Raw genomic sequence first — 288,358 nt, 5'->3', positions numbered from 1 at the left:
AATGGGTTTGGCTGACAAAGCAATGACAGCAGTGAAACATGTTTTCCTTCCAGTATGTCATTTTTTTTGTGTGAATAAAACCTTTGCTATCAGATACTGGAGTGCTCAGTGTTTAAGGTAGTACTGCTGTGAGCAAGAGTGAATGGAAGCATATGGAGATCAATTGAGTTATTCATAAGGTGCCACCACAACAAACTACGCAGGCCACCTGCTGTTTCATCGCCTCGAGAGCCTTTTCTCTACAACTCATTTTAAAATAATGTGGTGGTAAAACAGGATCTGAAGTCAGATTATAAACTGGAAATTCAGCAAAATCCTCACCTGGATTGTGCAGTGATGGGTGTTTGTGTACATACAGGCTTCTGTGATTTCTTTACATATATGTCCCCTGTACAGTTCTGCAACACTGCATTACTGTTTTAGAGAAATACACCCCGGAAAAATCCAACAATTCAGCAATCAGAGTTCCTGCAGCAAAATTCCCTCTGTCACTTTATATATTCTGCACATTTTACAATGTGCATTAGGCAGGAAAGTAATAGCAAACAAGGGGCAGAATATATCTTACAAGGCAAGCAGTAATAGATCAGTTGCATTACCTAGGACAGACTTCCTCTGGCTTTGCCACCTAACCTCCATGCTCAGTGTATTATCTTCCTCTGCTTTTCATGGGCTAGCTTTATTCTGTGCTGTTTTTTGACCTAAGTACTGCTCACGTGATGCAAGACCTTCCCCATTTCCTGAGTCTGTTTGTGACTGGGCTGGGGGCTCTGGGCAGAGAACAGAATCTGACAAATACCTTAGGGTTTCCTTAGTCCCCTTCCACACCACACTGGTTTCCTCTAAGCTCTCAAACCCCACGTCTGAACATCTTCTTTCAGGCCTTTGGATTCATCACTACAAAAGGACAAACACACACAGAAAATCCTGCTCTGTCCCATGCATCAGCCTCTCAGAATGTAGCAGAGGCTTACAGATGAACTTAAGCCATGGTTTAATTTCAGCTATGGCTCACTTTCAGCCATAGTTCACCAAGATCCCTAGGTATGTCACCAGTTTTAGGCTCTTGCTTGAGTGCCTCACTTAATGGAGCCTCTAGAACTTCATTGTGAACTTATGGCTTGAGCATAAAAAACATCTCAGCAGCTCTGTGTAGGCCTGCTCTATTTTTAACCACCATGATGAAGTCAGACTCTTCTCTGGTCCCTCAGCTACTCTCTTTCCCCATCCACCCTACCTGCCTCCCAACACATACATGCTGCACACAGCACGGACACTTCCCAACTCTTGGATGCTTTCTTGTCTTTCTCTTCCCACCTCTTCCTCCAGGAACCTGCTTCTCATGCTAATTTTTTTCTCCCCACCTTCTTTGCTGATTAGGCGCTTATACAAAAAAATAGTAATAATAAAGAATGTAAAAGGGAGATTAAGTGCATGAGAGAGCAAGTGTCTCTGTTTTCAAGCCTTTGGCTTGCACCTGTGTCAACACTGTGACCCTGACCCACTCAGTACTGGTGACCTAGAGAGAAACAGGATTTGGGGAGGGGGGGGGTCAAGTGGAAATCAGCTGCTAAATTCTAGCAAATATACAGCAAACACTAAAAATGCAGGCTTAAAAAGGGTTCAAACAGAGCAAAGGTGTGACTGAACTCTTAACAAGGGTACTCTAATAGTGTTTTTCCTCTTAATTGTTATCAACTTATAAGAAAACTTTGCTGTGTTCGGATCTGTGAGAAAGGCTGCCCCAACCACCCAAAGCTGACCCCCAAATTCCCTTTTGTTTGTACTTGAGTGCATCGGGTTTTTTCAGTATGGATATCACTGTCCAAGGTAATGTTTTATTTTCCTCTGTGTTTTGTACTTTTCAGATCTTTAGCTGGACTATTACAGTCTCATGCTGGGCTGTCAAAACAACTCAATCTATGCTGACTAGCGGCAGCGAAATGTATAGTTTCCACCCAGTGCCTTTAGCGCAACAGTTCAAATAGGGAAGCATCAGGGACTGTGATCTGAATATCATAGCCTCACCAGGATTAGAAGCCTTAAAGAAGACTTCTATGGGTAATAAATTATTCATAGCTTCGAACTGTCTTAGGTAATTAAAATTACCTGCTTTCAGCAGATATGTCATCTACTACAATGCCCTCCCCCCTTCTCATAGATCTGATTGACAATATTTCTTTCAAATAGCTATATTCACTCGGCGTTTATAGATTTGACAGGTGCACTATACATACCCTGTGCTGTATTATTCACTTGTGTGGGTCTGTGCATGCATGCACATAAAAACTCATACAAGCATGGTCTCCCATTGTGCTCAGAAACTGACAGTAAGTATACTAAAATACAATAGGTAGGCTATAACCTAACGTGTCACAGACACAGTGTATCATGTAGATAAATGTCCATAGCATCCAGAGTGCAGGGAATAAATAACAAATGCTACGATGCAGAGAGAGAGGCAAGAAAAATCCTCTGCTCCATGAAGAAGCTTACATCAAGAATGCTACAATATCTATTGACAGTAACAAGAAGCTAGATTTCTTCAGTGAGGTGATGTCAGCTTACTGTGAGATTTTGCTTGATGTTCCCTGAAGTCTGTTGAAACATAGGCACTTTGGTTTTATCTTTCTCCATTCTCTTTGCAAACAGCACACAGAAGGCATATTCTTTGCAAATGACTGTGTGCCACAGGTGACAATATTGAACTGTATTGCTCCTCAGCAATTTGAGACATCATTTACTAACCCATTTCTCCAAGTCATGGTCCTGAACTTTTGACTTGTAGAAAATGTTAAAAATTAGGATGTCTCTTCACTTCCTAAGAGAAGCACTGTAATTTCAGTCTGGAAGACTGAACATTTCCTATAGCTAAGAAACAATGATATATTTTAATACAATTCCATACTATGCAACTTTCAAAACTAATTTCATTTCCATTCCTAAGCATTTATAAAAAGATAGGAACTACAATATAATTGAATCACTGTGTGCTGTGTGAAGCCAAGTAAAAGCATTTGTTGGAATGTGTAGGTTAAGAGGTGTTTGCAGACAGGAAGAAATGGTAATTAATTTAAATTATATGCTTACGTTGACTGAAATTATCTCCTTACACCATATATGCTGCTCACCTAACTACCTTAAATAGCTTCTGAGCAGGATTGCTTTGTTGGGGTTTTTTTGATTGGCTACACCTCTTCTATTTGTGACTCATTAGGTTATGCTGCCTATCTGATACACCACAATATGATGATGCTGTAGCTCTAAAAATTGTAATTAATCCCATTTTGTGGAGATCTTTTAGTAGTTTAGGTAAGATGGCAAGGAAACAACTCAAAAAAAGCAAAATAGAACACAGTTCTCAAAGAAAAGGGATGTATTCAGTGTCTATAAACTTCATCCTTCCTAAATCTCTGCTTTTTTGCTTCATGAAGAGGATGTACTCTTTACTTCTAAAGACAGGAGTAGGCTCTGCTTATTATTTTTGTTTTCACTTCTTTGTTTTGCAAGTGAATAAATAAAAGACTATCAATAAAGAAGAGCAAAAAGCAGTGAAAGTTACCTTCCAACCAAACAGAAAAAAAAGCAAACAAGCAAAAAAAACCACAAAACAAAAGCAACAAAACAAGGAATGAATAAAAGTAGAGACAAAGAAAAACTATTCTCCTGAAAATACTGAGTTACATGAAAATACTGGTAGTGAAAAGAAGGGAGGTTAGATGTAACCTAACCAGCCAGAGGAACAACATATCACACAGATAGAAGTCAACAGTAGCCAAGGTCCAGGGGATAAATAACAAACTCTATGATGCAGAAAGAGATGAGGTTTTCTTTATATTTGAATAGAGGACTGGAGAACTTACTTTATTTGAATACTGGAATTGATGATATCTACCTCCTTAGTGTCAAGGCTATATTTTGTCAATTAGAACCAGAAACAATCTTTATGTAATAGAATAAAAAGGAAAGTCCTCATGTAGGTACAATAATACACCTGAAATGCATTGTTCTTGTGTGAGCTTTAACATTAAGAGGGTCCTCCAAGTTCTTTAATGCAGGAAATAAGAAACAGTGGTAAGAGCATCCTTTGAAAGAAATTAAAGAACACACTGAAAAGAACCTTGAATTGCTTTAAGATGTCTATTGTGCTGCTCTGCTAATCCAAACAGTTTTTGTGACAACAGTGAGTGTCAGAAATGTTACAAGATTATTTAATTCGTACTACTATAAGTCAAAGTCATTCTTGATCTCTGTTCCAGAGGCGCTTACAACTTTCAATAGATTCAAATTAAGGGCCAGATCATTAAGTTAGCTGACTGATTCACCCTTTCTTGCTATTAATACAGAACTCATCTTGGAAATTTTCCTCACAGATGTATGGGAACCTGGATTTATGTAGAACTCAGCAGTTCAAAGTTGGAATGTGCTGCAAACAGTGCAACAAGCAGTATTTGAAACTTACTGGCATGGAAAAATGTTCATTTTACATTGTCAACTACATAACACACTGTACATGTGGTACCTGATAATTAAAGTCCATTATTTGCATATGGAAAGATTGAGGGACAGCTAACATTTCAGAGGTCATGGAGGGAAAATTCTTTTCATGTATGCATACAGACTGTGTCACCACCACCTGCTCTGAACATGAAAAAAATACATACAATGGGCTGAAATACACCCTTCTACCCCAAAACAAAATCAGTTATAAACTAGTTATGATGAAATGTTTGCCAAATCCACTCTTAAAGTCAATCAGTGAAGACTGGTCCCACTTCCCAGAAAATGCATTCCAATGCATAACTATCCTGATCATTTACAAGCTTTGATTAATACACAACCTGAATCTCTCTTGCTGAAAACAAATGCCTTATTTCTGACACACTGGGCACAGAGAACAGTTTATTCTCTTTCTGTTTACATCGATCATTTTTTTCATGGTTTTTCATGTTTTGTGTCATATAAGCAGTGATTTCCATCCCAACCCTTCCTGCTGTTGACTGACCTACCCCCACATATTCTGTCTTCAATCACACAATATGCCCTTCAGTCTCTGGAGTCTCTAACACTGACCGCCTCTTTCTGCAAGTAGAGTATCTAAAAATGGATACTATATTTCAGTCTGGGTTTTATTCTTTGATGTGTCAATATTCTAATGTTGCGTGGACGACTACAAAATCAATTTAAATTCCCTGTGTTCCCTCCTCAAGTTTCATTTAACTTTCAACTCCTTAACTGTGTAAAGGGGATAACAAGTTGTGCAACTATGCAATATGACCTTATGTCAGTGTAGCAGATCTGTGCAGTGGGAAATGTTAAAAAACCTCTTCTGATTCCCTTCCCAAGCTCAGTCAAACTCCTAAGTAAGGTTGGAAGGACAGTAGCCTAGGTTAAGGCACAGGTACAGTTATAGAATGCACTTCATTATTACAAGGTAAGTGCAGAAGAACGACAGTAAGAGCACTTTTCTAGGTGTTACAGTTGTGTTCCTCAATGGACTCACTCTCCTCAGAGAGCCTTTTGATGCAGTTGTGTATGTATTCTCTACAGTTCAAGTAATTTTGATGTAACCTGAGCTAACAAATGTGCAGACAAAAATGGCAAATGCTCGGGGCAAACCATGGACAATGGAAGGTATAAAGGAGTCTCTCTGACTGGGGAGAAGAGGAACGGTGAGAACCTGCCATTCAACAAATAAAGTGACCATGTCGTGATCATTGTCGCCAAGGCTATTCCCAACCTTAGTGTCCCCAACTAAACCTTCTTTATTCATTAATACAAGGCCCAGCAGTGCAGCTCTCCTCATTGGTTTCTCCACTACCTGCATTAGAAAATTATCATCAATGCACTGCAAGAACCTTTTGGACTGAACCTGCTTTCCTGTGTGGACTTTCCAAAAAATTCGAGGGTGATTGAAGTCACCCATAAGTACTAAGGATCTAGAGGCTACTTCCACTGTAGAAGGCCTCACCAACATCTTCCCACAACAGTTTCACCTTCAATTGCGTGTCCCTTAATTCTTACCCACAAGCTTTCAACCTGTCCTACCTACCTCCCTGGATAAAACTTAACATATTCCAGTTGCTCTTGTATCTAAAGAGCAACCCCACCATCTCACCTTGTTACTCTGTCTTTCCTAAATAGTACATAGCCATCCATGGCAACATTCCAGCCATGGGAGCTCTCCCACCATGTTTCAGTGATTCCTGGCCATTCAACCTAACACAGATGTCCAACTCCTCCTCCTTATTCCCCATGCACTGTGCGTTGGTTTATAAGCATTTCAGAGAGGGAGTCAAACAATTTTTACTTTTGGTGTCTGACTATCAATGGAAAACAAGCAAGTACCTGACAGAGACCTTGCCTATAAGGCAACAAGCTTAGCTATTACTGCAGCGTGGGAAGTGTTCATGGGATTTATGGCTCAAAAAAACCCTCTATCCACATTGTGTCACTCATTCACTGAAACCTGTTACCTGAGATCTTACTTAGACTGGAATGAGTTAGGCAGGCAAAAATGAAGTTACATTTGTTAGGACATTTTCACAATGTATTGAAAGGGATGGTTGATAGGCACAGCGCCTTGGAAGCTACTTTCCCTTGCAGGATATTAAAAACAACTGTTTTCCTTTGACTTGCTACTAAGGAGTGTCATCATGAGAACAACTCTAACCTTGGATTTTCATGGATTAGAAATAGGGTTTTGAAAAGTTTGTGAGCACCTGTTGCCAATATCCACGGTTGTAGTAAATTGTTGGTATTCATCAACACTCTAACCAGAGTTAAGAGCTTCTGAACCATTCCACACATCCCTTAGGTACAGCACATCAGTCTGAGGGTTACAAAGAAAGAATACTCTTGGTCACATAAGGATGATTTCATTTGTAGAAAACCCAAATTGGACCATACAAAGAGGATACATAAGAAGCAACTCTGATGGCTGAAATTCCCAGGCAGAGATTCTGGCAAGGAGAAAAATCATGGCCAGAATGACTGCTTGTGCAAAATCTTAACCAGAATATTACAAGCTGTGTTGAAACTCTTTTAAAAACATGACAACCTGTTCTATTCATCTATTTTTCTCAGATGGAGAATATGTTGCTAATTATGTACTGGACTGCACAGCACTCTACTGAGTAGCAAACTCAGTTTTCTGACAGCTGTTACTGCACTTTTAACAGACCTTGATCCTTTAGTAGATACTGTGTTATCTCAGACAGTTACATTAAAACCTTTTTCTGTGAGAACAAAACCTGAAAAAGAGGTATGAGTCAGGCATTTGGGTTCTCTTCTAACAGAGTTCCAAAAGCACCAGGTCTAGCAAAAGCCATTCCCAACAGTTAACTTTTCTCCAAGAGGCATATGGTCCCACAGAATAAAGATCTGTTCTTTTCTTTCTTGATGGGGATGAGTTTTGCAATGTGCTTTTGTATTGTACTTAAGTGAAGATTGCAATAGCAAACAGGAACAACTGGCTGAAGGCAAAACCAGACAACTACACAATGCAGGGAGTGGGGATCCTAACCATAAGGATTTTGGCAAGTACAGTCACACAAGCACTCAGTTGTTGAAAAAGTGGGCAACAGCACAGACCTGAAGAGTATTTAGAGTATTTTTCTAGAGTGAAAGAAAATAGGCAGCACTTTTAACCAAACTTGGGGTGAGCAGACACAATTTGCAAGGAATCTGTACATGCAGAAAAATGAGGCTGTAGGAGAAAGAATCCCTTCTTCAGGACTCAAGATGAGAAGATTTTTCAAAATCTAAGACTGAGGAAAGCTGCCAGACTCTTAATCTCCTTAAATTGTTACTATTTTTCATGTAATATCCAGCAACACCATCACAACTCCACTGTGACTTGGAAGTATCACAAATAAGAAATAAAACTCTCAAAGCAGTATCTGTTCTTACATGAATTCACAAGCATTTAAGCAAATGTGTCATTACCCTGTTTTGCAGCCCATCACCATATACAAATACTCCAATGTCAAAAGCCAATGAATCTTTATTAGATTCAAAGGTTAAGTACTGAAATTTAGGCACATTCTGCATCCATTTTACTGAATTAATTATTTACTAAGTGAACCATACATAATTTCTTAATTTGAGGTTTACACAGTGTAAACTGTATATTTCATAGTGAATTTTACCTTTGAATCCTAAAAATTTTGCTTTCAGAAAATTCAGGTAAAGTGTTTCTGTGGTGTTTCAAGTCATTCAGCCTTCAGTCTCATCCTTTATAAAACCAAGACCTATAATAATTTCTACTTAGTTATTAATAATAGCAAACTATTAATAATGGGATTTAACTCATAACCAGCACATAAATGAAATTATTTGACAGCTGTGTTTATGTGCACTCATATATTTTTTTTTTGTTTCTTTTGGTCAATGTTCATCCTCGACAGGCTTGAGAAGTGGGACTATGCTAACCTGATGAAGTTCAACAAGGCCAAGTGCAAGGTCCTCAACATGGGTCATGGCAATCCCAAACACAATTACAGGTTAGGTGGAGAATGGATTGAGAACAGCCTTGAGGAGGACTTGGAGGTGCTGGTCGATGAAAAGCTGAACATGAGTCTGCAGTGTGTGCTTGCAGCCCAAAAGGCAGCTGTGTCCTGGGCTACATCTAAGGAAATGTGCCCAGCAGGTCAAGGGAGGTGATTCTGCCTCTCTACTCTGGTTTGTGAGACTCCACCTGGAGAACTGTGTGCGGTTCTGAAGCCCTCAACACAGGAAGGACATAGAGCTCTTGAAACAAGTCAAGAGGAGGGCCACAAAGAGGATCAGAGGGAAGGAGCACCTTTCCTACAAAGACAGGCTGAGAGAGCTGAGGCTGTTCAGTCTGGAGAAGAGACAACTCCTGGGAGACCTCATAGCTGCCTTCCAGTACCTGAAGGGGTCCTACAGGAAAGGTGGTGATAGGATGAAAGGTAATGGTTTTGTGCTGGAAGAGGGTAGATTTAGGTTTGACATGAGGAAGAAATTCTTCAGTGTAAGGGGTGCTGAGACAGTGGAACTGGTTGCCCAGGGAGATTCATGATGGCCCCTCCCTGGAAGTGTTCATGGCCAGATTGGATGGGGCTTTGAGCAACCTGGTTTAATGGGAGGTGTCCCTGCCCATGCAGGGGGGTTGGAGCTAGATGATCTTAAAGGTCCCTTCCAAACCAAACTCTTCTATGATTTTATGACTCTGTGATCTACATCTCTTAGCTTTCCAAAGTTATGCTGGTTTATGAAAATTTGGTGCAAATATTCAGAAAGTTTATCTCATAATTACTAACAAGAGGTGAGTAATTAAAGTCAAAATATATCTTTTAATATTCAGGGAATAGGAGGAGTATAAAAATACCAAAAAAAACAAAAACACCAAACAACATTTAAAATGTACTTGGGCAAGGTATAGTAGAATAAAAACTGTAAAACTCCACCACCATAATATGGCATAAAGAGCAGAAAAAGCAAGTAATATAAAAACCCATCTAAAGTAAATATTCTGCCATAAGGCCTGCTTTTTAATGGAGCTCCAGCTTTTGTAAATGACTGAAGGTTAGCCCTTGATTGTACACTAAGTTCACCAGGAATTCTCCTGCTCCCTTAATGCAATGGAGAATGACAAAAATAACCTGTGCCTGACAGTGCTGGAGAAGATGGTGGAGAATGGAACACTGAACACTTGAATTAATTAATGACAAGACAAATGTTTCCAGTTATTGGGATTTCCTGGAGTCAGATACAGAGATTCAGTACTGAGGTATACATTGTCAGTTTTTTTTAATCATATCTGCCAACTCAAACTCCCTAAAGTCATATTCCAGCCAGTGCTTGGCTTGGTGTAAAACAAGGGGTAGAATATGCCTTTGGGGTTGGTACAATGGCTGTCTTTGAAATGCTAGTAAAGTACCTGGAGGTCCTTTCCAGTTATAACAGGGTGTGACTAATTCTCTGGAAAGCCTGTGTCTTCTAGACAAATCACAGAATCACAGAATTGGCAGAGTTGGAAGGGACCTCTAGAGATCATCTAGCTCAACTCCTCTGCTAAAGCATGATTTCCCAGAACACATTACTCAGGACTGCATCCAGGCAGGTTTTGAATATCTCCGGAGAAGAGGACTTCACAGCTCTGTCACCCTCACTGTAAAAAAGTTTTTTTCTCGTATTTAAATGGAACTTCTTATGTTCCAGCTTGTGCCCGTTGCTCCTTGTCCTATCACTGAGAACTACCGAAAAGAGTCTGGTTCCATCATCCTTGCGCCCAACCTTTAGATGCTTGTAGGCATTACTAAGGTCTCCTCTCAGCCTTCTCTTCTTTACTGTGAGGGTTACAGAGCACTGGAACAGGCTCCCCAGAGTGGAGTCTTCTTATTTGGAGACTTTCAGGACTTGCCTGGATGCCTTTCTGAGTTACTTGCTCTACATTTGGCCCTGGTCTGGCATGGGGGTTGGACTCAATGATAATCGGAGGTCCCTTCCAACCCCTAACATTCTGGGAATCTGTGTTTCTTTGATTCTGTGAAATGCCACCAGAACTGAGTGTTATTCCTTAACTTTTTCATAATAAAAAAAAAAAAAAAGCCAATAGTTTTTCAAGAAAACTGGTAGACAGTGCTAAAAGCCTTCCTGAAGTCAAGCTAGTTCACATCTGCTGTTCTCCCCTCATCCAGCCAAGCAATTCTGTCATCATAGAAGGCTGGCAGATTGGCCAGGCATGATTTACCCTTGGTAAATCTGTGTTGACCACTCCCAATAACTTCCTGTTCTTCAATGTGTTTAGTGATGTCATTCAGAATGAGTTGCCCCATCACCTTCCCAGGGATAGAGGTGAGACTAACCAGCCTATCATTATTATTCCCTGGGTCGTCCTTCTTGCACTTTTTGAAGACTGGAGTTATATTGACCTTCCTGCAGTCCTCAGGCACCTCTCCTGTTCTCCATGACCTTTCAGACGATGGTGAGTGGCCTAGCAATAACATCCGCCAGCACTCTCAGCACTCACAGGAGCATCTCACCAGGTCCCATGGACTTATGGATGTCCAGTTTGGCCAAGTGGTCTTTAACCTGGTCCTTCCCTACTGAAGGAAAGTCTTCCTCTCTCCAGACCTTTCCCCTTGCCTCCAGGCTCTGGGATTCATGAGAGACAGCTTTAGCACTGAAGACTGAAACGAAGAATGCATTCAATAACTACACCTTCTCTATGTCTTCCACCACTAGGATGCCCACCTCATTAATCAGTGGGCCTACACTTTCCCTAGTCCTTCTATTTCTATTAATACATTGAAAAAACCTCTTCTTATTGCAGTGGCCAAGTTGAGTTATGCTTGAGCTTTGGCCCTTATAATTTTCCCCCTGCATAACTTCACTACATCTTGGTATTCCTCATAAGTTTCCAACCCACATTTTAAAAGGCCATAAACTTTCCTTCTGTTCCTGAGGCCCAGCCAAAGCTCTCAATTTAGACAGGCTGGTCTTCTTCCCCATTGGCTCATCTTTTTGGTCCCGGGGATGGCCTACGTCTGTGCCTTTAAGAGTTCCTTCTTGAAGTATGACCAGACTTCCTAGGCTCCTTTGCCCTTCAGGACTGTTTTCCAAAGGACACTCTCAAACATACTCCAAAATAGGCCAAAGTGTGCCTTTTGGAAGTCCAAGGTGGCAGTTCTGCTGGCTCCACCCCCCCTTGCTTCTCCAAGAATTGAGAACTCTATAATTTTGTGATCACTCTGCCCAAGATGACCTCCAACCTTTACATCCCCCACAAGACCTTCTCTGTTAACAAGCAGGGCATTTTCCCTAGTTGGCTCCCTCACCAGCTGTTTCAGGAAGCTGTCTTCCACACACTCCAGGAACATCTGGGACTGTTCCCTCTCTGCTGTGTTGTATTTCCAGCAGACATCTGGGAAGCTGGAGACACCCAGGAGAACAAGGGATACCGATCGTGAGATCTCTGCCAGCTGCTTATAGAATATTTCATCAGCCTCTACCTCCTGGTTGGAGGGGTCTATAAAAAACTCCCACCATGATGTCTGCCTTGTTGGCCTTCCCCCTCATTCTTACCGATAAACACTCAACACTGTCATTCACATTAAGTTCTAGGCATTCAAATCTATCCCTAACATAGAGGGCCACCCCACCACCTCTCCTCCCTTGCCTATCCCTTCTGAAATGTTGGTAGCCATCAATCACAGCATTCCAGTTGTGTAAGTCATCCTACCATGTTTCTGTGATGGCAACTATACAATTATTTTCTTGCTGCACAATGACCTCCAGATCCTCCCGTTTGTTGCCCATGCTGTGTGCATTGGTGGAGATGCACTTCAGCTGGGCTAAAAGTCCTGCCACATTTAAGGAGGGAAAAACCCTAATTTCCACCTGACCAGTTTTCTGACCACAGAAAACTGCCAACATAACACCAGACTGAACTTCCACAAAAAGCCTGTTGACCAAAACCATGTAAGTATGTTTTTGGATCAGATGAAAACTTTACATGCTATTTTAGATATTCATTCTGATAAGGGGTCAAGCTCAGAGTAGTTGGGCCCCCCATTTTGGAGGCTACAGGAAGCAAAATAACCTATTTCAGCAACTGTTGAGAGCACCTACCTCCTACTTGCAAGCAGTTTGTATCCTAGTGAAAAACCTGGAATAACAGCAAGTAGCACCAAGGAACACCTACTTTAATGTCACCTTGCCTCCATCTCTTACATGTAGAATAGGAATCATTGGTGAAAATGAAGGCACATTACGTGGAAACAAAACCAGATATTTCTGGGTAGACAATAATGACTTTAAATAGCAAGTGGGTTTTTTTTTAATAAAAGTGTATAATTTGAAAACTTAATTATTTTGGTAGTGAAAAATGCTCATTATGAAAGTCTAATTAAAAGAAAACAGTTTTCATTTTAATTATATTCCATAACTGTAACGCACATTTATGAGAAAGTCTGCAGTAGCAATGGGTTATGCACTTTTAAGCAATTAAATTTCCTAGTCATCTGATTTTGTTAGAATAATAAATTATACCAGGAATTTAATAAAGTGGACAGTTAAAGGAACTTAATCTATTCTGTCTAGAACAAACAAGATTAACAAGATAAGGTACAGATTTGAGGAAAATATCTAGGAGATAAGCAGATAAGCTAAATTAGAAAGTGAAAAAAGCTCTTGTGACTCCCAAGCAGTCACAACTGAAGGAAATAATTAAAAAAAACCCAACAAAAACAACAAGTAAAAGAAAAAAGAAAAAACAAAGGTTAACATGCAATATAGGAGTAATTTCTTTTCTCATAAAATAATTAACCTTTGGAAAAGGCTTCCTGTCAACACAGAAGCTTTTACTGTGCCATTTAAGGAGCTAGGCACATTCCTGAAAAATTAACAATAGGGAAACTTAAATAAGCCTTTGAAAATAGAACATCTTAAACATAGGCAGTCTCTGTGAGTGTCTTTTTTGGCAGCATAGAAACCAAACCTTTCTTTCCATCTCTTCAACAGGGGAAACAAACTAAACAGGTATTTTATAAGTGGGATGAAAGATAAAGCTGTCTATTTCAAGTATCTTCTCCTTCATACATTCTTTAGTGGTTGGTTTAATTTCAGGTGTATGATTTTCCACTACATGGATTTATTAACTACATGTGGGTCTGAACACCAAACTGGATTGGAAGAAATATCATTCCTACCATGACTAACTCTCTTTGTATGAGTTGCCTTGTCAAATAATTACTTTGTGAGCATATTCTTGCTATTATATTAATTTTTATTTAAATAATTAAAATAAACTTCTATTTTCAAAGCAGATTACAGAGATCAATACTTCATCTTTACTGAAATTCAGTAGGATATAGGTGTCTAACTCCTTTGGACTCCTCTGAAACTTCTGTTTCAGAGAAAATTAAGAAATTCAAAGAAATTAAAAAATTAAGTAAATTCCTAAAAAATCTGAAGGAAAAGTTAAATTGCATAAATGACATTTCTTTTATGTGAAGAAAGAATCATGAAGAAAAGCTGTATTGGAATAGCAGTAAAACACCACTCGTTGGCAAAGCATGTCATTTCTGGACAGATGGGAGAACTGAATACATTCACCATCAATCTAGAAATCAAATATCTTGTTATTACTTAATTCTATGCTGGGTATAGGTTACAGTGATTTCTCCAGGGTGAAATTGTTCTTCCCCATCTCACCATATTCTGACAATGACTGGAATGAGTTTGATATGTTGAAACACTCTTGCTTTGATTGTACTTTTCATTCTTTAGTAAAGCTGAGAATACTGAAGTTGCAAATAGTGTACAATATTTTATTAGCAAAATAAGTGATTTCAGGTCTCAAACAAAAGACTGGTATCTGACATTGCAATAAATGGATACAGTACCCTCTGCTGAAATAATCATTCTCCAGACCTGATGCATAAAAAATCAGAAAGCCATTGCATTCAAAATTGATAATTATATTTGGAAGATGCCCCAGGACACACCAACCAAATACTGAGCTATTCATCTCACTTTTAAAAGTCACTGGGTTACTGTGGAAACTAACATATTCGAGAAGGGCTGATAAATTGGTGCAATAGGAACCACAAGATTTGAACAAAATGGCTGTAACCCAGCAAGGAAGGAACCATTTCTTATGAAACTGTGGAAAGATTCATGATGCTTCTTTCCACATCATCTTCCCCACTACAGCTCTGCTCCAGCAGAAAGTGCAACAAAAATATTTCTACTGCGGTGTCTCACATGGCTTTATGCAAGCAATTATTTGGAGTATATTGATAGTTTTTCCTTGTTAAAGATATCCTGTTTGTGGTAAAGATGAGATTTCTGCAAAACACAGAGAGGTAGCACATCATGACCATCCAGTATACCTCAATACTGAATGCACAGTGAAGATAGTGTAAATCAGGTGTGCTGACCTTTATGGAGCTCTGCCACTTTACTTCATTTGAGGATCTTTAGAAAAGCACGAGATCCAAAAAAGGAATATTCATTACTCATCTGCCTCATTTTGGAGGCTTGAAGGACTGAGAAAGATATATTAAGGAACAGCAAGTGTCCCCTTAATTAAGGCTACAACACCAATTTCCATTATAAGATAAAATTTGACTCTTACCCCAGTTCTAAATCCTAGATTCACAAATCATATTGGCCTCAAGATGTGTAGTCTGGGTCTCAAGATTACATAGGTTTTCTCTTCCAAATTTGCAGTAAATCAGACAATGAGTTCAAGAATTAAGAGCCTGCGAAATAGAGATGTTCACCATAGTTAAAGAAGTTACAATTTTTGGTCACTTCATAGCCAAGAACAGTAAATAATAATAACTGCAACCTGGAAAAAAATATGGCAGATAAGAATCTATTTAGGAGACTCTTGCAGTTGAGGTTTGTGCCACAGTACAAAAATTGCATGATAGTAATCACATCAGACACATTATTAACATTTATATAGAAACACTGATATAAGTTATTCATCCCATGGAAAAGACTTGTAGCAGATCCTTGTTCCTTGAACAATCTTTCATTCAGGCAAGCACAAGTACTCATCAGTTTTCTGTGTCCACAAAAACTAGCCACACTCTAGTGGAAAGCTGTGCTACTATAGGGATGAATGAAGGTGGGGGAAAGGCAAACATCTAACTAAACACTGAGTCTCAAAAGGTGAGTTAATGCACATTTCTTCCAAACCAGCCGGATGAATCTATCAACACAGGCTCATAATCTATGCATTTAATGTTTAATATCTTAAAAGTGTATTGTGCAGAGTATAAATACAGCAGTGGGGCCATTCTTTTCTTTATTTATAATCTCTTAGAGTATAATTCTGCAAATTTTTCCCATAGGCTCTGGTGAAGTAATAATCAGACAAAGGCATTTGCAATTTGCAGGGGTACACCTTTAAAGTATGTCTGCAGCATGTTTTTAGTTAAGGAAAGATACATTTTTGAGCTGATTAAATTTACTTACTTGTATGGTATAACAATAGCATGATGATACTAATAAGAGTCATAAAAACTGGCATAAAAACATTCCCAATACCACACCAGGTTTTTTTATTACACCACCTTCCAGAGATAAAGCCGGTATTAAACAGCACTGTACAGACAGAAAAACAGTCCAAACTCTTTCTGTTACAAACCTTTCATTTTGATTCCCTTAGTTGCTCTACCTCCAATTTTTGGCAGGACAGAGACAACTGGTTAAAAAAATCTGCCAGGCATGACAAAACTGCCATACCTTGAGCCTGGTGCAAGCTGAGGAAGAGTCAGCACCACAGTTCTCCGCCCAGAGGAGGAACCTCCCCACTTCCCCATTTCTATTCAGCAGGAGTCCTTGCCTACGGATTGTTAATGGGCTCCTGGCCAGCCACCATAGAGGTGCCCCGTAATGTGCTTTTGTGTGTTTTCTCAGCCAAGGACTATTTCTGTGCCAAGCAGGAGACGGACCAACTGCTGTGTCAGGAACAACAAATACCCTGTTCCTTATCCAGCCTCTCTTCTCTGCCCAAATAATACTAGATGTTCAAACCAGAAGCCTTTGCATTTTCACACACGTAGCAAACTGGAGAAGTACATCTTTTCCAGAGCTGGTGGAAAGAGCAGGGCAAAATGGTCTTTAACAAACAGTCTTTTTCCCAAACAGAAACATTTTATAATGCAGAAAATATTGTTTTGATATTTTCCAGTTTTCAATGAGCTCTTGCTTCTCAATCTCTGCTTTTCAATTTCTATCCAGTGACATAAAGGAAAAGACATCATTTATCTCACTCTAACCTTTACAAAGAGATTTCCTCCCCTCCTTCCTCCATTTTGGAAGCACTAACTTTAATGGCCGTTGTGATGAACAAGATCATAAAAAAATCACAGATGCCTTTCTAGACTTCACTCAGGAATGGACTATCTACTGTGTTAGGAAGCTTCCAACTTCTAGGAAAAAAATTAGCTTGCTTTAAGCTGTTTGAATAGGAAAATGAAAGGCATGTTAAGAAATAAACAGCTGCTTTGACATCACAGCAATATATGAAAAGCAGGTAAAATTCAGCCTAGTTTGTTTTTCCTTTTGGGACATGTAGGTGGCTGAAATCAGCTTTTCTCTAGATGACTGAGAAATTTACTTGAAAGTGTGTAACCAATAAAACAGTCCTTTATTAACAAAACGCAGGAGAACAACAACAGATTTTTTACAATTTCTTCAATGCTTAAACATGATCCCTAACAGTGACTTTCACTCCCAAGGCTGTTCTGCAGCATTTTCTTGTACAAACAGCTGGGAGCTTGAAAAACACTCAAGTACAATAGCATTAAGCCTCAACATGGTGTGCATTAATAAGTGACTGGTGCATACCTTGGATTTGTTGCATTAGGTAAGAGGATGAAAGCACAGTGCCTTCCCGTTTGGCCCCCTAAGAAGCATGCAGCCAGCTTAATAGCGCACATCCTGAGGAGAGTAATTACTGGCACACTGGGATTTTTTTTTTAATTAAAAAAAACAACAACCAAACCCAAAACAACAACAAAACAACCAAAACACAACTATAAATTTTCTTCTTTCTAAGCCCTTTTTAAAAGAAGTTTCCTATGGCTTTTTTTTATTATTATTATTTCTTCCTTTCCACTTTAAAAAGTGAGTCTCAGTCAAGAGATGTCAAGAAAATAAGAATGGACATATTATACATATCTCTTTCTGTGTTATTCCAATTAAACATTTACTAATTCACTTACTTAAAATGTCCTGAAATTCTTTATTCTCTTTTTTTCCATTTCCATGGAGCTAGTAGCCTTTTAGCTATAATTACTGACCTCAGCAATAAGTTTTACTTTATTTTCCTTTGTAAAAATGAGACTATGCTTTTATAACTGAACCATTTCTGGTGTTAGCCAAAGAAAACCAAACCCAAAACTGACAAAAAACCCCACATCAACACACTCTCCACAAAACACTAGAAGTGCATGAAAATGTGCAACCTGCATCCAAAATAACAACTGAACACTCTAAAGGGCTGTTGTTTTCCTCATCCTACTCAAAGCTCTACCTTCTCTCAAGCACCTAGTCTTCTAGGACATCAAGGTCCTCATCTCACTGATTTTTTTTTGTGTTTTGAGATGTGTAAGGGAATGCTGGGGAGCAAGAGTGGGCAAGAAAAACAGCAGCCCTGCTGGTATCCTGGTGAATCCTTTTAGATTAAATGCCTCTAGATGCAGAAGAAGTGATTCACTGGCACACATGGTACCATTGTTTTTTCTATATTCTCCTCAAAAATATCCAGCAACGGGCAAGGGAATTTCTCAGAAAATTAATGAGCAGCGAGACATAAAGACACTACTAGAAGTGGAAATTAAGTTTAGGTACCTGCAAACACAGCCCAGCAAATCAGTCCAATTGTATCTTTGAAAGGTGATATTGTTACTGAGACAATAATGACAACTTTTTCTGACTGCTCTTTAAAGAGAATGTGCCTGTCACAGCTTACTAGCACTGCAGGCAGGAGAGGAAAAAAGCCTTTAAAAAAAAGAGTTTTGAAGACTTTATATCATAGCAAGACCAACCTGCAAAGCTGCATGCAAATGCTGCCATCCAAGCAACCTACTGACTTCAGGTCCATAAAGTTAAGTGGAGGTTTTAAGAATTTCCAGGTTAACATCTCAGTTTAGACAGACCACACTCCAGCTAGTTTTCCCAGCCTTTTACAATAGCACCAACCGTAGTCCCTCAGCTCCTGAGACTGATTACCACACCTCTAAATCTTTTCATTAACTCTAACTGATCTGCCAAGGGCCCAATGACAGCTTTGTCAGATTTCTGACAGCTCCAACATCTAGATTATTTCTGAATCAAACAGGGGAGGAAATATAATTGCTCTTACCTTAGCAGGCAGCAGCAATCCTTCTTTGTCTGCTGTGGAGGAAGGTTAAAAAACATGAGAGAACAACTTCAAAAAAACAACAAGGAAACAAAAAAACCAACAACAAACCAGCAAAAAAAAAAACAAAACAAAAGACAAACAGGAAAAAAAACCTGAACCCAACCCAAATCAAAACAATGAAAAACCCCACAAACAAACAAGAAAAGCAGAGGAGAACAGGTTACTGACACACTAGAATCAGAAGAAAAAGTTTAAATAATCATTCTCCTTTCCCCTGAAACTGCATTTTCACACAAATACAAAAAAAAACCAAACCCAAACAACAAATAATTTCAAAAATAAGATTTTAAGACTTTACATAAGAACATCCTCATCCATATTCTCTGTATTATTTGATGCATGTGCATGGCAGGGAAATAACATTATCCTTCTTTTGGGGTATTATTTTTTTTTCCTCTTTAAGTAAATTAATAAATCCCCAGTAACAGAAAAAGATCCGTGAGGGGGAAATATTCAGAAAAACTCAGAATGAGAAGAAAGAAGAGTTAAGTATCTTTTCAGATTTCTATTAGCCTTTCCACCTATATGAGGATATCAACCTTCTCAGGGCTTGTATATATTTACTCTTACTAAGTTAAGTTAGTAGTCAGGCTAGATCTCAGTCTCATAACAAAAACTATTTTTTCAACAGCTGTTGTGCTGCAAATTCACTCGCGTACCCTTTTCCTCCCAGAAAACAAAAAAACAAACAAAAGCCAATGATTTGATAAATCTTTACCTATGCTCCTCTAATAGATGGATGCATGCATTTTAGGATGAATTTAAATGTATTTGAAATGAGGTAGGAAGGGGAAAGGAAAAAAATATCTTCCTCACTTCAAAAAACCTTCAATAAGATAATGTTCATTGCTGTGGTGTGCATTTAATCAGTTACACTTCTGAAGGTTTTGAGAAATGTGACTGGAAGTTTTTAACAGTACAGTGTTCGCAGTTAATCATCAACAACTTAAAAAGACATTGACATCTGTTGTCTAGAGACAAAAAGAAAAATGTAGGGGGTGAGTGGGCAGAGGGAGTTGAAAATTAAATCAGTTTGAATCCTCCTTAGTGTTACAGAGTCAATAGCAGGAAATTTGCTCTCAGAAAAATGTGGGGTTGTGACCTTCTGTGTTTCAAGATACCCTAATTTAGCTTGATCTTTCATGCTCTCTGCTCCTCCTACTCTTACCCTAGAGGCAGGTTTTCTCCTACTGAGGAAGAGATAAAGGAGGAAAGTGCTGAAAGAATGGGGGAGAGAAAGAAAATAAAGCAGGAATAAACTGGATCTGAAGTCCTAAAAATCTAAGAGGTTATTAAAATTCATTCACTTTACAATGAAAGTTCTTTTTATGCAGACACCAACAAATTGAGCTGATGTTGAAAGGTAACACAAAAACTTTTTTGTGTTTGAGAACATTTTCTGAGGATACCAGAGAGCTGGTTTTAACATATAGAGGTAGTACTCATACACTGTAAAAGGAGTATACATCTACTAAAGATACTTTACTTCATCTAAGTATGGACCATACAATTAAATCAGCTTCCCAATTAAGTGGTAAACTGTGCAGCCTATGAGGCAGCTGATAAACAGTAGCTCTCTAGCAATTAGTGAAGAAAAAAAAACAACAAACCACAATACAGAAGATACTAACAAAATTGATCAGTTGTTAATACTATTCAGTTCCAAACCAAGTAATTATTGCTGCATTTCTCATTCAAGTAGTGTATTTATGGCTACACATACATGACTTTCCAAGCAGACCACACCATCACATGGCTGAGTAGAAGCCCTCCAGCTCACAGATGTAATCCTGGGCAGCCCCTTGCAAACAACAGAAGAGAGGTGTGGAGGGGCTGTAGGTGGGTACAGCCTCCACTCTGCTATCTTTCCACATTTAATAACTGCTTGGAGCAGCTGGCAAACCACCTCCCCTATGTGGTCCATGGGAACTCAGAGGAAACACAAGTCCATTGGCATTTCAGCTGCCTCCCTCCAAGCAAGGACGCTGGAGGTGAGATTCCACTCTTCACTCCCAGCAGCACACCAACAGATTTCCATGCAGAGCACTCCACTCCCTCTGCTCTGACAAAGCCTGGGCTCCATGCCTAGTGCAGCATATGTCCCTGCTTCTGTCCTCCCAGCCCTATCCCAGGGAAATATCTGGGCAGTCTAGACAGCTCATGTCCCTCCTGAGCATTGTGACATGTCACAGTGCAAAGGCTGTCCTGAGCAACCCACAGGGGTAGCAGGTCTCAGAGGTCCAGAAGGTTTTGTCTGCTGCTGGGTTCAGACTGCACATGCAGAATTGACCACCCCAGCAGTGCTGGTGTACACTAGCACTTTAATAGAGGAGATAAAAGAGGCTGGAGTAACCCACCTGAAGCCAGGTTTCTAAGGTCTGATGAAAATGCATTTGTGGAATGACCTGACCCTCCCTAACTTCAGCAGTTGTCTTCCTATAGATGTAAAGGATTTTTGGTTCAGATTGCACTGATTCCGTTGAAGCTACTTGGCACTTGACGATATCCACCTCAGAAAATGTTCCAGAACTGGGCACTTAAACTTGTGATCAAACACTGATATCAGTGTCAGGATCATCTTCCTGAGTTGATACAGTATCTCAGTTTGATAGAGATAAATTATAAATTAAGTTTTCCTTGACTGACAGCTTTGTTATCCAGCCAGGGAAAAAGTCAAAATAAGAGAGTTTAGATCAAAGATTGCATTGTTCCTATTCATATATTCCTAGATTTTCATGGAGAAGGGGCAGTTCGGAAGAAACCATACACATTCATCTAGCCTGACCTCATATATATCATTGGCAAAACAATTTTGTATTCTACCCATAATTTCTAGGTAATCATAAGTATATTTTAGAAAGACATCCTATTTCAATTAATATCATCCAAGATAGGAAGAATCTGTCAAGTAAATTTTTTTTCAGAGTTAATTATCTTCACTATTAAAAACATGCTCTTGAATTCAAGTCTGGATTTAGCTAGGCTAGCCTGCTGTTACTAGAAGTTGCTCTGCTGTATTCAAGAGCTCTGGATGCATCTTCAAGTTCAAATAAACAAAAAAGAAAAAGAAATTCCTTTTTTTCCTACAAAAATACTAAAATCATCCTCTGTCACCAAAAGAGCTGTATAAAAACATTCTAATTTGGTGAACGATGATCAGTTCCAGCAATATTTTTTTGGTTTGATAAGCCAAAAAAAAAAAAAAAAAATTGGGAATACACATTCTGTATTGACCAAAAAGCAGTTTTCGTGTACTTCTAAAAAGAACCTGGGTCAAATATATTTTATTTCAATTACACTTTGGCACATCTGAGGTAAAGGACTGACTTTAATATTTAAAAAAAAAACCCCATCACATATTGTCTGAACATTTTGGAATAAACTTTCTAGTTTAGTCTTGATCAAAATACTTTGCCAAACTTACAAATAATTTCTGTCAGCCTATCTCCATGTGAATGAAACATTTGAAACGTTCATTCCATGGTAATGGTACTTAATAATAGTAGACATATCATTCATATTTACTGTATATTTTTATTTTCACAGACAGGGTTTACAACTGATTTGTGTCTTACATCTTCAGAAGACACTGATATTTTTCATAAATATTCATCATGTGTGCTCATAAATGTTTGGTTAATTTTAATTGTTTGTTTGTTTTAAACATAGCTTTTCCTTTAGTTGTCATGACTGTAGAGAAAGGTGACAAAAAAAGTGAAGAGGAAAAGGTTTTAAAGATGCAGAAGCAGAAATTAGAGGCTGCAGCAGCAATTTTACTTCCTAGATTTTGATTGAACACAAAACTCTCTCCTTGTGACAGCAGTTTTTGGAAGGATGCATATTTGCCCTGTATCATTTTCTGCCCTTTGCAACAAAATGTGGAGTTTATGGATAACTTGTGGTAGCTACATCAAGTCAAATGAGCTCAGGATGTTGCAGACACAAGGTGATATTTGGTTTATTGTTCTAAGGATAACTGGGAACAAGATCAGAGTCCTCCCACCATGGGAAACAGTAGGACAGGGAGAAGTATAGCTAGATTAAAGAATAAGAAAATCAGGCTTGCTGCCACTGAATGTAGTGGAACACTTAATTTCTTGGTATTGAAGTATATCGGCCCAGATAAATGTTTTCCTAGGCTGAGTCCCATGACTCAGGAAAAGAGAAAGTGAAAAGGAAAACTGGGTCAATGAACAGGGTAAAAAGGCAGCCGGTCCATGGAGCTGGGCTTGGATCCGTCAAGCTGTCAATTAGTGACTTCCCTGTATATGCTTGTTTTCCTTTCCACATGGGTTAAAAAAACATTCCAGGAAAAGATGTACATGAAATTCATTGGTCATACTTTTGCAGAGTAGGATGGTGCTTTTAATATAGTTTATCATGACAGGGGACATAATTGTTTTCCAGTTGCGTTCTGTTCCCTCATAGCAGGAATTTATGGGCATTCAGGTACAAGCAGGGAAACTGGAGACAAGTGTTACCTGTGGATAGCATGTACAGCCTGTGTTCAGACATACCACAGGTTCCTAGAAAGTAACAGTGGCCACCTCCAGACATCAATAATACCTAGGAATACTACCTGAAGCAGAGCCTTATGAAAGAAAAGACATTCGGAATTAGCCTGGATGCTCTGTCCCAGAGCAGAGGAGGAGGGATTCGTAGAAAGCAACCAGGTCTGCTTACCACCAGCTGTGGCTAGAAAAAAGTTGTGCTTATGAAGCCAAACAAAGTATTGGACTGGATATTCATGGATTCACAGAATTGTCAGAGTTAGAAGGGAACTCTAGTGATCATCTAGTCCAACTCCCCTGTTAAAGCAGGATTGCCCAGAGCACATCACACAGGACTGCAACCAGGTGGGTTTTGAATATTTCCAGAAAAGGGGACTCCACAGCCTCCCTGGGCAACCTGTTCAAGGGCCTTGTCACCTTCATAGGAAAGAAGTTTATCCTAGTATTTAAATGGAACTTCCTGTGTTCCAGCTTTTGCCCGTTGCCCCTTGTCCTGTCACTGGAAACTACTGAAAAGAGTCTGTCTCCATCCACTTTGCATTAAAAAGGTTTCTCCTCAGCCTTCTCTTTTCGAGGCTAAAGAATTCCAGCTCTCTCAGCTTTCTCTTGTGAGACAGATATTCTGCTGTCTTCATGTGATGCTCTTCCACCATCTCAGATCTGAGAAAGCTCATTGCACAAAAATACTCAGCCAAAAATAAATGGCAGGAGAGAAGTTCTGCAAGAATCATCTTGGTCTGAAAATCCTTATTACCTCCAGGCTGGCCTTATGAAAAGCCTCCCAAACGTCCCCATACTTTGTTCCTTATTGATCATATTCCATTTTTTTCTATTGTAGGAGATTCCTCAGACCTCCATTACCAAAATAACAGAGTTATCAAGATCACTGACAACTACATTATCATAAAGACAATACAGAACACAGCTTCTCCATGTTTCTGGACTTGAGCTAGCTATTAGCCATTGGCAACTAAAAAGAAACATTCTTTTGTGGCAAAATTATTGTATAACTGTCTACTGTGAAGCTTCCTATACCTTCCTTTCAATACCTGGTACCAGACACTCTCTTAAAATGTGTAGGTAACATTTAGTATGGAGGTTGCAATAGAAATTATATTTTAGAAGTAATCCAGTGTCTTTCCATGGAGAATTTTTAAGATTTGGGGTTTTTTATCTGTTAGCTTGTTCATTTTTAGTTAAGTCAGAGAACAAATCAATGTATCCGTTCCAGATGTCTCTTCCACACTCACGCACACTGCATACATGCACAAATTATGTAAGATTTTTAAATTACTGGTTATACACAGAAAATGAATTTCCAGTTAATTTCTGTTGCCAAAACCAAGTTCAGTGCTAGAGGACAGAGGCTACACAGGAACCTCTAACAGGGCAGCTCGGTGGTATATCTTCTGTACCCTTAGTTACTACAGCTGCACCTGGAATACTGATGACAGTTTGGGTCTCTCAAACTTGATATCTGCATTGGAAAGATAGAAATAGCTTAGTTAAAATGATACCTGTGAGGAGAAAATCTATGATCTTGTTTAGTTTTGAAACTAGATGCTAGAGAAATTCGTTACCATAACTCATGTTTCATACAAAGCAAATTATCCTAGGATTGCAAACTCAGAAGTTAGAAAATGGCAGAACTAAACTCACCTTTTCAACCTTTATTGTGTTATTCCTTGAAAATATCTTGAATTATAATTGTTTTTTTCCAAGCAAACCCCTCTGTCACTCAGCCTGGAAGGTGGAAAGTGTTTACTAAATATGCAGTTATTTAATCTGTGGTTTTATCCCAACCATTCATGCTCCCAATACCCTTTACAAACACAAGACTGAATACACAATATTCCAGTTGCAGATAGATGTTTCATAGATGCCTGGACTGTAGTATTTGAAAAAAATGAAAGTATTCACAATTTTATTTATTTTTTTTTTTTCCCCACAGCACTCTATTTTAAAGACGGCAAGTTGAAGGTCAATGACATTGTGGTGAAATTTTTTACTAATATCCTGATGTTCCAGACCACCTGAATATTTACAAGACATGGAATGAAAAAAATATTGCATTGTCAATTATTTGAAGTTTTCTCCCTTAGGAGCTTATAAATGCAAAGTTTATAACATTTTAAAAGAAACAGTATACTTATTTCTAAGACCGCTGCAGACTAACAAACAATTCCTCTTTTGCTGCCTGATTGACTGTCTTCATGGGGAGCTGATGTAAAGTAAATTTTAGTTTATCTTTACATTCAGTCCCCTAATGTCTTCTGAATTATCAGTGGAGATATGGCAGAATTATATCAATGATCTGTATAACAATAATAAAAAGAAGTATTTTGTTCAAATGTAACAGATGAAACATGAGTCATATTGCCTGGAGTGGCATGAGTGGAAAATGCAATTAAAAACATGAAAATGAAAGGGAAAGAGAACAGCAGAAGTAGTTTGTAGTTTACAGCTATTAAATTGCATGAAAATTACTAGAGTTACTGTGCATCAGAAGGTCTGGTTTGTGCCTCTGAGATTCCAAAGCCTTCAAACAGCAATAAACTCCATATCAAATACAAAGACACATGTATAAGTTTTCCTCAAACTGAAAAAGCAAGAGAAAATATTTATAACACCTGAGAGATCTGATATTTAAAAACTCAGTACTACATGCTTGAACAAATGTATATAAAAGTTGTGCTTTTGTGCGTTGGTTTTTTTTTCTTCATTTTTACCTGTAGAGAAAGAAGCTAAGACCTCAAAAAATTCTGGTATCATCTAGTTTTTAGATACCAGTGGGTTTCACCTTGTGTGGATCAATGGTTCTGCTCTGATACTTTGCAAAAGTGCAATCTTTCTGGGGAATGTAAGTAGAGGTGTGAATTTCCAAATGCACTGAAAAAATCACACTGGGTCAATTTACATATTTGCCTCATTGCAAATATCATCAAGGCTAGCTGATTTTCTTCTGTCAGTATCTACATTTTGCATAAAATATGCCAAATATATATCAGACCTTCCCTGTTCTTTCAGCAACTGAATCTCCCAAAATCTCTTATCTGCCACTGCTGCTCAGAAACAGAGAACTGTCTCCTGCTGTTGAAGAGTCAATAACAGCTCATTAACATCTGTCTTAGTTTAAAGCAGGATCCAGGATGCTGGAATGTAGTCAAGTAAACCACCAGTATGATGACCCTCAGCTGACCACAGAGTCATAGAGAAGTGCAGTAAAGGGCAGTATATACAAAGCAAGATGTTTTGCTTAGATATCTTAATAGGAGGACAGAGTTCCTCACAGACAGCTTGAAAATTGCTTTCCCCATCACAAATATTGCCATGCCTTGAAAGGAAAATACATCAATTTTATGCAGCTGCAAAAGCAGCTAAGTAAACCCGGGAATCTAGTCACAAAATATTAGTTTTAGATTCTCCTTTCCTACTCCCTCTGCCCTCTTCTTTGCTAAAGCTTTTTTTGGTATAATCCGTAATAATATGTACTTAACAAATGGTCATTAACTGCAATTAAGCAATTCCAATTCTATAAAAATTAGTCAGGTTGTTATTGCTACTGATCTAATGACAACTAAAATTAGTGTAACACACTACGGTTTGCTCTGAAAACATACTGCTGATTGGATGGTTATTTTGTTATTTGAGTACAAAGCCTCACCATAGTCAATATCCTCAGTGAGATCAGTCCATAGCCTCATTGTCTTGCCAAGGAAGAGAAATATCAGGTAAATGCATTTATCTGTGCTTTGGACCACTCAAGAGTGTGGAACTGCATTTGAAGAAATGCTGGTACTTCCCTAAAGTAGTGCTAATATCTGTTGTCCCTGGCCAGAATATCTTTGACCTTTGGAAGACACTGTTAAAGATGCAGTCATGGAGTACTTATGTAAGACAAAATAACGTTGATTCAAATATTTTAAGATCTACTTGTGGACAAGGAAAACACAGGACTTTTATAAAGAAATCCTGAGTATTCTGGTAGGTCTTACTGCTCCACCATGACAAGAACCATGATTGAGTTGTAGCAATCTCAGAGGCTTCTGCTTGTCAGCTGAGCAGAGGTGACTCCCTGTGGGTAGGTTTTTTAGTCTGCTCCAACTCTGAGATGAAATTCAGTTGTTTATACAGCTACAAAAGCTCAGCTGATTTGTGGATATCCTGTCTACTTGCTATAACCTAACTGTTAGTACAAGCCATTTGGCTTGGTCTATACATTGTAAGCAAAGTAAAACTGCTTTGGTTAAAGGTAGATGATTTTTTAAACCATATATAACCCCAAGGTTATATATGTGGCTATAGGAAACTACAGATGCTTTATTGCTATAGTGAGTACATTTCTTTCATAAACAAGATCTATTTTGTTTTTATAAGGAAAACAAAAACATAGTTGCACTAAATTAAACAGAGCTATTCCCTGTTAAAAGCTGGAGTAGAGGGGTGCCCCTGTACTCAGCGCTGGTGAGGCCACACTTCAAGTACTGTGTGCAGTTCTGGGCCCCTCACTACAAGAAGGATGCAGAGCTGCTGGAGAGTGTCCAGAGAAGAGCTACCAAGCTGGCGAAAGGTCTGGAGAATAAGCCCTATGAGGAGAGACTGAAGGAACTCGGATTGTTTAGTCTTAAAAAGAGGAGGCTGAGGGGACGCCTCATTGCTCTCTACAACTACCGGAAAGGAGGTTGTAAGGAGATGGGAGCTGGCCGCTTCTCTCAAGTGAATAATGACAGGACAAGAGGAAATGGCCTGAAATTGTACAAGGGGAGGTTTAGAATTAATATTAGAAAAAAATTATTTACCAAAAGAGTGGTTGGACACTGGAACAGGCTGCCCAGGGAGGGGGTGAAGTAACCATCCCCAGAAGTATTTAAAAGAAATGTAGATATAGTGCTTAGTGACATGATTCAAGCACTGAACAGGTAAATTAGATGATGGTAGAGGGATTTAGGCTATGGTCTGACTTGATGATTTTCAAGGCCCCTTCTAACCAGAATGATTCTACAATTTTACGACTCTATAATTCTATGATTCTATAAATATATTACTATACAAGAAGGTTTCTCAATTTTTGTCTTAAAAAAATAAAATAAAATAAAAAATATTCAGAGGTTCCTCCCTCCCCTGTGTCATATAAAATACTAGAGAAGAGAGGTTGTGAAGTGCCCCCTACCTGTTTCTCAGGCAAGCAGAACAAGTCAGAAACTCCTATTTGGTTACTAGAATTTTTCATTCTCCATTGAACAGTTCACATGACCTTTAGTCTAGGTTTTAAAGCTTGGCTGCCCATTCATTAGGTTGACAAACTTGTCAAAACCCTGCAGGACTATGTCAATTATGTCAAAAAAGCTTACAGGTGCCACAATATGTGTCAGCACTCAACTGACTCCTGTCAAACATCACTGAAATAACAAGAAACCCTTCTGGTGACAAAAGGCAGCAGAGGGAAAGGATAGATTCTCACTCATTTTGTCGGTGCTGACCAGCCTTACAATAGTGACTGTTACTGCCATTACTCCTTTTTTTCTGGAATCTTCAATATTGTTCTTTAATGAAATGAATAATCAGTTAGTTTCCTTCTTCACATGTGTATTGGGTTTGCATGTCAATGTTTTGGTAGCAGAGAGGCTACAGCAGTGGTTTCTGTGAGAAGCTGCCAGAAGCGTTCCCTGTGTCTAGCAAAGCCAACGCCAGACAGCTCCAAGACAGACCTACCATTGGTCAAGTGGTAGAGCCTCTGACATAACATATTTAAGAAAGGGGAGAAAAACTCTGCAATTGCAGCCAAAGACAGGAGTGAGAATATAGGAGAGTGGCAACTCTGCAGACATCAAGGTGAGTGAAGAAGGAGGGGAAGAAGATGCTCCAGACACTGGAGCAGAGATTCCCCTCCGGCTCCTGGTGAAGACCATGGTGTCTAATATATTCAGTCATTTTCTGGAAAACTCTTTTCCCACTTTACATACAGTTATAATCTGCAGTGAAGTTTCTGAATATCAGCAAACACACTGTATATTGCCATGCCAATATGAATCTACAAAAGGGAAACAGTTTCCCTGTGTACTCATTCATGTGATTATTAGAATTATTTCCTCCATTTAAACCGTGTATAAAGAATGCAGGGAAATAAACAGCAGCTGGAAGAGTAACAGCAAATGCAAACAACAGTTTGTACTGGAGAGTAGGTAGCTGTTGTCATTCTCCTTGCCTATTTAGACTGCCCTGAACTATTACACATCTAAACAGTCCTGTTTTCCTTCTCCATAAAATCTTTCCAATAAATGACAGGCTGTCCTTTACAGGCCGATCTGGTGACAGTAGAAGGCTTTATAATGTCACTGCCTAATAGCAGGGAAGAAGAGAGTGGCTAGATGAAGTGTCCCAGAAATTTTAGATTAAATACAAGCTAGAAGGTGCTGTGTGTTAACTTTTTTTTTTTTTTTTTTTTTTCCTTCCCATAACTGTTTCTGCAGAATGTGGCTTGTTTTTCTCCATCTCATTAAGCTCACTAGAATACCTAGTATGGATGAGGGCTCCTCTGGGCTTGATAGACAATGAATATGATACACAACAGTGAGCAGCAAAGTATATCCAGAGACTTAAGACTTAGAAAGTAATTATATAGCAGGGACAAGCAGAGATAGGTAATACAACAGGGAACAAATGGTTTGCCAATGTTTTCTTGGCACGCTGTTCCTTTCCATCTTTTACAATAGCCAAAAAATCCCAACAAATAATAACCAGCATATGGCTAGCATTTTTCATACACGTGTCACAATGAGCTTCACAGACATCATCACCATTTCCAGATTTTTTATGATAGGAAGAGAATCTATGTGGCTTGCCTGAGGACTCACACTGACATAACAGCACAATTAGGAACATTGCAGATTGCAGCAAGTATGCTTCATATTGCTCTTCCTTTGATTTGGTTCTTTTCCATGTGTTTTGTTTTGGTGGTGGTTTGTGCGGTTTTCATAAATGAGAAAGCATTACTTTTCCCTCCTGTCACTCACCTGTCCTCTTTACTTAGAGGAGCAGACCAAAGGACATTAGATCTTATCCCCTGTTCTAATGCAGAGAGGGCTCTGCTATGAGAACGAGTACATAGAAGACATGCCTTCCACGTTGCAATGCTGGAGACATACAGGGGGCTTGACTGCATCTATCCTCTTTTAAGAAATGTGGGTAAAACTATGGAAAACATCTTGCTTACTTCCTAAATTTCCTTTTGAGGGACAAATACTGCTGTAACATCAAGCACATAAAACAGATTAGCAATTTGACATGAAAAGCATAAGAAAATTGTGCCTGGAAAGCCTAGTAGTCATATACATTTCTGGTTCCCACAAGCAACTTGTTTAACTTCTTACCTAAACAGAGCTGCAAGCGCTCATTAAAATACCTTCCTTCCCATTCAGCTCAGTATAAGACTTTGAATTTGAAAATGAAGGCAAATGAGTTCATAGAGAGATGGCTTAACGCTTCAATACATTGAGAAAAAACAGGATGGTTCTGGACATTTGCAAAAGGAAGTTTAAGAAGGGGTCTTCTTCTAGACTCTTCCCAGTTTGGAAACACTTGTAGCAGAGGTTTATTCAGTTACCTCCATGGCCTAAAAAACTGAGTGCTGAAGCAGGAACTTTGGATACAGTTGGTGCCTGGAGGCTTGACCTCTCTGATGATGCAAAGAAATACAAAGGCAGGGAACAAGATGTCCTTTTCAAGTTAACAGAAACACTAACATCTGCGACAGGGTTGCATGTAGAGCAAATGAAAAATACTGAGAGTTTAATGACTGACATGGAGTACAAAGAGTTAAGCGAAGCACTCAGCAGCTGAAGGGTAGTCATGACAGTCATTAAAAATAAAAGAATTGCTATCTTAATACATTGTATCCTCACAGGCAAGTACCTGTCCGTCTCTGTTTAATTTTAAAAAATCTACTGAAACAACCAGCTAAGGATGGAAGCCACACAACACTGAGGAGTGGCAACCTGATAGGTTCAGTCATAGCTGAGCAGTGATGCATGCTCAAATGCATGATTAAAAACCTGCCTGAGAATGTTTTACTGGAAAACCTTCCAGCTCATTCTCATAATGCTATTTCTGTACTAGAAAGGAACAAAGAAGGCTGCTAAGTTTTAGCCAGCTGGAATCATCCACACTATATGCCTGTAGGTTCTCTGTACAATTCTTGGGATGAGCTTCTAAGGCAGAGGCTCTGTGCCACCGTGTGTGCACAATACACAAGGCAGTGCAAGAAAATTCACCACTGGATATGTTGGAATATGTACTGAAGGCATTTTGTATCAGTCATACACTAAAGAGAGGCACTCCCTGTCATATTTCCGAAAACAGAAGGAGACTTGAAAATTTCAGACTCACTTTCAGAAGTTATTTGGACAGCTGAACTTGTAAACTAAACTTAGAGCTTGGCACCCTTCCTTTTTTAAAGTCTTAGCTTGGCACCCTTCCTTTTTTCTTACCTAAGCCTTACATGTCTTGCTTTTCACTAGACTACAGTGCAGTAAACAGTGCATCTTTATGACTTCCAGTAGGTGTGCTAACACAATCATATTTAGTTTGGACATTACTGATTCTATCTGTGCTGTTCCAAGAACTCCTCTGCAAAATCAACCAAACTCTAAGAGCCACTGTTGCCTCAAGATTTCACATCCATAAACCACATAACTTCCTACTCAGTTCTTGGGAGGAATTAAGTACTGAAGAAAGAGAGCAACAAAATTCAGTAGAGTGATCAGAGAAGCACCATTAAAGACTATTATCAAAAGTAAGCATTTAATGTTAGATTGCTTGGAACTGCCCAACTCCATCTATGTGACTTCCAGTCACAATGTGGTTTGTACAGTGGATCACTCCATTGCCACAGCAGTTCTACAACTCCAAGCAGCTCCTTGGAGTCAAGAAACAACAAGTTCTAAAATTCCTTCCTGATCCTTTCTCATATGTTTACGTCTTTCAGCTGAGCAGTCTGAGCTGGCAGATGTGTTGGTGTGGGTCTTTCCCACACCCAATCTTTCTATTTTTACTTTGCCTAAAAAGAAGTTACATGAACATTAAATCAATGAAATATGGCACCACATATTACAGTTACTGTCTCTGGAGAGCAGTATTGAGGTTTCAGTCCCTGCTTTGAGCAAGTTTGAAGGCTTAAATAAAACGCAATAGTTTATAAGAAAGACTGAGTGAAGTATAGTTCAGTGTTAATGGGGCTGATGACTGGAGCATTTGCCTCTGCTCCAGCTATTTTAGGAATTTCTTTGGGATCCAGCTTTGTGATGTAAGTAGAGGATCATGTAGCTGGGGAAATAAAGGAAAGAAGCAGACACCTATATATTCCACATTATCAAGTCTGTTGATCACTCAGAAGCAGACCCCTGTGTTGCTGTAAAATCATACTGGTCAAAAATTTCAGATAGATCATTTAGGAGTAAAATTTTTAATGTCTCCAGAATTGTCTGGAAACAAACAAGAATTCTGAGAATCTAAATATGTGATTTAATCACTGCTAAGTACATTTTGGAGGGTATATTATGCCAAAGTCCTTTTATATCTAATCTTACTTCTTCTATAGTACTATCGATTTACTTAGACCAGCCCCTGAGTAAAAGTACTACTGTGGGTAAGATTATTATAATTTGACCTTTAAAGACAATTTCAAAACATCCTAGTTAATTTAATTTTATAAGTGACATTAACACCTATCACACACTACAGATGCTCTTAGAAAATATTAAAATGAACAGTGGATGTGTAAAAAGAGGCAACGGAGAACCTAACGCACCTTAAAATGTAACTGCCTCTCAAAAATGTCTTCAGACATATTAACACCCATAAAAGAAAAATATAGTGCCATGAAGTCCTTCTCATCTAATATACATCCTTCCTAACCTATTGTGACGGGCGACCTGGGAGCAGATCATCTGAAGGTTCAGTTCAGTCCTCACAGACCAGAAAGACAAATGCATTCCAGAAACCAGCACCTTCTTGTGTCTATCCATAGGGCAAAGTTCAGATCTGCACAAGGGGTAAGCAGAAGCCTTGCTTTCTTGTTAGCCTTAATAAAGCCCAATTAAAATACAAAATGGTAAGCTTTTAATGAAAGAGATTTAAATGCGGGGCCTCAATGAATTTCACTTGTAATATGAGCTCATCAATTTATTTGAACCTTATATAAAGAAGGCAAGGAACTAAGGTTGCAGGAAATACAAGTCTCAATCAATCAAACTTTTGAAAAAGTAATATCAGTATTCTAAACCTTGGAGACTCAACAATCAGCCTTTTCAATGCAGTAGTGACAATCCTAGGCAGATCTTTTTGAAGGTAATATTTTAATTTATAGTTCCCAAGATCATCTGTGTTCTGACAGGGGTTATGTTCAACTCTTGCTATCTGCTTATCAGGTTTCATAATTTCACAATCCAAACTTGTACATATTTAGTGCCAAAATTTTGCCACTTGAGTTATCAGTTTTCCATATTTTACAATATTTGAAAAGGATTATATAGATACACTGAACACATTTATTTAAAACTACAAACTTCTGGGTGTTTTGTTGTTTTGTGGGTTTTGTTTGTTTGTTTGTTTTGTTTTGTTGTTGTTGTTTGGGTTTTTTCACAACAGGGATCCAATTAGAAAGAAAAGCATACATTTTAGAGAAAAGAAGAGAGGTGAGACAAGGCAAGGAAAGAGTCTAACATCAAGAAAAGGTTAGTGAGGCCAAATCAAAAAAGAAAAAAATATATTTTTTCACCTGAGCAAAGTGTTGGTGCACTAGCAATGAATTATTTTCTAATTCAGAGTAGCTTCAGATAAATTCACTGTTTGGCTTCTCATCAGAAATTCATCTGAGCACATGCACATACATTTCCTCAGTATACCATTGGACAGATGTGAGATCATGTTGATATGTTCTTACACAACTGCAGATGGGTTTTCACTTCTTTTCTCTCTTCCACCTCCTACTCATCACCAACTCTGAAAGATATTAGATTAAGCTTAGCCTGGATATGTGGATGTGCAAACCTACTACATTCAAACAATCTGTACATGATTGGAAAATTATTGATTTGGCCCATGGCAGTTCTGATTTATCACATCCTTTTATAATAACTCTTAACACCATTAACCTAGTATTCTAATTTTATATAATTCTATTTTCATTATGATTTTCTGAGTTCTGCTGCTCTGCCACCAAGGTCATATATTTTCTTCTTCTTTTCTATTTTGCAGACTGCACTGTATTCAGAAGAGTCTGACACTCTTGCATATGTTAGGGCTTTTTCCCCCTCTAAACAATCACCAACCTTGAAGCTATACATGCATTTTTTGTGATTTGCTTTTATTTGTCTGCACAGTTGCTACCAGACAGTAGTTATCTTTTAAAGGAAGTCACTACCTACTAACTCTTGAACTACCTTTATATAAACCAGTAGTAATATTTAATATTTAAGAAATGTACTTTTACTTCTTTGCCTGGAAAAAGGTCCATATGTATTTCAGGAGGTGTGAGGTAAATGCTACCTTACTTGCCCTGTCTCCTGATTCCACTGTGTCAGGGACTGATTATTTCATCCTTACAAAGAAAAACTCTGTGGGAGTTTGCACCGCTTAAGCACAGCAGGAAAAGACCTATAAAGATATAACGGCAGAAAAGAATATTTGTCCTTTGCGTTATCAATCCTACTGTGTGAAAAAGGCAGGTAGATCCTTCTGCCTCAGGGATTAGAAGAAGGCACTAGGAAAGATGACCATTTGTTCCTTTTCCCCATAGTTACCCTTCTACTCTGTAGGCCTTCTACCTACTGAGATTTTTAGCTTCCCTCACACTCGAAATTCCTACTGTCTAAGTATTTGTGCACTTCTCACGAAATCTACTTCATATACATTTGGAAAAGCACACAAGAAAGGAATAAGCTTGGAAAACACACAGCAAGTATTCCACTCAGCAAACTTCCCTTAAGAAAATTTATTGTTCTTTATAATCAAGATAAATGCACACTTTTTATCAGGACTGTAATAAATGCCCTAGAGAAGGTGATAAGGAGCATTTAAAACTTTGGAAACACGATACTGCAGCAATGTTAAACAATTTTTTTTAAAAAACATCATGTAACTAAGAAAAACAAAACTAGAAAAAGGGGAGAGAAGTCACAGAATCTATTAGAAATATTTGGGGGAAAAAAGTGGCCAAAAGATTGAAAACTTGAGAAAAAGTTTCCCTAGTAATTCCTATAAATGTTGCTTTTTACCAATCAAGAATAAAAGAAAACTCAAAGCAGAATGGAGTATCACCCAGAAGATAATTAAATAGTTCCATTGCCTACAATAAAAGCAGTGAAATCCTTTGGAAATCTGACAACACTTAAAATTGCTCTCCTTTGAAGACCAAATTCTCTGTCTGGTATGCATTCTTCATTGAAGTTGACAAAACAGTGGTGGTGTTCCAATGCAGAGAATGTAACCCCAAATAATTTTGAATTAGAGTCCCATTATGGATATGAAAGAAATATTTTGACAACAAGCTATTTTTAATTGAGAAAGTTCTTAATTGATGCCACAGAAGAGGGTATCTAGAAGGCTGTATACCCTAATTGGAAGCCAGAGAGAAAGGTAATCCATTTTGCCTTTGCTGGAGGTGAAACATCCTACCAATGCAACAATATAATTTGCATCACTATCATTACTGCTCGTAACAAATTCTCTGATCTTGAGGTATAATTAATGTAGATGGAGTTGCATACACATAAAACATGAATAGCTCTTTTCAAGATATCTTTGATCCTACCTATAATTAAACTCCACACACCCAGATACAGGATAGAACAGGCTTTCAGAAACATTTGCATAAAGGTCTCCAACTCCGTTGTATGTTTTCTCCGTAGATTCCAGAGGACTAATAATCTCATTTTTCATGTTTTGAAATCAATGATGTTTGTGACCAGGTTACACTGACACGTTGAGCATTGTTTCACAAAACCATCTAGAGTAGTAAAATAGGATTATGTATCCTTTTTAGGTCACTACGGTGATTTTTCACTCATTTCAGCATGTCTCACACATCTGTGGTAGGGCTTAATCTAATTTTTTTTCATACATTTTTGACAGCTTTATGTAATTGTTCAATTCTAACTCCTTTTCTGTCTGCTTTCACCCTTCCTGATTCCTCAACTGCGGCAGCAACGACTACCAATCATGTCTGATATGTATGATGTAGCAGATGAAACGTGTCTCAAGCCATTGCTAAAGAAGCCTTTAAAAGGCTGGAACTTAACCTAGTTTTACTTGAAGAGCATATACCTTTAATTACATTTTTATATTCCTGATGTTATGAAGCTCTTTTTGCTATGCTATAGAAGAGACAAGAGCTACTCAGATATTTATACTTCACATACAAATTAATATGCAAACAATTGTACATACACATGTTCTTAATATAAAATAACTAGGTGATGTTCCTGGGGTCGCCTGGAGATTTACAAATGTACAGAGTGAAATCAGCGTGACCAGATCAACACCCTCTTGAGAGTTACTATACCTGTGCATTGTTAGGATAGGGCAAATGTTCGGAGTCCACCTGACATTGCCTCCCTGGAAATGTAACTCTGGAATTATAGCAAAAAAAGATGCTCATTAACACAGCAAATAAGCACAGCATTCCTGCCTGCCAGAGTATCTGAACACTGGTAACATCCCATTGCAAGTAGAAAGAGCAGTTTGTCATTGTTTTGATTTTTTTTGTAGATGGAGTGCATTCTTTTGCAGAGACCCTACAACTCTATCTGCATATCACTTATACCTAGCACTGATCCTCAAATCTGGGCTTATGTGGACTTAAACATAACAGTCTTTTGCTAGAACTCTATTTTGTAAGAATGTTCCCCTGTTGTGGAACACTATTTTTTCTGATAGGCATTTCCATTAATTCTTATTATAGATGTTAACAAAGACAATATATAAAAAGCCTATGTTACAGCTGTCACATCAGCCTTATTCATAGCCTGTTATTTGTCAAGGATGTCTTTACATTATCAGGTACAACACCTTTGTTCATTGTCTTAGTGCTTCATACTTGCAAAGTACATAGTCTCCTTTGTGCCAGACTAAATGGTCCTTTTTCAATAACCTGAGTAAGCATAAAACCACCAGAAGCATGCTGACACTTGACAGATGGATGGGACAAACTGCTGGGTCCCACACAGTGTATTTATCCAACTTGCTGGCAAGAAGTTTTCCTTTGCAATGCAAAATGACTGATCACTGCTTTTGTAAAGGGTGGATGGTTTCTTATTGCATTATGTCTTTTTTTCATTTCTGGCACTCATATCTGCAGCAAGAAGTGCCACTGAGACAAGAACAGTTAGACTAGACCCAGTTGTTGCTGTTACTTAATTAGATTCTCATTCTGCCTGTTAAATTCCAGTAATGATTCCTGGTTTGTTTGTTTTTTTCATTAAATCAGATATGTTCTTCTGTGAACGATCTACTAAATTATGTTGAAATGCAGTGTGTATGTACCCAGAGAAGGAGGACCAGAACATGATATCTATTCTAAAGTAGTGCAATAAGATGACAGCAAGACTGATGAAACACACTGATCCCTCCTTTACCATGTATCTATACCCCTACAAAAACCACAGCCACATCCCACGCATAAGAGTCAATACAGCTGCAGCTCTCAATACTCCTTGCACTCATAAAGGGACTAAGGGTCAATTAGCCATCAATCGATTTCTCTCTCATCCTACAGCTTGGCCATAAACTGCAGCTGAGGTTAATACAATGTTTGGCAACCTTCTTTTGGTAAAGTTGTTTTATTCTGACTTTGGTGCAAGCTGTAGGGTTTGGTCTGTTTTACCGCTATAGCAAAGCTTTGAGAATTCCTGTTGTATGGTAGAAGTTGACAAGTAAATTGTCTGAAAAAACAGAGAACTGAATCCATATTTAAAACTTACAACAAATTAGATTCAGAGAATAACATGCAAACAATGTCATGTAGGTTTCTAGTGTTACCATAAAACAACCCTAGTTTTATTCAAACAACTATATTTTCTGGACACTGCAATAAACATAGGTGATTTCAAGCTACTTGGTTTTGATTTTAAACACACTTCCCCAACCAACCAATAAATACCAATTAAGGACAGATATTAAACCTGCATGAAAGAATGAAAAAGTCAGAGAAAGTCCTTTGATTTCTTATTATTATTAACCTTTGAAGTCCCTTATGCTCAAAATCAACAGAAATATTTCTCTTTGAAAGCCTGGAAAAGTTACTGGGCATTTTGGCCCTATTTTTACCTTGTCAGGAGGTAGACTGATTATTTTCATGCCCTGAGTTTGAGTCAATTAAAGTATTGAGAGTAAAGTCGTTAGAAGCAGAGGAGTTACCAGCCAAAAACCTTCAGAATATCACCATCGAGGAGCAAAGCTTAGAAAGGGCAATTCCATAACGACTGTTTTGTGACTAAGAATAGACCTAAAGAAGCTCTCTGTAAAATTCACTGGGAGTTTTGTTTGAATAAGGGTTAAAAATTACATCAGCGATTGCTAATTTCAGTAAAAGAAATGCAACAGAATTTGTAGCAGCTTTAAACCAAGGAGTGCACTTACATTTGTGTATGTTTTTTTGCACAATGACGAATGGTTTTCCCTGTAGTCAGTAGCTGAAAAAACTTGAGCATTTGGTTTTATATCATGTCTGTGGAGTTCGACCATTCTCAAGTTCTTTTTCAGATTGTTTACCATGACACCTGCTGAGAGAAGTTTTCAAATACCAAATCTTCTAAACAATTTTTTAAAGCGAAATATTTCTTGAAGCAATTATCAGTTTTGACTGTATGAAAAGTTAACATAAAAAAAGACAAAGTGACAAGAATTATTTTTATTTATTTATTTTTAACAGTAGGTTTATTTGTTTTAAATGTTCCCCATTTTGAAATATGGACTACTTCTGATCCATGGGTTTAAAATATATTTTTATTATTTTAAAAAAACCAACACACTGCTGTCTGCACAGTCTCTTGCTACAAACAGTTTTAGCTATTTCCTGGCTTAGCTCTGTTTTCCTGTGTTTCTGCTACTCTTTCCTCCCTGGCTTCATCTTCCAAGTAGGCGACAGATGGATTTTCACCAAAGCAAGACAAGAAGCAGCCATCAGAGACAGCTTGTCAGAGGCAACAGCAAGAAACTCCACTGCTGTAGGACTCAGAGGTGCTCAGCTGTTGTGACAGAAAAACCTCCCTGGATCACACGAAAGAACTCTGAGGATGAATCCTGACTCTCTACTACCTGAAGTCTTGCACTATTATTAAAAAATGTCCACAGCGAGTGCTAATGTGACACAAAGTGCCACCAGCTCTGCATTTTCCCCCTCAAAGCTAGAGGGGACCATGGCCGTATTTGAAATATTGCTCATCACAGTAATAAGCTGCTTTGCATATACATGCACTGCACACCTGTAATGCAGTAACAAAGGGAAGCTGCAGTACTCTTTGCATATGCCAAAATCCTTCCCACAGCATCTCGGATGCAGCTTCTGTTTCCCTGAGCAATAGTGCTGGCTAGGTTACAAGAAGTGATAATAAAAGGGTTTGCTTTCACTTCATGATTATATGCTGGAATTGTATAATTTTGGACAGTATGTCTTCCCTAGATGTCACTAGTTTAATTTTATTAAGAGAATAGCACCTATTCTAGTGAAATCTGCTGAGATAAAGCAATTATGTAATGCAGAAGTTTTGCAAACCTGACCCATATATTGCCAATCCATAATTTGTGCTCTACATGTCTGAATTGTTTTTAGCACTCTGAAAGCCAGCTGTTTTTATTTAGCTTCTGGTTAACACATTTAACAGGGATAACTGAAAGCCAGAAGTGCATACGTTTCAACTTCTTTCAAGTTTCATGAACATAAAAATAGGAAGATGTCCAAAGGAGGTGTATAAATCACTTTTATGGTACAACGGTGCTGTTTTCAGAGCAAATTGGGTGTCTAGTAAAATGTGCAAGTGTGATGACATAGAATTAGGTTGCTGTAAAAGCTTCACAAATGTCATGGGTTATCAGGAATAAAGCTGTCCACCTTTTTTACCTTGCTCAGCTGAACACAGGCTGCTCATATTGACGTTTTTACCCTATGGTTAGTTTCCAGGCATTTCCCCTGTGAGCCAAATCCAGCCAAGAAGGGAGGAGGTCCAGAAAAGCCAGAATCCTGAGATACACCTCTCCTCTTCCCAAAGGAGCCGATCAAGCTTTCATGTACTTTGTGTTGGGAAAAGGTGCTGTGCATTGGGCTTGGATGCACAAAAGCCTGATGGCCCAAAGACTGTGTAAGGCAGTAGCCCGTCCAGGGCTGGTCAGCAAGGTATGTGTAGGCAGCTAGAAATATATAAGGCTAAAAGCTGAGTCAGAATAACTGGCTGAGCCAAAGTTGCTGCAGAAATAGAGCTACCCAGCACTTCTGGGTAGTATTTTAAAGTAAAGCACCACTTTTTATCAGTGTTAAGATGTCGTATGGGAGTCAGAGAGGAAGTTCTGGGAGCTCTGAGGACTCCAAAGTTCTGCTGATGGCTTGAAAACTTGTCACACCTGCAAACAAACCACTCAATCTAAAGACACACTGTGACTGCCACCTCTCATGAAATTAACAGTGCTTTACACTTCCAGTTTAAGAAAGATCTTGATATATTTTTTTTACCAGACTACTAAAATAATAATGGCTCAAAACTTAGGAAGAGTTCACAATCACTACTGAAGGTTCCAGATACTTTTTTTCCTAGATTTGTCTGAATTATTCCTGAAAGTTTACTTAAAGATTTACAGATTTCCATAGCCATTTCAAACACAGTCTTACAGCACTGATGAGCAATGTGGTATTTGGACTGAACTTTTCATAAATATTGCATGAAATTTTACATCTTTACATTCTACCAATAGAGGAAAGCACCTTTTAAAGCAATATATTGTTCATGCACCGCAACTGCATTTAATAGTTTTCTGCTGTATTGCTTTTGGTTCATTAACATTCATACTGTTGTCTGCCACCTCATTTGTTTCAGTGTTTGCTTTGAATTTGCCTTGCTGAAATAGTTTCACACTGTGCTTGCTCTGGCTCATCTGCTGTTTCTATCTGACTAATGTTTTTTATTGTATGTGTATATTTTATGTATTTATGTAGATTCTGTGCTGACTTATATACATCCATACACACATTTTTGGGGCAAAATCAGACAACCCAAATTCAATCTTTGTGGGTGGTCTTTCCTAAGAATAATGGAGTCACGTATCCTTTTGTCACAAGCACTGCTTATTGTTAATTAACATGTAAGAAACTCCCTTCTCCTCAAATAGTTTCTTAGCTTAGTTCTAAACCTTCTATGCTGGGCTTGACACAAAGCTAAAATGAATTTGATCCTCCACCTCAGTGCCTGTCACAGAAGTCCTGGAGACCCAGTTCCTTGAGACACAAAAAGCCTGATTTGCAAGAAAATTTTTTTGAGCCTTACACAAAGCAGAAGACTTGATATTGTCAAGCCCAAATGGAATGGAGCTATCCAGCTGCACAATTTCAATCAGGAAATGCTATTTTGCAATCTCCAACAATGCTATAGACAATAACTTATGCTTTATATACATGGAATACATGACAATATATCTAGTGCAGGCCTTTTACTTTGCACGGTTATCAGGATGTTCTTACAGCCTGCAGCTATACTCTTTCTTGCTCTTCATGGATCAAAATGTATTAAGAAAGGAAAAGATAATGCTCTCCTAACTTATACAAACATCCAGATCCTGCCATTCATTTACAGCTGCTTTGTGTTGCTTTGCAGGAAAAAATTGGAACAGAAATAGGCTTAGGTGATGAGCAGTCTTCATGCACAGAGAAATCCCTCAGCAGCACTGACACAGCATATTGGCTTCTTCATCACCCTTTGACTAGCTATTTGTGCAGTCAATGACAGGAGACTTACTGACGACAAAAAAATAGAAATGTCAGATTCTATCCCTTTAGCTCAGACTCATAAATAACATGCAACCCAAAGAAGCAATTTAGAACTGAAATTTCAAGTCTTCATGATAAGATTTTCTATGTCAACTCTGAAAAGCAAGCACCAAATATTTCAGATATCCAGTCTTGATAAACCGAATGCATTTAAAATTAAAAAAAAGTAGTCCACCCATCTACATCTCACTAATTTAAACTGGCTCATAGTAAAAGCATTGAATGAGAGCCTAATTTTCCAGAAGGACATTTAATATAGCTATCACAGTTAGTATCAGTAACAAGACTGGTCAAATATTAGTTAAGACTACAGGAAGAACTGAGGTTAAGAGTCTCTGTATAAATCAAAAGTTTTCAAATAAACTGGAATTTGTCCTGAGATACTTTCAGAATAATAATTTTGGGAGACTCAAAATTTGTTTCTGAGAATCTGTGGAGGGTAGATACCAGAAGATAGAAAAAAAGTTAACATGGTGGATATTTTTACAGAAGAGAAAAGTGATTATTAGGGAAAAAAAAACAAGGAAATTATAGACTATTCAGCTAGTGTAAAATCCTTAAAAAAAATCTAAGAGGAAATAATCAAAATATTTGTAGACGGCTGTGACGGGTTGACCTTGGTCATTAGCCAGATGCCCACCCAGCCATTCTCTTACTCCCCTTCTTCAACAGGGCAGCAGCAGAAATTAAGATGGGAAAGCTTGTGAGTCAAGATAAAGGCAAGAAGATCATTTACCAGTTACCAGCATGGGCAAAACTGACTCAACTTGGGAAAAATTCATATAATTTATTGCCAAACACAACAGATTTGGACACTGAGAAACAAAGTCAAAATTAACACACCACCTATCCCTACACTCTGTTCCTCTTCCCACGTTCAGCTTCACTCCTTCATCTCTGACTGGGGTGTCTCCAGGGCCATCTCTGCCAGGGCCCCTGGATCCCCTCCTCCCGCTCTCCCCCGGGGGCTGGCAGGGCTGTTTCTCCCCGTTCCCCTCAGCCCTGGCTGCCGGGCAGCGTTTTGCCCTTTCTGACCCAGGTTTCCCCGAGGCGCCCGCCCGTGGCTGAGGGGCTCAGCTGTGCCCTGCGCTGGGGCCGCTGGAGCCGCTGGGACCGGCTGTGTCTGCCCACTCCACGCGGGGACCACCCCAGTAGGCCTGCAACCACCAGCACTTGAGCACCTGTACCCAACATGGAGTCATGAGATGAGTCCTGAAACTGCTGAAAGATAACAAGGGAACAGGAGGTAGCCAACACAGCTTTGTCAACAACATGTAATGTCAAACAAGTATGATTTTGTTATACAACAGGCATTCAGGTTTGTTAATAAAGGAGAAGCACTAGGTGGCATATCTTCATATTACTTAGGCTTTCAACATTGTCTTTTTGTGACATCCCCAGATTCAAGCTAGGAAAATATAGGAGACTTAATAGATAAAGGCTAGCTTAACAGCTGTAACAGAACCTTAATTGCTAGGAAATTGTCAAAATGCAGGGATACATCAGGCAGGGTACAGCAGGGGCCTGCCCTTGTTTTGGTTCTATGAAACATTTTTATTAATGGCCATATCTGTTTCACTTACAGATGACAAAAATCTAGCAGGAACAACGATTGTAGAAGAGATCAGAATTATAATTCTAAATTACTCTGCCAAACTGGAGAAATGGTCTGAAAAATATAAAGATGAAAATAAATGGGGGAACCACCACAGAAATACAAGGTGGGGAAGAACTAGCTAGGAAGTAGTCCATCCAATAGGCATTCAGGGGCTTCAATGGATTCCCACACAGGTCAAAAAGTCCTTGCAAAACTAGAACCTTTCTTGAAATTAAAATGGGGCTTGAGAGTGTTTTCTAGTATGTGATATTTAGCTAACCCAGTAGTCCTTTCATTTAGTTCAGCTGGTAAATGGTGTCCTGTTTGGGGACTACCCATCAAGAAAGAGACAGTTCCATTAAAATCAATCCATAAAATGGAAATAACAATAATTTAGAAAACTTTGCCCAGGAATGGGTGAAAAAATTGACAAAGAAAACAAAGTGGAGGCTGACAGGGATGAAGACACTAGGAGAAGGGAAGACATCAGAACTGACTTCAGGTTTGCAAAAAACAAAAGCAAAGAGGAAAGGTATCAGTTGTTTGTCATGTTCATTGCTGGTGCAAAGTTATCAATTGTTTATCATGTTCATTGCTAGTGTAAGAACTATGGAGCTTGAACAGCAAGAAGAAGGAAGGTGTTGGTGAGCCACTAGGAGAACCAGTAAGACAATAAAACCCTGGAATAGCATATCTGTGAGAGCTAAGAAACCTCCATTACTGGAGAGGTTTAAAGCAACTTACACAATCACCTACTATAAAAGACATACTTATAGCTGATTTCTCTCTAAAGTAAAGATAGACAACATAAGACCTTTTGAGTCCTACCATCATTCATTTAACATCAAGTGGTTGCAACACAGATTACCTTTTCTACTTCTTCCCATAGACAAGAAAAAACATAAGGGATTCTTTTCTACTGCTGAATATGCAGTTCCTTTTACCCAATGTTCACAGTACCAACCTGTGAAAGAAGGCAAGATGAAACAAGTGTTTTCTGAGATAAGGCAGAAGAATGTTGAATTAAAGAGAGTCAGGTGTAGATAAAGTAAAAAAAAACATAACAGTAGAAAGCATGACAGCTTAGTAGACTCTGGTTTGTATCTTTTGGTATAGTTTCAAGACCACATCTTTTCCTTCAGCTAGATTTTTCTAAAACCTTGGTTCACCTACCCTATAAAATAAGACAATTCACATCTTCAACATCAATTTATAGAATTAAATCCTCTTACAGTATGAATGGAAACAAACAGATGATGCTGATAGAAGTTTACTTAATCTAGGCCACTTTTCCACTTAGTTGGAGTGAGGCAGCAAGTCCAGAAAAAATCCTTCTTGGATCCCTTAGGGTAAGGAGGACTTTCCTCTACAGAGCACAAGAAATATGAACAGACATACAGAATAATTAATTGGAATCTCTAATTAAACAGGAGAGCCTAAGAGATAACTTTATATCATCCGGAACTGTTCTCAGGAAGTGACATTGTCTCAAATGGAAGTCCAGATGTAGATTAATTGCAATTCAGGCAACCTTCAAACTAAACAGAAAGTGACATGAAGGTGTGAAGTTTATGCAAAATGTCCCTGTAGGATTAAAAGGGTAAAATGTTTTGAATGAAGATAAGTAGGACAAGAAGTTTACCATATCACATGTTTTCCCTTCTAGGAACTGACAGAACAAACCACAAGCAGTTGCCTTGAGCACTACTTTATATTCAGGGTGTGAAGTTAAGTAAGGAAAAGGAACTGCAAACAGAGACATAATTTAACGTTGAAAATTATCAAGGCTATCTGAAGTCATCCAATTAATCAGATAGGAAATAGATCATTGGGGTACAGGGCTGAGTATCAAACAATTTTTTATATATTTTTTTATTTATTAAAAAAATGAAAATTTATGTAAAAGTTTTAGAATTTATTTTACATTCAGCATAATCTAAAGAGTAGAGATAGATGACACTTTATGAAAGTGCATGCTTAAAAACAGCATGTTTGAGAAAAAAATCACCATGTTTAATTATATCACTGTTTCACCTAATCTGGTATATTTTCTTCCAGACTTAATAGTACCTCAAAATGTGTCACAGCAAACTATGAGAAGCACCATATAAGATTACTCTGCCCTTAAGGAACATGCTTTGCCAAGCCCTGTTACTTAGTAGCTGCTTTATGTCCTGAATCATAAGGCTTTATATCCCACATACATTTTCTATTCAGCCTAATATAACTGTTCGCCTTATTCACAGAAACGTTAATTTTTGATATTGTATCTTGTCATATGACTTAAGTATGCCAGTTAGTCATTGTACTAAAGAGAAATAAATTTTATTTGTTTTAAATTTTTTCCTTCCTGATTCATTGAATCTCTTTTTGTTCCTCTCTGATACAGTGACACAGCATGTGTTAAAATTAGTCATTATTTTATGTATCATTATCAGTGCTCTCTCTTATTAGTCTTTTCAATATCATTTCACAAGATTATTTTCTATGCTTCCAGTATGAAAATAAAACATCTTGGATTCCAGTTTTTAAAAGACATTCTTCTAATTTGTACCCATGTTTTACCACATATGAGCATATGTTTGCAAAAAAACAGAGCCTGTGTTCACCAAGAAAATTGGGATGCTTGGTTCTCTTATAGTTAAAAAAAAAATATATCAAATTGCAGATGTTATTTTTGGTGTACCTAAAATTAGGATACAAGTTTAAAGATCAAGTTGTAAATATGGATATTTCATGCAATTAACCTGCCCTTGGAAAGGTGTTGTTTTCATGTCATACATTTTCCTTTGATCTTTCCAAAGTTTGTTTATTAACTTTAGTGAGTTCTAATAGACTTAGAGGTGACTTATATCAGCTTAGAAGGTGGAAATATGTGTGCTTGATTCACCCAAGTGTTTACACCATTCATGCCAGACCAAGAGTGCAACAGAGGTTGAAAGAATGGACAAAGCCTATTCAAAAAAGAACACAGAGAAAGGGAAATAAAGTCAGACAAGAGCTGTTTGCGTGTGAGTGTTGTAAAACTAAAAGCCACCTGGAAAGAGCTATCTGTCTTAAAAAAATGCTAAAAAGGTGTAGAAATATATTCTAGAGCTAACCAAGACAGGCAAATCTTGGGAGAACAGCTGCAATGGAGTTGTATTGTCACAGAGTATAAATGATGGTAGCAGGACCAAAAGCCATGGGAAAAACACATTAAAAAAAATCTGCAAGTTCTTACTAACATCAAGACTCCCTAGAGGTAGTAATTAACCCTGGGACTTTTTGCATGTGTGATGTAAATTTTGATAACTCAATGGGGAAACACAGGAGAGACCTTCCTATGTTTTTTTCCCAACCACCATGCCTCAAGCCACACTAATAGGGTCTGAGCTGGACTGACACTCAAGAGTACTGACTATCAGACTCTGCCTTCTGCTTTCAGGACTCACAGTAAAGCTAAATAAAAGTCAAGTATTGTGTTTTGTTAGCAGCCTAATAAACAAAAACATTTGATGTGCCTCACTTTGTTGTGTTCACACTACCAAAAGTGAAGTATGCAGTGATGGATGACTCTTTGATTAACTATTCTCAAAAATCTTTCACTCTTGCTTTCAGAAAATAGTAGTAAAATAGCCCATATAGTGATCTGAATAATTAGTATTTAAATATATAGTAAATAGTCACTTTGCCTTAACTCTTCAGTATAAAATCTGATTTAGAAAACTTTCAAGATTGTCCAGCTGTTGGCATCATCTCCCTTGCATGCTGATGCTCCAATAGGTCGAACTGCTGCGTTCAGATGATATTCAGCTGTTTCTAGTATTGTTACTTCCAACAAAAAATTATCATGAGGATCTGATTCTACTTTGCACCATGCCCTTCTACAGTGCTCTGGAAGAAAAAAGGAGCCTGAGACTGGGCTATTCTACTCACATCAACTACATGGTCCCATTACAAAATTTGATTAATGTCAATAAGCCATAAAGTCAATGGAACTCAGGCCCAACTGTGTAAGCTCTGTTTTGGTTAGTTTGTTATTTCAAAATCAAAAAAAGAATTCAATGTTGTTTGTAAAAAATGAAGCAAAATTAAATTATTATTTAAAGGAGTGAAACAGCTTCACAGGGAAAGGCAATTGAATGTGTGGAAATCAAGTTTACTTGATCAAATGGCAAGCAGAACAAAATCAAATTATTCACTCTACTAAAATATTATTTTAATAAAAACAGAACAAATCCAAGCCTTCCAGGTTTCCCATGGGTTTATTAAAATAACATGTTCAGCAGCTAGCTTCCCAGACTCAGGAAGGAGCTAAAGACATCTCTTCCCCTGCTTTACTTTTGTGTTGTGATGGATTGATAATTGAAATAAAAGACATGTCTAAAAGGGGAGTGGAAATATAGAGATTTTTCTAACTTGATTTTGGATACTTTCAGCTGTGACTGACCAGACTATTTCCTGTGCAGTTCAAGGTGGCTGAGGCCTCAATTCACCATCTTTGGCATAAGACTAAGGACAGGATTGTGTTCTATGGCTTCATTGCTAAAATTCTGCCCTAAACTGAAGCTTCCTCACTCTTTCACAGTTTGTATAAAATATATCATGGGTCTCACTCTATTGCCTATTGCATGCAGACCTGCAACTGAAAATGGCCATCAAAATGGATAAGCCATTGCACTGTCATCATATCGGGCAATGATTAGATTACCAAGAACAGTTTGCTAGACCTTTAACACCAACTTACAGTTCAGCACTGACAGAAAAAGAGATGATATGAGACATTCAAAAATACATAAACAAAAAGAAGTGTGGATTGAAAATGACACCTCGTTCAGACTCTAGAAAAAATAGTCCCTACCACTTCAGTTAAATTTAGAGGGAGGTTATGAGCTGAGAACTGATTAGATAATCTGGTTCCTGTAGATTTGTGTCAGTTACAATTTACATTTATAGAATACCTTCAAAATACATAGTCTTACTCTCTGCCTCACATAAAGACTAAAAAGTCAGTCTAATGTCTTACATTGTGTTTTATTGATAAAAAAAAGAAAAAGTCAACCCAACATTACCCATTATCATAAATGGACTTGATAGAACAATAAAATATTTATTTCTCTTTAGAATAAAGCTCACTCTAGGTAACTGAGAGCTCAGAACAACTTGAATATCATTCTTTGGTGATATAGTAGTCTCTCCTGTTAAACACATATGGGTTTGAAACAGTTTAAAATGTAATGCACCAGGCACCAAGTTGTAAATTAAGAATGAACCAGTTATTTTATGTAATTCAAGAAAGCCCATCTATCTTGCTAAGTTTTCAAATTTTTCACAGCTCTCATTTAGCCATGTTTAAGACACATTTTGCGTTATCACTTCATCTATCATAAATTATTATAGATAAGGTTGCACATAAAGGATAAAGTCTCTTTGCTGTCAACAGCCTTTGAAAACTACTCCAGAAGAACAGCTCAAAGAAATCAGTGAAAAGGACAAGGGCAAAACAGAAGCAGAGGAAAGAAGAAATGAGAAAAAGGAGGACTTCAAGTAGACTGCTTCTTCGTAATGAGAGTCATCCATATGTTTATTTCTGATTTGCTATGTTTTCTGTTGTTGATAGATTGTTTGTGGCTTTTTTCATTTGTTGTTTTTTGTTGGTTGTTGTTTGTTTGTTTGTTTCTTAAATCACTCTACATAATTGTTCCATTATTTATTTTTCTATTACACTGCAGAAAGCATCACCTGCTATTTCACAGGCAGGGTGATTAGACTCTCCCGGGGTTGAGTGACTGGTTAAACACTAGCGAAGATCAGAAGCTGCAGGCTGCTCCAGTCTGTTTTTTTATGCAGTAAGCCGTTTGTGTCAGAATATCTTGACTGGACATGACCACCGAGAATCAAATTTATCTTGACCTCAGGCTGCACTTTCATTGTCTTTGGAGATTGAGGGGAGGACAAGGAGGGGCAAGAAGGGGTAGAAGTCTGCTCCAGGATCTTTCAGTTTATTCAAATAAAGTGCAAAATTGTGATCAACTCAATGAGGAGAACAAGTGATAATTTATATACTCATCTGATTGCTGCAAGCTGAAAATCTTCACAAAACTGTATTCACCCTGGGGCAGCTATACGGGATCTAGCAATTTCCAAAAGCTATGACCCTATACTTTATAAGAAAAACAGATATCAGGCTATTTTTCTGGACCACAGGAATATTTTTTTTTAATATATTAAAGCCAAATGACCATTTGGGGGTCATACATATTCATAATTAACTGGGAGCCATTTAAATGCAAATGTTAGCTTGTTTAGCAAGAGTAATGTTTCTGCATTAAGCAGTCTACTGTGCATATGAAATTACTACAGCATCACTGTTCCCTGAGGAACACAGTTCAAGGAAGCATCTTGGAGGAAATAAAAAGGTAAGAAGGTGATTATTTCTCTGGCACAGCTAAGAGAAATTGGTATAATGAATGCAAAAAAAAAATATTAAAAAAAAATTATGTAACTGTAGCAAAACGTGTTCCAAACTTTTAAAAGAGTGTGTAAGTTATTGGTGTGATCAGAACAATAATTACTAATGGATTAAGATGTCTCAGAATTCTTATGCACCTGTTTATTCCTCTGTTAACTAAAATCTGTGGTTGCCAGAGTAATTTTTGCATTGCAAAATATATGCAGCTTCAGAAGTGACACATTTTGCAAAGAAAAATGGAAACCAAAAACCTTGCCTGTAAATTAATAGAATTTTAGAAATTCTAGGTTAATGGAGCACTTCACTTGTAAGGACACCATAAGAATTAGGATCAAAATTTCCAAGCATTATCCAAGTAACATGCAGTGGGAAGCAGCCTCAGCCTAGGACTGTGTACCGATTCTGAACTAGTGAGACTTTTGTACTGAGTACAAGTTGGAAAAACAAATCAAATCCATACTAATTCAGGCTTTGACCTTTTTACTGGGGCCTCCACCAAAAGGAGCAATTAATGACGGTGGACAAGGAGCAGAATTATATTTAAAGGGAAAACTGTTGTAGAGTTTGGTTTAAAAACACCACCAAGTGTTTGAGAGGCTTTTAGTTGAATTCAGAGGATTCTGCAGACAATTCCTCTTGTGCTTCTTAAGGGAATAGAAGTTACAGGATTTGTTTTGAAGAGAATGTACATGAATTGTGAGTTATTTGCACTAGCTAGAGGGAAGCTGGAAGCAAACAAATGTAGTTAGCTGTAATTTTTTCAAGGATGTGTGCAGGGGATGCAAAAACAGGGCTGGAGGATAAAGGAAACTCTTACTTAGACACTCAAGCAAAGCCTAAATCTTTTCTGATGTGATTATGTCTGTTTAGTAGACGTGACCAATAGCTCATGTCCACCAAAAACAGTACAGTCAGTAGTGTCTACTAGTTTTAAGGTTTTTCTTTGTAATTCCAATGTGCTGGCAAGATCTGACACTTAACGACAATGTATTGTAGACAACAGATTTTTACATGACTCTACTGGAAGGGACCTCTTAGATTTCTTAGACCTCTTAGATTCAGGCCCCTGTTCCAGAATGCAACTTTGTAAACTAATCTCTTTCAGAAATAGAAGATTAAAGTGCTTTGCATACATTCATTAATTAAGCCCCACGGTTACAGCTGTCAGATAATATCACTGAATAATTTATTCGACAAATTTAACTTTTTATGATAAATTATTCAATCTTCTTAATTCTTATTATTTTCTCTGCAATTTATACAGAAGAGCAAGCAATTTGTGAAGCCCAGTCATTTAACAGCCAACTAGGTATGCTCTGTAAAAAATAAAAACAAACAAACAAACAAAAAACCAACAACAAATAAAATACAAATGTGACTAACACCTTCCTAACTCTTTTTTTTTTTTCCCCAGCTTTAGTCACTGGTGGGAAATGTGTATGATTTGTAGATATCTCTGATAAGGATGAAAGTCCAAGATGTGAGTCACAAGGACAAGATCAGGAGCAGAGAGCAGTAGCTGGAGTGACACATAAAGTTTGATTTATACAAATGCACAGCAAGAAAAATAGCACTCAGGTATACTGAAATCAACCTCCGGCATTTCAGCTGCATCTGTTACTGCAGCAAATTAACAGTGAAAAGCAAAATTACAATAAAACACTTCTATACAAAACTCTTCGATAGTATTCAGCACACAACAACTGAACCTTCAAATCAAACAAATTATTACCTTCTCTTCTGTCTAACAAAATTAAGAAGCAGTAAACGTGTCCCCCCCCCCATAATAGTTATATACTATGCCATGAAAATTGCTACATTTGGGCCACCAGTGGGAACAAAAAGAAAAAACAGGTACTCTATTGAAACATATTGAAACAGTCAGACAATTGCCATCAGTGCTTATAATGCCACCCATGTAGCACTTTGACCGGTTGATTTCAAAGCAAAGTTAATGGTTAACAAAAACAAAGACAAGAAAATGAGTATGTGGCATGGTGAACCCATCTCAAGCAAATTTCAAGAACCTTTTTTAAAGTGAATTAATGAATTAATTAATCAATTAAAACTTCAGACTAAGTTAAATTTTGTCTTGAAACTGCACAAGGGGAGAAAATCTGCTGTAACCCTGTCTCCTGATGTCTTGATAGTCATAACCAACTTGAGTCTGGCTGATCTTGCAACATTTTTTCAACTAACATTCTCTTTGCAGTCTAAGATAATTGAGAAAGGATACAAAAGAGTTTTTCACAAGTTATGGTTACAAAAATTACATAGAAAAAGCTAAATCTTGGTTTTGTCATACATTTCCTGTATATCCAGCTAAAAAAGCAAAAAAATATCATAGTCATAGAATGGTTTGGGTTGGACCTTAACAATCATCTGGTTCCAAGCCCCTGCCATGGGCAGGGGCACTTCCCACCAGACCAGGTTGCTCAAAGCCCCATCCAACCTGGCCTTGAACACTTCCAGGGATGGGACTCCCACAACGTCTCACTACCCTCAATTGTACTTGGGATTGCCATGACCCATGTTCAGGTCCTTGCACTTGGCCTTGTTGAACTTCATGGGCTTGGCATGGACCCATCTCTCATGTCTGTCAGCATCCCTCTGGATGACCTCCCTTTCCCCCAGTGTGTCAACCACATCACACAGCTTGGTGTCATCAGCAAACTTGCTGAGGGTGCACTCAATCCCACTGTCCCTGTTGCTGACAAATATATTAAACAGTATCAATCCCAATACCAGCCCCTGAGGAACAACACTCATCACTGGTCTCCATTTGGACATCAAGCAGTTGACTGCAACTCTTTGAGTGCAATCAGCCAGCCAATTCCTTATCCACCAAGTCATCCATCAGTCAAGTCCATGTCTATCCAATTTAAAGACAAAGGTATTGGGTGGGACAATGTCAAAGGCTTTGCTCAAGTCCAGATAGATGACATCAATTGTACTTCCCTTATCCAGCAACGCTGTCACCCCATTGTAAAAGGGCACTAAATTTGTCAAGCATGATTTGCCCTTACTAAAGCCATGCTGGTTGTCACCAGTCACATCCTTTTTTCCCATATGTCTTAACAGTTTCCAGGAGGACCTGCTCCATGATCTTGCCAGGCACAGAGGTGAGAATGATTGGCCTGCTGTTTCCTGAGTCTTCCTTTTTTCCATTTAAAAAAAATCAGGGCTATTTTTCCTCTTTTCCAGTCAGTAGGAACTTCCCCAGAGTGCCATGATTTCTCAAATATCATGGATGGTGGCTTAATAACTTCATTTGCCAGTTGCTCCAGGATTTGCAAATGCATCTCCTCAGGTCCCATGGACTTCTGTACTTTCAAGTTTCTTAGATGGTCTCGAACCTGATCTACTTACAGTAGGTGGTTCTTCATTCTCTCAGTCCTTGCCTTTGTCTTCTGCAACTTGGGGGTGTGGCCAGAGCCCCTGCTGGTGAAGACAGACAAAAAAGTCATTGAGCAGCTCAGCCGTCTCCATATCCTGGGTAATCAAATCTTTCCTCAAGAAGCAACAGTTCATCTCCGCAACACTTACTGCTCTAGAATGTATTTGTTAGATGTCAGGCAGTCTGTATGTACTGCCATCCTAACAGATTGCACAGAGGACATGAAGTGACAGGAAATCTCCTCTGGCCAAGCTCCACCCAGACCTTAACTCACGTCATCCATGTGCTGAAGGGGTAAGAGATGCATAGGAACTGCTCCTCTGGCTAATCCATGATCACAGTTTTTGTAGCTGTGGCAAAGGAGTAAGGGAGATATTAGCTAATTAAATTTGTCACAGCTGGATGAGAAAACAAAATGCACAGATACACGTGGTTCTTGTAAAGAGCACTGCATGTTATATGTCAGTCTGAGAAAGCAAGTTATAGATTAATTGCCAGGGATTGACTAAACATTTCAGAGATGAAGTCCAAGATTTACAGTGCAGCCTTTTACTTTTTGAGGAAAGCCTAAGTAAATTGGCCTAATCAGTCAAATTAAGGAGCTCTTCCCCCTTCATGCTGAATCTTCTTCAATGCTAGTGAATTTTTCTAAGGAAAAATTAATAAAAATGTCTTATCATAGATCAATAGTTGAAAGTGATGGACTTGCAGTAGTGAATTTAAATGAGCCTGTGAGTATAGGATCAAACATTTCCTTCTAGTCTGTGGAGCTGCTTGATTTTTTTTCTGTTATCTCTAGTGATTATTTTAAAGGGTTATGTTTAAGTTCATTAACCTCTAAAATTATCTTTAAAGTGAAGGAGGAGGAAATGACACGTACTGGGATATATCAGAATTTAACAGGCTGGCTTAGTGCTGTTTCTAAGATTGTCTTACTTCTTGCTTAGGATCAAAAAAGAAAAAGAAGGAGAGTGAAAATGGTTTTGAGACAAGAATAAATGGGATTGGATTTATGTGCTCCCCTGGAGTTACATTCTGTTAATATAGAAAAGGGTTGGAGATGCTCTAAATGTCCATAAAAACAAATAAAAGAAAAAGAAGCAATTGAAACTTTCCACAGAAAATGCACAATTCTGCTTGCTGCAGTCACTTCAATGGAAAATGATGTTCCAGCCTCTGATAGTGAAGCTTGGGTGAGAAGACACACTGTATAGGTCTGGCCCTTTCACAAGTCCCACAGTTAAGCAGTTATTTTGTTTCTTTAGTCTCTTCTAATACATTATTTTTAATGAAAAAATGTTAAGAAGAGAAATTCTGTTTAGTAGCAACACTTAAAATTCCTTTTGCAGACCTCCATGGCCTCTTCTGTATACCCCGACAATCTTCCCCTCCACACATCAGCCACTGATATTTCCTTTAAACAAAAAGTTAATCAATTAGATCTACAATCCTGAAATCTGAAAAATAAATCAGCTTTAGATAGCATGAGAACCTATGACTACCATCATCTCTGAAAATTATTCAGACCTGAAGTTGCAAGATTTTGTAAGCGGCTGATTTCATTTAGGTGATTTAGTTCAGACCATCCTTCACTGGTCTAAATCAGTACTGTTTTACTGACTCCACCAGCTCTTTGTCATTTAGCATCCAGCTGAGCCCGTCACTCTTTATTTCTTGGCATGAACAGCAACAATTTATTGCCCAGGGTTAAAATTAAGAAATAAATGAAAAGGTACCAAATATCTACTTTAGACCAGGGAAAAACTACTCTCCATTTGACTTTTGCTAAATACTCCTGATGACGATCTTTTCACTGCCAGTCAGCCTTCTTCTAAGGTTTCCATCTGCACAGTTGTGGGATTTTTTCAGAGTTACTAGTTGAAGAGAACTTTTTTTTTTCATTAAACAGAAATTAAATTGGTTGAAAATTAACCCTTCCAGAAGCCTAGCTGATGTTTTATAAAAGTCTTCTACAGGTAACTGCCTATCTGTATGAATTGTATGAATGAGCCAGGCATATATTTTTGAACAAAGACATTCTTAAATGTGTCATATTGTCACTATGAATATTTATTTAGCATACTCTGGGAGACAACTAGATATACATCTTGTCTTGCAGGACCATTTGAAGTATTAACACATTTAGTACAGCTGGATAGTAAAATAAGTTGCTTTATCTAAACCCTTGCCACTAACTCTGCACCAGACAGGGTATTTCCTAATATACTAAAATTCTGAGCAGCTTTGAATTACTATCAATCACTGTACAGCTTTCCAAAGAAATATTTATTCTGTCCTGAACATGCAATTTGCTAGTAAATGAAGAAGGCTCAGGAAAGAAAACAGATCAGGTTTCTCAGGCTGTTTTCTCATTTTCTATTCAGGAGAAAAAGGAGTTTTATAGCACTAGGAAAGAGAGACTCAAATTTCTCCAAGGTAGTGCATTATTTACTTCAAAACATGGTAATTTCCGAGAGTTATACATTGCAGGATGGTAGTTTTGGGAAAAGGAAAAGATCGGTCACTAGAAGAGGAAAATTATCGGTTGTTGTTCCTATCCCAAAGAAAGAAAGAAAGAAAGAAAAAAACAACAACAACAACAAAGCATAAACAAAAAACAAAACTAAACAACAAACAAACAAACAAAACCCCCCCCAAACCTAAAAAACCCCACAAAACAACAAAAAAACCCAAAACAAACCAAACAAAATGACAAAAAAACCAAGCAAACAAAAAAGACAAGAAAGAAAAGAAACAAAGGACCAGTAAAAGAGTTGGAGAGTTGAAAGAAAGAAGGAAGAAGAGAAAAACACACAGCTACAGCATTAATAGACATACCAGGGCACTGATACGACTTCTGAATGCAAATCATAGACAGGGTTAAATGACAACAATCCCATTTAGAATTAAAATAAAATGTATTGAGCTTTTTAGCACTTAATTTGGTCCTTTATTCATAGACCATGTTTTCTCTTTCCAGGGTAACAATAGAATGTAATCATCTACTCAGTGGTAACTCTTCTCTACTGAATAAAAATCCAGCAAAAAATGTTGAACTTGACTGAAAAAAAATTTATACACATTCCCTGAATTATATTTTCACCAACTACTCCTTTTTGATTCCAGAGCAAATATGGGCACAGCAGAAACCATCCACAATGGGTTTTACCGATAACAGAAAAAAAGCAACCATGAGAATAACAAGAAAGCAATGAATGCTGAGGTATACTGTCAATGATTAAAACCCTACACAAACACAGGCACAGTGTAACTAGACGTCAAGAATGTGGTTTGCAATGACACAAGCTGTCCTTAAAGGGAACACACAGAATGTATTCAGGCGCGGAGGGAATGAAAAGTAGTATGGGCATCAGATTTTGTGAACCAGGAATTTGAAGTGTCAGCATTTCTGTCCCTTTCTTGGATCTTTCAGACGAGTTTTATTGTGTCCTGACTGGAATAAAAAGGAGATGCTAGCTGAAGAAATATGCGGAAACATTTTCACTGTAACTGTCCCAATGTTTTGCTGATGTAGCCAGCAGAAAAATGGAGAAACGACATCTCAGCATCAGCATTTTTGAGAGATATTTAAATGGCATGTTTACAAAGCCTCATGAAGCTTACAGTTAGTTCTCTTCCCCCATCCTGCCATGTTTATACTATTTGCCTCCTACAAGGCATTTTCCAACACTTTGACTCATATCCCAAGATATTTTTTTAATCGCTAGTAATTTCAAATTTTCAATCAGCTCCAGCCTGTTCCAGGCTTGTGTACCCAGAGAAGTTAATACATTTCAAAACAGTAGAGGAGTTCACAGCTCCCTGGTTACTATACCCTAAACTTCCTCATGGATATTCTTACCTTATACTGAGTAAGGATTTTTGTAGCCCAGTCTACTCCAAGTTCTGTGCTTGAAATAAAACATAGTCTTCCACTGATGTTCTGTGTTTGAAATAAAACATCATCTTTCATTGATGTGGAATGTTATACACAAGATCTCAAGCACTGCAGTACTTTCAGAGAAGACTCACTTAAAGCAGAATTAACCATCTCACATAAAGGAACCACTTTGCACACAGGGAAATAGCGTGAAGTTTTGTGAAATAAAGGGACATTCCTGTACTGAATGCAATTTTTCCCAAACAGACAGCTTCTCAGTAAAAGCAGTCTGTACACTCACTGGACCATCTTTTATACACTAATGTGTTACATTAAGCACTCATTTGTGTCTATTCAAGAACCAGAGCATGTGAAATTTTTTGAGAGAGACTTGGAAGAATGCAGAGCTAACATGCTTCCAAATGAGAGATGAAAAAGACAGGGTTCTCCTTTGGAGTAGTAATAGCAGAACTAAACCAGTTTTTTTATAAAGCTAACACTGGAGGAAAGGATGTTTTCATACCATAGTCCTTACTTAGAGAAGAAAGTCCTAGAAGTGCATCTAATTGAAGTGTTTACAGGAAAGCTTTTAGAATATATTAATAAATGACCAATTACAAATTCCAAGTATAAAGTGATATTCACTCACAATTTCTAAAAAACCACTGTTCAGATCTGAAACTGATGAACTACTGAGAGTAGTATGTGATCAGCCTCGGCATCAGAGGTATGAAAAATGCCAAACATAGTGCCATCTGGTTATGTAAATCTCAGGAGCAACCAGTTCTTTGCTTTCATGCAGGACAAACTGATGCAGGAAAAAAAAAAATCAAACTAACAAATAACAGGAATAATAGATGGAAGAAAATGCAAAAGTAAAATAATGAAAATACATTTGTTTTTTACTCTGATACCTAATATCTGTCTTCAAGTTAGGTCTTATTAAACAAAAAAGTAATTGCAAATAAACTAAAAAAATTATCAAAATATTTTTTCTCAAATTTTTTAAATGAGTGAGAAACCAACAACAAACAAACAAACAAACAAACAAAAACCCAAAAACAAATAAACAAAAAGGCAAACTCTAGTTCCAGGTCCTAGGAAAAAGAAACATAGTTTACCTGTTTTAAAGTGCCTGCTTCCACTGTCCGCATCTCCCACTTCCTTCCATGATCACAGCATCCCCTACAGCTCCAGGCCCATCAAGTACTGATGTTTGTCTTTCTGTACTCCACAAACCCAAAGCTTTACAAAGCTGGAAGGCAGTCAAGGCAGAGAGGTGTAACACACATAACTGCTATGCTTTGATCTAGGAGGAGAGAGATGTCTTAAGTCACACCTCATTCACCCTACTCTGGTATGGTAGCAGTGATGGCCCATTTAGCTGAGCAGAGAGTTAAACCCATTGGCATACTCTCTTCTTGGCATGCACCAGACTTCGGGTTTCCTCTGAGATGGCCTGCTTATTAGAGAGAGTGGTCTGTATATTGAGTATTCTCAACCCTGTCAGTCTGATTTACTTGTGAAACCAGACAAGAATAACAAAACGATTTGTGAAAATGTTGAATGCCTAAGAAGCAAATTGTTTGCAATGGCTTCCAGGAAATGGACTGGAAGCCATGCTACTGAATGATTTGTGTTTGAAAGTTACTTGGTATTAAAGCTGAAAAATATATAGAAAAGAACTTGCAAGGAACTCAAGAAACAAGAAGGCATTTGCAGAAATAAGTACCTGAACAACAACAAACACAGAACAAGCTCTTGTAAATTTAATATTCATTCCAAACTAGGATGTAATTCCAATAACTACTGATAAGATTTCATTACTAGCCTCACCATTATAGTTTCTTCGTGCTCCACTGTCATTGCTTTTTCCCTGCTTAAATGAGTTCAGAATTAGCTCCTCACCCATACTGGGTCTTTCCTCCAGTTGGGTCAGCAGCGTTGCAAGACATTGCTTCTCGACCTCTGTGCTCTGACCACATTGTTATCTGGTTACCAGAATGCGCACAGACCTTCTAGAGGTCTCCCTGTTCCCCAGGCTATGGTTTGCAGCAGCCAGTGGTCCCAACACCTCTTACATGACACAATGTGTCACAGTGCTTCTGAAAGAAAATTAATAGGTAGGGCTTGAAAAACCCGAACTCATGGCACCACTCCATGCTTAAGACTTGTCTGGATCTTTTTCTGAATGTGACGCTTCAGCTGAAATAGATGTTACAAGGCTCAAATGCAGAATTTTCTGAGGAAATGTTATGGATCATGCTGTGTCATCTGGCTGGCCGGACTGTCCATTTTAGATTTAATGTATGTTTAAACATCAGTTTGCATGCTGTATGGATTTCATATAATGCCTTAAATGTGTAACAACTATGATTTGGTAATTAATACATGCAGGCATACTTGGACAGGTCCCTATATGCATATGTTTCCCAGACTCACATGCCCAAATATATTAATAACAAATAAAGATGACAAAGGGTAAATTTTTTCAGAAAAATTAGCATTTCAGAGTTCTACATTTCACATATTTTGGTTAATATTTACAAGAAATTAAGGGGATTAGTAGAAAACAATTGCTGAGATCTTTAGTTAAATAACCATTTTTTCTCAACATCATTAAAAATAAGTCTTCACCGGCTACTCATTTTATTTTTAGTTACAAAAGCTTCATTTTGTTTGAATAAGGATGGAAAATAAGATGTTAGAAACTGTTTACACAGAAAAGAATAAGATAACTACAGGAGGAAGCATATTTAACACTGTTATGAAATAGTTACCTTTTGAGCACAGGCTTACTGCCTAAATCAGAAGCATGCTGATACAGGCATCTGGTGGCTTCTTGTTTGGAGTAGCACTACTATTCCCAAATACTTTAAAATCATGAGTTTTCTTCTTCCTGAGGCTTGAAAGTACACACTTTCAAGCTTAATTCTGCAGCTTTTAGGACTAGGGACTCTTTTTTTTTTTTCTTAGCAAAAACTGAAGGTCATGATAAACCTATGACTTTGAGGTCCAGGACATTAAAGGCAAAAGATGAGGAGGCACGCCAGAAGACAGAATAAAACAGAAGTGCCAGAAGGCTTCAACAGAGACCTAAGAGAATACTGTGTAAGTAATCTAAGTGAAACACTCAACTATCATGTTTGTGTTGTGCAAGTCACTTGAACTTCTCCTGATTATAGGTTCAGCATGCTCTGAGCAGGGGTCAGCATTAAAGTGCTACATTTCAGACAAAGAGAGAGAGGTGCCAATTTTCTACCAATGTAAAATGACACTGCTTTATTGGCCCAAACCACGTCTCTGCAATTCTCCAGCTTTTGCAGAGGAAACATGCTGACTCCTGCACCCCTGTAAGAGTGTGTTCCCTTCATGCACACAGCCACTGCTCACAGGCCTGCAGAGCAGAGATAGTCTGTAAAATGGAGGCAGCACCCTGGCTTCATCAATCCCTCTTTCCTTGGCAAAAAAAGTGAGATTTGTGAGAAGCTGTTCTCTTCCCACACACACCGAGTGAGATGATGTGCTGCAACTGTGGTATTTCATGGTCTCTGTCCACAGTTACAGGGACTGGAAGTCCCCAGGTTCTCACAGAGCCTGCTGGCTAAAGACGTAATTAAATAACATCACTATTTTGTGTTTGTGTTCACAGCTGTTTAATCTGTCCATTGCTCTATTTTAAGTCAATGGGGACTTCTCTGTGTCTGTAGGAGTTCAATGACAATTGAAGGAGAAAGGAAAAATTAAAAATGTCCCAAACTCTTCTCTTCTCACCTGACAAACTGGTGCATGTTTGCATACACATCCTTGCTTTTTGTGAATACAAGCTGCTGCCTGAAGACGCCTAACCTTTAAATTCTGTTGAGGTTTGCAGTATGGTTTGATTCAATTTTAATCTAATATACTGCTTATTTCCAGCAGGAATTTCACAAAGTACAAAGGAGGATAGAATATGGTCCAGTAATCCGTATCCATTTTTTATTGTGACAATAACCAAAATTGCTTAATGTATTATGTGGATTTTGTGATTTTGCAAAGTCACCAAATTTGCATCATACAATTTTGGTAATATTGATTTTGTTACATGACATTTATTATCCATGGAAAATGCTTCCAGACTAGTCTATGTAATATAAATTATAATTCCTCCAATGGCCTCCAGTTAAACTCACTGAATAATGCAGTGGTAGATATTCCATTCGTTAACCTTAATATTGTCAAAGAACAACAACTGAGACATAATAAGTAGTTCAATGTGTAACAATAACTCAGAAGAGGTTCTTCTTTCACAGATGACAGCAATCTCCCAGGCTTTTTATTTTACTTATTAGAACTGAACTTAACCTTCCCCTTCCCTGAAGTGGTCCCTTCACAGTCATGGTTCCTGACCTACTTCTTAGCTGTTTCCCCAAAGAAAATAAAATACCCTCCTGAATTCTGAAAGTGGTGAAAAAACCAATGCTGACTATGTTTAATAAATAACCTTTGTTAAAACAGTCTAAATCTATGTAGAGTAAGCCCCAACAGTCCTCTCACATCCCACAGCTGATTTGCATATTGGGTCATGAAACATGTTTTAGGATATTTGACTGCAGACCTCACTGAAATATTAATAATAATGTGTTCCAAGTAACATTCAGCATAAATTGTCATTATACAAAGACTCCATGTTGTAAAAACAAAAAAAATCTCTGAACTTGTACTTTTTAAAAGTCAAATCTTAAATGCATTGCCTAATTACAACCAGTTTTTAGTAGCCTTTTTTCTATCAAACACAGCCCTAAACGTCTTCACACACATTGAAAAAGACCCTCAGAAACTGATCTGGGGGAGCTCACTGTGCTGTTTCTAAGGGAAGAGAGATCTAGAAAGTAGGAAAAAATGCTTCCCGACATGGCATGGTATGAAAAGGGCATGTGTTACAAACATGGTTTATCAAATGCCTGGGCTGCCCATTGGTGACAAATATTATTTTGTGTGTGTGTTGTAGAGATGATCTCAACCAAACCAATAACACTTTCAGAGATTATTAATGTAATGAAATATATTGATAATCCACTTATGCCATGTGACAATTTGCTTATGCCATGAAAATTTTGTCTGTGTTTTTTCCAACACAGCAATCATTCAACTTTCTATCTTTAAAGCAGAGACTTTACAGAAAATTTTTCAATTTCTTTGAGGTAGAAAAATTATGAATGCTACAGATTGCATAAGTCTAAAACACTCTAATATAGTATTTCATAGGAAATTAATGAATATAACAGAAATTGAGCAAACAATTTTTAAAATATTTATTTATTTATTTATTTATTTATTTATTTATTTATTTTTAAAAAGGTTCTTTCTTGTAACCTGTGGTTTCACAACATAATGAGACCAACAGCAAGCATGGGAAATTTCTGCTTAAAAATGCATCTCCAACTCCAGTGCTTTCACAGATTATTGGACATTACATCTGGTTCAGCACTAGGCAGCTAACTAACAGGAAATTTTGTGAGGGAGCTTCCCACTTCAGAGGATAAATCAAAAATACTTGTAGGTGATTACTTATGGGTATTAAAACTATTGACTATTGATGCTCGAAGGCAAATGACATCAGAAGTAGTCCTGGTTGAAATGGAGATGAGAGAAAGAGAGGAGATAAATAGTAAATATTTCCCTGTCCATGCAAATTCACCTGCAATTGTAAACAAATTTATTCCAACCATCTCCCTATTATTATTTTTTATTTGTTCAGCAAAAAGACTCCAGCAGATGCATTTACTAAACAGTAACATTCGCTGCAAAGCAGTTTTTGTTACAATTGGCCATAAAGTTTGCTTCCCAGCTCCATCCTATTCAATAAGGATCATGCAGAAATCTTCTCCAGCAGAAATCTCTACTGGAAATTGCTGAGTCAGGAACAACCTCTACAGAGGTTCCTGCTGTTCAGCTGCCCCACTTCAGAGACTAAAATAAGTATTTCACAAACATGAGTTTAAGATAGCTGTATGAGCCATGAGTGGCAAAACCACAATCCCATTAGGCAAATTATTTCATACAGTCTAGGTAAAAGCTTTATGTCATGCCAGAGTATATTTCTGTGCAGTGAAAGACCACACATGTCACAGGCACATTCTTTTTAGCTACATTTGAAAGCTGAGAAATGCTATTGCTGTTGCATGTCATATATTGCTCAGAAACAGGGTTTCCTTAATACTCTAAGTCCCATTTTTAAAATCTCAGAAGAAGAAGTTATGCATTTTGGAAAAGTCTAAGGACTACCAGAAATAACTTTTCCATATTGAATAATATTTCAGGATTAACATTTTGTGTCATGGGACCTATCATGTTTTGAAACAGAAATCTCCTCCTATTGGACAGAGAAAAAAGCAGTCTTTGCAGCTTTCTAACAGTATGAAGTGCCTGCCTCTAATACTGATGAGTTATCAGACCTTAATCCTTTTACTAATCCGGAAAATTGCCAGAATACCATCACTTTCAACACAAAACCAAATGAAACTTGGCAACTTCAATGAACATCAGTTTGGAGAATTTAAATAAATTCAAGTCCAGAATTCAAAACAAAACTAAACAAATGTGAAGCCATGCAAATCAAACCACTCAGCCAAAACTATTCCCATGAGTCGCTAGGAAACAAAACTCTGTTAATGCAGGGATCTTGCTCAACATCAGTGACTAGCTGCCTGCCTGGAAAATCCCAGGTGGGAATGAGAGAAGTCACAGTTTGCATCATGTGCATCAACTCCATTTTATCTTTTCTTTACGCTCTAAGTATAATTTTGAAAGATCTCCAGGGGTCTGAACTTGCTGGGAAGACAACATATATTGCATCTTTACACCGCACACTCAACAACAGGGTGAGAGAAGTCTCTTCCTATTTATCGATTTTGGCCCCTTTGTCCAGATCAGCCTCTTCCTCTTCAGTTTTTAATGGTTCAGTGGGATAGGTACAAGTACCAGAGACATCAGGGTCTACACCTTTACTGGGCTCTGATACACCCTTACTATTTTATGAAATTTGTGAGCTCAGCCACAGCATTACCGCAGTCAGAGGGAGGGAGAGTATCAAATAATCCCTGGCAATGGTATCTCATTATAAATAAATTTTGTTAGTTCCTGAAAATCAAAACATAGCTCTCCTGTTCACCATATCAATACAGTGACTGGCAGGATCCAAAAGGCAAGCTACAATATCTGTTATGCAAACAAAAAATATGTATAATATTTAAAACAAATTGATGCACAAGAAAATGTATTTTCATATTTTTATGTATGCATTTTTAATAACTTAATTACAACTTCACAAAAGAAAGAATCATTACTTGTTACACATTCCAAATCCTTCTATATCAAACACGTGTCTCAAAAATTGCCCTCTACATGTATATTAATGTTGCCATCAGACGCTTAAAAGACATGCCTTGAATAATACATACAATTTAAATTAACTCCCATTCTAAATGATCCCAAAGAAAAGTGGAAGCAATCAAACGTTAAGTCAGGTTCACTCACAATTATTATCACTTCAGTATTATTATTTATTATTAACACAAAAATCAGTGATCAGTATGTATTTACAATCAATCTCAGTGAATCTACTCAGAACCCAGACCTTCCAAGTCACATCAACATTGCAGAACAGTTCAAGGCTCAATGAGCAGAGAGAAGTCTGGCAGCTTGACAAGAAACTGGCTCAGGCAGCTTAGAAAACCAGTGAACATTCATGATTTAAAGAATTGCCATTCTCCCTGGCTGCTGGTATAAAGATCTTTCCAAAATAAATGAGAATTATCATTAACTTCAGCTGTCCTCCAGGGCAGAGAGGCCTGAGAATGAATCAGGCCATCATGGTCCTGAATTGTAGTAACATCAGCACAGCAGCTATCAATGGGTATTCTGACCTCTCACATTTGAGACATTCTTCTTTGGTGTCAGTGAGCTACTGGAACTTTTGATGCTCCATTCCCACTTGGGAAAACTTATTTTGAGATGGAGCAGCAAGTCTGTTATCTAAACTATTGTCCGTAGCTAGCTAACTGAGGGGTGCAGAGCTAGCTGCTATTATATTGCTATTATATCGATGTACATATGTAGCTAAACGTAGTAGGTAGAGAAGAGACTAAAAAAAACCCAACAAACAACAAACACAAAATGGACATAAAAGTAGATACAATTAAAACAGATGACACAACTCTACATTCCTTTAGGGAACAGGATTTGAGGAACTAAGAGAACTCAGGGGCAGAGAATTTTGTAGAATATCTTAAGAAAATTATCATAATTTCCTCTTCTTACCCACACAGTCCAAATCTGCAAGATTTTCTAAGGGAAGGTCACATGATTTCATGGGAGAAGTGATGTTCTAGCCATTAAAGTAATTCATCTCTACAGCACAAGGCTTTTCTTCTGATTTATAGAATCAATACTTGGGAGAAACTGTACTTTGAAGAAGAGTGGGTTGTCAAATTATCCAGACAGCTTGAAAGCCTAGTTCTATCTGGCAAAGAGAAGGCTTACAGTCCCTTCAGGGATGGCTCTCTCTTACACTTAACATCAGGACATTAGGGATCCTTGATGGAGCAAGCGATTGGAAAAAAACTCTCTGGGGTAATGAGTTCCACTCTCTCATCTCATAGAGAAGCAATTTGGGTGAAACACTGCAAAAAAGAACCTCTCACAGAGGTTCGCTTGCTTATTGTAGGAGACAGAGCCAAGAAAAGCTTTAAGGTTACCCTTGTGACTGGTAAATGCCAATTATCAAACCTAATGAAGTCATGAATGTGAGTGTTTTCTATGGGGAGCTTACTACTGTGCCAGGAAACAACAATTTGAAAAGTAACAACTACAAATATAAGACAGCAAGAATATTTCTTGACACAAAAGATGGCAATAACCTCACTAGATTCTACTGGATTCATTGCAATTTCATAAACTTCATATATAGTGTCATTTCTGTGTATTTGGGTGTGTGATGTTCAACCTTGAGCTCAGTCCTATCCATGCTGATGACCACGGGAGCTTTAGGACTTAATTCAATGAGAAAATCTGAATACCCCATCAGCAAGACATTTAAGTTAATTTATATTAAATTTCAAGATGGAGAGTCACCTCGAGTCCATAGACAGATTAGCAGTTTTGCTATTTTTTTTTCATAAGAATTCTCCCCTTCCACACAGAATTTTTGAAAATTGCTTACAGAGAGAAATAAGATTCAAATTTCTATCAAACTTTCATCCTTACCCATAATCCCTGACTTATCTGTGGCCACTATGATTTTCTTTTTTCTTTTTCTCCCAGTCCTTGAACCAGTGAACTGGAATTAGTGACTCAGGAAAGAGGTGGTTAAACAGATGTCCAGTCTTCCCACAACATTTAAAACAGAATCACAATGTCACATAATTCACTTTTGGGAAGAGAGCACACCTTGACCAAGGGCCAAATAGTAGCTTTCTCTATACTATTACAATAAGTAGAAAATACAAGGATTGAAATTACATTTGAAACCTGGCCTCAGTGTAAAGCCCACAGCTCATTTTCCACTTCAGGAGCAATAGGCAGAGAGGCATTTTGCCTGATACTGTGCTTGAGAGGATCAACCAGCATCCCTCCTTGAAGGACACATTCATACACCTGTCCAGGAAGAACCATCCTCACTGATGGCTTTTTCTATCAGAGCCCTTGGAGGCAAATCTCTGCAGTAGCTGCTGGCTGGAAAGTTCTGGCTCTGAAGCAGTGAGTAACAAGGAGCAGAAGAAGATGAAGTGATCTGCATACTGCACAGAACTTACAATCCAAAAGGAGAGCATGTTGCAAGTGTGAACTGAATTTCAATTTAAAAAAAAAAAAAAGACACCTTGGAATTCAAGCTAAAAAAAGAAAGGTTAATGACGTTTATTTCCTTAAAAGGCCAGCACTCACACGCTAGAGGGGATGCCTGTAAGGAATGACTGATAAGCAACTACTCTGTATTGCTTCTGTAGAATCACCAGGTTTATAATGCAGAGCCCTTGCATTTTGAGTGACTGCAGAGAGGAGAGGAAAAAACCCAACAACCAGCAACTTGGAAATTCCAGCTTTCTAGGAGAGATCACCCACCAAGCATCCATCCCACGTAGATTTTGACAGGTCTAGCCCTAAGCACACAAGTTAAATCTTGGAGGCCTTAATATCTTGAGATTGCTCTTTCCTTTGGTCACTGACTCTGTTCGGCACTGATTATTTTTAAGATGCAGAGGCTGTCAGCTTTGAAGGAATGTCCCTAGAGGACTGCCTTAACAGCCACAGTCAGCCAAATAAAGTGTGACAACAGCTAGCATTACCATTTACCTGGCTGCATAACTTAACCCTCTTGCCCATGTATAGCTTGGCAAAGACAGAGTCCCAGCCTTCCAGGTGTGCTATAAGGTCAGTCTATTTCCACTGTCTTTCCCCTGAAGATTATGACAGCTGTAAACTGGTGCACTGATCCAAACTGAGAGCAGCTACCATTTGGCAATGGGTTCAGCTGAGTGCTCTTCACTCTATATTTTTCAAGTGTCTGAAAAATACAGGCATTAAAAACCTGCAACTGGCAAATCTCATACATCAAATTAAGGTCCCAAAGATATGCTCAGCAAAAGCACAGCTTGGCCAGGCTGGCAATTATAAACTGCCAACACTTAGGGGAAACTGGGGACAAGAGATCACTCTGAGCCCATGGATGGTGTGCCTCTCACCTAACTAAAGTAAGTTTTCACTTTCACAGTCCCTCATCACCAGATACTACAAAAACAGGGTACATCTTACTTTACAGTGTCACTCCTTGGAGAGCCAGAAGACTGCTTGCAGCTTGTTGGGTAAAGTTAAGCTAGCACTAAATTGGAATTAGGTAACAGCACAACTGAGGTGCGGTTTTGTTACTGAAATAATTCCTCATGGGTTACAAAGACTGAAGTAAACCTTGTGTTTCCATGACTCTGTTCCTACTGAAAAATCCATGTTAACCACTTGAAATCTTGTTCAGGTACACCTATCTGTGATACAGATCTAGCTGCATTGCAGTACAGACAGCTCAGCTACTAGCCAAATTAATACCAGGGATAGTCAATAATTAGACTACGCATGAGGTTACACAAAGGTAACATCAAGGAGGATGTTTTGCAAACCAATGCCGTGCTGTCATATGAACACAAAAAGAAAAGAAAAAAAATTAAAAAAAAGGAAAAGACAAAGGAAAAAACAAAGCAGCAATCTTCTTGTTCATCCCTCTGGGAATGTGATTCCTTCCTTCAGCACAGCAAATCTCAAATATATAGGGCACAGTGTGGGACAGAGGGTCAGTGGGTTACACTTATTTATACACCATCTGTATTTGATTCAAGGACTCTCAAGTAGAAAATAGAAAGAAAAAAGCCTTTCGCTGATACAGCTCCTAGCAAGTAGGAACTGAATTTAATATTGTACTTTTACAACATGCAGTAGATCACCAAATTCATTTTTACTGGGGTCATAGCAAAAGATTTTAGCTCTAGTCTTCAGAGGTAAGGAGCTGGTGCAAAAATATGTATGCATTTGTCATCTGAGGTGCTTGATTGCTGTTGTGGTTTTGGATGGTTTGGGGTGGGGTGCATGTGTGTGTGTTTTTACATTCAGCTTCTTAGTGGTCTGGAATTCAAGACTAATTATATTGTTGCTGTATCTGAAAACAAGTCATATTAAGGGAAAATGTATACTTTCACAAAAGTCAAAGGAAAGCAATTTGAAAACTTAAAAAAAGCAAGCCTGTCCTAGCCTATATTCCCTATTTTACTAGCATTGATGGTGCTTTTTGTGATTTTTTTAAAATTCTTTTTTCTGTTCAAACATCTCTATACTTCTCTGATCTCCCTATGTGTGTGAATGGCTTCAAGGTGTAGGGTGTAGAAAAGCTCTTACAACTGTACCACATATCCTACTGTTTCCAGGTCAGCTTTCAGCTCATGGGCATTACCAAGGCACTGCAAATGTTTGCTCTGAACTTTTGGGCTCATCCTTCCATTCTGCCAGGATCAGTTGCAAGGTTTGATGTTACAACACTGGGTCTAGTGATGTGGGCACTTTGCTGCATCCCTGGTGACACAGAATAAAGAAAAAAAATAAACTCCACCTAAGAAATTAAAAACAAAACAACAAAAAACACATGAGAAAAACAGCTCCAGTTTGATGCTCAAGAGGAGCAATTAATCCACATGGATAGAAAACAACAACAGATCTTCCCATGATAAAGAATGCTATGATTTCTTTAAAAATGAAATACAATTCATACAAATGGAGACTGTGATTATATTATTTAACTCAATTCATAAGAAATAAACTTCAAAGCACTATAAATATTGAAATAAATTTGATAAAAGCCATTCATGCAATCAGGTAGCATTGCCTCCCCCTTTTTACAAAAAAGCTGAAACTAGCACAAATTATACAGTATATGTTATGCTCTGATGCATACTTTTAAAGTATATTTGCCTATACTCAGCAAGAAAAAGGGGTAGGATTATACATCCAATCTTCTAAAGAGTTTTAGACAAATACAAAGTTTCTTTCACACAAACACAAATCATTTACCCTCAGTTTCCCTGATCTTGATCAAAAGAAAATTGGACTGCAGCTACATAATCCATGTAACAGATTTTTCACACTGGGAAGCCGGTTCCCTGCAGGTAGATCTGTAAAAGGACAGAGGTCAGATGGCAAGTTTAGGAGCTATGTGCTCAATGTCTGTCACTCATAAATCAGACCTTGTAATTGTTTGCAATCTAGGGCAGAATTTCACGGATATGCCAATTTTTACGGAATTTGTTCCTGAGTTCAAGCTCCTTTACTTAAAGGGATGGAAATCCAAACTCTTGAATAGTAAATCTCTGGACTTTATCAAGTAGCTTTTAAAGGTTCGTATTGCTAGTTCAAGTACTAAATTTTGTCTTTTTTAATGTATGTTAGAGTATTAGTCTCTATTATGCTAGTTATCATTATTATCTCTTATTAACTACCAGAATGTTGACTGCCTTCAATCAATCCATGATGTGAATTTTCATAATCCTTTACTTTTCAAAGGAGTATCCGTAAATATCTGAAAACTTATCCCATTCTTTTATTTCATACGTGTCTTTAAAATGCTCCCAAAGTATAACACCAGTTCATATAAATTTATTTATTTATTTATTAACCTATGCCCACTCATTTTTTCCTTGTTTTCCAGCTGTATCTGTACACTGCTTCCTGTCTTAGCTGCTTTGAGGCTGAGACCACCTTTCTGTTCTGTATTTGAACAGATTCTTGCAAAATCTACTTGGCTGTGATTTGAAACCTTAAAAATACAGCAATGCCTGTTCTATCAGCAATAAATAAATGCAGCATTGATTCCTTTCACTAAACTGAACAATACGTTCTTAAAATCACAGGTTGTCTCATTTTGCTGATTCACTACAGGTAATCTAGCCAGCAAGCTTCAAATGAACATTTTCTGACTCTTACACTGCTGTTCCAAACATCACCTTCAGTGTCCTTTTATATACAAGCTCTTTAGTACAGATAGGCTTACTTTAGCTCTTATGCATATTTATAATGGTCCTCTAATCATTATTGTAAGCAATACACTAAGGCTGACAAACTGTTACAAGAGCAATCCCAGTAAAATTGGTGGGATGTGCACCTGATTTAGGACTTCTTCAGACACGGAGTACTTGCTGACTCCATTCATTCTATATTCATAAATGTTTATTGTCTCATTACTTAGAGCTGTAATAAAAAAGCTCAATTCCACTATATAAAAATAAAATAAAATAAAATAAAATAATGTATATTCAAAACCCATGAGATTGGCTCTAAATTGTGCATTATATTTAATAAAAAATAAGAAGTTATGGGTTTTTTTCTCTTTATGTTATCTTGATATTTATGATATGCTTTTATAGCTAGAAAGTAACTTTTTTTTTAATTTAAGGGCAAGCGTCTTGTGTAAATACATGAGTTAAGGATTAAAAAAAACCCAAAATATCACAGGGATGTCACATGGGTATAATGTCACGTTTGTACACATTTTATGAAGAAGTAAAATAAATTCCTTTTTTTTTTTCCCATAAAAGATCTACCACTATTTGCTGCATTGAACTATTTGATATGATAGTTGTTTCAATTTAATTTGAAGAAGGAAGGCAATACAGAAGAAGAGCTTTACTCACACAGAAAAATTAACACACACCTTTCCTATGGGTTGGTTGCATTTCCATGTTTTTCAAGTGATGACTCAGGTTTTCCCTTTTTTTATCCATCCACAGTTCCCTTCTAGATAGCTTTTTTAATTTTCTTTAATGGAACATGTTATTGAAGTAGTATGTTTTGTTAGACAAATGTTGATTTCTCCCCTCTCTCATCCTCTCCCTCCCACAAGTAAAAAACAACCACATCCCCAGAGCATCACTATTTATTGAAATTGAAAATCTTCAGCGTATATTGGAAGCAGCAGACTGCAAACTTTGAACGAGGTACTCCACTGGCAAGCTTTCAAACTTATTTGCAGATCAGGACCTCTTTTGTAAAAGTCTCCCCAGGAGGAAGGCAGTTAGACACCTGCCAGTAGCCTGCAGTGGCACCATCCCACTGTGATGTTAATGAGATGAATGAGAGCACTACAGAGAGCTGCAATAATTACAGGGTGAAGAGCTTGTCTTTTCCTGGCCCTCCTCTTTGGGCTGCCTGTTCTATAAAACGGGGTCTTTTGTAATACTAATTACAAATGTTAATTAAACATTTCTTTGGAATTTTGCCCTCCATTAACAGGTCAGATAAACAGGGAATAGCAATGACAGGCACAAGTCATTATCAGCCACATGAGAAAAATATTTCTCATTTCTTTCCTCTCTTTCTTTGGTCCCTCTAAGTACCTAACTTCAGGTTTTGTTATGATTTATTAAACAGACATTAAAATCACTGAAGTATAGCTTTTCTGTACAGAAATAAAATTAAAATAATTCCTAAAATCATGGAATTGAATCTAGTTCCAAGGCCCCTTTCACCACAGCTCATGCTGGTCCATGTTGGCTTGATGCCAAATTTTAAGCATATTCATGAATCTATCTATAAGGCTATATGAAACCTCTTCCAAACACAGATTTAAGAAAACATTCATGACAGATGTTGATGGCACCACAAAATCTAGCTTGACGGCTTGGTCTGCACATGGCATTTAAAATTGTAGCACTAATCCTATATCTAACCCAGTCCCTAGAATTACAGAAATTAGTCCTGCTCAGCTCAGAACTGAGCACAAGTGTTTGGCACGCATCTCCACAATAAGGTCTACCTCTTGCCCAGCAGCCTGCCACAGCCAGATGCATCCCAGGCTCACATGGAGCAATAATTTAATACATCAGCAATACTATCTATTTCAGTGAAATAACTTCTGCTGGTCCTGCTCATGTTAGCTGTCCTTATAGTCTACATTGCCAGGGTGCAGGAAGGGACCAATCTAATTCTAAATTCCTTTTTTTGATATAGTTCCAAATATGAATATGTGGTTTTTAAAAGCCTTTGATGACACCAAACAGAAACAATTCCTTTTGGTTTTACTTTGTGGATTTTGAGGCTACTGGGTTATGTCACTTGTGAATGCAGACATAGCCTTTTTCTACTTGAATCTGATTTTTGTTACCCTAAGATAAGACTTCTCCATTTTTTCACTTTATGAGATAACCCAAAGTCAGTTTCTTTTTCTGTTTTGACAAGGAATGGGAATTGACACAAAACTGAAGGATCCATTACTTTCCTATACAGCTCTGTTGCTTTGGCAACAGCACACCATGAGAGAAATACGGGCAGGACAAAGCCTCTAATATGAATCGAGTCAATATCAGAAACTTCTGAAGACTTATGACTCACAGATATCTTTATTTCTACTGCTAGTGCACATGGCATGGTTGGTTGTGGTCACCAGTCTTCAATCGTATTCACATCTTCCTCTATGCAATGGACTTGGAAAACAGGACTTGGAGAACAGTTTATGAATTGCCTAAACACCTCAAGACTTGCACCATTACAGTGCAGGATGGACATATACACAAAAACTGGCCTAGACTTATTTACTGATTCACAGAATTAACCCAAATTTTGATTATTTTTTTTTTTTTCTTCAGATAGAGAAGTTTGAGTAAGTTAGTACCATCCCAGCTCTGGCTGCTTTTATTTCATGAAGGAGAAAATGTGATTGGGCAGAGCCCTGAGTTCTCCTCAAGATGCACTATGAGCCTCTCTCCTCAGCAGTCTTCTATTACCCTCTTCTAATGCAAAAAGACTAAACGAAGCAAGCCTTTGTCTTGCTCAGCACATGATACTTGAAACTGCAGTTCTGCACTGCCACAGCCTCAGTGAAAACAGTGTCATGTGCATTGTTGAGGTAAATAACTGTTTTCTCCTACAGTTACTAATCCAGGCATACATTGTCAGCTCCAATTGTAGCAATGCAAGGAACCTACCCAGTCTAAAACTGAAAACATGGCCGTGATCATGGAGACTCTGGGCAGAGCTCTTCTACTCTGCTTAAGTTCACAAGAACTGTCAATGTATCTTACATCTCTGGTAGTTCACTTATCCTTGCTTACCATACCCACCATTTCAGCTATGTTTGGAATTATTCTACAATGACTGTCAGGACACTAAAATGAGCTTGCAACTAAGGAACAGTATGTAATATAAAAAGAGAAGTTACAAATAAGAGCATATGCAACACTGATGCAAATAAGAGAAAGTTTTTTATGATCCAGTCTGATTTCCTAACACAAGTCATAGTTTTTTAGTGCAGAAATCTGTACATTAGTCCATAACTTCTCAATTCAAGTACATAATTTTTAAAAGACATTCATTCTTGATTCACAAACTTCAATTGATATATAATTCAAAGTATTTAAATTTATATATAATTCAAAGTAACTTTTAATAAGTTTGCATAATTATTAATTATCTCAAATATTAAAAAGTGCCTTTTTAAAACCACAATTTATCTATTTTCAGCTTCTGGACACTTGATCTTGTTATACCTTTTTCTCCTAAGATTAAAGAACCATGGTTTTTTCCACATATGTATTTTCAGATCATGATCCAGTCACCTCTTAACCTTATCTTTGATAAGCTAAGTAGATTTATTTTCTTTAAATCCCTCACTGGAAGAGCATGGTTTTCTTCAGAAGAGAGAAGATATTCCTTCATAGAACTTCTCTCAAACATTATAATACAGTTAAGCAGAGTTTCACAGAAAAAGTATCACACTTCCATCTTTGAAATGAAAATTATTAATAACAGAGCAGGAAGTTGAACCTCCAGAGCACCCCCTCCCCAGTCAGAATTATCCTATAATCTTGTAATTTCTCCATTTTTCAAGACAGCTAAGAAAGCAGAAAGAGAGTTTAAAAGTAAGATAATCAGTATGTTTAAGTAGAAAGTGTTCCAGTGACTTCGACAGAACTGTATCCTGTTGTACCAGTTGAGGCTCTTGTTCCAAGAGCAATAGGAAGGACATAAATTATCACGGTTCGAGCATAAATCTGACTTAATAGGGAGGTACAACATTTACACATACACGTACACATAAAAAAGCAAAAAGAAATTAATTTTTACTATTATAGTAACTACTGTTCTGAAGCACATGTTATAAAGACTATAGGAGACATACTAATCATCCTATATAATATGGCAATTCCAAACTTTCTGTTGAGAAGATTTCAGTCTCTATAGAAAGCTGAATGTTTCAAAAGTAGTTTTACAGACCAGTTATTTAGCTTCATTTCCATTACATTGTGCAAGACACCGTAATAACAGTGTGCTGAATGTATGGCAATTTCTTCCATTTCATCTTGCAAGACAACATAATAACTGTGTTCTAAATGTATGGCAATTTCCTTGGAAGTCACTTTTCACTGGACAAGACTTTATACCAGGGAACGTCCCAGCACATTGCAGCAGAGCAATGTCCACAGTCACTGCCTGTACTAGATACAACATCAGCTGCTTTAATGTAACTCATCTATCTTGAAAATCTGTTCCAGAAGGCTGTGTTAACATTCGTACTAAACTTAACTTCTGTCAATGTCATTCAAAGGAGTCTTAATTCTTAGAATGAGTAAGTTACTACATTGGATTACTGCTTTGAATGCAAGTCAAGCGCAATACAGTTAAGTCTACATCTGTGGTTTTGTGTGGATCAGGGTGTGCTTTTAAAGGGAATCTCTTAGTCCTTCTCTGTTTGCCTCATTTCAGCTTGCATTCCAAAACAGTCTCAGAGTAGATATGTATCCCTTTTGGATTAAAGACACGCTACAGACCTGGTAAGAAGGAACCTCCCGACAGATGCTTACAGGGTGGCCACAGAGTTTTGCTATGCAGATTCACTTGCTAACATAGGCAATTTAATCTGCAATTTAATCCTATTTTGATAGTGCTCATCTGTCAAAATTAGCTGAAAGAGAAACACCTTGCAGCTGATTGTTGGTAACTGCTTTCTATGCCACTCTTTTTCCAGCATGGTTATAAAGTAACTCAAATGTATTCAACCTGGGGTTTATGTGTGCTATTGGGTACAGAAGCCTGAGGAAGCAGGAACTGCTATTTAAAGAAGCAAGTACTTCACCCATGTGGTCAGGTTGTCATAGACTTTTTAGTGTGCATACTTACTGTGAACGCATGGCTTAGTTTGTCAATGGCCTGTAGTTAACACCCCCTATATACCTATTGGAATGATAAACTGTAATGACTTCATAATAAAGTTAAAAGTCAAACATAAACGCACAAAAGCGAAGAATTTTGGAGGTAAGGATTTCATTTCATCCCTCTTCCCTTCCCTCTTATGAAACAGTTACACGCTAGTTTCTTTAGGCTCAAATATAGAAAACAGCATGACAGGAATATAAACAGTGAAAACTGTGTGTCTTCTGACATATTTCCTCAGAAATGACATATTTTCTGTCATTTTGCAATTTCCCAAATGCTTTTGCTGCTGTTTTGTCCTTTATCTCAATGATAACTCTACCATTTCACACTGAGCCAGGGCAGAAATAATTTGATACATTTGGAAAAAAAAATAATTCTAGTTGACGGTTTACACTATTGAAAAACATATTAATAAAAGAAGGATGTCAGACCATGTACCATCACTTAATACTGAGTTGTGATGCCTGTGACATAAATGCCATGAAAGAGCTCTGGGGTTTTGGTTATGTTTGGGGTTTTTTTTATTATTGTTTTGGGGTTTTCTTTTTTGTTGGTCTGTTGGTTTTGGTTTTTTAGCTGGAGGAACAGTAGCATACTTTAAGGCAAGTCTCACTTAAGGTTTGTTCATTTTGCATTCCCTTATGACGACAGAGCTAATGCTTTGGTATTTTCTCACATTATGCAAAACATAGGCTTACTTATTGATTACTGGCACAAAAAGAGCATTTAGATACCAGGATCTGCCAGTGCATACTCCTGAATTCATGACCTTACAAGCTGATCTTAGGTGCCCTGGTTTCTATTTGTGTGACTTAGTAGGCTTTCTGCAGCTTTCAAAAGTAACAAGCAAAATGCCAGCTGAAATCCAACAGTTCTGCAGATGCTTAGCATTTTCCGAAATCAGCCCCAAATCACATTACTTATATTGAATTTGGATCTTGGTTTCTGATCTTCTTTTATGTAACTTTCCAGCTCACCCCTGCAGCCTGATTCCTCAACATATAACTTTCTTACTGAAAACAAAAGACATTATTGTTCTTTTTACTTTTTTTGCTTGATTTGATGCTGTTGGACAAGATTCTTCTGACCTATTGTGAAAAGCTTCCAAATTGCTGGCAGGGAATTTGGCTGAAAGGTTCCCACTAAGGGCTCATACAATGCTTTGAAATTTTGCCTGTGAATGATTTGACAGTGGTTAGATGAATAAAAGAATATATAAATATGAGGATACAGTGGGATTTCAATTTCCTACAAGATACTATTAATAAATTATTCTGGTTTATATTCAAGTCATTCATAGACCATTGGTGCAAAATTATTTTTTCTTCTGCTGAAATAATAGAGAATATTCTACTTTTATTACAATTACATAGAATTCTAGAACTAGGCCCTTGGAAATGTCATTTCTAGAACAGTCTACAAATCATTCAACAAGCGTTTCCATGGGACAAATAGTCAGTGAAAATATCAGGTCATAGAATTTTCTTTGGGGCAGGAATTTTTCAACTTAAATCTCCAAAAACTTTCAAAATTTTAACAAGTTTTACTTCTACCTTTGAGATTAAATATTTAAATTATTTTAAGACAAGTAAGTTTTTCATACTTTAAAATAAATTAGGGGAAAAGAGACTAATGTTAATGTTATTTCTGTGTAGGAAATTAAAGTTTTGAAGACACACCAAACTGAATGATCATGCTTTAGTACTTCATATAATGTCAGACTCACTCACAATTTCCTATGCTTGATATTAATTCAGCCCATGAAATTCCAGCCTGAGTTAGAATAACAAAGACCTGCTTCAGTTCACCCAGAAATTTAAAGGCAAAACCTTGCAGAAGAGGGGTACAGTAAGAAGAAACGAATATTTTCAGGAGCTCTGTTCAAGCCTCTTTCCACAGCTAAACAACTATTGTAGTTGGTGCAGTGAGAAAATTTGCCCTAAATTTATCACTTCACAGAATATTTTGGGAAGAAGTTAAAGCCTTTGTTCTCAGGGAAATGTAAGAGCAGCAATTACACCAAGCCCCTTGTGGAGTATCCTGGCGGGAAGAGAGCCCTTGTGCAACGTCCTCTTCCGCAAATCCAAAAAAAAGTCAGGCATAATACATTTCAGAATGAGGATGTTGAATTCCCCTGCGACTTCAGCAGAACAAATCAGGATGCATATTTCCATCCTGCATATCAGGATGAAAGAGATTGGTGCTGGAGACAAAGGAGGAATAAAACAAACTCTCTGTAGTGAGAAAAAAACGAGATCGGGAAATTCCAAAGTCTGCTGAAGAAAATTCAGTGTTCTGTTCTTTTTGCCAGAAGATAAATTTTCTTGGTGTCAAAAATACTTGATTGTTTTTAATGTTTTTTAGTGGAAAAAAAAAATAAAATCTTTCAGCAGAGAAAATACAGGTTTCTGTTTGCAGAGCCAATGTTAACACTGACAAACACCCTCAAGTCCCTGCAGGACAAGTGAAATAAAACAATGATACATATCTGATATCAGAGGTAGTAGGTTCAATGTAAAAGAAAAAAATATCCTCTAAAAGGAGGTTATCTAGAACACTATAATAGATAGATCTGACTATTCACAAATGATAAAATTTCCTCCTACCACCACATGCACACCACTAACAAATACTTAACTGGTCTGTCTAGCAATAACAGGGTAGACTTCCAAATACTCTAGGACACTTGTGGTCTCCACTGCAGTTACTTTAAGTCAGCAAGTGGAATTATGCTCATTTTTAAACAAATTATAAGCTGTTTAAAGCTTCAAACTTTTATCCACTTCCCAGTGTTGCCCTATATAATTATTTTGCACTTCTTTGTGATATTATAGTAACTGTTGAAACATTAATACATTTATATTGAGTTGATTTCCAAATGAAAATCTGTTTGCAAATGACAGCAGGAGATTTTATTTCAACATGCATATCAGAAAGAAGAAAAATAAGACAAAAAAGGTATCACAGGTTGCATGTCATACTGGTAGTAAAGGCAAATAACAACAGATAAGCAGCTAAACAAGAAACCGTAGCAGCTGAAAAGAAACAGGTAACACGGAGAAAAGAGTTAGAGAAATTTATGGCATAAAAGTAGTGAGTGTTTAAAAGGACTGATATATATATATAGTACTATGCCAGTGCTCAGCCATATTTACTGGAGCTTCAAGGGTGTTAGGACTTGACTCATACTTATTTCATTTCTAAACATCCATAACTTAAATCCCTTAGCTCTCCCAACTGACTTTTGATTTTCTACAGAGAACCAAACTATCAAACAGCAAAGGGATTCTGTCTCCCTGCCCTAAGTGACTCCTGGAGGATAATCAGTAGATAAAATATACATTTATAATGCAGCCTTCAAGGGACTTGTAATTTGAGACTCCAAACAGCCAGGGCAGGGGAGTGATCTGGCAGCATTTCATTTCACAGCACTCAAAGGACATACATCTCCATCCAGCATATCTGGTGCTGAGTCACACTGTTCCTCTCCTCCACATTGGCTGTCTGCAGCTCTCAAGACAGAGCTCCTTGCAGGTAGCATCGTCTTAGTGACCACAGAGGTCTCTTATAATAATTTCTAAGACAGAAAAATCCTTATCATTTTGAAGAACCAGCCATCTTGATATCTTTCATTTTAGGACTCGAGGGCAAGGATGTGGGTGGGAAACCAAACCATCAAACTGCTTTGCAGGCCCAAGCTAAGAGGCCAGTATGGGGTGAGATAAACAGACTAAGATCTGTTGCTTTACAGATTTTGAAGATCTGAGTATAAATTAATACATTCTATTTCCAGAGTGGAAATGGCTTTGATATCATTGCAAGGGGGGAGAGGCTAGCTTTATAGCAAGCTTCCACGGTGTGATTTCAGTGGTCTAAAGGTGGTCTTTGGGTAGACCTCTGCCATTACATCTCTGTGAACGTCCTTCCATGAGAGGGAACCAGATAGAACTATTAATAGGGAAATAGAGGTCAAGCCTCAGCCTTCTAACTCCCTATTGACTCTATAGCAAATTGACTGAAGATGACTGAAGCAAGATAACTGAAGTGCATCTACACCAATGCACACAGCATGGGCAACAAACAGAAGGAACTGGAAGCCATCATGCAGTAGCAAAACTATGATATAGTTGTCATCACTGAAGCATGGGGGATGACTCACATGGCTGGAGTGCTGCAATGGATGAGTATAAACTCTTCAGAAAGGCTAGGCAAGGCAGGAGAGGAGGTAGGTGGCTCTATGTTAGGGAGTGTTTTGTTTGTCTAGAGCTCAATGATAGTGATAAAAGGGTTGAGTGTTCATGAGTAAGAATCAGGAGAATACCAACAAGGCAGACATCATGGTGGCAGTCTGCTACAGCTCACCCAACTAGGATGAACAGGCAGACAAAACATTCTGTAAGCAGCTGGAAGAAGTCTTGCAATCACTAGACCTTGTTCTCATGGGGAATTTCAACTTACCAGCTGCCAGCTGGAAATAAAGTACAACAGAGACGAAGCAGTCTAGGAAGTTTCTGGAGTGCGTGGACAATAACTTCCTGACATAGCTGGTGAGTCAACTAGGGAAGGTGCCTCACGGGACCTGCTGCTTGTGAACAGAGGACTTGTGGGTCATGTGACAGTTGGAAGCCATCTTGGGCATAGAGATCATGCAATGATAGAGGTTTTGATTCTTGGAGAAGTAAGGAAGTGGGTCAGCAGAACTGCTACACTGGACTTGTGGAGGACAGACTTTGTCCTGCTTAGGAGACTGGTCAACAGAGTCCCTTCGGAGGAAGTTTTGAATGGCAAAGGAGCCCAGGAAGGCTGGACCCTCTTGAAGAAGAAAATCTTAAAGGTGCAGGAGCAGTGCTGGAGAAGACGGGCCTGGCTGAACAGAGAGTTTTGGTTGGAACCCAGGAAAAATAAAGGAGAGTTTATGACCTTTGGAAGAAGGGGCAGGTGATGCAGGGGAACTACAAAAACATTGTTAGTATATTAAAGGAGAAAATCAAAAGGACCAAAGCCCAACTAGAATTTAATTTGTCTCCTGCAGTAAAAGACAATAAAAATGTTTCTATAAATACATTAGCAACGAAAGGAGGGTGAAGGAGAATTTCCATCCCTTATTGAATAAGGAAGGAAACATATTTTCAAAGGATGAGGAAAAGGCTGAGGCACTTAATGCCTTCTTTGCCTCAGTCTTTAGTAGTAGAACCACGTGTTCCAGAGGTATCCAGCCCCTGAGCTGGAAAACAGAGGTGGGGAGCAGAACAAAGATCCCATATCCATTGGGAAATGGTTTGCAACATGCTACATCACTTAGATATATTTAAATCTATGGGGCTGGATGGGATGGGATCCATGCAAGGGTACTGAAGGAACTAGAAGAAATGTTCAACAAGCCACTGTCCATCCTGGCTAACCAGGGAGGTCCCAGCTGACAGGAGTTTAATAAATGTGACCCCCATCTACAGGAAGGACTGGAAGGAGGATCTGGAGAACCACAGGCCTGTCAACCTGACCTCAGTGCTGGGGAAGGTTATGGAGCATATTATCTTGAGTGCCATTGTGCAGCATCTGCAAGACAACCAGCCAATCAGGTTCAGTCAGCATGGGTTCATGAATGGCAAGGCCTGCTTGACTAACCTGATATGCTTCCATGACAAGGTGACTGTCCCAGTCTGAGCCAGGATTAAGCCACTTTTCCTTTTACTGTTTTGTTTTGCTTTGGGTATTTTTGCCTTCAGTAAGCTGGGACTAATAGCTCTGGAATGTTTTTGTAACTGCTGGGACTCCAAGGTCATATCTTTGCTCCAGCACTAGTGGGAGATCTATGACCCACCCTGTAGGAGGCTGAATTAGACAGTCAGCAAAATTGGCCAGAGATATTCCGTATATCTATGCAAGCTCAGAGCAAGGTCAGAGATCACAGAAGACAACTTCCTTCCTGCTGCTTCTTCCCTTCTCTTCCATCCATGGCCATAGTTTTCAATCCAGAAAAGTCTCCCTTTCATTTTCTCTCTCCTTTCCTACCTAGGTGGGGGGGAAGGGGATCGAGAGCATTGTTGTTGATCCTGAGTCAAACTGTGACAGTGACCTGCCTAGTTGATGAGGATGTTGTCTACCTAGACTTTAGTAAAGCCTTTGACAATGTTTCCCACAGCATTTTCCAAGAGAAACTGGCAATATATGGCCTGGACCAGTGTACTCTTTGCTGGGTAAAACACTATCTGTCTGTCTGGGTCCAAAGAGTTGTAGTGAATGGAGTTAAATCCAGTTGGCAGCTGGTCACAAGCGTGTTCCCCAGGGTTCAGTACTGGGACCAATTATCCTTAATATCTTTTTCAATGATCCAGACAAGTGGATAGAGAGCACTCTCAGTAAGTTTGCAGATGACACCAAGCTGGCAGTGCTGATCTACTTGAGCACAGGAAGACTCTACAGAGGGATCAAAACAGGCCAAGTGTCAGGTCATGCACTTGGGTCAAAATAACCCTATGCAATGTTATAGGCTTAGAGAAGAATGGTTGGAGAGCTGTCTGGCAGAAGAGGATCTAGAGGAGCTGATTGACAGCCAGCTGAATATGAGCCAGCAATGTACCCAGGTGGCCAAAAAGGCCAACAGCATCCTGTCTTCTATCATAACTAGACTGACCAGGAAGTCTACAGAAGTGACTGTCCTTCTGTACTCTGCACTGGCAAGGACGCACCATGAGTACTGTGTTCAGTTTTGGGGTCCTCAACACAAGAAGCACATCATCATGCTGGAGCACGTCCAAAGAAGGGCAATGAAGCTGGTGAAGGGTCTGGAGCACCTGGAGCACAGGTCCTAGCAGGAGCAGCTGAGGTTGTTTCTTCCGGATAAAAGGAGACTGAAGGGAGACCTCATAGCTCTCTACAACTACCCAAAAGGGGATTGTAGTGGAGTGGGGGTTGGCCTCTTCTCCTGGGTAACAAGTGATAGAACAAGAGGAAATAGCCTCAAGCTGTGCCATGGAAGGTTTAGATAGGATATTAAGAAAAAATTCTTCACTGAAAGGGTTGTCAGGTGCTGGAACAGGCTGCCCAGGGAAGTGGTGGAATCATCATCCCTGGAGGTTTATAAAAGACATGTAGATGTGGTGCTTAGAGACATGGTTTTGTGGTGGACTTGGCAGTGCTAGATTAGTGATTGGACTTGATGATCTTAAAGGTCTTTTCAACCAAAACCATTCTATGATTCTAAGATGAATCACAGTACAACAGATAATGCAATTCCCCAAAAACACATCTTGGAGCCTCAGCTGTAGAGGAGAGCTGAGCCTTAAATTATTTTTACCAGCACAAAAGCCATCACCTTAACCGGCTCTGACTCTCGCCTACTACAGATCCTGGTGCCCACTCACAGACCAAAACTGAAGATGACTAACCTCTAACCTTCACCCTTTAGGAAGGAAATCTGAGGATGACCACCATGCCAAACTGGCACACCAGAGGGAAATCTGACCTGCCATGGCCACTCTCAAACACATCTTGGGAAGTAAACAGATGTCTGTCTCTGCTCTGCAGAGCTATTGATCCACTGCTTCGCAACAACACTGATTTCTCCCTTACTAGAACAACCTATGTACTCACAAGCAGAGTTAGGAAAGCCCTCTCACAAAAGCCTACAAGGCATCCTCCCCAGGAAGCAGGATCATGGTAAGAAACTTCTGTGCTAGTATTCCTCTAACAGTTGTCTTCAAATATAATGCTGCAATTACACCCTAACGAGTGTTCCAACTCAAAAGCAAAAAAAAGTAACCAAAATGTGCTTTTGCTGTTTTCTAATATGCAAGCTGGCTGTTCCGCAATCCATATCAGGAGCATATCATATGGTGTGGGAAGTTTGGGTCATTGTCCTGATGGCCCCACGAAAGACAGACAAATTCAAAATCTGTTCTCTCACCTCTCCTTCACTTTTTTGTATTATTTCTCTGAACAGCTTGACTGGCAGACTAAAGAATAATCCTGTTAACAGCTAACGTGCAGTAACAGGATTGAGGAAAAAACTGACTTAAGAAGGTTCATCTAGGTCAGGACATACCGTTACCATATTAAAGATATATGCACTGCACCATCATACAGAGACAAATGTTTCAACTGTTAGCTTAAAAGGACAAAAACAAAACAAACAAACAAAAAAACCCAAACCAACAAAAACAAAAAAACACAACAAAACAGCACAAACAAACCGAAAAAACCAAACAAACACCAAAGCACTCTCCCATGACACAGCTACCGAAATTTGTGAAACCATTTTCACCCACAATGTTTGCTTTCCTCACCAGTTATGGAGTGCTTCAAAAGAGTCAAAGGAAAGGTTTTCTTCCTATACAAAATCCGCTATGCAATAAGGGTTTCTTCTCACTGGTTGTGGGTGCCCAAAGAACAAGATAAAACCATTGCAACAAACTGTGCCTGTAAGTATCAGAAAAAGGGGGACCATCCTGTTAGGTCATAGTCATCTCTGACAGACACTCCTCTTTGTGACAAGATAACTTTTGTGTTTCTCAAAGGCTTTTCTATACTGGATCTCTAAACCTTCTTCATTAGTGGGTATCAACACCATGGATTTTATTTTTCACTAGTGTCTTCTCTTTCAATAATGACAAAGTGGGTCTTTCAGGCAATGACATCCGGGGACTTCAAAAAGTTCAAATCCCGCAGTCTGTCATTTCCTGCAGAATGCTGGATATGAGGGATTTTTTATTACTTTTTGTCACAATTCCAGGTTTTCAGAAACCTAAATATCAGTCTTGCTTAGCTTGCACTATAATACACCCTTATTATGCATTTACTTTGACTATAATCCCAAAGTTTGAAGAGTCAATTCAGTTCTTGCTTGCATATGTGTGTGCACGCAAACTCATTTGGTTTGAGTAGTGCTGAAACTGCTTACATTAGGCTTAAATTCAGTCCATAGACATTTTTCAAGGAGTTAAACTGGGGTATTTTGTACAGACACAGAAACACAAGAAGTCAAGGTGGGGAAAGACATCCAGAGTTCATTTGATCCCACTGTCTGTTGAAATCAGGGCCTTACATCAGGTTATGCAGTTACCTGCCCATCAGACTAATTTTTTCAATAAACAGGATCCTACCACTTACCTGTACAACACATACCAACTGGTCCTTGGGGTTTGGATATTTTTTTCCCCCTACAGCCAGATGCTATTTCTTTCTGTCAAAGGGACTTAGGGATAACTTTACCTGTTAAGACCAATGTAAAGAATGCATTGAGCATGTTAGACTTTTCTGTGTCCTTTTTACCTAACTTGTTAACCCCATTCACCAGCAGGCCTGCACCTTGGTTGTACTTCTGGTGGCTACTATCAAGCCTACAGGAGCTTTCCTTGTTTTTGTGAAATATCTTGAAGGCAATCTCAAAATCTTCCAACACTCCTAAAATCTTTTGGCTTTCAAAGCAGACTCTTCTGGGACCCTTCCTAAGATCTCAGTGAGTCAAGTTCAAATATGGTACTATGAATTTCTGGGTCTTTATTCTGCTGCATAGTGTCCCCTTTCTCTTGAGACATTAAACTCTATAATTATATGGCCACTGCAGCTCAGACTGCTGTTGAAGGTCATAATAATAGTAATAGGTATTATACCTATCTACAAGCCATACAGGATAATAAGAGGATACAGGCCTACAAAAAAATAACACCCATCTGCAGGTCATAAAACCAGATGTAAATTCCTTTGTCCAGCTACCTTTATAAGGCAAGTTTAATAGCATCATTAGGTACTGGATAATATGGGCCTTTTTGTTCTTCCTATGAAAAAGTGTCTGGTCGAAGTGCCGTCTGCAGGAAATCTTGCAGCTAATCACATTCTACATGCCTGTGCACAATCCACCTTTCCTAAACTCTGTATTTTGAGCTACAAATTATTACTCTGCAAAAATCAGAAGCAAATGACCCATTTTTAATAATTATTAACTAATTCATGGGGTTGGGGGGAAGAATGGAGAAGCCATATATATATATATATCTATCTATATATATATATATCTTTATTTCACCATAGTCACAAGCAAAACTCTTATGATCCTTTCTGGAGCAAGGATTTTACCCTCCCCCCAACCCCATCTCTGAAAATATTACAGTTTTCAAGAATTGTGTAAGTTCTAAAGGCGACATCCTGTCCCATGTTTAAAATTTATTATAGCCAAAGAATCCCTTTGAACTAATTTAGATTATTTATAAACACAGGTAGTGTTTATGATAAACACAGACAACACACAAGTTCCCCACTGGAAGTTTGTTTTTCACCTAGGAAATTCTGAATACCAAGCTTCCAATTGCAAAGGTTTTCATCAAGGAAATGCTTTGCTTGCCAGTGTATCTCAGCCAACTGGGATTATTTCTAAGAACAATTATTTACTACAACAGAACTACCAGGACACCAAATTAGCTAAAACAAAGGGAGATCCTCATAGAACAAAACAATAGCTTTAGGCAATGTTTTTTTCATAAACATCTGCCTTGGCTTTAACAAAAACTCCAAAGAATCTGAAAATTTAGAAGTAGGCAGCAGGATACTTTCATATACTGTACTACTTTTTTTTTTTTTTTTTTTTTTCACTCTTTCTGGCACAATCTTTCCAAATGCTGGAGTTTAAAACCTTAACATTGTTCAATAAGACTTAGAAATTAAACAGCTAATGTGCTTTGCAGAGTCCTTTGATCAAGTTCTGCAGGTGCAAATTGAGGACTGGTGCCAAGTAGAGTCTGTGATTTCTAAATGGCAAAAATCAGAACTGTGTTATCTCAGACTCCCTTTCCAGACTAAATTAACTTTTTTCTTCCAAAGACTGGCAGCAACAAGATTTCTAGTCCTAGTCCTTTCTGTTTCTATGTTTTACTCTGTAATACTAAGCAGATTTGAGATTTCTCAGGAACTTTTCAGAATTGAAAGCCTTCTGCAATACTACTTTCCCTTATGATAACTTTTGACATAAAGTAGAACCAAAATATAGGAGAAATAACCTAATTTATTTGATTTACAGTCATTGCTGTTTTATTACAGACAACTCTACCAGTTCCAACAAGAATACTTGTAATGTTGCTTGGTACGTCTCCTAAAGTCTTAGATCTCACAGTCAAGTGAAAACTTCCAGTAGAAAGTAAGTGCTAAGAACAGAATGTGAGTGAGGTTTTTTATGAAATGGAGACAATATAAAGTAGTGCTTTTTGAAGCTGAATGTTGGCAATACACACATTGACATTGCTATAGCTTGTACCAATATTGTATCCTCATGCTGTTCTCAACAAAACATGCTGTCAGAAAAAATTATTATGCCAATTTTATTTAAAAAATACTTTTTTAGACACAACCACATGAAATGATTAGACATTAGAATGGACTTCCCAGGGAAGTGGTGGAGGTACCATCCCTGGATATGTTCAAAAAGGCTGGATGTGGCACTTAGTGCCATGGTCTAGCCCATGCGGTGTTAGGTCATAGGCTGGACTTGATGATCATAAAGGTCTTTTCCAGCCTTGGTGATTCAGTGATTCTGTGAATGCAAACCTAATGTCTTATCTTCAGGCTTGATGATTCTTAGGGTGTCTTCTTTTAGGGCTTACCCTTCTCAGACTCTAGTTGCACATCCCTACAGTAAACTCCTAGTCTTCATTTATCTGTAAAGATGCACCTACACATTTAGACAACAGCATGATTCCTTCGATGCAGCAAGATACTAGAGACAAATACTGTGTAGCTGTTTCAACTGTTTTTCCATAGTGCACATATTTGTAACTGCATCTGGTTCCTCAAAAACAAATTTAAACATTCTACAATTTTCTATCTACAATTTATTTATTGGAATAGAACGTAGGTACAACATCCTGTGCAAATTAGTTCAAAACTTGCAAAATTGTAAGGTGAAAAATAAATCATTCTTTAGAATCCAAGAAGGATGAGCCTTGAAAAAAAAAAGACACCTTAGTAACTGCTTTGTTAAGATGATGCCATCAATACTTATAAGTTGTATGTGTTCTGGACATACATAGACATGTGTTCTGGCTTTAGAGTCTTTGATATTTGCAGTGAAAGTCTTTAATATCACATTAAACCACTAAAATGAGAAGGGTAACTTTATAATGTTTTTTACTAAGTACACACAATGAACCAGAAGTATTTGAGGCCCACTTCACCCGTTTGCTTTACTATTTGCTGTTGAAAAACAGCATTGAAAGAAAAATCATCATTTTTTTATCCTTCATGTTTACACAGCAGGTGAGACAATCCAGCTTTCCCAAGGCTGTAAAGATTCAAATTCATCTTCATAAACTTCAGAGCTACACATTCCAGAACAGGAAAAAAAAAAAGATGCTGTTAATTGAAACTCACAACAATTCAATTTCATATGACAAAATTTTTTCATTTTGCATTCCCCCACAGCATCATTCATCAGACAACCACGCTGCAGGACCCAGCCTCTTGGGACAGCAAAGAACTCAAACCTGAAACAAATTGTCACACTAGCAAGAAAGCATATTTCTGAACCATATGTATTAGCGAGATAATGCTTTGCACTGATTCCTTATTGAGCAGACTGTAGCACTAAAGCATTATTCGTGAAGCCTTGTATAATGGTAAAAGCAATCTGCATGATGATGTGATAGGTAAGTAAATGTGGAAACATAGTGGGAGAAAGTATTTCTTTGCTTTAAGATGCCACAAAAATTAGCTTTCACCTTATTGGGCCTTGAAGCACAAGTGGTTACAACTGCATGTTCCTCTGAAGTGCACATTCTACTAGAGAGAACCACAGCTTGAATAGCCTAAGTTTTCAGGGCTACTCTAATTTTGCCTGGATTACTGTGATTGCTCCCATGTGCTGGACAAGCACAGCCAAAAAGAATAAGATCTCAGCAAGAGAAATAGGCAGAAAATTGTGCTTGCATTCTTAGGGTAAAATTTGCATTTTATATTTCACCTTTCAATACTGCATTCACATACCACAGCAGGTATTACTAAGGACCTCTAAGGCAGAATACCCTAGACAGCTCCAAGATGAAAAGAAGCTGAGGTAATATATTTTCCATGCCTAATTTACTATCAAATCTAATAAACAGAAATTATCTACTAGTCTTTTAGAAGTGAGGAAGACAGAAATAACAAAACATTGGGAATGTCTATTGAGCAGGGCTCATTTTCAACTACTATGAATATATGTCATTTAAAGATACAGTGTCCAAGAAATTACCAAGCTACAATGTTTTTCAATTGTAAGAAAATGAATGTCTGAAGTTTCTCTTTTTCTGAAGGGTGACATCTGAGTGGCAGACTCTGCTCTATAACTTACACATCTGCACGTCTCTTCTGCTACATAGAATATCCATTGTTTCACTTAGAACAGGGTAGGCTTCCTACACCTGCTATTAACTGGGCAACAGTCTTGATGCCAGAAATAATTAAGACTCACAGTGTACACACTGAACTTGTGTAGAAACAGACATCTTCTCTTCTGTTTTGTTTCCTGGTAGCTTCCCTCCAAATATTATTGGCCATGATTGTTAAACACAGTTTATCATAGCTCTTGTTTGAAGTGTGCAGTTCATAACAGACATTATAATAATTGCAACAGATAAATCCATCTTTTATCCAGGAAAAGTCTTCCCTTCTCTTGAAAAATGAGAGGACTGCTGTGATTGCTATTTCATGGACATTTACACTCAGAAATATAGAAATATAGTGCAGGACCACATCTGAGCTCTGTGACAGAGTTGCTGCATGTAGCTTCTGCCATCACATTGCCAAAACATAAAAAAAATAATGGACAAAAAGCTGTCCCTTCTGCCCACCTGGATTCCCAAGTTTCCCAAAACCTATTTCTATCACAGTTGCACACCCAGGAAGGAACGTGACATTCATCCTTCTCTTTCTACCTGGTTTTCTTCTCCTATATATGCTCAAAGTTCTCTCATGAGGAGTAAACATAGGACAGAGCTGCAGATACAACTCACCTGCTCTTCCACAAAATAGACGTGCACATGTGGAAAGATTGCTTTTCTGTGTAAAATTGTGAAAGAACCCTCATGTTTGCTCACTACTTGCTTGCTGCCCTCATTAGCATGGCTGACATAGAACTTTCAGTACTTTCAAGACTGGTGCTTGAGAAGTGGAAAAAAGGCTAATGGAGGTTTTAGCCTTATTTTACTGATTTGGCAAAATAAGTCCTGGGGGAGCAGGTTCAAATGAAATCAAATTGCAGTCAGTTTATCCACTTATGTTTAATTTTAGTTCATTAGTAATCGTATGGAACCCCTAATGACCATGAAAATATAGAATGAGCTATTTTTCTCTCCTCCTCCAGGTAGGCAGGTCTTTGAATTATTTATCCTCATTAAGTAAAAAAACCTTCCATTTGGTTGGCACGACACTGATGCAGGATCTCTCAACAGCTGCTTCAAAGGCAGCTGGAAACTACAACACTTTCTGTTAGAGAAACAAGAGTATATACCTGTGCATTATGAGGAGTTATGTGGGTAAATCCCGACTCATTGAGATAAGAGCATGCCTCATTAAGCATCCAAATAATAGCCAGAATTTTCCTAACTCACCATAGCAACAATGATGTTCTGTCAAAGGAGTGAGAACAGTCTGGTAAAGCAGATTGTGTACTGGGGACAGTAGATGAAGCAGACAAGAGCTCACATTTTACATTTGTTGCACACAAAGTTTTGCTTGTGGTCAGTGCAAGATTAGCAAAAGATACAAGGCAAGAAGATGTGGTGTACAACACTGTCCTCTAACTACTTGTGAGAAGTATACAGCATGTTCTTGCAACTCCCTCAAGCGTTACAGTTGCCCTCCAGGTGAAACATTTGGCATTTCTGCATCCCAATTGGAAATAATACTGCAGTCTGTTATGGGCTCAATTAATTGTGGAGTCCCATATTTTCTTAAAATTTAAAATACAGAATCAAGAAAAATAAAGCAACACATTTTATTACCTCCAAAACTACAAAACCAGCGAGAGACCTACCTGAAAGACCTTACAGTAAACTGTTGCTACAGGGCAGAATGTGTACAGATGATAAAGGGAGTGGGGGAAAAGTGTACTGCCTTACAAATGAAAGCAAAGGTATGGGAAAGTTGATTTCATACTAGTATGCAGGATGGCAGTACACAATAGAAGCTGACCAACATCTAACCCTCTGTGGAATATTTCAGAAGATGGTATGCTTCATTACATTCAGCTGCATGCTCCATTTTGCACTTTGTACATCTGTCTCTGAGGTTTTGTGCTCTCACACGGACACAACTATGGTACCCTGTTCACATCATTTGAACAAAGTGAATATAAAATCTAGAAGAAATTCCAGGTTGCAAGCCCATACAACTGAATGGTACCAGGCTTTCACTTTAAATATTTAGTACTTAGAATATTCTACCCTCTCTGTCTATCGCAAAAGAATCCCACAACCAAACCAAACCAAAAAAAACAAACACATTTTTTTTCTCTAATCAAGTGCTATATTTTATAAAATTGCATGCCTCAAAACATCCTTTTAGAAGAACTAAAACCATTGAAAGAGGATAACACTAAGCACAGGTGAGAGTGATAAGATTGTACTATAGACTAATACAAAATGTCAAGTCACTAAACAGATCAAATAATTTCCATCATAGTAGTATGAGATCCCTCATCATATTCAACTAGGAAGACAGGCAGCAATATGACAACAAAACAAAAAAAAATTGAATAAATTAGAGAGAAAAAAATCATTAAAATAAATGACATGTTATAGAGCACACTAAGTACAACTCTAACCAAGTAAGTGAAATAACATGACACACTTAGAAGTGGGAAAACTTCAGATTTTTGCTTCATGTCAATTACTTTATACCTAGTACTTCAATTTATACTGAATTCCATTGACCTCACATACAATCAGGACAGCACCAGTGAAAGCCATTGTAATTTAATAAAACAGCTTGTTTACTTGTAACTATTTAATAACAGTAGATCATCAGGTCTTGAATGGTGTGTGGCTTTAAATAGTTTTTAAATTTTGAGTAAGTGTATACACTAAGCTAGTACCCAACATGCACTTATTGACCCAGAAGTAAAAGATGTCCTTGGGTATTCTTAATGTATGAAGTATACAGGATTCATAAAAAGAAGAGATTCGGAGGTACTCTTTCAGTCACAGAAACTAGATGAAAGACTCAGGACTTGAACTGAAAAAGTTTTGGTTGGTTTTCTTTTGTGTGTTTTCTTGTTTGTTTGTTTGTTTTAAAAGGTATCTGTACCCTTTATATCTTAGTATAATTGCAAATACAATTACCATTTTCCTCTTTTGTGTTTTCAATTCAAGTATGAGCAATATGTGATGATGGGTTAAATTCAGGGTTTGGGATTTTTTTATTTCATCTCCAATTTCATATGACTCCTCTTTGTATTATTCAGAGACAACACATAGTGGATAGAAAATAGAAATAATGCACTTCATAAATATCTATGACACATTCTGTGTGGTTTTAATCTCATAGAAGCAGGTGATACTTTTGTTCCATTGTAAGTCTGACCATATTATCAGCACGTAAATTTGGCTTTTTAGAGAGGACTAAAAATCTCTGCAACAATAATGCATACAAATATTAACCCTCTTACAACACTTGTGAAATTTCACCTTCCTCCTCTTCTCAAGAAGTATCCTAAGACTTTCAGGAAAGGAAAAAAAACACACCAAAACCAAAAAACCCACACACATTCAGAGGAGCACAGCTGATTTAATAACTTCCTGTTCCCAGCCTGAGCCTTTCTAAGCAGTTCTTTGAACCAATGCCCTTTTGGATTCAAATAGTATAACTAATAATTGCCATATATGTCTCAGAATCTGCTATGCCCATTAAGCTATAGCTAGTTTTCCCTACACTGCTTAATACATCAAACACAACAGTCACCTTTTCTTAATGATCTCATTCTACAGGCAAACCTATTTGCCTTATCTCTCACTCCTTATTTAGCCTTTAACTTAGTTACAGTAAGCAGCCCAGTAGAGTTGTGGTTAGCACATAAAATGGACACATTTGTTCCTCTGTTTATTTAAGCCTATTGAGGCTTATATTAAGGAGCTTTTAAAGATAATTGAGAATCTCAACCTTTTGTTTACCCAAGCCCTTGAAAATCTCACCTTTCTTTCACTTTAATCCGGTAAAGCTTTGATGTTAGTTGTTAACCTGCTGGTATTTATCAACAACTCAAAATTCGCATTACTACAAAGAAGCAGCAAGCCTCTGCTTAGTCTGGGCACGTGTTTGGTGGGAGGGGAAAAGGGTGGAAAGGGAAACTTTATTGAACTAATTTCCACAACCAAAGCTTTTACACTTGAAGGGTTTTCTCTTACCACAGGATATTCTGGCAAGTTAATGCCTAAAAAAGCGAGTTGTAAACATGGAGGTGTTAATAGACCAGGAAATAATTAATTGATGGGAAAAACAGATTAAAAGATACAGTTTCAAGGAAAATAAAAGTGCTGTTTACTTTTCAATTGTCTGTTTTTTTAAGACTTTTGCATTTATAGACATTCCCTTGGTGAGGTCATTTCAAGCACCTTTCTTTCCAACAGATATTTTCACAAGTCACAGGGGCACCACAGTAACATGTCACATCCTCATATGATTAGGCTGGCTGATTTCAGGCATCTGCACTTACACCAACAGAAGCACCTCGTTCTTTTTGCTATCCCAGTGCCTCATGGTCTAAGCCTCCTACAGGACACATAGTAGACCTCAACAGTGGTTTCCCGCTGTTCTGGTTTGGTTGGGGTTTTGGTAGCAGGGGAAGGGCCCCAGGAGTGGCTCTGGTAAGAAGCTGAGAAGCTCCCCCTGCTCCAAAACCAGCCAAGGAGCCATTAGCGGGACAATAGATGCACCTCTGCGATTAACATACGAAAGACTCAACATAACACCTGAACAGAGAAGCACTTAAGAGAGAAGAGCTGTGCTGGAGAGGGAGAGCGGTGCTGGTGGTTGGTGAGGAAGAAGGGGAAGAAGGTGCCCCAGCAGAAGTTTCCCTGCAACCCATGGTGAGATGGAAGCTGTCCCCCTGCACTCATGGAGGAACGTGGTGGAACATTCCCTGAAGGCACCAGGAGGGGTGAACTTGGCCACTGGACTGGGATTTTGTGACCAGAGGATCTGCTGCCAGAGGACTCTGATTGCGCAGCTTTGGAAGACCGCGGGCCAGGGGAGTTTGTTCCCAAAGTTAGCCCGTGACTCTGTGGGAAGCCCAGGCTGGAGCAGCTCCAGATCTTGTGGGAGAGACTCATGAAGGAGAGGTCGGTGGAGGACTCTCTCCCATGGGAGGGATCCCATGGGGAAGCAGGGGAGGCCTGTAAGGAATCCTTCTTCCTGAGGAGGAAGGAGCAGCAGGAACCACCAGCCTGTGAACTGACTCTAAACCCCATCCCCTGTCCCCCTGTGCCGCTGGGGGAAGGAGGGAGAGGAACCAGGAACAAAGGGATTTGGGCCCGGGAAGAAGGGAGGGGTGGGGTAACATATGCAAGCCCTGCTCTGTGTGTTGTCTGTGTCCTGCGTGTGTTTTTAAGTGTGAAATTATTATTTTTTTCCCCAAGTTGAGTCTGTTTTGCCCAGGACCTTAACCGGTGAAGAACACTCCTTGTCCTTTGTCTCAACCCATGAGCTTTGTCCTCCTCATCCCAGAGTGTGTGTGAAGGAGGGAGCTGAGTGAGTGGCCATGGGGCTGTTCCTTTTGTTGTGTTGGGCCCAAACCATGACACCCCCCAAAAAAACAAAACACTCTCTGCAGCCCCCAGGGCTCTCCTCTCCCTAAGGCAGTGTAAGAGCTTTTCTGAGACCCCAATCACCAAGTACTTCAGATAATTGGAAACTGATTCAGTGACTTTGAAGTTACCTGCAATATGTCCCACATTTCACATGGAGCTGGCATGGGTGAATTTCTAGTACAAAGGGGGAAAAGAAGAGTGCTCTTAGGAGAGTTCAGTGGTGTTCCACAAGTAACTTAAAAATGCTGATGCCAGACAACCACTGTGTTTGTACTGATGACCTGCCTATTTATAGTTGGAGGAAAAGCAGAAGCACACTTCCTCTGCTTTCCACTTCCACGCTTACACCCTTTAAGGCCTCATTCCAGAATGTATCCAGATTACAGCCATTGATCCCTCACCATCAAATCACCCAGAGCACAGTGCTAGTATAGAGCAGGAAGCAACGGTGCTAATTCAAGTGAAGTTGAGCTCCATGGTGCCTTTTTGACGTTCAGAGTTCACATTGCTGCAGCCAAGGTGGGCCACCAAGAATAAAAGTCATTGAGTGGCTGGCTGGCTGTCTAGCAAACAAGATTAATATAACTTGTGGCTCCTTCCTTTGACAGGAAGTCAGTTCACACTTCTGCACAAAGTAAGCAGTCTGTGCAATGTTTCACAGATATCATTGTCTGTCTAACGGTCCAAATAACAGGATCCAAAGAGATCCTGGAAAGTAAGAATGAAGGGCATCTCTGCTGGACCCTAGAGAACTACACATGTAAATATATGGTTATTACTATTTGCTTTACTTTTACAAAAGTCAAGGAAGGTGCTTTGAGCGAAAGGGAAATGCTAATTGCAGTGCTCTCAAAAAGTCCTTCTCAAGGTTCCAAAAAAAAGGAGCTAGATTCTCTTCTCAGGTTCAAAGCATCTTCGCTGTGCTGGACCAATAGAGCAGCATAGTTTGAAGTTGAAAGGAGGGATAGCGTGGCTGCTGCTCTTTGAAGAGTAGAATAAGAAAGAGTAGCATTTTAGAAGCCTGGAAAGGAATTTTAGAAACATACATCTTTTTTCTGAGGAAATATATGTATATTTCAAAATGGTAGAAGTTTAATGAAAAGTGGGGAAAAAATGTTTTATATAACTTCATTTCAGTGATCCATTTTCTACGAATAGCACTTTTTTCTCCCTCATTATTCCTCCCACCAAGGAAAGAGGTCCTGTGGCAGGGCTGATAAATAATTTAAATACATGTATTGATGGATGTGCTTAAGCATTTGCATATACTTGGTAATGACAAATTATTGCTTTACTCATACATGAATATATAGGGTGTGTGTATGTGATTGCAAAAATGTATGCACACACATATACACACACTATAGATAAATAGATATGTAGTGTGTGTATATAAGAGACCACACACCTATATGTCTATGCATATTAAGCAGAGCAAATTCAGACTTTGGCAGTAGTGCATGTATTTAACTTACACATGCAAATAAACCCATCAATTTAAACCTGGACAGCAGGCAAACATGCATATTATTTCCTTACAGTGGCCAAAGCTTTACCTAAGATTTATGTGCAAAATTGTCTTCCTAGCCCACATCATTACAAGAGAAATCAACAGCAGTCCCTGTGTGTTGCCCTCTACCCTGGAAAGGGGGGAGCATGTCCTACAGCCACAAACATAATGTGACATTGCCTGTGAGATTTTAGATATTGCTTAACAAAAAATTAACTGTCTAGTGCTGATTGCTACAGCTTGGTTACTGCTGAACCAAACACAATTTTTCTTTCGACCACAGTATTTTTTGGAACATTAGGAACATTACTGAGGATGGTCACCATCATGTCAGGAAAAAAAATTAAAAAATCCACTCAGCCCAACACCTTGTCTCTCATTTTAGTAAAAATAAAAACAAACAAAACACACACACACAAACCAGCAAAAAAACCCCCACAAAACTATCAGTAAATCAAGAACATATTTATTTTGTTTTATTATTTGCCATGATACCATTTGTTTTAGGATTCCTTCCATGCACAAATCCCAAGAGTGCAGCCTAGGTTGTCCTGATCTGATATCACTTTGCAGTGTTTTTGAGAGATGCAAATCCACAGAGACAAGACTAGGGTGTACAGAGATTAATAAGCAGAGCATAAAAAGGTGAGAGCTAAATTAATGTCTGGACAAGAGTCTCTGTTTTAGAGCAGGATCACACCTGCCAAGCAGGGACAAGCTGGGACACAGGGGTGAGGGTTGAGGACTTAAGACCTTCACCTATCATGGAGGCAGCCCCCCAAAGGAAGCAGTTATAAAGCAACACAGGCCATGAAAAACAAAAGCACAGGATAAAGGAGCTCACATGTCATCTCTCCGCTGCACATTTCATGTTTAGCCACTAGAACTGAGCCAGCATGGAGGGGAAAAATACTCCAATTTTGACCTAAAGCAAATTACCCACAGGCTACGATGAGATTGCAAAGACGACCTAGGTTTCCCAATATTGCCCCTTTTCTACTCCCAGGAGCATGTGACCAAACATATACCCCTAAATCAGGGTCAGTTTTACTGCTAGACCCTATACAAGTATGAGAATACACCATGTTTGGATTTCTGCTGACAACTCTAACATTTGAAAAGCTGTAAATGAAAGCCAGTTCTGAATGTCTTCTGTGTTCCAAATTTTGCCTTTATTGCTGCACTGGTCTGGATGCAGGCAGAGAATCACAGAACAGTTGAGGATAGAAGGGATGTTCAGAGGTCCTCTTGTCCACTCCTCTAAAGCCCCCCAACTCAAGCAGGGTCACCTAGAGCTGGTTGCCTAGGGCCATGTCCAGACAACTTTTGAGTGTCCTGAAGAAGCAAGACTTCATCCTCTTGGGCCAACCTGTTCCAGTGATCAAATTAGTAGGAGTTACGTGCTAACACAACTAAGTGGGATGAAAACATGAGCCCAAAGGGGGTCCTTCCCTTCTTCTGCCATGAATTTTTGGTCTTTGCCCTGTGACTTCATACCCAGATGTTACTGCTTGTTAGGGCTATTCCCAGCCCTGGCTATTTTTACACCTGTCAGTCCACTCTTGTATGAATCACTCAAGGTACTTCTCAGCCCCCACAGTCAAAACATATATAAACTAGCATGCTCCAAAAACAGCATCATTTTTTTAGGAGATATGACTCCCACACAGAAGTTGCCAGAGCAGATGAGATCAATGGTCAGCACAGACTTCTATCCCAACTTGGAGACTAAATATGACTAAGTGGTTCCAAAGAAAGTCTAAAAGCCCTTCAGTGGACAACTAGGTAGAACTATTTCCCCTGTGGGTATTCTCTTGCCAAATTGAGGCAGTCAGTGACTAGCTTATGCCCATAAGGGACTACGAATTTTTACCCCAACTAGCAAAACTACTGGTATTTTCATTTGTCACATGCAAGGCTGAATCCTCATTTCTATGGTACTAAATTCACTGCCACAGCTGTAAAGCCCTTAAGACTTTTTTGTAGTGAAGAGTGCTGAGTGAAAGCTCATGCTGCTTTCAAAGCACATGCTGCTTGGAAAGACAATGTCAAATGTAGTGACATTTAAAAACATTACATTTTCTCAAAACTATCCCCCTCCTTATCACGTGCATCACTGTGCAGTTTTCTGATGAGCAATCTTCTTGACTTGAAAAAAAAAAAGAAAAATAGAATGCAGGACAATCCCATGTAGCTTCACACAGAATCCACTCAGAAAACAGAAGGAGTCATACAGATCATCTAAGAGTTGTGAGTACTGTCATTTAGTTCATCAGTGTCATTTATGTTCCGGTGTTCAGAACTCTATAAAGTATTATCAATAATAGACAATAGATTTGGTCTCCAGTGGAAGTATTAGGTTTCCTCAAGAAAGGTAACATGGCATGCACAGTAAAAAAGGGAAGTTTGCAGTTAAAGCACTTTACTATCCTTACCTATAAAAAGAACTGGAAAAAAATGGAAATTCAGACACACACTTATAAATAGTTTGGACTTCAAAAAGTCATCTAGTTCATATGTCCTCCCAAGGTAAGATAAATTATACATAATTTAGGTCACCTAATCTATTCTTCTATTTCTGCAGTGCTGCACCTTATTATAGTTGCATTTTATGTATGTGTCACGACTTATACAGCCTAAGCCACTAGGTAACTACAGTCTATCATACATCACTATTAACATTAATTATCTTAATATTGAGAGCATCTGTTCACCCAATTTTCCTTCTAACAGAAACTCCTTTTTAGCCCTAACCTAATTGTTCCTATTCCCAGTGTTTATCTCATCAACATGCAGTTTACAGAACTTCCCTTAAATATCTCAGCACAGATGATGCAAGTTTGCACAGCAGTTTTCTGTGTGTTGCTCTTAACTTATATATTGGCATTTGGAAATGGTAGGTCAGACCAGTAGCTCTCACCAAACAATAGCACTGCAGTGCTGGTAAATGGAAATACATTGTTCAAGAATGAAGCTCAAACGAAACTATATATGTAGGTTATATCTATATATAAATTTTTTTAAAAAAATAAAATCCAGTTACACTTGCAAAGCCTGCTTTGCATCTACTGCATTCCTTTCCATTTCTGCAGTTCCAACCAAAGAAGGGATCAGGTTAGGTCATTCCTCACAGAAACATGATTCATTCCTTCTAGGATCCATAAGGTCAAAAACCATAAAATGTAAAGCCTGTTTCAGGTTTCTGTTGAGACTTCTTTTATCTTATTTAGGTATGGGTTCTGCCTCTTTGCAACTGAAATCAGTTGTATTAAATTAAACAAAGACATTCCTGAGGAATCCAAGTGAAGTGTGACTAAATTCTTGTCTCCAGCACCTCTCAAGCACTGTTAAAAATTAGACTTCCTTTAGTTATTCTAGAGACAAAAAAAAAAATCTTGTCCCAACATGGGGTGTTAGGTCCCATATTGGTTTTAAGGGATTCCTTAATAATGCTCCTCTTTTGTACTTCCCAGCATGCAGTTTTGTTTAGTAGAATTTGTTGTGGGGGCTGTTTGCCCTAAGGACAAAAGTCTATTTTACTTTCTCAATTAGAAGTCCTGCTGACATTACCAAGAGCCTATCTTGCTGAAAGAATGGGCATGAACTGTGGGGCATTTCAGTTTCAAAATTTAAACAAAGCAAACATTAAAAAATGTCAAACTCTTTGAATCAAGAATTCAGATGATCTACATCCAATTTTAGAATTACACTAATGCCCCTCAGGGCTGAACTTAAATAAATATCAAGTTCCTCAACAGTGCTACAGCCATTATATTACACTGAATAATAGTTGCCTTCCTCCTTAACCCAAAAAAGTCCCAGCACAGTGCATGTGAAATATAACACTGATTAGGCACTAGGAACATCACTACAAATTCCAGAGATTAGTGTCTGCAGATCAGACACTCAAATGGCTTGGGGAAGATGTTTTATCAGCCACTGGAAAACATATGTAACTTTGATCCTGCTGTTTCATGTTGGGCTTCTGTTTCTTTCGGCAGGCATTTTCAGTATGAAATGCCACAATACTTATGAATGTTCAAAGACCATATGGTACCACTAACACGGTGCAAACCAAACAAATCCCAAGATATCTAGTAGTGGAGTTCAGACTCAATGCCCTTGTAAACCCATATCCCGTAGTTTCTTGGATTAACAAAATATTGACTGAGAAAAACATGTTACTACACTTTGAAGGTTTGCTCTGAAGTTCCTCCTATTCCTCCAACACGTTATAAAAGCTAGTGCTGAAATGTAGTAAACAAGCATTCACAGACATCATATTAATCTTTAGAAATGAGCGACCGCTGGCTTTGCAAAGCCATGTTGACATTTTGCCACCCTGCTCTAATGCCAGTAAAATCTGGTAATTTAATGAAGCAGAGATCTAACAAATGTGCAAACCTCCATGGATTATTCAGTATCAAGGATTGCATTACAGTGTGTGAAAAAAAGGATTAAATAAGTACTTTTTAGTTACAGAAAACCCTGAGCATTGGATTAAAGCGCAATGGAGCTGGCAAGAAGGATATAGTATCTATAGAATTTCACGTTAACCTGTCTCTATCAGGCCCCACAGCTTTAATTTCAACACAGCAATTTCTTCTTAATCCCTTGTTTGCCAGCAGTAAATGCTGTTGGATTAGAGTGGCCACGAGGTTTGGGCTATTTACATAAAAATTAAGCAAATGTCTTTAATAAGAAAAAAATTACATGTCTTCTGGGTATTAGGAAGGCTTCATGGCTCTGAACTCTGCTGCTTCTGTCAATCTCTCCTAAGTTTAAAAGATCAGGAGAAGAGCCCCCTTTCACTTATGGCAGCCAGCAAAAACTTCCCACCATTATCTGTCACAGCAAGAACTTCATGTTGAAAGCTGAGCAAGTGTGTCTATGCTAAGTTATCATTTCATTGGTTATAAAACAAAGAGCAGATCCTCAGGTGACTTACATTGACAGCTCTATCTTAATTTCAAGACACTAATTCTGGTTTATATTCACAGTGCAACAGCAATAACTGATGGGAAAGAATAGGCTCATACAGCAAAAAAGGTTATTCATAAATATTTTTCTCTTCTTCATTTTAGTATTGCTGTCCTGAAAAATCTATCTTGCAGTAGGAGTAAGTTTCACAGCCAAACAGGACAACAGGGTACAGATGACTACTGCCAACCAAGGAAAGCAGGGAAAGGCATCAGGATATAGCATCTTCTCCTGCTCCTCTGCAGCTTTCTTTAACATCCACTTTTATGAGGCATATGGTGACCTAGCCTGAGGTGTCTAGCCCTGGAAGGAAGGAATGGATGGATTTGCAGGAACACATTTCACTGCTCTTTTCTCTGCATCGGACTGAGTTAATGCAGAAAGTTGTGTCCTAGAGTATGAGGGGAGAGGTGTTCTGTCTACACGTCCATGCACAGGAGTAAAACACAAGGCGTTTGGGTATATACATATCCAGAGTGCCAGGGTACTCTCACAGGAAATAACACTCACAGGGTTCAAGTAGCAATGCAATGAATGGATAAAGTACATTATGTAAACAGAAATTGTTTTGATAGGAGACAGAAGAGCAACCATATAAAAACATAGTAAGGAGAGCACTTTATGGAGATGGAGACATTCAAGTTCAAATCCATTCAGCAAACAGAACCAAAACGTCATCTTCCGCAGCACTTGAGAGGGAAGCCTTCCTCCCTCACCCCCACCTCACCACACAAGCACTATTTGGGAGATTGTATTTACATTGACCAAGCTATTTGGTAGATATAAATAAAGGATTCCTTAAAAAGAGATTACATTTCTATCAAGATTCTGCCACAACTATGGGTGCTACATAAAAAGCCCCATTTTATTTTCCTCAAAAGTAATCCTTAATCCAGTCTTTTTAAAATATAATACATGACTCCTATCTTGCATCTTCCCATTCATCACATTCCACTGACCAGAAGACCTAATTTACAAAAAAGAATCACTTGGAACAAAGACATCAATAAATTAACTTTGTTACTCATCACAAGTTTATATGTTGGTTATATTGAATAGCTGTGGGGTTTTTATTTGAAGCAGACAGGGCGATTTCACACTTTACTGCGAATTATCTGATTATTCCAGCAACTTAAGAGAAAAGATTCTCTAAATAAAGTTTGTTTCCATTCTTTCATAATGGAAAACAGATAATAAAATAATTACTGAACAGATCTGTTCTAGCTCTTTTTCTTATCCACTTCATTTTCTTGAAACTGCTTTCTCTGGCTCTTTCTGCACTATGAATAAGGGGGGGAAGTGGTGATGATTTTTTTTCCCCTGTATTCCAAAAAAAATAATTTTGCCTGGAATACAGCTGCTTTCCTTCAGGAGCTGCTGTGAGTAGGAATTCTTCATAGGGTCCTTAAGAAGAAGGACAGTTCATCTGCTAAAAGGACACAGCTTGTTTCCTCACTTCAAGCCTGGTTAGTTATTATTGCTAGTGGGTGGTAAAATCAAGAGTGTTTCTGATTTCTCTGTAATTCACTTCACTCCTCCAACACCTCTTGTCTGGACCATTGCAAAAATAAGAAAAGACATCAAAGTGTTTTTCATGAAAAAAGATGTCCATAGGCTAAACAGCACAATCTATAATATTCTGTTGCATATCCTCAAAATACACAGTTATAACCACCTACATCTATCCTGTTAAACAGACAAAACATCCCTAATTGTAAAAGCATGATCTAGAAAGGGGAGTGGGTAATGGAGAAATAGAATACAAAAATAATTATTTGGATAAACTGAAAAATAATATAATTTTAGAGTCTTTTTTCAGTGTTTCACCATATCCTGCTTCTTACTGCACCAATTATGCTGCAGTTTAAGAATGTACTTGCTTAATATTTTATGCTGATTTTGTATTGACTTTATCCCATCAGCCTTTAACCTGTGTAGACTTAACCAGGACACATTTTAATTACAGTCTCTCTAAGGAAATCACAGCTATTTTTTAGTTGTACAGATGGAAATTTCCATAAGCATAAGAAATTCCTTGGGCATATTTCCTCAAAATTAGCCTGCACTAACCTAAAACGAACCCCACCAAACCCTCTGTGTTTCTTCCTTAAGCACTCATTCTTCCCAACCTGGCACCAGGGTGCTCCATAGATCCTCTCTGCCTCATTTGTTGTAGTTGGCTCTAATGCCCAGGGCTGAATCCAAGAGAACACATGATTGCAAGCTCACAAACAGCTTAAGGAAGCAGTCCTGCACTAGCTACCCTTTCTTAATTTGTGCATGCTTATTATCTTAATCAATATCTTGGTAATTAAAATCCTGTGTGATCAATTTTCTGGCCTTCCTACAGGCCCTTCTAATTTAAAAAGGCATTTCCCGGTCCTCTAACTGTACATTGATGTTGACTGTTCCAAGAATCACAAAGCTCCCTCCTCTGCTTTCAAGTTCTACAGAGACTGTCCTTGGCCATGTCAGCTAATATATTTTCTAGGACTTCTCATTACAAATTTAATATAATCCACCAATATTGTCAAGTCCCTGCTTGATTCTGCTTACTCTTCACTAAATACAGTATTAAGTCCCTACTCATTTTCTTTGCTCAGTTTTGTCATTGTTATTATAGTAACAATACAACCATTATTTGTGAAATTATGCTACCTACAGTTAATCTCCAACTCAAACACTACTTCCCCCAAAAACTATGGTGCCACACCAATTCTAAGAATGAAAAACAGGCGAATAGTGCTTACTCTAGAGGACATTTTCATACCTGAGTTTAGTGCCACAACCACACTAATTAATAAAGTCAGTCATAGAATTTTTTTAACTCCAAAGTCTCTGCACCTAATAATCAGAAATTATGTACCATCTCCAAAAAATAATGTAATGTAGAGGAACATATACCAAATGACTTCAAACTTTCCAGGAGGAGAATATGGGCAGCCCAAACAGGATCAGCAGTGTTCATGGACTGGACATGTGTATTTTGCATTTATTTAATAAGTAAACATTTCTGTCCTTTGAAACTAATTGGAACTTTGCATCTTCACTCCCCAGCTTCTTCACTCCATTATCTCTAAAAAGAGTAAGATTAGGTCAGATCTACTGGGCAGTCCTCACCACACCAAACAGTTCTTAAAACAACTACAGTTCTTTAATAATCCAAGCATTTGAACCAAGTGCGGTAGTAAATGTGGCAAATTCCCTTTAACCTGTTACAGCAATTGTAAAAGCAAAAATCCTCCAAGTATATTTAGATTTCTATTTTTCTAACCTGGCTGGCTTTCCTTTTTTTTTTTTTTTAATTTTTTTTTAAATCTGAGAACTGTACAGGGCAAAGGAATATTCCATTATATGTGTTTGTACCATGCAATGGGTTTTTTTGGATGCTGAAGAAATAAAACAACTACTAGCAGCTGATCCCATTAAGTACCAGCAAACAAAAATATATATTTCTCTTTTTTTCATTTTCTAAGGAAAGGTTCTGAACTTCCTGTCAAATATCTCTGACCTTTTTTTTTATTAAATTATTGCTATCAATATAAGAACTCTTCCTGCTTCTGCTGACTGTCATGCCAGTTCTCAGTCATGGAGAAAAAGTTACATTTTCAGGATGACCTTGTTCAAATCCTCACGTTCTGGTGAAGGGCTTCTGAGCCTGATCTAATTGAAGTCAAATGGCAAAGTCTCTCTGAATTCAGTGATCCAGGACCAAGCCTTAGTCATTGTACCAAATACCAGGCAGTATTTCCTCCCCTTACCCCCAGTGTTCTTGCACTTAGGAGGCTGCAGTCTCAGCTGACAAAAATTAACCAGCACAGCTGTACGGACTATGTGAAGACTGGTCCTGTAGGCAGTGCAATCTCTCTAAAAAAAAAAAAAAAAATAAAAAAAAAATGTCAGCAACAGGAAGAGTAGATAATTCACCACTTTGTTAAGCGACCACATTCCTAATCAAATTTCCACGTGAAAATGCTTCAATGCACCTCTGCACATTACAGCAGAAAAAACTAGCAGCTGGACTACTTGCTGTTGAGATTTTTCAAAGGTCCCTCAGAATTACGTGCTGACATAGAGCTGCATAAGGATTTCTATCACGGACTTCAACAGACAGATTTCCAATGCTATTTATGTCTTAGCTAAGTATGCGTTAAGCTGTATGAAATCACCATAGGGTCCATATCTGTTCCCTGAAGAATTAGCAAAGCACAGTTATCGTAAATTTGTGATTAAAACCTCAGACTATTATGTCCTTCACACCACTGGATGTTAATGGCTCCTTGTGAAATGGCACAGTTGAGAAGTCTTTTCCCCACCAACACAGAGCTGTTAAACCCCTGTGCTGAGCACCACACAAGCAGATCAATACACAAAACATCGTGCTTCCCACTCAGCACCCTCTGCACAGGTTCTTCACTCATTAACTTGCACCTTTCTATGCTTTCCGTTTCCCCTCCTTGTATTCACAAACAAGATCATGCAGCAGAGCTTCTCTCCCTTGTGGGAGTTTCCCACTGGCATGTGTATCTCCTCCTGTCCACTACTCATATCAGCTCTTCTGCACCTCTTTCTGTGGGATCACCTAAAGAACTGGCCTCCACTCTTATTGCACAGGTACCCACACACCTGGTAGGATGCATGGCAGCACTGAGTGCTGTGATTAGCTAATGGAGAAGTTTGGTCCAGCAGCTACATGCAGCCACAGAAGGGCTCTTCCATTTATTTAGCTCTTTCAGCATTTCATGAAGCGCAAATGCTAGGCAGCATCCTCATTCCTGACCCCATCTGTAAGGTTAAAAGTAGATTGTCTAAGAGCAATAACTGATCATTTGCAGCCCACGTCCTTTCCAGTTCAGCATTTCTGCCTCATCTCTGTAGCTCACTGTGGGGTTAAGGTAGCACTTAAAGGCAAGTTACACATTTTTAATGTGAAACATAAAAGAACAAGAACTACTTTTGACATGGTGAACTGTGGCCTGGAACACTCATACTAATACAAGGGGACAGAAACTAGGGGTGGAAAGGCATCTTAGAACATCCTCCAACTAGACCCACACACAGGGATGAGATCAAGACAATATTTCTTTAATCTACCAAAATTTCCAGTGGAGTCAATCGTGCCTATTGCTGCACATACTTCTAACTCCCTGCTCTTTTTTTAAGAGTAGCAGTGTCAAAACCCCTTATAATAAATAGCTCACTTCTCTCAAAGGAGCCTTTGCTATATCTACATAGCTCTATTCAAGGCATGCTATCCTAATTTATAAATCAAATTCCTTTATTTCACCCACAGAAGAAGAAAAACATGTAACATATGTGCATCATGTTAAGGTAACATCACATTTCTTATCTTCAGCAGCTTCTAGTGTGGAGGGGTGAAGGGCACATTTACTTCACCAAATCCCTCAAGCAAAATATTGCTTGGGCCAGCTTATTTCTCTCATGACTAGAGGTGGCTGGTGCTATCAGTGTTACATTACTAACAGGTGCATTGTTTTGGCATTAAAAAGAAAAGGGGTTTTAGGAGAATGTCATAAGATTTCAGAAGAGAAGGAATGACCAAGTTTTTAATGTCCATCAAAACCCACTTGTTTGTCTGACCTCTGTCTTTTTTAGCTGGCAATAATTATTTTCTGTAAAGTTCAGAGAGATTATATTTTTATCTCAGTTTAAAATATATATTAAAAACAGCTAAAATATCAGAAAAAATCAAGGTGGAGAAACACCTTGTAGTTATTTGGTTTGGAAGCATGAGATCTGCTGACATGGCATTTTCTTACATTTCAGTTTGTTGCTTCTGAAAATCGTTCTTGGATTTCAAATGTTTCGTTATAAAGGCAAAAGATACTTCTACAGAAAATGATACAGACATTTACCAGTACAAGACAAGCCCCTCCCCACAACATTGTGGTTTCCATTCCAATGTTGTATTAGGAGACTTGCCTCCAAAGTGAGGCAAATTGTGCCTAAAGATAAAATAGACCATATAAGTAATTTGGATATCCCCAATAAAGGATTTTTGTTTTGCTAAACTAGAAATAGAATTTGACTACAGGAACTCTTACCACACCAATCACAGACTTTAAACTTTTTGGAAGTTTCCAAACTCTGCCACATTTAAGGACTTTCTGAAAGGTGCCATGTGCCCATGTTATCACTTGCACAAAGAAATGCTTGAAAGCTGAGGTGCACTCAGTACCACACAAGTAGTGAATCACGTTCTAAGGTCTGCGAAAGAACCACAAGCATATTCGGGGTCAAGCCATCTCTTGACCACTGAGTGAAGAAGAGTTCTCCATCCCTGCTCCAGCACAGATCAAGAGAACAAAATCTTGCTCGTTGTGGTTAAATCTGCCCCATTTTTGGAAGAAAGTCTACTCACAGCACTTCAACTCCTGAGATGGTGAAATTCCTGCCTATCACTTTTTGCTTGGATTCAGACAGATAGTTTTGTTGTCAGCTCTGGTATGGAAATGATGACACCTCTCATGGCAGAAACCCCATTTTGATCCCATGTTTGTACAGCACCTCACAACTGTCATGTTCTGTAGCTGAAGCTTCTAACCACATGATGTACAAGAAAGGCATAGGTTTGATCTAAATTTCTTCCACATGTATGGCACAGAGCTGCTGACTGTTTCTTTCAAAACAGAAGTTCATCTCTACTGGAGTCTAGTTTTACGACAGACACTTTCACAGTTTGAAAAATAAGAGACAGGTGGTCAGCAGAGGTGGTGATATTTTGAGAAGGGATGTGAACAAGTGTTTAGGATGAAGAGCAGTTATTCTACAAGGCACTACTTGTCTGCACCAAGTCTGGGTGACACTGACTTCCTCGTAGCAGCCTGTGTGGTGCTGGGGTTTGGATTTGTCACCACACCATGTTGATAATACACTACCACTTTAACTACTTCTCAAAAGTACTTGAACAGCATTAAGACCTGTACCCCACTCTGCAAGTAGGCTATGGGTGTGCAGAAATTTTGGAGAGGTTGTAGCCAAAACAGCTGACCTGGATTGTCTAATGGAATAATTCATACAGTATAACATTATGCTCAGTTGTGTTCCCAAGTTACCATTGCTCTAAGAACAGCTAGATATTTGTTGGCTACTGGTGACTGCTTTTGGATGAGTTGTTTGTTTTTACTTCCCACCACACACACTTATTAAATTGTTTGTATCTTGACTCAGGAGGTTTTCCCCCCCATGCACTTTTGCCTTTCCAGTTCTCTCCCCCATCCCACTGTAGGGAAACTGGGGGGTGAAGGCTGTGGTTGGGAACTTAATCTGTCTGATGGTATCAACCCACAATAGTCTTTTTTGGCACCCAACATAGGGTTAGGGATAGCTATAGATCTGATCAGAATGTGCTAGATTGAATTTACAGTTGTTATACCTGTTGTGCTGTTGCTTGGCAAGTTGCTACTTGCAGTTGCTAGTCACAGTGTTGACATTCTTGTTCTCAATACTGGTTCATTTGTTCCCTTACCTACTCCCTTTCTTGCATTACACCCAATTTCAGGACTCAATTATGATTGTCTTGGATTTTTGCAGCATGACAGATACTACATGGAGTAAGTGGGTTTGACTAGAGAACTCCAACCACCCAGAAATCCCTGAAGCAATCATGGACTGATCAGAAGGCAGAGTTTTCGGAGCACCGCCCAAGGATGTGACTCATGCCAAAAAGACTTCACTGTCTAATAAAATGCCAGAAAATGGGGATCACTGTGCTCTGCTTACTGATATGTCCAATCACATTTTGAAAAAAGCTCAGAAGTGGAAGAGTGCTCTATAGAGTCCTACATAACGCATCTCAAAACGTGTTGAAGGAAAAGACAGTTTGAGTCAGTTTGCAGAAGTGAAAACCATCCAGTTAGTTCCAGATATTGCTGAATTAGAAATGTGGCCAATGTTCTATGCTGACTCTTGGATGGTGGCAAATGTTTGTGGGGGTTGCTACAGCAATAGAACCAGATCAACAGCAGCATAGAGGTAAACCCATATGGGCTGCTGCACTGTGGCAGGACACTGCTGCCGCGGTAGAGTGCCTTATTGTGAAGAAGCATCATGGAGATTCTCACATGCCAATGAAGAATGTCAGAACCATCAGCAGGTAGACTAGGCGGCTAGAAATGAAGATGACAACTATTCAAAAAATAAAAGACAAGCAGTCAACAAAGATGATGTTTTGAAAGGGGACATGTACTAATGCTTAGAATAAAGAACAGCTGTTCCACAAGACACTGCTAACCACATGACAGTTGTCTAGAGAAAGCATAACAAGGAGTATCAATAATTCTGCAGTATGGAAGCAGGGAGTTAGAAAAACACTATATAGTGTTTATAGAGACTGTCTGAACTGTTTTTCTCAAACAGATAGAAAAAAGAAGAAAAACTGCACCTCAGCCTCATGCAGGAATGCACTGAGGACTGGAGTCTTTTGGGGGTCAGAAGCTATATCTATACTGAAATATTAAGAGCATCTGAGGCATTAGAAGATCCAGCCCAGGGACAATTGCTGCTCAGGGCTCTTTTGCTCTCAGCTTCTTCTCTGACAAACCTTGAAATAAGCACACTTGAACTCTCCTCCTCAAGACCACTTAAATAAACCTTATGCTGAGCAAATATTTGCACATGATCAATATGAATGTTAGATGAATTGGGACTTGAGAATTCAGACTCTCCCAATGTGGTCTATGTCAGCAACACAACTGGCAGGCTGAGTTCTGTGTTTAATACTGCAACTCCTGGTTTATGGGCCAGCCTGAAAACTCAAGAAATCACCTTGTCCGACTAGATAGTCAAGTTCAAATCAGGTATCATTTAACATTAATGTTTTATCTTGCAACATATGCAGTTTTAATTTCATAGCTACTCATGCAATAAGGTTTTGTTGCACTTTTTTTTTTTTTCTGTTTCTGTATGTAGGCTGTTAATTAAAAACACCATTTGTAGTTCTCCCCTGATTAAGTAAGGCAGGTTTTTTTGAACCAAAGTATGATTAACAGAAGGGAAAAAAAGAAAAAAAAAAAACAACAAACACAAAAACCCCAAACAAAACAAAACCAAACCCAGCACATTCTCTTGTGTTACTCCACCTGCCAGGACAGAGGCCTTGTCTCCTCATAGACCTTTTTTATTGTCAGGCAAGCATAGTCCCTTAAAGCAACAGTTAATGTAGTAACAAATACTGTATCAATTGCTTCTGGAATTAAGTGATGATGATAAAGTTCTAGAGATCATGATACCTCAAACTGAAAACATGGTAAGAATTTAGAAATAATTCCTGACAATACTGAAGAAATGATGCTGTAGACAAGATGCAATTTCCTCCAGAATTACAGGAACAAGATGGAGAAAATATTCTGAATTCCTGAATTGAAAAGGTCATATTGGCAGCTGGCCTTCAGGTGCCTAAACTTCATATGCAAATTAATCTGAAAATAATCTAATAGCAAGTGGCTTCAAAAGAAAAAAAAAAAAAAAAAGTGACTTACAACACCCTACAACTTATTTTCCAAAATTATTTAGACATGTAATTGCTTTTCAGTAAGGGCATTTCAAACTGCTTTTCAGTAAGGGCATTTCTACCTCCTTTGTGTGTTGCAATGCTCTACTATTTTTACTTTTTAAAAAAATATACATTAGTGCTGCAGACACTATCAAGCTAAGACAGTGTAAATAGTCATACATATTATGGAGTTCAATTTCAGTTAGTCACTTATGTGTGTACATAGTTCTGGATTTGGTATATTTGAATCAACCACTAACCTACAGAACTATTACTGCTGCTAATGGTAATGGAGAAAAAAGAATCCACCAGTCTGAACCTCAGATGCCAGGATACAGTTACAAGGTTAATCAGTATTTTAAATTGTATGTACACATTGATTTTCCTTGAGTAGTGCGTAGAGTCAATACAGAAATTATTGTGATAATGGACAAACTCTCAAAATGAGGCTTTTTGCAGCTACTGCTCATACTGAAACTGTTCTAAAATTCTTCAGTGTTTTCTGCTTAAACTGGTAATAAAGAAAACAACTCTTTTCCTTCCCCTACCTCTTTCTTGCTCTTTACCTACAGCTCTCAGAATATAACAGCTTCTGCCAGCTCTGCAAAATTCAGTTAAGTAGCACCAACACACAGGGAAAAAAGCAAAGCACACTGCATATACATCTACTGTTAAACAAATAATGAACATTGTTCATTTCAGTTTCATTCAAAGCACAGAGCACCTCACTGGCCCTTGCAAATAGAAATGAACAGAAATTAAAGGCATTTTTTTTCCTTTATAATAGTTTTCTGGCTTCTCCCAGCATGCAGATTCCAGAAGTAAATGTGTGTCAAGAATGTTACTTTTTCTTTTCAACTCAGATTATCTACAGTTATTGTTTCTATAGAAATATGACTCTTATGCTTTATATTTTATAACTTCTGAGATAGGATAATTGTTTTAATGATCTACACAAAAGGCTTCTACCCCTTACTGAAGCTCTGCAAGGCAACTTGCCTTCTCACGAGAGGTAACATGAGGAAAGCAGTGTCAGAGTACACACTCTACATAGTCTCCTCTTCCTATGATTTGACTTTAGCAAAGATATCTGATCATAAAGATATCCAAAGCTGATGCCATTTAGTTATTATACCACAAGTTTGATAGGTTCTCACTTTTGGTATTAGCAGCCTGATTTAGTTGAGGAAAAAAATAAATAATAAAAAAATCAGTGATTCATTGTCTGTCAAAGCTGTAACACGTGCCGCCCATCTACTGTTTAGAGAAACCCTATCTTTGTAAATTGGCCAACAACTCCCAAAACAGAGAGTGGGTACACTCAAACAGGGAGCTCAGAAGCAGCAGCTTCTATCAGCCCAGACCTTGGATAAATAAGTTCAAGTCTCTACCACAACCTTCTGTATTGTAGGCAGATCACTTAACCTTGTGAAAGAGAGACATAAGTGAAGACGAACATTTGAAACCTCCACTTGGCATCCTGAATGGTCCTCTTCCACAACCACATAATCCAATGGCTAAGCATGCTCAGCCAGAAGCAGAGAGATGTGGACTCTAGTTCATACTCACAGAAGTGTTTCTGTATACTGTATTAGCTATAACAGAGAAATTGCAACCCACACCTAAGCAATCAGCTGGAGTCATACTCCTTTTTTTTTTCCTCCCTCTCCTCTTCCTCTTCAACAGGAGAAATGGATAGTCCCCCAGAATGAAACAATTTGGATTTTTGTAGCTAAATCAGTCTCCTGGGAGACGAGGTTTTGAATCCTCTCCAGGAAAGAAGTTAAATCTCTTCCTTGCTACCTACAAACACTGAACATTGAGGAAGACGATCCTGCCATCACCACTGCCTTCTCTCTCTTTTTTGTCCTCTTCCAGCAGCAATATAAGCGAGAAGCAAAAACTACACCCCTTCAGCTGAGAAAGGACAGAGGACAAGCAGAAGCTCTAGCTAGCAAGTGGCCCAACTCTGAGAGCCTGTTAAAGTGTTCAGACACAATACTTGCCTATGTGGTTTTTGTTGCTGCCTGTGAGCAGATCACTTCTGCTTATACTTATGGGTTTTTGGATGCCATTAGAAGGGACTAATTTACCATGTGCCTTGTAAAGGTTACATATGCCTGGTGTCTGTGGTAGGCACTCAACACCTAAAAGCAAAGAAACTTATAATCTTACTTCAAAGCATCTAGATTTCCTCATAGTTCTAACCCTTCTGATTGGAGTACTAATCTCTATTAACCTTCTCCTACATCTGTAGACAGTGGGACAACTTGTCATATATATTAATGTTATGCTAATGCCACCATGCACAGAAACATTAAAGACTACAGGGTATTTAGACGCTGTGGTAATGAAGAACACACACAAATTCTTCATAAAGAGAATGAAAAACAGGGCAAACTCTGTATCTTCAAGATTTTTATCTAGCACAAAGTTTGTGCAGACAGTCTCACTCACATACTTTGAGGAACGTTTTAGAGACACTTCGTCAGGAAAAGACACTTAGTCAAAATGAAGTCGGTACCAGGAACCAACTTGGTTTGTAGCATGGCCCATTTTTATGCATAGCTAGGTTATTTGGAGTTTCTCTCCTCTCTTTTCTTTCATAACAAACACAAAGACAGCAAAAATAACAAACTTTGGCCTGTACTCCTGGGCTGCATCAGAACTGTGCTTGCAGCACCTCAAGAGGAGGCCTCAAAACCATCTGCATGAATCAGGAGGAAACAGGTCACCTGGGCCACAGCTCTTCTCTTGTCACACACCTTATGATAGCCTTATGAAGCCACACGAATCAGTTACACAAAAGCATATGCTGCTGGAAATTTAAGCTGGATTTAAGTTGCTCTGCACTGCTGAAGCAGTGCAAAGCTGCCTTTAGAGATTTGTGAATATATCTTCCTATTGTTACACCTCAGCTTTCAATAAAATCTCCTCTAGGGAACATATGCTTTCCTTTCAAGGTTTCTGTTCTTTGGATAAGCTTTTGCTATCTATGCCACATTATTTATTAGCATCTTGCTCTCCCTTTCTCTTATTAAACTACCAAATTCATATCAGAGAATAAGGTGAAGAGAGCAAATTACTCACTGTAAGCAGTATACAAGCACCACAAACACAAGCCTGCACTTCTCAGGCGGACCCTTTGCACTATCTGGTTTATTAAGGAATGAAACCTCATAAGCACTTGGGCATGAAAGCCAGCTGGTACCACTTAGTCCCTACTTAAATCCAGTGCCCAAGGGGTGCAGAGACCTGATACATATTGGGGGAATTTCTAGCCATACTTGGTTTTAGTACCTTTAATTCAGTTCAATGGTAATCTAGTCAATAGAGGTTAAAGATAAATTTTTATTAGCATAAAATATAAAATTCTTTTTTTTTGTTTTTACTCTTTCTACCCTCCAAAATTAAAAGGGCTTATTATTGTTCCTCTGCAGTATCACAGCATGAATGACCAATTAAAAAGGACTGCCCCTTCATGGTATCCCAGGTTTGGTCTGGGTTTTCTTTAGCCAGTAACTGCATAGGATGCCAAGGTTCTTCTTGCAGAAGCTCTTCAACGTTGATATGATTTTTATCCTTCCTTTTGTTTGACTCATGCAGCTGTTTTTTTTTTTGCCTTATTGAAGTTTTCCCCACTTTTATTTTAAATCAAATGTTAGATTTCACGTTAGACTCTGAGGTGTTTTGATTAGATCCTGAACTGATACAACTTTATATAATTCCATAGGTCTATGGACTTCTCTAGGTTTCTCTGTGTTTGTGTGTTACATTTCAGACAAAAATAAACCAGTGCACTAGGTTTACCTTATCAGACAAATAAATTGTCGTGTCTTGAATAGCAGATGTTTTCTAAAAGAAGTTTTCTTTAAAATGAGTGGGTTAAAAATGACCTAATACACTGCAGCAAAATACTGAAAGCAAATGGTAAGACTGTTATTATTTCTTGAGATGAATGAGAATCTGCTATTTTCTACCTTCCCTTCCAATATCCTGAAAAATAATGATGTGATTTAAGAACATAAAGTTTGCAGCTCAATTGTGGCAATTTATGTTCCTGTAAACTTGATATAAGCCTGAGCAGCACAAGTTTTTACGACATATTGTAAAGGATGGTGTCTCAAAGGTCGTAGCAATTTCCACAATTTTACTTCCATTTTTTTTTTTTTTAAGTTTTTCACAGGAAAGTGTTGAAATTTACCTCTGACTCAACCTACTTCTCTCAAAACTTGTACCATATACAAAGAATGAAAGGACTGCTCAACACGTGGATTATTTTCTGGGTAATATTATTGAAAGAGAAACCTCACCTCGTAAGGAGGTATACTGTAGCCATAAACGCAAAGTGGGAATGGTAAGCAACCTCTTGCTCTAACCTTTTCTCTCTTTTCACTGATAGTAATGTTTCCAGATTCTATTGAGAAGTGTGTCTAATTCATTTTTCCAGCTTAGTGAGGCTCACCCTGAGTCATTTCCTATTTGGTTTCTTGCTGTGAGTGGATTCACATTCCCAGTGAGAAGTCAGCTCAGTTCCAGTGATTATCTCTGCTGTGCGAGCATGCTGGGATGGAGCCATGGCCTGAGAGGATGCCTGCTCATGCTGAGCAGTAACAGTAACAGTAGGCTAATAAACACATGAGGAGGGCTTTATGCAAACAAAGGCACATGGCCCCAAGGCAAATCCCATAGTCCCAGACATTCAAGAAGAGTGATATGTTTTGGGCGAACAAGGGAATTTTACTACATTTAAGAAGCAGCCTCATTGTAAATGCGTCTGGATTTGCAGTGGGGAGAGTTAACGTGAAGACACATTGTCTATCATTTTCTTTTGCCCTTCCTTTGAAGATCATTAGAGTTAGCATAAAAAGGACTTACATGGATTAAAGGCAGCCTGGTCTGTTCTTGCTTCTTGATGAAACGGTTATCATCACAAAGCAGCATACCTTCAACTGGCTATTAACTAAATTCCACTAAAGTACTTAAAAAGTAGTTTATTTTAACCTTAAAACTTCACGGTTAGCCTGGAAGATATCTTCCACTTACAGGGTAATATTAAAATGAAGCCTTTGAGTCACTGTGCTTAAAAATCTTTTGCACAATTTGTAGTTCAACAATAAAGATTCAGTGCATTTTTAAGCACTCTATGTCCCCATCCCAGAACCCAGCAACAAACATAGGAACTGGCTCAGGTTCTTCAAACAAGCTAAAATATCAGCCTTCTCCCCTTTTTTCATCTCTGCTCATCCCCATACAATTTTACACTCTAGCCACAGAGACTGATACATTAGAAAGTCTCAAATTTTAGTATGTTACTCTTAAAGGCATTAGAAAAAAAATAAAGATGCAAGAGTGATAAGAATTATTTATTCGCTAATTGAAGGCTGTTTCAAACTCAGAAGGAAAAAGCAGAGGAAGACTCAGTACTTAGACATACTCTCTTCATTTTGCTGTTTTCATTAGCATTTGTATAATTAATTAGAGTCCTCAGGGGAAAAAAATAACCAACACTTTACACAGTCCTTTAGTTCTGAAAAGCAATCAAGATCTATAATAGCCTCTCAGTTCTGAAGTTTAATGTAAGCTTGTGTGAGTGAGGGAACCATAGATGTTTTTGCTTTTTACAAGAAAATTGAAAGTTAGGGGGAAAAATGTGGCTTTTGGGACTAATGACATTCAAGAAATAATTATGTGTCCCAGTAGCAAATAATACATTTAGGGGCCTAGAATGAATTAAACAACTTGTATTTTCAGTCTAGAACTGTATCATTCTCAAGCTAGTCAACTTGTATGAAATACCACAAAAAATCCTGTAGCATTCTAATATAATTTACAGATATATTAAGTAAATAGGATAAGAGGTTTTTTGTTGCCTTCTGTTTGCTACTTCAATCAAATTCTGGGGCCACAATTCTGCATGGAAGTGATTGTAAATATGCCCTTGCATTTCCAGCTCACAGAGGCAGTTATAATGTACATATTAAGGACAAGTTTTACAACCAAATGTGAGATGCTGAATAACCTGATACTGACAAGTTTGCACATCTCTAAAGGTGGGATTAATCCCAAATTAAGAAAACTTTCCAAGGGCCCCCTATAGCCAGCAAAGACAGTTAAGTAACTCCAGTGGAGGATTCCTCCTATCTACTTTGAAAATCAATGCTTGTCTACCAATAGGCTCTGTGACACACCACACTGACTTGCAGAGCATGCCTAAATGAGATGCTTATATTAGACATCTAATTTTCAGACAACTGCAGTTAGCAAACTTAAGCCCATGTTGCAGGCTCTCTGCACTGCAGCTAAAGTCATAGAATCACAGAATGTTAGGGGTTGGAAAGGCCCTCTGGAGATCATCGAGTCCAACCCCTCTGCTGGAGCAAGACCAAATCTACAGCAGGTCACTCAGAAAGGCATCCAGACAGGTCTTGAAAGTCTCCAGAGAAGGAGACTCCAGAAACCTCTCTGTGCAGCCTGTTCCAGTGCTCTGTAACCCTTACAGTAAAGAAGTTCTTCCTCATGTTGAGGTGGAAGTTCCTGTGCTCTAGTTTACATCCATTCCCCCTTGTCCTATCACAGGACATGACTGAAAAGAGACTGACCCTTCCGTCTTTACACCTACCCTTTAGATATTTATATACATTAATAAGATCCCTTCTCAGACTTCTCTCTAGACTAAACAGCCCCAGGTCTCCCAGCCTTTCCTGTCTTAACAGGTGTTCCAGTTCCTTAATCATCCTTGTACTGCAAGGTTGTTTTTTGAGGGTTTTTTTGTGAAAGCCTAAGCCAGAAACTAACTCGCTTGGGGTACCAGGAGGAGTTGGAGTCATGGCAGCAGAGTTTTCACTGAGAGTTGCCTGTCTGGGCACCTCCTCGGGGCACATGGTCACCATGATCAGGTCTGCAGCCAAGGTCCCTGTGCTCCTTGGGAGATTCAGGCTTCCTCCTCATCCTCTGCTCCTACCTGATTCAGCACAATCATTCTCACTAATCCCAGACCTGAGACAGCATGTTAAACTAACCCAGGCCAGAATTATTTTATTATTATTTTTTAAACAGAGATGTAGGGAAGGAAAAGTAAAAGGGATGATTAGTTTTCAGCTGTGTTTATTTGGGAATTGAGGCAGGAGAAAACCCAGCAAAGAGAGGGCATGGGACCCCAGGAGCAGGAGTAAAGGAAAGAAAAGCAGGAAGTGGTGAAGCAGGAGCTCAGTGGCAGCACTGAGCCATTCAGCTGGTTTGGCTGCATGGTGTGAACAACTCTTAGTTCTCTGCTTCCCTGCAAGCCCCACTAATGGTATCAAGACAAGCTGGTTCAAAGGTAACTCAAGGAAGTCTAACCAAAATGTAATTAGTCTGTGCAGTATAGATAGATGCCAAGAGATAGATTTGAGCTAGAGGATACTGCTCTAACCCCATCTTTTCTCTTGGAAGTGCCAGTGAGTAACCAATTCACAGTTCTGCCCTAAGAATAGGCTGGGGCAGGTAGGTCAAGCAAGTATCAGTATGTTGAGCATCATGTATTGCCATGCACAGAGTATAGCTCTGAGGAGAAAAATCAGGATGTTACATCTCTTGATGACAAAGGAAAATAAGTAGGCACTGCAACATCAAATCAGCTAATTATCAAATCCCAGTTTATTCAGCCTCCTTGTTCTACCATCATCTAGGCACTATGGAAAAGAATGCCCTTTGTGAACTGTGTATACAAGAAAGCAATGTGACAGATAAATCCAGATACTTGAGCAAAGAATGTTTACTGCCTGCAGGCCACAGTGACAAGGAGAAAATTATAGTCTGTATTGGGTTTTGCTGGAACATGAAATGGACAGATTTTATGCCCTCAGGCTCTGGTTTGCTCTGCTTGACTGACAAGGTGCCCAGATGCATTGATACCGATTTACACAAGTTTTTTTGCACAGAGGGATTCAGTGCTGCACCATGTGTGTTTCCTGCCCAGGCACTTCACAACTACACCTTCAGTGCTCTAGCCCAGCTAGCAATCACTGACTGACTGATGCTAAAAGGCTGGTCTGTGATCATTCCTTCCCCTTCATTGACACACTGACATTTGCAGCAGTAACCATTACCTAGTGTTGTACAAAACCACAGTGCAAAAGGTTAGGTATACTACACTGCTGCTATAATTTAGATCCACCCTATGAAACCTCCCCTCCTTCCTCTGATTTGAGGTAGAAAGCAGGGCATTATGGTGCTGGGTGAACAAAGGCTGAGAGTCTATTATGAGCCTCCGAGAAGTCAGGGCATCACAAATACTGCCTTGGCAAGGCAGTAGTTAGTCAAAATATTTATTATAATAATAATAATGAACAGAGGAACAAGTGCTAAGCAATACCCCCTTCACAATCCTGATCCCAGGAGCTCATGTTTCTTCTGTATAAGCCAATTGGGAGAGTAGGAAGGTATGGCCTCGCTGGAGGCTGTATTGCACAACCTCCTTCAGCACTACTACTCTGGACCTACTACTTCCTGCCCCACAACCAGAATGTGAGGGGACAGCATGAACCAATAGCTCAAAAACAGCCAAGGGCAAATTCTTCCGTGACTAGTACTAGGGTTCTTACAGCCCCTGAAAGCTCCTGCCCATAAACTTCTCAAGTCTTGGATAGCCTGAGGCAGGGAACATTGTGCCCCATTATTAGTGCTTGGCCTATCTTCTTGCTGTGTAACATGTTTGGCCATACTGTCTAGGGCAATCTGCATGGGAACCAACTCTCGGGTTATTCTCTGGCACCTCTGCCAAGTTCTGTGTAGCTCAAATGACATTTTTCAAGGATGCTAGAGAATGAGCAGAACAAGCACTTTTTCGGTTTGACCTGTCTCCTTGTCTAATAATAATATATTAGTGATTATACATGACACTTACATAACATGCTCCATCTGAACTGCTTCACTACCCTGAGGAACAAAAAGTAATAGTCTCTGTCCTTATATTATTAAGGGGGAAAGCAGGGCAACATAAGGAAAGATGTACTGACTGCAGTGACGGAGTACAGCTCATGAGTACACCAGGCAGCAGAACCCACAGCCAGTCCTGAGCCTTAACTCTTTACTTCTTCCTATCTCACCTTGCATTCACACAATCAGCCCTTCTCACAATCAGCCTTTCCCCATCATGTTTTTTTGTCTTGTTTTCCCAGGAAATTTCTCCCACTTTTTCATTGTTATTAATTGTTATTAATTTATTTAAGGTTTTCTTCTTCAACCACACAGTTGTCAGCTAGTATCTTCCAGACAGTATTTCTTTCAGCTGTCCTATTTCTCTGACTGAGTAAACAAATCAACCCCCCATTAAGTTTGTTCTGCAGGGTTGGGATAGTCTTTTGCTGATGGTCAAGGCAGAGAAATAAATTCCTAACAATGCATAAGGCAGCAGGGGCTGAATGTCTCCACCTGGCAGGACTTTCTTCACTTTCAGCTGCTCTGAAAAGCACAGACAAAACAAATGAGTACAGTGAGCAGCAAAAAAAAAGAGGAAAATTAGGAATCATTGTCAGTGCCCAAAACTGTTTCACTTACCTGATAGACCTATCAGGGGAATCTTGCGGTCCTACATCTGAAGAATATTTCTGTTTGGTAGAACAACAGGATGACAGAAGAGGCAGGGTGAAAGCTCACTGAGCAGCCAGTAAAGCATTACTTTCCCAACTATACAGGTCAACATGGGACACATTCCCACAATATATGACCAAAGTCCAGCTGCAATATGGCCCTTCTGAGACTATAGTTCACAAGCCGAATCATAAGAACACCTAAGTCTGGGTCCTACTAGAAGAACAGTCCAAACATACATTAACTTGGATACTGAATTCTAAATATTACCGTAGGCAGCCAAATAATTTGGCTTCTTACCAGACATAGTGAAAGCTCTCAGAATTTCAGCCTTTATTTTCTTATATTGGAGAAAATAAGAATCAGGACATACACTTTACAGGTTTTAGGGTACATATAAATGAAGATGCCAATAACTTCCATAAATTGAAATCACCTGCTTTCCTTAGCATAATTTGAGTCAGAAAAGTACATGGGAAAAATTCAATAGTTTTGAACCTAGAATGATACCCACTTTTGCAAAGAATCCTTGAGTACAGATGCACATGTTGTTTGAATATAGACAAAGCTGCACTTTGGAAAATCAATCCAGAAAATACTTTCTCAGGAATTTTCCTCATCTCAATATAGTTCATACAATTAGCTTTCTGCTTGTCTAAGAGACATGGTAGAGTTCAAGTTCTCTTGCACTCATGGCAGATCTACCAGTCTGTTCAGTTAACTTGCTATTTGGTTTTTATTCGCAAAGGACAGCATCTGGTACTTAATCTCCAGAGTAGAAGGAACCATTTGCACAGATCTGAGATCACTTTGTGACAGGTGCCAAAGAGTAATTTCCAGAGGCTTGTGAGCTGACCATATGTTACATCTTTCCCCAGCTGGAATAAAAGTATTCAGCCATCCTATAATTCATCATCAGCATAGGATAAATAGGTAAATAAGTGACGAAATGACACTATATATGTGTGTGTGTGCCTGTATATTTATGTCTCAAACTATGCAAAAAACTGCATCCAGTATAATTTCTATGCAAAAACTATGTTTCAGGGTTTAACTCTAGAAACATGTAAAGATCCAGTTGAATTTCCAGTTTTGCAGTGCAATGCATCAAATAAAGGCATACCCCAGTACCACTTCTTTTCCATAGTCTGTTTTCAATGTCTTAAATTCATACAAGCCCAAAACAATATTTATGGAAAAGTCTCTACCAAGATGTGGTTAAAACATGGGAGGACAATGGGAATAATTCAGTGGAAATAATAATGCACTAACTTAATTTTTAAAAAATCAAAGTGCTTTTTCAGTCTGATGTTTACTAAGCTCATGTCCCAAAACTGAACTAGCAGAAGGAGAGGAACAGGAATCTGGATGCTAACTTTTTACTTGTAGGAAGTGGTGAGCAGGACCTTACAAAAAGCAGTCATGAGATTTCACTCATCATCAGTTTGGCAAAAAAAAATCTGTATTTGAGCTGAGGTACAGAAATTGTACACAGGAGCCTATATTTCCTAAGGAGCAGATAGTTGTGGGGTCTGACTTTGGCTATCCATTTTCCTTAATAGAGGAGAAAAAAGATGTATCTGCATGTTACTCCCTTTTCTTCAAAATCCCTCAGTAGTTTAAGGAGCGATATCTAGACAGCTATTTCTATCATTTTTTCAGAGGCACTGCCTGGGATAGGAAGCTTTTCTACATTTTTTAGAAGATGTGGAGAAAGAAGGGAAGGGATTTAGGAGTCACCAGGCCAAGAAAGAAAAATCTTGCCTCTTGTGATTGATGCTACACAAATGGTATCTCATACACTTTGTAATCTCTATCTCTAATTCCAAAGACTGAGGTAAACTGAAATACTTTGAACCATGGGTGTCCAGTCACAATGGAAGGGAGAGGATAAGGAGTGATTCAGCCACTCCAAGCAAGCCTGCAGGAGTTTATCCAGACCCACTCTCTGAAGAAAAAGAAGAAAAGAAAAAAAAAAAAAAAGGCTTCTCAGAATCTGGACTGTGTAACTCGTATAAGTCTAGCGCTGATGGGTTCAACCATCATTAATTTCCAGCCATTTGGGAATGGGTGATTATTTGACAGGAAGATGTGATCTGAGAGAGGTGCTATTATAATGTGGAGAGAGCTGCTATTCTTGTACTGCAGAGGAGAGCCAACACAATGGCAGAGCAGTGTGACTGTGGTGAAATTCACAGGGGAACAGACTTCTTCCCAGGGCTCAAATTATCAGCACATTTTCATTGCTGCCTCCAGAAAGAGACATGTTATGCTGTCAGATGCTGTTGAGCTGGGAGTTTTTAAAAAGAGATGGAAGTGTGTGCATTAAAGAAACCAATATTTACACAAGGACAATCCTCTCATGAAATATAAATGTTGGAATTCTGCTGATTACAGTCCTTATTTTGAAATTTTACATGAGGGCAGTAAACTGAAGAGGATGCGATGCTCCCTACCCACTCACCATTTTGATTATCATATATGAATTTTAAAGAGGATGGGTAAAATCCAATCAAAGCTGCATTTATAGATGCTTGTACTTTACACTGCTGTCCTTGGAACACTCATTCTTAGCCCAAGCAAAATAACTCCAGTTCAGGCTGCAGTTTCTGAAAAGGAATGTGACTTTAATAAAATAAAAGGCTCATCATGCCAAGCCCAGGTTGAGAATAACACCCTATCCTGTTGCCATTACAGACAGAGGCAGAAATATATCAAAGTTGCCTAGACACTTAAAAGAGAATGCAAAATAAAAGGGATGTGTCCAAGCAGTGCTGGTGGCAGGTGTCGGAAAGTGAAGATCAGCAGGATCAAATAGGAAAGCTTTTCTCTGTTGCTTCTTGAAAGGAAATAAAAAGCTCAAGACCCATACATTTTATTAAATACAAAGGAAAATTAGATTAAGGTAACAAAAAAGGAAGAGCCTAGGGATGCTACGGGATGGGCTTTCAGAGATAGGCTTGCATGCCTCTCAGGGCACAGTACAAAGACAGAGTCTTTGGCATCAAGTCTTTGGATTACCTGAAAGAGCTTCTGGGTGGGCTGTGAGATATATCTAAGAAGTTCAAGGTGCATAAGATACCTTTTATTGCCCCCACCTTGGTACAGCCCTTTTGTGATGCCCCGTTGAAGAAGAGCAGATATATAGACCAAGGAGGTTCAGAGTTCACATCAGATGGGCCAGCTTTGACTCCACGAAGAAAGCTAATCTGCTATCATGTTGAGTATGTCATTTCAGTACCTGCTCTGGAGGGAGCTGATTTAGCTTCCACAGATAATAAACCAAACTGGGGCTCAGAAGAACTGGGTTAAATTCTCAGCTCTGTTGTATTCCGTCTGAATTTAGTCAAATCGTTTAGGACACATACATTAAGGGATAACTGATCACTTGTAGAAGAAACCATCAGAGTGCACACAGCAATAAACCCAAGCTAATGTACTTGACCATGATGCCCAGTGCTGTGGAAACACAGCTAACCAGCTTTTGGGACCAGAATTGATTCATCCACATAGCACTAGGTGAAATTACCAGCTTGGTCCAGAGCCAGCATGGACATTCTCGCAGTGTGTTCTGGTGATCCATAGAGATAGGTCTGCACTTCTCTAACGGGTGACCAAGCTGGTATTATTTATTATACTCATTAGTATTTCCTAGTTGCATATTCTCTTATGAGGCCCTTTGTTTAGTTGCTTCCTATCTACTCAGTTTAAGTTATTTGGCAAAAATTTTACTTGCCTATTATTTGTGCAGTTATTTATATCTTTTCCTGGAAAATTTCAGCCAATGCTTTTCAGTCATTTCCAAGAAAAAGACTAATGAGAGAATACATTATCCTCTTCATGACAATTCTTTCTCTGGAATGCTCTCCTGCAACTGAGCACTAGGAAATTTGTCTAGGGAGAGAAAGGAATGAACCAGGGTTTTGACTTTTGCCCTGTATGAAAGTCAGTCGAAATGTAGCCAAGTTAAAAGCCTTTGAATAATTGCTGTTTGTGCATATCTACAGTAGGCTGCTTTGATTTTACCAGCTGAATTCCCCAAAGAGCCTTCACAGGATATGCTGGAGATTTTCACAGCTCCTGTGCTTGAGGAAGCAGTGCCTGTACTACTAAGCAGAGAACAGGGGAGTGTGTTGAAGCCAAGGGTTATAAGTATGGTTTTCCACTGTAATGACTGCTTTGATTCAGAGGTGAATGCTAAAAACACACAGGATTGTCTTTCCCATGCTGCTGGTTCCCCTTCTGCTGCCATCTAAGCCACATGGGGGATAGAGCTCTCCCATCAGAAGATGGGGGAAAAGTGAGAGAAAGAAGACACATCTGAAAGAGTTGGTGCACAATGCAAGGAGATATAGAAATGAAAGAATGTATTAGGAAGAGATTAAATGGGAACAAGACTTTACAGTGAGTGGTACAAAGAAGACCTAAACTTACATTATATTACCACATTAATTTTGTAAACCTAGAACTGATGCAAATGCTTACCCCACATATAAAAGGTTTAAATGCTGGCATTCCTAATATTCGAGTAGTATTTGATACTATTCTTAATGGGTTCAATGAAAGAGAAATATTTAGTACCATTCCGTACATGCATTCTACAAAATTTATCTAAAAAAAATAAACCAAAGAAAGTACAACAAAACAAGCACAGACATAAATTTCATTATTTGGCATCTTCCTAAAACACATGCAGGTCATCAGCAGAGTTTAAAGCTTAACTGCCAACACACAGATTTTGCCACCGAGCTAATGGAGCTGCTGTTCGCATTAATAGCTTGCTGTCCTCCTCATGGACAGATGCTGAAGGGGGATGCAACACCCCATTCTGGCAGATGGTTCCAGAGCAGAGCAGTGACATTCAGGGATCTTGGGCTTGAAATATCTGCTCAGATCTGTTCATAAGCTATCCAGCTCAGGAAGGGAGTGTGCCAGTGCAGTTTAGACACGTCTCCTACTACTCATGAGCTTGGTTTATTTTCTCATTAAACAAATTAACACATGCCTGACCTTGCTTCTTCCTTGCTCTTGGCTTCTCAGCCAGTCATATACTCAACAGTTTTCCCACCCCTTTTTCAGCCTTCTTGCCCATCAAGTCTTCATCTCACTGGATGTTCAGTCTCATGTCCCCTTTGATTTCCAGACCCAGAATCTGGTTGCTCTTCCTATGCCGTACCCAGCATCCCCATTCCCAGCCTAGTCCCTGTCCTACTTTGCCCAGTGCCATATTTGCTCTCCAGGAGATCTTCCAAAGAATCACAGAACTGTTACAGTTAGGAAAGACCTTTAAGATCATCTACTCCAACCATTCCCAAGGAGAGGAAAAAAAAACAACGAAACAAAGCAAACCCCACAAACAAACCACAAAACAAACAAACAAACAAAAAAAAACCCCTCAAACAACAAAAGCACAAACACTAGAGCATGTCCTGAAGTGCCACATATATATGTTGTTTGAATGCCTCCAGTGATGGCAACTCCACCATCTGCCTGGGAAGTCTGCTCTAGCACCTCACTACTCCTTCTGTGAAGAAATTCTTCCTAATATCTAGTCTAAACCTCCTCTGGCACAACTTCAGACCATTTCCTCTAATCCTATCGTTATTCACTTGGGAGAAGAGACTCCACCTCACTACAGCCTCCTTTGAGGTAGCTGTAGAGGGCAATTAAGTTTCGTCTCAGCCTCCCCTTCTACAGACTAAACAACACCAGTTCCCTTTACCTCCCCTTGCAGGACTTTTCTCTAGACCCTTTACCAGCTTCAATGCCCTTCTTTGGATGGACTCCAGCATTTCAATGTCCTTGTATTGAGCGGCTCAAAACTGAACACAGCACTTGAGGTGTGGTCTCACCAATGCCACCTACAGGGAGACAATCACTTCCTTAGTCCTGGTGGTGACACTCTTTCTGATGCAGGCCAGGAAGCTATTTGCCTTCTTGACCATCTGGGCACATTATGGCTCATGTTTAGCTGGCTGTTGACCAGCACCCCCAGCTCCTTTTCTGCCAGACAGCTTTCCAGACACTCTTTCCCAGGCCTGTAGCGTTATCTGGGGTTGCTGTGACCCAAGAGCAGGACCTGGCACTTGGCCTCATTGAACCTCACACAGTTTTGCCTTGACCCATCAATCCAACCTGTCCAGGTCCTTCTGCAGAGCCTTTCTACCCTCAAGCAGATTAACACTCCCACGCAACTTTGTGTTATCCTGAATCTTCCTGAGGGAGCACTTAATCCCCTCATCTAGATCCCGGATAAAGATATTGGACAAGACTGGCCCCAAAACTGAGCCTTCGGAAACACCACTCATGACTGGCTGCCAACTGAATCCAACCCCATTCATTGCAACTCTCTGGGTTCAGCCATCCAGCCATTTTTTTACCCAGTGAAGAGCACACCTGTCTAAGCCATGATCCGCCAGCTTCTCTTGGAGAATACTGTGGGAGATGGTGTCAAAGGCTTTACGGAAGTCGAGACAGACAATGTCCACAGCCTTCCCCTCATCCACTAGGAGGCTCACCTGGTCATAGAAGGAAATTGGGTTGGTCAAAACTTTCATGAACCAATGCTGGCTGAGCCTGATCCCCTGGCTGTCCTGCACTTGGAATGTGAGTGCACTCAAGGTGAAACTCTCCATGATTTTCCCCAGTACCAAGGTCAGACTGATAGGCCTGAAGCTCCTCACATCCTCCTTCTGACCCTCTTGTAGATGGGCATCACATTGGCAAGCCTTCAGTCGTCTGGGACCTCCCCTGTTAGCCAGGACTGTTGATAACTGACGGAGAGCGACTTGGTGAGCTCCTCCACCAGTTCCCTCAATACTTTCAGGTGGATCCCATCCAGCCCCATAGACTTGTGAGTGTTCAGGTGCCGCTGCAGATCATCAGCTACTTCCTCCTGGATTACTGGGCAGTTGTTCTACTCTTCATCCTTGTTTTCCAGATCAAGAGGCTGAATACCCTGGGAGTAGCTGGTCTGACTATTAGAGATGGAGGCAAAGAAGGTATTAAGTATCTCAGGCTTTTCCTCATTCCACCTTCATCCTTCAGGCCTTGGTGTCATGACTCACCTGTTTCCTTCACTCGTACAGTCAGATCTGTCCTCCCTTCTGCCTCACCTTCTCTCAGCTCCACCAAATCTGCGTCCTTCTCTCCCAATACCCGCAGCTTTGTCTTCCTTCCCTGTCCCCAGGCTTTCTTCAGCATCCCCAGACCCAGTCCCAGTTTTCCAGCCCCAACTAACACCGTTTTCTTTCTTGCTTCCTTCCCCACAGCCAGCTCTCAGACTAGTTTACAACAATCAGTTTTCACAGCTTAGTAACAGGAACAGATTTTGATATTCTGCCAAAATGATGGTGGACTTCACGCCTGACACAAAGGTTATATCTCCAGTGAATTTCAAACCTTGACATCTTTGAGCCTTCTAAAACTGCTTTAGCATGGTCTAAACAAAATGTTTCTAGCACTCTCCTTTCTCCAAACCAAATGAGCCATTTCAATGCTACAAGAATTTGGTCTCTTGCTAAAATACAATAAACAGAAATCATTGCAATGCTCAGTGACTGCTGCTAAATGACAGACCAGGAAAAGGGTTGGTCAACCCTAAAATTGAGTATTGCCATTGAACATGCATACACTAAAACCTGCTGCAGATAGAGTGGAAGATTGTAAGTTAAACGGTACTGAAGTCAATATAAAAAATGAAGCAACTAGCCTTTCAATTTAAATGCACTTTGAATGTGGCTTAAGAAGAATATGCCATATCAAAGTGGTCTAAGTTTCACCTGTACCTTTGTGCTTTGTCATTCCCACTGACTAGCCTGGGGTCCGGACCTTTACGTACTGCTAATCCATCCAGTGAACTGCAGCAGTTATTTAGTTGGTGTCATTAATGTAATTTAGTTGACCAGTCATCATTTAGCACCATCCTAAGAATGCAAATCACTGTATATTAAAAACAGACAAACAAACAAAAAACCCATGAAATAAACCTTCTATTCAAGGGCTTTATATAAAAATGCAGCTGAAAAATAATCATCTTGCCATAAAATAATATTTTCACAAAGCAAAAAGAAGCACTAAATATGCAATTTGTTTCAAATGAGTCACCCAGATCCATTATTAATTGCACTAACTTTGTCTACTTAGAGATTTTGATTGCTTTTGATATTGTTTATTTTATGATGTTTTAATTATTGTTGTTTATTTATTACAGTAATTGCATTTTAATTGTCTTTGGAGCAGCACCCTGACTGTCTTGGCAGGGAGGCACTGAATAAATAAAATCATTATTATTACTATTATAAACATAACTGATGTTAATAGTTTTTCACTGTGTATTGTTAGCAATGTGGAAAGAAAAACGTGTGTGTATATATTGTCTGTAAGAGAAAGACAGTAATCAGAACTTCAAGGTTATATATCTAACTCTGCCACTGTTTATATCTGTGACTTTGAAAAGTCACTTAGCCTCCTGCTTATCTCCATTTATTCATCTGTGAAAGGATTATCATAACACTGTCCAATCTCCCAGGATTAGTAGGAGGATTAGCTAATGTCTTTAAAGCATTTTGATCTCCTCAAATGAAAAGTGAAAAAAAAAAAACTTTAATCTTTAGATTATTAATGTTATAACAGAAAAAACTGGTATAATCTACTAAGCCAGATAGAGTTCCTCCAGTATTAATATTTTAATCTATAATTTGTGCATTTATATTGTCCATAAACTCAGATATTGAATCTCTCATATATTCAAAAATGGGGGAAGCAATGTGTTTAGATACATAAATTGTTTGGTCCTATTCCTATGTCTGAATCCTTTTCTTTAAAACAAACAAACAAACAAAAACAGAACAAACACCCAAAACACTTTTTCTTAGGATGTCCGAAGACAGAAGTTGTTTCTGTGGATTCATGGCATAAGAATGCAAAAACAGGAGGGAAATATATGTCAGAACAGAATTCAGATAAGAGATCTAAGCTTTAAAATAAAAGCTACTTTGAAAGTTACAGAAAAAGAAAACTTTGAGACTGCCAAGTTGGGAAGGAAAGGGAGGTTTAGATTTGTTACTGAAGTTTTTGTAAGTTTAAAATATTCTTATTTCATTTAAACCAAATAATATTATTCCAGGCTTTGACCTAATCACCAGGCTTGAGATTATTTTTTTTCAAGTGGCTTGTTAGAAACTCCTAAAATTCAGTGAAAGGATCAGAAAGAAGCACAACTTTATACTACAGTATCCTACTTGCTTGCTGGGAAACTTGTGGCTTTTTTTCATAAATGTCCACTAGTTGTCTCTAGTCTGAGGTACCCAAACTACACTTCTTTCTCCATATTCCCATCCAACTTCTTTAAAAGCCTTTTTGCTGTTACACTTAACAGCCAGTTCATCTAAAATACAGGAAAACCCCAAACTAAATTAATTCACCTTCACTATGAAAAGATTCTCTTGCCTTCGTCGAGATTCGTTTTTCTTCTCATTACAGAGGACAACACCCAAAGTGGTGATGCTCAGAAGTTTGTTCAGAAAGTGCTGACTTGTCATTCACAGCTGTGTGATTTCAGTTATCCTCCCCCCTTGATCTTTGCCTTGCCATGCTTCCCTCACACACATCAATACTGATGCCTGTTGACAGTCAAATTGCTGTTCATACTCCTATTAATTAAAAATGCATACAGCTGATAATTTGTTAACACTAAGAATATTGCAGCTATTATTAATGACATTTGGCTTCCCATCCTTTTTGTCCCCCCCCCTCAGTGCCATTTGCAATGTTATTAATAACTGTAACAGGACATCATAAAGACACTTCACCGAATGAAATTCTATATTTACATAGACTGTCTTTCTTGTGGAAAAATTTACCTGAAGACTGTAAACAAGAAATTAGTACTTTACACTCGTAGCATAGTCCTTTATGTTTTATACTGGGACACCTGTGTTTGGCAGATATCATCATGACAATTAATTTTGTATTGTGAGCTCAGGCACTGTAAGATGGTGTCAAAATTTTTAGAGGACTCAGAATACCTCAGGTGAGCCAACTAAGGCTTGTATGCCAGATGTGCCCAGCCTTAGGTATCAGTCATGGTCAATTAAAAACTGCAGTAACTAAGCACCTCTGAAAGTCAGACTCCAGATTATTTGAGCTAGGCATCCAAAGATCCAGGAACCCAAAATCAAAGACAGTTTTCAGCAATTTGTCTGAGCTAATGGAGCAAAACCTTGGCAGAGCTAGGAGTATACCCCAGTTTCCTGCTGCTCAAATTGCTGCTGTAGCTACTGTGACATCTTCTCTCCTAACAAGACCCATGCTTAATGTGTCATGCTTGTCCCCACACATCCAGTGTCACAACACTCTGCACATAGACAGGCAGAGGGATCTCACCTCACTTGATCCCTTCACATCACTCCTATTAGTTTCCAACAACAGTTTGTGTTGGTATTAAGGCACAGCCAAAGGGACATGCCACATTGCCATCTGGGGTCCCATGCTCACCATGGTTTCTACCAGTCAGCATCCTTTCCAGACAGCATCCATGGCTCTCTTGACTCACCTCTCATGGAGATATGAATTGAAAACCTCAGTTCTCAAAGACCTTACAATCCCAGCACCCACATCTATTACCTTCACATTTCACACTCCCAGCACATTTATTTTCCAGTCATTAATCAGTCTGTAACAAGTGTTTTGGTATCTATGAGCTTCTGAAACTTCACACCCCCCAAAAAACAGGCCTCCCTATAATCTAATTATCCTTTTAACCAAGATCCTCCTTCCATCTCAGTGACTTAGCAAAGTCTGCCCAGGACTCTTCTCAGTCCATGAACACCCAAAGAGCCTTTGGCAGGGTAAGCTAAAGCATAAATTTGCAGTACATCATCCTCCTTTCTCCACATTCTTAAACCTATGATTAATGCATTATGTCTTACACTTTCCCTTCTTTCACAGGAGAATGAAATACCTCAGATTGCTTTACAATTACCACGGGGCAAGAGTATGCATGCAAAAAATGTTGCCATGGAGCTGCTGTGAATTCACAGCTTCACTTCCTCTGTAAAAACTTATTTGGGTGTCCATACCCACGGCTTATTTGCACAAGCTCTCAGAGAGATGTGAGGCCCTCACCAAGAGTATCAAATCTCCCTGCTTATTTTGCTGAATAGGAGTTGTGTATGTGAATAGCTTCCATTAACATATATGGGGGTATGCATATTGAGGGAAAGAAGAGAATAGGCTCCCACTGAGGAGAAAGCAGACTCCAGCAATTCTATTCTTATCACACTGTGTGCTTTAGTCTTCACTAATCTCAGCAAAGTATCCTCATGCAAGACTTCTGAAGTGTCTTTTTTTTTAATTTTTATCTCCATGGAAATTGTATTTTTCTGATTAAGAAAGGTAACAAATAGTTAGCTTATGCTTCAGTAAATCCACAGGGCCAAATTATCTCATTTAAATATCTATTCAACTCAAAACAAATATGGAAGTTTAGACTTTTCAGATACATTCTTTCCTGGGATTAAGTATGGAACTCTCCTTTGTCCCAGTTCAGGTTACTTCAGAGTTTGCTTATTCCCTCACATATACCTGTGTTCTCTTGTAAGCATTTTTGCCTGTCAAATGAAGGTCTCTCCTTTTGTCACAGGGCCAACAGGCTTTCACAACATGAGCAGTTTCCCCAAACTTCTGCAGTGCTACCACCAACAGCACAGCTTCACCACAGGGAGGATAAGCATAGGCTAGGCAGTGACAGGATTCTCACTCTTGCCTGCTCTGAACAAGATTAAAATGCCAGCAGCTAGTCCCCATTAGCCCTTCTGACTGTTGTTGTTATCGCCAAAAGAGGTGAGTCAGTGCTGTGCAAATGCTGGGAAATCTAAAGAAAAATGTTAGTGCCAGCAGAAGCACAGAGGCTTAACTGAAGTGCTGATACAGAGCACTTTGGGCAGCAAGAACTGTTAGCTGAGCTACAGAGAGAAAAAGCCTTCAGAGCTTGCCTTTTATTCTTCAAAGCCACACATGAAAATTTTCATTTAGCTAAGATATAAATTAAAGTTTTTATTTTTAAAAGGTTTATGGTTCTGTCTAGTCTGCAAGTAAACGATGCTGGTGGGACTACATCAATATCAAATGTAAAAGTTAATGGTTTCTTCTCTCTACTTCACACTCACAATGATGAAAAAAGTCTACATGGACTAGAACAGTTTCTTCCCCTTTAACTCAGAAGTCCCGTGCTCCCTTCATATAATATCAACTACCTAATAGAAAAGCATTTAATGTCTTCTCAAATTTAGCTGATATTTGAATCCTTACAAACTTGGGAAATGTGTAAATGTGGAAGATTACTGTTTACTAGAAATTAGTCAGAGGTTCCTCATTCCTATGAGGTTACACCAGAAAGTCTCAGGACCACAGAACAAGTAGTGACTTCTGTAGCACGAAGGATAAGCTTGGGCTTAAAACACTGTTCTTGTATATTTTTGCCCCCAAATAAGAAACTGGAAATAAGGTCCAGGAGCTTACTGAAAGCAAAAGAGACAATATCAGTTCCTCGTTTGTCTGGCTCTTTGAAGCAAGCCTTCAGGAGAAGGTGCAGGAGAGTGTTCCCTCCCAAAGAACACTCGTGTGGAGCACAATTTGAACAACAAATTACAACCCAAACACACACAGTGTGGTTAGATGCTTGATTTAATGATAGGACATCCAAGCAGACAGAAGTGTTTGTGATAATGCAGGTGTTACCTGGTATTTTGGATTAATTTAACTACACTTGTGCTATGGGGTCATTAAATCTTACTCATTCTTTAGAGATCTCTTCTGTCTACCAGTCACTGCTATGAAAATGAAAAGCTCTTATGGCACAGCACTACCCTGCTCAGAAGAACAGGTGATGATGCCTAGAGCTATGATTGAACTAAACAAAACTGAGTAAGTTCTGGAAGTAGCATTTGGCACACAGTCTCCTCGTTAGCAATATTTACTCTCCTGACAGAGCTCAGTAATAATTATTTTTTTCATTTTTTAGAACGTTAAGTTTAACATAAACCACAGAAATGTGGTTTTATAAGTGAAAACCCATAGCTGCAAGTCCTCTGATGTGTTGTCCCCTCTAGAAAAGGTCCAAATGGGGCTTTGTATCCAGTTAATAGGGATATTGCAATTAGTTAAGGACATAACCAACTTGATCAAGCAACTTGATCAAGCAACTTGCTCCAGCCTGTGATAAACAACGATTTTGTGTCACCATAAGTGTTCTCTATTGTCCTGGTGCTTTGCTTCATTCTCTCTTTATGAGTGCTGTCAAAGGCTGCTGTAGTCTTGCAAAACAAACAGATGCCCACACCCAGTGACAACACCATTCTTCAAAGTGTCTCCTGTTTCCCTTCAAGACACCAGCTTTTTTTCTGACATGCCACAATGCTGACAGCCATTTTTCTGTATGAAGTTCCCGCAAGCATTGTCAACTACTGCATCTTCCAGTTTGTGGATTATGCAGCTTAGCATGCAGAGAAGAGCAAAAATGGCATGTCAGTGTAACCGAGAAGAGATTCAGGAGTTTTGTTTTCAGCAACCAAGACCTTAATCAGTAAGTGGTAAATAGAATTTGCCATGTGGAAGGGACAGTAATTAGACCCAAAACAGACTGGTAACACTGACAGTGACAGATACCCTTGAGATGGATAGGTGATCAATAGACAGATAGTCAAGTTCTTTTGTTTTTAAATCATTATTGATAGTACATCTTAAATTAATCCATCATTCTATAAATCTTCAACTGTTAGAACAAAAACATTCTGGATTTTTTAAATATTTTTTTTTTAACTAACACACACACTAAGCAGCAATTGAAAGGCAGGAAAAAACAAAGTTCAAAACAAACTGGTTGTACTCAAACATTTGTAATTAGGCATGATAACCAATTACAGAAATACTTGGAATAGCTCATGATTTGCTCTCTTACATCAGAGGTTTCCTAACCAATTTGAAATAACTAGACACGTTATGGAAAATAAGCAAGATCACAGCATTTACTAATGAGTCTCAAAAATGGATTTTGCTGCATGAAAATGTTCATTGTCAGGAGAAAGCCTACATTCCAAGAATCTTTAGGGTCATTTACATTTGCATTTGATTGGAGAAAAGTCTTCTTTGTTCTTTTTTCCTTTTCATATTCTCTACAACTCTGAGCTTGCTTTTCTTTTTTTCACTCTCTCCCATCAGCGAGTTGGTGTTATTGTATCAATATAGTGCACTAACTGATAAAATATATATTCAAATAAGACCCTTTGTGCTGAAACAACTAGTACCCACTTCAATTATTATTTAATTTATCTATGATGCACTGATTACCTTGAATATAAATTTGAATATGTATAACTTTGGGAAATTTTTATGCCAGAAGATGCAGCAGCAGACCTCTGAAGTACACGTTGGGGTAGTGTACTATGCCATGAATACCACTTAAACATTTGCAAAACATAAATCTTTTCTGAGCTCTTCTTCCCCTGGGACACAAACCCTTGTTGAACAAGCCGTTCAAAGCTCAACACTCTGATAAAAACCTACCCCAAAAAAAGAGTGACAGTGATTTTTTTTTTCATTATTATTATTATTATTAAATCACTGTTTCAGATTTCCAGTTTCTTGCTCTTCTTGCAACAATAAAGCAGGTGTCTGTTTGACCTACTTGTCCCTAACCCAACAATGTTCAGAGCAAGATGAGATTTGAAGATAATGAACTTATGTTGAAAAAGGAATTGCAATCTATGTCTCAGACCCTTCAATCAATTATTCATGTGAGTAACTTTGAACTCAGCAGGAGTACCCACAGGCATAAACTTTCTTACAGGGGGAACAGTTGGCAGGATCAAGACCCACCTCGAGAGGAAGACACACAATACAGCATATGAACCCTCTGTGACTCTTTTTATTTTATTATTTTTTTTCCCCTTTTTTGTCCTTGTTATTGTTCATTTAAATTTGCTAGTGTATTTCCCACTTCCAGCTGGGAGTAGGAGTGAAGATGCCAAAACACAAAGACAAAAGCTGCTGTTATGCTCAGCTGGACAAGAAAGTACTAGAAATCTCTCTCTCTAAAAGAGATATAGAACTTTGTAAAACTCATAATGGAAAGCAGAGGAAAAAAGGCAAGGTATTGGTCTATGGAAATTGTCCTAACTTCTCTCAGTCTAATGCATAGAATATTTCTTCTTCATGAAGATGTTAACAGTTGCTACCCTGATGCTGCTGTAGAGCACTCTAGATGCAGAAAGAACCAGGTCCACACAACATGTATCCTTGGGCCTACCATAGCAAGAGAAAGCACTTCTCTTACAGTCATCCTCCCATATAAAAGTGGCTTAAACACCCCTGGGCAAAGTAGATGTCACTCCTAGAAAACCTCACTGCTCTGAACAAAGCACTACCTTGTCTTGGAGCTCAACTCATTTAGAGAGTGGATGAGATAACTGGCTGTTGATAAAACAAAGTTTAAATGCATAAGAGCCATTTCTCTACACCTGTATTTCTTAACCCAAAACACAGAAATCTGGACTTAAAAAGGAATTTATATCTCACCTTCAGGTCAAAGGTGATAAATCAGATGCAAAGTAGGGGAAAATTCTGAAGAAACTAAGACCTTGTAAGACAAGGTTATAAAACAAATAAGAAAAAGATAATGTTAAGATTGTTGATGTTCCTGAAGAGTAGAAAAGGGAAGACATCCTGAGTTTGAGGCCCTTAAAGTAGACCTTGAGATTAATGGCACTGAGTAAGAAATAAGAAGAGCACCTGTGACGTTCTGCATGATGATTGACCTGAGATAACTATTACTAACATACTTAAATGTACAACTGGACAAGAATTACTCAAGGAAGCTGGAACACGTGGCAGGCTAGAAATTGAAGATATATTCCTGTACAGAATTGTTCCAAGAGTGTTGAAAAGCAAATACATATTATTCATGGCAATGGCCACAGCAAAATACAAACCATGAAATGCTTTGTGAAATGTTTAGCTACCCTGCACAAGCTACAAGATAGACATTAACAGTTCCCAGGATCCAGCTCTGGCTAAAGCCTCTGCTAAATAAATTCAGTTCCTTGTGCAGTTGTTGGCTAAAAAAGCAGAAGAAACCAAATGGCTATTAGTGTACAAAATACAAGCATTTTGCATGGTGTGAGACGACAGCCAGAATACTTTCTGTTCAGGTGTTCATACTATGGGGGAGGGGGGGAGGGGCTGATATTAAATTGACAAAGGTTATGAGAAGAGATGCTTGGATGACTAAATACACTGAAACACGACTTATTGTGAAATTTCTTAGCCTAATGACAGGGAGATGGAAGTATGATTTCATCAAAGGCAAGGTAGCACTACCTGAGGACTCCTTATAAATGTCTCTTCATTATCTCAACTTAGCAAAAAAATAGCATAAGAAAAGCCAAAGTGTGAAAGTTGTAACTAGACAAAATTCAAGCCAGCCATAAGGCAGGCAGTTTTAGCTATGAAGACAATAAACCACCTGAGTGTTAGAGGTATTACAGAGTAGAATCTCCATCACTGGAACAGTTTCAGTAAGGATGGGATGTCTTCAGGTGGGTTTTTCTCATTCTTTTTTTTGGAGGGAGGGCAAGCTCAGGTGATAAGTAAACTAGGAAAGAAAGTCCTGCATGATTAATGAGATCAGAAGAAACATCTCACAGAAATGTTTCTTCTGGCTAAATGTTTCTTCTGGCTGTGCATTTTGTATTCTGAAAGCAAGAAAAAAGCTAATCCTGCAAAATAGCACAGTGTATAGCTGAATGCCATCTATAACACTGGTTTTGGTCTTCCTTTTATCCATTCTTTTTCTTTCATCTGCTGAGTATTTCTCTAAAGACTGCCAGTGGCATTTACTGGAATAATCCTACAATCTCCTAGTTATCAGAGCTATATGAAATATGGAGACCAGTCTTTCCCACTAGCACATATAAGCCTTGCTTGGAAAAGTACCCATAATTGTACATTATTCTCATTTTAGCTCTCGAGCTAGATTGAAATAAAAAGAAGCACTTCAAATCACTCCCCGTCTTCAGAGCTGCAGTACCAATGGGTGTTTTTGAGGTCACAAAGCATTGGTTGGTCAGGGAGAAATTAACAGCTTGAACAATTATTGGACTCTGAGCCAAATAACTCTGAGCCATAGTCAGTCCTGACAAGCAACCAGATAGACACAAGGAGACATACCCATTCTACTATCAGAAAAAAAAACTTTTTCTTTTCAGGGGGTTATTTAACCCTCTGAGAAGAGATTATCTTCTAACATATCACTAGCAACCTGAAGTTGCAAATTATGCAGCAATGAAGATAATTTTGAGATCAGTCTGCAAGAACAGCAATTTGAACATCTCTTATTTGGGAGGTGAGTTTCCCAGGCAGGCAGGGAAGCTAAGCTCATTCTTATGGTTGTGGCCATTGTGACTTTCAGCATTGATGAATGGGAGACTATTGAACTAAGTAGTTTTGCATCCTTGACAACTGCAGTATTCTAAGATATGGCAAATGCTTATATGACAGACTTATAGCATATTCTTCAGTAACAGAAAAAAATCTTCATAAAAACTATTAAACAACTTGCCTCTGCACTTGAAACATTTAAATTTATACCAAGATCATGCCAAAGCACTACAAAGTAAATATCCTGAATGAAATTACATAAAAGCTTAGAAAACATGGCAGAAAATGAGTAGTCTAAGATTTATTTTGCCTTAACTAAAAATATATATGGAGCATAGAGAAGCAGATAGATAAACTCATAGTACATAGACTAAAATAAAAACCTATGGTCAGCTTTGGTTAATTCTTTCCTGGTTTTGCACATAGAAAAGCCTGGAAATAACACTTGGGGACCTGACTTTATTTCACAGACATAGAGCTAACTGTGAGAAAAACAGTAAGTCCCAAAGCAGCAATGGATTTCCAGTTGAGTTTTATTTAAACTCTAACTAAAGAACCCACAGGCTCTCCGATAAGCTTAATGAGGCCAAAAGAGCAGTATCTCACCTCTGACCAAGAAAGACGTAACAATATCTGTTACCCTGGCTAAGGAAAGCATCCTGCTGACTCTGCATGTTGGAAGACCATTTCATTGATAAATTATGACATGATCATTCTTGCCAGAGCCTTAGTCGTCAGCTGCAAGAAGTTATTACTCAAATTATTCACGTAAATCAGGTCAGATTCATTACATGTCAGCTTTGGAGAGACCACCCCAGGCCATTCATTGATACAAGTACAGTTTCACAGCACTCACAAGAGCTTCTGGGACCCTTTTTGCTAGGTTCTTTCCTGAGATTTGGCTGGGAAGTTCCCACCATTTCTTAGTAATGTACAGTTTGGTGGCCACTACTGATTAGAGTGGATTAAGCTGCTTTACACCCACTCCTCCTGCCTGCATGCTTACTTGCCTTGTTATGAAGACAGGATTGCTTCATCCCCATTGTTACTGAGTCAGCATAGGCAACACAAAAATGAGCAGCTGTGGGGCCTGGAGACTGCAATGTAGAGTTAACATTGGTCATATAAAATGACAGCAGCAACAGATTACTTATTTGAACCCGGTGTAGAGTCAATTCTTGAGCTCACAAAGCTCAGTGTCCAACTAAGAGAGAAGTGCTGCTGGACCTTATACTCACTAACAAAGAGGGCCTGGTTGAAGCAAAGAAGACTGAGGGCAGCCTTGGCTGCAATGACCATGAGATGGCTGAGTTAAGGCTGAGTAATGGCTGAACAGAATACCAAGCAGAATCATGACCCTGGACTTCAGCAGAGCCAACTTTGGCCTTTTCAAGCAATTGCTAGGGGAAATCCCATGAGACAGAGTACTATAATGTAAAGGGGCAGTGGATACGGTTTATCTTGATTTCAATAAAGAATTTGACACCTTCTCCCACAGCTTCCTTGCAGCTAAACTGAGGAAATATGGTCTGGATGATGGGGTAGTGAGGTGGACTTTGAACTGGTTGAAGGAAAAAAGTCAGTCTCATCAGTGACCTGGATGAGGGAACAGAGTACACTGTCAGCAGGTTTGCTGATGACACTAACTGGGAGCAGTGAGACCTAGACAGGCTGGAGAGTTGGGTGGGGAGAAATTAAATTAAATACAAGGGCAAATGTCTTGCATCTGGGAAAGAACAACCCCATGTACCAGCATAGGTTGGGGACTGACCTGTTGGAAAGCAGTGTCAGGAAAGAGACCTGGGGTCCTGGTAGGCAGAAGGATGACCATGAGCCAGCAATGTGCTCTTGTGGCCAAGAATGCCAATGGCATCTTGGGATGTATTAGAAGGGGTATGGTTAGTAGGTCAAGAGAGGTTCTCTTCCCCCTCTACTCTGCCCTGGTGAGGCCACATCTAGAATATTGTGTCCAGTTCTGGGCCCCTCAGTTCAAGAAGGACAGGGAACTGCTTGAAAGAGTCCAGTGCAGGGCTACAAAGGGGATTAAGGGAGTGGAACATCTTCCTTATGAGGAAAGGCTGAGGGAGCTGGGTCTCTTTAGCTTGGAAAAGAGGAGATTGAGGGACGATCTCATTAATGTTTACAGGTACTTAAAGGATGAGTGTCAGGAGGATGAAGCCAGGCTCTTCTCAGTGATGTCCAATGATCAGACAAGGAGCAACAGGTGTAAGCTGGAGTATAGGAGGTTCCATGTAAGCATGAGGAAAACCTTTTTCACTATGAAGGTGACAGAACACTGGAACAGGCTGCCCAGAGAGGTTGTGAAGTCTCTTTCTCTGGAGACATTCAAAACCCACCTGGACAAGTTCCTATGTGACCTACTCTAGGGGATCCTGCTCTGGCACAGGGGTTGCACTAGATGATCTTTCAAGGCCGCTTCCAGCACCTACCATTCTGTGATTCTGCAATTCTGTGAAATGAGCTCTATCTCCTTAAAATTTTGTAACATCACACTCCAGTGAAACTGCTGCCCAGACATATCACATGTTCAGGCAATTCCATTGCTGTGCTCCACAAATCAATGGAGCCTGTTCTACTACAGTGTATTGCTTTTGAATCTGTTTTCCAAAGTTATTTTGCTGTTGGTGTGGATATTCATCTCTCTAAGACCTTGTCCTCTCCACAACTTTTGAACTCTTTGGCCAAATTTATACAAGCTTGACAAAAGGACAGAGGCTGGAAAAGTCTTAGATTCCTGTGAGTTTGATTAAAAGAGACGACAGGGTGAGGAGATCCTACTACTGAAAAGAACACTGAAAGGCTGTGACCTAACCATAAGATACGGTTTCCTGGATACAAATCATTCATTTCTAGCAAGGAAAGTGTACTTCCAGTGCTCATGGACCACTTTCCTTACAGAACAGGGAAATGTCCACAGGTCTTTTTTAAAGATACCGTAACTGCCAGCTGAGAAACAGCAACTAAGATTCCCCAAGCTGAGGTAGCATTATTATGCCTTTGTAACTAGTTCATCACATAGTCTTCTGAACTACTCTTAACACAAAAATAGCCCTAAACGGTGTTTATAAAGCTTTGGGATTTTGTAGATACCAAACACAATGGTCAAAATTGGGCCCCTACACTTCTCATTACTTAACAGGAACTTGGTCCACTGAAATCCTTCCCTTTGGCACTAGGAGAGCTTCAGATATGGCCTGACATTGCAGCTTCAGTCATGGCTTCAGTACAGTGTGGAGGTACTTAACCTAGCTGTATTAACCAACTAGCACAAACATCAGACATAATAAACTTGGCACAATAACACGGAGGTCAATGTAGATTATTCATCCACGCTGAATTGACTCCAACCCAAATTAGTCCTTTTGTGATAATGCATCAGATGTAGTCAGTGCTACAGTAATAGTGGTCTAGAAGACCTGAATAAAATCTGAATACGAATCCACATACTCTCATCCTCTCTGTCTCTCATCCATTCTCTAATCCCAGTCATCTTAACTGAGCTTGAAGATACTAAGATGCATGATTGCAACACACATGCCCCTAGGTGGGCCAGCCTACACATGATGAGCTAGGAAAGCACAACCAGAGAGGATTCAGATAGGTATGCTTCCCATCTGGTCTGGGTTCTGCATACTCAGTCATCCCTATATTAAGCATACCTGCAAACACTCAAAATCTGCACATCTTCAGCAGCATTGCAAAAACACCAGTGGTGCCTTCTAACCTCCAGTGGCACTGCCAGACTACCCACTGCATCCTCCCACTTCCACCACCACTGCCTTTTCCCTCTCCCTTTCAACCACTTGCTGTTTCTGCATCTGAAACCACTGGGAGCAGGAAGAATCCAAGCACTGTATAAACAATTTTCACATTTTCTCATTTCTGATGTGTAATATTTTGGTACCAAAAATTTGCTTAGGTTAAAGTACTTGAGGACACAATATAGAGAAAAGCACACAAACAGAAATGAAATTGCTTCATGGCTGAAAGTCCAGCAGCTTATGAATCACTACAGCCTAACAGGCATGTACAGAGGTAGCAGAGTTTGCACAGAACCATTTATCTGGAAGCAATTGTTCTCTTTATAGGAGTGTTCACAAACTTGTATCATGTCTATGCAATTTCCTTCAATTTTTTTTTCTTTTCTCCTGCTTTTATCCATATTGCTGTAGTTTACAGAGAAGTTTGTTTTAAACACATATCTGCAAGAACTTTGAGGGTGCTTAACCTACATTTTTAATTGAGATGAGCTGTCCCCAAAATGAAAATGTCCTGAAAGCTTAAAACTTTATTTTGTTTAGCGTATAAGCTAAGACAAACAGCCTTCAAAAAGGTATACATTTGAACTCGTCGAACATAGCTAGCAAAAAAATTTGCGAGAAAGAAGAGAAATAAATGGGGGCTATAGTTGTGTTGCCATCCCACTCTGTCCTTAAAGAGAGTTCCATGACTCTTTCAGTCCATTCATTCGGAGATTCAGAAAACACTATACCACACCTTCTGGTCTGCAAGAAAATCTTTTTCTTTCCAGCACCTCTGACATCTGTGTCTGTGTTTGCCCCTGCTCCTTTTCAGGAGTGTTCCAGTCCCTTCTATTTGCCCCACCCTCCAGAGTCTCCTCTCTCTAAATAGCCCCAGTTCTCTAAGGAAAGAAGCAATCTTCTGCTCCCATCACCAAGAGTTTACTCTGGTCCCGTAAGTCTCATTCACACAGTACATAAAGTGCATGTTCCACATCCCAGTTTTTGTAGTCCAGATGCTGATCCTATGAGGCAAAAACGCTCTAAGGCACAGTTGCAACGACTCTGTTGAAAAAAGGAATGAAGAGCATTATAAATGCTGGTGGCTTTTTTTTCATACTCTTTTAATTCCATCATCCCTATTCATATGTGGCTGTCAGCTAATAGTCTCGTAGTGCTGTGGGCAACAGCCAGCTCTCACAGATGGCAAAATTTATACACAGTTCCATGGCAGAAGTGTTGCACACTGCCAGTGAGCTTGATAGTGCTCCCACTTTGGAACAGAACATGGATTTTTTTCTGATTAAGCTACAGTGAACTGAGAAAATTCATAATACCTGTGAAGTGCTCATATATTATGATGATAGTATCCATGCAAATAATTAAATAGATTAATTTTCTTTTTCACAGTTGAGAGCTCACAGTTTCTTTTACTTCAGTCAATAACTTTCAAACAACCTCACTTTTAGTAGTCTCCTACCCTTAACCTCACCACTTAAATTTGTGGTTGAAAATTATAGAGATGTATTTTCAAAAAAGCTTGTATTGTTCAGCTCACCCTGCAGTATAATCCAACTGGCAGCCTAGAGCCTGATTCCACAGAGAGTCTGTGTCATCAGCAAACTTGCTGAGGGTACACTCTGTCCTGTCACCCAGATCATTAATGAAGATGTTAAACAGGACTGGATGCTGTATTGACCCCTGGGGCATGCCCCTACTTAACAGCCCCTAACTAGTCTTTGTTCCTTTGATCATCATCCTCTGGGCTTGTCCCATCAGCCAGTTTTCAGTCCACCTCACTGTGCATCAAGCCTGTACCTCAACAGCTTCTCAGTGAGGATCTTATGCGATACATTGTCAAAGGCCTTACTGAAGTCCAAATAGAAAATGTCTACTGCTCTCCCCTCACCTACCAGGTCAGACATTAATTCTGCTCATGCAGAACAATATCAGAAAAATATGTTGGTATGCTTGAACTTTGTTTCAATTCAAAGGTATAAATGAAAAAAAAAAAAATAAAAAAATTGAAAAAGCAAAGCAAAACAAAACAAAACACTACACAGGCAGTCTCCCATGAGCATATAAAGGGGGCAGAGCCCTGATGTGCAAAATGGGGGTTGGTAATAACTGATGCAAGTGATAGTTTTTCAAATGACAGTAACAACTGTAAGCAAAGAAAGTATGGAGGCTATATTTACAAAGGTAGCCTGGGTTTGGGTTGTTTGGTATTTTTTCAGTTTTGAGGGCATCTTTACAATATCAGTAGGAATTAATGGATATAAAGCAGAGAGATGGATTTGCTCCTCACCAGTGAGTTTGTTCCAGAGAAAGCACATATTTCTGAAAACAGATTATAGTAAAGTAACACAGCAAGACAGAAGGAAAAATATTTTGTTTTCCAGTACTCAGTAGTCATGACAATTTTGTTTTCAGTGATTAGAAAGCAAATAAAGCAAGAGTGTCTTGCAGCCCAAGAAGACCACCTAATTGGCCACAATGATACATCATGGGTACAGATGTCTGGCAATGTATCTACCACCTGCACAGTAGCAGGGGACAAAGCACTGAGGAGGAAAGGAAAAGGATGTTTTCTTCTCAATTTTCTAGTTACCCAAACATCCTATTAGGAAACATCACATCTGAGCAGTTTTTGCCTGCTCCACACTATGTCTTTGATCCTACATCTTGGATAACTCAGTGCTTGATGGTGAAGTCTAGAAAGTCCATTAATTTCTCCTGATTAGAAGACAATGAGGATCTGAATTCACAGCTCCATGCAAACAAAACAAACAGTCACTATGAGAGGCGTCTGCCACCATGCTGGGCTTATGATTCCAGCAGCTATTTTCAGGATTAAGGAAGAGGAAACAAGATGATGGAGGCCTTTTTGTGCATACCAGACAGCAACTTCTAGCCTTTTGTTAATGTACAGACTTTATTTTTGGCCTCAGAGAAAAAAAAAAAAACAAACACAAACAAACAAGAAGAGTATTATATCTGCTGCAGCTACATCAGCTGCTGCTGATGACAGCGATACAGGAAAAGAAATTATCTTACCTCCTCTGCCTTCTGCTCATCAGCAGTATAAAGTCCCAGAAATACAGGAAAACATAACATGAGAAATCATACCACTATAATCAGATGAAAAAAAGAGTATATTTTAGTATACGTCCCATTAGGCAAACTTTTATTAAATACTATTCATATGTGTTACATCTGAATTGTAGTATGCTAAAACATATCAGCAAATATGAGTGTATTCATTATTCCAATTAGTTTCCATGCTTCCCCTGGAAGATACTAATTTGAGATCTAATAACAAAAATGGGATAAACAATTCTTTTGTTGAAAGGGTGATGAAACAAACTGGTACAAATTTGATTAAAATTAGCAGAAATCACTGCCTTCTAGTCTAACATTTTGGTTAATTCTGTGGGACACTGAACACCCAACTTACAATCTTTTTAGCCCCAAGCAGGAGATATGAGAGAGAAAATCCCCAGCAGGGGGTAATGTAATATGACCTCATTGGGACTTCCCTGCAGAGATAATAACATGAGTTTTTGATCATGACATGAAACTCTGCAAATATACTAGTTAACTTGGATCTGCTAACATTTTTACATGTATAAAAGTGGCATTTTTTGCTACAGAAGGGCTCAAATTATATGGAGTTGTTATTGCAATACTAGTGGGAGAATTGTATAACATTTACTTGACCTCTATAATATAAAACTAGGCACAGAAAAAAATGCAAACCAAACCAAAAAAACCCAACCAACCAAATAATAAGAACAGCAAAACCCCACAACCCCAAAACAAACAAAACCAAACCAAAACAAACCCCCACCTTGAATCATGGGGTTGCTTTTAAAGGAAGAAGCAACAGTTTAACACCTAAATGCCCCTGAAAAGTGAGAGAAGTTTGGCACCCTAGTCTGACTAGCCTAAACGCTTATGTGCAGTTACATGCTCTTTTAATTGCAGAGAAACAGGGAGAGTCATAGATGAGCCTGAATCACAAATTGACTACCACAAGACTAATTTGCTCCATCTAGAGCTTTTGTTTTACTGTAAACAAACATCTTTTAGACTGCTCTGTCTATTTTAAGATGAAGACTGTACGGTGAGAAGTGCCAGTTTAATAGCACACTGTTCCTAAGATACTCATACCTCTGGGAGCAACACTGCAAAATATACACCATATTCTTCAACTCTGACATGGAGGGATTGCCAGAGAGAGCAGTTGGGTCAGTGTCATTACCCGCTCCGCCTCTCACCTCATACTGCAGTCTTACCCTCCCTGGTGTGCCAATCAGCTCTTTATCTGACTGCTCTATAAACCAGATCACTCAAATGCTTGGGGTTAAAAGTAATCCTGAAAAGTAACAGTAAAATAACGTCAGTGACCTAGCTCACTGGTTCAGCTCTCATCAAGCTGTGTCAGCACAGCTGGGGGAGCTGGGACAGTGAACTGCAATGCAGTCTTCAGCACTTCCCCAGCATCCTTCTCAAACGCAACATGAAAATACACCCTCCTCAGCCTCTGCAGCCCTAGAAGCTGTATGCCTTTTACCAAGAATCTCACAAATCATCAGGCATTTTGGCATTATAGTATTTTTGGCTTCAGGGTTCATCACAGCTCTTGAATGCAGAGAGTCCATCGGGTATTAATTCAGGCTGCAAGTGGTAGGTGACAGGTGAATTTTTGCCAGTTGCCAGTGTCAGCAGTTGCCTGTCTCCTTATGACCAATATGCAGCTGCTATCCCAACACACCACCATCCATTGTTATGGATCTATGCCCTACTTCAACCACGACAAAAAATGTGACTGAAAGCCTGTTCCTGATGCAGGCCAGCTGCCTGTGGTGCTGCACAGATACGTGTCTCGGGAGCGCAGGAGGACAGGCTGGGCAATGCTTGTGTGAAGGCAGCCTTGCTGATTTCCTCTGCCTGGTGCCTGGCTTGCCCCAGCCCCGTGCCAGCAGATGCGGCGTTGGCAGGACAAGGCCATGCCAGGGAGCCCCCCAGCATTCTCTGAACATCACCTTAACTCAGCCAAGGGAGCGCTCAGTACTGCTACAGAAATATATACGCTGTCATGAAAGTTTGAGAAAACATTTTTCGTCTGGCTCCAAAGGCGTTTTTCTTTAGAAATCTGCCAGCTGAGTAAGAGAGTGAAAGCAGCAATGGATTGCTTTCTAACAGGCAGCTGATGCAACCAGTGAAGGCCAACTGGAAAGGCCTTCTCGAGGAGGGGAGCTGATGAGCTCTGCCACTCCAAAAGCCATACTGGGAAAACAGCTTTTCCATAAAAGGTAACACCACAGCTAGGAGATTTTACAGAGAGATGTAACATGCCTGGAGCTGCTTCTGGCACAACTAGTTCCCGTTTCAAACCAATTATCATTGCTACCAGCATGGTCCAGATTCAGATGACTGGTTCAGAAGTGAGAGGACAAACCCCTTCCATAGCTCTTAGGTCATTTTGTAACACAGTCTGCACTTTGGGGAGATTACTTTGCACTTTCAGAAGCAATCACCGAATATAGCAGCAGTATTCACCTCCTTAACTGATGTGGAGCCTTTGTACGTGTCACTTTTCATTTCAAGATTTCAGATCCCTGAATAGAGCTCACCTGTCTTTTCACTATAGTATTCCCAGTCCTTTCTTCTCCTGTTGACTATGATTCTACTCCTTGCAGATTTCATGGAGGAGAAATGCCCAGCCACTTTTTCTCTTGCACAAGTACCCAAGAAAAGAAACTGAAGTATCTAGTAAATCCCAAACCATGCCAACATAAGCTAGTGACTGCAAAGGGAGAAAAACCCCATAATATTCTGGAGATTAAATGCAAGGGTAGGAAAAGATTCTCTGCATGTTCTAACCTTCTTATGCACATAAGAGATTCATTGCAGCCTTTAATTGCTGGTGAGGGTGGAGAAAACAGAAAGGTTGAAGAATGCCAGGGAAAAAATAATGGAAATGTAACCATGATCAGGAGCTGATTACTGTTGGCAGACTTTATAGGTTTCAAATTCATGCTGTGACTTAGGAAATAAGTCCTTGCTGGGATGCATTTTTCTGGAATATCCCTAAGGAATACCTATCAGTGGCTCATCTAAGCAGTCACTGGATATCATTACCACTCTACCAAAAATGAAGATAAAATAACAATCTGGAAGAAATAAAAGAAACAAGTGCCCCAGATTTTCTCTCTAACTGTAAAAGAGATCACAAGGGTGGGTAAAGAAAGGAGCGGGTAAGGAAGAGAAGGCTGAACTTTTCATCTGCATGTCCCTAGTTTCATTTTAAGCTGTGCACATCTAGTTTACTCTTGTCAGAAGCTACCACCACTGTACTTTGTAGCTCTTAAAGAAAGAGATAATTGCCTTTTTTTCCAGTCACATGCCTACTAATACAAAACTTTATTATTTTTTCCCCAGCCCTACACAGTAGGATCTCCATCACTCAAAATAGCATAAGCTTTGCTAGAGATGTTAATGCACTATCCAAAGCAAATACAATGCACAGGCTCTGACAAGTTCACATTTTGAAGTCTCTTTTGAACTCAGAATTTCTCTCTTTTTTGTGGGATGAACAGTGGCCAATTATAAATTATGGCTCTTTCCTGACGCCCCACCCCAACAGCTCCTGTGGGTTATGTCGCTATCTGGTGTGTGTTATATTAGGCTGTTTTTATGTCTCCAAATAGTTGTTGAGTATTTTCCCTACTGTGGTGTTTAGCTAATACATAACTAATCATATGGGAGAAAATAGAAGAGAGAATTAATTCTAGTGCAAAAAGCCTTATAAGCTGCTTTTTTTTTTTTTTTTTTTTTTTTTGAGTAAAAGACATGCCAAGAAACCTATTTTTATCCAGAGCATCAGATACTCAGCTGGACCTCTAACAACAGTTCACTAATTTACATCAGATGCCCCATAGGGTCTATTTTATTTGCAAGTTTAAGTAGAAGACTGTTATTGAAATCACTGTTCTTGTATATAAATACATAGCTGATCCAAAAGAGAATGTAAATATCTAACACAAACCAAATCCAGCCTAGATTCTCTGAACCTTGTAGGAATTAATTACAAGAATTACACTTTGGAGCTTTTAAAGTAAGAGATAATTGCCTCTTTTTCTGTCATGGGCTTACTAATACTGAACTTTAGTTTTCCCCAATCCTCCACAGTGGGACCTCCATAAGTCAAAGTAATGCAAACTGTGTGAGAGATGCTAATGGTAAGCACTACAAAAATATTCAAATGAGATACACAGTACTTCAAGTGTGAAAAAAAGCCTGTGGGTTCAGGAAACATTTCTTCACTTGATTCAAGGAGAACATGTAAATGGGATTTTTAACTCTTTATAGTCCACAGGTAGTTTACAGTAGTGCTAATCCCCATAGCACTGCCAGCCCTGATTCAACAAAGACTTAAGACTGTCATTCCAGCCTTGAGGGGACTACTCAGGTGCGCAAAGTTTGGTCTGTTTCTAATTAACTTTCAGAGCTACAACCTAGGTCAATAAACTAACATTTACAACAGGAATCCCAGAGCAGCTACTGTCTTCCCCTGTTTTATCATGGGTGCTTGCTAGTCTACTTATTTTCACTTAACTACAAGATGGTCTTTTCTTTCAAAAGCCCACTTGCATTGCTCTAATTCCTGCTAAAATGTTTCCCAACTTGCCCACTGAATAAGAGATAAGAGGATCAAGTAGAGGGTGTTTAGCTCCCTCCTTTTCAGTACAGTACTTATTAACAGGAACTAGGTATATCCCACAGCGTTGCACTTCCCTAAATAGCTACAGGAAGAGGAGACAGTGAAATGCAGAAGCCAGTGTATTAATTCTCCCATGAATTACCACCACAGTTTGCTACTAATTGAGAAAGTAAATAAAAAAGGTCCTGACAATATGCTCTTTTCTAGGGAGGGCTATTCTCATTAAATGCAAAATAAAAGGTCGCTGCTTCTCTTTCTGACTGGAAATCCTTTACAGCAGAGAGAACGTTTCTCTTCAGTTAAGGATAAAACCCCCAAATTTATATTGATACAAGGCTCAGTAGCCAACTGCATTATGAGTTTTCTTTTTTTCCTTTGCACTTCATGGCAACCTGCAGTGGGCTGTCACATCCTTAGGGACTGTACTCTTAATGTCACTCATGGGTGTAGTTGTGCAACTCCACATGAAGGGAGTCATAAAAAATTCTGCCAAGAGTTTCACACCTGGTTTCTAGAAGTTTCCTGAAAGGGCCAAGGTTTGGGGTATGGAGGATGCAGGATGCCTAGGTAACCATGTAAGTAACCCTCAAGGATGAGAATGAGGGGCTACAAGCAATCAGCATGGAAAGAGATGAGCTGGAAATTTCAAAAATTCTGTAGTCTCCTAGGAAAAGTATATGTATTTACAAACACTGCATAGGTATTCCTACCTTTTCAGCTGCAATCGTGCCTTCATTTGAAATTTGGATATTCACTTCAATTCACAATGCCCCTGTCTTCTTAAAATGCAGATTTAGAGTAGTGTCACTTACCTACATTAACACAACTTTTACATCCACAACCAGTAGGTACAAGAAAGTTATTAAACTGTTGTGGCCAACGGATTCCACTGTTCAAATGAAGGGGTTTTCTTAGTAAAGAAACAGATGTCCCTTTAGTAAAGAAATGAGGGAGGGAGGGAAGAACTTTTCTAGGCCTCTGCCTTTCACTAAACATCAAAATAATAAAGTTGTATTGCTCAGATAAAGTGAGTAGAAAAATAGAAAGAAAATAGAAAGAAAATAGAAAGAATTTACAAAGCCACAGTGTAAAGGGTGTTTATTTTCTCTGAGATGACAATATCAGTTGGCAAGTAGAAAGGCAGTAGCAGATTTGCTGATTAGCTCAAGTAAATGCTAATGCAAAACTCGAGCTCACTTTGCAAATTCTGTATATAGCTAGAGTAGTATCTTTCACAAATGTCTTGGGGACTTTTAATCATTTTTATTACTATGCTACTACATAATTTCTCCTGAAAAGGGAATGTATATTTTAATGTGTAATGTGACACTACATTTTTCCAATGACATAGCCAGTTAAGAACTTTCCCCAAACCATCACTCTCACACAAATACACAGAGATGAGGTAGTTTACCATTTCCTCAGATTTACCACTACAAGTGACTCAAATGATCTAAGTTACAATACTCACTTCGGAAACAGTCAGTTTAACCATGTCAATTTCTGTGACCAGGTTACAGCACATCCCGCAGATGGCTTTGATAACAAAACTCTGGAGAGAGGTGAGCTGAGGCAGAGGCAGAAGTGACTAGCCCATACTTAAAGGAGGGGAAAAGAACTTAAACTGCTATGTTACAAAAAAATGCACTGTGGATTTGCAACCTTAGCATGAGGTGTGTATTGCAGAATTCAGCCTTGGTGTAACCCCATAGATCATTGCAACCACGCAAGGAATATACCTGGAAGTATATGAATCAAAAAGTGGAGGAGATGGGGAAAGGAAAGCACCACTTTTTAGAAAAATACTCAAAATTTTGGACTATTACTCATATAGATGGCCAAACTTAACACAAAAACAGGTATATGCATCAAAAGTGTTATCAGGAAAGATGAAGATTTGGACTAAAACATAATTCTGAGAAAGAGAAGCAGATCAGCTTGGGGAAGGACCCACCTGTGGTTCTCAGCAATAGTTACCTGAGAAATGACAAATATATGCCTGGGTGAAACCTTCGTTAGGAATCAGAAATGGCAGGCACTGTGAATAAGAGGATAAGACACTGGTGTGAACAAAAGTGGAGTAGGAATCAGGTCTGGGTTTTATCCCCAGATCTAAACCAACCGGCAGCATGCAGGTTAGGTCACTTCATCTCTTCATTTGCCTTTTCAGAATTTGCCTGTCTAGCATTTGCCTTTCAGCTCTATTTAGGTGAAAAACTCTCTGGGCCAGGAAGTCTGCAAGTGGATATGTGCATGTGTGTACTACTGAACGGTACACTACTGTTTTGATGTATTAATTATTTGCATGACTTTTTTAGTGCTTTTTCTCCTATTGTGTTATGTCCTGTGCAAGCAGAGGCAGAAAAGACAGTCAGTTCTCCAGAGGTTATTAAAATACAAAGTATGTTCATTTTAGATTCACAAGTGAATTATTACTGCACAGCAAGTAGCCTACATCAGCTGAAGCAAACTAACTGTTCATATAAGCACTCTTAGCCAGGAATAAATGGAAGATAAATATTTTTAGCCCAGTCTGCAGTGGAAAGGGATTGACAATGTCAAATTACACGGTGTTCTCTACCATTTGTGAAGACACAGTTACTGTGGCTCAGGCAGTGAGGAGTACATGGTTAAACCATAGTAACCTACCTGGAAAGTTTGCGACCTAAGAGAAGAGACGATTGATGGGTAGAAAAAGATAGGGAACTGGTAAAAATGCTAGAGTAACAGATAAATAATAGGTTTCATGGCCAAAGTGGGGCATTTTGTTAGCAGATGCAAACCTGTAGAAGAGTTCTGTGGGTTCCACAATAAGTTAAAGGGAGGGGTTTTTTTCAGAAAATGAAATATTTCTTTAAAAAAACACATATGTACATTTTGTAAAATATTCCCAAAGCACCCAAAACTTTTGCAGAGCTGCCAAAATGGCATTGTCTTCTAATTTTACTGCAATATCATTGCATGTGGAAAGGAGTAACATCTATAGACCCTGACTAGTGCCTGTGATTACAACAACAGTATCAGGGGACCACTGATTGTATTTCTGATCATTTATGGGGAAGCTGTCAAGATTCTGACTGTAGCCAAATGACTTAGAGTAAAATTTGGTTATGAACTGATTTTATTTAATAATGATTATTCAGCTAGAGGGATGGAACCTGATTTTCCATGTGCTGCTGTCTCATGCATGCAGATGTGTGTTGGCTTCTCACTTATCCTAATGATGCAAGATTTTGGTTTTAAAGAACACAGATTGTGATGTATTTGATCTTTATAGTGTTTTGAATGGAGGATCCTTCTGTCCTATCAGGTCTCTTCATGGCAAGTAGAAGTGCTAAGGGCTTGTGGGAGTGCTGATTACAGCAATTAAACTTCATGTACCTGTTGAGGCAAAGAAACTCCTGAGGAATTGACTGGTTTTTTGTTATGCTTATATATTTTGTTATGCATGTCACATTTGTTATGCTGACATTTTTATGTTTCTGTCTGGAATGATCAATCAGAGATATTGGTAGTGCAGAAATGAAGGACTCCCTTACTGACATTCTTAGCAGCAGAGTTCTCTTGTCGTTTGCAATGAGAGAGTTTGCAATGATGTCCAAAATGCAAAGGTTCAGTTCAGCTGAACATACGTAAACTAGATGTATATGAAACTAAACTGCCACCCTTTAGTATGTTATTTTCACAACACAATTCTGTAATTACTGACATCAGAAGCAACGTAACAACAGCTGTTATTTTGATATTTCAATACCACTAGAATTAGGAGAGATAAGAAATTCAAAGGTGTATGACAGCTTTGAAGATACCTGTTTCAGTATGAATTTAATTTAAAATGAGATTCTTCTTGCCATCCCCAGGCAAAAAACCAGACATGGACAAAACACCAGAGGAAAAATTGAAGGAGGGCCATTATGGTAAAGATTACTCAATTCAGAAGTAATAGCTTTCTTAAAGAGAAATGATGCTGTTTGAAACAGTTCAGGTGGACATAGAGCAGCAGAGGAATAACAAGTGTGGTAGTTGACTGGAAAACTGAATTTCCAGAACACTTTTGAAAATAAATTATCATCTCCAAGGAGGACAGGAAGACAGAAGTTCCAGTTTGTTGGGAGAAGGTATGCTAATAATTAATAAATACAACTATTTCAAGGATAAACAAAAAGTGTTATTACTGTTTTCTAATTACCTTCATTTCCTGACTTTATCACAACTGAAATGGGGAAAGACACGCACTCAAGAAAGCATGAAACTGCAAGAATTTGCAGATCCAGGTTCGCTACTTGGGAGGCAGCTGAGAGGTTCAGATAGCAAGCTAAGAAAAACCAGGCAGGTTTCATAATGTTTCCACAAAATCAGCAAGTTCTGATGCAAATTTTGCTTCATTGTTCTTTTGTACCTTGCAATGGGAATCTCTTTCACCTTAAAGAGACAGCTATAAAATAGGCATAAATGGAGTAGTTCTTCATGTGGCTTATGAAACAAGCTATCAAGCTACCACCTACTTTCCACCATTAGTTCTAGAACAGGCTAAAACATCAGACAAACTCAAATTAGAATAAGGCATTCAGATTTGCTGGAATAACCTTTTCCTCCAGTTTTTGGGGCCTCATTGGAAGAACAACATCAATACAGAATGAAACTATTCAGAGAAGGGGAAGAAATAAACAATGTGGAGTTGTATGTAATCCCCTGAGAACCATCACTGTTCCAGTGGTCCAGCAGACCAGGGGTACAAACAGGAGCAGATGGGAGAGTGGTTGAAACTGTTGGTTGAACCTTTTTCTTTTGCATTTGCAACAGATTAGGACTAGGAAAACACAAGGGGTTAGTTTCAGTGCTAAGAGAAACGTCTCACTTGAGGAATGGTAAAATGTGACATGTTGTCTCAGCTGCTTACAATTGACAGGCTAGTTCTTGGTCACTGCATAAAGATCTACAGGACTGGGTTTAGACACTTGGAAGATATGGCATTCAAGCAACAATTAAAACAAAATAAATTCAATGACCAAGAATAAAATAAAAATATGGTTTAAACTATCCAGGAGTTCATCATTTTCTTGATAGATAATATAAAACTGACACTGAAATTAAAAGGCTATAGACTTTTAAATACAAAGCAAACAAAGACACATTTTTGTTGCATGCAGCTCACCTGTGGAATTCATTATAACAGAAGGTCAGAGGTGTTAAACTGTGGTTTTTTAAAGATCTGGATAGTGACCATGCATAGCAACCATAATGATGTGACACCAAGTTAATAACTTATTTTACCTCAAAAATTTTGGCATAATCTGATTGCCTACCAAGTTCAATGTAAATTTTTGCCTACTGCTCCTATAATGCAAAACTGTAGTCACCCTGGGTTTTTTTGAATGTTTTCTGGCTCCCCGTGCCTACCACCCCTACCTACCTCCCTAAAAAAACCAAACCAAACCAAAAACAAAACAAACAAAAAAGCAAGCAAAAAAACCCGCAAAAAAACCCAACCCAAACCAACAAACAAAAAAACCACACACACAAAAAAAAACACAACACAAAAAACCCCACAACAAAACAACCCAAAAAAACAAAGAGAAGTTCTTTTTGACTGAGGTTCCAAGGTTCCCTTTCATAAATTCAGAATGAGGTCCCTCCACATTTTTGGAAAATAAGCAGAGCTGGAAAAACTCCAAAGTGCCTGATTCATGTGAGGAGTACAAAGTGAGACCTTCAGATTGTTTCATAGATGCTGCAGTTATAGTGAAGTATAGGTGGCTTTTCACCAGCTTCAGGATTTTTCTTCTTAGTTCTTAAATCCTACATAGACATCTTCCATTGTTTGGAAACAGAATTTCTCCTGAATAGCTTAGAGAAAACCATCACGTATTCCTAGCTCATGCTGTATTTCATTTTTGCACTGGTGGCTGAGTTTCACAGACATTTCAGTCACAGTCTGCAGGGTCTGGGCGTTCCACAGAGAACACGGAGGCAGAAGTTGCCACTTTGGATCTTCATTCTGGCTAATTCAATGCTATGTCTGTCTATGGGCAGGAATACTTGCTTTAGAGAAGAGCCACAGAAAAGATAGGTGTGAGACAGTCTGTTTTACTTTAAGTGCTCATCCTGATTTCCACATCAGGTTGAGCTGGGAAAGAGGAAGAGCTGGGGAAAAAATATAAAAATAAATAAATTGTCTCCTTTCTGGTCTTTGTTAGATGCATAAACATTTAGTCCTTCTTTGAATCTCCTTAAATTCTCCACTTCATGACAGGGAAGTTGCTTTCAACCAATGCTGATCTTGATTAATTTTCACAAGCCTGGCTGAGCCTTTCCTTCAGCTAATGTGGCAGATACAGGACACTTCATAGGCTAATGACCTGATCTAGTGTGGGAATTCTAATATCATTATAACTGTCAAGAGAAGAGAGTTGAGGAGGAAGAGCATAATCTTGACAATGTCCCTCAAAAATGAAAAAAAGTTTTCTTCACACAGCTATGGACTTAAAATTGTCAACCACAAATTAATATAATCACTCAGAAGATACACATCTCATGTACATGCTCTGGAGAACACAACAGTTCCTGTACTAACTCTTCCTTTTTGACAAAAATACGCAAGTCCCTCTTGGACATAAATAACCCTGTTCTGTCTGAATATAATGGAAAAAAAAAAAAAAAAGAAAAAAAAAAAAAAAAAGGAAAAAAAGCTAACTATAATGAGATGCATCCAGGAATGAATAATGCCCAAGGAGACCTCAGGGTCAGAGTGGGCAGTGAATCAGACTTTGACAATGCAATATAGGAGGGCAAGAGAAAGCCTGTAAATGTAGTCTGTCATAAAGGAGAGATAGACAGTGTGCAGAAGGCTCTCATGGGAATACTCTGCAAATACTTACTGAGCTCCTGACCTGTCATTGCCAAAAAAAAAAAATAAAAATAATGAGGGGAACTAGAGGAATTTCAAAGAAGAACACCCAGAAGGATCCACAGACTGGAAAAACTTAGCTGTGTGGAAAGAAAAAAATTGCTAGATAATGGCACTGGTAACTACGTGGCTTTTCTAGATGATTTGCTTAAGTAGAGTTCATAAACATATAGAAAGCAGAATCCAGCCTCTTTACATTGCTTTGGCTTTTGTAGGTATCATACAGAGTCCTTAAAAGCCCGATTTTGTACTCAAGAAGGACTCTGCCAACTCTGTGACTGTAGGGAAGCCTTGAAGTGGTCCAGAAAAGGAGGACACAAAGGTGGCTTAGAGCCAGCACAGACCCATCCTTAAGACATACAGCAAGCAGAAATTGTGAGAGGTGAGCAAGAGGATGGGAAGAAAAAGGGAAAAAAAAAAACAACCCATGTCTGTTAAAGATTGACTATCAGAGGAAAAAAAAAAATATACCATAAAGGTCAAACCTAAGACTGCAGAGATGTGAAAGGCAAATGGCAGAGAACAGAAAGCTTCACTTCTTGCAACATTTACCATGAATCTTAAAGGGACACAATGCACAATGCAGCTGAATTGGAGTGGACTCTGTTCAAGTAAATAATAAACTGGCAGGCAATTTCTATCTTGTCATTCCATACTTAGACTAAAACACCTAAAGAATTCTTTAAACTAAACTTTGGGGGGCTGGGGGGGAGGACAGACCGCACAACATGCGTGTGTGTAGAGGGGCTCCACGAGTCCCACGAAAAAAGCCAAGATGTCAGAGTTTCTTCTGCATTAAAATTAGTCATAACCTCGTGAGTGGGGAGCCCTCGGGGAAAGGGGGCCAGGAGGAAAGGCAGGCACCTGCAAAATCCTCCTCCGCTCCTACACATTCACATAGAAACCGGCACATGTGATCACCCCCACGAAGTATCATCTCCATTAATAATTCACTGAAATTCTCGATTCATCAAGTCCAGGAAGTTCCCGGGAAGTGTGGGAAAAGACCAGTCGGGCATCTCTGGTGTCAAGAGGACTTAAAAACGGCTCCGAGGATGAGAAACCGCAGAGCGCAAACACACAGGTCACAACAGAGGAGCTTGCTTCTCTCTCCTCTTCCTCCCCCCAGCCCCCCCTCCCAGATTTTATTCTGCTTTTACTATCACTCCCAAACGATTAGGAAGACGCTGGCTGCTCTCCACCTCAAGCACGGAGCGGCTCTCGGGAGGAAGGGGAGCTCTGTAGTACAGCCCTCCCCCTCTGCCCTCCCACCGCATTCACTTGCAAATCCCTGCCCGCCCGGAGGAGCCCTCTCCGCGCCCGCTCCGCGCCTCCCCGGCCCCAGTGCGGCAGCTCCGGCGGCTCCAGCATCCGCAACGCCAGTGCCGGGAGTGCGTGTGGCTGCGAGTGTGTGGCAGTGCGTGCGCCTGCCAGGGAGGCGGGCAGGCAGGGAGGGAGAGAGGGAGGAGTTTGGCATGCTCACCCCCCCCATTCCCCTTCCCCCCCCCCCCTTTTTTTCTCCCCCCCCCCTTTTTTTTTTTTTTTTTTTTTATTAATCAGGAGCACTGAATGGAAACCAATCAGATAGAGAGCCCTCTCAGCTTGGGCTGCCTGCATGCTGGAGTTAAAAAGTGCTGCTGGCCGAGCGGGAGCCCCAGTGAGAGGCGGGGAGGCTGAGCGGCGGGGAGAAGGGGCAGGGGAGCCGCGCTGCCGCCGCGCCGCCGAGCCGGGCGAGGCCGGGCCCCGTCGTCCCTGCGAGCCGGTAAGGAGATGCGGCTTCGCCCCTCTTCAGGAGCAAGTTCCAGCTGTCACCAGCCAGCTGCCGCCTTCCTCTTTCCCCCACACCCCCACCCCACCTCTTCTTGCCGTGCTTACCGGGAATGCTAATTAAAGGGGAGAGGGGGTTATGGGGGGGGGGGGGGGCAAGCACTTATTTTGCAAAGTTGGCGGCTGTCTTGAGGAAGGCTCCGCACCCCACCGCGGAGCCGGGCTGTCCTCTCCCGGGGCTCCGCGGCGTGCCCGGCGGCTCGGGGGCGTGCGGGGACCTCGTTTGCTTGTCATCTTTAAGTCAGGCGAAGGGGATGCGGCGTTTTCTTGGGATTTGTTATCACCAGCGAGTCACTTCGGTCGAGAGGAGGTGGTGAGAGCGGAAGGAGGGTCGTGTGTTTTTGGAAGGGAAAAATAATAACAACAACAAAAGGAGAAGCGTGATGAATAACTAGAAAATAAGAATTTAAAAAAAAAAAAAAAATCAGTCTCGGTTTCTTGTCACTGCCTAGTTGCTGCGAAACGCATACAGGACAAAACCGTTTGGATCATGAGCAAAATCCGAGGCAAAGTGCAGAGCTGAATGTAGAGCACAGTTGAAATGAGGCGCTCCCTCAGCGAAAAGAAGGGGGCAGAGGGGGCAGATCTGAGGACGTTACAGGAATTGACAAATGTGAAATATTTTATTTGATAGAAGAGCGGGTTGAGGAGCGATGGAGGCGGTGGAAGAAAGGGGGTAGGCGTACAGGCATTTTACAGGAGAGAAGTTGGATAATTGCAGAAAGAAAGCGCTGAATTTTTTGATGTTGTAAATGTTTCTAAGGAGCTGGTAACATACTTTGTATGTCAGAAAGATTGAACTACTTCTATATTCACATGCATAAAACCTCTATCCACACACACAGGGAAACCAATAAACAGTATGTATTACGATATATACGTATTCTTATACAAAAGGTTGGGTCAAGAGATAAGCAATAGCAGTAGAGGTCAGTGGCTGTGGAAGGAACTTGTCACTGCTGCAATAAAATCCATATTTTATGGAGAGTTAAATGCAGCGCTTTGTAAGTGCAAGTGGACGGTCACCTAAGTCACTCCTGATGACATTCAAGGATCAAGAAGTTTAATGACCAAAATTACTCCCTGCACGATGGCACATCTGCTGCTTTTATACAAATTGAGAAGATGGGACACCTTTTTCCTCGTACTTGTGTATGGTGTGGGATTTTAAAGTTCTATTAGTACTGCATGGGAGATTGTGTAGCAAAAATGTCTTACAGAGTATAAGGTCAGTAATTCCTCCAGATTTACGGTTCTTCTAGCACAGCTGGAATAGAGAGCACAGTTGTTCTGACCTGTTCAGAAATCCCTGAGGAAATTACATACTTCCTACATGTGTGCTTCTTGAGTGATGTACATGAACATATGTGCAAGGAGAACACTACAATCAAGTGCAAGGTTATTTCCATTCCCTTTTGTCATAGAACCATGTGTAATAGCACCCTGGAAATAACATAATTCCAAAGGAATAAAATTGCTTGACTGTGCAGACCTCTTTGGTTTTAATCAAAATGGACATAACTCTCCCAGTCAAGATAAAGGCTTATCTCATGTCTTTGCTGGGCTGAAATCTCTATTATGCAGTCAGTTCTGTGCAAAAGTGCTTGCATATTACTTAAAGCATTCCATAAAATTGATTAACATCTGTTCCTGAGCAATATAATGCTATGGGTAATGGTGCATCCCTATTCATTTCTTTTTTTCTAATTCCTGTTTAAGGGCAATAAGTTTGCAAGTCACAGGAGAGTCGGATAGGGCTTGGAGGCTTGTGATCAAGATCAAGTAGATTCCTTTATCATGGATATATGGAGTTTTAAAGGCCTAGCAGCAATGACACAATTGGATAGCTCCTTTAAGCAGCCCAAAGATGCTAATAAAGACTGCAGGGCTGAATCCCTTTTTCCTCTCCTCTCAGATGTTATCTGACACAGCACCGGTAGATATATAATCTCATATGCTTCTGGCTTTCAGCTGCACCATAATCTTTCTGGACATATTTCTAGTGGCTTGCAGTTGACTTTTGAGCTTGGGGAGAGGGGGGGGAAAACAGCCAGTCTTTCAAGAATAACGTAATCAGAGACAGCAGTACTTTTTTTTTTTTTTTCTTCTTTTTTTTTCCCCCCTCAAGGAAAATGGCATTGATTCAGTCCTGTTGTAGTTCTCTGCAATTACCCTTTGCAGCCATTGAAGGAGCTGGGGTCCCCAGAGGGGCTTATTAGTCCCTCTCTAGGTATTTTACTTTTCACACCAGTTCACAGCTCTAGCATATCTCTATGCCAGCCCTCCAAATATTATATTTATAGACATGGTTATAATTTTCTAAAAAAGTTGTTCAGCTAGAAATGTGCATCTTAACTTCTGACTTTTCCCTCCCTCCTTTGCACAGGTCTCCATGCAAATGGTAACCTGCCTGTCAAGACAGCCTTCCCTGACATAAAGTTTGTGTTTTGCCATCTGCTGTTTCAATAATATTTAGTTGAGAGACTTCCTTGAAAGGAAAACACACACGTTAAAAAAATGTTGTGAGTTTTTTCTTTTTTTTTTTTTTCATCCTTTCTGCTGAAGATATCAAAACTAATGCAAACTTGATTGAAGTTATGAATGTGCCTGTGCTCTCACCAGCTGAGATCCTGCCAGAGCACCTTCTCTCCACGAGCAGCCCTTTACTCAAGGACACACTGGGTTTCTTGGGGCAGGATTCTCCCTCCAGTCCACTAACCTGCCAAGTCCACTACATCATTTTTGCTTTGACTGAAGATTTCAGCACACTGATTTGCTGATTGTTAACAGACTCCTGCAGTATTTCAGGGTTTGGAAGGAATCACTCTTGGGCTTTCCAGTGGATGCTTGTATGCTGTGTAGTGGTCAAGCAGATCTATAGGGCATCAACATTTATCTGTCGTTAAATGAAATGGTGGTCTTTTTCTTATTTAACTGAATTTTTCAGTGTGTTGTCTGCCCTTTGTTGGCTACTTTGAAACCATGTTCTCTCTCTAGTGCAATCTTCTAGCATTATGGCTCAAGATGGGCAGGAAATTGCTTATGGATCTCCTTGGAAATGATGGCTAATTACTAAAATGAAAGGTAGCTGAAATCTATAAAAACGAGTGGGAAGAATCCGTTGGAAACAGCAGGCCCCACTGTGATGGTGCCTCATCTTGCATAATGGCTGCAATTCCTCTAGTGGCTCTGCGGCAATTACAACAGAATAAAGCAGAATTGGTTTTCAGTATCTTTTGATTATCGTAAGCATACAAGAAGTGTCATGGAGGGGCTGTGCCTTGGAAGCTGGGTGTTAGGGAGACTTCTTCATTAACCCCTTAAAGACCTAGTGAGCTGCAGTAACTATTCCAATTTCTTCAAAGGCTTTGCATCATTCTAATTTTACTTCTTTTTCCTTTTATTTTTTTCAAAATGATTACCTGGGTTCAAAACTCTCAGAAATAGGACTGATAAACTTTGTTGTGATTATCCTGACTGCCATGTAGGGCCAAATTCAGGACCTTTTCAACATAAACCTTTGAAGTGAGTCCCCCTTCTGCACCTGAAATGAACAGCTCTGTGTGCCAACAATCCCAGTCTCTTCTGCTGACTCTGTGCAGGCTTCACCTTGCAGTATAAACATGCTTCTCAAGTTAAAATGTGTTCTGCTTGAGATAAAAAAACAGTAGCAGCTGGTCTCCTCATGCTGCTTGCTTAGTCATGGCAGCCCTTTCTGAGGGGTCTGGAGAAACTAGGTTGTGTAAGGAGAGAGGTGGTTATGACATTTCACCTTGTTTCATTTGGGATGGGGAGAGACAAAATGTAGAGGGAATGTGTAGAGGGTGTGATTAAACCAAGCTGTTAACTGTCTTTATTGCTTAACACAAGGTACAGGGCAGATTATTAGTCCCTGTCTGAGTTTTAAAAACACCCTTGAAGAATGCATAATTAATGCAGAACATCAGCAGAAAAAGTTATCCTTTCTGGGTTATGTTGTGAGTGACAGTGCAGTGGAACTAGATGGAGAAAGTGCTGAATAAAAGCATTCTTAAAGTTTTAGTTTGAGTACTTCTCTTCACATCCATTTGGGTTTTTTATTGCCATGAATCTCAGGCTGAGCTTCTCTTTCATCAGTCCACAGTGACTGGCCAATATTTCTTGGGACTCCATCCAGCCTCAGGTTCCTAAGCTTCTCCAGGGCACTGCTGTGTGTCCTAATCCTGATCACCCATCAGCAGCTTCTCTTCCCTACTTCAGACAGCGTGATCCCTCCTTGCACCCATGACCATCTCCTGTACTTGCTCCAGCTGTGGCTGGTTGCTAACATTGTCTTCCACTTCATTTATTTTCCTGGTTATGTGCTTGGCACTGGAAGATCCAAACACATACTATGAATATATTTATGCTTTTGTGTGTTTAAGAGGAGCATTCCCAGAAGAAACTAGGATAATTGTAGTTTAGGACTGTTTAGAGTGGTATGAATTAGTGTTACTGGTTGGTATATCCAGTCTTATGGAACTGCCCACTCCTCAAGCATTTTCCTCATTCAAAACAAACCAGAGAAGACAGTTTTCCCTGCAGCTGCAGCTCCTTTAGCAGTGGTGAGGAGCAATGCTAGTGGGGAAGGGAAACTGCATTTTTTCTGGTGAGGGGAGCCTGTGAGCCCTAGCAGGATGGAAAAGACAGGTCTGGCATGGTGTCCTTCATGAGTTATGGTGACGGACCTCCAAAAAGATGCTTTTTAAGCAAAGAAGTGATTGGTTAACTGTGACCGTGCCAGAGCACGTAATAGCACTGTGATGAAACATCCAAGATTACACTGATACTGCATTATCTTTCTTCACAACCAGCCACAAGACACCCTCTCCATACTCTCCTCTTTGCCAAGTGCACAGAAAAAAGGGCATATACATTTCCACCTGGTCACAGTCAGGAACAGTGCCAGCCTTGCTAAGTTTTAAGTTACCTGTTCAATAATGGCTTTATTCTGGCATTGTGGGCAAATATTGTATCAATTAATTAGCCTGTCTTGTCAGGATATACATATGCATTTATATATAGTCAGAAAGTGCTTAGTTCTAGCCAGAACATGACTATTAGATTTGATTTGCAACATAAATGCCCGTCATAACCCCTCAGTTCTTCCCTAGTGACACACTGCAATACACAGAAGAGAGCACTTTATGAATGAGATCAGTCCCTTACTATCTGGGTACCTTAATTCCTCTCAGCTAAACTAATTCTATTATCTTGCTGTAGTGTTTACAGCTGCCTGTGAGATAATAGGTGATGTATCTTTCCAGTGTTCCCACTTCTGCATCTCATCACAGAGCCAGAGCAGGAGGACCTAGGATAAGGGTCAGCAGGAACTGAAACTCAGCACAGAAATTAAATACCGGTTGAATTTCCCCAGGTACTGCAGGTGTGTGCTTATCTGGGTGTAAGGCAGAGCTGCCTGCTCCCTAACTGCTGCATTTCAATTGTCAGTTAATAGAGTCTATTAGCACAAAGGTTTCTTAATCAACATGATCATTAACATGTAGCTCTGCTTTGGTGTGAAGGGTAAGACCAAACTCAAACGAAATACTTGCCGTGGACAGTAACTCCAATTTCTGTTCTTGAAGGTCTTGGGATCCAGACCTGTCCTACGTGTGAGGCGGTGGGTGGTGGGAGAACCACATGTGCCTGTGGGCCTTAGCTGGGGTGCTGACACTGTGCAGCATGGGGGCCAACCTCCATACTGACACTCTCACCTGAGAGAAAGCTCTCTCACTTAGTAAGATACACGTGTCCTCCTCCCTCATGTCCCCCCCCCCAGTTCCAATACATTAACAAAAACAATTAAAGCACGGTTGCTTTTAGTTTTACCCTAAGCATTTAGGTGAAATCTGTTTCCTCACTTCTCTTCTGATTCTCTGAGTGCCTGGTGGTTTGTAACCTTAGGGTGTCATTAGTCTGGCAGTTATTATTCAAGAAAAGCTACTTCATGGACCAAAAGAAATCTAAGTAGCTTATAGTATCCTGCCAAAAAAAATTACACTATCACTGTGAGATGCTCTTTGGACATTTGGGAGTCTTGCTTCAAGTAAAGGACGAGGCATAGTAGACGACATGGGGTCTTCATTTAAAAGCTGTTCAAGTATTTCACAATGTCTAAAAAAATATTTCTTCACCACACAGCTCTGCTGTGAGACTGGCCTGTGTAATTGGCCTTGTTTTGCACCTGGGGGGGGGAGGCGAATCATAACAGAGGTGAGTGACTTGCCCAAGGTCACACGAGGAGGCCGAAGCACAGCAGGGATGCTGAGCTGGGATCTACAGCAAGTACAGCTTGCAGTCAACCCTCCTGCCTCTCTGCTGCTCACTCGAGTTGTTGGAGCTGATCAAAGAATGGGGGGGGGGTTAAAAAAAAATCAGATTTGAGTTTCTTTTTTCATCCAAAAGAAAGGCAATTATTTTTCTCAAGGACGCCTTGCAGCCACTTTGACACTCTCTTCCCAAAGGATTTTCTGGATGTTTTTTCCTTGTTTGTTCAGCCGTGTTCTGCATGAAGGGGAAGGGGGAGGCTGGTAGCTCCAAAGCCTTCTGGGACAAAACCGAATATCTTATTCCCAGGAGGAAGTAATCTGAGCTGTCCCCAAGCAAGGTAGTGATGACCTTCCTCTCTGCATTGGCCTGGTTGGACTGGCCATAGAGTTTCTTTACTGTTCCCTGCCCCATCCATTCCCAACTACTTATGCCTGTGGGAGAGAATGGGATAGAAAGTCTCATAAAAGGCTGCCTTTTCTGCATGCTGCTGCCCATGGTTTGGGGCGGACAAAGGTCACACCACACTCTCTGTAGTTCACGGCCATGCTTTTATGAATCAATTTCAAAGCACCCCTGCTTTGTAAACATCTAAGGAGCAGTATTCCTAGTGCATAGTTAAGAAGGTGAGTCAAAGGGAAGTTACCTGAATAAGGGCATGGCATACAAAAATACCCCTGCTATGGGTATTGATCCTAGTATAAATAAATAGAGAAATAGAAAAAAACACATTAAAAAGACACATTAAATTTACACATTATATGGCAGGGTTAGATCCAAATAGTACCAGGGTCTCAGCTTTGTGCCACCTACTATGCCCTAGTGCTTTTGGAGCTGGCCTTGCAAACTGATCAACCACTACAAGAATTCAGGAGAGCCTATTTCCTCGTTTTTACAGTACGAAAAGTGCTCTGGCAGATCACAGAGCAAGAATATATAGAGTTAGAATCCCTTTCAGGGAGCAAATTCCTTTTGTGAAATTGGTGCTCAATTTAGCTGTCACTGCTGAAAGGGGAAAAGATGCAGAAGCAACTTTAAAGTCCACCAGCCACATCTCTTAAAGTAATTCAAGCTGCGCCAACCAGTTTTATAAAACTCTGTATTTCATCTAGACTCCATTTAAGTCTAAATAATATGAATGCCCTGCTATGGTATTTCTCCTCTCACTGCTGATAATTACCAAGTTATTTCTGCTATAAACAAAGCAGTGTTCTTCTCTCTCTGCCTTATCGTACCTGGTCACAGAGCAGTTTACTTTTAAACATAGCAGTGAACTGCACTGAAGTCCACAAGACTGTTTGAATACTTAAGTGCCTTCCTGGATCAAGATGTCAAGATCTTGTAATGAAGTGTTTATAACTTTGCAATTATTTCCATGATGACCAAACTGTGACCTCCAAAGATATGTATACTTGGTCTCCCTAAATAGTAGACTAAGAAAAGTGAGATAGAAAAAAAACCTGTATAAGGAATGACCATTGAATCCCCTTCAGCAAATAGCCTTGGCTCATTTGTACAGCACTGAGATGGATTCTCTGTTGTCTTTCTACATCGGCAGCTGGGGGCATTTGCAGCAGGGATGCAGAGGACTGGACTGAGATTGCCACTCACTGTCTTCGTCTGTTGGAACACAGCAGGAGCATTTTTCCTTTGTGCAACTGTCGTTGTGTGTTACGTGTCCAAATCCAACTCTTAGCTCAGATTCTTCCTTCTGGTGCCTGTGTCTTCAGGTCATCTGTGCTTAAGAGGAAGCAGTGCATAAGCATCTGAGAAAAAAGCTGGCCCATTGTATCTTATTTATTAATATTTACAGCCATCAGCACAATTCTGCAGACAATCTAATCTCAAGCAGCTTTGTGTTTTTCAGAGCAGCATTTCCCATCAGAAACAAAAGCGAGCACTTTGATTCGAGAAATTATTTCTTTTCTTCTTGGAAAAAAAGAAAAGCAAAAGAACATGAAAACATGCTCACACTTTTCTCAGCAGAGATTTTATATTGCTATTAAATAAAATGTATTATCATATTGTAACATGCTAGGGTGGCTTTTGCAGGATTTCTAAAGTGGCTTCTCATTAATCTACCGTAATTCATTTGTCAGATATCTCAAAGCCACTTGATATCACAGTTACTTTCAGGTATGACAGAGTTTTCCTTAGCAACAGGTTGTAATTTCAACCAGGCTGCTAAATGAGAGGTCAGGAGCTGGTTGCTGCAAATCTAGGAGGTTAAAATACACTGCACGTCCTTATTTCCTGTTGCAATACTACCCTAAATCCGGGATGTGCAAAAGGAAATACAGGGGTTACTCAGGAACAAAGGCATTTTGTCATCTTCAAATGACTCATTTAATATTAAGTGTATTTTGTGTTTATTACAGAAGCATTTCTGTTTGGTCAAACTGGCATTAAAACCACCCTTCATGTGATGCAGGCACCTCAGGTGCAGATTTAGTTTCGAGCTGTGACCTGAGCAAGTATCTGTTACATTTCAGAGGCTGTGGGTGACCATGGGACAGAGCTGCTGGGGCAGTGGTGCCGTCCGGGGAGGTGGGGGGTAGGAACACACATCCTGAGATGGGCAGGAATCCCAGCCCCAGGAGGCAGCCAGAAAACTGACTTCTGAAGGCTGACCGTAGCAACAGCGAGGACATAGACTGAATGGCTACCAGTGACTACAGCTTCACTAAGTGTCTGGCTGGGGCCAGTTTGGTGCAATCCAAAACACCAGAGATCTTTTGTTAAATCCCAAACTTAGTGTGCTTGGTTAGTCTGGTAACAGAAAATACCAGATTATGGCAGATGCAGCAGTTTCCAGCTCTGGGAAGGGTGGGGTGAGCACAAGGAGGAGATACTCGGCCAGCTGGTACTTCAAGTCCCATTCTTCACTTCCTTCAAAAATGACATGGTGGAAGGTTTGGTATTTTGTATATACATTAGTGCTAGTAGTGCAGGACTCATGGTTATTCCTGCTTTCTTTACAGGATGTGTTGTATACAGGGTAATGAGGACATGTTTTCAGGCACTGCCCAACTTTGTTTCCATGTTCTCCTTCCCTTATCTATTTCTCTTCTTCCATTGGACTGGTCAGTACTCATTTGTTGTTCGTGGTCCTTTGCCCAGCTCTGTACATGTTAGAATCACAGATTCATATAGGTTGGAAAAGACCTTTAAGATCATCGAGTCCAACTGTCAGCCTTACACTGGCAGGTGTACCACTAAACTGTGTCCGTAGGAGCCATGTTGCCTCTGGGAAGACCAGACACGCCAGGAAGCCAGAAGTTCAGTAGACATCAGTGTGTTGAAAGTAGGCCTTTGTCCTCACACAATGCGTCATGGGGCTGGATGAGCTCACGCTGCATTTGCTGGTTTACCATTGGCTCCGACTATCCAAGCAGAGCAGAGACCAAGTAGGATTCAGCTGCAAACTGGGATAGGGTGAATTATTGTAAACAACCGAGCTGAGCCATTAGAAGTAAGTTGCTAATGTAAGCAAGATTAACTTGATGTGCTGTCTGAAATGAGATATTAGAGATGATAGGGGAGAGAGAGAAAACTTTTCATTTAGATGGAAACAGGGCTGATTAATTAAGCAACAGTGAGCAAGGAACCTTGCCTTGAATTGATATGAGGCTTGCAATGCTAATTTAACACAAAGTACAGCGCCCAATTTGTTATTAAATTAAAATGGCTTTTAAAATTGTTTACTTCTTTTTTTTTTCCTTATCTGCTTCTGTGTAGCAAAATGATTATTCTGGCTAGTTAGAGAAACCAATCAAAGCAACAGAAAGTGTAAGTTGAAGGGGAGAAAAGATTGTCCAGTTGTGTAATTAAGAAATATACACTAATATCCATGACATCATGAATAAACACTTCAAAGTAGTAAGTGTGCTCTGTATTGCATATTAAATGAAACAATTAGCATGCTAACAAGCTACTCTGGACATACAGTGAAAAGGCATTGCACTAAGGAAATGACTGCTTCTTATTTCTTTAGTCTAAAGATCTGAACACTTGAGTGACAAATATTATTAAGGAATAATAAGAAAGAAACATTTATCCTTTTTCTTCCTTACCTCTTTTCTTGCAATTTGCAAAGCAGCTTTAATTTGGCAGACTTGGCAGTTACCCCGTACTAGGAAACTTTTGCTGTCCCCATCAAAGTACATGATGGAAATGTAAGACATTGTGTGTGATAGACAGATCCTATGGAACAACAGGGAAAATAACCTTGCAGTGACATTGCTTTTTTAGTCTCAAATGAGTTTTATTCTTGACAGGAATGTTTCTATGTAATTTATTGTAGGATAACACAACAGTACCAATTTGTCATGCACTGTGATGTAATTTGATGGGTTCATTTCTTAAATGAATTATGGATTGTGGATTACCTCTGTATATCAACAACAGAGCTGTATCTTACATGTAAATATTCCCTTAACTTTTCCTTCCTTTTCCAATCCATTTTCCGTCATACAGAGATGACTTTTCTTCCATCTAATCTTTCTACTAATAAGGTGTTTAATAATTTAGCTGCCTAAAAAATGAGCATATTTCAAAGGAGTTTGTATCAATGGGAGTGTGAAAGCCCCAGGCTACAAAAATGTGGATGAGGCTACCAAAGTTTTAGAGTCAGGATCCCAACTGTCTTTCTGCTTCAGGCAGCTATTTTATTACAGTTGGTATTAAACAACACTGCCTAAGGTTTGATTAACAATTTATGACTTCTTAAGAAGGATTAGCAGAAGCCTATTATTTTTATATTGAAATCTTAATTTACATCTAAGAGAAACCAAGCCCAAGTTTATATTTTCATTGTTTATTATTTTTAGTATTACTATTGCTGGCTCCAAAACACTGCTTATATGAACATTGCAAGCACCGGTTTGTTGTTCTGATATTTTAATATCTCATCCTCTCACACATGTCAGAGGGAAAACTGGCCTCTTGTGTCCTACAATGGGCTTGATCCTACAAAATTTTTGTTTCTGTCTCTTGCTGGGCTCAGTTGTTTCCCACTGTCCCTGAAGTCCATTGGGATGGAGGGTGACTGGCACTTGGCAGAGTCAGGCTGAGATCTGCAAGCCAAAGAGCTGAATGTTGTCCAGCTAGCATTACTTTAGAGAATGAAATTCAAGGCTTGCCTGATGTACCTTCTCAGAGAGGAATTTTCCTTTTTGACATTTATTTTGTACAACTAGTCGCATCTCTATCTCAGTGATGTTTTTCTATAACCCTTCCACCCTTGCTCATTAGGTTACTGCTGGGCAGCCTCTGCTAGGAAAGGAGGCAGGGGGTGATCCTGCTGCTCAATTCTGGGGAGCAATGGAGTAGGAGCTGTTGCTTTTTGCTATTACAGGGGCAGCCCAGGAAGAAGTATGCAACCAGCTGGGAAGGGGATGGGGTGTTGATACCAGTAACTCTGCTGGTCAAACCTGGCTTTCTCTCATAAGCATAAAATCAGGCCAAAGATGAGCAGCTTAGTGGAATACAGTGGAGTTTATTCCACTTTCAGCAAAACAATTTTTTATTTTGTAATTTTTTTTTTCCATTTAAATATTAAAAATAACAAGAGTCTGTTCAGTTATCTATTTTCAAATTGGCCAAGTGCCCCACCTTGACTTCATCTTCTTCAAGTTCTGAGGCTTCAGAAAATTGTATGGCATATTTTCTTTTTTCTCACTCCATGCATTTCCATTTCTGATACTCTTTAGTGGATTTAACACTCATTTCACCAGTGGTTGGATGTGATGGTCATAGCTGGCAGAGCTAAGGAAAAAGATTGTCAGCTAGGGGCTATGAGCTTCAGCGGCTCACAGCAAGGGAGATGTAATTCTTGTCTTCTTGAGCTTCTCTAGTCAGTAAGACACTTAAAAGCTCAAAAGAAATGCTGATATTTAAGCATCTTCATTGCTTTATTTGAACTATCAGCATCTCTATGGCTTTTCTTTTAATCAGGAGCTTAGTTTTTGTCTTGGACTTGAGGGCTTTAAGTTTTAAAATGCTAGAGCCATAATCTGAAAACTGCTGGTTCTTCAAAGCAAAACCAGCATTAACACATTCAGAGGAAGATTTCTCATTTTCCTGGCTTTTCTGAATGTGATAAACTGAATTTTAGTTTTAGGGCTGCATTCACATTTCAAGGATCTGCTTTAGAAGGACTCTGAGGATCATGATCAGAATACTTTCTTGTAGCGCTTGCATTCAGCATGTGCTTGTGAGACATCACTGTCAGTGGGATTTAAGTAAATGCTCAAAAGATTGTGCTGAATCAGGGACTGAGCAGTACCTGTGAGGAATGAAGTCATTAGACTGAGGATTAGCAATGCTCAAGTTTTCTATCTTATTCTTCAGTTCTGACTGAAATTTTGTCTAGTCACGTTCTTAGTCAAGAGAGGACAAATGAATATCATTCCATTGACTTTCAGAAAGCTGTAATGATAAACATGAGTTGAGAAACTGGGCCAAGGAAGCAGAAGAATATGCATTAATAAATTATCAACAGTGGACATGCCCATGGACTAAGAGCAATCAGCTCCCACACTCTCTCCTCATTCTTCCATTAAAAAAGTCCTCAGCCGTGTAGCCGGAGAGCAGGAGCAATATCATTGGACTTCTGTGGCCAGTGACACAGCAAACAACAGCATGAGAAAATAGTTCATACTTAATCCGTACGATGAATTATTTATCCAAACTATTCTACAGCAACATATTATTATTTATTTGTATGACATTAGTGCCTACGGGTCCTAATTGGAAGAAGCAGTGCTTTAACCTAATAGAGTCCCAGATGGCAAGTATGTTAAGAGAAATCAGTCTTGACTGCAGGATTATTTGACCGAAACTGTGGCTAACTTTGCAGGGAATCACATTAGAACAGAGTGGTTAAGAGAGTTCTACCTTATAATAGATGTGTAAGTTAAACATGCCAGCTATGCTTTTGTCCAATTAAAGCACACTTATTAAAAAAAATAGCTGAATACCTACCATATTATGATTAATCCTGTAACCACTGGAATGACTTTAAAGTTTTCTGTGTACAGAATTTTCAGGTGAGATCAATATGATTTTCACTCACAGTGATGGTTTCTTTGTTCCCTTAAATGAATCAGAAATGAAAAAAACCAAACAAACAAACAAAACAAAACCAGTAGGTCTGACTGTAATGCACAAGAATATCTTATGTGGAGGAACAATATGGTATCAGGCCTAAAGGATATCACAGTTCTTTGATGAAAGTAAGATAAAGAACTAGGCAATAAAAACTGAGGTACAAAACATTCACTGGGAGCTCCTAGAAGTCAGTCAAGTCATGTGCTTTCAGTGGTCTTCAGAAAAAATTCTGCTCTCAGTGTCACACACCTTTCCATTGTATTTGTGGGTAGGACTGTTGCCAGGAAAACAGCCCTTGCTTTGCTTTGGTTTTAGTTTTATTCCTACTCTGTGACTGCACAGTATGAACTAGGCACTAACTAATGCCTAGTTATATATAAGCTGTTCAGCCTCAGTCAGTATTTTATGGTTATCCTGGGTTGCTTTCTGCAGCAAGGATAACAGAGTTCCGTGGGAAATGTTGGCTTTGTTCCACATGAGTCTGCAACAGCATGCCACTGTTGGCAGATATGGACATGGTGTATGCATCAAAAATTCTGCTAGAGGAAAAAAATCAGTCAACACCTGGTTTGTACACATCTCTCAACCTCTACTTTTGGATGCTCATTACTAATCGAGTTCCACCACACTCCAATGCACTGAAATTTTCTCATGTGGACATCACTTCCAGGAGAACATGTGGACATCACCTTGCAGTGGAGACTCAGCTGGCCTGAATCCAAACCATAAAGCCAAATACCTTCACACAATGAAGGTGTTTGGAAACTGAACCAGGATACATGTTGTGCAAGTGGCCTCATCTTGACATGACTGAATGAGGGAAATGGATAAAGTTGTGATCTCCTAACATCTGCTCCTGCCTTATTTTCTGATTCTCTTCAGAAAGAGCAGACACCCAGCCCTGCATTCACACACCCCAGCTTTAAATGGGTTACTGGTACCCAGCACTGCACTTTGTGGATCAAGTCTTTCTGCTGCTTCAACCCAGCTCTGAAATGTGTCCCTCCAGGTTAGCTTGCATAAACATAAAGCCCCAAATTAGCATTGCAAGCAGCCAATGCCCTCAAAAACCGGTAGTTTGTTTTGCTCAGTGCATATTTGCCATCTGCTAATGCATTAAAAAAAGAAAGAAAAGAAAAAAAAAAAAAAGAATCTGGGCCAAGTCCTTAGTTGGGGTAAATCCATGTAACTCTAGTAACTTTAAGGAACTGTGACTGTTTCTACCAGCTGATGAATGGGCCTCTACGACTGGCCTTTGGAGGAAGGGGCAGGCAACTCATGAGGACTACAAAAATGCTGTCAGGCATTAGAAGGTCCAAAGCCCACCTAGAAATTAATCTGGCCTCCATGGTAAAGGATAACAAGAAAAGCTTCTATAAATACATTAACAGCAAAAGAAAGACCAGGGAGACCCTCTATCCTCTATTAGATGCAGGAGGAAACAGTGATGAATGACGAGGTAAAGGCTGAGGTGCTAAATGACTTTTTCACCTCAGTGTTTAGTAGCAGGACCAGTTATGTTGAGGGAATCAAACTCCCTGAGCTAAGGGACAGGGACCAGGAGCAAAGCAATGCCCCCACAGTCCAGGAGTAGATGGTCAATGACCTGCTGCACCACGTAGACAGGCACAAATCTATGGGGCCAGATGGGATGCACCCAAGAGTGCTGAAAGAGCTGGCGGGGGTGCTCACCAAGCCACTTTCTATCATTTACCAGCAGTCCTGGCTGACTGGAGAGGTACCAGCAGATTGGAAATCAGCCAACGTTACCCCCATATGCAAGAAGGGACAGAAGGATGATCCAAGAAATTACAGGCCTGTCACTCTGACTTCAGTACCATGAAGCTGATGGAGCAGATCATCCTGAGTACTGTTATGTGGTGCATGCAGAACAACCAGGTGATCAGGCCCAGTCAGCATGGGTTCATGAAGGGCAGATCCTGTTTAACTAACCTGATCTCCTTCTACAACACGGCAACATGCTTATTGGATGAAGGAAGGCCTGTGGATGTTGTCTACTTTGACTTTAACAAGGCCTTTGACAAAGTTTCCCACAGCATTCTCCTAGAGAAGCTGGCTGCTCGTGGCTTGGATGTGAACACGCTTTCCTGGATAAAAACCTGGTTGGATGGCCGGGTTCAAAGAGTTGTGTTGAATGGAGATAAATCCAGTTGGTGGCTGGTCATGAGCGGTGTTCCTCAGGGCTCAGGGCTGAGGCTGCTCCTATTTAACATCTTTATTGATGATTTGGATGAGGGGATAGAGTGCACCCTTGGTAAGTTTGCAGATGGCACTAAGCTGGGTGGAAGTATCAATCTGCTTGAGGGTAGAGAGGCTCTGCAGAGGGATTTAGGTGGGCTTGACTGATGGGCCAAGGCCAATGGCATGAGTTGTGTGTGCAGTTTTGGGCACTGCAGTATATGAAGGACATTGAGGTGCTGGAGAGGGTGCAGAGAAGGGCAACCAGGCTGATTAGGGGTCTGGAGAATGGGTTTTATAAGGAGAGGCTGAGGAAGCTGGGGCTGTTCCGTCTGGAGAGGCCGAGGGGAGACCTCGTTGCTCTCTACAACTACCTGAGAGGAGGTTGCAGTGAGGTGGGTGTTGGCCTCTACTCCCTAGTGACTAGTGATAGGACAAGAGGAAAAGGGGTCAAGTTGCACCATGGCAGGTTCAGATTGGATATTAGAAAAAATTTCTTCACAGAAAGAGTGGTGAGGCATTGGAACAGGCTGCCCAGGGAGGTAATGGAGGCACCATCCCTGGAGGTGTTAAAAAAAACGAGTAGATGTGATATTCTGGGAGATGGTTTAGTGGTTGGGGGTTGTACGGTGGATGGTTGGACTTGATGATCTTGAAGGTCTTTTCCAACCCTGATGATGATTCTATGATTCTATGCTTAGGAGCATTTGTGCTATGCATTGTTTCTGCCTGACTGAAAGGATGCCAAAGGGAGGGAATACCTTTTCATGATGGCAGAATGGGGTCTGTACCTGCAGGCTGCAAGCCTTTTGAACTTCTGGCTGCTTGGCTCTAGGCACAACTCACATACCTTGCTTTCTCAGTACTAACTCTTTCCTGCAAAGTCAGAACCATGGAACCATCTCATACCAGAAAGGATATTCTAGTTGGCTGTATGATTTTTCCTCTTTCAAGAAAAAAGCAAACAAACAAACAAAAACCAAACAAACCTCCCAAAACAAAAACTTCAAATATTAAAATAACAACCCCAGTTATTTTGGACACAGGAGTGAGCATTTTTATCTGACTCAGGGTAAGTAGTGTGCGACAGATGGGCTCATGCTACACCATTGCTATTCAGGCCACTGGCACTGGAAAAAAATACAGGACTGTCAAAGAAAGAAATGTAGAATTGTGAATATTTATAAATAATATTATACTTTTCTTCTAAAATTCTTTCTGTTTTCAAAAATAAAAGAGAAACTTAGCATTTACCTTTTCCCAACAATATGATGGATTGGTAAATTCCTCTGGGGGAGGGATATCTGGGAACAGAACACTCTCCAAAAGCTTTTAACAAAGCTATTTGGACAGAGTAATTCATTATGAGTGTTTAAAGGGCCTCACAAGAGAAATTTAGTATCTTTACTTCAAAGCTCACCCTCAGATGCTTGTCTCTTCCAACAAACTATTACTCTGCCACTGAGAGCACCTGGCTTGCTGGCTGCTATCTCACACCCTTCAGTATGTTGATACCAGCATAACTGGTATTCCGCAGAGGACTGGCAAGCAACTGGGTTTTGAAAGTGCTCTACCTTCAAGGCCCCTACTCAAACCCCAGCTAGAACAGATGCCAGCAGTTGAGAGCACCATTAGTACCACCTAATGGCTGTTCAGAGGACAGTGTAAGCAAAACAAATATTTCCATTCCCTTTCACACAGAAATAAATAAATAAGGGGTTGTATTAATGGCATAATCTGTTGAGAACTTCATTGGCACTGGCCCGTGAACCAGTAGCCAAAGTGGCATGGAGGATGGCACTGCAAAAGGAGCTCTAGGCTCCTTGGTGAGGTGGGCTGAAGAAACTCATAGCTGCTGCTAATCCATTATCTGTTCTGTGGACAAAAAAAAGCCTTCATCCACCACATTTGCCAGTGTCTACACTGCAGGAGCATTGCATCAGAAGAGAGAGAGATTTATTTATTAAAAAAAAGGCAGCTCATTCCAAGGCGGCTGATTTGCTGTGGGGGCAGGCACGGGAAGGATTCCTGAACTTTTTGGGCCCCTGAGTTACTCAAGGGGTAGTCTGTGTTTTCTCATATCTGCAGAGAAGTACAGACAGGGGAATCTTATCTCAGGGTGGAATTCACTTTTCTCACACTCTAGTCATGCAGTGAAAGACCTGCACTGAATATACCTGACACATTTAGGCCCCATTTTTTTTTAATCTCAGAAGTTTGAATTGCAGTATCTCCTGTGATGGAGGGGGAACCAGACAGCGGGGTCAAAGGACACTCAGAGTTTTGCAGCCACCCGTTAGAGACCAGAATTGGATAACACAAGGTTCAAGTGTCGCTGCCTTTTCATGAGTAATCCTTACTCATGCAGAGTTGATTTTTTATTTTTTTTTATAAAGTGTCCTTTATCACTACCTTTTAAGGTCTTTTTCCCCAGAGCAGATCACGTACAAATTTACAATGGAAAAGTTATTTCATAAAGCCAGTGCAACTCACTTGAATAGAAGTTTGCAGACCTGGGCACTGGAGTTTGAAGATTCTCTGAATATTCATGCTTTGTAGACATGCACCTTAACAGAAGCATAGGCATGCAAAAAGCAACCATATGGCATGCATTTGTAAACAGGACAGATTTTGCCCTCATACAAATAGATACATATGCATCCAAAATGCATATAGCTGTTGATCCCTTGCAGACACCTTTTTCTTCCACTTTAAATCTAAATCAGACCTAAAGCTCAGCCTTAAATTTTAAGTTCATCAGACATGTAAATCAATTTTATTCCAAGGGAAAAGGAAAGCAAAACCAAATGAAATTTATGACAGCTGAGGACTTGAGACTGGTTTCTGTCATTTAGGACATGATACTGTTTTATGTCATTTAGACTGAGCAAGTGACAGGACCTACATTTGCTTTTGTTAGTGTTGGATTATTGGTCTTCCCTCTCCACTGGAGTTCCTGGCAACATTTTCTATGGACATCAATGAGTTTCAGAAGCTGAGATTTTACCCATAGATTTCAGTGAAATTATTCTCAGTTTATATGACTAGTAGAAATGAATCAGGCCCTAATATTTGAGGGTTTTGGTGGTGTTTATTTCATCTGGAAATGCCTTGCATGTGTTGTTCCTGGTTTTCCACTCACCATTATTTTTTCTTAAAGCTCTGACCTATTACAGTAAAGATGTTAGTATACAGGGGTTTTAATTATCACTGAAAAAAAACAAAAATCCTAGCTCTTGCATATAAAGAAAGCCTGGAAATCTTGAAGTCAACCAAGAGGGAAAAATATAAAATAATAGTAATAGGTTATTTTAAAGTCAGTCCAATTTATAATTTGTTTGGAGACTTGGAGTGGGCAATATAGCTAATTTAACGATAATAATTTATTACTTTCTTACTAACTAGTAGCTTATTATATTACCAGCAAACTTATCTCTCAGCTTCTGGAGCAAGGCAGATTTCAGGACTCCATCTCTCTCTTCCTGTGGTCTTACCAGCACACCCACGTAGAGTCTGGCCAAATACACACAGGTGCCTTGGTTACAAGGGCTAAATAAAACGGAAATGTATCCATTAAAGGTGCATGATAATGACTGTAACACTTAACACTTGCATGTTGCTCATGTCCAACTGCTTCTCAAGCAGGAACTAATTATGATACATTCAGTAATAATGGTGTGATTATTACTGAATGGCATGACATGCTGCATTGTGTCCTTACTGTAATAAACTGCTCTGCTGGGATAGGAAGTCACTAGATTGCAAGATACAAGGAGGCAGCTGTAGAATAATCTCTCTCTAACCTCAAGCACCCAGGTCCTTCACTGGATATGGCACACATCAAGACTTCTGCACAAACATCTACTCTTTTTCTGGAGAGGTTTATACCTTGCCTGTATTGCCTTTGCTTCAGCTATTGCAAAGGGGTTGCAGGGCTACAGGAACTTCTTTTGCCTTTGTCTGCTTATGATAGGACACAGACGAAGGGTTGATAAAGCACTTTTTAGCTGCCACAGCTTTAAAGCAAGCTGACTAACCCTAAAAGCATTTTCAGTTACACACGGCAGAGCAAGAGAGAAAAAATCCCCTCTTTGCTGCTCAGCTTGTACTGCTCTAGCAGAGTCATCTTGTGTTTTCTCCTTGAAGTATGTGTTGTCACAAAATTAATTACTTGAACAAAAAAGAAATAGGATTGCAGAGGAAAGCATATTTATAATATTAACCTGATTATAGCTACAGGTAATAGATAATCTCCAGCTTTCTCACGTGGGAGAAAAAGATAGCTTGTTCTAAAATATTTTTTTTTCCCCTTTTTATGAGGTGTCTAGCAACAAAGAAAAGGAAAAAGCCTCATCCCCGGATTTTTTGCATTTACTTATTTGTAGAAAAACTTCCAGGTGATAATTCACATTGCCATGGTGTCTTGTTTTTTAACTTCAGCAGATAACCTTTTTCAGGAATTAAGTCCACTGCATGGAAGAGGTGGTGGCAGTTGCTTTTTCTAAGAGGCAACTAAATTGTGTGAGTTGTGCTTTCTGTCTTCTGAGCTGACCTCTCTCCTGGCTGCCCCAGAGTTGCTCCTCAGGGGTGCAAGGATATGGTGATGCAATTTCCTTTGCCCACCAGGGAACAATGAGGCCATTCTGGATGAGAAGAAACAATTAACTTGCAAAGTTTTAGGCATTAAATGAACTTTGGAAATGAGGATGACATTCAGTTGACTTGGCCAAGCTCCCAAACAGCTGAAGTTTATGACCTTGCCCAGCATAGAACATTGAAAGCAATTTTGCTTTTCCTTGTAAATGATGGTGTAGAGGTGAGTTTCCTTCTCTGTAGTGAGAAGGTGAAGTTCCTTCTCTGGGCATAGAAGTTCTTAAAAAAAATATACAGCCACTAAGTGGCAGTGCTGGATACCCTAGTTACTGGCAATGTTCAGAGCTATTGAAGAATATTCCCCTCACACCCCAACTTTAGTTTCTTGACATTAAAATTTTATATTGAAATACCAGCCCTGCAAAGTCAATTGATTACTTCTTCTAATGCAAGAGAGAAGACATTTCTGAACCTCTTCTATAATAGAGTTTTAATGAAGTTGGATGTTGCCAGTTTTGTGGACAGTAACAACTCAGGTCGTAATTCTTTCTGCTGGTTAGGGTTTAAGTGGCATTTGATGGCAGTTTCCCCAGGAAAAGCTGCTGAACACCTTTTTTTTTCCTCTCAGCTTTCTAAAAATTAAGTGTATGTTAGCCTGCAGATTACAAGATACAAAAATTCCAACTGGTGCTCATTTAAAGAGGTCATTATTCTTTTTAAATAAATAAAAGATGAAAAGCTGTTCCTCTCTTATTGGCAAGAAGCATGATTACTTTTCTCCTCCACGTACTCTATGTTCAGTAAATCCTATAACCTAGGTGAATTCTAAAACCATTTTTTAAAGATATTGCAGCACAATTTAACAACAGGTATCAGACATGGAAAACTTAATCTATTTCTTCTTTTTTTTTTTCTTTTTTTTTTCTTTTTTTTTTTAATTTAAAACTCTCCTAAAGCAGTAGCTAATTGATCTAACTTTTCAGGGTTAGCAAAACACTAAAAACATAGAATATATTAAATTATTGGCATAGTTAACATAAGTTCATTATTTATTTAACTAGAATAAATAGTTAATTTTCTAAAATGCCATTTTAAGGAAACAATATCAAATAGAAGATGTTTACACTCAGAAGACTAGGGTAATGTATTTAACAGGAAAAAAGCAAAAACAACACAGGACAGGGGAAAAAAAAAAAAGAAGAGAAAAAAAAAAACAAGAAAAAAAAAACAACACCAACACCACAAAACTATCCCCAGCTACCTAAATAGACTATGGAAAATGGGAAAGACAAAATAAAAAACCAACACAACACAACCAAAAACGATCAGATCAAAAAAACATCTGCATGCTAATCCTGGTGTTTTCAAGTGGAACAACAAAGTAAGAGGAAAAAAACCCACACATTTAGGAAGAAATCTGAGAAGCAAACAAAAAAATCATGATGAATGAAAAAATATGACCAAGTCAGAAAAATTCAGAGAAAGAAACAGATTGAATCTGTGTGTTCTTTTACAATGGAGCTTCTGCTACTGTGAATGCATATTCAGCAGTGTGAATGTTATAATTAAAGAATGTCAGCTCAAGCAAAATGTTTTAAAACCTTCCTATTAAGCAGATAAACTGCTTAAAAATACTTATTACATTAGGAAAAAGGGATGTGTTTGTTTTTTGTGTTTCAATTCCTTTCATCTGCTATAACACATTTAAATAGCAGATGTCTCTCCCAGGCAGACAGCAGTGCTATCGATCTGGATATTGAGGTGATAAGAAAATCTTTATGGCAGAGTTGGGTGCTGTGCTGCAGGTCCCAGAGCTCTCTGGTACCCACAGAAGGGTTGGGTCCAGTGCCAGGCAGAGATCCCATGACAGCAGCCGAGCTGTACCAGCTCAGTGCTGGCTGACTCTGCCTGTCAACAGGACGGATGAGACAAGGTGCAGTGGGTGCTGGTACAGCGAGGCTGCTGGCAGTGGCTGCTGCCTCTCCACATTGTACTCTGCTGCACAGTGTACTCTTAGAAGTGGTGCAGACAAAGAACAGGACTCTGTGGGATGGCAGGAAGCAAGAGCTGTGCAGTGCTTTATCCCAGGTTCAGGCCAGAAGGGAAATGAGTGAGAGAGATCCCCAGCACTGTGCAACATGGATGGGAGGTCAATGCAGACCTCTCCCACCTCTGGAGTTTGGAAAATTTCTTGTAGTGAACTGCAATTCAAGCTGCTGCTTCTTTTTGTAATAGGAAGACAAAGCTGTCAGGGTAATGGATAGAAGACAGTTACGAGTGCAAAAAAAAATTAATTTAAGCTAAAATGAAGATTAGCTCTGGTGGTCACAAGTTAGACCAGATTAGCCCAATCTTGCAAATACTTATGTACAGATATATTTTTAGAGACACAAACAATCTCAGGCACTTAAATATGTAGCCACTTGCTTATCATTCTGAGGTTTAACAAGGATCTAACCATTATATGCAATGACCTTAAGGAGATCATCATTACAATGTATCTTAAACCCACACCTTTGTAGGTGTCTTTAAAATACAATGCAAGTAACTCGAAGTTGGCTGAACTGTGAAAAATGGCAGTTGAAAAATAACCGCTGATGATTATACATTCATCCTGAGCTCACAGGAAAACATTTGTCATTTGGAAAGCCACTCTGAGCTTGCGTTTTTAGCACCCAAATGCATCAGAGCATCTTAAGATTTTTGTCAGGCTCTGCCTGTGAGGCTGCAGTGCACTTTTTCTCCCCATTGTGACTGAGCTGTGTGTTGTGAGCAAGGCAGTTTACCTGAAGTGTCATTAGAAAGTGTGAGAAAATTGTCATCATAAATCATCGATGTGAAAATAAATGCAACCCTTGGCATTGCAGGATTTCTTCCAAAATTTTTGCCTTGCTACCAAGTATCCTGTGATCTAATGCTAGGTTTCTGTCCTTTTCAGTTGCTGAAAGTGCTGTTCTACATGTCTAGGTTTCCAGAGAGTCACCATGGCAGTTAGACTGTTAACCCAACCTTGAAGAGCAAACAACAGCAAAAGCAACAGCCTGGTTATGAATCTGTAAACATTAGCTCATCCACTTTAGAGAAATTTTAACTCTCTTCCCCATTCATACCATGAGATACAAACTGCCAACTCCAAAGTCAACTGTTTAGATGCGAAAAACATTAAATATGATTGGAAATAATTTTTAAAAATCTGGAGTAATAAAGCGCACAAAACTGCTGCCTGGTGACATGGTGATTAGATGTCTTTTGAGTCACTCAAAGACAAAACTAAATGCATCTCTCTTACCGTATATGTTTGACTTTGTTCTGTATAGAATTCTCATCAAAAATAACCAAACTTTGGAATTTGGTAGATTAGTAGTGAGGAGTACATTCCACTACATGTTTGTGTAGCAGACTTATGTGATGTGATATGATGTTCATCTATGCAAACAAAAAGCTTTATGTTTAACAGACAGGATTTGAAGAGAGCAGTATTTAATACTGTCAATGCCAAACATGATTTTCCCCTCTCATTCTTTCATCCAATTGTTGGCTTTTCATTCTATAGGAGTTTTATATTTCAGCATCAGAAAATTATTTACCTCACACTCAGGGTCAATCTATCTTCATTCTACAGTCCAATTCTAATTACTCAGCTGCTATTTCTTGCTCTATTTTGTTTTAGGCTACTTAATTGGAAATAGTTAATTGGCCCTGGTGTCTTATGGCAGAGAAAATAACGATCTTAAGCTGTATTAAGCTCCCATAAATATTTCACTTCATGCTAATTTCTCTGCTTCCAGCTGAGCTGTTTAAAGTGCTCAAAAAAAAACACCAAACCAAACAACACAAAACAAAAACCCCAACCCTTGTCGCAGTTAAATACTTGACTAGGAAACAGTCGAAGGATTAGCTGTTAAGTGTTTTAAAACGTGTATCAGTGAAGGAGATGTATATATATATATATATATACATATATATAATGTATTTTTTTTTAAGACTGTCAGTCCTTTCCCTTCTACCCATAAATTATTTGCCGAGCTATATATCCCATCAAAGCACCGATTATTTTTTTTACAAAACAGTCTTAGGACAAGTTTAGTCTCGGGCAGCGGCGTCTGCAAAGCCTGGAGCTCCCCCACGCGGTGGCCGGGACCGGGGCCGGGGCCGGGGTTGGAGCTCCCTGCACCTCCCGGGGAGGAATTTTGTGCAAAGATTCTGCTCTGCCCTTAGCTACAACCACGCGTCCTTGAAATTGACAGGGCAGCACCACTATTCTTAACGAACGAACAAACAAACAACCTTTTCTCACTTTTTTTTAACTGAGTCAAGTTTTCCTGCAAGGTTTTCTTTGAGAGCAATGGAGAAGGGGAAACAAATGACTCCAGAGGGTGGTTTTAGCACGACTTTGGTAGCATGGGTCATCCCGTGGGGTTGTGGCTCATTTCCAGCCTGGGGTCACCGTGGGAGGCCCCAGGAGCTGCAGACCTATGGTATGAGCCAGTGGATCCATGGACACTGCAGCAACTGTAAAGCCAGGTCAAGGCCTGTGACAGAAGAGGAGCTCCATGAAGGAGGGCTGTGTTGTCCTGCCAGGCAGACAGACGGGATAAACAGAGCGCAAGCTGCAAGCATAGGGAAGGAGTAGGGGGGCTAAAAATACCATCTCTTTCCACTGAGCATTTAAAGTGGAGGCATTTGCCCGTGGGACAGAAAGGAGCTGTGGAAATGGTTTAAAAGGTTTTTGCCACAGGCCAGATGTTGCCATGCTGCTACCAGTCAGCGCTAAATTGCCTGGACTTACTCAGACCAGTCTCCACTGGTATATGAATTAGGTGTGCAGACTTTGTACTGCAGTGGCAGAAGATTGCAGCCACATAGACCTCTCTGTGTTGATGTGTGGGAGCAAAGGCTTCCAAGTGAGGAGCTGTGACTGACCTTTTGGTCTAAGCCCTGCTGAGATACCGGCACCATCCAACCACAGCCTTTGCCTCTGCGAGCTCCAGAGCCTGTGGGTTGGGTCAGCCTGCCCCCTCCATGAGGAGCGAGAGGCTGTCTTCAGCCCCTCTCCACCACTAACATTAGCAACATGCAGGCCATGGAGCATGAATATTTTTTTTCTGGCAAGCAAAAAAATTCACCAAGACTGGAAGTAGAAGAGGTCACAAGGGCTGATGGAATCTACTTTTTCCCCAAATGTTTCAGTATCCTTCTTCTGATATGTATAACAAGGCAGTTACACAGTGTTGCTTCTTGCAGCTTCAATTTATACCTGCCTCGTGTAATTTCAAAATCCCAGCTTTTGACTCACATGTGAAAATGCCAGCCTTAGAGATTTTCCCCTCAAACATCCCATCCTTTCTTTACTTTTTACTAGCCTTAATGAAAGTTCTGAAGGAGCACTATATCACGCTCAGTACATTATGTCTGTGATCAGAGTCACGGGGCAGTAATATGGACACAGTTTTGCCCATCTGTTTCCATAAGGTGGTTCCTTTAATGGATTGGTAAAGCACTCATGCAATTGAGTTGCATTAACAGGGACTGAAAATGGGTTAAGTTATTGGTTTAATGAATAAAGAATCAAATACCAAAAAGCCCAGCCTCCGGCCAGCTAAGTCTCAAATATCAATCTTCGGCCTTAAATAATTCTGCTATTGTTATTCCCTTTCCACAGTCAGACCCTGTTTGCATTAGTGCAGATTGGCACCATTCCTCTGATATAAATCTGTCCTCCCTCAGGCCTCAGCCCTGGAAGGCTTATCCAAAAATAGGTGAATTCTCATACTGAACAAAGCGTTCCTAGCAGTTTTTGTATTGCACTCCCTGCAAAGAGTATAAGTCAGGACTTGGTCTAAAATGTCCTTTATCACCCTGTTGAATCCCTGCTGTGTTTAGCAGCTGGCACAACTTAAAATAGCCTTCAGACTACTCTAAATATTGCTGAATTTCCTGGGAACATAGCACTAGGAGGAATCATTTGGGGCATTGAGTCCAGCTCTTCTATAATCACAAGTCTCCACATAATAGACATTTAGTTTACAGGAGTGCACAGCACACTTCACCCTTCACTACATCCTGTAACCCACCTGAGACTTGAAGTAGAAGAGGCAGAAGGAGCTTAAAAATGGCAAAACATTGCAATAAAGGAAAGGAAGAGATCAAGGGTATGATCTGGCAGCAAAATTAGGGAGGACTAGTAGTATAAAAGGGTGGCTTAAAGCCATCTTTAACCTTATTTTTGCTCCCTGAGCTGCTCCTAAGCCACAGTCTGGAATGAGTCGGGCTCCCCTGTGTTGCTTCTGTGCAGTGCTAACATTGGAATCCTTTCTAGAAGTACAAAGCATTGGCAGAAAGATTTGTGGCACTCATTTCAAAGCCTGAGTTCTCTGCAACTGTGTAGGAGTTTGTGCCATATGGTTTCTGCTGGATCATGTAATGTCATACTGATGAGCTGAAAAATGCATGATAAAATAGCTTCATGCTATACTGGCCAGAAACAAGATCTTGCTCACTGCTGTAATGTATCGTCCTGAGTCTTATGTCCCTGACGATATATCCCCGTGTAAAATACAGGTTCATAAACCACGTGAACGCTATTCTTCTCTCTTTATAATACATGAAAATAACAACTAAGGAAAGGATTGTCTCAAGTTGAAACTCTCCTTTTCCTACTTCCTCGCTACATTTCCACTAGAAAACCCATTACAAGCGGAGTGATTATCTTGATTATTTTAAAAGCTCACCGTTAAGCATTGTGATCCCATCAGTCATTCTGGTTTGTTCTAATAAATAACTAAAAAATTGAATGTGAAATATATTCAGAAAATATTTTCAAGAGCTTGAATTTTACTTGCCAGCTTTTCTATTGCTTATTAGTTAGATTGACAATGACATGTTATTGCTCACCCAAAAGATTTCTATGCAATACTGGGCACAGTGGTAGGGCTTCATGTTTCCCAAGAAAGCAGCAGTCCAAAAGCAATAATAATTCCTCTTCTTCAGAAGTCTGTCTGTTTCCAGAAGTCTAGACAACTTTCTGTCCTTGTTTCCCAGTATAATTCCCAATCTATAATTGTGTGCTGCGATTTAGCCAAAACAGGCATATCAAAATACATGTTTAACAGCACTAATAAGAATATGGCCATGAAAACAGTCTTATCAGAGCACACACAGCTGTCAGAATAAGTGGTAACAAGGGAAGAATCTTGAAATTTTTCATGTATAAAATACAACAATCAGAAGGTCTTAGGGAAAGATGAAAAAAACCACCAACAACAAACTGTTATCAGTATCTGTAACATGCAGGAATCCTGCCCCCACTCCCATTTCCTCCTCTCCCTCACATGCTTGTAATATGTTGTAAGGGTGCTAGTGTGAAAAAGTACACTTGTGGAGTTATTCGTAGGCAGTACAGAAACACTTGCCATTTTTCTTGGTGCGTATATTTATTTTTGATAGCTAAACATAATAATTTGGCCACTATTGTGGAATGAACAGGGTAGCAGGTTTTGCACCTGATGCAGGTTTTTTTTGCCTTGAAAGGTATTAGAATTTAGGGCATCACTTCAGATGGACCGTAAGGACCTATTTTCCCTCTAATCTCAATTTAGTTTCGTTCCTTCATACTACATTACACTGAAAGCTTTCCTACACATCCTAATGTAGCTGTATATTGACAGTCACCATTCATTCAAACAAAACCTTGTAAAAATCTATTCTACATAAGAAAATGAATAATTACTGTCTTGCTCACTTGTATAATAAAGCAAAAGATCTTATGCTGCATTGTTTTCTGGGAGGGGAGGGAGTAGGCTGTTAGGTTTTTGTTTGATGTATTCTGACAAGCATATAATGTTTCACGTGTTGTACAGGCTTGACTTGTCTTGCACATTTGTGCAACACTATGGGATCAGCAGAGACAAACATTATTTGTCAGATACTTAAGTTTTATCAGTTCTCACTCACATCACTATTGGAATTCCTACTACCTACCACTCTTACGGCTTCTTTGCAGGATACCTCATAACTCTAAGCTTTGTGACCCCATCCCTAAATGTATAAATACAGAGGATTGGAAATGGGTTTTTTTTCTCATGTAATTGGAATACATACTGTAGAAACCATTGCAACACATAATCCTGCTAAACCCAACTTAACTAATGTCCAAAAGGGAATGGGACGTGTGTGTGATCACAAACAGCAGACTGTGAATGAGAATACCCCAGTGTCCCCGCAACTGCCTTTGGAAAGTCTGTAACACATCAGATTTTTAAAGCTCTAAGCAGTCTCTAACTCTAGAAGATGAGAATCCTCACATGGAAAGCAGGTTATCCCCATATCAGCCTGCTGCTGGCATCGTTGGCTGTTCCTCTAGATGCGGACTTTCTACCAGATGTTGGCCACCTTCAGATAAGAGAGACCAAACTAGATCTGCCATGTGTTCATTCCCACACGACACAAAGTTCTAATCCTATGTCCCATCTATATTTTCAGTGCTTCAGGAGTTCAGATTCTGACTCATGTTGAACTCAGCTGTAATAAAATATCTGTGGCCTGGAAGTGTTATGATGCCCGATCTTTTAATACACCAGCTAGAAGAGACAGAAGAGCACAGATGTAGCAAATGCCACTGCATGGTATGCTCTCCAGTTACCTGGAGGCGTTATGCTGTACAAAAGCATCATGTCATCAAGCACTTGGGTGATTCAGCTCCTCCCCATCCTCAGTACTACCTTGTAAGAGGTATAATTGAGCTATTTTTTCTGTTCTTTTCAGAATTTTTTTGTATGTGCTTTTGTAAAGTCAAATAAATAGGAAAATTAATGATGGCACCTGAGTGCACCACAGAATAATGCTACTTAAGGACTGCTGTGCCCTTGGCTCCAATTAACCTTAGTGTTTGTTATAGGTTGCAGCCAGCTGCATCAATCATAGTTACTTTAGTTGGGGAAAAAATATCCATCATTATTGCAGCCACTTACAGGCATATACATTATTTTCCTAAAGTATCTTAATTCTCCACTTGCCAAAGATGGCCTGTGTTAGCTGGGAGGAGATGAAACTCAATTTTCCTTCACATCTGCTTGATCCTTCTGTATAATCAGAACCACATGCACGAGGCAAGGTCACAAAGTATGGCAATGTTCATCACAACATGCAGTCTCCCCATTCTAGTGCCATTAACTGCTCAGCAACCTCTCCTTCTCCATCCCACTGTTTTTAATCTACTAGAGCACTTCAGAGCAGGAGCAGGAGAGCTCGTCTCGCAGACGCATTTTCAAGATTGTTGTCACAGACCACACTTTAAGAAGAAGTCAGCAGTCAACCCCTACCCCATTTGTGTCAGTGGAATAGGAAAAAGAACATCACAGCAGGATTTAATTTTAAGTTTGCTGGCCACCACCTGCATCTAGGAAGAGATTCTGATGGCACCAGTGTCACAGGCATTGCACTATCTCCTCTGGGAGTTTGTAGCTGATCTGGAGACAATGGGACCAAAAGCACGACTTATTTTCTTTCTTCAGTTTTTTTAAAAGGACAGAGAATTGGTGATATCATTGCCCTCTGTTATGTAGGTGGTTATTTGCAGAATGATGTGGTCAACCATGCACTATGATTTTCTGAAAGCCTATCTGCTTAATTTGCATTGCTTTGGCTGAATTGTTGTTCACAGCCTGTAGTTTGCCTGATCCAGAACGTATAGCAGAGCACACCTCACCTGACATGAGAGTGGGAGGTTCTGATGAATCTCACCTAATATTATTTCTTATGGCTCTTGTTGTGCTGCAGTCACTTCCTTCATAGAGGCAGACCTTTCCCAAGCTACCTCCCTGCAGATCTGATGGGTCAGATGCACTCCCTGGGGTTTTTCTGCCCACCTCTCTCCCTGACTCTCATTGGGCTCTCCTTCCACATATGGCTCTCTCTCCCTGCCTCAGAGGATAGCACCTGCTGCCTCACTGTCCCTGGGTGAAGGCTTGCCACACACAAGAGTAAGAGCACCCAGACCTTAGCTACTTACTTTGAAGTTGCCCTTGGCTCAAACAAGGTGAGGTAAAACCAAGTAAAAGCATTATGAAATAAGCAAGATAGGCCACAGGTGCATAGAAGTAAAAAGATAACCAAGTGCCTGTCTTCCAAGCAGTAACATCAGCTGTAAATAGCTTGCTCTGTATGTATCCAGCTGATGAGCTGACAGATACTTCACAGCCCTCTGGCTGAGGATTTTGTTCTTATGCAAACCTATGACTTCAGATTGCATTCATGCAAGAGGATCTGGGATTTTTATAGAACCAGATGCATCTTTTGGCAGGAGGTATCTGTGTGTGTGTGTGTGTGTGTAGGGGGGCACATTAAAATTCAAATTCTTCTCTCCCTTCTTTTACCCTGCAAGGGAAATTGGCAAATCAGGGAAGATTATATATGTTCCCAGACCATTGCTTTCTTTTCCCAATTAAGGAAACACACCTGTACATTGGGAATGACAAGGTGCGGTAGTCTCCAGCATAGATGATAAACAGAGTTGCCTCTCTTGTGGTCTGCCATCCTATTGTAAGACAAAATGTTCTTTGCTGTTTGGCAAAGGGAAAGTCTCAGTACAAAGCTTCTTCCCACACACACTTCCACCACACTTACAGATGTGTCATGAGAGGAAAAACTAAGGCCACCCTGAACTTGCAGAAGAGTCAGAAGAGTTCATTCACCTGACTTAAACACAAAATTCCTGTTTGGAAGGAGTAAGTTAAATAAACTTGCTGGAAGCATAAACCCATTTATTACAATGAGTGAGAGATAAGATGCAGAAATCCATTCCTCACCTGTAATCCCTACTGTTTTTATGTGCACTGAAAAAGTGCTTCTATCAGCATGATGCCAGCCCATCATTTCTTAGATAATGATCAACACTTTCCCTGTTATGCTCTGCTTCTTAGGCCTCGATTCAGCAAAGCATTCAGGTGCATCTTTATCTTTAGGTCCTCTAGCAGCCTTCAGTAAAAGCATACAGTTTGAAAGTAAAGTGCTCTGCTAAATTGGGTCCTTCACAAGACTAAAGAGAAAGCTCACAAAAGAGTAAAGCAGCATTGCTTTCCTTCCAGTCACACTTGTTTTATTCACTTGCTCTTGCTGTGTACAGCTGTGGATTGCTGGCAGTGTGCTTGGATGGAATTTGAGGGATTCACAGCTTCAAAGACAAGATGTGCCAGCCTTTAAAACAAGCTTGTATAAACACCAGAAACAAAAGGATCCATGTAAAGAAAGGGATGCAATAGAAATACTCACACCTGAGCAAACACACACTTTTACAGGCAGTCCTGTATCAGCAGTACTCCAGCAGGTTACATAGCATTCAGTGCACCAGCAGGCATAGCTCCTATTTCTACCATTGCTTTTCTCTTTGCTTCATGATCAGAGAAGCACTGGGGCCAAGCCTGCTAGTGTTGCAGCACACTGTAAAATGTATGAAGAAGTTCCAAAAGCTTAGTCAGTGTCTCATCCATAGTGAAATGGCCTTACAGTTGTGTTCAGGGAGTGAAGTACCCTACATATTTTTGAATTCCTACCTTATTTTGTGTTGTTTGCGTACTTTTTGAATTTCTGTACTTTCTGCCTGTAAGCACGGATTTGTCAGTTGTCTTCCTGAGATTTTGGCAGGAGGGAGTTGTTGTTTGACTTTTTAAAAGGCAATGAGATTTTAAAGCATATACTCCAAAAGGCTTGTAGAGGTTATGTGTAATCACAGAGATCAGAGGATCAGAGGTAGAAAAAAAGCTTAACATTGCAAATATTGAGCATTTCTGAGCTCTCTGCCACAAAAGAGCCAACAGATATCTCAGTACTTCAGGGAGAACAGGTTGCTTCATTGTAGTCTTTACTACCTCAGCTTCTTCCCTACCCTGCCACTAAGTACACCCAGAAAAAGAACCCTCTCCATAGCTGCTGTAAAATGAGCTACATTTTATTTCCTGCTCCATTCCAGAGTGGCATGTGCAAGTCATCACGGTAGAGTTAGGCTTTTGGGAGGCTACTCAGGGCCATCCTCAGTACCAGGGAAATAGTGATCCTGGAAGCAGAGCCAGAGCACATGGAGCCTCTCTTGTCTGAGAACACTTGGCCAGCTAATACACTAGTTTGGCAGGTTCCTGGATTATTCAAGCTTGTTGTCTTCCCCTTAGAGCTGTATAGGCTGACCTCCTGTATAGCCCCAAATCCCATTTACTTCAAGGAGAAGTAGAAATGTTCAGCCCTAATCACAGTTGACTCAGGCTTGATACACTGTTCTGTATGAGATTTGTAAAGATTTAATGTTACTTCAAGAGTCTTGCAAAAGTTCCCGAGAGACTACCTCAGTGGGAGTTAGATGCCTTCCTGGGATGCACAGAAGTCAGCTGGGTGCCTAATTCCCATTAAGTTAACTTGCACAAGTATTTCTGTAAATCTCTCTTGGCACTAATCCCTCTTGGCATCCTTTCCCTCTTCTCCTTTCCCCTTCAATCTTTATTTAAAAGATAGCACTTAGCATAAAGATATGTTGCAAGGCTCCACTCAGTGCCTATAAAGTGCTTTTCAACTGTGGCAGAAGTGCATAAGTGTACAGTATTCAGTGGAACTGGAAACAGTGGGGATTTTTATGGACATGATGTACAAGCTCTGTTCTATCAGACACATTAATATAAAATTTCCCTCGTGTCAACATCATACAGCTAAAAGAGGGTGCTGAATCCCTAGGGCTCTCTATGCCTTTTGGCACTGCAAGTAAACCCCCCAAGTCTGATTCCCATTTAATCCATTTCTGCATGACTGAAGCGAGAGATGTGGTGTGAGGGATAACAGAACAGGAGGTATTTTAGCTAAAGCAATGTAGCTAAGTCCTAGTTATACTTTGTTTTCTTCAAAGAGAAGACAGATAATGCATAAAGCAACTGCATTACACACACACACAAAAACCACAAAACCAAAACCAAAACAAAACAAACACACAAAAAAACACAGAGGAGAATAGGAAAGAGGGGAAATAAAACTGACAAACCAGTAATTTGGTAACAGGGAGATGAAATAGATCTGATTTGTTTATCAGGCCATTCTATTAACCTCTAATGCAACATTTCATCTTTTACAATTGAGCTTTCCATTTTGTTATTAGACCTTAATAGCTAAATTGCCATCTTGCAGAACAGGCCTGGAAATTCAAGCAAGCACAGGGGTCCAGACACAATCCAGTCTCTTTCTATGTTCTGCACAGAAGCTGCATCAGCCCCCATTTTATGCTGTGGCTGAAGTCTTGTTCCTACATGCTCTTCTGGGTGCACTGTGCTGGTAAAGGAGACACCACTCCTCCATCTGCAGGTTACCTTCCCTGGGGCTGTGCACAGACACCTGCTCGTGCCAGCCCTCCCCACCTCCTTTGTGTCAAGACTGCATAGGTTTTCTAGAGATCCGCAAGCTGCAATGAGCTTATTTTGACTGAAATGGGTTAACATGTTGTACAGCTAACAACCTTCTCTCCTGGCAGGTTGTACAGATGAGTGTCTGGTGACAAAATGGCTCTTAAATCAACACAGCTGTAGCTGAGAGAGAACATGTGGACAAGACCTTGCTCCCCCATCTGAGCCCATTTGGTTGCGTAAAGTAGAGCTGTGGTGCAGGTTATACTATATCCATTTAAGCAGGAGCAAGGAAGAGGAAAACAGACAGGAGAAAGAACTTGAGCCAAAACTTTCCCTTTGCTACTGGGCCAAAGAAAGGTTAGAGAGGATGCTTAGATGTGAGGGTTAGGGCAGTCAGATAGATGGTCTGGTTGCTATGAATATTAGAGTAAGTTACACAGCATTAGCACAACAAACCGAAAAGGATCCAGCTCAGAGAGTCCCACCAGAGCACAGTGCCTGGGGGTGGGAAATGGATTTGAGTGCTGTTTCAATTTGGTGGCCACATTTTGATGTCCCAGCTGAGTCTCCTAAGGGAAAACAGGAAAAAGAGGGTCTAGCTTGTGAATCGTGCCAAGTGTTAGCTGACACATTGCCTGCCTGCATCAGATTTCCATAATTTTGCCCTTTCTCAATAGCAGAAGTGCAAGCACCTGGAGGGCTTTGATGGCAGAAGCATGAGTGCCTGGGGAATTCTGGCAGAGCCAGGGTCAGCTGGCAGCTGAGAAAAGGTTCAAAGGCTCTAAATACTGAGCTTCAGTGCCCAAGTTCTCTGTCTAGGAGATAAGACAGTAGAATTTATCCTATTGACTATTTTATTTCAGTGGTTGGACAAATATCACTTTCATAATTTTAAAGTTGCTTTCACAGTTCTCAACCCATTATGTCCCTCAAATGTCACTAATCCATTAAAAATTCCATATAATAACCACTCTTGCTCCACTCCTTTCTCCCTTTTTTTTTTTTTTCCTTATTGATGTACTCATCCTTTTAAAAGAGGACAAATTAATAAAGCTTGTTCCCAAAACTCTGCCAATTATGGAAGCAGAGACTGTTATCATCCATGTTTGGGAGAAAAAAGGCATCAAATTACCTATGCTGTCACGTAATGCTAGAGCAGATTATATGTAAAACTGGTTAAATTCACGCCAATGATTTGGTGCAACAGAATAAGTCACTGTGTAGCCATCCTTATATGCGTAACATGACGTTTCATAAGATAGGGAGGGAAGAAGAAAGTACCATTTGCTAACTGAAATTGAATACCCCCCTACTCTTCCAAAATCCATGCAAGAAATCCTCTGTATTTAAGTAAAAAAAAGAAAAAGGCAAAACCCAATAAAGAATAAATATTGTTTTCTGGGTAGTAAGAGGCTTTTACCAAAATATTATTGAGTAGCAACAAACAAACATGAAAGCGACAGAACTGCACTTGGCACAAATGTGTTTTTTAAAATAAACAGACATGTTTGATTATTTGTAATCCAGGATAATCCACTGTGCAATGTTAAATATTTTAAGAGAATTTTTCTTCCATTTGTTCTCAGCATGATTGGCCTGAAGCCAAAATGTTGTTATTTTTAAAGACAACCTTCCACTAAGGGTTTTGAATTTCTTTCATGTTGCCTCTTTTTATAGCATTTTGAAATTGATTGTGCATAGCAGATTCTCAAATGGCAAAAAAACTATCACAGCACGTATGTCTCATGTAGGTAAACTCCTGGTCTCATTTTCCCAGGTTTCTGCAGCAGGAGGGACTCTACAAAGTAGTTGCTAGGAGAAATAGAACAGACCTGTAAGTATGGAAGAAGAGTTAAAAATCCTGCTTTTACACATACAAAGCCAAAATACGACTAGTTCCCTCTCTGTGCCTCTGCCAGAGAAGGAAAAACAGGTGGATTTCTTAAAAAACTGCAGAGCTGAGGATGCCACTGGTGAAAAAAATGGGCTGAGCCTCAGCCAGGTATAGAGGTCTGGAGAGAGTCTGGGCTGTCAATGGACTGAAACCAGGGCCCAGTTTTGAATACACTGGTTTTTGGCATTTTGGAGCCAAAAGATGAAGTAAATCAATCTCTGTAAGAAACTGTTTTCCTCAGTAGAAGGTAACACAGCAATTTTTCTCTGTTAGCTTTTCATTCCCTGGCAGACAGCGTGTTTTTTCTCCTCCTGGGGATGCAGCTAGCAGACAGTTTGCTATGATTATTCTCTTCCTCCTGGTCCCAACAGGTATTTTGCACCCCACTGCACTCTCCTCCCCATGACAGGCTGCTGCAGCCCTTTGCATCTGCTGTTCTCAGTCTCAGCACGTTTCAGATCTTGAATTTAAACATCCAGAATTAACCATGCCACATTTGAAAGTCTGGGGCCTGGCCCCAATGTGTATTCGTTTGGCTTTCCACTCAGGAGGTATTTTGTCTCAAACAATGAAAACACGTTGTAAGTGCAGATTGGCTTTCATTGCATTCCAGCTCCAGGGTGGCTAGGACACAGGTTATATTTCCAAATAATACTTGGCAAACATCAGACTTTCTAGTCTTTCATGCTTTCCTAAATAAAAATGGAGATGCTCTGACAATCATCCACCTCCAGGAGCCGGTGCTTTAATTAAAATATCAGTTATTGCAAGACTTGTAATGAAATTGCCAGTTGGCTGAGCTGAACATCTCACATTCCTGCCCTACTCTTGCAGGCTTCTAAAGAGGTAGCATCCCTTTCTTCCGAAAACTTTCTTCAGTGTAAAAAATAAGCTGCATTAGCAGCCCAATTCTCTTGTAAGAAATTTGTATAGGCATGTAACGTCTTTCAGGGATTTCTTCTTAATTTGTATTTATTTACAACTAGTAGAAAGAATGAAAAGTGTGGCAGGGAGAAACTCCTTCCAGGAGTTCTGCAGCACCCTGCAGTTTAGCAAAGGTAATTTGTGTAGTTACAGCTCTTCTTTTATTGAACACATCTGCAGCAGTCGTTGTATTGGGATGTTTCCTTTATGCCTCCTTGAGAGCTAGTACATGTCCTGGGTGGAAGGTTGAATTTGAAAAATGTTCATATAGCCCAGCTATGGGAATACAAAAGCCAGACTACTTTGATCCTATCAAACCACAGAAATACTACAACATACACACATAAAAGAGAAACAATAGAAAGGACTCATGGGTAAACAGCTATTTATTTGTTATGATCTCACCCTAAAGATTTTCTCATTAAGACTTAATGTGGTTTGCTACAGAGGTGAGCTGGGGCATGAGGTTGAAGATCAGGCCTATAAATAACAAGTAAGAAAAAAAAAAAGTTTAAAAAATTGTTCAGAGCCTTTTTCCTTGCCTAAAATAGAGTTTATAGATTTTGCCCTTCTGCTCCCCTCTGCTGCAAGGATGAAAATAAAGTAGGATACAACAGCCTTACGTGCAATTAGAAGCAATTGCGGGGGGCGGGGAAATGGGACTAAAACAAGTGCAGCTGCAGGCAAAAGGCAGAAGGGGACCCACAGTCACAAGGCTGATGTTACCCAGCCAAAATTATGAAGAATAGGGCTAGATACTCATGGGGTACTATCCCCTCAATGGCTGAAAGAGACATGATGGCAGCACTCACTCCTTTTTAAAGCCAAGGGGAAATTCTGTTTGTCCAAGCCAAAGTTGTCTGCCAGTCCCTTCCCATCCCCTCCAGGCTTTGAAATGTTCAGAAATGGTGACCCATTTCTTCCTGCAGTTTTGTATTTCAATATCCTTGCTGCCACACCTAGAATTATGAATTCGCATATATCCAAGGGAAAGAAAGACATTTAAAAAGTATAGATTCTACACTGTAGAAGTTTGTCAAAGTTTGGCACAATAGACCAACTGACAATTATTCTTCCTTTCTCCCACAGCCACAAGCTATGCTTACATCCCCCTATGTCAGAAAAAGCACACTCATCAATTACCTGTCTCTTCCCATCCCACTCATGAAACACCTGTAATAAAAAAAAAACCAACCTTGTAAATTACTTGAGAAGACAAAGGGAAATCTCTCCATTTTGTAACAACTTTGCTAATTTTAAGTGGGATGGGGATTCTTTTTGCCTCATGTTTCATGGTAGCATACACTTTCTAGGAAGTAATATTTTGTTACTAATTTACAGCAAGCCTTCATCCAGATAACTACGAGGGTCCTGAAGGTAATGCAGGAGCAAATTGACATTAAGAGGCCACACATTTTCTGTAGGGAGTCACCTTCTGCAAACCTTACCTGCCTGTAAGCATGCATTAAAATGCAGCTCCTGGCAAAAAAAGATAGAATTTTTATCCTGGGGGAATGGAGGAGGGAACTTATACTATTAATAAATCCAAATGTTAGGCTTAACTCAATATGCAGAGTTCGGGCAGGAATTATGTATTGTACCACCCCCTCCACACCAGTCCCCCATTTGAGAAGGAATAGCAAGGCAGGCCAGACATTGCTATTTTTTTCTTGAAGACAACTCGTTTTCCTTCATATGCTTATTCAGGAGGGATGGCTCAGGTGCTTTTAAGTGGAAGCCCCCACAGGAACTGCATCCCAGCCCTTTCCCCACCATGTCAGTTCAATGGGTATGCAATTCCACTGGAGTGAAATGCTCCCTTTCCCTTTTTAGCTTTCAAAAGCAGTGAGGCATGTTGGTTTTTATTTTTTTATGACTGAGAAAACCAACTCGTGTGTCACACATACAATGCAATTGGACATGAATAGGAAGCCATCCATCACTCTTCCAGATTTCCTGTGTTTACTAAAGGGCCTGTTTTAGAAGCCATTAAAGGAGCCTTCAAAGCCCCAGACACCACCAGGGAGACCATGTTCCAACAGGCTTCATCATTTGCCGAGGACTGAACTCCAGGCAACTCTGCTCACGTGTTATGTCAGCACAGGAAGCATTTCCAGGATAGTCTTGGACTGCAGTTTCTAGATGCAGAGATTTGGGGAGGTAGAGGCTAAGCAGCAAAGCACAGGCTGATGTAGTGACTACAAAGCTCCCCAAGACTACCTAGGCTTTGTCAGGGACCAGTTCTGGCCCCAGAGCATGCCAGAAAGCCTGGTTGCTTAGTCACCCTCATCCACTCTTCCCTCAGGCCTCCAAATGATGGGCTATACATCTGAGATGTGGCTCTGAATTTCAGTCAGCCTTGACTAATGAACTGATGCTGTCTGTTTTGGCACACAGCTTGTTCTCGTGGTGCAAAAATTGCTGAGAACAGTGGGCTGCCTCAAGAGCAAAATTGATGATGTTACCAAGAGGGCAGTCGCAGCCCTCAGTTCTGCATGCAGTCCCCTACCTTTGACATTGCTCTCTGTGGACAGCACAGAGGAGTGACCCCAATTCAAATTCTTTGCCAGGCTGAAGCCTAAGAAAATACCTGACACCTGCAATGCCAGTTGATATGTCAGAGTGCCACTGGTGTGGTCTTAATACAAATGCAGTGAAAAGGTACATCTGGGGGGGTGTGCCCCAAGTCTTCCTTGTCTGGCTGCATCCCAGGCTCACAGCTGGATAACCAGCTGCATCCCAGCTCTGAAGTGCTGCCAAGCCAGGAGCCTCTTTGCTGCCACTCCTTCTCTTTCTCCTTGCTGCTATTTCTCATTATTTTCTCTTTTTCCACACTTCTGCTGCATAAAAATTGCCCATCTGACAAAGAATGTTACAGTCAAAATCTCATTATGGGCATAAGGGAACACACCTTATATGCAGAGTCAACAATTAGAGTTTATTGTTAGTCTAATTAATGTTTCAAAAAGTTATTTCAAGTTCAGTTACAATGATGCTAACTTTTATAGTTCATATTATCTAATTATTGCCAATTCCCATTAATAGTACAATCCAATTTGGTAGTCATTGACTTCCTGGTATCTGCTTTTTCTCATGTTATGCTCACCTTACTTAAGGTATTAACAGCGAGTAATGTGTCCTCATTTCCTCACTAGGAGGAGTATGCTGTGGATGGTCAGAGTTTCTTCATTCTTGGTCCTGGATATGCTTGGACTTTTCACATCCTCTGTTGTTATTGCTTTTCTAATTGGTGCCCATCTTTAGTTACAGAATATTCACTTAGGATTTGTTGGCACAACATACATGGCATCATTCATTTAGGGTAAACCCATGCAATTTCACAGAGTTAAGATAACAAATAAAATAAGCTGGACATTAGTCACTTGTTGGGCAATTGCTGGTTCAGCTAAAACAAGCTAACGTAAGCCTGGGACCAGGCAAGGCCTGAAGCGGCCTGTGTTAAGGTAAAACAAAATCTCCAATTTGTCAGTAGCAATGGCAACACCTTAATTCCTAAAGCACAGGGCTACAAAAGCTGTGTTCACACTGGTACTGCTGACGTGTACGCACTCACCTCCAAACAACCGCAAACACCAGCTACATCAACACTTTGTCAGTAAAACTGCACTTCCCTGATCTTGTTCCAATTACAGTCAAATGGACTGCAGCCAAAGTGTTAGATATCATTCCCCAAAAAACCCAGGTTTTGCTTTCCAGCTCTATTCACATCTGATGGAGTCACACTTTCATTTCAAGGAACAGTAGGTTGTGGTTTTAAGAATCCATCCTATTCTGTATACTAACCTCAAGGAAATGCTTTAGCCCTTCAGCACTGAAATCAAAGTTCAATTTCCACTGGCAATAGTAACATTACTATAGCCATTACTAGTATAGGTAGTAGTGTATAGCACACAGATGCAGGCTTAAATACATAAATTTTAATATATACAAGTAAGCTCAACAATTGGAATATGGTACTAAGTGACAGTATCTCACACTTTCAACTAACTTCAGGTATTTATATGCAGAAAGGAGTGAATATCTAAAATAACGAATCTGAGACTGCCCATTTAATTAAATACTGTATTTTTTCATGGACAGCCTGAATCTTGGATAATCTTGACTGCTTTATAAGTGCCCATACTTGAAAATAAGACCTCTTGCAACCTGCAGTGTAAAATAACCTGCAGTAAAGCAGAAAAAATGGGTATTATTTAGAGATTATGGGGGGGGGAGCAGAGGAATATAACTCCAGGGCAGTCTTCCTCTCATACTACCTGCATGTACCTAACACCTGCATTGTTGCTAGGTTGCAAGGGCTTTAAATAGGAGAGAGAATCTAATTTCTGGTTTAAAACAGATAAATTATGGATTGGTTATGTAACTGAAGAAAACAACATTTCATTACAAGACAATCAATTAAACAGATAATGTGTAGGTGGAGCTAATAAACAGCTGGTGTAATTTTCATGTTGTTTTGAATCTGCCTTCATCCAGCAGGTGAGAAATAACATAAAACTGTAAATGTCTTACAGATTATTTAAGAAAAATATAATTTAAAACAAAGTTGTCGAGACTTGAGTAGAAATACATTAAATCTAGCAGAGTAATTAGAAGTAAACGTATTTATTTTTTAGTTTATCCATGTTCGGTTTGTAATGAGTCCTCAGATTTTTCAGGGTTCATACTATCTTCTGATTTTGAATTAGTGCTAAAAGGTCACAGGATAAGAGGCTTAAATGCCATTGACCTGACTGCAGTGAGAGTTAGGTTTCTAAAATGCTTTTGAAGGTCTAGTCTTTAAATTCACTCTGCCTCCATGTTCAGGAATGAACATGGAATTTGCAATTCTCACAAAATGACTCTGAGGACAAATACAATAAAGATTATTAAGTGATCGATCTCCTTGGTAATTGAGACTATGCAGGTACCTTAAACAGGTGAATAAACACTTATGTTTGCCTTCAGGGCAATTTGGTAATTTTCAGCTTACATCAGTTTACCCATAATTAGAGGTAAGAGAGAAACAGGAAAGCAGAAAGTGGGAGGAATTTAGGATCAAAGCTAAATGACCTTGACAGGAAGGAGGCTTTTACCTCTCCAGAAGGAAGCAGCCTAAGCTGGTGATAGTCACAGTGCACCAGAAGTGCATGCAATATTTAAGACACCAGTGTGGAACATATTATGAGTACAAATAAAATAAAATTTTAGGAACGATGGAGATTTAATTAAATGCATCCTTTGTTGCAAAAGCATGGATTTCTTTAGATGCAGTCAGTAAACATTTGGTCACTTCAGATGGTATTTAAGCTTCAGTGTCTTCAGCTGTAGTCACTAAAGTCAGGCTAACAGAAATTTTTGCCAATAAAAAGAAGGACACCAATTGAAAGAGGCAGTAGTAGGACTAAGAAACATTAAAAAAAATAAATCAGAGTAATGCACTGGCTCTAATTACACAAAGTTCTCATCAGTTTCAATAAGATCAAAGGTGGTTGTTTCTATTTATTGCTTTCTATAAGAGCACCAGAAGTTTAAGTTTGGCTAAGGAAAATACTTAAGACTTATAGAGTGTCTTTCCAGTAATGGAAGAAAGGAGATTTACCCCCCTCTGATGTAAAGATCAGTGTCAGAGTTTGTACTAACACCTCAGCTGGTCAAGTTTAATTCCTTACTGGACATACTTTTCTTTAGCATTAAGTGCTCAGGGGAATATGTTTTAGATGAAAAGGATTTTCTGAAATAAGAAGTCTCTGTTGTCCAGATTAGTATCTTTGTTTTTTAAACCGAGGCATCTGTTTTCAGTCATGAAAGCACAAATTATGCAGAAGTAGTTTCTTTTAATTCTACTCCTCCCAAACCACTTATCCAGTGTTTTTGATCTTGGCTATCAATCCTGGCAACTCCATGGAATTAATTCAGAATCAAAACCAAAACTCCACTGAGCAAAGAAGGCCAATTTTGCCATCTTCAGTAGTTTGCACAGAGTAACATTCCATTGAATCCTGGACAGAGAACAACCACTTGCATCACACGTTTTGTATTTTCAGGATTAGCTCTTTCAGTTGTCTAAAACATAAAAGTAGAGTTGTCCTAGAAGTTTCTAATCCCCAGTTTGCTGCATATGATGATCACATAGTTATTTAGCATTAACAATATAGTTAAGACTTGCAGCATGATGCCCACTCCCTTCCATGGAAATCAATATCAAAGAGTTTGTCTGGAACAGATTTTTAAAATAAAATACCTTATTCAAGTCTCCATTACACAAGGGGAAGATTTCAGTAATTCCATTAGACACCCACTTCCAAAACATATCAACTCTGTTTATATCCCAAAGAGATTTCATATATAATTGCAAAGAATTTTACAATAGTATGAACACCAATTGTTTGAAGTCTGATTGGACTCTTTCCCAGATGCTTTTTTACTCCTAATAAGCAACATATTTACAGTGTCATCATGTACCACTGAAAGGAACTTTCCTATTCTTTTCAATGGCCAGAGGTATATGCTTTAATAATACAAGCTAAGGAGATAGTTATATATGTGTATAATATTTGATATTTGCAGTGTTTATATGCAGAGCTGTGTGAAACAAGTGAGCAAAAAAAAAACAACCACATGTGATTCAAATTTCCTAAATATCCTTAATTAAACAACTCATTAAGGTTTTTCAAATAACTAGTGACATAAGTGGCGATATTAAATACTTCAGAAGCTATTCAGTCACAAGTAACTTTATTCTTTTATACATTTTTATGTTCTGAGTAGCATAAAATTACTAGCAAAAACATATTAAAAAGCTCTTTTCAAAGAAGAAAGCCACCTCTCAGATTAGTGATTTGAAAAGCAAGTATGCATGTTTCCTATTCAAGAAACTTCAAGAGTTTCAGAAACGTCACTCACTGTTCACAAAACCTCAGTTAAGTAATGAGTCATTGTGGCTGGAAATACACACTGAAGAGGTAAAGTTTATTGCCTCACCTGAAGTCACAGGCAGGATGTAGCTGCTTCTGGCAGGCAGTTGTGTGATGACTGAATATCATCCTGCCTGGACAAAAATGTCCTACTGGTCAGACTGCTAGAATATCCCTGCCATCATGGTGGGGTATTTATTCACTCTGGATGAACTGCAAACATGCCTTATTCACAGTTTAATAGTCATTCTGATGAATAGTAACTCTGAAGTCACTCAGAAATGGCTCAGTCCTACTCACAGCTGCAGCTTTTTTTTACTGCTAGCCGTGAGGACAGTCCAGGAAAACTGCTCACAGGTATTCCATCCTCTGCCATCCAATCGAGCCCTGCTTGAGAAGATCTCCCAGACTCTTAATAGGATCCCAAGTAGGATCAAGATGTCTGAGAAGGGAGGCCATCAGATCTACATTAGGTCTCCTGTCTTTTGCTACAGCTTCTTAAGCTCCGAGCTTAACAGGGGTAACATTAAGAGGCTTTAAAATAAGCTATAGCTATAGCATTTTAGTATAGCCAGTTACTATCACAATCAAAAAAATAATAGACTCTTTCATAAAAAAAGAGACATGACCTACTAATCCACAGTTCTTTTAATAGCACATTCCTAATGAAATGACTCTTAATGGGCATCCCTCTATTTTCCAGTTGATTGCCCCTGTTGGAGTGTATTTGCACAAATGGAGTTCACTTGCCCACAATAAACTGAGTATTGCAGGCATTTCTGATTTGGGAGCACTCTGCATCCAATTCACAGTGGTAAATGACCATGAGAGTCTATGAGAAATAAGAAAGCCCTTGACAATCAAACACAAAGTTTAGCTATTTCTGTCCTCCCTAGGTCTAGTACCTTTTGTCCCACAAAGTGATTGTTTTCACCTAACTTCAGAGTGGGAAATCAGCATATGATTCTGTCAAGAAGTAAAGAAAAATACAGTGATGACTGAGCCTCTAGCAGAGAGTAAGAAGCAAACAGCAGCTGATGAATGGAAAACTGCTTCAGACAGACAACTGCTTCACTCTACTACTGATGAAACAGGGCATGGGGGTAGTGAGAACAAGTCCCTGTAAGGGGGAACTGCAAAAGACAGGAAGAAGATATTAGGATTGCTAAAAAAAACCCAAAGAACAAACAAAAAGGACAGTAGGAAACACATTTAGGATTACAGCTATCCCAGAACTGGGAAGTCACAGACAGTTTTAAATAAAAAACAGACGTGAACAACCTCTTTTGTACATATGAAAAGTGCATAAGCTCTAATACGCCTACATTACAATCGGGAACTCTGCTTACTTTTTTCCCCTCAGTTGTACCACTTGCCACAACAATTCTGTTACCTCAGTCTGTGTGTTTCTTCTGCAGGAAGTAAATTAGGATTTTAGCAATGTTTGACAACAATATACATTGCCCAAAGCACAACCAAAACATTCTTGTCAAAAAATTGTCTTTTACTTGTGTCCGTTACTGAACTGCCATTTAATTACTACTGTCAAACATAGTCAGTCTTTGATAGGAAGATATGCTGGTACCTGTAGAAAAATAAACCTTACCTCCTTTCTTTTATTCCTGACTATGCATGTGGCAGTATAGCCTCTGCATTCATTATCACACTGCAATACTAGAGGGAGAACTGCAACAACACTAAAACAGCTGCAAGCCCAGATTTTTCTCTTGTGTTTGCAGAGTATCACTGACTCCTTTGCTTTGAATAATTGCTGATCAGCACAGAAAGGATCTGTTGTCTAGGATTCAGTCTCACTTATGGGATCTTGTGGATAATCTTCGTTTGATTGCATGGAGGTGGGTGCCTAATAAATGATAGATTGAGTGTGCATGACAAAAAACAAAGCAGCAGGATATCTCACATTAGAATCATAGAATCATAGAATCCTAGGGGTTGGAAGGGACCTCGAAAGATCATCTAGTCCAACCCCCCTGCCAGAGCAGGGTCACCTAGAGTACATCACACAGGAAGGCGTCCAGGCGGGTTTTGAATGTCTCCAGCGAAGGAGACTCCACAACCTCTCTGGGCAGCCTGTTCCAGTGCTCTGTCACTCTTACAGTAAAAAAATTTTTCCTGATATTCATCTTAAACCTCCTATGCTCCAACTTGTATCCATTACCCCTTGTCCTATCACTGGTCTTCACTGAAAAAAGCTTAACTCCATCGTCTTGACACTCACCCTTTACATATTTGTAAACATTGATGAGGTCCCCCCTCAGTCTCCTTTTCTCCAAACTAAAGAGACCCAGCTCCCTCAGCCTTTCCTCATAAGGGAGATGTTCCACTCCCTTAATCATCCTTGTGGCTCTGCGCTGGACTCTTTCGAGCACTTCCCTGTCCTTCTTGAACTGAGGGGCCCAGAACTGGACACAATATTCCAGATGTGGCCTCACCAATGCAGAATAGAGGGGGAGGAGAACCTCTCTTGACCTACTAACCACACCCTTTCTAATACACCCCAGGATGCCATTGGCCTTCTTAGCCACAAGGGCACACTGCTGACTCATGGTCATCCTCCTGTCTACCATGACCCCCAGGTCCCTTTCACCTACACTGCTCTCCAGCAGGTCAGCCCCCAACCTGTACTGGTGCATGGCATTTTTCTTCCCCAAATGCAAAACTCTACACTTGCCCTTGTTAAACTTCATCAGGTTTTTCCCCGCCCAAGTCTCCAGCCTGTCTAAGTCTCTCTGAATGGCAGCACAACCTTCTGGTGTGTCAGCCACTCCTCCCAGCTTGGTGTCATCAGCAAACTTGCTGAGGGTACATTCTGTGCCCTCATCCAGGTCGTTGATGAAGATATTGAACAACACCGGTCCCAGTACCGACCCCTGAGGGACTCCACTAGTCACAGGCCTCCAACTAGATTCTGCCCCATTGACTACAACTCTCTGACTTCTTCCTTTCAACCAGTTCTTGATCCACCTCACTGCCTGATCATCAAACCCATACTTGATCAACTTATCTACAAGGATGCTGTGGGAGACGGTGTCAAATGCTTTACTGAAATCAAGATAGACCACAATTTTTAGGGAGGAGCTAACCAGTTTTGGTTTGGGTTTTTTTGGTTGTGAGTTTCTTTTGTTTGTTTGGTTTGGGGTGTTGATTTTTTGTTTGTTTGGGGGTTTGAAGTTGTTTTTTTATGTGTGCAGAGATTTGGAACAATTCCCTTATTAGAGATTTTAGGGTAGTGGTATCTCATACCTTTCTCAGAATGGAGTCTTATTTTGCTTTCCAAATAAAAGCCTAAAAAGTCACTGATCACTTCTAAGAATCTGCCTAGGAGACTTTCAAGTACCAGAGCCTAAAAAGAAATAGAATAAGAGGTATTCAAACCTTGTAGCATTTCCAGTGGAAAACCAAGATTCTTTAACGCAGCCACTTCAAGTCACCCGAGTGCCTTCCTCTTCCTATTAACTGGGTAGGGAAGCTAGGCTCCTTTTCAGACATCAAATTCAATGCGTAAGGCAGACTGAATTTCTTTTTGCTGACACTCCTGCTTTGAAGAATGTGCTAGTCCCCTACCCTAAAATAAATAAATAAATAGTGTTCTGGAAAACTCCAATTTTATTAAAGTAACTATAAGGTTGGTAGTAGCTTATCGCATGTCTGAAAACAGCACTGACTTTCACAATAGAATGACAACGCTGCAGACTTCCATCAAGTACTGCAACAAGGAATAAGGTTTTCCTACATTATTTTCATGGCTTCAAAAATATTTTTGGTTCTACTGAAAACCCTTTGGCTATGATTCTATGCACATCTGCTGCTCTCTGCCATCCAGGTATTGATCAGGAATAAAAGACCCATGTACCAGATACGCACAGCTGTAGGAGTGCTACCGATTTGTTCTCCTTCTAAATGTAGTTGATTGCTTAACTGTTTTGGTTTTCTCTCCATCAAGAAACCACTTAAAACAACACTACTATTCTGTACCACTTGCTAGTCACATACTTGTCCCCTATTTTAGATTATAAGGCAGCATTAGCAGAATGCTTCCCTCTGCAGAGGGACAATGAAAATACCATGGAGGCCTGTCCCCACACCACCTGCAAAAGGCAGAAGAAGCTAGAAGCCTTTCACAAGATCAGCTCCTGCTTCCTGCTAACGCCTCGCAGGGGTAGCTCACAATGACGACAGGATCAGCTAGAGCTGGGTCTGTCCTTTTTCCTCCATATAGCTGCTTGCAGAGGTGACTAGCCTGTGACACCTACATAAGGTTGCTGCTCTTGCCTGCACACCTGGGTTGTCAGATACTTTTCCAGGTGCCCCAGCTACGGTGTTCACACAGCCTCTAGCATATGCCAGCATCCAGGTGGTATACGCAGAAAAGGCTCACATGGTGGATTAAGCAGAGATATTATGCCTTAGACTGGCTCACCATCATAAAGGAAGAAGAACAACCTTGTAATTAAAATGCTGCTTTATGACTCAGGAAATCCAAGGCCAGGTTCCAGCCCCACCACAGATATTTTTGGACAACCACAGAAGAGTCAACTTAAGGAAACTATTTCCATTCCTCTGTCTTGTATACTGACACTGTTTATGCACAGTGGATAAAAGATATACTCTCAGTGTGGCTAAATATAGAGCAGGCATCTCTGAAACAAGACGGCTCTGAGGCCCTTCTCGAATGCCAGGTAAAAAAAAAAAAATTAAAAAAAAAAAAAATATATATATATCTGAGAGCAGGCAAACAACATCACCAGTTCACTACTGAATAAAGTCATACAGTCATCTTTTGGCACCTCCATTCATGAAGTAAAGAAGGAGATACACTTCTCACTTCCCTCTTTTGTCAGAGTGTGCCTTTGTGAAGGCTGATGTTCATGTATATTCAGGTCTTCTGGGGTTAATGCAGTTGCACTGTCCAAAAGGGCTGTGTTAATAGATCCCAATGCAGAATGGAGGTTGTGCTTATCTTAACATTTCTGCTGCATTTAGTTATTTTTCATTCTAGACCCTTTTTTTCCTGCTGAGAGAACTGAATAAAAAAATTACTTTGAAAGACACTATAATCAACCACTACTGGCTGCGATTACATTGTGTACTTGATGGCTTCAGAAAGTACTTCTAGTTTTAAACCACAAGTCTTTCAGTTTGAATTCTCACTTGGCTCTGTTCTGTTGTTTTTTGTTGTTTTTTTTTATTATTTCAGAAATGTATTTAAAGGAATTATCACTAGAGCATATGAGTTTATATAACAAAGATATTTTAAAAAGTGAACATTAGAAAATTAAAATTTCATCAGCTATCTTTACACTAAAACATTGCTATTTTTTTTCTATTTATGACTGATATTTACAAATAAATGCCTCATGGACAATGAAGCAAGAAGAATTTGTATTTCAGAGATGCAAAATCTAATTCACACTTGAGAAAATTATTAGATGGAAACTTTCAGATATGACTGGTTCTAAGGGAGACATAATGATAAAGTAAGCTCAAATTCAGTGTCTGGATTCTAAATCCAAGACAATTATGGACAAGTCTGCAATGTTACAACTTCTGAGCATATGGAAATATCTAGCAAGGGATTCTTTGCTATATATGAAAATCTATCAATGTGATATATTAAAACATATTAATATGACACTGAAAATAATTGAATATGATAAATTTGGAAGCCTCTGTTTTTTGAAGCTAGCTGATATATGTTTGGGCAGTTATTGCTATTTTAACCTTCCACCCTCATGATGACAAAGCAGATTTTCCTTACTGCCTTAATGCTTTCCTTGCAGTCTTGCTTGTGGGGTAGCAGAACCACATACTTCACATTTGTGAGGACAACCTCAGAGATAACCTAGGGTCCTGGTTCCTCTGGGTCATTCAAGTTCCCTTAGGGACTTGGACTTTGCTTTTTTGGCATGGCTTTGCAAGAAGGTAAAACCCAAGCAAATAATCACCAGATCCTTACCTAGTACGATTAATTCCTTACCACAGACTGTTACACCTTAGCAGCAAACACAGGACTTGCTATTTGCCCATTAGCCTCCTCCCCCATTGATGTTTTCCTCACCTATCATTTCTCGAGCTTTGACAACCAAGTGTTGATATCTTTCTCTCTCTCACGCTTGATGGGTTCAACACTTGCACCTGAGGTCTGAGTTAGTCCTTCTAGCAGGACCATGGAGAGTATGTCTCACTGCATGGTCTGGCTAAGGGACTGACAACTGACTCTCCTGCATGGGGAAACTGTGAAGCTGAAGCCTGCAGCCCAGTTACTGTGGCTTGCAGTTTGCCCTGTATAGTTGTTTGGGACTTAAGCAGGGTCAGTTTAGCTGGCAAGCTCACTTGGTGCTTGCTGGGTTAGCATCTAAAAGACATGATATCAGAATATGTTTAGTGCATCCCGCATCCCCACATCTTCTACAAAACGAAATATAAATTAAAGCTTCCAGGCAGGATCCTGCCTTTCTTACAAAGGTGATGATAGACACTTCATATAATATGGCTGTTGATGAAGCCAGTACCTAACTAGTCTGCATCTTTCCAGTATCAACATGAGTCAAATCTGATATGGGGGGAGTAATACTGTGATCTGCTAGCATGAAAGAGTATGACCCATTCTCTGCTCTTGTGCACTTTTCACCAAGAACTTAAGCAATCTCTGTGGAGATGGATGCAGTTTATTGTGTCATATAAATGAAAAACCAAACCAAAACCAAACAAAACCACAAACACACACAAACAAAAAAACCCAACCAACCAAATAAACAAACAAACAAACAAAACAAAACAAACAAAACAAAAGCAAAAACAAATTCAAAAAAACCTAAAACTAACTATTCCTGTTAGCTGAATTTTTATGTTACAGTCCTCCAGGGTATATCAGTAACATTTCCCATGTACAGCTTCTTAAATCACTATGTCACATCATCTATTAACTTTCATCTCCTCAGTCTCACTGTGAGAATAATAGTACATTATCAATTCTTGAAAATCAATTAATGTTCAACCCAGCGTGCTCCTGGACCTTCATCCTTATGTGTGAAGCTTTGTACCCAACCCTCAAACAATGAAACTGTACCTAGATGACTAGGGAATAAAAGATCTTTTATACTGGCACTTCTGTTTGAATAAAGGTTATGTCAGAAACTTTATAGACACTGATGGTTGTTGGCATATTTAGAGGCTATTAAAAAATCTAACAATCAACAGCCCATAATGCCTGAGATGTATAATACATATAGAAATATAATTGAATGCATGGGATCTGAAAAGAAATTATGCTCAAGTCCACAGTCTAGAACATTTTATAATGCATATTCCTTTGAGAGCCTGGTGAGGTGGGAGTACTATGGGGCTGAACAGAAAGCAATGAAGAAAAATGTTTTTCCTCTCCTTTCTGATGGCTCTTACAGGAAGGCACTTTGATAGTCTGGTTTATTTAACCACAAGCTTGGAAGAGCAACACATCCCAGAGTGTTGAGAGCAGAGATGGAATCTCTTTGGGGTTCCTCATGCCAAGAACTGGCAACTGATGTCTGTCACTGTGCCAGAAAGGCACCTTTAGGGCAGAGCTGCCTGATGCACAGAAGTGACTCCAACGGATGCATTTCCTCTTTGATTTGTAGTTGAAATAATTATTTCTCTGAAATGATGTAAATTAAAACTGAATTGTCACATCTGTGGCATTACGACATTACCTGCATTAATGAGATACTGGGGAAGAGGGTAACTAAAAAAGGTTGGCTGTGAATATCATCACCTAGGGGAAATAATTTTGAAGTTGATATTTATAGTGATTAAGCAATTGTCTGATGATTTGATCCTTCAAAGAGGCATGAACATAAACTTTTAATCTGCAGCTTGTCACAGCGAAGACAGCTCTGTGACTGCAAGTGACATTGCTTTTATGTTAGCAATCATCATACCTGGAGTTAGACTGGGATTATTTTTTTTTAAGTTAGGTATGCAGTTTCCTTCTTCTCCTGTATATAGCCCCAATTTGCTATATATTTGACCTGACAGAGCTAAGTCAATTGTCTCAGGCTGTTATAGGGTAAGTTCATTTTTCACTCTGAAGAGCTGGTTAACACAGTGAGTTCCCCAACCAGCTGACCAGCTGATGGTTGAGAGAAATGCCATGTTTAAAGCATCCCTTTTGTCTTACTGCCTGAAGAAAACATTTTAGGCCACATCCAAAGATCCCACCAGTTATATTTGGACATCTCCATTTAAAGAAAATAAAATATCCCTGGTGAATGACTTATTTGCAAAATAAAGAAAGGAGGTAGCACAATAAAAACTATTACATTGCAGAGACCTCACTGGATCATGAGACACAGGGGCTGGAGCACAATATGGCATTTAAGAGCCACAGGAGTTTGCTCTTTACTAAATTATCAGCTCAAAGTATAGAGCTCCTGTCCTTCTTATTCACTCAGCTGGATTTATCACTATAACCAATAAACCAGTTATCGGCACCTGGAGCAAAGACACCCTTGACTTCAGTTGGTACTTACCTCAGTTGCACACTTAAGCCAAGGTCTGCAAAGGTGTGACTCCTCTCTTGCCACTCACAGGGAAGCTGCTGGGGCTTAGTAGCTCTGCTGTTTCACGAAGACTACCCAATCAAGAAGGACATTACAGGATCATGCCCTTATTTCAGTATTTTGGACACATCTCTACAGAGAAGAGTAAAAGGCTATATTTCACAGCTATGATATCATTCTCATGAGCTATATTTCACCATGAGCCACTATAAAACCTCTCCTGTGACATCAGAGCTATAAAATATAGCTGACTTCAAATGCAGAAAATTCCCCTGCAGGAATGATTTTTTCCTGGCAATTGGCATTTGAAGGACTGATCCTTCAAATCTGGCTGGCACAAATCCTGTCCAGGTAATGCTGCTCCAGGCAGCACTGCTCAGGAAATGTTATGTGCAGGAGCAGAGGTATGGAGCCTCACTGTAGGTTTTGGCTGTAGGGCTAATGAGACAAGCACTGGGGGAGCCTGTCAAGTCTTGATATTCACTCCCTCACACCTCAGCAATCCACACAGACCTCACTAATAGCAAAATAATAGGTTTGCTTGTATGCTGAGCTCCCTACCTCAGACCCTGTCTCCCTCATATGATGAGGCACGTGCGCACAGCCAGAGGTACTGTCTGATCTGCTTTTTCACATCCCCCTCCGAGCACAGGTCATGCTGGGCATTCTCTGGCATAGCAACTCGCCAGGGCTGCCACTGCCCAGGGCACTCATGAACTCACCTGGGCAGGCCCCAACCTCCCTGCAAAGCAACCTGGCAAAAAATTGGAAGTAAAAAATATTGCATGAGACATAATGTCCCCTTTCGTATCACGTCAGGGAAGCTGCCCACCAGAACAGAGTCCTCACAGAGCCAGGGGTTAGAGGAGTGGATGTTGGCAGAGCTGTAAAGCACATGACCTTACACAAGTCTGAAGGGTACAGAAGGAGAATAAGAGAGACTATAAAAACTGGGAGAGAGTTAAAGTCTCCACAGCTCTCTCTAGTCTGCTGCCTGAATCTGCCCATGTTCCCCTCTAGCAACCTGCACATTTATTTAGCCCGTGCTCCATGAATCGCACTGAGGGCAGCTGTTGAACACATTGTAAACCTTAGTCACACTGGCTTTTTCTCTTTTTCCTCTGTGAAGGCTTTCTTGTGGTGGCCACTAGGCATGTTCTTGCCTTTATATCTGTGTGTGTCTGTGCATGTATATCTATGCATGTGTGTATAAGCTCATGTGTCTGTGACAATCTTGCAACACTCAAAACTTTACCTGGACACAGCTCCCATGACCTGTAGAACAGAGTTGGTTTTACCTACGGAAAGTTCACTAGCATTAATGAGAGCTAACTAAATGCCTTCCCTCTTATCTGGAGGAAAGTAGAGTACTTCAGAATTCATTGTAGCTTTTCCATTCTTACTCTAAATGCTTAAACACTGACTCCTTCTCATCCAGAAGTTACCTTTTATGGTATTTTACCTTGTGAAACAGTAAAACAATATTGTTCAAACAGTCCTGTTCCATTACCTGCTATCCATCTAAAAACTAAGTGGTATTTCCTTGTAGAAAATTATTTAAGAGGAACTGTAAGAGACTTGAGGTTATTTTGTACAATTTATTGCAAAGAGCAATGACAAGCAGAAGAGTGGCTAACCTGAGGCATTGTAAATGCTTTAACTCCATCAGAGTAGCTCAAAGGTTAAATTTTGCCTCATTTACACCTTTAAAAAAGCAAATACACAAAAGGAAAAAAATGGCCTTTGATATGATTCAACTGCTATTGTGTGAAATGCTTATAAAGTAAAACAAGCAAAAAAAACCTCTTTTCAATTTGGTATAGTCAGACTGTCATTCCACAATAGTTATTTACAAATATTGAGAGCTGCTCTGTTGAATTTTAGCTGGTTAAGAATGATCTATGGGTTTTTGCTCAGGTTATTAAAAAAAATTACTTTTCCAAGGAGCATCTGTGCAAAACCAAATTAAAATTAATCAAATGATCCTTCTCTAAGAGTATGAGTCTGTTTGGACTAAAAATTTAACAAAGTCTTTATGAAAAATAGATGCTGTCGAAGGTTTCTGTCAACTAACTCTGATTTTCTCAGATTATAAAATATTCCAAATCTGTTCATTAGGGATTTTTCATTACTAGTTATCTGAAACACTTAGTATAATTTTTCTTCCCAAATAACAGCTTTCAACTTTTTTTAAAAAACAGAAGATCTGTCCATGCTACACTTTAGTACTGTATATATAGCTTTTTCATAAAAAAAAATCACACAGTCTTCAGAGACAGGGATCATTTTCACAGTTATTTTGTGAGTACACAGATATTTTGTACTAATAGTAGGAAGAAACAGCTAGTACAAACCTAAAACTAGAGATTAACTAGCTGATTTTATTATGATTATTATTATTTTTTGAATTACTAGTGAAAACATTTACACATGAAACTATGTATTTAAAAATCCAAAACTCAATACAAAACTTTGACAATAGGCAACTGAGAGAACCAAAATGTCCACTTAACTTTGTACACAGTATCAAAGAGGTCTAGGATGTGGAAGATACTGACAAATATGCACATTTATTTCACTAACCTGTTTACCTGACCCTTCCTAAATGAAGTAAAAGGCAAAACCCTCTTATATGTCAGGGAAAACTCCTGGTGTTTTCTGTGTCCAGGCTCTGCAGCCCATAACTATAGCAACAGAATATCTCCTGGGACAACAGTGTGCACTCTCACTAGCCCTTCTTCAATGTAATAAGGTAACCTCATCAAAATCCCCAGTCAGAAACTAAGCAGTTACATCCCAAAGTTCAGGCAGTAAAAAGAGAAATGCTTGGTTTGCCTTTGTCAATGAATGGAAGTAAACAGAGTTAAAGAGGGGTAAAAAAAAAACCAAAAACCCAAACATGAGGACTTCTTCCTCCTACTCAATGTAGAGATTAATTGGGATTATTTGAAGGACCACTAGCAATGTTTTGAACCAAATACAGCCCAGCTTTTCAACTAGCACTACTACTCTTCTACTTTTTCATTTATTTGCTGTAGTGATTAATGTTAAGTACCTTTGGAAATGCTTTTAAAGTTGTTATTTTTCTTTTCAGAGATCCTTTGAAATGGCAAAGACTATTTAAAGACGGAAGACGGCATGAGATTGGATTCAGTGCGGTAAAGTAGGTTAGTTTGGGGACAAAAAAAAAAGTCATTCTTCAGACCTTCTTGGGCTGTCATGATGAGACCTTACCATTGCTTCTGGCTGCTGTTTTGGGCTGGTCAGCCCCACCAAAGTTTCTTAACTCCGTTGTCTAAAAGGACTAGTGGCTTTCCAGAAAAGGAAAAGGTTTTAGTATTGTCTGGAAACAGCAGGCGAGACCTCCATCGTTCCAAAAGGAGCTGGATGTGGAATCAGTTCTTTTTATTGGAGGAATACACAGGAACTGACTACCAATATGTTGGCAAGGTAAGATTCTTTCTTACATATCTATGTTTTGATTTTAGAAGCACTGCAAAGCCAGCAATAGCAAGTAGGTAAGAACAATGCCTGCTAAAACTTTCAGTTTACCTTCCTGTCTGCCTAGCTTCCTTTGAGGAGTTATTCAGTGGAACAGTTAGTACACTTCAGCTTCAAATTTTAACAGGAAGTTCCTCATTGAAACAGCAAGTCCCATGGCTAATCATGGACAATTATGTTAAATATTTCCCCCCCCCTCCTTTTTTTTTAATTTTTTTCTGGAAATAATGAAGCTTAATTCTAGGGTTGTCTAGGCCAGATTTTTAGCTTGAAATTATAATATACATTTTTGCTCGTGTTCATTAATTTTGCTAGAATCAAACTATATAAATGGGAAGAGGTTTTGGTCCAAGATATTTAGGATTCACAGTACTCATATTTTGGTGAGGATTCTCTCTCATCAGCAAAAGGCAACCATTTCCCTTTTTATTCCCCACTGCACTCAACAAAGCTGCAGCCATGAGGTTTTGTGGTGCCACTGAGGACTCTGTGAAATGACCGTAATACCCCAAGCCAACTGTTGAAGTACAGTGTGCTTATATGCTAAGAAGCAACAGGCAGCTAAAAAATTTCTAAGCTCAAAACAAGCTAACAGAAAAGAATTGGTAAAAAATAACAATAAAATAAGTAATCACAACTTAACTCTGAGAATATCCACCTCCGTTATGTGAATTGTAGAGCTAATGCACCTGTGGTAAGTCTAGAGAGAGTCTACACTGCCCAAGGTGCCATAGTCTGTTGGAGACTCTCACACAACTGAGAAATGATGGTACTGATGATGACGTTCAAAGCAGAAACAATACAGCTTAGTTTTCCAAACTAAAATGGGATTGTGTCTGCCTAGTTTGATCTCTCAAGCCTCTTAGTAAAGGCTGTAGATCATAGTGGTTTGAAATTTTATCTCCCTCTGCAAGCTTCTGATCATTCCCATGAGGGGTACTGGCTGCCTTTCTTGCCTGCCAATCAACTGTCAGTCAAATCAGATGTGACACTCCTTTCCTACTAACTGGCTGCAAGGCATAATTCAAATGAGGAACTACTCAGCTGGTGTAATACTCATAGAGCCCTTACCAGGATAATCAGCATTCATGAAAGGGTACCATTGAGCACAATCTACAGGAAAAAGCCAAAGGCAGAGGGTCCTCAGAGAGGAGAAGTAGAGAAGGAAGATTACAGGGTAAGAAAAAAAGCCCAAAGAGAGTAAGACAGAAGGACAGAGGTGGAAGGAGAGGAAACTTTAAGAAGAAAAAGCAAGACAGAGGAGGGGAAAGGGACATCAAATACAGGTAGAGCATCAAGTTGGAAGAAAAAGGTTACCTAAAGAGAGCACAAATGAAAACACAAGATGAGACAGTGAAAGGAAAAAAAAAAAAAAACAACAAGAAACACAGACTCAAGGAAAAAAAACACACCACAAAACACTGAAAGACAGCAGTCCTCCACACACTCTTCTCTTCCACCATATACTCAGGAGGTAAAGGTAGTGGGGATCTCTTTCTTCAAAGATAAAGCATGTGGTGCTGAGGCAAGTCCTACAACCTGTCATTTTCACTGTGAATTTTGACATAAAACCTGCTCAGTCCCAAATCCCCCGGTCTCTACACTGCAGAATTTGAGTAGAAGCTATCTGCTTTACAGGGACTGATGGAGGAGTGAATATTCCTGCAGGATGAGTTTGCTGAGAGACAGTTAAAAAGTGATCTAATTGGATCAGAAAAGCAAGAAAGTTTGAACTGCAGACATTAAGAGAGAAAAAAAAAAAGTGGATGTTATTTTTATAAATGGTTCCTCTGCCTATCAGTGCTTTAATACACTTACTATTACAAAGCATAGAAATGACACCTAATGTATAAATGTCATCCATTCTCTGTCCCTGAGCTGTTCATAAGTGGCCTTTCACATGTCTTTCAAATGCCAGAAGTGCTCACACCCTTGTAATTGAACAATTAGCCAAGAGGCATGAAAGAGCAGCCATTTCATATTAGAGAAAGTTGACTATTGGTGTGAGGATAAATGATAGAAACAGCTGAATGTCTACAAATAGAGGTAACAAGGCAATTTAACTGAGCAATTAAACTTGATTGGTGTGGGCAAATGAGGATAATGAACATGCTTTGAAGCATACTTTTTCTCAGAAGACTGTTAACCTTAAATATAAACTGAAAATTGTAAGAATATTTGGTTATAGTATTTTCATTCTCATATCATAAAGAAATGTAAACAGGAAAATATTTTAAAACAATAGCAATATATGTATGTAGAGGGAAATTGTCTTACTGTAAAATAAGTCAGACCTGGATCTTCTGGGTTTTTTTAGTGTTTAGTGATTAAAGCTGGTAGGTATTAACATAATAATTATATATATAAAAAATATTCAATATAAACTGCAAGGAAAAAGAATTTTTTACTTGGGCTGGTTGTACTTTTGTCTTTTCATTTGTTAACACCTATTTAATTCAAGCTTCTATATCAAAATTTGAGATATAAAAAGTATGTTATAAAATATTCTAACAGTATTATTTCTCTAACAGCTCAAATTGCAGTTGTAAAATATTTTTACTGTTTATACTACAAAAACCACATTTCTATCATAACAGTTTCAGAGGAAAAGTGAAGGTGAATGTATTCATGTTTGAGATAATAAAAATGAAAGGTAATCTGTCTGCAGATAGAGCTCAGCACAGTGCTGAAAAACACTGAAACATCATCCACGTCATGGACCAGCGCACCACTGTTCTCCAAAATCTATGTACTCTATATCCAATACACCCAAATGCTTTCCATCCATTAAGAGATAATTGCTTTAGCATATACAATACAAAGCAGCCCTTTTTTTGGTACCCATGGGTACTGTCAGCTATTGAGAAGTGCTCCCCGGGATTGCATGCAACACACTTTACTGTCAGCCCAAATATGCTGCTGTTTCACACTGTGATCACATGCAGCTGCCAATAAGAAGCTCCCAGTGTTATCAGTACAAGTTGACTGTATGCTGTCACTCTGACACCAGATCCACCATTTTATTATCCAGTTCTTGTATTCCTGAATTTCATTCCTGTATATTCATGAATTAAAGCCTTTTGGAAAGAGCAGAAATTCACATTTCCAGTCTTGGTTAGTCTCAGACGTACTCATATAAAGACCTTGCAGACAAGTTGCAGCCTGGAATTATTCATTGCACTGCTGAATAACTTTTGAACTACAGCAATTCACTGAAGACTGATTGATAGGCACAGTGACATTTTAACCTGAAGATATCTTTTCTTCTGGTTCAGAAATTATGGCACTTGGCAGGGATTCAATCCCAAAATAAAATAAAAGGATTACATGAGCATCACAGTAGAGAAGTGCCCAGCACTACTACCTAGCCAAAATCTGCAACATATGAGTTGGGTTTTAAAAGAGATCTAGTTGTATCTGTGGCAACTGAGCACAGTTTTAAAGTGGCAGTGTAGCTGTATATAAAAATACATGCTAGGTTCCCCAGAGGTCAGATAGTCCTAGGTAAAAGAGTAAAAAAAAAAACTGCCCTGTTCCAAGATTATACTCAAAGTTATAATTACCATTTGGATCCACTTAATGTTTTTTGCATGGCTGTCCCATTGGCTACATAACATCCATGTACTATCATCCATCACTGAGTGGTCTTGCCAGAGCACAAACCTACAAATCATTGTTACATTAAAGGATAGGATGCCTCTTTCTTTTACACTAATGAAAGATGTGAACAAGTCTTAAATCTTACTCATTAACTCAGAAACAACTTCTGGCAGCCTGCAGTGGAAAGGAGCAACTTGCTTTCCTGATAACAACCGGCACAACTGTGGAACGGTTTTGTCACACTCTGGCACTAAAAAGAAACTTCCAGACACACTTTTCATTTTTGCTTTGTCTTATTGATGTTCATATAGTTCAAGCAGTATGCTCGCCTGGAAGCCATCTGATGTTACTACCTGTACAACCCATCATAATCATCCTCCACTGACAACTTCATTTTTCAAGGAAGATAAAGTCCAAGTCCTGCTGATGCATGGCTTGCCAAAGCAGAAAGGATACTGCATTACTGTAGCCAAAACCAGAATCCTTTTCTTTGGTGTTGGAAGAACCACTGGGAAACATAAATTTCCCTCTGTCAGGAATGGTTTAAGGTACTCTTGGTTCTGCTTTGGAGGAGGAGGTGATTAACTAAATGGTACCACTGTGTAGTTTTAGTATTGTTTTTCTTTTTGCTGGTGGATTTTATTTCTGGCTATAACTATTCTGAAGGCAAGCAAAACCATTCTTTGCAGTGCATTTCACCAGAAGCAAAGCAAACAAGAGGCAGAATCTCTCCAAACCATCGCAAGTAGTGAGACTAAGTCACATACTGAAACAAAAATACCTGTCTATGAGCACACACAAGGGGCTATTTAAACAAAGAAAATTTTTGTGATATAATACATTCCATGCATTTTCAGCATTTGAGGCAGTAATTGACTAAAAGGTATCATATCTTAATTGGATGACATGATATCTACCAAGAGAAAACTCTGGTTTCTCTCAAATCTTTAGTACACTAGCATTCTGTGCTTATTGACATGTTTCTTCCCCAAAAAAGAAAGATGTGAAAAGTCAAACTAAAATTATTCCTTCCATCCGCACTTTTAACATCCTTCATGCAGGTCTGTTGGCAAACACTTGTGTATGTTTTGTTTACCTTGTCACTTGCACTATGATATACACCTGATGCCTTCAGTTTACTGTTCCAAACACAGTGGTTATTTGTTATCTTTACAAGGCCCAAAATTAAAAGTTCCCCTTGTAACTTCTGTGTATTTAGGGAGTCTATGCAAAACAGTTTTGAATTTGTTTTGACTTTCAGAATATCCTTTCTCTGCATCTGGACTATGCACTCTGCTTCCAGAAGTGGCAGCCTATGAGCCAGGCTTTAAGTCTTTGAGTGACCTCTCAATCCTGAACAATTCCTGTGCTTGAAGTGGCTCACTGCAAAACTGAAGACAGCTATCAGTCACCTCTAGGTTGCATCAGTCAGTCTGAGGTGCTCTATGGGTTGCAGCACAGCCCACAGTGTACACAAGGCTCTGGGCTGGATCCCTGTCCCTGGCAAGTCCTCAGCTGTCTTCTTCCACATATAAATGTGCACTTTACGCTGTGCCTCTCAGAGGACCTCCACATCCTTCACCATGCAGAAGCAGGTAGACTAAAGTTCTTCACCTTTCAAAATTTAGCCTCTCTCCAGCCAGCACACCACCTGTGTGAGGGTGCTGTGGTCCTCAGGGAGCACTAGCTGCTGCCTGCACCACTCTCTGCAGAGGAACTTCACTCTGTGCAGGGCATGGGGCTTTTGTGGGCCATTTGTGGCACTCCTGCCCTTGCTCCTGACCAGAAAGTCATAGGGTACTTTACATGCATTAATGTTTACTAATTGCAATTATACGCTTAACTCTGTGGTGAAAGAAGCATTAAGAATAGCCTGTTACACAAGGAATTTGATGTACAGGGAGGCTAAGTGACCTTCAGCACAGCTAAAAGTCAGAAATTTCTAAACTGATATTTTTTTTTAAATTAAAAAAAAAAATTAAAAACCCTCAGTCTTTATCCCCTTTCCCCCCCTGTTTAATTGATTAGGTCACCTGCCTCTCATGTCAATAGGCTGAATAGTTGTAATTCTCTTAAAAGGCAGAACAAATGCTGTGGCGCATCTGCACTGCCTTTATTCCTCATCCATCATTCATGTTTTATGTTCTACCATTTGACTTTCCCAACTGCCCTTCATTCCTATATTGAATTGCACACACATACACACACTTGTCTTATATTCCTCTTTGAAAGATTTACTGGCACTGATAGAAGTTCCCTCTACTGTTGGTCTCTGTGGAATAAAGATAACTCTGAAATGAGGGACAGTTGAGAGGTCAGAGGCCCAGCATGACAATCCGAAAAGAACTTGCAGATTTTGAACTGTCATATGGAAGCTAAGAAAGAAGATAATGACAAATAGGTGGGATGGGCAAGAATGTTATTCAGAAAATGAAAAGGCAGGAAATATAGCCTGGATAATGTTTACGATCATTATAATTGTGAATCTACTTGGCATCACAATTTTATCTAGATATATTACACAAGATAAGAGCCTTACAACCATCTGTTTCAAGCATGCCATATTTCCTCCATTATGGCACATGATGGTACTTACAGTGTAATGGTACATAACCTCCTCCCTTTCTTCCCATTTCACTCAGAGAAGCAAGCAAATCCTGGGAACTTCAAGCCAGTACTTCTCTTAATTCTTATTTTTAATTTTTTGTGCCCTGAACTAAACAATTTTGTTTTCCATATGCAAATGACCTGCTCCTACCAGTGCTTATATTTTGGGCCACATCTTTTCACAGATCATCTTTTCTTACTCTTGTTAGCCATCTGCATCTCTTCATGAATTGTGTGCCCCTAGACTTCTAGCTATAGAAAAACAGTTGAACATATTAAACTTCCTCCTCAAGGATAGTCTTCAGGTGAATTTCATGGTTTATTTTGGGTTACTTAAATCACCAGTCTTTGGAGCTGTGAATACCATTCTCTTATTTGTTTGTACAGCACGGCAAAGTCCTCACTATAAAGCTTCAGTGTCATTAATACAGTACTTGCAGGCTAGCAACAGCAAAAAAAATAAAATCTCTCTTTCAGGGTCCAGACAAAGAACCATTGTTTTTCCACCATTTGTTGTTTACCGTTGGCTGACCAAAAATATTAAACCATAAAGCTTAGAGAAAGCTTTTTATTAAATGAAACTCATATTGCCTGTGACTCCCTTTTGTTTTGCTGCTATTTCCCTCACTGGTGAACACAGGTTCACAGTGGGACAACAGCAGACTGAGAGATGTGGTCAGTCAGTGTAATGTTTCAAAACACAAACTGAAAATGTGTTGTGATGTGAATAGCTACTGCTGATCCCTATGCACTAATGCAGACTGTGACTTGCTTTCACCATTAATGGGGTGAAACAAACCTCAGCATGCACTTGCAAGTACTTCAGGATTCATTGAAGCTTGTAGTTATTGTGAAAGTGTGAGGTGGCAGATGAAGGAAAGAGAAGAATCACCCTCTGGAAGGAAAGGACAAAGGAAAAATATCAATCCTTTCTGTCTTCTAATTTTACAAAAATAAAATAAAAATTGAAAAGAAATAAAACACTGAGTGAACTGGAAGTTAAATTTGTACATTAAAGAAGGAGAAAAACAGATCAGCAAAGGTTACTGCTACAACTATTATTCCCACTGTTTTCTTTTCAGACTTGTTTCTTTTGGAGTCTTATCACACAAAGAAGACTGCAGTCCTTCACCCTCAACTTGCATATACAGAGCAGGGCTCCCGAAGAGCTCAGCTGAAGTGGCCTCTCTGTATGGGAATATCTCTTACCTGGCACTATTTCTTACTTTGTCTCTTTGTGAAACATCAAGCGGTATTTCACCACTAGATGTCTGTTTTAACATAGAAGGTTTTAGTGTTCTGCACAAGCTGACAAAACAATCATTCAGCCATCTTTAGCATGTTTGTCAGCTTTGCCCATACTGTATCTTCATGTTGGACAGCAACATCAAGTGAAGCCAAGTCATTGCTGTAACTTCAATGTTTAGCATCATGTTATCATCAATGAAAGGTTAAGTTCTCCCTAAAAGACAGAACCAAACAATATAACTGTACCTTTGGCTCTATGACATGCTTCCTCCTACCTAGCAGCCCTTGCAATCAAGCTCATTGGGGCATGGGTAGAGGAATTAAAGGGCATGCAAACAGAGGTTTCAGAGCATTCATAGCTTCTTTCCACTCCATGCTCTTTCTGTGGTTTTACACATCTCAGGTCAGTTGCTTAAAGCAGAGTTAACACTGTTTACAACTGTTAAAATTCCTCACAGAATGTTCTGTACACATAGGGAATAGAGTTAATGCCTTATGGATGAAAACTCTTGTGTGTATATCCATGGCAATTGTACACTGGTGTGAGCTTGAGCCTCATGCTATTTCCAAATCACAAGGCCTGTCAGGGTCTACACCATTCACCTGATAAACCCAGCTCATGCAAATATCTATTATTATACCCACAGAAAATATTTTATGAAAAATTCCTTTTAGATTATTCAGACTTATATGATCACCCCAATTATATGTTCTTCAGAGAGAATTATTTTCTTTCATTAATACTAGATAGGATATAATTGGGAGAGTGTAGACACAAATATTCTCAACAAAAGAATTACAGGATTTCAATTCAAAATGAACCCACTTTCCTAGACAGGCAGGGTTGGATTTTGAGCTCTTACTTAAGCCTGGGATTGAATATCACTCCTGCCAGATAGAATCATGGAATAATTAAAGCTGGAAGAAACCCCTAAAGGCTTTCTGGTATAACCCTTGCTCAGAGAGCAGGTCCAATTAGAGTAGGTTGCTCAGTGTCTGGTCAAGTTTTATGTATATCCAAGGATGGAGATTCCACAGCTTCTCTGGCACTTCTCTCACTCCTTAAGCATCTTTCCTTTCTTTTTTTTTCCTTTTTTTTTTCCTCCTAATACCTCATCAGAACTTCCCTCATTGCAACTTTTGTCTATTGCCTCTCATCCTACTGCTGCCTTCTTTAGCTCTACCTTCTTTACAATCTCACATTAGTTAACTGTAAACAACAATAAGCCTTCTCTTCTCAATTCTAAATAAAACAATTTCTCTCTCCTCTCTTCATGCACCATATGCTCCAGTCCCTCTAACGTTCTCAGTGACCCTCCTATAAATTCATTGCAATGTGATAATGTCTTTCATGTGCAGAGGAGGGACAAAACTAGACACAATACTCCAGCTCTGTTCCCACAAACTCTGAATGATCAACACCCTCAATCAACAGGCTATACTTCCACTGAAACAAACCAGTTGGCTTTCTCGCACTGCTGATTCTTGTTCAATTTCTTGTCTACTGGAACGTCCAGATACTTCACTGCAAAACTATTTTCTATCCAGTCTGCGCTGCTGCAAGGAATTATTCCAGCATAGATGAAGGACTTCACATTTGCCTGTTCTGAACTTCGTGATGTTTGCATCAGTCTGTTTCTCCAGGCTGAAGTCCTTCCAGACAGCAGCTCTACCTTCTCACTATTGAGAATGCTTCTCCCAAGCAACCTCAATCTTTGTATTATTTGAAAAACTTATGAGGATGAATTCCATTATTTTAGTCATTAATAAACATGTTAGTCAGCACTAATCCCTAGTATCAACCCCAGAGAAACATCACTAGAAATCACCCACCAGTTAGACTTCATACTACAGATAATGACACTTTGAGCATGGCTATCCAGTCAATTTTTCACACCCCTTATTGGACATTTTTTCAGTCCATATCACACTGATTTGTCTATCAGGATATTATGGGAGACTGGTCTTGCTAAAGCCATGCAATGTCCACTGCTCTCTACTTGTCCACTGCACCATCTCTGCCTTTATGGAAGACAATCTGGTTAGTTAAGCGTGATTTTCCACTACTAAATACATGCTACATGTTTCAAATCACCTCCCTTTTCTTCTTGTACCTGGATTTAGCCTCCAAGGGGATTTGCTTTATAAACTTCCCTGGAACTGAAGTATATCTGGCCAGTCTCTAGTTCCCAGATTCTTCTTCTTGCCCTTCTGTAGAATGGGTGTTACTTTCCTTATTTCAGTTCTAAGAACCTTCCTCAATCACTATGGCTTTTCAGATATTACAGAAAAAAAAAATAAAAATCATCACCATTTTCAGATGCATCGAAAGTTGTCCTATGGAACTGAATTTGTCCAATTTACTTAAAAGGCTAGTAAGGTATTGGTTTTTGTCTGCTGTGGATAATGCTTCGCTCCATCAGAATTTTCTGCTAGGCTTAGAGATCTTTGGGGACTGTTGGCAAATTGCACTTTCACATCTCTGAGCGGTTCTTTTTTATTAATGAGTACGGGTTCAACATAATGCATCCTCTGGTCAACTCATCAATCACCTGGGTCAAGAAATGGTCTTATTATATGATGCATAAACCTAAGTTGCTTGCACACAGACATATTGCCCTTCCAGCAAACATCTGAATGATTAAGGTACCCCGTGAGTACTATGGCCTGCAACCATAGGGTTTCCTTCATCTGTCTAAAGAAGGCTTTGTCTACTTAATCTCTTTGAGCAGGCAGACTGTAACAGATGCCTATTGTGATGTCTTGTGTTGGTCTGGCCTCTTCTCCACAATCACTTGGCTGATTTTTCACCTGTTCCAAAGCAAAGCTCCATCTATTTGAGCTGATCTTTTGCTAATTCACCTCCTTGTCTTCCTGGTCTGGCCTTTCTAAAGGGCCTACATCCTTCTGTTTTGGCTTTCAAGTCATATGAGCTATCCCATCACAGCCTGACTAATACACTTGGAGGATTGTGAAAGAACAATGTACTCGATTGCAGCCTTGGCCATGGTTTCCCATACACAAATTTCTAATCAAGCAGCCTTCCTCAAGAGGGTCCTGTTGAGATGTAAATGTGCAGCCCTTTAGATTGTACCTGCTGTCTTACACAAATCCTTAATTATCTGTTTACATGGTGCAAACTTTTGTTTAGAAACAAAGTTTGGAACATGGTAGCATGGACATACTTTTCCCCAGTTTCTGAACTGTAGAACTAGTTGATCCAGGTATGCAAACAGATTAAAATGCAGACAGATTAAATAGATTATCAACTAAACCTGAGGATATGAATTAATTTCCTTCTTAAGTCTTCATTTAAATCTGAATGTGGGTTCTCATTTGTTTTATTGTTTGTCTATATCCTCCCTTCCCCATCTCCCTGCTTTCCTCCCTGCCACACACATTTTATATAGCATATAAAATTCATACACATATTTCAGGATTTGATTTTCAGCATCAAGTGCTTAAAATACTAAAGGGTCACCTTTCTCAGTAAGCAAAGGATGAGCATTTGCTTTCAAGCACATCCATCAGGGAGTAGTCAGGAGCTGTTACTTACTGAAGAAGCCTGATGTTTTATTCAACTCTATCCCAGTAAAAAACATTTCTGGATGTTAGGCCAAAGGGTGTTTTTGGTTTGTTTTGTGGTTTTTTTTACTAGATCATCTTTGAGATATATTCATCCCTACTGACATAGGAGAATAGATGTTTGCACTGAATTAGAAATGTGCTTGTTCATATAGCTCACTGAAGATGCTGTATTTGCCTACCATATAATTTTGAGGCCTTTTTGAAAGTTCATGAGTTCAAAGAAAACATTTTCTCAGTGATGAAATCAATAATTTTTATGACTGATCAAGAGTAAGCAGTTGTCCCTGGGTGAATTCCCTGAGAATTAAAGGCAATCAAAGCTGGCTATATAATACAGACTGATTTCACTAAATACACACATCACATAATTTAGAGATTAAGGAACATATACTCAAACAAATTCATTATTGAAGGGCATGTTTGCTGAACGCACTTTTTTTTGAAAAAAGTATTATCTCCTAATCTCAGTAGAATACCTACTGTCATCTGCTACTATCTGAGTTCCTTTTTTCGATTGAGTAATACAGTACAGGACAGAACTGCCATTATAGTCAGTCGAAGTCCTTCAAACTAACTGACAAATATTTATATCAAACTCACAAAACCCTTCTGCCATAAAGTGGCTGGGTACACAAAAACACTCATATGTTGGGATTTTTTTGCTGTGTAAGTTTTTTAAGATAAGACATGTATCTGGGCCTTTTGGCTCAAATCAGTATCTTTTCTTGCAAATAAAGGAAAATGGTATATAGTTTATATATTAATTAGTAAGCTTAAACATTGGAAGTACATAAACTGTGTTGTAGGTGCCTTTTCCTGTGCACATACCTGTCTTTTAGATACGAAAGGATATTAGGATGTAGGAGCTATTTTGCTCTGACTTGGAAAAAAGCTGTAACAAAAGTTGGTGCTCTTGAATTGTATGAACAATTCTTACTGAAATATGGGGGTTTAAGGAATAGATTTCCAAAGGAGGCATGCATTTCTTTAAGGACTCACTGTATTCCCATTGAAAGGCACTGCAATTTAGGCACTTAATTTTCCGTAACCCCACAGCTCACCCAGTCAAAATAAAAGCACAGACACTCCTTTTCACTTCACCACAAAGTCTTAAGATACCTCAAAATGTTATTTGAGCTAATACAGACAGCCCCAGAATGCAGAAATTCCCCTAAGGACCCCATCCCTTGGCTTACCTGTGATGACAGTAACCTTCAGCTGGTGGATAATAGCAAACTCCTGAGAGCCATTGGATTTTCTGGCATTGCAGCTGAATTAGGAACAGGCCATCCCTCCACCCTCTAAATGCAGCAGGCTGCAGCAAAGTCACAGTATTGCTCATCTTTACTCTGGTTAAACAATCCTCAGTCTCTCCACACACTAACACAGAACAAATTACACCCAAGGCTCTCAAATCATGTTATAATCATTACATACAGAACTGGACATAGTTAACAACCCACATCTTACTTCAGGGAGAATGTAGAAGCATCAAATAGTGATCTGTCTAAGATCAGACAGGAAGATTGTGACAGAAACAATATTAAAACCTGCCAGCCCTGTATTTGTGGCTACATGCCTATCTTTACCTTTCGTATCTTGTGTTTTGTCAGAGTCACACTTCAATGTGTTTCACTGCACATTTGTATTTTTGTTTATACCAAGGAATTAATCAGTGATTCCTCAAACTAATATTCCCATTTAGTCTTTAAGACCCACTCTTTAATCCAATGGCTGGCTATTCAGTTATGGTGGTAAATTTGCAGTGATGAGAAAGTCTGTCCCCTAAAACCAAATTACTTGCACAGCTCTTTATGGCATTCAAGTATTCAAAGGCTTGAATTTTAATTCCTGATCACTGAAATACAAACACTAGGTAAGAAAATAATTTTAAGCTCTCTTAATCTTCCGCTCAGCTGTTAATGTAAGAGGGTTTTCTTAGTACCTGAGCTAGCGTATGACAAGTCTGGGCCCTTATGCTTTTTAGCATGTGAATGCTGATGCTTCAATTAAAACCAGTCCTTATGTTTACCAGGTACTGTTTCGGTACAACACTACCACACAGTTTAAAAACACTAGCAAATATGGATTATGGTCAGTGTGACAAAGAAATGTCAGATGCTGAAAGAGATGGACCGAAAAGCATAAACCAGTTTTTTAAATTGCCCGGCCTCCCTTAAGAGAACAACCAGATCTCCAGCTTTTGTGAGGGTAATTCCAGAAGTCTGAACAATCTCTTTTGTTACCATCAGTACTGTTTAGCTGAAGAGGGCTCTTTAATCCTTCAGACAAAGGCATAATGAATCCAGAGTTTACAACCAGGGATTTTTTAATTTTTTTTATTTATTTTTTTTTTAAGTGAATGGTTAGTTATTACTCATAGGCTGAACTATTTTGAGTTCCTTAAGAGTCTAAAAGAACAATTGGCTATCTTTCGCACTGTTATGCAGTAGTTCGAAGAAAAGCAAGAAGCTTGATAATAGAACAGGACATTCAAGGGCCAGTATGTATGGTCAGACTTGACAACAAAGTCTTTTGTGTCTTATAAAGACCTGTTTGTCTCTGTAAAGGCAAAACTTGGTAAATTGCTGCTATAACTGTGCTTAGAGAAAACAGAAGGAACAACAAACAAAACTGCATTACCACAAAAGAGCTGAGTGTTCTCTCAGGAGAACATGGAGGCACCTTTACCTCTTTTAAAGTTTTGCTATTTGCTAAATATTTCTTAAGATCTGATAAGAAGTTGCCCCTAGAGAGAAGGGCCAACAGAGTAAGGAATTTTTCTAGTTTGAGGTACTGCAGTGCAGGACAAAAGCTCTTGTGTCATTGTGCTTGTTTAAAGACAATGAAGAGTAGCAGCTGGGGAACCCAGGAAGGAAAAGAGTTGATAGGACTTAGGCAATGCTGAAAGGATTGACACTTTCAAATTTATTTTTTTGCAAAGCTGATTAGCTGTGGCAGCTTGTTTGCACTTCAGCTCAGAAAATCCATTTGTGATTTTGAAGGGTGTGTAATAAAGGTGTGAGTCACCAGAGTATGGATGTTTAATCTTAGCTTCATACAGTTAAAATCATAGAATGGTTTGGGTTGGAAGAAACCTTAAAGATCACCTAGTTCCAACCCCTCTACATGGGAAGTGACACCTCCCACTAGCCCAGGTTGCTCAAAGTCCCATCCAGCCTGGCCTTGAACACTTCCAGGGAGGGAGCAGCCACAATTTCCCTGGACAACCTGCTCCAGTGTCTCACCACCTTCACACTAAAGTATTTCTTCCTAATGCCTAATCTAAATCTACCCTCTTCCATATTTAAGCCATTACCCCTCATCCTATCACTACATAGCCTTGTAAAAAGCCCATCCCCAGCTTTCCTGTAGTCTCCTTCAGGTAATGGAAGGCTGCTATAGGGTCTCCCTGGAGCCTTCTCCTTTCCAGGCTGAAAAGTCCCAGCTCCCTCAACCTATCTTTGCAGGAGAGGTGCTCCAGCCCTTGATCATCTTCAGGGCTCTCCTCTGGACTTGCTTCAAGAGCTCCATGTCCCCTTTATGTTGGGGCCCCTGAGCTGAACACAATTCTGCAGGCCATGAAGCAACACATATAGCCCTCACAAAAAGAGATGGAAAGGAGCCTTCCACCCTGCCTGGAGGGCATGATCTTGGAGGCTCCAAAGTGAGAGAATTTTGCCTCTTCTCCCTGATCTAATGAATAAATTCTTATTCCAGTGTCTTTTATGCTCTATACCTTTTTTTTTTTTTTTTTTTTTTTTTTTTAACTCCAGCACCCTATATTCTTATTATAGTGTTCTATGTTCTTTTTGATTATTTTGAAATCAGATATCACCATTTTATTCTCAGTTTTCCTTCTGAGTACTTGGTTGTTTCTGAATCTTGAAATGCACTTGTTGCTTTTTGATCCATTCATTTTCTGAAGTTGTTCAGCAGCACAAAACTGTCTTTCGCTTCTCCTAGTGTAATTCATTTACAGGGATAGACTGGCACACTTTTGAGAGTGAATGAGAAAGTTCACTGACATTTTGATACTCTCAAGAAATAAAGATAGCATCATCCTGGTGGGTTTTTTTATAGGTTTTGCGATTTTTTTTTAATTCCTGTAGTTCTTGATATCAGAACAATCTATTTTTTTACAAATGATAGAGCTGTTACTGTACATTTCTATCTGACATCTAGCTTTTTTACCCTTTTGCAGTGGGAACATTTTTTTTTTCTTTTTCTTTTTTTTTTTTCTCATTGAACCTCATGCCTTTTTTTTGTGTGGAAAAACCTCAGGGTGAGAGCTAAGAGCCAGTACTTAGGTTAAAGCAAGCACTTAGTGGGCATTATTATTTTACCCTTTGCCTATTATACGCTGAGGTGATTATTTTGACAAAACACTGGATTTACATTTTAATAGTTCAAATATTGGATCCCTACATCCTTTGTAATTTTAAAAAATTATTTCAATTTGTACTGAGTTTTTCTTCCAATCTACCTGGTTCCACACAATCAGGGATGATATGGCTTTCTGTAAACAAAGTAGCCTGGAGACATGAACTTTATATAAACCCACAGCCTGTTATGTAGTTTTATATTAATAAAATTCCACAGCTGAATGAGCCAGGATTTAAAGAATGTCTGGTGCTGCTATACAAACTTTTATAGAACAAAGTCTTTGTTCAAAGACGTGTATGCATCCATACAGAAGGAAGGCCAATAGAAATGTAGCAAGAAAAATTACTAGGATCATCAGCCTTTTCTATCTGGCCTTTTCTTCACTGGCTCTTTTTGGAATCCACATTACTTGAAAACGAGGGATTGGGATTGTAAACAGGATTCCATTTAAGGACTTTGAAGTGCCTATTTTGCAAGCAGAGACTGTATATAGGCTTGTAGCCTAGCAAAGAAAAATAATGAGCATGTGGGATAATTATCTATAAATGTTGGAGGAGGAAGAATGTATGTAAGTAGGAGGAAGTTTTTAAAACAGGAAAATAATTCTAGGTACAAGAACAGCACATCCAATCTGGGAAACAAGATTCTTTCTAGTCACCAGAGCAGTGATTTCTTCAAATAAGCCCTGGTACCAGATGCAGCTTTTCCTTCACTAGTAATGGTGGGAAGTAACAAAGTTAAACCTGCATTAATGAACAGTTAGGAAGCAGTTACACTGAGCCATACTTAGGTTTACTTTATTAACTATAGTATAGCAACTGTAGATACTATAATAAACTAATTACTTACTAATTTAAGTATTCTACAAAGCATGGCATGTCAGGTCAAGAAAGTGAACTATGAAGACTATTGATTACTTAGAACAGCAGATCTTGGGTTAATAGAAGATATAAAAAAGCTGGAATCTATTCTAAGCCCCTGTTGTAGTAGCCTAAATTATGCCCCTATATGGAAGTGCTGCTTCTGACAGTTGTACATCTGGAATCGTGGTACTGTGATCTGTTAAGGCTCAATCTGCTTGCATTACTTTTGTAACCTTGTCAAATTTTTTTTCATTGTTTTATTTTCTTTGAAAATTACAGTTCTTGAATCGTACTTCAGACTCTGGCTCTCCAGCTCTTTTGATGATGCAGAGTAAAAATCTTCATATAATCTTCAAACTACCTTATCTAAGAACGTAGAGGAATTACCTCTTCTAGTTTCTCTAAACACCAAGAAAACCTGTAAACAGTGAAGCGCCTTTCTCCTATTGTCTTCCAAATTCTTTTATAGCATCTATCCTGCCATTTTTAACAGAAATTTAAGCTAAATTTTTTAAATAGCAGTCCCTAAGTGTAGACATCTAAGTCCTGACATAACCTTCCAGATCTCTGACCTGAGCAGATAAATAGCTTCAGTGCTTTAGCCTCTATCTCTCTGCATTCATCACTAAAATAGTTAAGTCCATTAACCACTTTCAATTAAGTTTTATAGAGGAATAAAGATGTCAAAAGTAATTAATGCCATACATAGTTTGGAAGAACAGTGGCTGCATAAGGCAAATAAACCAACATTGTGCCTTGACTGTCAGCTGGCTGTTCCATAAATACACATATAAGTCACCACCAACTGCAGCTCATGCTGTCTCTTCTTCAGCCAGTAATTAGGGAACACAAGAAGTAGTGCACTCAAGAGGTTTCAAGGATACAGACAGCAGAAAGTATAAAAAAACATGCAGTGGGATAAGTGAAATGAAGGAAAGCAGGACACTGCCTCAGAGATGAGTCAGATAGAGAGGTTATTTGGACTATGAAAGGAACCAAAGCTTGGCATAATTGAAGCCACAGCATATGGCACACACATCCACAGGAAATGTGTCATTTCCGGTGATGCTGGACCTTGTGGAATATCTTTTATGCAGAAAGGATCTTTTATGGCTTGAAATCAATAATTTGTGTAGGCATTTTCCCTGATGATACATGAAATAATACATGTGTAGGTATATGGAATACAGTGTTTTGAGGGTATTTTTTTGTATATTAGGAAGGAGTCTATGCTTAGACTTCAGCAAAATACACAAAAATACTTATTACCTAATGTGCAAAAATCATGCCATTTTCCTTCTACATAGAGTCACTGAGTGAAGCAAAAAAATTGGTACTAATCATGTGATGATCTTGATGATGTTGATTATGATATTGAGGAAGCTGATTGATACTACAGGGATTCAGAGCACCAGAAGAGACAGGGAGCAGTGCAAGGTTGTTATTATTCTGCAACAGAAACTGTGTGCAATATTATAGTATTAGCAGTTTCGTTTTGAGTGCTTTAGTTTTTCTGAATGCTTTACTAACGCACTGTGTAACCTCAAGCAATACAGGTGATTGAATTTGTTCATTACTAGACCCAACTCTGCTGTTCAGACCTATTCCATTTGGAGTGAAATCACGTGCTATGAATACTGCCAAGAGTAAACCCATGATTCTTTTTGTTAGCTATCTACCAACTGCCTACTTACTATTTTAATAATTGGTGTCCGTTACTGTGTTAGGAGACAAAATATGTGACCACAGAAACCACAGAATAGCAAGTTCTTCTTATAAATACAAACAAATAGGAAAATGCAATAGGCAGCTTGTATCTGGATAATTGCAGGTTGATGGTTCAGTGTGTACATCCCAAGGTCATTTGACTTTGATCTTTGCAGAGCTTCAGTAATGGCTCTGAAATCCAGCAAGCAGGGCATTATATTCACAGCAAGAAACCAAACTTGGTCTGCAGGGTGAATGGAAAAACATCTCACCCACCAAATTACCAGGTACCATAACCAGCAATATGACATTAGTGGAAGCTAAACTGCAGTTTACAACTATCTTGCATAACCTAAAGCCACTTCATTAACAAGTTTAACTATGCTCTTTAAATCAGTGTTACAGAGCATGGCAGAAGAGGGATGTAGTTCATTCTGGAGAATATCCATAGCTTGCAATTTCAATTTTTTTGGAATTTTATTATCACCGTTATAAAAGTACATTTTTAGTACAATCTTGTTACAAATATGTGTGCTAGAAAGCTGCTTCTCTCTCTCTACTTAAACACACTAAAAAAGTTAGCACTTAGCCTTAGCATATTAAGAGATATGAGATCTACACTTTCATTACACAGTTTTGATACTGCTGTTTCATACAGTTTCATATCAAGGTGAATGTAGCATGGTTAGAAAATGGCCCTGAGGTTCTGCCAGCCGTGACTGTCACTGCCCAGGCCCAGGGCTGCCCCCACCTGCCCACACCCCAGGATGCCATGTCAGGCCCCTGCCCCAGTGAAGCCACAGCAGGGCTGGTCTCCATCTCCCCACAGCCCTGCCCAGCTATGGGCCCTGCTGAGCCAGGCTCACTGGCAGGCCCACCTCCTGACCTGACCTTGGCCTGTCCCCATCCCCAGGGAGGTGCTCCATGCCCTGAGCTGGGGCAGCCCCTGTGCCACCATCTGGTGGGACAGACCCTGGCTGCCAGACCCTTCTCTGTCCAACCCAGGGGCCCATCCCTAACCTCTGTTCAAAAACATTTTCACTGCTTCTTTTTAAAGTGCTGCCAACATTTTGGAGTACAGGTCATGACTTTATAATACCAGAGATGGACAAAAACGAGTTGTACAACTTAATGCTAATTGGAGCTGCTGTTTTCATGACATATTAGTTTATAGTCTTATTGTAAAAGTACATGAAAGACACCCTGAAATTCTTCTCATTGCTTCTTTGATGAAATAATTCCTGTGTGTGTAGCCTTAGTCAAACTCAATTTCTATAACCCAGGTAAAATTCTCCTGGAGTGTTGTTTTAAAATGAAGCAATACTATCTATTGGAGATGAACAGAAGTGCTGTAAATATATTCACTCCAGACATTTTTTAAAAAGTGCTCCCAGTACAAATACTTTGAGCACAGCTTTCACTTACCTTTTCAGGTTTTTTTGTGCTGAAGATACCCCATTGCTACTGCTCTCGACTCTCTGGCATGTTCTCTGCCAGAGACACTGTGGAGGAGGCGGCTACTCCAGATTGTGCCAAATTTAAAAAGCAAACAATCAAGAAGAATGTCAAATACAGGCAGACAATGCTGAAGTCTCGGATGCACTTTGAACACCTCTTCCTGGAGGTGTGGAGACTTGCCTGTTTTCAGACATCTGTAATTTGAATGTTTTGGTCCAGGACATTTTTTAGGAGGGGGCAGAAGACAGACAGAGGCTGGGCAGTTTTTATCTGACTGTAAGTCATTATAAGCAAACCAGATGGTTCACTTAATAGTGGTATTAAAGTAGAATGAGTAAAAGTATGCCTATGGCATAGTAAAATATTTAATTTGCCATTCATCCTCAGCCTTAGCCAGTGATTGATGGACAATTTCACAAAAGTGTCTAGATTAGATTCTGAAAGCATCAATTTACTATAATATTAATATAGTGCAATTGCTGATGCTTCTACTTTTTATTTCATAGACACACTTCTCCACAATTTTGCTTACCTTTGGGGCATTGCTCAGCTCAGTCACCAATTGAAATGAATGCCATTGAATAACCCTAAGTTCCTATAGAAATAAAAAAATATCTACTTTTACATAGAATCCTGAAACTCTTTGGCTGAAGTAACTGTCTTGCAGAATGGTACTATGATACAGCTCAGATCAAATGAGCACTGAATCCCAAGACACTTCTACTCTATCTCATGACTACCTGCCATAACTCATTTATCTGACCAACTTTATGCAGAGGATAATGGACACGCTTTTGCAACGGAATTTAGCACACAGACCGAAACTAGAGTATCTTGCCTTGGCTAGGGTCAGTCCTGCTAAAAGCATCTACATTATAATTTTTACATATATCTAATCAAAGCAAACTTCCTTTATAATAAATACCTGAGTAGTGAAAAATAACTTCAGTTGAAAAGGAAAGGGAGTTTGTTATTACAAGTAATTTAATCAAAATAACCTAACTACGATATTATGTTTTCTATACAAAACTGTATTTTAGTGCATCTCGCCTCCTGGCTCTTCTTTAGGCCTCAATTTGCACCATTTTTTTCTCCTTTAATTTTATTCCCATTTTTATTTTTTTAAACATGACTGCAGTAGCAATTTACCCCTTCATATAGGTCACACAAACAAAATATTGCATCCAAGATAAATTGGCTCTTAAGAAAAAAAAATTAAAAAATTTATTTGTGTGGATAAAATGTTTCTACCTATCAAACGATCAAGCACAGACAACATAATCTAAAATAAAAAAATTCTTTTTGGATATTTTTCTTACAGGTGACTGTTAGAAATTTATCATCTATGAGAAACTTTTCAAGATATCTGCCTGGCTTTTCTAATATTTACAAACAATTTTTATTTCTGAAGAGAAGGGAATAAAACAGGAACTATTTTTTCCCAGCTATTAAACTGTTGATGCTGGTGTTGTGATACAGGCCTATCCTTCAAATAACTCGATGACATGCAGTTAGAGACCAGTGCTCTACTTTACTGAAATCACACCTTTTGAGACCCTTTGTGAATCAGGTTCTTGAGGCCACACATGGTGACACACACAGTAAATTCACTGCTGGCTTGAAGAACAGGCACTGCATCACCCTTAGCTCTACATACCATACAGTGGTACACAGGACACGGCCTCCCTCAAGTCTTACTCTCACAGTTAATAACCCACATACAGTCTCACCAACCAAGCACCTAGTTGGTTTTGTCTTGTCCTAGGAGAGCTGTAAAGCTGAAGATATTAAGTTTGGAGAGGAGCTTGTCGGAGGGAATGTTTGTTTACAGAAGTCAGTGCTTTTGCTGAAGGGCTAGAGATTGAACCTTTGAGGAAAGTCACCTCATTCTTTAAGTTGATGACTCATGACACAGAAATATACTTTGTCTTGATATCCAGAGTCACAGCTGATCTCATACAGGTGAATTAATTATGGAGAATGAGTAAAAAATTCATAAAATGTGGACTTCAAGAAAATCATACACATTTCTACTTTTAGATCCTAAGGTAGTTTAGGCTGGGTAAAGGATATTATAGAAGACAATTCCCAGTGGTTCCAAAACCTTTTCTAGAATGACCTCTTTTTGGCTGCCTTTTCCACTGAAACCAGGTTTAATTAAAATTATGATGAAAACAAGTTTGGGAGTTCAGCCTGGAAGAAGTTACACAACAGCATTATTCCACAATTCATAAGAATTAATTATAGTCTCTTACTGAGGGCTGTTTTTGTCCCAATATATTAAAGAGGTTTTCAAGGCAAACAAAAGTTGATTTTTTTATGTGAAACCAACATAAGGAGTACACAGTTTAAAAGACAAAATTATTTTCATGCCTTTTCTGTTGCAGGCTACTTATGAGGAAAATTATACTCAAATATCTAGTTGAAATTACTTTCCTCAGTAGACTTCTAGTCTGACTTTTTAGCAAGCAGGTCTAACAGATACTTGTTAAAGGATGAGGTTATACCTAGTAGTTCATACAATACCTCTAGGCTCTATGGCTGAGCGTATGGGCCAACTGAAAGTAACTCTGGAGACCCGAGTTCCAAGAACGAGTTCCTGGTTCCAAGACTAGCCTCCTGACAAACTTCATTTTCTGTACTTTTTTATTGAACAAATGGTATTGACTGCTTTTATGAAGGATTTTGAAATCTGCTTACAAAAAATGCTGCATACAAGCTGTTTATTGATATTATTATCAAGAGAAAGGGCTCTGTGCAAAACTACATGGAATACCATTTTATCCCTCTAGAGAGAATTATGAGTTCACATCTGCTAAATATTAAACATGCTACAGTTCTGATATTTTGTATTATTGGAAACTTTTGGAATGTATGGTGAGAAAGAGTTTTGCCCTTAAAGGCAGATTTGTTGCATGATGCATGCAGCAAGCATCATAGGCACATAGTGGAGCACTGTACCACCCAGTCGGTTCTCAGGAGGTTGCCAGCATATCAGTACCCTCAGCAGAAAGTTGGAGGGAGCCCAAAATATTGAGCATATTGTCATACTGCCCTTCCAGCATGCTATGGACATAGTCACGCATTGGTAAAGTCTATGTGAAGATTTTTAATATTCTTTCAACATAGAAATCTTTCTCTTCTACAAACCATGCCATCCAGCAATGCCAAGTACGTCTCTACGTAGCCAAGCAGATTTTTACTTTTTTTTTTTTTCTGACTTATTTGCACAAAAAGAGAAGCAAAGAGCTGGTTTAGACCATTCAGCTCACCTTGCTGTCTTCACTTAGCATGTATACAGGGCTAAACGAAAGCAGCTTGTTCTTTTACCCAATGTCCCCTCTCCAGTTGAGAAAATCAGGAAGAAAGAAGCCCCATGGGTGGAAATATAAACAAATTTAATGAAATAACAATACTAATACAAAAAAAACAACATAAAGTGTATAAGCTTATGCTCAGCCTAGTAGCAGAGAGAGGGGCCAGCCAAGAGGGACAAACCCCAGTTCAGCGTACCTCTCATCTTTATAATAAGTGTGGCACAGGTGGTGTTGAACACACCTGTCAATCAGCTTGGGTCAGCCGCCCTGACTTAAGCTCCCAGCTGATCTGGGGCTTCTTATGGCCTGTTCTCCATGGCTGCCCTGTGATTCTGTCCCAGTGAAACCAAAGCAGTGACTCATAAACATGTCTTCCTATGAAATAAAAAATTTACAGGAAGTTGCCACCTAACAAATTATTTTTTCCCATGAATTTCATTACCTATATCCTGACTTTACAAAGCCTTTTTGATGTTTCATTTAAAAAAAAAAGAAAATATTTTCTTGTCTCTGTTTAGTGGTCAGGGCAAACCACAAACCAGACGGCAGAATTGCTCCCTATTACTACCTCTCCACCTTCCCAAGGGAAGATAAAAGGGGAATAAGAAATAAAAACTTCATGGTTGGAAACTGAAACTGGAACAAGCTTACTCTAATGCAGAAAAAAAGGAGTAACATGTGGGGTGAGGAACAGATATATAAACTTATATACAGATATATCTAAAACCTATCTCAATCATTGCAGAAATTGGTGGCTAAGAGTCCCTTGTGGCAAGGCTGCCTCAGGAGAGGGATTCATGCCTCCTCACCGCACCTGATAGAGTTGGATTCTGGGTAGCCCATGGGGAGTTGAAGAACCACCAGCAGCAAGGAAAAAGGGCACAGGAAAAAGGGGCTGAGTTTCCTGTTCTCCTGTTTTTTATAAACTATGGTAGGAACTGGGAAGGAATACTGACCCTTCTCTGTTCCAACCCTCTCGGGTCCCTCAGGGTCCTAAAGACCCTCTCTTTCTAGTTCCTCTTATAGGTGTCACCAATTTGCTGGGTCCACTCAAACCATAACATTTCTCTAATATAACAACAAAATAAATTGTTTGTAAAACAATTGCCTTGATTTTAATATGGGGAGGTATAGATAAGTCTTATTCAAAAGAACAGCCATTAGAGTATTATTTAATTTGTCATACTGTGCGTGTGGGCTAAGCAGCATTTCAAGAGATGGATAAAACTCCTGGGAAAAAAAGACAGTGGTTTGGGAAGGTCAATGCCTTGAATGCTAATTACCATAATTCCCTTCTTTCCCCTGTCCCTACTATGTTTCATCTTGGTACTTGTCTCTTTAGATTCTAAAGACAACTGATCTCCTCACTGCCAGTGCTGTAGTGGTCTAGTATGCATGCCTGCCTTTACACTTAAGTCTGGCACATCTGTGAATGCATGTATTTATCTGCTATTCATGTATGTATTTAGTATTTTATTATGTTGTACACCGTGTGGTATATTGCACAATGTTCACAGGGCATGAAGAAGAGCACCCAGATTTTAAACACATGAAGTGCTTGTTCTGGCCATTTTTAAAATTCTCTGCTTACTGCAAATCCTGACTCCAATGTCTTTCCACTTAGGACCTCTCTGTCCTACATATTACTAGGATTCCACCTAACCCACTAGCATTTAGATCTGATTGATGTGTGCTCAGCTTAGGAAAGTGATCTACAGCTTCAGGTCATGGGTTTTGCCTTGCAGTTTATTATTATATTGTTGGCCATTTCAATTCCAGCATCAAGACACAACTATATCAATTCACTGCATCTAATATCTAATCTCATCTCCCAAAAGCAGTGTGCAGCCTTTTGGCTGGGTAATAATAATAGCAAAGCATGTATCATGGTATCAGTTAAAGTATCTAGAATTGTGACCCAATTATTTATTTTCCTTTCTTTTTTTTTATTCCCATTTCACCACCAGCTGCATTCAGACCAGGATAAAGGAGATGGATCACTTAAGTACATCCTTTCTGGAGATGGAGCAGGAGACCTCTTCATTATCAATGAAAATACTGGTGACATACAAGCCACAAGGAGACTAGACAGGGAAGAAAAGCCTGTATACATCCTCCGTGCCCAGGCTATAAACAGAAGGACTGGAAGACCAGTGGAACCAGAATCTGAGTTCATCATTAAGATCCATGATATCAATGACAATGAGCCAATGTTTACAAAGGATGTTTACAATGCCAGCATTCCTGAAATGTCAGATGTTGGTAGGTGCTAATTAATAATGGATTTCAGTATCTGGTCTGGGTTCTTTGTGTGGAGTTAATCAGAGGCCTAAAGTTTACAGGCACCAAATGCAGATAATCACTCTTCAAGTTTGGAGTAAAAGCACCTCAACCATTCCATTAAAAAAAACCAAAAACTAATTCCAGGAAAATAGTGAGAACAGTTTGCTGCAATCAGAGGCGTCAGCTGAATGAAATCCACTCCCTCTGTTGTACCACAAAAAATGCAGCTAATATCATCAACTTTAGCTCACAGGGAAAGTGAGCCGAGATAAGCTGTGTACGTGACACCTGTATAGAGTTTAATATGTTTTGTTAACATGATTTAGTAGCAATGTAATAATATTGTCATCCATCGTCCCCTAAGAGTGTCCATATCACACCTAGGTCTGTTCAGCAACCCTTCTTTCAGGAAGGAAAACAAAACAAAACAAAACAAAACAAAACAAAACAAAGCAAACAAGAAAAGAAAATAAATAAAAAGAAAGAAAAAACAACAAACCCAAACCCAAACCAGAAAAACCCAAACAAACAAACAAAAACCAAGCCAAACCAATCAAACAAACCCCCCCCCCCCCCCCCCCAAATGCAGACAAGCAAAAAAAATCCACACACTGGAAAACAGCATGTGGAGAAGTGGTTGTACAGGCTTCTGGAGTGAAAACTGTCACCAGAGTCAACTCATCACTGATTCTGAAATGTGCCATTAACCTCGTATGACCTTTGTTGCTCTTTTCATGCAACAGAAAAAAGCTCCAGAGTCCAATGAAGTCCTCTGAAATCTTCCTATTGATTTAAAATGTTTTAAGTTGTAAGAATCAATCAATAAAAGAAAAAATACTTCCTTGAAATATGGTTTCAAGATTGGATCTTTTCCAAGGAAGTTGACAGGTTTTAATTCTTGGTCTCTGAATCTTAGGGAGGTCATTTTTATTTCTTTGTCAGAGAGCAACGGATGGTTGAACTGCAAGAAGCACATTTCTAATCTGAAATAATATCCAGGGAGAGAAGCATTAATTAATCATAATTAGGAATGAGATTAAAATAAAGCTCAAGCAATATGAAAATAAAGACTTTGGGGCATACTCTCTCCTCTCATTCATGGGACTTGTCACATGGATGAAACCTCATCAGGTGAAGAGAGAACCTAATATTCATGTTTTAATATGTGAAGTGAATCCTTTCTTCACAAATCAGTTTTAAATGCAAAAACCTAAGCTCATTTTTTATGTTTGTTAAACACTTTGCCTTGGATTCAACACCATTTCTTTCTTTAGAAGGCACATGAAAAAACAGATTTATATTCCTATGTCAAATATCTCAAAAGCATGAGTAAATTTGCAAAAGTATATTCTTGACTTAGATTCAAATTCGGAGTTGCCTTCAGTATCTGGGAAAGAGTGGGGTTTTGGTTTCTTCATAAGAAATATGCTTAAAGATCTACATATCAAATCAATAACTGTATTTTGAGGAACTGAGGATAGATGAACAATCATTTTGGTTTTGTATCTATGTTCTTTTTGAACAGAGAAACTTCTACAAAATAATAATATCTCTAATTTTTTGCCACAAATTTGATTGTAGCCTGAACTATGCTTTTTGCACATCATAAACTGTCTTGGCCATGCAAAAATGCTCTGGGCTTTTATTTTCTTTAATTTGTCATTTGTCATTACAGGTACCTTTGTTGTGCAAGTCACTGCAACTGATGCTGATGATCCTACATATGGGAACAGTGCTAAAGTTGTCTACAGCATTCTCCAGGGACAACCATATTTCTCCGTTGAATCTGAGACAGGTCAGGGGACCTTATCTGTCATTCTGTGACAACGTCTGTAATTCAAAATGACATGCTAAGCCAAGCTAGGACATATTAGACAAAAACTTCAACAGAAATTACATTTTGCTCAGTGCAAAATCTGACAAACTTAATAGAGCTATATGTCTGTAAACATGACACCTACATTATTTTAATCTCACCAGCAAAGTCTAATAAATACAATTAGTACAGGATGCAAACCACTTTTCAATCATTTTTAACAAGTGGTTACAGAGACTGCCATGGATGCTTTAAATTAAACGAAACAGGTTTGCTTTTAGAAGCAAAGGAGAAACAGGTGGGTGTGGAAAAAAATGCTTAAACCTCATAGGTCTTCATAATAGCTAAATTAAGACCGAGGGTTTGTTCAGGCAGGTCTTTTTTTTTAATCATCCTGCTTCTTCAAAACTTGTTTAAAGCAATTATAATTTCTGTACATCTGCAACATATCATTTTAATGGTAATTTTATGAAAGAAATCTTAATTAAGAATAATGATAGAAGAGGTAAAATTGGCTCTCGTGCTACACTAGAAGAACACAAATAGAATCCCAAACTTCTGAGTTCTGTTTTTGTAAGATATTTAAATTATACACAGTGACTGGAATATTTTATGGGCTGAATAATAGACAGGTTTGGAACCTGTGCATGTTACACATGTGAATTCTGGCTGACTACTTAGTCTCTTCCTAAGATGTATAGTAAACTTCTCGAACAAGAAACAAAGGATCTCAAGAAACTCCATAAATGGGAATATCCACTGTGATAGGTTGCTGGAAGCTAGAGAAATTGGTTCTCCTCAGCATCCTTACAGGAGAGGAATGGATTACCCCAGACAATTAATCATGTTTTAGCATTGTTTCTTAAATAAATCTTAGAGACTCAGGCAGGCAAAAGGAGGGAGAGATTAGAGGTCTCAAAGAAAAACATGCGTATAAGAAAAAATGTACATAATTCTGAAGAGAGAGCCAAGATCAAAAGGAGCTTCCTTTCAAGCATAAAGTATGAGATTCTACAGACAAGGACTTTTGCACTGCTACACTCATTCTGGCTTGGATAGTACACTATGTGCTCTTCTATCCAGAGTTAAAATAAGTACAATGTAGCTGGGAGTTCACCAGCAATAATCTTGGCAAGAGGGTTGTTTGAGCACAGAGAGGCAGCAACATGAACCCCAGTCTTGATCTTCCTTCCATGGAAATCAATTGCAAAACTCCTAGACTGAAATGTCTCTATAAAAGCTGCTGTGGATTTTGCCATTTATTTCACTAGTTAAATTTCACTCTTTTTTGCTTACAAAAGAGTCAGGTCTTACTTAGCCTTAGGAGACTCAGGAGGAAGGCAAACTTTTTTCTTCACTCTAAATCTAAATCTTTAAATTTCAATAGGAGTTGGCCTCATAAGAAGGAAGTGACTGGCAAAATCATTTTAATCAATGTGTAAATACAAATATATATATATTGGACATGCTTGGATGCTCACAATATTCTTAATTAATTTCTCCCATTTAATGTTGTTGTACTGCCCCTTTAATGATGCCTTGCTGATGTTAGGTTTCTGTCTTGTTTTTGGTTTTGTGGGTTTTTTTTCCATGTCTGTCAAAATAAAAATACTGTCAGAAAAGGAAAGAAAAGATGGAACACATTATAATGAACAAGAAGCCTTTTTCCAGTTCAGTGAGAGACTTTAGCATGGAACAGAAAAGGAGTAAATAGTTATGTAAAATAACACCGCTCACAAATAGGCAGAACATATTTATGAGGATGCCACTGATATTATGTCTGTCACATAGGCAGCAGCTTGAGATAGGATATGACAAGTCAGTAATTTAATGTGCCATCTCATAACAGTTAATATTTGTCCTGGGCAAAGTTTACTTATTACACAGAGATGGTTTTGTTCTTTATGCTTTGGAGTGTTTTTTAATAAGAATTTCCATCAAAGTCAGTACTTTACTTGTGAATTCCCCCTCTTTAATTTTCACATTTTCAGGCATTATCAGAACTGCTTTGCTAAACATGGACCGTGAAAACAGGGAGCAATACCAAGTGGTCATCCAGGCTAAGGACATGGGAGGCCAGATGGGTGGATTATCAGGAACCACAACTGTGAACATCACATTGACTGACGTAAACGACAATCCGCCTCGCTTCCCCCAGAGTATGGAATATTTGCATTCTCTGTCTTTTACCATTTTACCAGTTTCATCTCAGTTATTTTTTCTAGAGTCATGAACTTACTGAGTATCAGACTTCCTTTAAGAAAGAAAAGAGTAAGCAGTATGATCATGCTAAGGTTAATTGCAGTAACTGGGAATCATATCTTTAGTATTTTTATTCCAGATGTAGTAGACTGTCTGAAAGGTGAATTAATGTATGGAAACTTTATTTTTCATACCCATTAAATAGCTTTGACTAATTGAATCTCTATTTCTCAATCCATAATATTTTATTACACCTTATGGTTGCCTGCATTTTAAAGTATCTGTTCTAATCTAACGTATTTAGGTTTTGAAACATATGTAAGTATATAAAACGTACCCAAGAGCAGTTCTATCAAAACGAATACTTACACCCAAGAAGCACTTGCCTCAATGGATTTTCCTGTATTCTTTGCATATAGAAACAAAGGCACGTACAGAAACATACCAGATATTTCTGTGTATTTTCCTTCCCCTGTCTCAGATAATTTAGTAGATATCTGTGTGATATTCAAGGAAATCAGTTGAGCCAGATTTCTTATAAAGTAATTTCTATTAATGATGACCATAAATGATTCAGAGTGATTCAGCTTTCATCTTGCTCACAATATCTTACTTTATCCTTCCTTCCTTCCTTCCTTCCTTCCTTCCTTCCTTCCTTCCTTCCTTCCTTCCTTCCTTCCTTCCTTCCTTCCTTCCTTCCTTCCTTCCTTCCTTCCTTCCTTCCTTCCTTCCTTCCTTCCTTCCTTCCTTCCTTCCTTCCTTCCTTCCTTCCTTCCTTCCTTCCTTCCTTCCCTCTCTTCTTTTTTGGCTTTGTCTAACCACTATTCTGTGTGTGATGTGTGTGTATCACAGTGTCAGTGTGTGTCAAAGTCAAGAGCAGCTGTTAGAGAAAATAATTGCAGATAATATCAGACAAATCAGCAAGCTTTGACGGCTAAGTCACTGGGAAAGTTATTGGAAGCAACTTGTCATTTAAGTTCAAAGTCTGTGCTTAGCTGTGGGCAAAGCATTTCCATTTAAATTAGAGCAACTTAAGAGAAAATATAGCACTTTGACTCCAATGAGTTGATTATAAATCTCTGGACATAAGTATCTTCAATATAAAAGCCAAAGATAGAGCTTTGTAATGCCAGCGTTCCCCAAGTAGAGTTTTTTCAGAGGTGGATTCAATGTAGCACATTATTAATATGCATTTAGGCTGGATTTGGTTTTAGAGTTATTAAACTGCCATGGCCTCTGGCAGCTCTCAGTATTTGCCTTTTGACCTCAAGACATTTTCATATATAATTGGATGTGTCCAACTGAGATCTTGATAATGTTTAGAAAGGGAAATACGTTGCTAAAGATACATGTATGTAGGAAAACAAAATGCCCATCATTCATCCTAGAAAATAGGTAGAAAAATGTTAGGTTTTATCTACATGAAAGTAAGGCAGAAGCTGAAGGTTGTCGCCCCAGGAAGGCCTGAAGACACAGTGACTTGCTAACTCATCTGTGCATGCCCAGCATGGGTAGTGGGCTTGGACATGGTGTCTGAAACACCATGAGTCTGACTGACAAAATTTCTTTCTCTGTCTGCTGCAGGCACATACCAATTCAGAGCTCCTGAGTCGACGCCACCTGACTCACCAGTTGGCAGGATAAAAGCTAATGATGCTGATGTGGATGAAAACGCAGAGATTGAATACAGCATCACTGAGGGGGATGGATATGACATGTTTGGAGTTACCACAGACAAGGACACACAGGAAGGAATTATAACTGTCAAAAAGGTGCACGTCTTAACACATCTAATCCCAGCCTAGGGAATACCAGACAAAACTTTATCTAGCACATACTTGTTTTTCCATTTTCAGGGCGACATGTGGTGTTTGTTAATTTGAACGCTGTCTGTCAGGACTCTCTACATTAACTATATAAAGTTTCTTTCATACAAGGAATTAAGGTCCTTCCTCCTATACTACCCTTTACTAAAACAATGCACGTACTTTGAGGGACCCGAGGGAGTAAGTAATCTATGGACTGGTATAGGACTAAGAGAAAAATTCTACCATTCTGAACATAATCACTCAAGGAAACACCATCCAACTGTGATTTTGTCCCTGTGATGCCTGCAGGGTTTGTTCACTTATTAGAAAGGTGCTGTGTTAAGACCATGGAAATAATCAGTATCACACCGCCTGTTCTGCACTAGCAGAAGATTTTGAGTTTTATAGTTCTAATTTATTAAAGTACATAGACAATTATTTTTCTTTTGATTCACATTTTGTAAAAATGTAATGAATAAATCTATCAGCATGTTTTTTTGCTTTAGAAACAAAAATCCCAGCACCTTGCTGGATTACAGTGAACGTCATCTACTATGCTGCACACTGGCTGTCATGAAAGGTTTGAGAAATATTGTTTAACAGTGGGTTATCAGGCAAGCTTGATAAGGTTACAGATATCATCCCCTATCAGTTCAAATTCAGTCATCACTAGATAGACATTGTGTAGATTTTCCAAACATGTACTCTCTTGTTGATATCAGTACGACACCTGTCATTACTTGTTTTCTAAGAGATGCCTTCCAGGGGCTGATTATTATATCAGTCTAACTCTGTTTGAATTTCTGTCTGTTGCTTACAGAATCTGTGAATCTTCTACAACATAATGGAAAAATGGGGTGACTGGTCTCTCCCCTCATTTCTCTAAGTACTATAACAAAGAGTCATTAAATGCTGCTGCTTCATACTTTTAAGGGAGTGTGATATAGTCATAGCCTATTGTAAAATCAGGTTTTCCTTGATGGGTGGTCCTGGATATTCAGGCAACAGGTGTCACAGTGCTTCATTTCAGTGATGGAATGCCAGTATTTTAACAAGCAGCTCAAGAAAATCTTTTCCCCTCAATGTGCTGTGCTTAGGGGCAAGGAATAGACAAGAAAACATCAAAATGTCAAAAACTATACAATACAAGGCATGAGGAGTTAGTGCTGTCTGAGATGGGAGATTAATTGGTGTTTAGGAATTCCAGGCATAGAATTATAGAATTCCCTGAAAAAGTGTCTGGGTTTTTTTTCATAATGCTTCAGCAGCAACATAGAGTCCTGTCTTTCTCCTTTCTGCTGGCATTACAATTCTAGTTCAGACTTCCATTAAGTAGCACAGGCCTCTCCATGACATCCCCTGCTTCATTTGGCACATCTGGTTGCAATTCACAGCAGTCCCCATAGACCCCTCAAACGTTGTTTTTTTTTCTCTCTCTCTTCCCAGGCATTGGATTTTGAAAGTAAAAGCCTGTATATCCTGAAAGTGGAAGCTACCAATAGTCATGTGGACCCTCGATTCCTTTACCTGGGGCCATTCAAGGACTCAGCTACAGTCAGAATTCAGGTGGAGGATGTGGATGAACCCCCTGTGTTCAGCAGACCAGCATACATAATGGAAGTGAAAGAAGATGTTCCAATAAACAGTGTAATAGGAGCAGTAACTGCTCAGGATCCAGATGCTGCAAAGAACCCTGTCAAGTAAGCATAGAATACTTCAGCTTGTGTCTAAATTTTTTACTGCTTTAATTTTATTATTTTCATGTCAGCACACCCAACAAAACATTTTTAACAATGAAATTGTTCAGGTGTGCTTAAATATGGAGTACCATAGGTGGTAAATTATCTCTCACACTTCAGCTTATCTATGGATGTATGACTGTGTTTGCATGGCTCTTGCATCTTGAATTATACCCTATCCTCTTCAGTGACTAATGTTTGTGGTTATTTCTACCATGGAAGAATTTACTGCATAAAGAGCACCAAGATGCTAGTGTTCTGCTTCCAACTTTAACATTTTCCAGTGCAGACTGGTGCATCTTCTTGGCTATATGTGAGAGGGGTGACTCAGCTGCCCTTTCTTCTCCGATCTGTCCAGACCTGCTCAACAGAGGTTACATTTCCTTTCTTTAAACTGCTAGTAGAAATAGCTTAAAAGCAGCTCATGCGCACACACAGGCTCTGATCTCACATGTATCAGAGTAAGGTTAGTAAGATAAGAATTAGTCTCATGGATTTCATAAATTACACTTGCCATGAATCAATAAACCAGTTTTAGAGGAAGTGGAGGAAATAGTAACGTTGGAGTAGTTAAACCTAAGCCTTCGTTTTTTTGGAAATTAACGTATGTATAGTTTCAGTACATTTAAAAACATATTGAAGGACTTAAGTCATAATGGACAGAGTATAAAAGAACTTTTAAGTATTTGAGTGCTTTAATTGAAGTTCATTGCTATTGACAAGGCAGTAAGAGGAGGAAGTGAAAAATAACAGCAATATTAAATCCAGGCCAATTTTCAGCATGTCTCTGAGTTGGGCACCTTGGAAATGCAATAGTAGTCTTAAGATCAAAATAGAACAATGCAGGTTTAATAAAAATCCAGTCTGTCAATACTTTGCACTTCTGCAAACAACTAGCCTTCATCAAGATACCTTACAATGTTTATGAGGCATGAGTAAGTTTTAAGCTCTCAGCTTGTCTTGTGAGAAGGATACATATTACCAACGTCATTTCCTAGATGAAGAAAATAAATTTAAAACATTTCTGGCTGAAATCGTTTCTGACTTCAGTTTACATGCAATGCCCTGCTAAGCCTTCTATTTTTAATTAAGTTTTGCTTTCATTTGTATCAGCACGTATAACAATTATTTGGAGTTCTGGACTAGCAGAGCATAGTAACCTAAGGAGCAACTGATGACTTTGGTGAAGCCCAGGGATACAGTGAACACCTTCTATAGCTTGTCTTCATGGGCATGCTAGCATGAAGATGAAAAATTGGTTGGGCAGACACCCAGGAAGTCCCCTTGCAGTCTTCATATGAACCTGCTTTTTTATATCTAATGGCACTGGAGAGTGAGGGGAGTGGTCCCCTGCTTCCCTCTGCTTCCCTGTGGTGATAACTACAACCATTTGCTTTCACAGCAGCACCAGCTCCTAATTATAAGTGATTTACAGTGGATGGGGATTATGCTGTTCATTGTTGAGTACTGCCTACTGGCGCTTTTCTATTCATTGAATGTGTGTGCTCAAACTTACCTGTCTTTCAAAGGGCAGTACTTTAATACAGTATAGGTACTTTGCATATTGAAGTATCAGACAACTATTGAGCAAAATTTAGCAGAGGTATCAAAACTGATGCAGCACAGCAGAAACCCTGTTTCCTTTATCTCTAATTGCATGCAACAATCAAGGTGAAAGGAGAAGAAAAATGAAGAAAAGGTTAGAGTTATAGAAACAAACACAGAAAGTAGAAACATGAAAATCAGTAAGAGGGGAAGGAAATCAGCAGAGAGCAGTAGCTTGAGAAATGTTAGCTTGCAATAAATGTAATTTTATGGTGCTAATATCTTGGGTATCTCATAGAATTTAGGGGCATAGGTTGAGTCTGCATCTTTTTGACAAGGTGATTTTTTTTTTTTTTTTATCATGCAATAGAGATGCTAAATCTGATTTTCACTCCGAGCTTCAGGGAAGATGCAATTAGACTGTATATATATGACTTGTCACTTGCTTGTCAATTTTTCTTGATAGATAAAATCTTTAGACACTTGATACTACAATGAAAACCTTCCATTTTCTCCTCTACTAGAGTGAAGATTTCTCTTTTTAAACAAACTGAGCCCTAACTCTGTTAGATGAAAGCCCCTTTGATCTTCCATTAAATGAAACCTTCAAAATATCATTATGAAAATGCTTTATGAAAAATTCACACACATATCATTCCTGACCCACAAATCTTCCTGACTTGTGGTTACATTAGAAAGCAAGCTGCTGAACATCAGAAAACAATGAAGCAATAGCAAAATATGAAGTGGATATTGGCCCTGGTTGTAAGACTGCATAATCATTCATGACCTGTGTATTGACAGAACTACATGTCATCAGTCCAGCCCTTATAAGCTTTGCTGTGACATGACATTAAAAAATACAAAACCACACTAATAGATGTCTGGCTACATTTGAATATGCAACCATGATAACGACATTAATACATTCCTGAGTAACACTCCATTGTCCAGTTGTGTTATAAAAAAAAAAGTTTTGCCATACTGCTTGTATTTGATCTAAACAGAAATACTATGAACAACTGCATACTGAAAAAGATAATGCTGCAACTACCACTGCTATGTTTTACATCAGATCTTTTCAAAATTGCTAGTTGAGGTTTTTTGCTATAGTAACTCCTCAGAGGCATAATGAAGTTCATCAGTCACTGGAACTGTTTCCCTGCTGTGATTTGATTTACTAAAGTATCCCAGATGAAAATGATCTACAAACAAATGTAAGGCTTAATTTTGTTTGTGTATTTTACTGACAACATATTTGCATGTGTTAGATTCTGTCTTTCACTCCCCACTTCTTCCTGTTATGTACAAGGAGAGACTGGAATCTACATAGATACATTTTAACTTCCTAGATTGTCAATTTCTCAAGGTTTGAAAGGGATGAAATCCTGAAATCTGACAAGTACACACCAATAATTTCATTAAATAAATGTAAAAATGAGTTTGATGTTGTCTGCTTCATTCTTTCCTGACTTATGATCCATAAGTCAGGATCACCACTAATTCAACATAATTAACAGTCCTTGATCAAAAGGGGCTGGATTATACAAACTGAGAAACAGAACTGACAGTCTAGCTTATTAAAATCATCCTTTTAGACCAGGGTTAATGGTATAATTAAAATATACTTTAACTGCATTAACCTTATATGTATTTTGTTTTGGATATGAAGAAATAAAATAAACGTTTCATTAAGAAGCTATTCTCTGGCTGTTGTTTTTTTCAAGAGTTTAACTTTCCACTGCATAAAAGACTGAATATACATATGATTTTACAAGGACTTATCAGCTCTGGTGACCTTAAAACAAAGTCCAGAAAAACTTTTTTTAAAAAAAAATATTTTTATTATTATTATTTTATTTATTATTTTTTTATTTCTTCCAGATGCTGTTGCACAGATTGAATTTGGGGAATCTTACAAAGTAAAGATAGTGATTACAATATGCTGAGGCATTAAAATGTGCTGAGGCAGTAAGATATTTTAAGTCTGTTCAAAATATGAAGCATAAGTGAAAACATAATTGAAGGAAAAAAAGCCCAACAAATGGAAAACCTAAAGCTAGTTACTTAAATATCTTGCTGAATAAGAGCCTGAAACATACTATTACAGTTGGCTGGAACAGATAATCTATGGAAAATCCTGATATTTAATTTCAAATAGGAACACAAAATCTAGATTTACTGCAAAATGAAAATACTAAAGTCTTTCAGCTGAAAGATATTGAAATGAGCTACAGAATATCCAAAAAATAATTGAATCCACAAAATATCAACATAATACCATGTAAAAGGCTGAATGAATGAAAGTTAAAATGAAATGTTTACCATATTGAATACTTACAATGTCAAAATGAAAGAGTGTCAGACCAGTTTCTATAAACTTGTTTCCAAAAAACATTTCAGCTATATCAACAAATTCACACCTACTATTTAGATTTGGACAAATCAGAATAGCTTGCTGCAGCTGTCCTGTCAGTCAGTGCTGTCTGCTACAGGCCTTCTCACATACCCGGTGTGAGCTGATGGCAACATCATGATGCTGCATAAAGGAATGAGGTTAGTGACACTACAGGTGACAGAACTGTGAATTGCACTGCTCTTAGTCAACGAAGAATAAAAACTAAATCAGCTCCTATAAAACTAGCAAGGTGTGTCTATGTAAGTCCTACCACAGAAAGTTAGCTTTTTTTGTGAGTACCTTTGAATCTCACGTGGTTGTTTCCATAGGAATTTTATGCAGAAAAAGAGAAACAATTTAGTGCAAGTAATCATTGTTATAGTTTTGTTCAGGAAGGTAGGTTACACTAAAATTCTCATTTTAGAATAAGACCTGTGTAATTTGTTGTGGATATTATATCCCTTTTTTTCTTTTTTACTTGCAAGGAAGAATAAAAAATCCGTTACAAGGTAGTTAGCAGGTTAGTTTATTTTAAACCTTTGTCAGAATCACTTGTTTCAGCTGGACTCTTCTATTCCCTCCTTCCATGCAAAAGCTATCTCAGAAGTTAAGAGACACTGCACACGCAATGGGAGATCTGTGCAGAATAAGGGACATGTCACACAGCTGCTCCCAAGGCAGAGCAGGGAACAGAAACTTTTCTTTAGCCTCTGCATTCCCCACAGTTCTGTAATGGCAGTAAACTCTGCCAGTCATTCCCTGGCCTAGTTTTCATGGGATTGCATACCTGCTCAAGCGTATTGTTCTTCCTGCCTGGACACAAGGGACAGCAATAGCTGCCTTGTCTCCCTCGATGTGGCCTGCAAGGAGATCAAGGGAGCACACTGGGTTTTCCAAGGCTCTGTCCTGGATTGTATATCAGCACACATTTGGGCTTGAAATGAGAGCAGAGTAATGCAGTTCTATTCTTCTTTTAGCAACACCAGAGACTTATTTCCACCAAAACCTCTGTAATTTATGGAAGAATTTTCTCTTCAAGAGAGATGAAACTAAGTCATGGCATTTGAGTCTCCCCTGAACTGAAGAGTTCTGCTTGTAAAAGCTTAATTTGGTTCAGCAGTAAAAGTGAAAGATCAGATTGAAATTCAAACCTCTATTTAGAGTCTGAATTCCTCCAGAACTTGTTAGCATTCATTTTCACATCTAGATACTATCAAGCAGGATTTAACATGTTAGTTTTAATGAATTACAGCAAAACTTTATGTGATACATACCAAAGAATAATGAATCTGTATTCCCTGACAACTTGTTTGAGGGGGGCAGTCTTTTTAAACTCTGGGAAGTGAAAGGCAACAATGCACCCCAGCAGTCAAATTTCATATAAGAAATTGTTTGGAACAGTTGAGATATCAAACTATAAAAAGAGGTTTTTATAATGGGAAAACCAATTTTGCCTTAAAATAAATGTATCTTTCAGGACACAGATTTCACATTTCTCACTAAAATCAAAGCTTTGATGATTCTCAGAGGTATGCAAATTCTACAGGAATTCATTTATTCAGTGACAATGCTCCACCTTCTAAATCAAACCTCCAATGTGTCATTATCCAGACATTCAGAACTAGCTCTTTGTGTGAATATATAAAGACTCTGAAGCCTGCGCTGAAAACAAAAGGCAAAACCATTTACTAGTTGTTTGATGTCTAGTCTTAGAAAACTGTTTAAGAACACAGAAATTAAAAGGAAAACATTCTCCTGACCCCTGTCTCTGTATTTGCAGGTACTCTGTAGATCGACACACTGATATGGACAGAGTATTCAACATCAATTCAGGAAATGGTTCGATATTTACTTCAAAACCCCTTGACCGGGAAACACTGCTGTGGCACAACATTACAGTAATAGCAGCAGAGATCAGTAAGTCAAACCTAAATACCACTGCTGTCCCTGATGTAATGAATTTAGCCTTCTAGCTGAGTGCGTGGAAAGCATGGCTGGATAGATGTCAGGTTATACAGATAGTCCCCTCTACACTAATGAAGAGGTGGAAACTCTGCAAGAGGTGGTCTGCAGTTTTGTGTTGAGGAGGGGCACAGTTCATGAAGAGGTAACTTAGCTGAGCAGGGAAGAAAGGTAACAATTCTGTGTTTTCTCATCAGTATTAAGCCATTTTTCATTTTGAACATGATTGTTTAACTCTGAATTTGGCATATAGCAAGAAAGACAGTTTAAAGACAAACTGCATTCCATGGCTGAATTCAGTCTCATCAGACTCAATAATGCGCAGGCTGGGTGTTTTCAAGAAAGGCTAAGGTAACTGGGCTGAGTTAGGTGCCCAGATCTTAATAAATGTTAAGGTTTTCCATTTCTAACTTCTTTAGTGTCCTTTGACATTGTGAGCTATACTTGCAAATCAGTCAGGCACTTGGTTTATTATTGCTCAGGAGTGATCTTGTGATTATACTAATCATGTTGATTTTAGGAGCTGAAATGCCAGGGATCTAGATAAGAATATGTATGCTAGGTTGCTTTAATAAACATTCCTCTTTATTTTAATGCATTAACTATAGGCATGTCCCATTAGGGAATGCAATTCTTTTCACTTTTGCAGAGTCACAGTGACTATGATTGCGAAGCATGGTGGAATGGTAGATAGATCTAATATAAACACCAGTTCTATGACCATCACAGTGTCTTGTGCAACTCAGAGGCTAAATGAGTTTAAAAAAAAAAACAACAAACAAACAAAAATCAAAGAACAATTTGAGAAAATATAAGCTCTACTTTCTTATGTTGTGTGTGCAAGAAGAGTGTAACTTAGGAATACTTGACTCCAGCTTTTCTTATTCTGTAGGTCTTTTTAAAACTGAATGCTTATGTGAAACAGTACTATTGAGGCAAGCAGACTGGATTGTGTAAAAAGGTAGTGGGCCAGAGCCTACAGGAATTATGTTTCTTAATAGTTTTCTCCCTGTCTTGAAAGTTTGCTAGGTGTGTGGTGTCAGCATACAAAACATTGACCTCTGGCTAACTGTTAATCAGATGCTTGTGTTTCTGGTAAGTCTTTGAAAGAGTCATATAGGGTCAAGAGTTGTACTCCACAGACTGAGCTCCTTGGCAGAGGGGAGGGGAAAATTAAGCACCTAAAAAGAAAATTATAGCAAGAACAGTGGAACTGAAATAGAGTACAGAATATTGTACACTGTCTAAAAGCCAGCTTAGCATCTATGTGAAATACTCATCTAGTTCCTTGCCTTCTCCCCTAAGGACAGACCTACTGGGCTAAACCCTCTCAACTAAACCTGACACAGGTTTCAGTCTTAATTACCATTCCTCTTCACTCTGAATCCTTCCAGGCTGCAACAAGCTACTTCCCAGGCTGTGCTTCACTCACCCTGGACCAAATTTGACGTAACTGAGGTAGATACCTTCCAAAGGCAATTTTCTTGGTGGAAATGCAGCTACAAACAAGCCTTGGTCTGATCCAAGCTACCTCACTTATTTTAGTCTCAGGAGACTAGACTGAAAATCACCACTGCTTTTTGTTCCTAGCTAAAATCAATAATTTCTAGCAAAGCTAGCTGAAGTCCCATTCCACTAAATTCCTGCTAGTCACTGATTGCTCTCAGTGACATACTGTCACATCAAACTCCACATATATTTCACTTAAGTAATCTAAAAGAAATATCCAGTCAAGTTAGAGGCAGGATGAGTATTCAGATGGGTGAGTTCTTTTGATATTAAAACAGTTAAAAATATTACAAAGTCATAAAGAAAGACACCTTTCAGTGATGACTGCTCTTGGTTTTATTTTACGGTAGAATATAAATGAAAATACAGAAGTTCCTTTGCCTTTAGTTGTCTAGAATTGTCAGTAAATGTAGATAGCTCCATTTTTAACGGTCTTTCCCACCAGTATGAGCTGCAGTTGCTCAGCAGCGCTGAGAATCATGTTGTGAATGTTGCAAACAAATAGCTGGTGAAACACTGGGTCAGTACATCTGCCACAGTCAGATGGCAAACTGGCAATAATACTCAGTACACAGGGCTCCTGATTCACAGCTGCAGAATTACAGCTGATTTAATGGAGATAGTTCCCAGAGTATTTTTAAATATTCTTTACTTAACACTTCAGGGTAAATCAAACATTGGCAGAACTTTGAGGCTGTATTCAGAAAAACAAAACCACAAAAAAAAAACAGAAAAAAAACCCCCACAACTAAAAAACTAACAGTTTTGTTGCTGGCTCAACAGAAAATGTACTGCTCTAGAGATGAATAGATTTCAGCAGCTTGTTGACTCTGTAGAGCCTTTTTTGGAGATTAAATCCAGCAATAATTAAAGCATAATGCAAACACATTAGCCCACATCAATTAATTTGCAAAAGCAATTTGAAAGATGACCAAAAAAGACTCAAAGGTGTATAGATATATATTTCAACATATATTTCCATTAAATCAGAAAAGAGGCCCATGTTCATAGACCACAGAGTTTTTATGAAGCTTCTATTTATTACAGTATCATTTTAAATTGTGAAAATCTTAAGCACCTAGAAGTAAAATGAAAATATGTACTTCATGGCTCAAAAAGCAGGAAATGGTTGTAATTCTTGAGAGAAGAAACACATTTGCCAATGTATTTGGATGTGTTTCTTAGAAAGGTATGCCTTTATGAAATAGTCTTGCCAACAGACCTGCAACTTCAAATGAGTACCTTTGATTTCTGCCCATTATAAAAAATTAACATTTGTATTGATATGTTTTAGACTTGAATTCAGCCTAGCCTATATTATGTGTAAACTGTTATTTTATACATTGAACCAATTTAGCCCAGTGGTTCATATTAGGAAGTGGTTTATGCCTAACGGAATCATATTAATTTCAATGGGACTGTGGAGCTGTAAAGCACAATATTTTGTCCAAATTACTGAGCTCTCTAAATATACAGTGCCAGTTTTGAAGGAGACATTTTTTTATTTATAAAAGTATGATAAACACAGTAATAGGACTTCTATTAAAGCCTAACTCAACAAGCTACCATAATGAATGCTTGAAGAAGCATACAGAGCCTTAGATCTGCTGCATTTTATCACTCTTTTTTTTCACTTGAATCATACATTAAAATGCATTTATAAACTATATTAACATGAGTAGGAAGTTAACATAGCAAAAATCAGTGTGAGCTCTCATGAAAAGGAGGGGGAAGGTATTTGTTTTAAATTAAACTAATTTCAATCACACTCATTGCCTCACAATTTTCACTCTCTCCCATTCACATATCCACATACTTCCAGGCACTGGAGTGTGTATATCTGGGTGACCAGGCTTGGATCATTTTACGTGTGATCTGGAGCACAAAGAACACAGATCCAGTCCTAGCAATGTCTCTTGGTTTCTTTTTCATTGGTGAACACAAAATAGTTTGGCTTCAGGGATTGTACTTTTGAGGAGTCACTGACTATTATAATGTGGCTTTTTGCCTCAGAATCTTGCCCATTTCACCATTCATAGAGTTCTTATAGGGAAAAAAAAACATGTTTATATATGGGGATCTGCAGATTCTGTATAGTCACATATACATTCATGATTGGACTTGGAGCGTTCAAAGAAATTTGTAAATCCTGGACTCCTACACAATCTCAACTGTATAGCTCACACAGAATCAGAGTAATGAAAACACAGCACAATTTTGTGGAATTCACTGCATAATGCATTTTCCAGAAATCGACAGAATACAAGTGGAGTGTTGTGATTAAGAATTAAGTCAATGAGACCCTAAGCCTGTCCTTTTCTTCTCCTGCACTGAGTCAGTAGCTGGGCTAAATAAAATACTCTGGTTTTATCATTTCAGACAACCCAAAACAAAGCAGCCGTGTCCCAGTGTTCATTAAGGTTTTGGATGTAAATGACAATGCTCCAGAGTTTGCCATGTTTTATGAGACCTTCGTCTGTGAAAATGCAAAGGCAGAACAGGTGTGTTGTTTGCTTGTACTAAGAAAATATTCTAAACTAATTGAGTTTTGCTACTACTCTTGAATCATTCATCAAGAGTTACACTTAACATGGCATCAAACCGTTGGGTTTGCAAAATTAAACCAAACAGTGGCTGCACAGTTTCTGATTTCACTTAGTATTCTTGCAACTGATGTGACAGTATGTTTTACACTGTTGTTTTCTCTACTGTACCTCGTTATCCCTGATACATTTTCATTCTGTATTGCTCTGCTCTGTTCAGGCACCTTCAATGTCTCCTTCAAACACAGTTTCAGGTCCAAAACTGTTACAGGTCCTGTCTGTGATATATTTCCTACCAAATAACTCTCACTCTTCCAGTCCTATCACTAAATGGTTCAAAGTAGCAGATAATTTGAAAGATTCAGCCAAACAATTCCTGTTAAATGAGATTTGGATAGATAAATACACTATCAGCTTGGACTATCTCACCTTTCATCTCTATTGCTTATCACATGAAAAGGCTTTCTACCCATCTGGAGTGGAATCAACCCAAGCTGCTCTTGAACTCAACATGATTTTCCTGCCAACTTTCAAACTCATTATGTTATTGGCTGATGGTACAGGATACAATATCATGGTGATCCTAAACAACATTGGCAGCACATGGATCACTTTTTTTAAGCTCACCATAGCAGCATCAGCTGCCTTAAAGCAGAATTAAAAAATGAATATAAGATTGCTTTCCAGTCCTAAAATACACAAATAAGTGTTAAGGTCTACTGACTTTGAAGATAATTTTGTTCTTATTCTTTCAGCTGATACAAACATTAAGTGCTGTTGATAAAGATGACTCTTACAGTGGACATCATTTTTCATTCTCCTTAGCGCCTGAGGCAGCCAGCAGCTCAAACTTTACACTACAGGACAACAGAGGTGAATTTCTTGGCAGACTTTTCTTTGCTATGTCTTTTTTTTTTTTTTTCCAGTTTTCAGATGAAGATTTAACGTGTGCATTGTGTTTCCAGACAACACAGCAGGGATTTTCACCCGAAGAAACAGATATAACCGGCATGAAATGAGTACCTACTTCTTACCAGTGGTAATATCAGACAATGACTACCCTATCCAGAGCAGCACTGAAACGGTGACTATTCGAGTATGTGCTTGTGACCATCGAGGAAAGATGCTGTCCTGTAATGCAGAAGCCTTGATTCATCCTACTGGTCTTAGCACTGGGGCTCTTATTGCCATTCTACTCTGTATTATCATATTACTCGGTAAGTAGCTCAGAGGCATTTTGTTCCTTTCATGGTTATTTTGTAATACTGCAAGTGATTATACCAAGGCTAGGGCAAGAGCAAAGCAAATATATCCTTGTCTTATCTTGCATGTATATTATTGTATTTCCTCCTCTGAGGGCTGCTACAGATATGGTGTATAGACCATACCTTATTTAATCTTATTTATCTAAAAGTTAGCAATGTCCAAGCAAGAGGAGGCAGCTGGGTTCCACCCTCTGGTAAATGGAAAGAGATGGGCACCAGTAGAGGGATGTTCATGCCGTCTACTTATTGGTATGTGAGGTGAACCAGACTAATGACCATCTGCAGGTATCTTTCTGTTTGCCATAGAACTCCAGAAAACTTAACTTCCCATGTCTTCACTGAGGAGAAACAAGTCTCAGTGATTCTATTATGCAGGAAAAAAGAGTGCTGAAATAAGGTGGCTATTAAAGCACTCTCACAAAAGCTCCAGACTCCTCCCTTTCAGGCCCCTGTGAAAATTTAGAGATTGGATCCTGAGTGTGGAGGGCATACAGATCTCTGGCTACAGCACTCACAGGTGGTCAACCTGTGTTTCTTTTATAAAAATAAGGATACAGTTTGCAAGATCTCTCACATTCCTCTAATTCAGGTTTCAACCGTCTTGTACAGCAGAGACAATCAATCCCTTGGCCAGTAGCCATAAGCTATTCATCCAAAGAGAACTGTAAAATACAACACAGGCAATTCTCAGGGAGGTATTATTAGTCAGCTTTAGTACCTGGCCAGGAAAGAAGGGAGTCAGACCAATTTTATAACAGTTGGGTCAAGCAGGGGAGAAAATGTTTCTTCAGTGATTCCACTTCTGTCTACCATACTCATATCTTTCTCAAACATGTTCATCACCACTGCAGAATCATCCTGATCTCCACTATTAAAAAAAATTTCTCTCTTCAGTGATGAGTCAAAGGCCAGCTGTGATTCTCAGACTTTTACAATATAGACATGTCTTGCCCAAATAAGCACTATCCCATTTGCAGAAAAGATTCCCACAGTAACAATCTTACCCTAAATTTGCCATTAAATTCACTTTTCAAAACATGGTATCATTCATTGCCTCTAAGGTCTGAGCTCACTTTGTATCAAGTTCCTTACCAGAAAAAGAAATCTAATGCTGCAGATAGTCTCTCACTCGTTAGTACAACTGTGCTCATTAATATCAATCTGACATTAAACGATTTCCTGTTTTATGTCAATCGAAAATAATTGATTCTGTGTGCTAAGCAGCACTTTATGTCAATTACTGCTCACGCCACCATGCACCATAAGCAGATTTTCAATTAACTCAGCTATATAATTTTCTATTTTCAGGCTGGTTGCAGAGCTTGCATGTGCAACAACTACTGAGTGAAAAACAATACTCTAGGCAGGCCCGAACCACTACCTAAGGTTCAGTAGCAACAAAAAGTGCCTGAAAATTGCTAGGTTTATTTGCAGTTTGAGTAATCTGGAGGCCTCAGATACTGCTAAACAGTGATGTGCTAATAAAGGTGATGTACTTTAACATATAATTTCTAATGTAGGGGTTTTTCTGTCTGCAAGTTCAGCAGAAAATAAGAATACCCAAGCATGAGAGATGTGACGTAATTATCATAACATTTTTTTTGCTAATGAGATACTTCAGCAATCCTTCCTCTTAAAATCTGTCATTCCTAGGCTTTCTCAGAATATTCCACCAGTCACTATTCTGGAAGCCCATTAAAAATCAATGCTGTGTTTTGCTGTTTCTCCAGAGGTTTCTCCAGCCATCTCTGCTCTTTCACATAGACCTTTCCCCAGTCCTCCCACATAGTGCCACAGCTTTAAGCCCTTGAGGAGGAGGATTCTCTCTCACTGAATTTTTGCACAGCAGCACAAAGAAGCATCACTCACATTAGTGTCTTAATGTAACACTATAAGTAAACCCTCATTATTAGGGTGAAAGCCTAAAGCTTTCACCATCTGAACTAGCCCTCCTAATTCCTTCAAGTTTCATGGCCTAACTTATTCCCTTTCAACTCATATTAAAGGATGTTCTCCCTTACTCACAGTCTTCTTGGGACCCCTCTATAGTCAATGGAGAAAAGGAGTATGAGACTCTTCTACAGCATGCTTGAGTACATCTATGGAGAGCACCTCACTCTAAGCAATCCTGCTCGGGAGTCCATCATTTAAAGAAAATAAAATAATAATAATCAGCTTTTTGTTTGTAAACGGAAACTAAGAAGGAAAAGTTCTGGGTTAAAAAATTTTTGGGGGTTGTCCTTGGTCCTTGGCATTGACCTTAACAGGGTTACAAATGAGAGAGTGCCAAGAAGAGATTCTGTAACAGTTACTGTGCTTTGACTCACCATTTTAGAAACACATTAAAGATAATTTTGATCTACCTTATCATCTCATATCAATGAGTTTAGGCATTTTCTGATTTGCTTTGTTTTGCTATGAAAGAACTATAACAACAGCAAGATGTGTCTTCCTGGAATCTGTACAGCAGAGCTGAAATACTGGGCACTGTGGACCTCAGACTACCACAACAACACTGAAAGTAGTAATACAAACCTGCTTCTTGCTGCTGTTAATTTGTAAATATTCAGCCATTTACCATCTTAAGATGGAATCCACTGAAGAAATCTGAAATTACTTTAAAAGAAAAAAAGCAATGTAGTTTATCCTCGTCCACCCCATCTCCACTTCTCGAGCAGTATGGGGGATCATTATTAGATAAAAAATATTTAAATTTGGATCACAGCCTTGGAAAGAGCTACTGCCCTCCAAATAAATTAAAAATGTATGCGTATACACATGCACACACTTCAGAATGAAAGGCATAAAATACCTGTTTGAGAAATCTCATGCCTTTTGCAGATTGAAAAGTATTATTACTGTATCTCGTAAGTCTAAGATTTAAGCCATGTACTTGCATTGCTAACCTTTTATCATAGCCTAGTAGATACTAGGCTTGCCCATAGCAAAAGCTGCATCTCATCCCAGGGGTTGATAAGTAACATCTGATGTTACTTACTTTGGGGAAAGTGCTTCTTCCTCCCCAACTCACATGAAACTAGTTCTGTTCTTCAGGCAATAAAACTGCTGTATGACTGGGTAAAAATGTGCCTCCTGACAAAAAGTCACTCCACTTGGCTTCTTACAAGCTTGACATCTCCTTTCTTCCAGTGCGCATCTATGCCGTTTCGTCTCCCAAGATAGACCACAGGCAGAGCAATCACAGTCTGAAAACCCGAAGTGCACGTTTGTAGTTTTGCAAAACATCTTTTACAACTTTGAATTTGAGCAGAGATGCAACATTTGTTCTGGGTTTTAACAGAGTTAGAGATTAACCTTCACCTTTCTCTTCCCCTGTTATTTTTGTTTCCAGTTACAGTGGTGCTGTTTGCAGCGCTGAGACGGCAACGGAAAAAAGAGCCTTTGATTATTTCCAAAGAAGACATCAGAGACAACATTGTCAGTTATAACGATGAAGGTGGTGGAGAGGAAGACACCCAGGCGTTTGATATCGGCACGCTGAGGAATCCCGAAGCCATAGACGATAATAAATTACGCAGAGACATTGTGCCAGAAACACTTTTTATCCCACGGCGGACTGCAACGAGAGATAATACTGATGTGAGAGATTTCATTAACCAAAGGTTAAAGGAAAATGATACAGATCCAGCGGCACCTCCGTATGACTCGTTAGCAACCTATGCGTATGAAGGTAATGGTTCCGTGGCTGAGTCCCTCAGCTCCCTGGAGTCAGTGACTACAGACGGAGACCAGGACTATGATTACCTCAGTGACTGGGGGCCTCGGTTTAAAAAGCTGGCAGATATGTATGGCGCAATGGACAGTGATAAAGACTCTTAATATGTTGCCTTTTTCTTTTTTTTCCTGGTTTTGTTTCCCTTCCTTATTTTCAGAAACAGCATTGAGATATGTGAAGTGGCTATTTCTTTCTGTTTCTCCACAGCTGTGTGAAAGGGTTCTCTGCTCTACCCGTCCAAATTGTCTAATGACTGCAATCTGTGTGGATCAGCCGTCAGAATACTTTTTCTAGTATCATTTTATGAGCTTCCAAGAGGCAAAATTCTCATTTTTAGTGCATCCAGTTTACCAAGCCAATTTTACAGGCACGGCAGTAGTTGAGGTGAAAAAAAACAGATCAGATGGGGAGCAATACTTTTACTTGTTCTGCTTATATTGTAAATTGGAGTCTATTACTGTTTAAGCTCACTTGCTCTTTTTACTTGTATCCAGACTATTCAGCTCAAACAACCGCTCTGTCGATTGTGTATTGCACATCCCAATGTAATGAGGTACCCTAGTTTACCCTGTGTATTATAGTCAAAAGTAGTGGTGATGGAATGAAGGTTTATCATACAAGTAGAGTAAGCTGAGAAAAAACATCAAACATGCATTTTACTCATGAGGAGGGCAGAAAAGCCTAACGGTGATTTAAACCCACATGTTTTTCTAGAACTCACCATTGCCCCCAACACATTGAATCATACTAACTCACACATATATATAGTTCATTGACTACTATGTATATATTCTTCTGACCTAGCATTGCTGGAGAGATGTGCGTGCATGCATGTGTGTGGTCAGTAGCCCCAATATTGAATTCTTAGACTGTTTCCCAGTTCTAACCCAGGCTTGCTTTTGCTATGGGGAAAATAATCTATTCCAACTCCAGATTAGATCACTACTTGGAGGAAGGAACACATCATTGCTGTGTTTTTCTTCATACATCTTTGGTTGGCTTTCACCTGCACATCAGTTCAGTGATGGCCACTGCACTGGGGATGTGGGAGTCAGGCTTTTCATGTCCATCTACTTCTGCCTATTTTCATGTGCAGCAGGGTAGGAATAGCCTCAAGGTGACCACCACCCACTGGGGCAAAAGAAAGAACTGCAAAGGAAGAGTGCTTTTTTTGTCCTGACTTTCACTTCCTGGATGCCCAGGGTGGCTTCCCAACTGGCTCTGCCCAGTTTTGCTATCTGTAAAATGGGAAAATAATGCCTACCTCATCAGGATGTTGCAAGAATTATACAAGTCATTTGCAAAATCCTTCACAGGTGGAAAAGGCTGGCATTCTGCTGGAGGAAGTAGTTGCTCATGCTTTTGGGTGGTTTTCTTTTTTTTTTTTTCCCCTCCAAATTCAAACCCTGAGTGCACAAGTAAGAATCAATTGTCATTCTAGTGGCCTGAAAAGTAGGATTCAAAACTAACTTTTCTAAAAATAAACTTCTTATCCAGGGTTGACAAAGACTTCACCAAAAGGTAAAATATTAATCATAAATCTCCCTGTGTGTTTATCTGCTGTGCCAAGCTAAGTAATTTTTGTCTGGGATGGGGTGTGAGGAGATGACATCATCTTAGGCCAAAACAATATTCTTTACAGCTTATCTACCACACAGTATTTGTATTGGTTTGGTATGCAGTTGCTGCTCTTCAAATCCAGCCATCTAGGAGCGGCTATCTGGAGAAAACCCTAAGGGGATGCCATGGGACACATCCAACACCAGGAGCTAAAAGCCACCTTGTGTTGCAAAGAAGAGACATAGTCCATGGTACTGTACCAAGAAAAAAAAGGATTTTTAAATGTTTTTTGTTTTTTTAAAGATCTCATACATAATTAAACTCATTTACTTCATTTTGAAACAGTATTTAAAGCCAGAATTACAGACGTGTATCTGTTTTCCCCCTCCCCTGAATCTTAAAGTGAATCTGTTTGAAAACTAAGCAGCAGCTCCAGTTTTCTCTAAAAACAGAGAAGGGAAAAAAGTTAAAAACCAGAAAATTAAGAGGGATTAAAAATTAATCCCTGGAGTTAGTTACTCCTAGAGAGTTAAGTAAAGAGAACAGCAAGATCTCCAAGTATTAGAGTGTTACAAGCATGATGACATAATTTCAGAGAAGAGGACAAGCCAATGGCTTACAGATGGTCAGCATGATAGATTAGATGGGTTTTTTAAGTGGAGGAGTCCAGAGTTTCCAAGGGACCTGAGCCTCCCATTTCCTTGATGGAGGCTTCTCATGGTGCTTCTGTCCATCAGAGCAAGGTGCCCAACTCCATCACTTAGTGGGGCTAAGCTTGTTGCACCTGTCACAGCTACAATGGTATAACTGGGCCCTTACTACGTCCTCATCCTCCTGAGGCCCCCTCACTAATTTGAGATGATAAAAGCCTTTCAAAAAGTCTAGCCTCTCATGGCTTCCTTGAAATCAGAGCATTTAGGAGGCAACCTGTCCAAAACCTGGTTCTGGCACACAGAAGGAATCATCTGGATTTCAGATACATGAAGGAGCAGCAGTCTTTCAGTCTGCCCTCCTCATGCAATTCATGGGGCAACATACTCCATGAGCATACCAGGCTCAGAGTCCAGTTGGAAACCCAGTGCAAACAAGTCAACTGTCCCTTCTTCAACACCCAAATTGAGCGGGGACAGATCTGTGTTCAGCAGGCATAGCAGAGGTGGCTGTGGAATCACATCCCCAGCTCAGAGAGAAGAGGGAGTCACCATTGCTTGACTGCGGACAGACCCTACATCCTGAAAGGGCTGGGCCACCCTGCAGGTCAACGTGCATCAGTCACTCTTTGAGGTGGAATAAGAAGACAGGACAATCACTGATCTCCTTGTAACTACTTTCCTATATTTGTACAGTGATTTTGTCTGATTTAATGATTGTTATTAGCAGTCCAAGCACAAGCCTTGGGTTTTTTTCTTTTAGTTGAAAGCTGGTTTTATCTTGTCCATTGAGTGACACAGTAAATAGGAGCGGCTACTTGTGCCCGTTGTGTAAATATATTATATAAAAAATTGTGTTATGTCACCACAAATGTGGTGCCTGAATAGCAAATTGATTCTTCTCAGAAAACTCAAGGCAAACTTGCACCAAATTATTATTTATGCATCTAGGTTTTAAGATCTATTTTTTCTTGCAAATTGGGCAGATTTAGAATCTCTGACACAGGAAGAATTCAAATCTGTTTTTTCTTCTTGCTTGGCAGTATCATACAGTGCAAATTACAAAAGCATTACTGCATATTAAATATTAGAAGTGCCATATTGCAGTGAAAACAAAACTTTGCAGTAGTATTTTTTTGCACTTCGTTGCATGCTCGTGCCCTAAATGACAGAAATGAATAGTTAACAATGCTTTCCCACAATGCTAGAACTGGCATTTATAGACAAACAAGTGTTAGACTACAGGCTGTGAGGTGAGTTTCCAGGCTGTTTTAAGCCTGCTCTTCTTAAAACCACACCTGTTTGAGCAGGAGAAATATTATTAGGTATTTTAGCTATTCCGGGTAGAGATGAGCGATGCAGTTGACTTTTAGTTTGGAAAAGCATCAGATCTAACAGTAGGGAACATACTAAAAGATACCAAGGAATTCAGTGGAGTTAGCATGAAAGAGGGGCATGTTTACATGGGAGACTTCTCCAGCCTTGCTACTGCAGAACATCTTTACCCTTGAAATCGAGTAAGGTTTCTAGTATAGCTCTTTCATCCCAGTTCCCAAAACAGTCACTTTACTCCAGGAGAATATTTTTTTACTCCAGAAGAATTATTATTTCAGGTTAAAACCAACTCTTATCCCACAACTGCACCAGTTTTGGGAGAGACAGCAGCACATGCCTCCAGTGCAGTTGTGCCAGGACCTGTCTGTGTAAACAAGCACTTGGAAGAGAGCTAAAGCAGAAACTGGCAGTGAGCTCTGGAAAAGGGAATATGGGGGTTTCTGCAGGGATCTACTGACAGTTCCAAAGGACTGGAATATATTAACAAACCTGACAGAGATGCATATAACTATGAGAAAAATAAGTTGTCTTTGTTTTTAAGCAATTGCTGGTAAAAAAAAAAAGTTGCTGAGAAAGATTCTGAGTAGAGGAAGAACATTCCACCTATATGAATACCAACATTTTCTAAATGTTTCTTAAGAAACAGACATATGTTTTCTGACATTTCTGATTTTGTTAGTTGTCAGGTCTTACTTCATTCTTCAGACAGGTATTTTCTAGCTGTTAGGAGTGGGAGAGGCAGCCTTCAAATGATCCAGTTTTGGAAATAGCAGGCTACATTAAAAAGTGCAACATTTAAATTTCTCTGTCACAAATCAACAACAACAACAACAAAATCCCACTAAAACCAACTAACTGTAGTACCTGTAGTCTCTGTATCTGTAGTACCATAAAAAGCAGTAGTACCATAAGTAGCAGGATGGTCATAAAGAAGTAAAGCAGGAAGAAACGGCTTTGGCAATGTGTGTCTGCACATGTACAGTATGAATAAAAAGAATGAAATAATGAACACTGGAAGCTGGCCATATGTCAAAACCAGACTCCTCCACGTTAAGCAGAGCCAGCAGTGCACAGTCACTTCTAGCACTTTCAAGTTTCCTACAGCAGCCAGGGGGAGATTCGCATGGGTGGGAAGAAAAACATCTTTTTCAGACCAAGCAAACTAGACCCAGTTCTCTAGGAAACAAAGTCCCTTTGCCATGTTTATTACTGAAAGTGTTAAATTTCTGCAGCAGATCTATCCTGATGGCCTTCTGCAGGATGAACTATGGACAGTGATTCTGAGCAGGTAACTCTGAACACCACCGTGTTAGCTTTTCCTGCCACCATCTGTTTTAAATCTCACCAGCTTTCCTTTGGCTATAAATACTAATGAAATGTTTCAGAAGACCACTGTCCCAACTGGATGCTGCCATTCCCTGTTTGTGTTTCAATTTCTGTTAATTTGTTTCAATTAACACTTCATTCTGGGCTCCCTTGTCAAATGAGAGCTGACAAATTAACAGTCATTATGCTACTTCCAATGAGTATGGACTATGTCTTAAGTTGTGAAAGGCAGGGTTTTTTCCAACCCCTCTAGACCTGTGAAACAGTAGCCTCCTCAAATAAACGTCAAAGCCACGAAGTTTTTTTTCTATTTTCAGTTAAGTCTTTGGAAAAATCTTGTTTTCTTAGAGATTGCTTCTGTACTTAAAAAGGAAGAACAAAAGCATATAAAAAGTCTACAGCCACATGCGAGGCTTCAGAAGAAGAGGATAAAACACAGCAGCCAATGCCATGTTTTAGTAACAGTGGTTTTATTTAGGCACAGCTGAAACAATCTTGATCCTACCCATCATTTTGCAATATTACACTTTTCAGACCAGACCTGCCTTTGTCATACGCTAAACGCTTTCCCAAACAGTTCATAAAATTCAACAGTAGATATCAAAAAGCCATGGCTAGGGTTGCAGGTAGTATGGGAGTCAGAGAATTGGGAGTTTCAGGAAGAACAGAAAGTGAATTGGACAAGGAGGTAATCAGTCATATATAAGGTGGTCCCATGGCACTTAAAGGCCACAAAGCTGTCATACTATGTGGAGTCACTGGATATCAAAGGTATTTTTACAGAACGTGCTCTTATGTTTTCTGCATGTGTCTTCTGCTTTCTTTAAAGAAAAAAAAAAAAAGGAGCTGCTAACCGCTAACTTAGAATTTCTCCTTCCACTAAGTTAATTTGACAAACAAGGCATAAGTCCTCCATATAGAGAAATCTTTTCCACTCCCACGGGCTTTTGACCTTTCCTATGAAACTGCACTATTTATGTAAATATACCTGGAGACACTTTCTATAAGCTTTTAGTTTTCTATGATCTATTATTTTAGTGTTTATTAAAGAAACAAATGTATAGAATTATTAAGCATTCAGGTGAATACAACAAAGAAAAACATTGCAAACACAATTGTTCTGATTTTGACACAAAGACTCTTGAGAATCACTGTACTGTTTCAATTGTCATTATTTGCATTGCTTTGAAAAATTAAACTTAAAAGAAAGGCCTTATAATAAATGCTATGTGCATCTTAAGTGTTACTGAGCAAAATCAACCTGGCAAACTCCTATTGCAATTTGTGATTTTTAAACCCTCAAAATAAATTCTTTTTAGCATTGATTTTTTTTTTTTTTTTTTTTAATTAAAAATACTTCCAAGCATACATTGTAACTGATGCCACCACCTGAGAAGATTTACTTGCTGGCATCCTACAACCACAGAGTCTCTCATGATATCATCCCCTGGCTGTGCCAAGAGAGCCTCAGCATTGGATGGATCTGGTCACTGCTCAGCACAGAGGGACATCTGCAGGTGGTAAGATTTTTGTCACCCAAGAGATTTACACCTAGAAGCTTCCCTGTGTTGCAAAGGGACCCATGCTGGAATGATTCGTGGATGGGCTATTTGTTATGGTCAGATGGCAAGTGTGCACTCTCTTATATTTCCTGTTCACTGTATTGGCTTCTGTTTTGGGGGTGTGGGAAAGGGGGAATTCAAATTTAAAGATTAACGAGAAACCAATTTGAACAACAATTTCTCACAGACAGAGCGAATTTGCCTTTTTGCAAATTGATTTTTGTAACAAGTTATTTATATGATACTACTTAATAAATTGTTTTTTCTAACTTGGTGGGTTTTTCTGCTAATTATATCAATCTATGGTTTGTATTTACAATGTTATTATAACAATAAGCCTTCAAAAAGATTCTGCAATCATTTTAAGACACAGGGGTAAATGCCATTTGAAAGTGTCTGGCTTGCAGCATACTGTTAGAGCAGTAGAATCACCATTCTGTGCTCAGTGAGGCCTCCTAAAAGAGCAATATAACTTCAGAAGGCATCATTTAGTGATGCTTACTGCATGAAAGAACTGAAGACATTTTGTAATTTATGAGAGGACTTAGCCTAAACATCCACCTGCAGTCTTTGTTGTTCCTCCAGAATAAAACTTCTGCAAAAATAGCCCAAGGAACAAGGTTTTTTAGTCACTCATTATTAGATCATAAGGCTACAGAGGTTGGACTGGATACCTTACAAGCCTTTTCCAACCTGAATGATTCTATGATAAATATATTAGTTTACACAGTAGACATAAGTGTTTATTTTTAATTATCTCATTATCTGAACACCAAATGACAGAAACTAAGCACTGAACTGTGCAGGGAGGATGTATCTACCTCTCCTCCACACCCTCCAGTAAGGACACTTTCTCCAAGTGCCAGTAGAGAGGCTGCAGTGACACCAGTCCCGCCGCTCTGTTACTTTTTGCATTGGAGCAGCCCTGCAAGATTTCACAAAATATCAGCTCAGACTTTTTACTTTCTAAACATAAACAGTAGCAGCAACAGGAATCCTGGTTGCTCACCTACTGAGAGGTGGTCCAGGCTCTGCAACCTTACACGTGTACTGAAGCTCTGAGTGCCAGAAGAAAAGCCCAACCACTCTCACTTACACGACAGAGGAATCTGCTGTGTTTCTTCTTTGATTTACTGTATCAAAGAGCACCTCAATCACAAAGAAAGGTCAACTAAAAGCTAGCGTCACAGCCAGAAAGTTTATTTGATTTCCAGACATTAATCTACCAGGTTTATGTATGTAAAACAACTCCTCCTCAACAAGCAGAACAGAAGCTACAACCCCCCCCAGTTCTCATCTTTCATTAATACTACCAAACTCATCACAAAGACAAGTTAACCAGACAAGCAATCAAAGCTTACGATCTCCTACTTTAAAAAGTTTAACCAGTTCTTGTTGAATTTCAAGAACAGCTCAAATGAGGAAACCAAAAAAAAGAGCAATACCTTTAACTGATGGTTTAATACTTACATAAACACTGCAGGAATGATCAATCAAGTGAATGGTCCTCCTCATTTTAATCTCAGGTAATGTTACTTTTGATGCTGCAAATGAAATCCAGGTATGCTGGGTATAGTACAAACATTTTAAAACAAAAAACATATTCTTACCCAAAGCCTTTCCTCTTTCTTAACAGCAGTAGTAAGCACAGGCAGCTATCTAGCAAAGATCCACACCTTACATTTTCTTCTCTCCAAACTGATCACACTAATAGGTTCTCAGCATCTATTTGTCCCTACATAAGATCCCCAAGCACCTCTGTTCCTCCAATTAGAAAATGTAATTCCACTTTCCTTATTCCCCACAAATCAGAAAGCAAGCATGAACACTGTCAGAAGTCCTCAGTCACTACTTATTTCAGAATAATTCTAGTACTCAGTATGCATTTTTTTTAACCTTGGCAAACCGCAGAGTACACAAAGCCATGTCTGGTTTTACTGGCTATGGAGATACTCATGGTCCAAAGGACTTTATGATGTTGTGTCTTCTTGTCTCTCTCCCGTCTGGCTTGCCAATAATGTCGTGGTTTGGGCCCAACACTACAACAAACCAACAGCCCCATGGCCGCTCACTCAACTCACACACACACTGGGATGAGAAGGTCAAAGGCCAAGTAGGATCTCATGAATCGAGAAAAAAAAGGCCAAGGAGGATTCTTCATCAAATAAGGTCCAAGGCAAAACAGACTCAACTTGGGGAAAAATAATAATCTAATTTCACACTAATCAAATGCACACAGAACACAGACAACACAAGGAGCAGGGCTTGCATAAGTTACCCCCACCCCTCCCTTCTTCCTGGGCCCAAATTCCTTTGTTCCTAGTTCTCGCAGCTCCTTCCTCCTCAGGAAGAAGGATTCCCTACAGTCCTTCCCTGCTTCCCCATGGGGTCCCTCCCATGGGACAGAGTCCTCCACCGACCTCTCCTTCATGAGTCCTTCCCACAAGGTCCAGAGCTGCTCCAGCCTGGGCTTCCCACAGAGTCAGGGGCTGCTTCAGGAACAGTCACCTCCTCTGGCACCGGGGTCTTCCAAAGCTGCGTAATCAAGAGTCCACTGGCAGCAAAACCTCTGGCCACAAAATCCAAGTTCACCCCTCCTGGTGCCTTCAGGGAATGTTCCACCACGTTCCTCCATGAGTGCAGGGGGACAGCTGCCATCTCGCCATGGGTTGCAAGGAAACTTCTGCTGGGGCACCTTCTTCCTCACCAACCACCAGCACCACTCTGCCTCTCCAGCTCAGCTCTTCTTCCTTAAGTGCTCCTCTGCTCAGGTGTTATATCAGTTCTTTCGTATGTTAATCACAGAGGTGCATCTGTTGTCCCTCTAATGGCTCCTTGGCTGGGTTTGAAGCAGGGGGAGCTTCTCAGCTTCTTACAGGAGCCACTCCTGGGGCCGTTCACCGGCTAAACCAAACCAGCACAGATGTACCTTAATTTATTTAAGCAGAAAAGAAAAAATTACTAGGATCAGGGGAATTGAGTCAGAAAGACTATATATGCCAGGGAATATGCTGCCTTCAATCCTTCAAAAGGCTATAAGGTGCTTCCTCCTTTACAAACAAAAACCAAAGAAAAAAACAAAAACAAACCAAACCAAAACACCACCAAAACACCACCACAATAACAAAAAAAACCCTTTAAAAACCCTCAAACAAACAAGAATTACCTGTATACAGCTCTTTTTGTACTTCCTGCTGGAAATTCCCCTTTCTTAACTTGGAACTTAGCTGGCTGTCTACTCATGCATGCATCTAAATTAATAAACAAATTAATAAATCCCCTCCTGATTGCTTTTACATGCTTTTCTAAACATCTGCTTCTACCTACATTGTTAGACAAAGCTGCTCTTCTGCAGCTCAGCTGGGGAACTTATTTCACTCTCTCAGGATGCAATCGGGTATTCCACGTCAATTATCTTAATTAGAAGCAAGCTTAACCCATTTCCCAATTACAGCTCCAGCTTATTAGAACTAACAATCTCTCAAACCTCCTTTAATAAAATAAAATAAACCCCAAAACGCCCCCAAAGAACAAACTTAAACTTTGGTAACAAGGCATTGAAAAGAGGACTGAATAAAAGACCTCTGGCAAGTGAAAGAGTGAGGAAGCTGGTGTAGGGTGAGAAAGAGATGGTGAGTGTCCCACTGGATCAGTCTTTGACTCAGCATTCTGATATACCTTCTTACTGTTAGCTCACAGAGGATGCACTCTTCACCCTGTTATTCATTTCAGGTACATTTCTCCTCCATGTACCAAGGTATCCCTGTCAGAAGCAAAAAAAACAGAGCTAGGTGCATTTTTTTAATTATTCCCCCCCACACACTGCTGAACACTTTGATAGCCCAACTTTTTATAGTTAAAGTATGGAGAAAGGTTCTCTCTGGCTCCTCTTTCTCACACCAATCCTAGACTTTATCACTTATGTTCAGATGGATATGAACCTAATACCTGTTACCAAAGACAAAAAGTCTAAAGGGATAAAAAGAATCCAGTAACAAGAGGACCAAGCCACTGCTCCAAATTATGGCTGGGTTAACCATGCCTCTTCACATGGCCTTTGTTCTCTTCCTTATCCATTTTTTTGGTCACAGTTTCAAATGCATCAAATCTAGAGTTTCCTGTATCAGACACATTCCTTATTACATATCTGTGAAGAAAAGAGATTTCAGTCTTTCTACTTGGCTTCCCGTGGATGCCACCGGCTTTTTGAGAGGCACCCACTTTTTATGCACACAGTGGATACTAGTCAAAGAAGTTATGCATAGAAATTATTCCATGTGTTCTACTATCTACTTGCACAGAGCACAAGATAAATGGACAAAATATTTGGCCCACAAAGTTATAATATTCTGCACAAGTACAGCATCTGCCAGATACTGATTCAATAATGAATGTTCCCCATTGCCAAGTTTGCATCTTCAGAAATAGTAACTGTGATGCTATTTTGATTTTATTGATTTCTGGCTTTGTCAAAATTTCTCCAAACAATTATTGCAGGTTTTTTTTAGTAACAAAGAAAAGTCAAAACTATACTTTGAGATTCACCATTCTAATATCTTGGTATTTAATCAACTTATAATATTGAATACAAATGCCTTGGAGACAAGAGATTGGCACTGATCTTTAGAGCAACTACTTCATACAACTCTTTATTGTGGAAAGAGCCCTTCAAATGTTTTGATACAAAATATCCCCCTGGCCCATGGGCTTGCTCATTTGTGCAGACAGAATTTTATCATTGATTCTGGCAGGAGTGAAATGGTACTCCTGAAGGACAATGTACGTTAACTGTCTGATGACCAGCATGAGGTGCAGCAGAAGACAAAGGGATTCAGTATATATATGTTGCTCCTGAGAACTATGAAATAAAAGAACCACATGAGAACAAATATCTCTGGCAGGAGGATCATAATATATAAAACACTGTGCCAACACTTCAGAATTTGATTTTATTCCCCCTTAACAATTACCTTGCAAAACACTGAGGAAAAAAACCAAACACGCCCTCATTGTAAATCAGCTGAGATAACATCAAATCCTGTCAGCTGTCTCTCTTCTCTCTCTCAATCCCTCTCCACTGGAAGGTCATGTCCCTGCTGCAGGCACTGCTTGCTTTGTGCCAGTTCTGGCCACCCTTTCTGCATACCCAGCCTCTAGACCCACTGGACCAAAGCTGAACTGCAAAGTTCTCTTTCATTCAGCTCTTGCATGTCCTTTCTTTTATCCTCTGGATAGCCTACAGACATCCATAAACATTTACACTAAATGCTAACTACATACATGTAAAGCTGTTATGCTAATGGTTACTCAGCCTTATCATCTTACTCCATCTTTTCTTTTGAAACCCTGCCAGGTACCTAGCCGATACTCTGGTTTACCACCCCTAAGAATGTGAATGGTCTATTCATGTTTCACTGAGGCATATAGTTCTTTAATCATTGATAAAGTGCAAAAGTCTTTTTTCTGTATGTGCAGTCCTGCCAGCACACATCCCTGTCATCATTGGAGCTAGTATTCTTGCGAACTGAGGAAATGCAAACTCCAGAAGATATTTTGGTTACTCAAGGGAAAAGGCTTTCTACTTAGACTGCCTTCCCACTGCCCAATCTCACAGAGACAGCAGTGAGTTAGAGGCCACCAGCACTCCTTCTAGGCTCCTTAGCAAATAAGGCACATTTTTTATTTGTTGTGAGGAGTGTTGAGTATAGAAAAGGAAGATACAAATATTATTCCTCCAACACTGAAAGGGATGGGAAAATAGCATTAGGAAGCCCTTTTTTCCCATGAGAACACTGGCCAGCTAGTATTGTCTTCCTATCCCCACATCACCTCAGGAGCAGTGATGGAGAAGAAAGACGAGTCTGTCTATGTTTGGCTCATCTGAGGACAAAAGGGGTTCACACTGCAGGAAATGTAAAGGAGTGCTGAGGGTCAGCTGGAGAAATGTTGCTCCTGACACAAATATAACTTGGACTTTCATAAAAGTTCAGTGGACATATTTACATTTCTCCTATAAACCTGAACTGTGACTATTGCAGGCATACAAGACAATCAAGGAGAACTCAGAAGTCCAAAGGCTGCTCCAAAAAACTATAGAATTTGTTTCTAGAACTTCATGGAGGCTCAGAAACCGAAGCCGAATTTTTTTGAATTTTAGAATTATTCAGTCTGCCAGTTCACTGTAAATAAAGGCTTTAGTCCTGGTGGCACCAATCCTGCCCTATTTTCTTTAAGTCTGGGACAAGGTTTAAAACTCTAATCAGTCTGAACTATTATTTGAAAAAAATCCTTCCACACTTGTGAGGACATGATGATATGCTGCAGGTATGAGAGTTTATACTCATGACAAATTAATCACACATACTCTTAGGCACTCTGTTCCAGTCCTCAAAACCTCTGCTGCTTAACTGCATTAGATTTCTCATCTGTTTGCTGTGGCTACTTCAAGTAAGTTATGATAAAATCAGAATAAGAATACTTAGACATAGAGGCTTTGGCAAGAACTCGCAAACGTGAATATACTCTAGACCACATTCATTAACACAATTAATGCCATATTCACAAACTTACTCCATTTCAGCTACAACACTCATTTATTTGAAATTGGCTTCATACAAATGTACTGGTGTATCCCTCTGCATCCCTCTGCAATAAATGGCAAAATTATGGCCTGTTCAATTTCCTATGACATCCTGGGTTAATGCAATACCCTCCTTAGTTGCCAGCGGTTCTGCACCTGTAGGAGGATGCTTGTTGAATCGCTGTTCCTTGCCATGTCCTGGTTTTATGAAGTTAGCTTTGTTCTGCTGTAGAGTAATCATATTTAGGTTGCACTGGGCTGCACAGTTTAAATTAATAAATGACACTTCAACATATATTGGTTGTAAAAAGTCTTGGAGTTAGTTTGTTTAGAAGAAAAAAAGAAGTGAAGGAAATAAAGTCCCCAGTCTCCTATTACAGTGTGTAGACAGACAGCTGCAACTGTGCAGAGTGACAGATCAAGCCAAGGAATAATTTACTTGACTATAAAAGAAGAAAAAATTATAATGTTAACAAAAACTTAGTGTTACTGAAACCTTTATAGCCTCATCATACAAGTTATTCTGGACCTGAACAGCCTAAAAATCACATGTGTATGTGTTTACACAATCATGTTTTTTTTGTGTCACAGATAATTCAGACTCAATAATCATCTTCTCAAAATGTATTTTTGTCAAGAAAAAAAAATCAAACTTCTTGTGTTTTCTTACATTTACTTCTATATGTGCTAGAAGAAATGAGTTTGCCAGGCATAAAGACACAATTTATAACTCAGACTTGTTGATAATTCTATGGAGAATTTGTATGAATTTGTATTTTGAGCTTCTTTAGCTCTGGCTAAGCTGAAAGACGTGATTCATAATGTATAATAGTAATTTATTTTTTAAATTATTTTAAATACTCTGAAAGAAAAAAATAATCAGGGAAGCATTGTCAGTCTTTTTAACTAGAGTGGCACAAGTAGTATCTTTAGAATGTGGTGCCTATTGTACTTAAGCCTTGAGCTTAAGTTAACACAATGCTCCTTCAAATTCCCCCATCTAAAAGAAAGGTGATTTTCTTTATTCAAACCTCTTGAACTAAGAAAGGAAGGGAGAGGAGATAGATACAGCTCTCTGTAGTTCTGCTTAGATGTGGAGATTAATCATAAAGTGCAGCGCTGGTTTTAAACGTTTCAAAATGTAAAACAGAGATGCATTTAGACCTGCCTCGTAACTGAACCATTCTTGTTAAAACTTTGAGAAATGAATTCCTGGCTCCGCTTCTTTTTACTGAGAAAGAAAACATAGTGGCCTTCTGGGGCAAGATCTTTAAAGATTTTCAATGAGATTTATGCGGCAGAAAGAGCTCTCAGAGACAAATCGATATGACTAAGTACAGCACTCTCATACAATCACGCTGATCAGGAAAACTGGCTGCATCATCACAGGGCTGTCATTCTCTCACTTGCATTATGTGAGATTGCCTCAGGTTTCTCACAACATTGAAACCAAACCCTTTGGTTGACAGCAGCCAGTGACAACAGGGGGTTCAGGCCAAAAGAAATGTATCTTCTCAAACTCCTGGCTTGCAACACACATTTCTTTTTCTGACAGATTAAAGGTTCCCATTCCCTGGCACTGTACTGCCAGTACAGGAACGTTCTTAGACTGCAACTGTCCCTCAATTAGATAATCTTTTGAAACAAATAAGAGGCTAGAGATTGCAAAGAAAAGTATAATCTTGCACTTTTTATACATCTGACCTATTTCTTTATTTGGGGATATTTTTAATCAGTCTATTTGCCAATAATGGAAAGACAATGCCTCATTTCGAATTGCTAATCAAGATGTTTTTGATTATCAGTTCTTTACTCTCTTGTCACCAGATGAACTGATTGCATGGTGTCTTTTTGCCTGGCTTCTACTTTGTATTAATTTTCACTGCACAGTCCCTTAGCAGCACCCTGGTTTTGTTTTGCTGCTGTTAGGTATTTTCAGGTTGCTACTGCTGAGGAACTAGTAAAGGCAGGGCTCTGTTCTTCCCAGCACTACACAGAGAAAATGGCAGCTCACACCCCAGCATATTTACCAAGAATGGGTAGATGTTAAAAGGAATTCAGGTGTAAACCAGTAAAATCAGGAAACTAAGGGTTAGGACCTCAGCCTGCCTAGTTACTTCTGAAAATTCTGTTAGGCATCTATCTACATGCAAGTCAATATGCTTAAATATAGCTGTAAACCTGGCCTGGCCTTTCTTAAATGAAAATGCATCCAAAGCAGGAGATCCATTCATGCATTTTAATTGCAGATCACAGACATCCCTGCTTGTTCAAACACATGCACCAGACTCACATATGTACCACAAGTCTTACTGAACCTGTCCAAGTCTGGGCAGCTTGCAAGTAAGAACTGCACCACTGAGAATTTAAAGAGATGGGAAAATAAAGTTCTACATGAAAAAAATTGAAGGTTATAGATTTTTTTTTTTTTTTTGCATAACTGTGGCAGCTCCCTTAGCAATACAAGAGGTTTGCTGCTGATTGATATTAAAAGCACTTACCAGTGTGATTAAAAATATAACATTCAGGGTTTTTTTTTAAGATCACTTGTAAAATCAGTCAAAATGATTAGCTGTTCTAGGTGATAAAAAGAGATGGGGAGCATAAAAATTAGGGAAAGAGAAGAAAAAAGAAAGGAACAGAAAAAATTTGAGACAGGGGAAAAGAGAAAACTCAGAGGAAAATGAACACAGCCTGTAAATATCTTCAAGGTAGCAATGTAAATGAAGGAAGGAAATTACTCCAAATCTCAAAAGAAAACCGAAAAAGAGGTAATGGCCATAAGCACAGGAAGGAAAAGTTTAGGCTAAACATGAGCAAAACTCTAAGAGTAATTAGACTAGTGAAAAACTCAAAGGTAGCTGAGGTGCAATTAATGCACATTTTTAAGAACATCAAACCAAGAGTAAAAAGATGAAGAGAGCAGATCTGTAAAACATAAGTTTTGAGAGGAAACAAAGAAGAAAGTCTTCCCTGGCACCCTGTCCATGATTTTTCTCCACAATGGCCTGATCAACTTCAGATTGGCACAGTGTTCAAATTCTGTTACTTGCAACATACCTGTTTTCTCATTACACCTACTTGTTTGCAATTTTTGTTTCTTTTGTGACAGGTGACATCAGTGCTATTCTTTTCTTTTTTTCTTATTTGACTTCTCATCAGTCATACTTAAGTCACTGCATCTCCTCAGCTCATCATCTTGTTCCCTTTTCATTCATCTCCTTCAATCAAGATATAGACACAGATGGTTTTTTTGCAGTGAGCGCTGATTTGACTGTATGTTCCTTCAGTTGCAATTGCCTCAAGCATTTTGAATTCTATCATGTTTCAAGAGAGCCTTTAGCTGTTCAGGTGTATGTAAGTGGTGACTGTTAAAAGCTGTGCAAATGGCTGACCCTTGTTCAACATGGGGTGGCTTTTCAATAGGTCTTTTCTTTCAAGAGAAATCTATGTTTCACTAAGTACATTATGATTGAATACCAAGCACAGATGTTGTTTCATCAGCAGTATCTCATTTATATTTGAAAACCTGTAAATTCATGCTTTTAAAGCCTCAGGTACTTGCATGCCAAGGTTTTCTTTCAAAGTTCAAATTTCAGCTCAAAATAAATGCTTATTAAAGTCAAGGGAAGGACCCTATTAACTCAGATGAGTTTAGAATGTGACCTTATACTTCTATTCAAGCTTAAGTAACCCAGAACATAACTTTGCCTTTTGGATCCTGAACCATGCAGTCAGTACAATAGCTTCCACTTCTGTTATCACAGATGCCAGAGAGTATTCTAATCAAACGGTCTGTTTTAAGTCCTCGTACAACTCTCCGTACCTTTGTATGCAAGTGCTCAAAAACCCATCTGTAAGTCTGCTCATTTGCACTTCCAATACAAGAAGGTAAAAAAGTGCTGTTTTCTGCTTTTGTAGATGAGCAATTAACTATCAGTTAAAAAAGAGTTGGACGCCTACATAACCTTGATGACCTGTGCCCAAAGGATTTTTGTGGTGTCCCAGTAATCATTAAGCTTTTCCCGGAAATAGCACTTGAGCCCAAGTTTCTCAGCATGTGGCCATAATGCAGGGAAAGCTGCAGGGAGCCCCAGCACTGCTTATGGATGCAAGGGCAGGCCCATGTAGCACTAAAAATCTCATGCCAGTCCAGGGCCACTGATGGGAGGCAAAGAGGAGAGAAAGGAAAGAAAAGGTTCATAGTCCCTTAACATTTTTCTCCTAATTTTGCCATTCTAAAGTTGCCCTTGCTGGGGTTAATTGTGGGGGTTAATATGGTGATAGGCACTTTATGAATATAATATATGCATGCCAGTACTGGAGGAACAAAGCTGATTGCAATTCTTACTCCTCTCCCATGTGTTCCACAGCAGTGACCGGACCTTGGGATGTAACCTCTGTAAATGCTCTCTCATTACCTTCCTACTAATAAGTCTAATTTCAATTATAAGGTATGTTATCTGGGGATTTTATATGATTTAAGACATTAAAAATAAATCCTCTAGACATTTGAAAATATTCTCACCTGGGAAGAACATCCTCACATTTGCACATAAGGGGATGGTTGAAGGAGTCATTTGGGTATAAAGAAGCATCCTTCTCACAGATCTGACTATGTGAAGCATTACGGAGGCTCTGCCCTTGCTGGCTCAGTTTGAGCACTTGTGCCTCATTACAGCTAAATGTCACAAATGTTTAAAGCCTAGATTCAACTCACCTAACTATGGGCACTGGTCTAATCACAAAGATAAAATAGCTGTCGCTCTTTGGTTCTCAGTCAAGAGTGGGTGATTCATCCTACCTACCTACACCATGAACTGGTCTCTGGAGGTGTTGCTTTCTCTCTCCACTTATCATAGCAGGGTCCTAGGGGCCATAGTCATGACTGCAGTCTTTACTTTTTGGTAGGATGCATTTCAACCTTACAGTTTAGTATGGTAGATGAACTTCTGAGGACATCTCGAGTACTGGGCATCTTCTCTTTCTATAGATGCAACCTACTAAATTCTAACTTCAGACATGGTCCTTAGAAGTATGTTGTGCCAGCTTGTGCTTTCCTTTACTGCTCTGTGTGCAGTAGGTTCATGTAAGCTGAAGACAAATGATACTGAAAAATCATCCTAAAGCAGCAGAAGCTAAATCAGTACACTTCCTTCAATATGTTAGCTAAGGCACTTAAAAAAACAGAGGCTATTCTTTTCAAGGATCAATGAGGATTAAAGTTCTCAAAGTGCCATGCCAGAAGTCAAAAGAGGAGCTTTCAATCTCTGTTTACTGGAACCTCTTCTGATGGGGTGGCTCCTCCAGACTTGCCTTCCCTACATATGCCTCCTTGTTCAGAAAAATTGCTGAACAAAAGAAACCAAGTTAAGGTGAACATATTGAGTTGTATTACAAGTTTTAAGACAGAAGGATGTGATCTGTTCTGAAAGTCCCTGATGATTTATTTAGTGAGCATATTTTTACATTGTTTCCTTTAACATGAGAGAAAAGGTGCCTTTGGAAAGGCACTGCTTTCATCTCATCTCCTTTAAAATAACAGATTTCAAAAGAAAAGCTATGCCATGTCAGAATTTAAAACATTCGCCTTATGGCTGTCACCCAAAGTAAATGAAATATGTGCCACCAAGTTTTAAATGATTGCTTATGATGCTAATCTTAGTCAGATTCTCAACCAAATTATGTAAGTTCCCATTGTTTCCCTAGAAGTGATGGAGCTAAATCTTTTTATCCCAGAAAAGGATGTGACCCTTAAGTTTTAGTGTCTCCTGAATCAAAGTTTTATCCACTTTAATAATTTATCATCATAACCTATTTTTCATTAATTTGACTATGCCCTTGGTCCTCTCAGGCTTGGTACTTACAATATAGCTCTACTGTAAAAAACAATGTGAAAGTAGCACTTTCCTACTCAGGATATCCCTTTCCTGTGTGAAGTCAGAAAGAGTGCTGTTCAACTTACATAAGAAGTACTAAAATCTTCTCTTTCCCCCTTGCTGGCAGAAGCAATACAGCTGAGGAGAAGCGAACAGGACAGGATTTTTGCCTCATGTGTTTACAGTAGTATTAATCAAAGTGCAGGGCTACCTGGGCAGCCTGGGGGTCTCTGGGCTGTGACCACGGCTACAGTCCTGCTGCAGGCAGTGGAGAGCTCTATGGACATGCTGTTTGGACAAGCAGAGCCTGCAAGGCTGTTGCCACTGATGATGTTGCAAGTCAAAACAACACGAGTTCCCAGTCCCAGTTGATGTCCTCAACTCAACAGAGACACAGTCACATGCATAAAATTAATGTTAGGCATAAGCATCGCAGGGTCAGGGCCACTGCAAGTCTAGGGACTAAAAACCATAAAATGTTATTGGTTGAAGTGCTGTAAAACATCTCAGGTGTGAACTCTTCTGCACCAATCCTGAGGGATTTGCTTAGCTAAAATAGACTGTGGGTACCAAAATCAAATCAGATTTGGGGACCATTTTGTACGTTGTAAAAGAGAAACTTAATTTGTTCAGAGACAGATGAAGTAACACTGGTGTAAGATCTCTTGTGGAATACAATACAGTTTGAGGCAATACTCCCTCCATTGTCTCCACATTATTTTTTTCTGCTTTTCAAGATAAGTCCTTTCTGAAACTCACTGTACAAATTCAGGATTAGTTTCCCCAAGAAAGTACATGTAATATATAATAAAAGCAGGTATTTTTCAAAACCACTTTCAATATCCCTTTGCCGTGAGACACCATTTATTACTAGAATGTTCTTCAACTTTAGACAGCCTCTAACATATGACTAAATCTGAAGTCACTTTGTCTGTCAAAAGGTAAAGGGCAAATTAGTTATAAGGGCAACTTGGTCATCAGAAGTCATTCTCTTTGGACCTGATATAGTAAAAAATATCTTCAGTCTTCCCAACAACTGAACTCCCAAAAGTCCACAAATCCTAGCTTTGCAGGAGGCCAACCTATTCAACACAAAGGTCAGTATCATTAAACAGGAAAAATAAACCCATCCTATAGTGAGAAATGACAGATCTGCCTAGGAGGCAGAGGAGTCATGCAGCTGTCTCTCTGGGCTTCCTTCCCTCCCACACTTGCAATCCTAATCTTCTTTACATGCACAAACACACTCTTGTCTGTTTAACTTCATGCATGTGTATGCATACATACATCTGTACAATGCATCTCCATGTGGGACAAGGAAATATCCCCCCAAAATGTGGGAATCTGTGAGATAAGCCATTGTCAAACAGCATGCAAGCAATAGCTGATCAAACTGAGCTCTTCTGCTCATGTACTTCCCTCTGGACCCCAAGTCTTCTTACCACCTCACAGGAAAGACTAGTTCAGTCAGAGATAAACCACAGCTTGTATAGAGAGAGGTCCTGATTCTACCTTCAGCTGCCACTCCTGTCTCACCAATTTCTGCCAGTCAAGGCTAAAAGACTCATGCTTATTCTTCTGCCTGCCTTCTTACTGGCTGAAAATGCACTGGATGCTTTCCCACTAGCTTGCCCCTGCACTTGTGCTCCCAGCCCAGGGACCATGCTCAAGAACCTGGTGAGTGCTCTTGCCCCCCATCTCCACCTCCCATTACTGCCATGGCAATTGGCAGTTGCTAATCCTCCTGCAGGAGCAACTACACGTGGCAGCACAAGACTAAGGACTGCTGTTCTCTTTTAATGACATTAGCCCATGCTCCCCTCTACCTATCTGTGGCCATTACTGGAAGGCAAACAGTTCTCAAACAATTTCATTTCAAGGAAATGAGGTCACTTAGTGCTTGGCTCTTTGAAATCAAGTACTTTGCATGGACGAGAGCACAGCTGTTCGCATGCCTATTTTCCTTTGTAACCATCCTGGAAGTATTTTATAAGTGCTTAGAGCCATACTAACCTCTAATGGGTTTGGGGAGGATATGATCTGACTTGAAAAATCAACAGCCATAGTATCTGGCTGTGAATACAGAACAGAGACCTGCCTTTTCCTGCACATGCACAACAGAGCCAATGCCAGCTCTGCTGCAGCACAACGACACTACCTGTTACTACCTGAGTGACACTTATCACATGCCTTGTCACAACTTCGACCTTAGAGCTACAAGCCCGAGATGGAACAGCAGGAGCCCAACAGTAAAGGCAGGCAAATGTGAATGTGCTGGTTGCAGACTCCTATCACACAGTACCAGCCACTTAAATTTCCTTTAACTTTTCAAAATTACTTTAATAAGCTTTCAGTATGAAAGAGATGACATAAAAGCACATCCTAGTCTGCTGTGCATCAAATTTAAAATGCCCACATGAACACAGAAATAAAACTATTATATCTAAAGGTAAATGTTGTAAAAAAGCAGCTACGCAGTATGAAGAGAGGACAAATCTCAGCTGGGACTTGACAGTCTGGTTTTGTTCTCATTTGTACCCTTGACCTGTTTGGTGACTTTCAGTAAGTCGATGCTTTCTTTCTATTTCTTTCTGGGTCAGGGACTGCCTGTCATTTTATGTTTATGTAAGCGGCTGGGATGAAAAAGCCCAGTGCTAGTCAAGATGAGCTCTGGATACAATACAAACAATATTTAAATACTTGTTAAACAAACAATGAGGAGAGAGGAGGCTTTTTTAAAACGGTAATAAAGCTTCAATGTTTAATAAAAAAAAGTATGTACATATATGTCTGTATTTACCTCAAACACTCATATTCAAATATATTCCTAATTAAACTGCAGATGCCTATCACAGCTTTGCTAGATTATTTCCCACCTCTGTATCTTAAAATATTGAAATTTTATCACATCACTTCTAACAAAAAGTATTGATTTGCTATGTTTTATCTTTAAAATGTATATTCTTGATTCACATAAAACTCAATGCATTTTTTTATGTGCACATGGCACAGAATTGCATTTATGTTACAATGAGATCCCATTATTTTAGGTATGTATTTCAAAGTGGTTAACATTTTTCTATCCAAATTAATCTGCTTCTCAGCATCCAGTGTTGAAATAGGTCTTTTTCTAGTGTTTAGGCACCAATTTTGCCTTTTCTTTCCTCTCTCTCCTTGCTTACATGTATAAATGTCCACTTACAAGCTGCCAGCTGAAATAGTTGCCAAACAATCCAACCACACAAATTTGCAACATAAGCTGCAAAAAATACATCACTACATGCCTTAAGACTTCACAATTTCTCTTAAAATGTCTGACAGAATCCCCACGAAATTATTCTGGAAAGATTCAGTATTTTTGTTCACATGGGTGCACAGTGAGGCTTTTGTTCTTGCTGTTGGCACTTGGTTTCTGATATAAATGTTGAGGTATGACTTGCCAGAGCAAAGAGTTCAAGGTAATTTATTTTACTTTCTCAGAGTGGTCAAGAAATTGATGATGTATCTGCTAAGCACAAGTAAATCCCAGGGAACTTTGAAATAGAAGACAGTACTGCTGTGGGCTACATTAAAAATGAAATAAACAATGAAAATATTGAAGAAATATAAACATTGATAGCAATGGCAGCAAAAGAAATGTAAAGTCTTGAAAATCAGTTGCTGGGTAAAGCCATTGAGTTCTCTTAAAGTTTTGAGGGCTTACAAGGTTGGCAGTGTCCCACCACTTTGGATGTTTGGTCAAGCCCTGGCTGAAAAAACAGTAAAGCAATAACACACAGATCACTTTTGATTGTTAGTGTACAGACACCGAAACAGAATATTGCTTGTAAAATCTGACATATTCTGACAGGTGGAAAACGTATTTAAAATATTTGACTTCATTTTTGAAAGAAGGAATGAGACAACAGTATTGAATAATAATTTTAAACATCAAAGATTAAAAGAAGTTTGTTGTTTTTAATTTTTATTTTGGGTGGCATGATATGTATTTTTTCTTAATGATGAGAAAGCTAAAAGATTCTCATGTATTTAACAACATTTATGATTACAAGAACAGAAAGGTAAGAGCAGAAATTTTGTTGACTTGTTCAATGAGGTCATTAAAATTCTTAGAGAACTGTAGTTGGATTTTTTCTTGTTATTAAAAAAGGAGTTTTTAACTAGACATAGAAAAACATTCTAATTTTCAAGTGGTGCTGGATTGGGAGATAGCTGCTTTTTGTTTGCCAGTTTAAATATCCCTCTGGAAACAGAGCTGCAACATTTGAATTCTAATCCTAGTTGGCAGCAGAAACTGGTCACTATGTCAGAGCTGTTCTGACACAATAAATGGCTGAAGTAACGACAGGGGGAAATCTGTAGGGAAATTTTTTTATTTATTTTAGAAATGTTGGTTCAGCTTGCATCTGTGGGGTCCCATGGGTTGCCATGACCACCATCCCCATCATTAAATAAAGCAACAAGCTCCCTCCAGTGATAAAACACTCACCAATCACTGCTGCATTACTTCTGGACTACCTATGTTTGTGCTGCTTCTGCCACCAGTAAAAGTTCATGATTTGTCAGCTCAAGAGTCTGTCCTCTGCTAATGGATTACTCTTGAAATGTCTGCTGGAAGTGGAAGTTTTTCATTTATCTATTTATTTGTTTTCTAAAAATGTGTACAAGCAACACACTCTTTGAGCTCTGGCTTCTTGTAGTAGAATCCCTAATTTTAGAGACCTTCGCAATTGTTGTTTCCCAAGACCCCACAAGAAAAAGGGATGAGGGTGACAGTGCCCAGCCTGCATGGCCAAGTCTCCCTCTTCTCTCTCAAAGACACCCTCAGGCATGGGAAGAGAACTGCAGCAGGCTTTCAAAGAAATTAAGGTATTTAATCCACAGACAGGAGCATCCACTGTATGAGGCATCACTGCCCTACCACAGAACTCCTGAGGCCTGGATCCGAGTGATAATTTTGTCCCTGTTATGTCTCAGGAACAGAATGAATCGCCCCTTGTTCCCTCCACACAGGTGCTGTGAGGAGCAAAAGAATCACATGCTTGAAACATTCAAATATGATTGTATTGTAATGTATATGTAATTTATACCTTTACTCATGAAAGATTTTGGAATCATTTTGAGGAATGCAGTGAGGATTTAGACAAAGGGAAACATATGGAGTTAGGGAGGGTTTGAGTGTAATTTGGTGCTTCCTTTGTTATCTGTAGTAAACAGGTGAAGAAAAGGCCCTCTGAAGTAAACCTGCTCCCTCATGGATAAGGAAATCTGCATGACTGGAACACTTTGATCTTAGTACCTCAGAAAGAATTTGTGCAATTTGAGGGTACCTGGAAAAAAAAAAAAGGCATGGAAACAAAAAATCCAGGAGCGTGGGAGAAGATAGGTGTTCTTTCCTTTGTCTTTGAGCAGTCCTTATCTTCTGACTTTTTAAAAGCAGGGGAGGTATTTCCTTTACTTTTTCTTCACAGGCTCAGCCTACCTACTCTGGCCAACACACTCGGCTGCAGCTGCAGGTTGAGCCTCTTTTGAGTTCACTGCTTTTGAGACTCCCTGGCAGATCCTCCAGTTTACTGATGCCAGCCAAGACACTCCAGCCAGCAATGCTCCTTGCCCTCAGATCACTACCTTCCGGGTCAAGACTGTGCCTATAAGCAGAATGCACAGACACAAGAGCCTAGGCTGGTCTTCTCTTCTGCAAGCTTTGGAGAGTTGCTGTAGCTGTGCTGAGCTAGGCTATCATGAAGAGAAGAAAGTGAGGAAGACAAAACAAGACCAGTGCAAAGTCATTGACCCTTATTTCCTTCTACTAAGAATTGCTTTAAAAGAGGAATCCAGAAAACACTAAAGAGATGCAATGGACAGTGTCACCTAGCATTTCACTGCTGGGTGGACATGAACATGAACAATTTGCTAAGAAACATACCATCAGTAACTCAAGCTGGGAATACAAAATACATCAGAATACGAAGGAAGAAGACACAAAATATTTTAAAAAGGCTATTCTCACTAAAATAAAACTCTCTGTTTTGTCTCTAATTTGAAGTGGCCAGTACATCTCCAGATTTGCAATCCCTTTTAATCAGCACCTTCAGAGAAATTATGTTTTTAAAATACAAGGAGTTAACCTGTTTTTCAGTATTAGATGGTCTAATGAGCAGCCCTGCAATAAGAATAAATGGTATTGAGATGTGTCCATGACAGACGAGAGATCCAGTTCTCCATTCCACCTTCCATATTGTTATGGCAGTTTTTTTGTTAGTGTGGTAGGTAAACATAAGGTCACTATGCAGCCAGCAGTTTATTTTGCAGCTGCTTTCCAGGTTACTCACTGTATTTGCTTAACTATGAATGAAAGAACTGTAGAATCCAGAACCCCTGTCTTCAGACACCATGGCTTACTGGCCAAAAATAATTACCAGTAACCAATGATGGGAACCTGTCACATTTCTTTTCTGAGTCTATTCTGACAGTAAGATGTCAGTCATCCCAAGAACTGAACAAGTAGGATTGCAGGCAGTCAAAGACAGAGAGTACTCTTCAACTCCAAGTTTTCATTATGCTTCAAGGAAAAAAAGCAGGAACCATTTTATGGCTATTATTCCCCATTTTGGCAAAACTTTTTCAAATGCTCAATAAAAAAAAAAAAACTGAACTGTGGAGGCAAGGGAGGAGAAGTAGGGTGGGATGCATGGGTCACAGAAATTTCTATCACAATACCATCCTCACCAAAGACAACGCACCATGGTACGACTAAGTTCTTACAGGCTTTTACAAACTTGCACCAAAGAAACTTTTTAAAACTGAAGGCTTCACTTCATTTAAATATGTAGCCTGTATAATCAGACACTTCGAAGTAGGAAAACATATGATCAGGATTTGCCTTTTGATCCTTTCAAATTGTTTCAGCAAGTAACAGCTATGCCTGAAGTCTTTACTGGAAAATTTTATTAGCAACAGTGTTTACAAGAGTCTTAGGGACCAAGTTCTCTTAGAATCTCCGTTAAATAACCTTACAAAACCCAAAATCTTACAAAGCAAACAGGCTCTGCAAACAATGATGAATTTTATGTAAATTCAATTAGAATTCCTAATCAAACAAGCTACAATTCTATTCAGTGCTCTGTAAATATGCACATTTAAAAAAAAAAAAAAAAAAGTCCTTTCATAGGATCTGCTGGATCCACACAGATCTCTTGTTCTTCATTCACCTACTTGTACTCAAATCAAGTCAACGGATCTTGCATTTGTAACTCTAGATAAGCACAGATTGGGCTCCGGAGCAATCAAAAAGTACCTTACTTTATCAATAAACCAGAGACACACAATTCCAAAAAAGCAGCCAAAGTTGCCTAGTTACAGACTACAGCTGTTCCACTGATTAACATGAGCTCAGTAATATTTTTTTTCACAAATTTAATGCAATTTAAATAAACAACTTTCTCTCCTTAGTGTGTATCATAAAGGACTGTGCTCACATTACACATTCAATGGACCTCCTTCAATTAGGAGAAACTCACAGCCACTGTTTTTAGACAGGGCACACACAGAAAAACACCATGGTTTTGACATAGACAAGAGGAAATGTTAATTTCTTTATCTTTTATTTAGTTTTCTGCCCCCAAGACAAGGAAAACAAAGTTTCCTCAAGCAAACTTCCTAGCCCATGCTTTAGATAGTGAAAAAAGGGAAAATAGGCCACTCACGAAAAAAAAAAAATATTTGTTGTCGTGCACATTTTATTGAGGGAGACCCAAAATTCATTAACTGTAATAAAGGAATGCAGAAATTATTTTAAAAATTGGTTTGTTTTCAAGCAATTTCTGGGTCAAAGAATAAAAGAGAGCAGTCCTGGGTTCCTACCCTCAAAGAGTGTATCTGATAAATTAGATCTATTTTAATGCAAATGTTTATGAATAAACTCACAGCCTTCTTACCGCTGAAAAGTGAAATGCTGCATAGGAAAAATGAAAATAATGTTAAACTCTGAGCTTGCAAGTCTGCAATTCCAATACCCATATCAGAT

At 39.2% G+C, this 288,358-nt stretch overlaps 1 protein-coding gene across 1 annotated transcript; it reads left to right on the top strand.

Annotated features, from left to right (window-relative positions):
- The first annotated feature begins 158,374 nt into the window (after positions 1–158,374).
- CDH6 (cadherin 6) lies at positions 158,375–268,181 on the top strand. The gene is made up of 12 exons (XM_051611468.1): positions 158,375–158,438; positions 213,454–213,809; positions 238,602–238,896; positions 240,593–240,712; positions 242,725–242,892; positions 244,520–244,707; positions 246,190–246,443; positions 252,206–252,342; positions 256,276–256,397; positions 257,195–257,312; positions 257,405–257,656; positions 261,057–268,181. Exons 2-12 carry the CDS (start codon positions 213,579–213,581, stop codon positions 261,542–261,544), a joined length of 2,373 nt encoding a protein of 790 aa, XP_051467428.1. The 5' UTR covers positions 158,375–158,438; positions 213,454–213,578; the 3' UTR covers positions 261,545–268,181.
- The last annotated feature ends 20,177 nt before the right edge of the window (positions 268,182–288,358 follow it).

The sequence above is a fragment of the Apus apus genome, chromosome 2, assembly GCF_020740795.1.
Source record: "Apus apus isolate bApuApu2 chromosome 2, bApuApu2.pri.cur, whole genome shotgun sequence".
In the NCBI taxonomy this organism is placed as follows: Eukaryota; Metazoa; Chordata; class Aves; order Apodiformes; family Apodidae; genus Apus; species Apus apus.
The sequence above is the reverse complement of the archived record's forward strand: the minus strand, read 5'-3'. Positions and strand labels throughout refer to the sequence as shown.

What these genes read in the sequence shown, in the direction of transcription:
- CDH6 (XM_051611468.1), top strand. Translation starts at nt 213,579, where the DNA reads ATGATGAGACCTTACCATTGCTTCTGGCTGCTGTTTTGGGCTGGTCAG. An exon ending in GCTGCAAAGAACCCTGTCAA is followed by an intron (nt 246,444 to 252,205) that starts GTAAGCATAGAA and finishes CTGTATTTGCAG; the next exon opens with GTACTCTGTAGATCGACACA. An exon ending in CTGTATTATCATATTACTCG is followed by an intron (nt 257,657 to 261,056) that starts GTAAGTAGCTCA and finishes TTTTGTTTCCAG; the next exon opens with TTACAGTGGTGCTGTTTGCA.